Source organism: Pezoporus wallicus, unplaced genomic scaffold (genome assembly GCF_028554395.1).
Source record: "Pezoporus wallicus isolate ANWC-B61680 ecotype Strahan unplaced genomic scaffold, APGP_CSIRO_Pwel_v1 contig_6972, whole genome shotgun sequence".
Classification (NCBI taxonomy): Eukaryota; Metazoa; Chordata; class Aves; order Psittaciformes; family Psittacidae; genus Pezoporus; species Pezoporus wallicus.
The window spans coordinates 12,981-301,338 of record NW_026639643.1 but is presented as its reverse complement, the minus strand read 5'-3'; the positions used below and the strand labels follow the sequence as shown (position 1 = coordinate 301,338).

The following is a 288,358-nucleotide window of genomic DNA, read 5'->3' as shown; positions in this document are numbered from 1 at the left end:
CTCTATAGTTTGGAGAAGAGGAGACTGAGGGGTGACCTTATCAGTGTCTATAAATATATAAAGGGGGAGTGTCACGAGGATGGAGCCAGGCTCTACTCAGTGGCAAACAATGATAGGACAAGGGGTAATGGGTACAAACTGGAACACAAGAGCTTCCACTTAAACTTGAGAAGAAACTTCTTCTCAGTGAGGGTGACGGAACACTGGAACAGGCTGCCCAGGGAGGTTGTGGAGTCTCCTTCCCTGGAGACATTCAAAACCCGCCTGGACACATTCCTGTGTAACATTATCTAGGTGTTCCTGCTCCGGCAGGGGGATTGGACTAGATGATCTTTCGAGGTCCCTTCCAATCTCTAGCATACTGTGATACTGTGATACTGTGATATTTCAGTTTTGTCAGCATCTGTTAGGTGTTTTTCAGCTTGATCATCTATGAGTGCATACATAATCTAAGCTCTTCTGCCTGGGGCTTTGGGACTTCAGCAAGAGTACTTGTCTCCCAAGACAGAGTATTTCTGAACTGTATCTAACTGTTAGGTGCCAAGAGAATGCATAGAAGGACCGGTGTTCTGTTTCTGATAGTGGCAAAAAAAGGGTGCCTTCTAGGAAGAGCACATAGGCTATATTTATGATCCCACCCCTGGCACTTACAGCTGTTGTATTAGAGTTGTTAAAGAGTACATCCCTGTCTAGTCCTTAACCCTTTAACAGATGTTCTGTCTGTAAATTTATCTAACTTCTTTTAAATCCTGCTGATACTGTCTGCCTTCATAGCCTCTGTGGTCAGAACATAATCTGCTGAAAAGAAAAAAAAAACTTATTTTATTCAGTTTAAACTTAACTCCTACAGTTCAGTCCAGGTTTAGTATGTGAGATTTGGTAAATAACATTTCTGCATTCTCTTTATCCGTTACCTTCACTATTTTGCAAGCATTGGTCATATCCCTTCTCCTGCTTATCCTCTCCAACCTGAATGGTCTCAGCCTTTACTCCTTATAAAGCAACTGTTCCTTGCCTTAGGCCATTTTAACTGTTCTTTTCTGTACTGTCTTCAACTACATCTTCTTTGCGATTTGACATAACTGACTCAGTGAGTGCACAGCAGAGCTTTTGCATAGCAGCAAAGTGACATCCTTTCTATCTTGTCCAAAGCACCCATCCTGGTTTTGACCAAGATTTTGAAGGGTTTTTTGACTGCCACAGCACAATGAGCCAATGATTCAGAGAACTGTCAACTCTTGTTTCTCTAAATCTCTTTCACTAGTTTTAATATCAGTTCTGAAGTCAGCACCATGTAGACAGGGTTTAGATTCTTTTGTACTTCATGTCTGTATATACTGAAGCTCACCTGCCAACCTTTTTGCCTTAGGTGGTCTTGCTTTCTGCAAACTAGGAAATGTCACTGTTCATTCCCTTCTCCAGGAGACTGTTGAAGATACTGGTAAAAACAGTTCCGATGCTGACCTCTGAGGGACTCCACTGATGATTGTTCTTTATTTAGAAAAGCGACCATTAACCCCTCTGTATAGCATCTATTCTTTAACCAGCTTTCAGTCCATAAAAGAGCTTTTCCACCACTTCCAGTTACTTTATTCATGTTTGGTATAGAATTTTATCAAAACCTTTTTTTTTAAAAAAATGCTCAAGTAGCAGCAGATTAGCATTGCTAGATTCCACTTTACAGAAGCTGTGCTAACCCTTTTCACAGCAGTTCATATTCATCTGGGCTCTCGGTGATCTTGTTCTGTATTACAAACACTACCATCTAAACAGCAGTGGAAGCTAGAATTGTCAGTACAGTCTGTAGCTCTTGGGATCTCCTCTAGTGCAATTTCTGTAGGTGAGGTTTACATTATTCATCCACATGTATGTTATCACAATGGCTGTTTGTAAAAATAGGTTTCATGACTCGGCCAGCATTTCTATAATTTGACATTTGAACAAATAAAATACGTACTGTTGGAGGGTTGATTAAGTATTTTGGTATATGGTTAAACATCAGCTTTGCATATACAGTGTGTTTATCCAGTAACACACATAGTGCATGTACATCCTGTGTGTCTGTGAGTCTCTGTGTAAAGCTGATATTGCCTTTGGCAACTACAGAATGTCTCTCGCTCTCAGCTTCCAGAACAATGGAAGATGCTAATACATTCATGCTGTTCTTCACCTTGTACTTGCTGTATCACTCAGTATGTCAGTACTTGAAAAGTACCAGGCATATGTTGGTTGCTACATGTCACTCTTGCTGTCTTGGGAGTCTTGAGACACATACATTTAGTATGTGACATATGCTAAGAGTGAACAGTCAATGTTTGAAAAGGATTTCCATTGCTTAACATCAACTTTGTGAGTGTTAGCCCTCCAACTTCTCATACTTAACTCTGTTTGTGTCCCCTGACTAGTTAACTCCATGCCCTTATGAGCCTGCACAGTATGTGAAATTTGCAGCATAACTATTCAGTAAATTTAATCAGTTGCTTATAGACCCTTCTTCAAGATCTGCTTTGTGAGGATGAATTGGAAAATCAAAAATATTTCCATCCCCCGCCCTACTGTGCATTCTTTTATCTTTCATGTGCTTATCTTCCTCTTACCATTTAATTATTTTTAATTCTTGTTTAAGTCTTTTGCCCTTATTTTCCCTCTTCTCTGTATTTAGTAACATGTTTTAATGTATTTATTGACACTTTCCTGTTCAATTCTCTTCTCTGTCTTTCATTCTTTCCCCAATGCATGTATTCATTCCCTCACTCTACACAGTTTGGCAAGCTGATACTTCCAAAACCAAATGAATTAATAAAAAAGGTTGGAAGGACTTTAGCGTTATATAATCAGGGAGAGATCAGTTAGAACTGTCTGACACACAACAATACCATCCAATTTCTTGTTAATAGGTCAAAATTCTGGATATCATCTCTCCAGATGTTCTGAACTAAGCTTCACTTGGGCTGGATGGCTCAACAGCATTTATATCAGTGGGGAATTTGGTCCTTGAATATTCTTTGGTGAACACCAGTTGTAATGCATGCTGTGCTTTTTGTCTACATAAACAAGTAAGATATCTAAATAATTATGCAATAGCTCTATCACAATGAAGATAATTTTCTACATGTATTGCACATGCCCATTAGATTTAAGCATATTCTTAACCAAGCCTCAATAAAGATCATAAAACTCCTTGCTAGCATGAACAGAGTTATTTAACTTAGAGTGTTGTAACTGGACTTCTTACATCATCAAATAGAACTTCAAAACAAATCAGAGATGTAGTAGTAAGAACATACCAGCTGCCTGCTATCTATTAACCAGAAAGAGCAAAAATGAATGGCTTGCATGTAGAAATAACATTGTAGCTCTGACGATCGAAGGGTTATAAATGAGGCAAATTTTTGCAAGGAGATGTGGCATGTTTGATTAAACTTACTGCCATAGCTTGGGGGTTGAAGAAAATGACAAGGTTAACAAGTATTTTAGTATTATATGGAAGAATTTGCCTAAAGTCTGAGTGTGATTCAGTTTTGCTTTCTTCCAGTCGCAGGAAGAATGTGTTTCTTTCTGGCCCCATTATATTCTGGGGAGAGATTAATAGATGAAGAACATGATATTTTTTCAGATTCTCTTTGCATATAATGTCATTTTAACAGTCTGATAATCAGGGTTATGCATGATATATTTTCTGGGGATGATGTCATATTTCATAAGCCTCCGATAGAGATGATGTAATCATTTCACAGAGGGAGCTACATGATGTAATTGCCAGCAACACCACATGGATCAGTGGCCCAGCAGGTTACATTCAATTCACAAATCATATTGTGCCAATACGTCTTTTTTAGGTGTTTTTCCATCTGAAAATGTCACAGTGGATAATTTTTTTTATGTTCAGATGTTTTATTTCAAATCTGATTTTTTGTTTGGCTTTTAAATAAGAGTCATTTAAAACATCAGACTTTTAAAATTTTGGTTTTTCTACCTGTTTTATGCATTTTTAGCCTGGATATGTGTGGCAAGGTTTTGGTAGTGGGGGTTACAGGTATGGCTCCACCTATGTCTGATAAAGCCAATGCTAATCAGCTCCAGCTCCAAGGCTGGACCTGCTGCTGGCCAAGGCTGAGCCCACCAGTGACAGTGGTAGCACCTCTGAGATATCATTATAGAACAAGGGGAAAAAAACCTTCACAACTGAAGCCAGAGAGGAGTGAAAGAAACACCTCTGCATATAGCAAGGTCAGTGCAAAAGGAGGGGAGGAGGTGTTCCAGGTGCCAGAGCAGAGATTCTCCTGCATCCCCTGGCAAGTCAGGCTGTGCTCCTGAAGCCCATGGAGGTCCACGAGGGAGCAGATGTCCACCTGCAGCCCATAGAGGACCTCACACCAGCACATGTCAGGGATGCTGAAGGAGGCTGTGACCCTCTGGGAAACTGTAAGAATGAAGCCTGAGGCCATGAGATATGTAGTGAAAGGATTAATGAGCTGTAGTAGTTGCAACACCCTGATAGGGGTGATGGGCTGCTGATGGGAGTTATTAGTCTCTCAGGCTGAAGCCTGATGGCCCTTAAAGCAGCCTCAGCAGAGTGGTAGAGGGAGTAATACCATCGGTTCATGGTTCTGTTCCACCCTTGTACAAGCCCCACGCCCTTGAGGAGCCTGACAGAAGGTAAAGACTCTCATTATCCATAAAGATACACCAAAGTGAGAAAGCTGTTGTCTCCCACACCATCTATGATGGCAGCAATAGGTAATTTGACCACAGTCTCACCTCCACTTGTCTCAGAGATCTAAATTGAGCATTGGAACACTTATATGGCAGAGGAGGAGAATATGACCTCCTACAGGTTTCAAAGTCTTTCTGTCAGCAAACAAATAACATCTCCAGTCTCTGTGAAAATATTGCAAGTGTTAGTTTGCCTTAGCTTTAACATGGAATCAGGAGAAAAAGTGAGAATCAGAGAAGAAAGGAATGAAGTGTAGAAAAAAATTAGCCGGTTTTTTTTGTTTGTTTGTTTGTGTTTTGCTTTTTTTGCTGTTTGGTTTTGTTGTTTGGTTTTGGGTTTGCTTTTTTTGAAGAAAGGTGTCTAAAACAGAGATAGAGAATGTATAGCAACACTCCTAAGATTCTCATGGGTTTGCCAATAGTTTTCCTGCTTTTGTATTCAGGATTTTTTTTCATACTGATAATAGATTAGGGTCTTTAGAAGATGGGCATTGATGGGCAGTGGTGTGTTCATTCAAAACAGCTGAATGAAGTGAGCAAAGGATGGCCCGGATACTTAAGGGCTGTGGCAGCAGTTGTCATGAATAGTGAAGAGGCCCGCATATTTACCTTGGGACAAACATTACTGTGCTAGTGTCCCACGTTGTATCAGCATTCCTGGAACAGAAAGAAGCCCACTGGTTATCTCCTTCATATTTTTTAAAATACCAGGCCACCCTTGTGCAACATGATGATATAGAAATTGTGGTCACTAATGTTGCCAATCCAGCATCCTTTTGCAGGAACAACCAACAGACTATTAACACACAACTGCTTGGCCACTATATGAAACTGTATATTCAAGTCAACCAGATTTAAAAGAAACCTCTGGAACGTGCCCTGGAATTGGCTAAAGGATAAATATTTGGACTGATTCTAAATAAGCATTTGGTGTGGTCTGTGCACATGGTGCCATCTGGAAAGAATGAGGACCATTGAATACACAGGAGAAACAGATTAAACATGCTACAGAAACTCTATGACTACTGAAAGCTGTTCAGCTACCTGAGGAAGTAGCTATTATGTACTGTCGAGGGCATCAACAAGGTGAAATTTGAGCAATTTTGAAGCCAAAGGAGAAACTGAACAATCTAAACTCACTCCTTAATCCCTGACGGCAAACTAACAATTGAGAAATCTAAACCTAGATATTCAAAGAAGAATAGAAAATTGATTGGAGGTCTCAAAGGAGAGGAAAACAAAGAAGATTGGGTTCAGATACCTGATGGGTGAATTGTAATCCCCTATAACCAACTCTGGAAGCTAGTTGAGAAGAAACATAACAAAACTCATTGGGGTAGCAACTCCTTGCATAAATACTTAGATGAACAAATTTCAGGAAGGAATCTATATAACATAGTTCAATTAGTGACAATGTCAGCTCTATCTCAAGAATAATCCTAAAATTGAAAATAGAAATCAAATTGGTACAACTGGGGAGGAAGTTACCTGGGAAAACACTGGCAAATAAATTTTTCTGAATTACCAAGAACAATATTTGTTGGTGTTAATGAATACTTTTTCAGGGTGGCCAGAAGCATTCCCTTGTAGAATAAATAATGCAAGACAAGTAATTGGAACATTGTTAAACAGTGTAACACCTTGTTTTGGAGTACCAGAGGCAATTTCTTCTGACCCAGGCTCGCCCTTTAGTGCAAAATAGTTACAAGAAATTAGCAAAAATTAGAAATTGATTGGCAATACATGTTCCTTACAGGCCTCAGGCCAGTGGGCAAGTAGAAAAGATGATCAAACAAAAGATCAGTAAAATATGGCAAGATATTGATACCAAGCTTTACCACTGGCTCTATTGAGAATTTGAACTAAACCTCGGTCGAAAGAAGAGGCTATCCCATGTAAAATGTTATATGGAAGATCATATCAGTCCCAGTTTAAAGGAGAAAGTCTTCTGGAAGTGGGAGAAGGTTATCTCCTAGAGTTTCTGATCAATCTGGGAAAGCAATTAAAAGAAATAAGAGAATTCTGGGGACAAGAGCAAGAGGCATGGATTATCCAACTCACTCTTTTAGATCCAGAGACTGGGTTTAAGAATTTTTCAGGAGATCCTCCACAGGAGAAGTGGAGCGGACCATACCAGATAATATTGACCACCTTTACAGCACTGAAGATAAAGGAACAACCTTCAAAAAATGAAGAGAGCACCAGAACTAGAGAAGACGTGGCGGATCGAACCTTCAGGACCTTCACATATGAAATTGTATCAGTCATAATTTGGATTTATGTGATAACTGACATACCAGCTTGGGACCAATACTTACCTGAAATTAATGCAGAATGTTACTAAAGTTGTTAATTGTAGTGACTGTTGGGTGTGTGCACAGTTGCCTAAATCAGAAGATCAGGGCCTTCCATTAATTGGCGTTCCAATTTCCAACACTATCTCATGGACAAATTTAAGATTTGGAATAGTTAATCATAATCGAAGAAAGGAATATTATACCTGCGTACAAAGATGTATTACACCAGGAACCACAGCATGAGGTTTGTTAAAATGCCACAGGTGTAAGTCACTATTCAAATTGCAATCACACTATTAATATAGATGGTATTGTGGTTCAGTGGTGGCCCGTTCCTGAAGGGAAAGGATGGCTTTGGTTATACGAAGAAAATGCTTATAAGACCCTACCCCCAACTGGAAGGGGGCATGCACCTTGGGTGCTGTGATACCCCATCTCGAAACCTGGGTTAGAAGTTTTGCTAATTTCATACTTTTGTGAGATGGCTAATTCCATCTTTGGGAGTAAGTAAATTAGAGAAGGCAATCATAAAATAACTCAGCAACCACAGAGGAAATAGAAACTAAAACCATTGATATAATCCAAGTGGAACAAGAATCAATGAAAGTTGCTGTTCCTGAAACAGATCTGGAGGAAAATTGGAAACAAACTAAGATATTTTAAGGATGATACCTCCTGGGGGTTTGAAGAACTATGGAAAAGTTAACCTCATGGTTACCTAATCTCTCCTGGTTAAGGCAACTGGTTGCAGAAATAATATTAATTGCTTCAATATTGATTACTTGTGGTATAACTGTTTTCTTTCTGGAACTGTAAATGAACTATAATAAATTATGAAGATTGGAAAAAGAAATTAAATTTAAGCAAGTAGAAACAGGAAACTTTTCAAAAAGACTCCAGATGGTAACGGTAGTATATAAAATGTTGCAAAAGAATGTGCAAAAGGACAGAAGGGGGGATTTGAGACAAGGAAGCACAAAAATACGAAATGTAATCAGTTCTAAGTAATGTTAAGTTTGATGGCTTTGTAATGGAAAATAACTGCGGTGCTTGAAGGTAGTTGACAGTTTCAGGTCCTCAGGACCTCAGTACAAAAGGTGTGAGAAAAGCAGAATAGAAGGACAGGACCTGGGGATGGGGAGTATCTGGGACTAGCAGATGTCCAGGGTGGGCACAGATAAACTAACTGGTAAGTAAAAGAACAGGGTGATTGCTATGTTTGTGGTGTTAATAAACCCATTAAGCTGGCGTAAGCATCTACTAGAGAGTATCCCGAACTAGCAGATGCCCAGGATGAGAGCAGTTAAACTAACGGATAAGTAGAAGGCCAGGATGATTGCTATGTCTGTAATGTTAATTAAGCTTGTTGGGAAAAGTAAACGACCCTTAAAGACCCACATTTTTGTATGCATGCCGGAAAGTTCGAAACACTGGAGGATCTTTTAGCTGGAAGAACTGAGAGAACATGCCAATTATTTCTTTGCTGTCTTTGTAAATGCTGTCTGTCCATTTTTGAAGGATAAAAGGGAATCCACCGTGGGAAGTATATCTGGGCTTAGTGAAATAATTACTCATTGCGGTCTCAGCAGATTCAGCATTCATCTGGAGAGAAAACATTCTCATTCCTTAGTCTCCTTGATCCAAAACAGCAGACGGTGTCCCATCTTGTCACCACTAGTCAGTTCTGTGAGAGCTCTGCACAGTGAAACCATCCTTTGATTGTATTAAACTTTTTATTGCTTAATTAACCCAGAACTTCTCACCTATTGTTCTTCTTTTCCCCTCTAACTTTTGGGTTAATTCAGTACTCCTGAAAAACTATTACTGCTTCTCTGTGACAGATATGGGGAGACTAGATACCTTGAAAACATCCCCACACACGTCTGCTAATGCCTGGCTGTTCTGTTCCATTGCCTTCCTTCTGTCAGTTAGAAATTACTAACTAGTAACTAGTGGCAGGATGTAAACAAACATAAGACCACATCATTCTGTCCTTGCTCAGTTTTTACCGGGGCTAATTGCTCTTTGAAGTCTTTAATGGTTTTGCCCAGATAAAGGTTGGTTTAAGTAAAATTTAATCCCCTGGAACTAAGAATAATGAAAGCAAAATTGCTTCCACATACACACAAAGTAGATTGAATTCAGACTTTTACAAAATTGTGTTGGAACTTTTATTTTCTAATTCTGCCTTCCAGTCTTGCCTCATCAAAGACTGTAGAACAAATTCAGTTCTGATCTTCTGACTGATTCCTCATTACAGGCTCTTCTGTTATTACCAGCATTCCTCATCACTTGTATATTCACAGGACACCAACACCTTTCTCTTCTCTGTACATGTTCAGTTGTGCTGATCTGTTCTATTTGCCTTCATTTCTTTCTCTGGCTATTTGCCATCTCTTCCTGTCTTGTTTATTTTCATGCTTCCAAGCAGCCCTATTTCAGAGATTATGCAAACAGAAGTATAAATCATTCAGGCTCCTTCTCTCAGGTGATTGCTGTTGTGATCCTCTGCATATTCTTCTTTAGATTCCAAACCACAGAGGCTTAGACAACTAAAAAAAAATACTTCCACATTCAACAAGTGATCTTAAAGGAGGGTACCTGTGCTCTGTGGACTTCAGAAGTAGGTGGATGACCATTTTGACTTCTCTCACATTAAGAAAAATCAGCAGCATGTCCCTGTGGCATCTTTCAGTGTTGTACATACTTTTTAAGTGCCCAATCTCACATTAAGAGGTTCTGCAAGTGTGGTGTATTTCCAAATTGCTTAGTCCCCAGTGTTCATCAAGGTTCACTTATTTTAGTGACTAAACAGAAAATGGAGTCCTTCCCTAACAGCCATCTCCCTGTTAGACCACACATGTATCACAAGACACCTCTCAACTTGTATAGCCCTCATTAAAACTTCAACTGCTGTGGCTAATGACAACATTCATTTGCCTAGCAAGCTAATTTACCATAAACATGGGAGTAATAGTGTTGTCTCGTTCTTGCTCTCCAGTGATACACAATCTGAGTAGACAATCTGGTTCCAGACTGGTGGACTGGCATGCAGCTTTCTGTAAAGTCCCCTTCAACAGCACATGTATTCACTGAGCCTTGAGATTACTGTCCAGTGGATATCGTTTATTCATTTTAAGTATGAGAATGGGATATTTTTTTGGCAGGAGTTCTTACTTGAAAGTATAATAATTGGCTCAAATTTTGATGAAGTGGCTGTTGCTCTGCCACTCAAATCTAAATGCAAAATGCCATAGGAAGAGCTGCGGATACAAGTGTAAGTATTAAAATACAGAAACAAGTTTGGTTTTTTTTTTTCTTTTTCTTACTTGCAGGAAGAGAAATATTGGTTTTCTGCTCCCATTTGGATACATTGGAAAAATACCAGCATTAGTCTGGTCAGATTATATGCATATTTAAAAGATACAGATCACATTATTGGATGTTGAATCAGGATTGAGGAAATCCAAAAGATACGGCAATTAAGAATTAAATTTAAAAATAAAAATATATTAAAAAGTGCAAAAGTAGTCAAATTTTTTAATGTACTGTCATCAGCAGTGCAAGTTGTGAAGACATTCAAATTACAAAATGTTGCCGATCCAACTGATTTTGAAGCACATATATTAATCCAGTTATTTTAGAGTCCACAGTATCATCCTAGTATTCAAACTGTATTTACTGTTTGGTAAACTTGCTCAGTTATACTTAGATGTGAACTAGGTATAACATCAGTGTTTCAAAATTGCCTCTGCAATTTCATATATTAGTTTTAGTTGTTTAAAATTACATTGGGACTAGTTTGACACTTTTCACTTGTAAGGATATTTACTCAGAAGTAGATTCATCTTCTTATTTGTTATTCAACTCTGATTGCTCACATTTAGGTGGTTACAGTCCTTTATGAAGTAGCTGCTTTTCCTGGTTAATGTATGTAAAAATACTGAGAAAATTGTAACAATTCAGATCTGTGTTCTTCATCAATGTCTTTCTGCATTATTTTTAGCCAAGAGTCCTTCACTCAGTGTCCAATATCTTGGATAGAGCTGAACACTAACCACTATTGCTTTAGAAACTGATTGTTAATCAAATGTTTTAAAATACAAATCATGTGTTTCCACATTAAATTATGTTTCTTTCCCATTTTGACCTTGTGCAAACTTTGATGTTCATTTAGATAGCCTTCTTTTCTTGCCCATGGTCTGTTCACTCAGCTGGAGTGACTTTCTTCATGAAACGATAAGAAATAAAAATGGCTCACTCCAGGACAAGGGGCAAGAAGAGAAATTAGAGAAATGTAAGGATGTTGTATTTCATTTGATTTTTACGATAGAGTCTCTGATTTCTTTGGGGGCAATTGCTCAATTTATGCTTTTACAAGAATTTAAATCAAGTGATTACTTTGAAAATATGTCTGACAGATACGGCTGTGCAAAATGCAGTCACCATCATTTCCTCACACCTATTATCTGTACTTTGTTCTGCTCAAAAAAAAAAGGCTACCTTCTGTTTAGATAATGATATTTTTTACCTTTGATCTTCTTTTCAAACAGGCACCATCGTATAGAGAGAATGAATCTGCCTGTAACTACAGCCCTCCACCTCATGAAGCTCACTGATACAGGGCAGTATATATAGTATGAAATTTTCTAGTCAGGCCTGAACATAGCAACTGATATAAGCCACTTAACAACTTCTGAGACACATTTGACATTTTTTAGAATAGTTTTATCGTTTGTTTGCAATTAGAAATTTTAATAGTATTTCCTTCTTTTATTAATAAATGCTTTCATTTAAAGCCTTTTTGTCTTCTTGTTGGTGTTTTTTGGTCATGGCAATAATTAAAAGATAGAGGTATTCTTCATTCATTCAATAACTTGCAAGAAAATGTAATTTAAAGAGAGAGACACTTAGCATAGAAAACTCATAAACTTCCACCTAAACAAGCAGTTAGAGAACAGCAGATGTTTTTAAATTTCATTGGTAATGGTTCAGTATTATAGACCAATCAATACAGTTAATGTAACTGCAATGCGCTTTTGTCAAAAAGATGCTTTTCTTTAAAGTTAATTTCTGATTTATTTCATTTTCCATAAAATAATTCTGCAAACCTGCTGTCTTCTGCATTTCATGTCTGCTAATGGAAAGCTGGATTCATTTGTGTGTTAATCTGTATCAAGTATATTAAATCAGACTTTGTCATGCTTGATGGAAAAGTATATCAAGATATTTACAGAAGACTTGTTTTTTTTACTTTTTCATGAGTTTTTGTGGTTGTTGTTACCTGGCTTGGTATAAACCAAGCAACATTCAAAAACTCTCAATGTCTGAAGTTCTTGAAATTCTAATCTCATGCACTTATATAGTCACATAATGCTGTTGGCTTTGGAGGCTTAACTGTTGAATTAAAAAACAAATTGGATTTTTTTTTGCTATAGAAAATAGCATGATTTTTTTGCCAGTGAATTTCTGAGATGCTATAATCTTACATATGTGTTTCTGATGTGTTGTTTAAGTTTTCTGATAGTCTTTGAGACAGAAGCGGTGCTATATTTGTATTTGTGCATAGTACCTGGGAGAGTGGAGCATTTTTCAGCATGGGAGTGATGTCAGAGTACAATTGTAGCTGTTCTGTGAAGTAAAAGAGTTGCTTTTTACATAGGTCAATTTAGCCTTCTTTGTTCCTGAGGTGTCTCAAATGCCATTTTGTAGGCCAGTGTTTTGTTCATAATACGATATGGTACATCATGTGGTAGTATAATAAAGGGGACCATATGAAAGACAAGAAAAAAGAAAACACAAAAAAAACCACCCTTGAGGTGTGATAATGCAAAACCTAATTAACTCATTGAAAATATTAAAGAGCTATTACACTTATGAAGTATTGATGTTTTCCTCCATCCACAACACTGAATGTATACCTGCCACACATACAAAAAGTGAGTTTCTCATCCCAGTTGCTCAAATTTAAAAGAAACACAAATGCAGTTAGTCTAGGCCTGCATCAGTCTTGTCCCCTTGATTTAGCACACCTGTGTTTTATACACTTTTATTTACATCTGCTCAGGCATCTCTCACACTATTAAAGTATAACACTTCACAACCTTTATAACAGCACATTTATTTTTTTATGATAAATACTTATTCAGAACAGTTCCTTTTCTGTCTGTTTTGTTGGGAAGAAAATAGTATTTTGCAAGTGCCTACATCTATACAGCAGTGACAGAAAGAGAGGCTATTGCTCTGACTTCAACATACTCCCTGAAAAATGAACTGAAAATATTATCTTTGTGAGTCTGCCAGTCTAGCTTTTTGCAGTTGCTGTACAAACACTGGCTCTGACCAAAGAAGGCTCTTTCTCATACTCCCATCATCAATCTGAAATCATCTCATTAGCCTAATGAGGGCAAAGATATGCAAGAGTTAACAGAGCTGGTTCAATCTGCAGGCATTAGAGTTGCTCTTGGCTGGACAGTGGTGGACAAATACAGACTGTGTACTGACAGGTCATCTCCAAGTTTCAAGATGAAGGAGAAGAAACGTTCAAGTTGAAATTTACACCTGACTTTTTAACACTACAGCTAGTGTCTGAGTTCCCTTCTGAAACCCTCCTTAACACATTCTGATACTATTTAGATTAAAAATGTCATTCACATTTGGATACACCTAAACCTCCAGTGTCACTTTCTGCCCCTGTTCAGTTATCATAAACATGGATCTATTTACTAGGATGAAATAGGGCTTTTTAAATTACTAGGATTACTGGTAAAATGACCCTTTGATAGTACTGAAATTGCTTCCCTTTGAAGTACTGAGAGATACAGTATAAAAGTTTCTGAGTAGTTGAAATCTACAATACATTGATAGGTACCTTTTTCCTCCCTTGGGCTATACCAGACATTTTAAACCAGAGAGGGGGTACTTTGCCCCACACTAGGACTTCTGGGCAGACGAAGATGTAGGAAATGACATATGTCAAGAGAGGTGCAATAATCCTGAGCTTTGTTAGCTTGGAAAGCTTCCAGATTGGTCTTACTTTTTTAAAGCCTGAGATCAAACTTGAGACCAAGGCTAAACAAAGATCCCTTGTCTCTCAGACAGTAAACACAAGTTGTTCTTCTTTTCTGTCAAAAAAGTGACAGAAAGCCAGACTGCCCTTTAGACTCCTGCAGCAGGGGAACCTGGCATGAAACTGTTATGTCTCCCTGATGTGGCCTCTGTCGTAGGAGAGAAGTGGTGAGGGAAGGGGAGGTGTGAAAACTTGCTCCAACTGCTCTATATCTAAAAGGTTTTGTTGAAAATCTGTGTCTGCAAGGAAGAAGTCAAGGGCCAGGTTTGAAAAGATGGGTCAGAACTGTGTCTACAACTCTCACTTTTATAGGGTCCTAGTTTCTCAGTAAGGACCACTAAAGCTATTCCCTGTTCTTCATAGTAATATAGCCAAAAGGATTTAGTCACATCCAGAAGTCAGAGCTGCAGCTCTCATTAGCTCTGCTTTTAAATTTCTAAAGCCCTCCTCTACTGAATCAGTCCATTCCAAAGAGAGAGGGGTTTCTTTTAACAGTTCATATAGGGGTCTTACCAGAACACCATAATCATGCATCCAAAGTCTGCATCATCCAGTCATTCCCAGGAATGTCTGGACCTCCTTGATGGTCAACAGTCGTGGAGTTTAACAAATGGCTTCCAAATAGCAGTTCCAAGTTTTCTCTGTCCTGTTATTTCATATCCTAGGTAGGAAACTCGGGTTTGGATTAGTTGGGCCTTTTGTCTGGTTACCCAATAACCATTCAGTCCCAGAAAATTCAATAATCTTACCATTCCCTGGACACATTCTTTCTTTGTTTCTGTGGCCATTAATAGGTCATCCACATATGGTAAGAGTCCCCGTCTGAGTGGGTGGTTTCCATGATTCTAGTTCCAGTGCCAACTGATTCCGAAAAATCATTGGACTTTTTTAAACCCCTTAGGTAATACTGTCCAAGTTCATTGGGTTTTCTTTACTGTGTCAGGATGTTCCCATTCGAAAGCAAGTAAATTCTGGTTTTCTTTGGCCAATGGTAAGCAAAAGAAAAGAGTCCTTTAAATCTAAGACGGCAAATCATTTCTGATTCAATTTAGTCAATAAGGTATATGGATTAGCTATTACTGAATATCCTCTACAAATTTGTTGATTCCTGAGATCTTGAACCAATCTGCAACTTTTCTTTACTGGCAAGATAAGAGTACTATATTCCAATTCACATTCAATTAAGAATTTATATTTTAAAATTTATCAATGATTTTTTTTAATTCCCTTTCCTGCAATTTTAGGGGCTATTGTTTTATTCTAATTGGGGAGGCCCCCCCTTTTTCTTTCTACTTTAACAGGCAAGTATTTTTTGCCTTACCTGGAACTTCAGATGCCCATACTCCCAGATATACCTGGATTAAGGATTTCTTCTATTTCAGGGAGGTCCTCCTGTTCGCTTTTCTGTTGAATTAAAGATAAACTCAAAACTGCAATTAATTGATTTTTAACTCTTAATTCCATTTTGCCTTCTTTAAATGTTGCTTCTTGCCCTAATAAAGATTTCAGAGAATTTAGCATGCATAAATTTTTTTATGCATTCCTATTTGTTTTCCCAATTTGTACTTTAAGAGTTTCAGAAAGAATGCCTCTTTTTTTTTTTTTTTTTTTTTCTTTTCCTTGGTGGCCAGTAGCTCCCACACCTGTAACAAATTCTTTTCCCTCTGATTTAACGCCGAATAAGTTGCTCCTGTATCCACTAGAATTCCACTTTATTCCCTCTAGTCCCTAGTTTTAATTTAACCAGTGGATCTGCTAGGGTAGATTCCCCAGGTTCCTTGTCAGTCTAGTTCCAATTCAGCCACCAGAGCCACCCCATGGCACTTCCCCCCCCCCCGCCCCCCCCGGGCAGTCTCACTTCCAAAGCCCAAAACTCCCCACAGCATACACACACACCGATTCGGTCCCATAGGAGAAGAACCCACTCCCCCTCCGCCCGACATTCCACCACCTCTGCCTCCCCAGCACTCATCCCACGCTCAAACACGAGCTGCCCGAGCTCCCCTCCTTTCCCCCTTGGTTTTCCTTAACTTTAAGCATCTTTCCCCAGTATTGTTAGAGAGGGTGAAGTTTTTACCACAAAATAATCATATAAAATAGTTAAGATTATATTTGAGAAATTTATAAATCAATAGTGAGGCTTTGTATATTAGAAGACGTTGTAACTTTGCCATTTTGTATCATAGTTACTCTGTAACTAAATGTTACAATGGTAGTCTTGGTAGCAAGAGCTAACGTAACTGCATATGATGAGGGGAGTATGGGTGTATGTATTGTAAAACTCTACCCAAGCAGAACCTAAGTTTAAGATAGCCAAAAAAGGGCATACCAGAAGCATCCTGGTGAAGATAAGAGAATGCTAACATTCACAAGACGATTGGGACCTGGCCAAGTAGAGAAAAGGTGAAGAGGACAACCTGAGGAAGACTTCTTACTTCATCTGAGGAAGACTCCTTACTTCATCAGGGGGACCACCAGAGGGGGCTGCGCAAGCGCAGAAGAGGCTGATGTCGTAATAGACTGATGTAGCAATCCCTGATGCATATGTATTAGTCAATGATGTAATCTGTGTTGAATATGTATTAGTTACGAAATTTTTAGTGTATAAATTGCGAACGCGATGTGACGGGAATCGGAACCAGATTTGGGTGCGTACCCCTGGTTCCCGGCGCCTCAATAAAGCACCTCATATAACCATCCCGGTGGTTATGTGTCAGTTCTTACGCTAACAGTATCACAATATGAACATTTCTCCAGCTTAGCTTTCAGGGGTTTTCCTGTCCTTTTCCAAAGCCAAAATTAAGGGACCTGTCAGAGCTATATTAATTTTGCATTCCGTCTGTCACATGGGGCGGTTTCTTAAAGTGAAAAACATATCCGCATACATTACTTCATCTCATTTTCCTTGCCCCCTCAAAAACAACATTAATTGTAACAATGTATCCTAGTTCAAAATTTAATTTTTTGGCTATTTTTCCTGATCTTCCAAAGTACAGAAACGCCATCATTGGTTACAATATTTTATCAACGTTTTCTCATTTACTGAGCCCCCAGGAAACCCAGTTCTTTCCAGTGTGCCAAAAATGCACTCTAAAGGACTCTTTTTCAAGATCTCTCCACTCTGCTGATTTCCTAGTATCAGTCTCGCATTCACACACACACACGGGATCCCACAGACACACTCCACACAGTTACAGCACTCGAGAAAGAGACTAACAAACAATTATAAAAGTCTGTCACCAACACCAAAATCACAAGAATATAAAAGTCTGTTACCAAAATCACAAGAACAAAATCTTACTACACTTGAAACAAAGACAACAATTAATAATGCATTTATAACAGTCTGGCACCAATACCAAAATCACAAAACCAAAAACATAACTATAACAAGCCACAACATAAGTCATATACCAGTAAAATTCAAAACCTTTTCTACAAGACTCCTACTGCATCTTGCAGGACCCAAACCACAAGATGCCCTCTGCTTCTTGTGATTGTATACCGGTAAAACCAAAAGCTTTTCTACAAGACCACCCACTGTGCCTTGCAGGACCCAAACCACTAGATGCCCCCTGCTTTTTGTGGGTCTATACCAAACGGACGCTAGCAGCCGGGTATACGCCTTCACCCAAAAGATTTCCTATCTCGATTTACGGAAGGCTTCCACACCATCCGTACGCTTACCAAACCAATTTACCAAACCAAGATGCCCCCTGCATCTTAAAGACTATATAAAGGAAAAGAATACCTTTTATGAGATGGTCCTTGTCTACTCCAGCAGTGAGACGAATGAGTCGAGAGGTACCTCAGCCGAGCAGAGAGGGTCCCATCTGGGGTGCCAAATTGATTCGGAGAAAACTCCAGGAACAAACTTGCCCACAGAGTTTCAAGTTGACAAGCAGGTATTCCTTATTGCGGCGCCGGGAGACACGGGGGATAGCTCCTCCTAACGTGTGTCCCCGAATTGCTATACAGGTCATCCTTATATGGTCACTCATTATTTTCCAAAAAGTTTCCTGTATGCATACAAAAATGTGGGTCTTTAAGGGTCGTTTACTTTTCCCAACAAGCTTAATTAACATTACAGACATAGCAATCATCCTGGCCTTCTACTTATCCGTTAGTTTAACTGCTCTCATCCTGGGCATCTGCTAGTTCGGGATACTCTCTAGTAGATGCTTACGCCAGCTTAATGGGTTTATTAACACCACAAACATAGCAATCACCCTGTTCTTTTACTTACCAGTTAGTTTATCTGTGCCCACCCTGGACATCTGCTAGTCCCAGATACTCCCCATCCCCAGGTCCTGTCCTTCTATTCTGCTTTTCTCACACCTTTTGTACTGAGGTCCTGAGGACCTGAAACTGTCAACTACCTTCAAGCACCGCAGTTATTTTCCATTACAAAGCCATCAAACTTAACATTACTTAGAACTGATTACATTTTGTATTTTTGTGCTTCCTTGTCTCACTAGTCAGAACATTCCTAACACATTTTTCTCACTGCAGAAATTCATTGTTGTTGAGTAATACCTGCAACTTTTCCTTTGGAGAAGGGGGGACAGTAATGGAGATATTTCTTTACTTACTTTTGTAAGTAAGATTTTGTTCAAATAAATTTCTATATTTAAAAATTGTAAGCGGAAGGACAGAAAGATCATAGTGTCATAGGATCGTTTGGGTTAGAAGGGACCTTAAAGTTCAGGATTGAATACTTGCATACGTGTGTGCATGCTTCCACTTGCACACGTTTTGATCCTAACTGGCCAAACCTAAATAATCCAAGTGAAAAATTGAACCTTAATTGCTGTTAATTGATCATTAACAAAAAGTGCTCTAAAACAACAATAAGGTCATTTTGACGGGAGTATGTCTAAAAGGTTTAACGCAGTCTCTGCTGAAAAGCTTGAAGTTGGTGAGCACACAAGACCACAGAACAGAAGATTTGGTCCAGTACTCCCATTTTACCAGGCCTTCTTCAGAGGCAAAGAATATTAAGAGTCTCTTGTTATGCTATTTTGCTTTTTCAAACTCTAGTAGGAAAAGTCAGCACTATTATGAAATTCACTATAATCACAAGTGTCAGTGTGTCTGGAGTAGCTGTAGAAACTGTTGAGTCCTCTAGGGGATGCTTATTTCAGTTGTTTCATTTGTTCTAGCTATTGAGATCGCCCCTTGTCTGGGTTTCTTGGTCTATTTTCTGCACCTTAAAAGCAAATACATACCTTAGAGTCGTAACAGCTGACAGCTCTCTTGGGCTTAATAGAAGAAACACATTTTTCTACCTCCACCCCCTACCCTGTGAATAACTTAAATGCAGCGATACACTCTCTTGGGCTTTTGTGTTGCTAACTATATATAAATAAACCAGATGCAAGTTCTTTAGAGCAGTGCTCCTGTCATTTTGCATTTGTCTGCAAAGCACCTTAGTATTTATCTTTGGTATTAAACAAACAATTCTGTCTACCATCAGACAGCTCCTAGCAAATAATAATTATTAATAAAAAAAATTGTAATCTTCAGTCTAGCTTTAAGAAATATCTCCAGCTGTTTTAGGATTACTAAAACCTGTTTCTTCTTTACATATAAATGAGTTTTTTACAGATACTAAACTAAAATTACCCATGATTTTCACACAATTTTGGTAGGTTTTTTTCAGTGTCCTGGTTTAAAACAGTACCAGCTGGAGTAGATGAATTTTTTATTTTTAGCCAGCTATTTATTTCAGTGGTGTATTCTGCTATCTTTCTGGGATTTGCAATATTTTATGTTTAGTTATACTGTTCAGTTACAAGAATTTCCTTGAGGATTTCTATCTTCACGCAATAAACACAGTCCTTCACTGTTTCCCTACCAACCCTGAAAGTGTTAAGAAAGAATGCTACGTGACTTTTACTTTTATTAAGCTCTTACACAACCAAGTCCCTCCAGTACATCAGCAAAAGGTTACAAGGTTTTCAGGATGCTGAAATTCATACATCTACAAGGGGAATTTTGCTCAGTTTGTAGGGGACAGTTTGATTTTGCTCTTATATCCTGTAGCAAAGATGCCATGTGCTTCTGAACATGAAAGTGATGTAACAAGAAACCAGATTTGCATTTATAAAGCTTTACTTGGGTATCATTTCCACCTTTTGCCTGATAGCTCCTTATGAGTATGTCTTTACAGGTGAATATGCTAACAGTATTCACATTCCAATATGTATCTGTGATAAACTGAGAAGGCAGCTACTTCTGCCAATCCAAAACCTGAGGGCAAAACCAAATCTCTCAGTGCCTTGTACCAAATATCCCCACATATCCTCAAGGTCACATCAAGCATCCTGACTGCCATGGGTAAATTTAAAATTTAATTTCCAGCTAGTAAACTCAAAATCAGCCTTACAGTGTATATAGGTCTGGAGATACTGTCTCTTCTGTTAGACATTTCCTCCAGACAGATCCAAGTGCCTTTCTAAGATACATGGTCCTCAAAAATGCAGTCTTTCTGTAAGGAAAATCAGGAAAGATTCCTTTGTTGGTTAAACATCCAAGAGCAGTCTTCCAGAAGAATGGCAGTGATAGTCATAACTTCTCATTTATTGACAAATGCTGAGCAACATACCTCATAGCATATTCTCATCAATATGGAAATCCATCAAATTATATATTTTGAATGTTAGTTTGTTTTTTTCTTAGCCATTTCCATTTTAAAACAGAAATTTTAATTTAATACCCACTGCATTAGCAATTTATTATTTTTTATATTGAACACTATTTCACTTTCGTGTCTGCCTTAGCAAGTAAATATTACTTCTATGAAATGAGTGGTTTACCTGCTTTAGGGAGAAGAGTGAGAAAAATATATCTACATTTAGTTGTAAACTTTAATTCTTCAAGTATTAATATCCCCTTATTTAGGTGACCCAAAGATGAAAGATAATGTAAAAATAAAAATGGAGATTGATATCCAGGGAATTGCGTTAAGTGAAGATTGCCAAGCTCTATCATATTTAGAGCTTTGTAGAGCATTGCTTGACTGAAGGCTGCAAATTCGACCTAATCATAGAATCATAGAATCATAGAATCGTTAGGGTTGGAAAGGACCTTAAGATCATCTAGTTCCAAACCCTCTGCCGTGGGCATACAAATGAAAAGAAAATGTTTATTTTTGCAAAGTCAGCTGCATTCCATCAGGTGAGTAGATTTCAATGTGCATTATCAAACACAGGTATCTAGGTATATTTTTCAGGTAACAATATTTCATTTTCTGCTTGAGGATAGAGCTTTAGTTTTTAAGCAGCTGTTCACTGGTTCAGCAGGACAGGTAGGGTGCTCGGGCTCCTACCTAAACTTGTGAGCTCTGCATTTGCAGTCCAAGTCTGCATTGCCTATAGAGTTATTAGGCCAGGCTACAGCCACGCAGGCAGTTGTCCAGTCTGGCAGCTGAAGATCACATGGACTACCCTGATGGATCTAGGAGTCACCACATCTCTCTCTCATCAGCCTGCCTTTCTCATTGTGGAACCACATGAGCTTTCTTGTACCAAGCCCAGTCCTGTGCCGACTTCCCCCACTGCCTCCTGCCAGCATCAAAGTGTGAGGTGCAACTAAGGCAGAATGGCAAAACAAGTTGAGATGTGCAGAGACTGGCTCTCACTCTCTTGGGCTCTCTGTCAGTATCAGACTTAGTGCTGACCCTGAGGTTAAGTACTGCTGATGAGTTCCTTAGCCCTTTCCATCAAAGGGTTGTCTTTGTAAGACCTAACTGTAGATGTATAAGGCAGAAGCATGTCATGAACAAAGAGTGGAATGGTGAGGGGCCCACTGCTGTGCCATTCTTGCACCTCTTTTTATTCCTCTATTTTTATTTCAGTCCATTAGCTGGAACTTTTGTGTGTGCTCCTGGGAAGAAGAAAAGAGAGATACAGACTGTAGCATCTTAGGTAGTGGCCTTTCCCAAAAATGCATTTTAAAGTGGGTTTTTTTTGAGAACCCCAAGGTGGCAAAACTCAGCTTTGCCTACAGAGATAAGAAGTCTTGAATCAGGCATACCAGCTGATAATATCCATACTTTCTTGCAAGAAACCAGAATAAGTTCGATAGTATTTATATTTCTTTTCAGGTGAATGTATTTCTTTTCAGTTTCCTCCTGTGGGTCATAGTAAAAAAAAAAAAAATCCTTTTAACAATTTCATTGATTTGCACTTCTAAATCATGTTCTCCAAAGTAATTTATGAGCAAAATGACATTAAATGTCAAGGAGACTTATGATTCAAAATGTCTGCCTCTTTTGAAAATGACCTTTAGCTTCTAAATTTGGTACTTTTTGGAAACCTAAGCTCAGCTAAATAGAGAACAAGACATTTTTTGAGAAAAAATGGATTTTAAAGCCTACAAGATAAATATGTTGATAAATATGCATGGTAAATATAAAAAAAAAAAAAATTTTTCTTACTGTGGAAGTGCTTTCATTTTTTAAAAAGAACATGAAGTGTTCATCAAGTAAATAACAACCAGTGCTTAGGATCTTTAAATGTTCAATGGGAAAAAAATCATCTGTTACTGAAAATGTTTATCAGCAGCTAGTTCTGAGCACTTTTTCTGGCGTGTGTATGTCTTTGTTACAGTCACCAATATCATGCCCACCTAGGATCTATGGAAGTAACAACTATCCATTGCAGAGAGGACTATTTTAAGGGGGAAAAAAAAGGGCTTATTTTGATTCTTTTAAGTCAAAGACTGAATAAACATGTGGAAGAGATATTATTCTTTATATTATTCTCAACAATTTCCATAATTTTTTAAGTCTTTTCCTTGAAAAAATGGCATTACCAGCTGAAGTCCCTGTTTCTGATTATGTTATCGTATTCAGCAACAAAGACTTGCAAAGTGAAATCATTCTTTGTCCTGCATAACCTATAGTGCGTGCACTAGCATGTCTGTTATCAGTGCAGTGCACTGTGTCTGCAAACAGTAATACAATCAGGTTTTCATTTATATTAATGTGACTAAGCTTTGCATTTGATCATGTTAAAAGATATGCACTTGCTAAATGTAATTCCCATATATTAATATATTACCTACAAAAGGCCATTGTTTACATAGTGTGACTCACTTGAGAGATCTGAATGAAAATCTATCAGTGAGATTGGCAAGTATTCTCATCTAGTTTTAGAGTAAAGGATTTTTAAAAGAACAGAATTCACATGAAATCTGTAAATTGCCATCAGCAGCAGATTTACTATCAGTGTCACAGGACAAAGGTGATCATTACATATAAACCAAATCCCACAGTCATGTTCAGGAATACAACTGTTACTACTGAGTGGAAACTGAACTTTGCATTCCTGCTATGGAGAAATTGCCTTCTTTGGGCACAGGGAACCTTGGCAAAATAAAGTCTAGACCTCAGCACTGTGGTCCATCATGATATCTACACTACAATTAGGGCTGTGCCAGTAACTGATTTTCCAGCAACTGGTATTCATTCAGCTGAAAGTCACCATTGGCCTTTTCTCCAGTAAAACAGTGGTTAGAGAACATTCTTGAAATGCAGAAAACCTGTCTCCGTTTCTTCCATTGCTTATTGGGACTTGAACTCTCATTTCCCAAAGAGGTCCATTTTGTATTTGTTGTTAACTGAACATGAACTGAAACAAAGACTTAGATGCAAGTATTCATGTACTGAGATGTCCTAATCTCTGTTACCATAATCCTGTGCTTTTCCTCATCAGACAGTTTTTAAATAAGGTAGCAGCACTGGCTTCAAAACCCATCTAAGAAAAGAAGGAATTTAACCTGAGTCTAACCAAATCTTAAATATTTTTATGATTTATTTCACACCACACAGAAACTGAAATAGTAGTAACTTTTAACTGCTGTAGTAGTGGTGACTGTTAGCAGTTTGGAGCTCTGTTCCCACTTCAAAAGTATACCTGAACAGCATTTTATATTAATGTCAATTGGCAGAGAATGAAAAGATACTGATCTGATTTCTTTTCACTACACTTATCACTATCCATTTACAAGTAGAGATTATCCTGCCTGCCTAGATCGAGTTAGAGGTTTTACAAGGTAAAACTAGGAGAATAGGGAAAGCTAAGGAAGATGGAAAAGATACAGTATCACACTATATGATTTATCTCTAGAGAAGTCAGTTATTGAGGACTAGTTTAGCTAGGCTGGGGAATTTCAGTCTTCCAGGTGAGACTTAGTTTTGGACAAGATAATGAAGCCTTAAAGATAGCAAGGTTTCATGGGAAGGAAGGTGAATGATAAGTTGTTGCTGCCAGCTGGATAAGAGTCCAACAAAGAAAGGGGTGCATAAACTGAAAGAAGCAGATTGCTTGTACTGAGCTGACTGGAATATATCAAAGCTTCAAGTAAAATTTACTTTAAGGGAGGAAGAGAATATCCAAAGAAGGTTATTTTATTTTTAAATCTCTGCTCTGCATGTGTGCACCTTTGAAAAAGGGAGTGCTTTGTTCTGAAAAAGCCATTCTGAAAAAGCTGCAGTCAGCTCAGTAGTCACAAATCCCTGAAGGAAGAAGGGTTCATATGTACTTGTCATGCTACCACAGTGGAGAAACAGGAATGACTGGCCAGCGATCCATTTCAGGTTTCATCTTTTGAGAGAGTGGGCTGGTCACTGACTGCATGCAAGAAAGATGGAAACAGTCCAAAGGGAAGCTCTCTCAAACATGGTGCTGCTCAGTGTTGTTTGACATCTAGTGACCATTTTTAGCTGGTAACAAAGACAACTGAAAAAAATCTCTGTCCCCAGGCACTTGTTCTACTGCTTACTAGCCAGTAAGTTTTGCAAGCATTACTTTAACTGAGGCTGCACTGTAACCTGGAGCAGCAAAACCATCAGGCTGAAAAGGAACCAACCAACCTGAGATGGTAACTTCTTTAAATCTCAGCTGCTCATTCTCCTGACCACCACATCAGCATGGCCACGCAGACACACTTTGGCATTACAAAAACGAAGACAGACTGCAGTGTTAAACTCTGAGGGAAGGGCTAGAGATGAGGAATGAGATGGGCATCCTTTCAGCCTGCTCAGCCAGTGGGGTTTATGCACCCCTGTGATGCTCACATTGCTCACAGTGTGCACTGTGGCTGGCACATACTGCAAACGGTCGTGCTTTTAAGTTATAGTATGCATTGGCTGATAGTTTGTCACAGATTCTGAAGATATGGTTAAATGAGAGTGGGATCAATATGGGCACAGTTTAGCTTTGTCAAGAGAGTGATCAAGTTTTCTTTTTCTGAAAGCATATTGTACTCCTGATTTTTTACTTGCATATCACAAATCAGCATTCAATTACAGAAAAGCCAGAATAAGAAAGCCAATCAGCTTGGAGGTAATTAAAATCTTATTCTTGTCCATGGGTATGGGAATGACCTGGGATGTACCTTCTACATTATATGAAGTACAACATAAAACCACTGAAGCAATATCAGATGGCTCTTTGACAATGTATTAGGTGTTGCCACCACATTACTGAAAAGCTACTGACACTTTTTAAAGGGAATGTTGTGGCGCAGTTTTCCATGAGATAGTGATTAATATGCTATTGAGTCTATAAATAAGGTGCCAACCAATGACAGTTGTGACAGCATTTCTACACTTTGCTAGGATGGGACCGAGATCAGTAAGTCAGTTCACATAGGCCAGTTATCTACTATCTAACAGTAATGAATGGTGAAAGGCAGGATATGAGTTGCTATTTAGAGAGAACGTGTTCAGAAAAAATGACGAGAGTTTCTTCATACAGCTTTAGCCATGTTGCAAACATATTCAGACAGAAAAATGAGAGAAGTGTCTGAGTGCAAAACAAGCAATAAATCCAAAGATAATAAAAAGCAGTGACTGGCAGTCCAAGGCCATACACAGCATCTTACTATATGTACAAAAAAACCCACCCCAGAGATAAAAAAAAAAACAAACAACCCTCTGACCTTTGGTTTAAACTTAAGTGCTGTAGACCTGTGTCCTTTTTTACGTAAGTCCCTTTTTCATTCAGCCTCAACTGGTTTGCAGTTGAGTACATAAATAACAGTAAAAGTTTTTTTCTGTGTTCTGGACCGGATTCTGATTTTGAAATATCTTCATGGCTCTCTAGGAGTTTTATCCTGTGGAAATAGTGAAGCTGCAGTAGTGGAATGAGAGGAATTATTTAATGAATGAGGTCCCTGGGATGCTTTGTTTGGGAATAATTCAAACACATGGGTTTGAGTAGGCACCTTTTTATCTGCAGTTTATAATTTCTAAATTCTCTTTTTCCTAGGAGATTAATGAAAGTGCAAGCAGTCTTTTTGTCTCCACTTAGGAGTAATGAAGAAAAGCATCTTCCTTAAAATTGCAGATAACAGGAAACTTAAAGCCAGTGGAGACGATGAGCAAAACAAATCTCACACAAATTACTGATGGAGAGTATTGAAATTATCTTCACTATCTTCAGTATCCCAGACAGTGATTTGTAACTACTGGCATGACTTAAGTTTTTTATGGCATTTGTATATCCTAACCCACACTAGTTTATAAAAAGACTTATTCATATTTTAACAGTCTGTATCAATAATTCGAATGACATTCATTTTGCTTAAAGTTTTGCCCTGAGCCTTCTCTTCCCTGAGCTGATTCTCCCCAGCTCTCTCAACCTTGCCTCATATGACAGATGATCCAGGTCCTTAATCATCTCCACAGCCCTTCACTGGACTCACTCCAGCATGTCTATGTCATTCTGGTACTGGGGAGCCCAACACTGGACCCAGCACTCCAGAAAATTCTCACCAGGCTGAACAGAGGGCAAGGATCACCTCCTTCCATCTGCTGCAAATGCTTTTCTTGCCATGAGGGCCTTCTTTGGTTTCCATGTTACTTAAACATTCTTTCTTTTGGCAGGTCTTTAAGAAAAATCACATTTTATGCAACTATCAGGAACAATAGCTTGTGAACTGGAATGAAAATTAGACACAGCATACTAATTAAGGAATTGACATAGTTAAGGTATTGACACTGATTGATTTTGGGCACTTGTGTGTCTGTGTTTGGAGGATAGTCTGCATTACAGAGCAGCTAGTACCAAATGTTTGTAAGATACCAAATGCTGGTAGGATATCATATGGTTCCTAATATCTTTTCTTATTAGAGGTCAACCTTGAAACTTTAAATTTCACCTTTTTATTTTTGTTTGGTTTTGTTCCTTGATGTTAGAGCTGGACAGTTTTATTAATAGGATTATGTGTAGACTTCCTTTAATTTTGTTGGTTTATTAATCTCACGAGCATCCTGCGACAATCTGTTCCACAGGCTGGTCACACTTTTTTGTTTTGCCTACTCAATCAATCTGTTCTTTATTCAAATTTGGATTTGCTGTCTTTCAGTATACCTGGATGTCACTTTAGACTTATCCTGAGAATAGAAGAAAAGAGATAGCGATTCTTTTTCTTTACACTATGCATTATTTACAGGCTTTTTTATTTCTTGCATCTCTTGTGATTTAAATGCTTTTACATTACAAACCCTATTATCTTTTTGAATTTTTTTTGTTTCCTGTACAAATCATTCTTGTTGCCATAAAGGCTTTTTTTTTGCAAATGATGTCAGCAGAAACATTTTATGCCATTTTAGCTTTGCATTTAATCATTGTATATCAAGGTATATAATCACTTATGTCTGACGATTGACTGGTGTTTTCTTCTCTAAGCATGTATACAAGTATCTCTGTATTTCACCTCACCAGTGAAATTGGGAGTGATTTTCCTTTTGTTAAAGAAATACAAAACCTGTTTGCCTGCTTTTACATTTCTTACATTTCCTAAACAAAAATCCCATTCTGCTCTTCACAATTTCCTTGCTGTTTACCAGAGGGACATCAATTAAAAAGATCAGGCATTATGAAAAGTCATTATTGCTTAAAGACTTTAAAATCTGTGCTTTTGTGACTCCCTCGTTACCTATTTTCACATAACCTCTTCCAAATTCATTAAGCTGATATGAATTGAGATAAATTAGATCATTTGTAGCCCTGTCTTTACTGCCAAATTCAGATCAGTAGTCTGTGTGCTTCACTGTGCAGAGTATGGTATTGTATGCTGGGTTCTCTTGGAAGGTGAAGTGTCAGATTTACTCTCAGTCCAGACATTTATTTTGCTTCCCCAGTGTGTGTAGTAGTCATTGCTTTCCTCGCTGCTTTCCACAACTGTCAACACCTACCTCACGTGTGCTGGTTCTCTCTAATGTTTTCTGTGTCACAGAAAATGCCAGCAGGTTTGGATGCAGCATCCTGTGCTTCTTCATATAATTTTAAAATACATAGCTGAGAATACCCCTGCAGGTGCTGCTAGCTAGTGTTCACTGTTTCATAATGATGGCAAGTTACCTCCTTGCACTCACATTTCTTGTTTACAGGGAAGGTGGGAATTCGTTCATCTTAAATGACAATCTTGTTGAAATCTTGTTGAAATGCTACCTGGACTTATTTTGTACCAAATGGTAATTTCTCATTTGAACACCTCATGTTCATCATACAGGGGAGAGCATTTGTACTTGTGTGAATTGTGGTTGACTCAATATTGAAGTAAGTTTAATTAATTTTGCGCTTAATCTACGTATTTTCTTCTTTTAAGAGATACGTATATTGCAGAGTTCAGTTCTGCTTGTAGTAGTCTCTGGAAGAGTGGCATTTTTGCCATGAAAAGTGGAACTTCAGTAGGTCAAAATTAATCTAAATTTTTATCTAAACTTTCCAAACTCTGGTGGTTTTGAATAGAATCTGCCTTTGAAAATGCCCCCAGGTTTTGCTTTGGAACATTTGACAAGATTTTCAACAGCAGAAAAAACTGCTGTACATCAAATTATTCCTCTGAAATCTGGCAAATGTAGTTTTGGAGAGCAAGTTTGGGATTACATTAGGAGTCCTGCCAAGCTGTTGGGTATATTTATTACTTTGGAATATCAGGTAACTTCCATATCACCATCTCAGTTAAGAATCTGAGGGAACAACAAAGCTGCAACTGTTTACAGAGACCAGGTCCTAGGCTCAGTTTGCCCAAGACTTCATCTGCCTGCTTAAAATGGTAAGTCTGGATTTACCTACAAGACTTCTGTCTGCCTCCAAACATCACAGATGCTCCACGGAACAGATGTGAATGGATCATCTGTGGTTTAAAAAGATGTTAAAACTTAATTGATAGTTAATTATCAATTAAGTTGTCTTTCAGCATGCCTGTTGAGCAGCTGTTTTAAGGTAGGTGGATCATGGATGCAAAGGACACAGCTTGGAGGCGGGTGGACTTGAAGGAGTAAAGTGTTGCTACTAATAAGCTTCTGCATTAAGGATTGGTCTGCACACAAAAAATGAAGGATTTAAGCACAGGATTAGGAGCACAAAATGACCAACAACGATTGTGGAGTCCAGCTGTTCCACCACAAGCCAGCTATAGTTCACTGGCCACTTAAGAAGAGTCTGTGAAGGAGGTGGAGGATGTTTTCACACTGTGCTGGAGCTAACCTGGTTTACAAAAGTGTTAGTACAGCTACAGTGTTGAAGCAGTGGTTGTATTCATGCAGAAGTGGTCGTATTCATGCAATTAATAAAACAAAATTTTACTCTAAAATTTTAAAATAAAATAATTTTTATGCTTCTGTTTCTGGGGGGACAAGAGGGGATTGTCAGCCTTTGGAGTGCATTTAGGACATGATTCAAACTTATCTTCACACACACACACAGACTGTGAACTTGATCTGTACTCAAATCAGGGCTGAAGCACTGAAAGATCACCTGAAGTGATTCAGGACTGTGTAGCTCTGTACAGACCAGAGTCATAAAATGCCACCCTATGTGATGTAAATTCTCAGAATTACCTTTTCTGGGAATAGGAGTTGCAGCTGTCATTTGTTCATCATCATGAATTCAGGGAAAGAACAGTAAACACCTCAACCAAGACACCTGAAAAAAATCCCTCCAAAGTTAGGCATAGTTGATCTCACATCTAACTTAATCTAAGGAGGCAGTGCAATATTTGTGCCTTCAGAAATCAACAAGCACGACATGCCCAGAAAACAAGTAAACCTTGTTTTAACCTTCATTCAGCCTAAAATGGATTGAACAGCAGTCTCTGGTAAACTATGAGAATGCCCTAACTTGAAGACCAGGGGAATATTTTGGGTGAGAAACCAAAAAAAACCACCTTTGAATGTGGGCAACAGTACAGACAGGCATGCAAGACTCCCATGGATAGCTGGCAAAAAAACCCCAACCAACCAAAACAACAAACCCAAAACCACCACCACCAAAAAACTCCAAACCAAAACCAAAGCCAAAACAAAAATAAACCCAAACCAAAACATGGGGAAGCCCTTCTTCAACCTTGTGCCTAGGGCAACTAGCTGAAGCGTTAAAAATCAGCTCAGGTGCTTATATGATATGTGTATGTTAGACCATGGCTAGACAAACTGAAACAAGGTACAGACTCCAAAATCTCACTGTCTATTGAAAGTGCCCTGAGCTAACACTGAATTGCCTTTTCTTGCTCACCAGGAGCTCTAGTGTAGTCCTACAATCCTGACCACAGGGAAGCCCAGCTACAATATGTGCTGAGAACACACTGCTAGTGACTAAATTTCTGGGGGGAATCGTATTGCTTTGTGTTGAGTTTAGCATCTGAGGACCTCACCATCACCTTGGAAATGAGACCTTTGTGTTTTGTATTCCTGCCATGTTGCTCTCCCCCGCTGGATGCATAGAGAGCTTCTGACACCAAACCCTGACCAAAGAGGGTATGAGAACTTGGTCTGCACTAGACTGACAGACACAGTTTCTCACCACCATCCCCTCTTCTCTCTCCCATTCCTTTACTCTACCTTTTCCTTTAGATGCTCTGGGTTGAGCAGTGGGTGTCAGCACTTTCTTTCTTTTCCTGTTGTTTTCTATGGCTGACACCCCACAGCAGGCAACAGAGCTGATGGTCTGGAAGATGCTGTGAGGACTAACTGAAAGGAGAAGTGGGGCTGCACTACCACTGGCAGCAAAGGAACATCCATCGAGACTCAGAAAATACAGCAAGGGTAACAGCCTAGACAGAATGCTGCCCTCCTACAGCGTTCAGAGAATTTCAGTGACATCATTTCTTCTGTGAAATGAAAAGTGGGATCCTCCTCCAGCATGTAAACCATCACCACAGACATAAATTCCGCTCTGAGGTCTATTGTGGTGTGCTGAGCAGATCTCACCAGTGACATGGTGATCAATAGCGAAAACCAGTATGAACATCATGGGCATAAAGGAAATATTATAAAATAGACTAACCTGTGTTACTCAGAAATAAGAGTATTCTTGCACAGTAGATGCTAGAGGCGAATGTGATCTGTGCAGTTCTGCTTTGGTAGCAGCACTGGAAAGGACACAGCACTGGAAGTCTGACTTAAGCTTTACAATGTCTGCTCACAACACGACAAACCGATGCAAATAGACAAAATGGGAAGACTGGCTGACAAGAATTCATGTTTCTGGGGAGATCATCCACCACAGATTTTGTAACCCAAATTAATGGCCAAAATGGCTAAAAACTGGATACCTAGGGAGGGGGTGGAAAGGCAAAAATATCTTCTGAAAACTTACTGGAGCCAGGCTGGAAGAAGAGGAAGTCAGATGGATCTGAAGAAAATGAAATGTATCTGTTGTGCTGCTCAGAGATGATGGAAGTGAGGCATTACCAGGGACCAGTGGAGCTCAACAATCTCCACAGCAGATGTGAGCTGCTACGATCTGTGAAGATGCGCTGTAACAGAGCAGAGCTGGATTGAAAACTCTAGTGAATGGGCTCCTTCCACTGTTTGTGCATATGTTAGATGACATGGGGATACATGCTTTTCCCTATGTCATAAAAAAAAAAAAGGAAAAATAAAAACATATTTACCTTGCTTTTGCAAGGAGAAAGGCAGAGATCAGTTACAAAAATGAGAACTCAATTGGCATCTGGTTTGCACCCGAAGTCTGGAAATAGTCAGTGCCAGCTCATCAGTTCATTCAAGCAGAGATACGGATCTCACAGGGTGTAAAAATGTAAAGTGCATATCCAGGAGAACATGTAGGAAGAAGACCAATTCATTTTGTCCTCAGGGTAAAAACAACCCAAAGACCAATTTAGATCAGCTGGGAAGAAGGTTATTGCTTTCCTAGTGTGGCTGAGTGAAAGGTACTTTGGTATAAAAATGTGTATATTGTTAATTAGCAACGAGTTCCTTCATTTAACAAGGACCCTCTCAGGGTACAAAAATCAGCCAGGCAGGACCACAGAGGAAGCCTGGGGGACTGTTGGAAGGGTTGGACTGGTACAAGGTCCTGGAGGTGTTTTTGCCAGTCCTGTAAAGTGCCACATGGTAGGTTAGTGAGACAAATGTAAGTCAGGAAGTGTGTTCATTCTCCTGCTCTGAGGAAGAGTTCACCGTACCTAGACTTGCTAGCATTGATGTTTGCCTAACCTTTCCCTTGAAAATCCTTGATGATGGGAGTTAAGGTGTAGCTGTTGCCCTCTCATTGTCTCGCATTTTTCATCTCCAAGGGTGAAAACTTGCAGCAGAAACATCCTGTGCTGGCTCCCTGCAATGTGTATTCACCAGCCTCTGAACCTGTTCAAGACTCAGGTCGCTGCAAACTGCCTTAGACTGATCTGTCATTTTCTACAGAAGCAGTACATCCCAGTTTTTTGTCTCCACCCTGGTTTGTCCCATGACACTTGATACATCCCATGAAACTAGACTGTCTTTTTAATGAGACAGATTACAAGTGTAATTATCCAGGCTTCATATGTCAGAGGAATAGATACAAAGGATGAAAGAAAAAAGAAACTACAAGTAAAGTAAAATTCAGCTTAACAATGGGAAATGTCCTTGTTGCACTAGGGATGCAGACTGCTTTATTCCCCCCCCCCCTCCCCTTTTAACAGAAGACCACTATATTTCATGATTAGCTGCTTCTCTGCTTAGGACAGTCATACCTGTCTTAAAAATCTCTTACAGCACTCTGCATGGTGCATTGCCAAAGTCTGTATTGTACATATGTTCCATTGTGTCAGTGCCATGCAGCATGCTCTCAGGTTTTTATTATTAAAAAGGTACCAGAGGAATGGATATTCTCTCTTGACTTGTCTTTCAAGGCAAGCTGTTCCCTCACCTACTCCGGTCTGTGGGCACGGTGGGAAGTCCACCACTTCTATCGTAACCTAGTAACTCAGCGATATCCAAATCCACTTTTTCCATGCTGTGGACTGCGGTGGTTGCACCCAGTCTTTCCTTTTAGTGAATCTGGACAATGACTGGCATTTCTCCTTTTGTGTGTGTTCATATGTGTATGTATAAGACAGCATAAAGTATATACATCTAGAATGAGTATCTCTGTGGATATACAAACATATACATATCATATGCTATTTCCTCTCAATCTATTTGTTCAGACAGAGAGTCCTTTAACAATTCCTGACAGATCCTGTGTTTTCAGGAGTGTTGTCTCTGTTGTTTCAACTGGCTGTTTTTCACTGGCTATTCTGTATGCATTCCAACTCTCTATTGAACTGTGCTGCATGAAGCTGGACATGGTGATCTAGGTGGAGCGCGGTCACATAGGGTACAATGTCTTGTGTATGGTTACATAAAAGTGACTATGAATACATCCCAAAATGCAAAAAAGTGCAAATAAAAAGGTAATTTGGTGTCTCACATTAGGATTGCTTGACAGTACACTACTGGATTAATCAAGCTTAATCTTTTTAACTATTACCCTTTGTTGTTTATTTAATAGCATCATGATTACTTCATACTAGGTCTCCAATTTAAGACTTTAATCCTATTATCCCAAATGCTTGCAAGGCCTCATAGCCAGGTACCATCTGTACGTTTTCCAACTGTAACCTCTTCTGTAATCCAACCAGCTTGAAGTAAAGCTGGCATAGAAGTGGATCCATGATCAGTCTCTCAGAATCTGGAGCAAAATGTTCTCTCCATTTTATCAGTGCATTACTTACAGCTACTCACTGGTTGAGGCCTTCTTGAACAGCTATGTAGATACCTCATAGTAATTTCATTTAGATAAAATTACATGCAGTTTGCTGAAAAAAAAACCCAAATCATCTGGATTAATGTTAGTAGCCCAGTAAAGTTAGAGTGTCTCAAAAGATCTGGCTACCCTCTCTGATCCACCAAATCCCATCAGAGAAATCAGATAGGTCTGCCGCAGTTTATTCTTCACAGCTCTATCTTGGCTGTCCTTTCTAGCCTCTGCCCTTAAGCCAGTGTCCACCAAACTGCTTATGGTCCAGGAGCTTGTTGTAAGTGGCCTGGAGATGGCCCGTGCTTGGCACCTGCTCCTGAAAGGGACACGTTAGTTTGTTGTCCTCTTCCCCACCATCCAGCCTGCAAACTGTCACCCCAGACTTGCCTGCTGCGTGATTATGTCTAAGGAGATAGCAAGGGTCAGGAATGCTACTTTCAGTGCTTGTAAGTTGCTATGTAGTAATTTGTTCTTGTGTGTCGCCATGTATAAAAATTGAATTAATCTTGATTCCCCAGGGTCTCTTTATTTAATCAGATGGGGGGTATATTTACTTTCATCTTGATCACTTGGACCTTCATTGTAGCCACAAGTTCCTGAAGATCATGAATTTACAGTTCAGAGTCTGCTTTGACTTGCTTCTTCAACACCTTAGGAGGCATTTCTTTGAGAGATACTGACAAGAATTCATCTAAACTATTTAAGTGTTATATCTTTATTCTATCCCTCTCCTAGCCTCTTTCTATTTCCTTGTAAAACCATTACCCTGAGTAGCTGATCACACATAATCTTTTTATGAAGACTGATACAAAAAGAGATTAAATTTTTCAGATATCTCTATACCATTAGTTATTTCTCTCCTCTGATTTGAATAATCAGCCTATATTTTCCTTTGTCTTTTTCACACTTCTGTTTTATTTGTAAAACCTTTTTTTAATTTGCTTTTATGTCCTTTGGTACTTGTAAGGAATTTTGGAACTGGCTTTTTCTAATTTTATCCCTCATGCCTTGCTTTCTTAATACTGTTGTGATCAAATAAAGTGGTAGGTTCTTACCTGTAGTACGAGAACTAAGATGCTACTTTTTATTAGCGTAGTCAAATGGGGGAGTCCAGATCTAAAATCCCGTCTCTGAAAGATGTTGAGATGGACATCTTCAGCCCCAACAACACCAAATATAGCAAAGACTGTGTTCTGTAATGCTTAAAGAAAATTGGTTTGGATCACCTGGAATGTTTTTATTTCCCACAGATATGATGTGGACTTACAATAATGTAGTAAGAAAAAAAACAAACAAAAAACCCCAAAGGCTTCCTGAGAAATCTTGGAAAGTCAGTTATCAAATATCAAATGGAGTAATCTTTACATGATAATTTTCTTAGAGTTGCTCTGAGTTTATACATTAGCTTTCCAAAGCATACAACTGAAATGCAGCCAGCTCTGCAGTGAAGGGCAATAGCCAGGCAGGCTGTTGACAAGGCAGAGAAAATGTTGGTGAAGGACAATGGGGCAATCCTTCTTTTCATGAGAAAAGTGTCACTCGTTCTTGAATGTCCTTGCAGAGCAGACAAGGCCTCATTTTTTACTATCCCATATTATCATAATGGCTCTCTGTTACACACCGAGTAGTCATTAACAAGGCTTCCCCATGAACTTTCTTTTTAATTACTTCCAGATTAATGCATCACATTTCATTCAGATTCATTTGCCCAGGCCACATTTTTCCCTTCTGGATGCCCATTCTGGCCCCTCTGTGCCTCAAACACCAACAAAATGAATATTAGTCTCAAAGCAAAAAGTATCTCTGCCTATCAGACAACTCTGTAATTTACATTTAGATTTATGCAATTTCTCAGACTCTGCAAGTTACAGATCTGGGAACATTTCGGCCTGCAAAACCTTTTCAAATAGCTGAAGCTGCATTCTTATCCTCTTTTCAAACCATCAGACACCAGGTGCTGACCCACTCCCATTAACCAATTACTCACACGTCACACAATTAATCTTTCATTGTGATTCAATCAAGTTCATCCCCATCTCCATATTATTCTTTACAAACCCACTGTGTAAAACCTGCACATTTTTGTCACTGTTCATTTTGCCCTGGTCTTTGCTGCTTCAGGCAGCAAAATGAAGTGACTCTAAATGTAATTTATAGAATCATCAGCTGATGGAAACTCTTTTCAGGCTGACCTGATACGACAGGTTGTAATCGTTTTTTTGGAACCACTCTGGTTTGTCAAGTAGACAGGTTTTTTTCTTTAAATATCCAAAATAACAGATTTGTCTGAACAGGATTAGATGTTGGTCAGAGCTCTATTACTGTCTTATCCTTTGTTTCTTTTGTTTCAGAGAAACCCTTTTTCTTGCGGCCTTTTGCTCATACTGAGCTTCATAAAGGAAAAGAAAGTAATTTTAGCAGGCCAAAATTAGTACAGAAATTGAAACCTCCACTCTTACCTTCAGGTATTTGAGCTGAATTCAGTAAAAGCCTTTGCCATAGGTGGGGTGCAGGACCATGTGCTGCCTCTTCTGACAGAAGTAGACCTCTCTCTTCCCATTTCCTTCAGAGTATTCGCATGACACAGACAGGGCTCTGCATTAGCATCACATCTGCTTAGCTCAGGGTGTTTAAATATCATGGTTTGGTTCCAGAGGAAGAATAGCATGTGTGCCACACATCTCGGTATTAGCACTGGCAGATCGGCTTAAGTGTCAGAGGGTTACTGTGACTATTGTATCATGAAGGATAAAACTCTTCTTTTCTCAGGTGGACAAAAAAATTAGAGGGCAAGAAGAGATCTTCAGCGTTCGCTTACTTAATCCATCACCCTGCCATAAGGCAGGTTCAACCCTAATTATGGAAATCCTGATAGATACTTGACTAAGCAGCTAAAAGACATGCAATGTGGGAACTGCACATCCTCTGTCAACAAGGGGTGCATGCAGTGGAATCACTGCCCTTCTCCATATGGCTGGGAAGTTCTCTTTATTGTCTGTCTGAATTGCTGTCACTTCAGTTTGTCTGTGACTTTCATCCTGACCATCAAAGGCATCAAGAACAGAGTATTCCTTTTGTTTGTGATCCTTTTGCCTAGTTTATTTTGCATCCGTTCTCATATTTTTTAGGTAACTTAGCCCAAATCTTTCAATCTTTCCTTCTGGGTCATTTGCTAGAACTCTGACTATTCTCCTTGCTCCTCTCAGGATTTATGCCTGGATTTACTATCAAAATGCAGTGCTGAAAAACTGGACACAATTTTCCAGGACAGAATAAAAAACTTGGTGTGTCATGCTGTGCAAGTATCTATAAGTCCCTGTAGGACGACTGCTCCTTTTTGGGACAGCTTGCTGTTGTTCACTTGTATTTGTTTTTGTTCTACAAAACTCCTCAGTGCTTTTTCAAAATAGCTACTTAAAGTTTTTGTGTTTTTTTTTTCTATTTGCACAAAAGATTATTTCTGCCTACAACAGAATTCATTCTTCTAACCAGCTTCATAACCATTTGCAGCTATTTTGTGTTGTCCATGTTCTCCTGTGGGAACGTTATGAAACACACTGTGAAATGCCACATGGTAACAGGGTGTATGACATTCTAAGGTATTACTTTATGGCTTCTCTCTTTTTTTTCGTTAGGTACCATAATCACCATTTCCTATCCTTTCTGCACCTTCTGAACCCTTAGGAGTTCTCAGTGATGCTCCCTGAATGAACTGGAATAAAAGTCCTGAGACCCAGATGATGTGAAAGTTTTTAACTGCTTTATGCCTTTAAAGCTCCCCAGCTTGTGTTTCCCTATTCAGAAATGAGGTCTTGTCCCCTACTTGCACCTATGAACTGACAGCCTTTTGATCAGAGTTTTGCTTTCTAGTGAAGGTATGCAAAGAAAGTTAAAGAGCTCTCCTGAAGTTGTCTCTTGATACCTTTCCTTCTCCACTGAATACCAGACCAACATTTTTCTTAATCTTTGTGTTAATGTCAGTATTCTTATAAACCAATTATTTCTTGCTATCTTGCATGTGCCTTATTAGCTGAACCTCATATTACATTGTTTATTTTCATTGGGGGGGGGTGGTGTTCAATCCAGCTTACCCATATTTGTATCTGATACCTTTTTCCTCTACAGATTTTTTTTTTAGGAAATGCCACCTTTAACTCTTACTTTCTTTGGATCAGATCCACAGATAATTTTACCATGAAAATCTCTGAATTCATTGAAATCTCCCTTCCAGAACCCCACTGGTTATTGGTTTGGTTATTATTCTTCTGTTGGTAAGCATTATCCACCTAACTGTGTTATGCCAATTCAGTTGTGGACTTGACTGTGTATCTAGCTTATCACTGTCTCCTGTTTACTTGCACTAGGATATAGTAACTGAATTGTTCTGGGGATTGACTTAGCATCCTCCTCTATGGACCCTATGGGACACCCTAATCTCTCCTTTTTCTTAGGGCAGTCTGTTTATAGAATCAGAATGGTTTAGTTTGGAAAGAACCAACATAAACCATTTAGATTTAGGTTGGACACCTAGTCCAACCCCCCTGCCATAAGCAGGGACGTCCTTGTGTTTCTCAGGGCCTCATCTAGCCTGACCTTGAATGTTTCCAGGCAGGGAGCATCTACCACCTACCTGAGCAACCTGTTCCAGTGTTTCATGATGCCAACCATAAATAATTTCTTCCTTATATCTAGTCTCAGTTTAAAACCATTACTCCTTGTCTCATAACAACAGGCCCTTTTAAAATGTCTGTTCCCATTTTCTTGTAAGTCTCCTTTAAGTACTTACAGGCTGCAATAAGATCTCCAAAAAGCCTTCTCTTCTCCAGGCTGAACAAGCCCAACTCTCAGACTTTCTTCACAAGGAGGTGTTCCAGCCCCTCTGATCATCTTTGTGGCTCTCCTCTGGACCTACTCCAACAGGTTACTGTACTGAGGACTCCAGAGCTGGATGCTGTACTCCAGATGGGGTATCCTTCCTTTCACTGTCTTCTATTAAATGCAAATACACTCATAAAGATAAGTTAATCTTTTCCCAGCTGCTCATGAAACAACAGTCCACAGCTGAGAAAGCCAGTACTCCAGTGCCACCTCCAAAAGACTACTCTGTTTTTACCCAAAACATAATTCTTGTTAGATACTGTTGGCACACACAAGTTTTTTCACCCACACTCTAGCTCCTTGTAGTCACTTATGGTCTGCCATTGTCACTGCAGTCGGTATTATTAATACCATACATATGAGCTGAGCAGGGTAGCAGTTGGTGCTAACTTACATGAGATGCCATGTCAGGTTGATAGACACATTCCTCTATTGCCCTTAGGAAAGAGGCAGCAATCACAACCACTGGTCTTACGCTTCTTTCTGGAAATGATGATGAATTGCTGATCCTTTGGAGCGTGCAGCTCTTTCTAAACTGCCAGTGAGGCTGGTGCTGTGCCTGCAACACAAGAATCAGGGCCTTCACACGGTGTCAGTAGGACTCAGGCTCAAAATACACAAAAGGAGATGAAGGGGAATAAAAGGGCTGAGTTCCTTGCCAAAGGACACTGGGTACTAGAGATGTTTACACAACTGGACAAGCAGCAGAGAGATCAGCTGGGTGCTAGACATGTTTACAGAACTAAATCACTTCCACAGTAGGCAGAGGAGTATGTAGTGTGCTAGATACAGGTAAGTCCCTCCATTCCCCTTCAGGGATCAGAGGTGCTTTGTGTTGTTCTGCTATGTTCCCTTAATATTATTCCAGTTATCTCTGGGAAATCTCATGGTTTTTGTGAGCTGCTGGCATAAAGGTTTCTCTGTCTTCAATAATACAAAGATCTTTGCTTTGGAATAAAATCTCACTGCTTTTTGTCTTGGTGCCATGAGTCTGCATCAATCTTGGAGGATTGTGCATTTTACTTTTCCCATTACTAAAATAAGAGCATAGCTACACCAGGTATTTTGCTGCCTGATAGCAGCTCTGCCTTTCAGAAGCAAGCTGTGCAAAAGTGGCACTTTTCATCCTTTTGGAACATGACCCTGGACAATCCCCCTTTGCATTCCCTGAGATGAGGCAAATCTGCCATAAAGCCAGAGGCTTTTGGGGTGCTGCTGCACCTATGAAGCATCTTGGAATATGGTGGCTGGGGATTGTGCAGTTTTGGATGTAGCTTTAATGAGGTGAGATATAGGTGAAAGTGGGAGGTCATCATTCTGAGATGTCCTTGTTTTTGCAAGCTTAAGTAATTTATGCTGTTATGTCCACAGAGGTTTCTGAGATAAAGTCTCTAAAAAACAATGATAGCAAGTCCTTTGCTGTGTAACACTTATAATGTATCTTCTCTTTATCTTTATAAAGAACCTGGAGTCATATTATAAACCCACAAGATGAAGCTGTTCTTGTCATCCAAATCCTGAGGTGACAGTACCCTTGCACTGTACATTTCATATCTATTATTTTTAAGTGGGAATTTTCATAGTTGTAGAATATGGGGTGGCAAACAGATTCCATAGGTGACTTCAGGCAGGTGTAAAGCCAAGACATTTGCAGAATTTGCTTATTACAAATATAGTCCAGGACATGAATAGCTTTGTACCGACAAATACTGATTCAAGGCACAGAAACATACAGACAAGCAAAAGAAGGCATCTGCTTGTCATGTGATTGCTATAAAAAATTATGGTGCTGTTTTCTTCAACCTGCTGCTTTGCTGATGGGTTGGTTTTAAGTGAATTTTTGTCTTGCCATAGGCTTAATGAGTGAATGGGTCAAAGGTGGGAATTTAATTTCAAGGACTAAACTGAGCAGAAAAAAAATCCTTGAGACCACAGACAACACTGTAGTCTAAGGTCCAGATGAAAACATACACTTTGGATCGTGATTAGGACTTCAGCCTTTGGGACAGAAGAGTCCTGGCAAAGAGAATTGACCAGGACTTCTTTTTTTTTTTTTTCTTTTTTTAGGTTCTGGGAGGAATTAAAGTTGTGTTAATGCCTTTCAAGGAGAGAATTTTCTGGCAAGAGGACTTGGTTCACCTCCTCCTTTTGTGAGTGGGAGAGGCAGCTGCCCTTTCAAGCCTGGAAAGAAAGAACAAAGAATGTGAAGTTCGTGACTCATATTTGTATCTGATACCTTTTTCCTCTACAGATTTTTTTTTAGGAAATGCCACCTTTAACTCTTACTTTCTTTGGATCAGATCCACAGATAATTTTACCATGAAAATCTCTGAATTCATTGAAATCTCCCTTCCAGAACCCCACTGATGGAGCAGGGGCTCCATCCCCTTTGTTCTAGACTTAGGTAGCACACTGGTTTCTCTAATCATTTGCAAATGTTCAGATTCATCTGCCCACACCTGAGCTGGTCCCTTCAGGCTCTCTTTCTAGTCAAAGGAGGGAAGAGGCATGGCTGCACACTGCTTTCCCTCTTCTTAACGTATGCAGTTGAAAGAGTTCAAATTGGCCTGTTCTATATAGAAGGAAAGCCAGGATGAGTGATAAAGAAAAGCTGGGATAAATGATAATCTCTGCTGGGGTTTTTTACATCAGCAACATCTGAAGTTAGGTGATACGAAGCCCGCACAAGAGATTGTACATTGTTCAAGGCAAAAAAAGAACTTTCCTTTCAGTTTTTTATGAGGGAGACCAATTTGTTTAAAGTGCATTTTGCTCTCCATTATAGCTGAACTGTGTGCAGGGACTCTAGATTTCAGCGGCAGTGCTCTGCTCTCCTCAGTCTGATGTTGCTAACAATAAGCATCTTCTTTTGTGCATGACATCTCCCAGGGAAGCATAGTGTCATACCACAGGCTTCTGGGCCTCATTTTTATATAATTAACTGTTTTGACACCTGAAATGTTGCAATTAAGCTTTCATGTGTAAAGCAGGAGCATATGCCACTGTCAAATGAATGTGAATGAGACAAGTCAGGCATTTCATGTTAATTTCACTTTACTGTGATTAACTCTCTTGTTAGTGGTGACCATACACATAAACTATTGGTGGTGACTATCACTTGCCAACAAAGCTGACAGTTTCTTGGTAAGGTTAGGTACTGTGCTGTGCTCTAACAACTTGATGTATGTTAAAGATAGGAGTTAGTTCTGTCCAGCATAATGAATCTCAGTGATAAGGAGAAACTTTCACTCAGAGATTTCCTGCTCCTGGTCTGTAACATACATCTGAGTTGGCATTGGATAGGCAGAAAATGTGTGCTAACATCCTTTGCTTTTATAAGAATGCTAAAGAGTGGATTACAAATTCACAGTGTCTCTGAATACAGTAGTACTCTACAAGGGGTCATGGCATGGGCTGAGACATTGGCCCAAGATCACCCATACTATATAATTGTTAAACTGTCCCTGAAACAAGTTTACCCATGCCAACACACCCATGCACAGTTTGGGTGTTTACAGAACAAGCAACATGAAGACCTGGGATGTGGCCTTCAAAATTGTTTGCCCATTGCTCTGTCCCTCGTTGGTTCAGCTGCAAACTGGAATGCTGCCTTCTGTGAGTCTTCTGTTGAGTGGACTTAATGTCTGTTGCTCATTTAAGGAAAATGAGAAGCATATGAGATCCATCCTGACTCCTCTTCTCTTCTCTTCTCTTCTCTTCTCTTCTCTTCTCTTCTCTTCTCTTCTCTTCTCTTCTCTTCTCTTCTCTTCTCTTCTCTTCTCTTCTCTTCTCTTCTCTTCTCTTCTCTTCTCTTCTCTCTCCTCTCCTCTCCTCTCCTCTCCTCTCCTCTCCTCTCCTCTCCTCTCCTCTCCTCTCCTCTCTCCTCTCTTCCCTCCTCCCTCTTCCCCTTCCCTTCCTTCCCTTCCCTTCCCTTCCTTCCTTCCTTCCCTTCCCTTCCCTTCCCTTCCCTTCCCTTCCCTTCCCTTCCCTTCCCTTCCCTTCCTTCTCTTCTCTTCCCTTCTCTTCTCTTCTCTTCTCTTCTCTTCTCTTCTCTTCTCTTCTCTTCTCTTCTCTTCTCTTCTCTTCCTCTTCTCCTCTCCTCTCCTCTCCTCTCCTCTCCTCTCCTCTCCTCTCCTCTCCTCTCCTCTCCTCTCCTCTCCTCTCCTCTCCTCTCCTCTCCTCTCCTCTCCTCTCCTCTCCTCTCCTCTCTTCTTTCTCCCCTCCCCTCCCCTTCCTTGTGATGGCAACACATAACTGTTATGTGAAATCTGATTGCAGGGTCATTTTTTCTGGTGGAAATTTCAGGCAGGAATTCAATTCACCTTTTCAGCATTGTATTTTTGGGCTGGCAATGAGAAAATAATTACACTTAAAAACTGCACAGATTGGAGCGGGAAGCAATGAGACAATAAAGCCCCACAATACCAGCTGTATAGCTGCCTCCAGGCTAGAGGAGAACTTTGAGTCATGCCATTTAGGAGCTGTCTCCAGCAAACACTGAAGTCAACAGGAGCCTTTGATTTCTTTTTAGTAGCTGCTGGATCAGATTGCTGTAGTCTCCTTTCAAAGTCTAAGAACAAGGGGGCAAAAGGAAAGTTTAATGAACTACATTGTATGGGTAAAATAATATCACTTTAAGAAGAACCATTCCCTTTGCTGGAACATCAGATTTGCAGGGAGGTAAGAGTTCAGGGCACTTTGATTACTACAATAACAATTAACAGTGCAGTTTGCATGCAAGTTGCTTGAAGTTAAAAAGGTATTTTACACATATCTAAAACTTTACAGTGATGTGAGATGTATCTGCTGTATATATGTGCAACACACCAATCATTTGGCAAAAAATTACCCAAAAGTTCAGTTGCTTGAATTGGTTAGTTAAAGCATTTCCCATTCCCTTCTCAAAGCCACTCACACAGGGGTCAGGCTGTTCTGCCAGGAAAATGTCCTAAGAGGAATATTTTATTTTACCTTTGTCAGCATTTAGGAGAGGATTTTGTTCAAGTCACCTTTGTATATTTTATTCATTAGGGCATGATCCCAAAAAGCTATAGTAACCCTCTGCTTGTAATGATTTTGTGCAGTCTGAGGATGATGAGTACTTGTGAGGACATGCAAGGGACCTCATAGGATTGGGTCCTTATTTGGGCCATCTGTGTTCATATACCTGACGTTTTTTCTGAGTTAAGAAATGGGACAGGTTAATTCTTTGACACAAGGTGCTGAAACTGTGCTAGTCAAAGCATCCTAAAGGTGCAGGATGAATGATGAATCTTCTTGGTTTATCTAATTAAAAGCAGTTCTAACTTGATTTTAATATAGGTTTGTGTATTTAGTATTAAAGATATTGGAGATGGAAAGAGAAGAAATGATCCTGCACAGCCTTTCACAGGAAGGGCTTAATTTATTCTTGCCTGCTGATTTTGATGTTCTGTCTTGGTGTTATCAAATTTTAACTGTTTATTAGCTTGTGGAAAGATTTACCATATTGCATTCCTTCTGAGAGAAATAAAAACTTTTCATCCCTCTTTGGGGATTTGGTAATCAAGGAATAGAAAATTGTATTCTGGAGCTGAAGTTAATGAGAGCTAATTCTGTTCCTTATGGACCAGAGATGCCCCATGTTCCCTGCAGAGGGAGCAGGGAGAAAGCTGCTTCTTCCACTCTACCATCCTGAGGCTTAAGCAGATAATCTGTAGCGTGGGTTTACAGGTTGGAACCTGTTACTCCTGAAGTGAAAAGAATTCTTTTAATACTATAGTTACAATTCCCTCTGATTCTCCACAATGTCAGTGGATTCAAGGATAGATAGGAAGATAGTATTCCAGTTATCTGACCATGATGCTGCTGCATGAAATGGAAAGGTGCCACCAACTGCACAGAGGGATCATATTTTTTTCTGTCTAAGCATTTTTAATGCAGTGCCCAGGCACCTTGGAGATAAATTCATCATAATCAATTCCACTTTTAAAGTGGTGGAAAGTTCTCATTCAATTTTTCATTTCAAACCACTCTTTGTGGTTTCTCTGCCTCGGTGGTTGTCTTTCAGGAGCAACACTGATGGGTTGTACTCCAAGATTCATTACTAAAGAAGTTGTGTGTGTGAAATTGATGGGTCTTGCATTGTACTATCAAGGTGACTTGTTTCACTGCACTGCTCTGCTATCCTATTCATTAGCAGAAAGTACTCTTCATTAGTAAAAAATCCAATCGTCAGACTGCATAATTGCCATTTCTGTCTTCCTTAATAGAAGGAGTCTTGTTGTACTGCATATTTTCAGCTACGTGCAACAACCTTCACATTAAAATGCAACAAATTAAGCAGAGCTATTACAAAAGCTGTTTTTTTTTACTAACAGTTACAGACTGCAAAGTTTATATGGCTTGCTTTGGACTGAAAATTTCAATTAGAGGTTGAACTATATATAACAAAGAAGCCTAAATAACTGAGAATTAAAGCTGCTTCTGAATGTGTAGCTTGTGCATATTCATCAGGCTTGAAGAGTTGATGTAATGGCTGTCTTTAGGAAACATCAGAAGTATGCACACATTCTGCTGCCATTTTGACACCTGAACATTTTAGAAGACAGTTATTCTACTTGACATGTGGCTGTGGAATTGTGGGGTTTTTATTGCGATCCCATTATTTGAGCTCACATTTCCTGGCCATTGCCCTTGTGGCTTTCTCCACAGTCTGAAAGACCAGGAGGGCAGGGTGTCACCTGTGCTACCTTCTGTGTATCACCCGTGGTAGATACCAGAGCAGTATTGTCTGGCATGGCAGTATAGAGATGTATGGCCATTATGCTGACTGTCTGTCCTCATGCCCTTCCTTTAGCTATTAGTGTGAATAGAAGGAGCAGGACTGATGCTTGGATTTAAGACAAAAAGAGTCTTAGGTTTTATGAGGCCTCATATTTATCTTTGTCAGACTTTTCCTTCTTATTCATTTGAGGGCTTCGAGAACTAACAGTCCAACAGCATTGCTATTCTGAGGATATTCTGATATATGTCTTCAAAACACAAGACACCTGTGGCCATACCAACTCTGGATCACCCACCATCGTTTCCTTCATGACCTTTAAAGATGTCAGATGAGACTGTTTTTTTCCCCTGTTGCTTCATTTTGCACTAGATGCAATTTCAGGTCCCAGAAGTAAAATCAGGCAGCACATTAATCAACTCTGCTTCCCAGTCTCTACACTTCTATCTTTCCATAGTTTATTTTTCTGTCTAATACAACACAGATTTAAAAATAGGGGTATAGTACCCTCTCAAAATGCATACGATTCTGGTATCAGCAGTGGAATAAGCTCATTTAGATGAAAGGAACTCTTTTCCTTCAGTGGAGTGAAATGCCTTATCTGCCTCTGTTTGGATGGCATTCAAGTGTTTGCCTCCTACAATATATAGGACTGATGTTACATGCAAGGCATCTGCTCAGTGTATTTTCGAAATGCTGCTGGAAAATATTTCCCTTAATAATTCTACAGTGCGTGCCAGTGCATGGATCATAAAAAGGAAAAGCTGCATTACTGAAATAAAATTAGAGGGGTTTTAAATGTGCCCAGCTAACATATGAAACTTAATGGCTATCTCTGCTGCTTGGAGTGAGGAAAAAGTATGTCTGAACCATCTCTTGTTTATTCTTCTCTGATGTCAGTGACCAGAATGCTTTATGAGCATGGTTTTATAGTGAGATGTACAGCCCTCATCTTAATCATATACTTCATGTAAAACATACAACAGTGCAATGTAGGAAGTGTATTTGGAAAGCAAGAAAGTGTGCTTGCTTCATGTGCCAAGAAAATTCAAATCAAATTTATTAGTTGGTGGCACAGTTAATTTAATAGATTATAATTTTAGAATTACTGACATATACAAATGTTGCCATAAGATTAGACTGAAAATTAATAAAATCGGCAATTCATCTAATTCTTTTTATTTCATAGAATAGAGAAACATTTCCTCAAACTTCTAACTTATTTTTCTGCTGCAGTTCAGTTGTGTAAAGCCCACACATCACATTAAAAAGAAATAGAAAATGGTATAGCAATGCTTTATTTTGTTCTGGAGAAAACAATGTTGTCATGTAATTGCTTTTTTCCTGAGCTCTTTCACTTGACCCTGGCTGCTTATTATAAAGTTTTAGGTGCCACAGCATAGGGTTTATCGACCCCTGCTTGTTGCCCATTTGTTTTGAGTTACTGAGCACTGTAAGGCTTGGAAAGATTAGTGTAAAAATTATAATTTGGTCCTGTTTGTTAGAAATGGATGTGGAAAAAGTGTTAGCAGTAAATGTCCTCTTTTTCAGCTTTTATTATAAAAGCCTGAAGGGCTGCAGTACCTCAAGCTGCTCAGCATTAACTTGTTCAGTTCTGGAAAGTGTGCCTTTGGATGGGCCAGGCTGAGGATTGGTCACATGAAGTGAAACAAGGAAAACTGTTGGAGGGAAGCAGTTTATAACAACTGCAGCTGAGACCTTTTTTCCCCCACACGTGGTCTTTCCAGTCCCCTAAGCAGGAACGTTGCCATAATTAATTGGGAAGCAAAACCAACTACATCTTTTCAGGTTGCTGGCCCATGTTCCTTTAACACAGGGTCCAATGCAGAGCTCTGTCACATCTCATGGCATCCACCACCTCCTGATACTGCTGTACTATTCTGTAATAAAAAGTTGCTACCATAATTTTTACTTCTGAGCTTACACAAACTAGTATATTACCCACGGCCCATAAGCCAGGTGTCAAGCTTGGCTGCCTTCAGCTTGAAGAGACTGATCACAGACATTCATATCTTGAGAAGGCCAAAACATTTGAGTATTATATATGAATTTAGACCACTGCCATAAATAATCTGGTGTATACATAAAGTAAAAATTGATGTAGTCATCAAAATTCTTTTACTGAGTAAAATGAAAAGTCATCCAAAATAAATGTGAAAAATCAAAGAGATGCATTAGACTTTTACAGTTTTACTGGTGAGAAAAGCCATGGGTGTTTGTGCCTTCTGTCTGCTGCTCATGTAGAGAAGGAGCAGTGGAATGTACTTTGCAAGATTACTTCAAATGCTGAATGCAGGACAGCTTTTATCTGAGGAGTCATGTTTGAAGAAATCAGGAAACTCTTTTTATAAGGATTTAGTTTCAGGTGTGAATTACAGAAAGAGAAGGGTTTGCACAGTATGTGAAACCTTCAATATCTAACATAAGTGGTGTATAGATCAATCCCTCTGTTCAAGGAATGAATGACTAAAAAATGTCTTCCTAAAATAACTAGCACACACCACTAAAGCTCTTCCATAACTATTTTTAGATTTATTTAATTTTAAATTTTAAATGGAATAAATTTATTAATTTTAAAATATAACTAAAGCAATTTACTCCATATAATTCAGAAGCTGAGTTTTATACTTTTATAAAACCATAAAAGCACAGAAATAGAATACATACATAATATTTTCCAAGTTATTTTTACTTAAACTCCTTAGGAAATACAAGCATTTTTTCCTATAAAAAATGGCATGTGTGTTTGCTTCTAAAGGAAGATAAAGAAAGATGAAATGCATAAAGAAAACTTACTGTGTACTTCAACTGGACTGTATACTTTAACTCCAAATGCATCAAATTATGATGTACAAAGAAATACTGAGGAGAGAAGGGAGAATTACATACTGTATATACATGGAGTCTAAGAAGTTGTATAGCTTTTTCTACTCTCCTAGTTACACAAAAGAAACTGTGAATTAACTTGATGTCTGCTTGAAACGATTAATTCAGAAATACAATATCTTAGAAGGATGAAAAACCCTGGAATACATTTCTAAAAGCTTCTCAAACTGTAAGAAAAGGTAACTTAAGATCTATAAATTTATATGTAAATATTTATTTTAAAACCAGAAGATGCTAGGCTGCTACTAGCATTTTGTTCATTGAAAATATCAGTAGATGGTTTTGTAACTTTTCTTTGCTTAATAAACTACTCAATAGTGACCTGAACTGTCAGTTTTCTGTTGTAGACTATTACCCACTAATTCAAATGAACAAGTTTACTATGTTCAGGAAAATGAGTCTGTACTTCCACCTTCACTTGGTAGGTCATCCTTCCAGCATTTCAGACACAGGTCTCTATTCCTAGCCCTTTTATTTTAGCATGTGCTTAGCAAGTGACAACACGCAGTGAGTGAGTGGTTATATTTTTCCCTTTTACATATGTTTTCTTTGTGATTGAAACCACATTTTATTTAGTCAAACATATTGTACTTTGAAGATAGCAATTTTTACTGCACCCTGTAAACAAGGATAGTAAGTCTTAACAGTGGAGGTGAAGAAGACTTTAGTGGAACAATTAGCAGTAGTTGTATTTCCAGTCATCCACTAAAGGTGCATTAAGTCCCAGTTCTATGGTTACTATATACCAAGTTACCAAAGGTGGCCCCATATGACAGCTTTGCCCACAGTTTGCAAGGGGAGCTGAAGAAATGACTGTCTGATAGGCTTTCACTGTGTCTTCCCCTGACATCTGTTAATACCTCTTATTTTTTTTTCAGTTAATGTGGGAAATGTAATTGGAGTATATAAAGACACAACAGCTGCAGAAACAAGAGGTTGATTCCCATGATGGCTGCAAACCCCTCCATGCCGTAGGTATAAAAAAGCCCAGTTTCTGAGTTCTAATTAACTTTATTAATGTTTGGTGCAGGAAGTACAAAGGCAACTTCAACAAGGATATAAAAAGCACTGGAGCATTGAAACACTGGTTTCATGTAACTGACTCTTGTTGAAAGATGTATTTTTCAGCATTTTGTAAAGAAAAGTGGAGTAATTTAGAAGAAAGATATTGGATACACTCTTATAATAAGGAAGCTTTAAATAATGGAGCAAAGATACTAATAATAGCTTTCTACTTGGTAACATAGGTAGCAATTCTTTATGATGTGCAATTAATAAATACGATAGCAAACACATAACGATGTACAATGACAGGGCAATAAAAGAGATACAATTATATGCAAAATTCCTATTGTACCAGCAAATAGGACTTCGTGGGCTACTGGAAAATGAGTTTGTGAAAAAAAAAATTGTTAAAACTTTTTCCATTACATGTTACTTTTATAGAAACATACTAACTTACTTGTAAAAAGATAAAATATTAACTGGTAAATAACTGTAAAGACATTTTCTCCCACTATTGACACAATTGCAAAACCTTGCAATTACAGAAATTATATATATTATTTTGATATAACATTCATAACTAAGGTTATGCATAACTAAGGTTATGCATAACTAAGGTAACAGCAGTGATATATTAATCACACATAAAGTATATTATTTGTATAGATTGTTTGTTTACTGTCCATGGATTTCTATTTAGTAACACATAGAACCTTTGGTGCTCTCCAATGAACTCAAACTGGAATATGCTGATTTATGATACATATTTCCTATTACTCTAACTGCAGTGGATGCTATAATACTACTTTTTAGGTGCTAAAACCTTTTAAGTATAGAAATTGGAGTAGAAAATAAAAGAATACCTTTTCTGTTATTTACTGACCCTGATTTCCAGGCATAATGATTTAACAATATTTAAAAGATATTCTTATTTTGTGAAGCTCTCAAAACATGTGGTCAACAGCTTGTCCATGAAAGGGATTGTGCCTTGGAATAATTTAGGATCTGTTTTCTTCTGATATTTTTGTATGCTAAGTAGGTGAAAACATAGAAATCATCTTGCAGTTATGCAAAATTATAGTATTATTTTGTACAGCCTTGCAAACAAACAGCTTAGAAATAGATCATTCAGCCATAGAGAAGTTAGGAAATCAGAAGTATTTGATGTCAATAATAGAAAATGAGTGTATCTATCTTTGAAGATGTAGTATCTTACAGCCTGGTTTAAAGCTCTGACTTAATCCTTGATATGTTTATTCTATAGTGCTCGCAGTCTTGCCAGGAGGGCTTCTACTTCTGGAATGTCTTCTCCCTTAGCAGATCCAATATGACCCGTTTTCTTTTCTCTGTTGCTTTCTCCGTGACAGGCTTCCTTTTTCCCAACAGGCTTATTCCACACAGCAGAACTTGCTACAACATCACAAGTAGCTTCTTTGGGGACTGGGCTTGTTGTCAGGTTTAAACTGATACTGTGGTGCGAACATGACTTCTCTAGTTGTCCTTTCTGGTTCTCTGCAGAAGATAACCCAAACAAACATTGTTTCACTATTAAAATACTTAGTTTCAGTATTCTGTAATACAAAAAGACCTCTGGACAAAATTTTACACATAGATGAGATACTAGAAGAAGTAATGATAGCCAAGGAGAGAAGAGAGCAGACTTTGGCCTCTTCAGGAACCTGCTTAGTAAGGTTCCATGGGATATAGCTGTAGAGGGCAAGGAGGGCCCAAGACTGTTGATATTCAAGGATCACCTGCTACAAGCTCAGGAGTGCTGCATCCCAACCAGAAGGAAGTGCAGCAGGAGGGCCAGGAGACCTCCTTGGATGGATGAGGAGCTCCTGAGGAAAATTCAAATGAAAAAAGAGGCTTATAATAAGTGGAAGCAAGGACAGGTGGTCTGGGAAGAGTACAGGGATGTTGTCCGGGAAGCTAGGGACCAGGATAGGAAAGCTAGGGCCCAGTTAGAATTAAATTTGGCTAGGGATGTTAAAGATAAGAGGAAGGGATACTATAGGTACGTAGCAAATAAAAGACAGGCTAGGGACAATGCAGGCCCCCTCTGGAAGCTATCGGGAGAACTGGCTTCCCTGGATTTGGAGAAGGCTGAGGTTCTGAATGACTTCTTTGCCTTGGTCTTCACTGGCAAAGGCTCTGACCAAACCACCCAAGTCTTGGAAGGCAGATGCAGGGATTATGAAAATGAAGATCTTGGGCCCCTTAGAGAGGATCTGGCTCGAGACCATCTTAAGAACCTGAACATGCACGAGTCCATGGGACTTGATGAAATCCATCCACGGGTCCTTGAAGGAGCTGGCAAATGAAGTTGCTAAGCCACTGGCCATCATATTTGAAAATCATGGCAGTCAGGTGAAATTCCCAACGACTGAAAAAGGGAAATATAACCCCCATTTTCAAGAAGGGGAAAATGGATGACCCAGGGAATTACAGACCAGTCAGTCTCACCTCTGTGCCTGGCAAAATCTTGGAGCAGATTCTCCTGGATGGCATACTAAGGCACATGAAAAACAACAAGGTGCTTGGTGACAGCCAGCATGGCTTCATTAAGGGGAAATCCTGCCTGACCAATTTGGTGGCCTTCTATGATGGGGCTATGGAACTGATGGACAGGGGTAGAGCAGCTGACGTCATCTACCTGGACTTGTGTAAAGCGTTTGACACTGTCCCACACGACATCCTTGTCTCTAAATTGGAGAGACATCAATTTGATAGGTGGACCACTCGGTGGATAAAGAACTGGCTGGATGGCTGCACGCAAACAGTTGCAGTAAATGGCTCAATGTCCAGCTGGAGACCAGTAACGAGTGGGGTCCCTCAGGGATCGGTGTTGGGACCGGTTTTGTTTAACATCTTCGTCGCTGACATGGACAGTGGGATTGAGTGCGCCCTCAGCAAGTTTGCCGATGACACCAAGCTGTGTGGTTCAGTGGATACGCTGGAGAGAAGGAATGCCATCCAGAGGGACCTCGACACACTTGTGAGGTGGGCTGATGCCAGGCTCATGAAGTTTAACCATGACAAGTGCAAGGTCCTACACCTGGGTTGGAGCAATCCCAGACACAGCTACAGGTTGGGCAGAGAAGAGATTCAGAGCAGCCCTGAGGAGAAGGACTTGGGAGTGTTGGTTGATGAGAAAATGAACATGAGCTGGCAATGGGCACTCGCGGCCCAGAAAGCCAACCATATCCTGGGATGCATCAAAAGGAGCGTGACTAGCAGGTCGAAGGAGGTGATCCTGCCCCTCTACTCTGCTCTCCTGAGACCTCACCTGGAGTATTGTGTGCAGTTCTGGCGTCCTCAACATCAAAAGGACATGCATCTGTTGGAACAAGTCCAGAGGAGGGCCACGAGGATGATCAGGGGGCTGGAGCACCTCCTGTATGAAGACAGGCTGAGAAAGTTGGGGCTGTTCAGCCTGGAGAAGAGAAGGCTGTGTGGAGACCTCATAGCAGCCTTCCAGTATCTGAAGGGGGCCTATAGGGAGGCTGGGGAGGGACTTTTTACTTGGGACTGTAGTGATAGGACAAGGGGTAATGGGTTCAAACTTAGACAGAGGAAGTTTAGATTGGATATAAGGAAGAAGTTCTTTACTGTAAGGGTGGTGAGGCAGTGGAATGGGCTGCCCAAGGAAGTTGTGAATACTCCATCCCTGGTGGTTTTCAAGGCCGGGTTGGACAGAGCCTTGTGTGATATGGTTTAGTGTGAGGAGTCCCTGCCAATGCAGAGGGGTTGGAACAGGATGATCTGAAGGTCCTTTCCAACCCTAACTATTCTGTGATTCTATAAGACAAAAAATATTATCAACTTCAAAAGCAGTAGGCTTGACCTCTTGGAAGTGATTCAGTCTTTACATAACTTCATTAGATTAGCATCCATATTTCCTACAGAATCACAGGCAGAGCCTGAAAGGATCCTCTTTTCTTACTGGAATAAAAGAGAAAACAGTACTTGGCACCTCTCAGTGTCTTCCAAAGTTTTATCTGGTTAATTACATTTCCTACATATGTTTTTTTACTGTCCACATTTTAAAATGTGTTTTTCAAGATATATTTCAAATTAATTTCCCACTTTAATAATTTTTCTTTCCTTTGCATAACATGCTGCCTTTTTCTAAACATCAGTTGCACTTACTTTACATCCAGGAGCTTTGCTTGATTGACATGTATTAATACACATATTTCTTTTTTTTGTTACCCTCCCCAATCAAGTGACTGTTCTCCAAACCGGCATTTGAGTGGTCCCTCTCATAGATCTCAAACTTTTCTAAAACAAGTGTTCTCAGTATTCATGTAACCTTGAGCAAGGCTTGAAAACGGCTTCAACAAACTTGACATGACATTTAAAGTTTTTGTTATTCTCTGAAAGATGTTCCATCATCCCAATAGTAATGACTTTGGAGCACAGGCAGTCACTCATGACAGTGTGTTTTATGTGAGTGCTGAAAATTCCTACTGAAAACAGCTTGTACATTAAAAGGCAGCTGCTGAAGATATTTACTGCACTGTCATTCCCTGACCAGGGGCTCTCAGTGATGGATGAGGATTTTACACACTTTCTTGGACAATCTCAGCAAATTTTGTAAGTACGATCACCTTTTGGCAAGTGGAGGAAAATAAATACCTTCTTTCTATCATCTTCTAAATCAGATAAACAATTCTTAATTAAAATTTGATAAAAGCCGAATTTTGCACTTGGCTGAAAAATTTAATTTCTATTTTACACTATGGAAAATAATTTGACCCTGAAGATGCAGCAGCACACATTTCAGTTCTCCTGCATCACAGGAGGCCAAAGACTGTTTATGAACATACCTTTCTAATTACAGGTAATAAACCCAGCATATATAATTAAAAATCCCTGGTATGTAAACTCTTGATTAGCCCATTTGACTTAAATGTTTATATTTATTGAAGCTGAACACATATTTGTATGTTGATAAAAGAATGGTACCTGTATCAATATACAAAATACTAGTTGCATCATAGCCTTTTTTGCTTATATTCAATCTAGGGGAAGCAGGAAAAATATGTGGTATACTCTTAAACAACCTGTACTGCTCCACACACTGATTCAAAATGTGCATGCACTGGTGATTTGGTACCCTATCCCATTCCACCGTCATGACTCTGGATTGTTACCACACCTCCTTCAAATCTTATGTTATAGCAGTAAAATCAAAGAAAGAATTGCATTTTCAACCTATAGTTGTTGAGGTGGGTGCTTTAAAGAAGCCAATGCACTTTGCATATGAACTTAAAACTACCAGGATGGAAGCTGCTGCGGGTTAGCATGTAACTTTGATCACAACAATAGAAAAGCTGCACTTAGTTCAGCATGATAAAGGCTAAAAAGCATATAGTTATTTACTTTCAAGAAAAGCCCCAAGTTGAGATTAACTGACAAAGTAAGCACAAGAATAAACAGCCAATAATATGTTCCTATTAGAAAATAAAACTTTTTAACCATCAGAGCAATAAAGGTTTGGAATGCACATACATAGAAGTGAGAACAAAAAATTCTAATCAGTTATAAGTAGGAATTTGATCTATTTCTGAAGACAATATTTGATATGGCTTCCTGCCACAGCAAGGAGATGGCTTATTGACATTGGCCACCATTTTAATTCTACATTTCTAGAACAAAAGTTCCCACAGACAATCCAAAAATCATATAAATATCAACAGACTTTTCCTAAACTACTTCAAAACATTACAGCATAGACATACACAAGTTTGGTTTGTGCTTTTGGCAGGAAACTATATTTGAAACAAATTGTGGAGTAAAATAAATACATTCACACACACACCTTGGTTCAAACACACTTTTAAAGAGCTGAATATATTAAAGTTATAGAAGGTTAAAGGGAAAAGGGAAGGTTAAAAGGAAACTACTCATGGAAAGGCACTTCTACATGAAGTCTGGTTATGAAGAAAGCTTACATTTCTGGAGATGCACTGTTTGTCCACCTACTGTAGCAATGTGTACCTTTCAGCAGTAGCAAGACAAAAAGAAGCCAGACATTAAAAATTAGTGGAAAAAGACAGAACTTATTAACTTGTTATATATATTGGAAGTAGTTGAGACAAGTTTCTAATGTTTGGTCATTTGTAGTAATCAAAACCTGCCATTGACATGTACCATAACAAGCACTAGCCTGATAAAAAAAAAGAAAATTTAATTCATGTTCAAGTTTTCTAAATGCTGGAGTGAGAAGACATTTACCCATAATAGTTTTGACTTAAATAGTTTTGACTTTGATATTGAATTCTTCCAGGCACAGGTTACGCAGAGATCACACTGTATACTCTAAAGTCTCCATATCTAGATTCTGTGACATTTGAATCTTTTTATTTCCCTTGTTCAATACCTAACACTTGTGCGTCCTTCTGACCTATTAAAATTCTTTTTTTTTTCAGATATGACTTTCCTGAATGATGCTGTTAATCAAAAACATTTCAAAATCATATTCACATAACCTAGAGCCAAATAGCTGCTATCATCTAGATACAAGTCTTGAAATTACTTTGATTAACAGCAATACTCAGGAAACTCAGTTGAGAGAAAATTGTGCTTAATAGGTTTCCATAGTTTAAATGGTGTCCTAGCATAGAATAACTTATAACGATATGCTTATACTCTATTAAAGGCTGCGCACTTTATATTCAGAAAAACAAAATTGTGCACTAGCATGTGAACAAAGAAAAAACAGTAGTATAAGACCTGACTGCTGTGAACTTGGGCAAGCATAATATGATCAGTTGGAGATTTTTAAAACCTGCAAAACACTGTTATATACTACCTTTAATAGAGAACAGAAATGACTGCAAGAGGCTCACTGGAGATATGGACTTTTTAAAAACAACAAATAAATATTTAAAATAAAAAGGACTTTGAAAAGCTTTATTTCATTGCACAGTTTCTCAAAGTCTAGATACTGAGGACATATTTAGGTTTTATGTAAATACTTGTACACTGATTGAAAAAAAAAACCTTGCAAATACAATAGAGAGAACAGCATTACATGGCATTATATGCTTGTGTTACATTCATGTATCTCAATGTGGGTCATGACAAAGCCATAACATAAGAAATAACAATTGTAGTTACAACCTCATTAAACCTTTTACCAGGTTAACAGAGAAAAATGCTCAAACCCCCAGTGGAATACTTCTTATCTCTCAGGCTTACACTCCACATGCTACACCATATTCCTGACTTTTTGTCTCCATTTCCCTGTCCCTGATGCGTTGAACTGAAAGTCAGGGAAAAGCTATACCACAACACTGCTGCTACACTCATGTGTTTTCCCAGTAGGGAAACACATTTTCCTCATCATGGGAAAAGAGCATGTGTTTTTGACAGCAGGTTTTTTTTTACAGTACTTTTGTTTCACACTGTCCAAATCAGTAGTTGTATGGACAGTATATATAGGTAGTAAATTAATTTTCCCCAAGGTGAAACAGTTTTGCCTGTGACAGTAACTGGTAAGTGATCTTCCTGTATTTACTTTGACTTGTGAGCTTTCCTGCTCCTGTTCTTCCTATTCTGCTCCCTGTTCAATCCCACCAAAAGAGGGACTGAATGAGCACCTGAGTGGGAGTTGGTCTGATGCCTGAGACCCAACCTGTTAGAGAGGGTGAAGTTTTTACAATAAAATAATCATATAAAATAGTAAAATGACTGTATTTGAGAAATTTATAAATCAATAGTGAGGCTTTGTATATTAGAAGACGCTGCAATTTTGCCGTTTTGTATCATAGTTACTCTGTAACTAAATGTTACAATGGTAGTCTTGGTAGCAAGAGCTAACATAACTGGATATGGTGAGGGGAGTATGGGCGTATGTATTGTAAAACTCTACCCAAGCAGAACCTAAGTTTAAGATAGCCAAAAAAGGCATACCAGAAGCATCCTGGTGAAGATAAGAGAATGCTAACATCCACAAGACGATTGGGACCTGGCCAAGTAGAGAAAAGGTGAAGATGACAACCTGAGGAAGACTTCTTACTTCATCTGAGGAAGACTCCTTACTTCATCAGGGCGACCACCAGAGGGGGCGGCGCAAGTGCAGAAGAGGCTGATGTCGTAATAGACTGATGTAGCAATCTTTGATGCATATGTATTAGTCAATGATGTAATCTGTGTTGAATATGCACTAGTTACGAAATTCTAGTGTATAAATTGCGAACGCGATGTGACGGGAATTGGAACCAGATTTGGGTGCGTACCCCTGGTTCCCGGCGCCTCAATAAAGCTTATTGAGCTTTAATATAACCATCCCGGTGGTTATGTGTTTGTCTCGACGCTAACAAACCCACCACAATAGCTTAGAGATAAGATGATTACATCTGTCTTTTAGCATTCCTTATTTTAAATTTTCCAATTTAAAACCCTCACAAATTCTGAAAATTGTGATTTTGGATTTCCAGATTCCAAACTCTTGGCTTTTTACTATCAGAAGCACCAACAAGGATTAATTCTTGGTTTTCTCTCAAGTATGAAATGAGGGTCTTGTTTTCTGCACTGACACCCTCTCTCCCATTCCACTTACTCTAAGATGCTGGACAGTTGCAAGCCCTGATTTTTTTCAAGCACCCATGTTTCCTCAATGTCATTTATACAGCCCAAAATTGGTCTTTTGAAATCCATTCCCAGACCTTGGCATTGGTGTTATAATATAACAAGACCTTTCTTAAAAGTTTGCCTTATCACCCAGAAGCAGAATTTAGACATAATAAGAAAGATTGCTATAGCTAGAGGATCCGTGTCTATTACATAATGCCATTAATAAAAAATGGGATAGGTCTTTGCTGGACACTATAATGGAAAATACTTTAAATACTTTCTATTGCCACTTTTTATTAGTTTCATATTTTTTCAACAATTTCTAGGACTGACAAGGGTAGGATTGAAGAATATCCCTGAAATGTTAAAGGAGTGCTGTGTATTGTTATGACTTATTTTAGTTATGCCCTGCAGCCCCAGCCCTAACATGGAGGAATGGCACCTGTACTTGAATGAACCTTGCTTGAAAAGTAATTTCTTACATCTTAGCATGCCATGCTAGATGTTTACAACTTGACTAATCTAAAGCAGACAATAATGAGGCATGGAAAAGTGTTACTGATTTTCAGGACATTTAGAAAATATTTTTTATGCACATTTTATTGAAAAGTTGATGCTGTTCTTGAGTATTATTTAAAAAGATGTGAAACACAAGGAATAAACACTAACCAGTAAGTCCAGTTTAGATGAGACAAAGTTTTCAGATACAGTGAATATAGGTTTGTTTGTTCATTTCAAAGGCAAGAGTAGAGTATGTCAGCACTAAAGTGAGGCTAGCACAGAGGATCTATAGAAACTAAATTTCAAAGAAAATCAATTAAAAACTGTGAGCAAACCAATCTGTGACAAGAAGAACTATGCTGGACCAGCTCCCCTTTAATCGGCCTTAAAGCAAAGTCTTTAAAAACTCTCTTAATCCCTTCCCCTCCTGCATCTTCTCAAAGACTACTTTAAGTTCCTGTTGATCAGTCCATTCAATCTTTTTCCTATCTTTTCCAAATGTACTTTGCATTTGCATTGAGCTGGGACCAATTTCTCTGTTTAATATATCCTCACCTCTAATACAGTAATGACTTCTGTTACAAGAAATACAACTTGAAGTTACTGAGATTTAAATTAAAGTCTTGAGTGCCTGTCAAGATAAAAAGAGAACAGAAGCAATGACAGAAATCACCCAAGGTTTTTATGTAAGTGAGAGAAGAAACTTCTGAAGGTGTCTGACATCTAATTCAGATTTAGGAGTTTGTTATCCTCCCTATTTCACTCTGATTACAGTGGATCTTCCGTGTCTTCTCATGCATCTTTTCCAAAATGAAACCACATTGGGGAGTTTCTAGGAAACTGCAAAATGGGAGCTTCCAAAATACAAACCTATTCTGTGGTCATTATTTATTTTTCTATTTGAATCATTCTCGTAAAACTTGGAATTTATGTGCAAGTCTCAATTTCAAAATGGGTAGATATTCTGGCATAACTTTATTATTAATAAGTAATAAAATGAGCTTCTTATTTATGTTGGGATGAAGGGGGTAAAAAGAGAAATACTGATCTACATGGTTACCCAGTGGCAGTGGGTCTTCAGGAAGTGGCCAGAAATATTGTGCAGCCCAGGTGTTCATGGGATTTCTCCCAAAGTACAAATAGAATAAACATCAGCTTTTTCCTCTTCTTTAAGTCAAGAAATGATCAAGAAATTACAAGAAACTGGAAGTCAACATATTTAGACACACTGAAATTCCTGAAATGTGGCTTATGACTTTTTTACTTTGTTCACAAGTATACTGTAGCTTACCATTCCAAATACTCTTTAGAGTTAAAAGAGAGTGAAAAATGATGACTGTATAAGTTAGTGATCTGTGACAAGATACATAGAGGTCCATAGTCTAAAGCTGACAATAATTTATGTAGATCCCATACACTAAACTGCCACTGATGCCTTTGAGCAGTAGACAAGTTTAGTCTCTAAACCTGTCTGCATAGCATCTACCTATAGGTGAATACTGCTTTCAAGGTAAACTTTGATAAAGAATTTTAGGGATATGCATAAAGACTGCTGCCATCAAAGGAAAGCTACTGGCAGCTGCAGTGGATACTGATAAGTAGTATGCTGATGAAGATATCCAAAATGGAAAGGAAACACATAATTTGTGTCTTCCTTTACCGTTTGTTGCTGGAAAAATCCCACAGTAGGAAGCCTCCTACCTCTGGAAAATAAAAATCCCAACAAGTCCAATCAACAAAGCAAGCCTTAAAGACTGACCTGGTATTTACAAGATTCCACTCACTGCAGTTCTAAGTAACATGGTTGTTTCTGTTTTGTATTTACTATTTAGCATGATCAGTTAAAAAAACCCTCTATAACTATTTCTTGTAATTGCTTTAAGAGTTTAACACCATACTATTTCTCATCCAGTACTATTGATACAAGCTATCTGCTAGCTATTCTAGTAACTGCTACAAACGTATACAATTTGTATTTCCTATTTTTAGCCCAAACTTCCTTTCCCAGGTTTATATAAGCAAGAGTATTAGTAGGTTGCATTGCCTGAAGGTACGGCACGAATATCTTGTAATAACAGATCAAACCAATTGTTTTTCCCTCATCACCTGTTGCAATTCTCTCCTGCAAATATTTCTGGGAGAGAAATCCATTTACAGAATCCTGCAAACATTTCTGGGAGCAGCATAAAGATGAAAGGCTAGAGCTGAAAGCAAATCAGATGTGTCTTAGTTTCAGCAGTTGAGTAGAAACGTAATTTTCTCGTATTCCTGTAACAGGTACCAGACCAAAGTCCTGGGGCAGTTCTTGCCCATACAGGTCACGGTCACAGTGGGTTGTTGCTCACTATTATCCAGAAGACTGCACAAATAGCACGTTGCTCTCAGCTCCTCTCATTTTAAAACTTTTTAAAATAAGTCTTGGAAGGGAAGAGGGACAACAGAGAGTGCTGCATGCCGTTAATGATATGTCAGGTGAAAGTCTACAAATTTACTGACCTGGAAAAGGATTTATGAGAACTCCAAATCCTAAGTAGATTGAGAAAAGATTTACACAACAATGATGTCAGCTTAAAGATATCTGTGCGTGTTTGTAGCATGGGTGATTCTCAACAGGATAGGGGCAGACCTGATTGTGAAGTTTAACCCATGTAAACTAACATCCTAGATCGCCTTCATGAATACATTGGAGATAGAATGAAACTAAATCATCTTAGTTCATGAAACTTTCATTGTTTAAACATTATTATCATTATTATTATTATTATTATTATTATTATTATGGCCCTTTCTTTCCTCTGACAAAACTCTACAGAAAACAAAAGCATGCTGTCAAGGAGACTGAAACTGTGCAGCAGGAAACAGTAAATTTTCAAGAAGATCTTCACACAAAACTAAATATTGGGGAATAAAGGCAGAGGAAAAGTGATTCAACTTCCCCTTGCTCTGCAAGATTGCATATGCACTCCTTTGACAATTTTTCTCTCTCTCTTTATATGAAGCTCTCATTAATGCTTTCACTTAATTATTTCCTCTCTTTGGGATGGACTCTAATTGGGCCTTGCTCATGTGTGGAGAGGTAGGATACAAAAAGAAATGTGTCTACTCCACAGATGATCCAGCCGTGCTTGTATTTGACACCAACAACTGTACTTCGCAAGTGTGACAAATTGCTTTGAAAAGGGATCAAAATTCCAACACAGTCTAAAACAGGAATTATTTTTTAAAGATGGCTTTTACTGACTCTTCCAAACATCACTGAATTATCATATGAGACAAATCCGAGACACATTGTCATGGGTAATTAATCCAGTCATTGTGAATTCAAAATGCTGTTTTTAACATCATCATCACATGAAAAATGCGTACCATTAATGAACATATTTACTACCCTACATTCTAACAGTGAGACTCTTAGCAGCCACTTTAGTATGTAAAAAACCCCATCAGAAGCCAACTGTAGCATTTCCAGTTTCCTCTTTTCCTGATCAATTGCGTGCATTTTCTGTTTAGCAAACACCAGCTAACAGAATTTAATCTTCCTATCAGAGGATATTTTTTTTTTAATTTCAAGAAATCTAAGACACAAAACAACTTTGTGCTTACAGAAGAAACCTCTACCTCACTTACGAAGGAACTTAGAGGGAAAATTTCACGTAGAATATGAAAAAATAAGACAGTCTGAAAAAATAAATCCTTTACAATCACTAAGAAATCAAGGCAGAAGGCAGCAAGACCTCCCAAGCCACTGACACAAAGGATTCTTACATATAGTCTTGGTTTTCCTTTGTCTGTTATGACTTACAAAGCAGCCTTGCAAAAATGTTTAGCTCAAAAGGTGATATTAAAAACAAACAGTTAGAGATCATCATGGTATATTAATTATGCAAAAGAAGCCAAACTGAATTTAATCAGAAACAGCAGACTCCAAACAGGAAAAATTTTCTCTCTTTTTATGACAGAGACGGTTAAGAAAACATTTATGGTAATGCCAGAGCATCTGCTGATTAGTCAAAGCTGCAGGATGCCAACATTAAATCACTGAACCATCTTGACAGCTTCTGGGTACTCTAGTTTCATTCTAATAATAATTTGCTGTGAAATGTACCCAAATCTGAATATTAGCCAGAAAATGTTTACAAAGAATATAGGTAAGGGCAAATAAATCAGACACAAAATTGATTTGTGTCTGAAAAAAACCCCAACCTAAAATAGATATTTCAGAGCTGCATGCAAATTGGTAAATCTCTAGAAAAGACTAAGCACTTTAAGAACAGAATATAATTTTACCTATTGATGGTGACCTATCACTTTTTTTTCTTGCTTAGAACTGTTACATGCTTGTTTGTTTAATATAAATACAGATTAGCCATTTGAAGAAGGCCTGCACCATTTAAAATCAATTTTTAATTCCGGACACCTGAGGATTCTACACAGAACAATATACTTAATTGTAAAGCTTTAATTAATGCATCTATGTGCTGCAGAGGGTGATTACTTGAATAGTAAGTATAAGAGCTGTGTGATCTGGTTGCTAAGGAAATGTAAGAGAAAAAGCCCAAGAAAAGATGTAACAATGAATCAAGGTTTGATGACAGGGTAATTATTCTATGAACTGTCATGTTGAAGGACTCGCAAAACATTGACCTGCACATGATCACACATCAGAAGATTGTCTGAAGGGTAATTAAAATACTAATACAGAAGTTCAGTCAATCACAAAGAGAAAAATATAAGCTTGTTTCTCTGTAGCACGCATGGTCAAACGTATTCTCATGTTAAATATAAATGCTTGAACAGTGCAAGAATTCAGAGGACAACAGATCATGGCAAAGACCACTGAAGTTTATATAAATTAGCACTAATACTTTTCTTTCTTCAGCTACTTTGGGCATTCAACTAAATATTATTCATACTATGACACATTAAAGCGTAAAACCTGTGAACCAACATTCTGAAGGACGTAGGGAAAAAATGTAATCTTTTCAAAATTGCGTGCAAGGCTACTACGTTGCAACTATACTGATTATAAATGCCTACAGATATCTACTCAGTGTAGACCAAAAAATACCCCATAAAGCAACCTACCTCCAGCACCAAGTTAGTCTGTGATGAAAATCACTTGGGTGCTCAGACTAAAAAATTCAGAAATCTCCTCACTTCCCCCCCCCCAGCCCCCAATTATTGTTTACGTAACTGAAGATACTGGAAGCTGAAGTGGTTGTATAAATTTAACTCTTGTTATCTAAGAGTATGCATCTTAAACTAACGTTTGATTGCATTTATACAGGTGCATTTCCCTTTAAATTACCAAAAATGAATACTCTAAAATATTCTCAGTTAAATTTCAAATCAGAAAACACAAACTACAACTATGAAATATATATAATTCATTGACTATGGATACTCTTCAAAAATTTAAGACCACTGAGAACACTTGAAAAGATTTTTTGGAACACTTGTACATAAATTCATGAAGACCACGATGTCCATAGGTGGTATCTCATTTCATACACAGGCACAACCATTGCACAATTCTCAAACAGTAAATGCTTTTTCTCCCACCATATTTTAAAGAGATGCTAAAAACAGCTAGGACAGATGGATGTCTGGCCTGATGGTCAGGGTCAACCCACCACAACAGTATTTCTTTTTTAACATATAACGTTACAACCTTGAACATATTTTGAAAGGGTTACATTAGAAACACAATCCATATAATAATTATCATAATGGCAGTTCCTTTTAGAATGAATATGTTCTGTAAACACATTGCTAACTCATCAATTCAGTTACTCACTCATACCAAATATGCTAGTTATATTTTCAAATCTTTTCTAGCATCTTCATTAGTGCTTATTTCAAAAGACTAATGCCATACCCAAATAGCTTGAATGCAAAGAAGGAAAACAAATGCTAAGAAAAAATCTCCCAATATTCAGCAGCTTGCTGTGGTCTAAGTAAAACTTATTAAAATGCAAATTTCAAGCACATCAGTAGTAATTTCAAAGTAACATCTTATAGTAAAAACATAATTTTCAGTTTTGTATAATAAAATAATAACGCAAATCTAGATTCTCAACATTAGCCAGCAGTATTAAGAATAACAATTCAGCAGACTCCATAGACATTTGTAAAAATTTTGAAGCAAAAATACTAGGACAGATATTTATATATTTTTACTCCAGAAACATCTTAATGGAGGAAAACTATGGGGAAGGGAGTGGGTAAGGCAGAATATCCTCTACCTCTAAGGATTCAGCTATTGCAATTGAGAATTTATCTGACAACTTCTCTTAAATATGTTTGCTTTTTCTGAGATTACTAACTACATACTTTTTTCCATAAATTAAGCTTAAAATTGGGGCAGCTTCAATGAGCTGAAGCAGATGTATAAATTGATTTCTTTTGTTATCTAAGAGTATGCATCTTAAACTAAAGTTTGATTGCATTTGTATAGGTGCACTTCCCTTTAAATTAATAAACATTTTTTTGGGTCCTAATGAATACTCTAAAATTCTCAGTTAAATTTCAAAACAGGAAACACAAACTACAACGATGTAATACATATAATTTGTTGACAACAAAGAGATACGTATCACAAGTACAGAAAGAAAACTAGCTCTTTTCTTTAGTGGTGTATAAAATTGGGCATGCTTACTTTTGTGCGTCGTTGTGCCTGACCAAAGGCCATGAGATTCACTGGATGAAATGAATTTGTGCTGATTGCCTTAGGCTCCCTTCACAGTAAATGAGAAGTAAGAAGCACTTCTAAACTGTGCTTCATTTCACTCTAATGTAGATACTTTAAATAGGTAAAGAGAGTTTACAGGTGATTAAGTCAGATGTGAATTCGTGCACTCTAGGCATCTAAACTTCTGTATATGGAAGCTTCTCCCTTTTCACTGCAGCAAAGTCTGCATAAAAAGGTGGACTTCCTAATCTGGACAGTGACAGCAGAATGTAGAGATCATACATTCTCTATGAGGGAGGAAAGGGTGCAGATCTTGCAAGGCCTGATAGAACACTATGGGTACTTCCCGCCTACTTAACACAAACTACAGAATTTCACAAAGTTTTTTCTGGCTGCTTAAAAAATATGAAAATAGAATTGAAATTATATTCTGGCTGCTACAGTGAACAGATCAGATATAAACAGGGGAACTCTCTTTTGAATACAATATACTGACAGGAACTGCAGGTGTGAAAGTTGTCATTATTAGCTGTTGCAGAATGGCTCCAAGAGCAAGGCCATGGATCCTTAGAGGCCTTGTGCGAGCAAAGCAAGGTGTAGGCCTCACCAGTAACCGGATACTGGATGTGGGAGGAGAATGTGAAGGAAGCTGTGTAGAACTAACCAATACTGTTCTGACTAGTAGGTGTGGCTAAACACCATGCGGATATAAGCGAAGTGAGCCCCAAATAAAGTAGAAGCTTGCTTATCACCCATATTGGGTTGGCGTGTCTTGTTTCTCCTCGCCGCTCACAATTAGCTGTCACAATTTTTTCCTTTTTAAAAATCTTCCATGTTCACTAAATTTTTTCTTAAATAGACATAGATCTTATTCAGGCTCCTACCTATCTCTTGCAGATTTGTGATACCCATACTTTTGTGCAGCTTTGCAAGATTCTGACAAGCTTGAAACATTCTATATTTAAAATCAGCCTATATCATAATGATTCCGACTTCTGTACTGGTATGTGCAACCCTACCCTTCCACATGAAAACCTCCACTGCTGTAAGCTGAAGTTGGCATAGACTTAGTCCTGGCTATGCAAAACTTGAAAACCCAGTAGTGTACATTCAAACTTAAGAATCTCACATCCACAGAGGACTAAGTGTTTAAGTTTAGCCTTTAGGGATGAAGATATAAATGCGATGCTTTTTATGGCAAGGCAACTCTGTGATTTTTAGATATTAGTCAGTCATGTGTGTTTGAATTTTTGCTAGATAGATAGCTTTGTAGATGAAAAAAATTAAGGCAAAGTGATTTGAATCCCATGAAAATATTTTATGAACTCCCTCTTAAAAGGAAACATCCCATAACAGTGCTTATATAGAGTATGTGGCAATGTTAGTAATAGGTGAAATTGTGCGTTGAAACAATAGTACAAAGAGAAGAGATGATTATATTTGAAAATCTGTTAATCAGTAGAGGGTTTCTTTTGTATTAAGAACAAGTTGAAATTCTGCTATTGTGTATCTTAGTTACTTTATAACTAAATATTACAATGGTAGCTATAATGATAAGCAATTAACATAGCCATATATGGGGAAGGGTATATGGGTGGATCCAGGGGAGTATTGTGAAACTCTACCGAAGCAGAACTCACGAAGGTACCAGGAGTAGTCAAGTGAAAATAAGAGAATGCTGGCGTCCACATAATGATTGGGACATGTCCAAGGAACAGAAAAGTGAACAGGATGACCTGAGGAAGACTTCTTACTTCATCAGGACGACCACCAGAGGGGGGCTGCGCAAGCGCAAAGGAGGCTGATGTCGTAATAGACTGATGTGGCAATCCTTGATGCATATGTATTAGTAAAAGATGTAATCTGTGTTGAATATGTATTAGTGACGACATTTTTAGTGTATAAATTGCGAGCGTAATGTAACGGGGTTGAAGCCAGATTTGGGCGCGTGCCCCTGGCTTCCCAGTGCTGTAATAAAGCACCTCATAAAACCGTTCCGGTGGTTATGTGTCAGTTCTTATGCTAACAGCAAGATTAAAAAAAAAGTATAAAAAAAGTATGCAGTGCTAAAAACTCTTAACAGCACCTGTTATTCAACACTACTTTAATTCATATAGTCTCACTGCCATTCAAAATAAGCAGTAAAAATAATATTTTCATTGGATCCTATCATAATACTTTATGCATATATTAAAATCATTTGCCTCTTGCTTATAAACATACAAAATATGATGTTAAATTTGAAATATTCCATAAAAAATAAAGCTAAAGAATCAGTAAAGAAAAGCATTAACGTTTCAACGTAGAAAAGGCAATAATACTAAAAAAAAATTGGCATGAAACAAACACAAGCAGTTACTTAGGACTCAATCTTTTGAAAAGACTGTTTTGATAAGTCTTTTTATCATGTTTAGTAGACTGTAACACTGTATTTCATCTTTCATTCAGAAACAAATCCAAATTACCTATGCCCATCAGAGTTAAAGTAGAAATGATGTTTTCCACATCAGATTATGCACACCTTTTATTCTTTCATGCATATAAGAATGACTGATAGATATCCAGCTCAAATGTATTTCAAATTTAGGAGACACCTTTGTGTGTAACACAAAATGTGGGATGTTGCCTACAGATCCTATGCATGCACTAGCGCTATATTTCACTGAAATAAATTTTTTCTAGAGTATGGTAGCCACAATACAGAATCATTGATGCCCTGATGCTCAGGGGGACCTTATTGCTCTTTACAACTACCTGAAATGGAGTGAGGAGGTGGTGGTCTCTTATCCCAAGTAACAAGTGATAGGACAAGAGGTGACTGCCTCAAATTGCACCAGGTGAGGTTTAGATTGGATATAAGGAAAAATTTCTTCACTGAGAAGGTTGTCAGGCACTGGAACAGGCTGCTAAGGGAAGTGGTGGAATCACCAATCCCCGGATATGTTCAAAAACTGTGTAGATTAGGCCCTTAGTGACTTAGTGGTAGACAGTTGGACTTGATCTTAAAGGTCGTTTCCAGCCTAATTGATTCTATTAATCTTTGATTATGCCTGACTCTGCAGGACAATAATGGCAAAGAGATTGCACTGTCAGGGGACTAGTCAAGGAAAAAAGGTAACCTTCAGAGCACAATTAAAAGCCCATACTTTAGATATGCACTACCTTATTTTGATTCAAGAGAGAGACTAGCTTAGATTAGTTTTAAACAGATAGCAAATCAGATCCCATGTAATTAAGCGGAATATACCAGACTGTGGACTTTATTTACCTGCCTTACATGTGTCTAAATGTGCTGAAGAACTGCCAGCTGTGAATGGCAACTTCTGACTGATACTCTAAAAAGAAAGGTTTTTCAAACAGAAGTAAGTCATACAGAGAAGTGGGCTCAAGTAGCTAAATGGAGTATGCGACAGACAGACACTGTTGACAAAATTGTTGTGGATGATGGCTGTCTGGCTGTAGAGAATGCACTGACATGACTGAAAGGTTGGACCAGATGATCCCCAGGGTCCCTTCCAACATGGTCTTCTATGATTCCATGACTGCCTCTGGAAAGACTGGTAAATCTTGGACTCCTCACCTGCCATTGGAAGACATTTCTCCTACTCAGAAAGCAATTCTTGACTACTTTAAAAATGAAGGTCATTAGGAAGAGACTGTACTTTTTGTGTTAGCTCCCTAAGAACAGACTAGTTTCAACATTAATGCTAAATCAGTCATGAGAGGATAGCTTGCCTTCTAACCCTGGAAATTTCACCAGGTTTAGTTTCAACTGTTTGTATTTGCAGTTTTTCACTTTGTTTTCAATGGCTTAATTAAATGCTTTAATTAAAGACTTCTTTAAAAAGACAGTTTTGTAAAATATCTAATGGTAATAAAATTATTGTGAGATACAGTTAATTCTATATTTATATAAAACACTGACTATATATGAATCTGCAATAGATAAGGCGTCTTAGAATTAAACACTTAAGATGGATGAGGCCATTTTGGAAAATCATTTTCTGCTATTTTCAGCTGCACCTGATCGCATAGAGGGAAAGGAAGTAGAGGGAAGGGCCAGATACCCAAATTTATGATTGTATAAATCTAGAGCTTAGAACCGCACTTAAATTTTGTGCAGACTTATTTGACTTGAAGACATGAAATCCACTAAATAGGAGCACTGAACAATAAGAAGTTGAAATACAGTAGGATGCTGGGGGCAATTTAAGAAAGCACACCATCACCTGCATTTTTTAGGTGTTTTTTCATAAAAACAGTTCAGAAAGTTTAGAAATAAGGAAGTAAGATGATGATGAAAAAAATCACTGATGTTGCATATTTTTTGACTGATGCTTCATACTGTTTCTCTTTACGTCCATTAACTGCCCTTTATTATTACCAAAGCATGAGATTTTTTTTTTTAATTGGGTTGAAGTAATATACATCTAGACATAGCATCAGTTAAATATTTTACTAGTTACATCCTCTCACCATATTTATTAAAATATGAATATAATATTAAAAAAATGCTATTACAGGGTGGATTGAATATTCAGTAATGTGAAATTACCATTCATGGAAGTATTATTGTTTCAATGTAAATATGTGGAGGTTAGAAGCTACAATTATACATGGGCTATCAAAGAAAATATATGAATTATGTGAATAAAACCATTAGGTTTCTCAGACAAAATTTAAGTCCTTTTTAGTAAGGTCTTCACATCAAATGTTTGAGTAATTGCCATAATATTTCACAAAATAACAATGAAATGCAACAGCTGGTTGAAAATAAATATTGTCATATTTCATCCTCACTCTTTGAAGATTTTTTTATCTTTGTAGATACTTTACTAACAGGTTTTACCCCCATGAACACTATGTTTGTCTTCATTTGAAAATGTGGTCTACCAATGTTTCATATTTTGTGTTTGACAATTCTGAACTCAAATATACAGTATTGTCCCTTTTACTACAGAGAAACACTGGTTTAGAGTAGGATGTATACTACTGCAAGTAACACTGTGGTAGCTGTATCACAATTCATTGGTAGCCAGTTTTCTAACAAATGCAAGTGAGTAGCAGGAGAGGAAACATCCTTATTTAAGACTATAAGGAATACAGAATAGACAGAAGCAATTAAAAAGATATGCACTAGTACACCTTTTAGAAACAGGCATTGGGAAACATCTACTGTTCAGTGCTAGTTAAAGACATTAGACAACTTCTTGTGGTAAATAATCCTCCAGAGAAATAAAAAGCAAAACACACCCTGTTAGAGAGGGTGAAGTTTTTACAATAAAATAATCATATAAAATAGTAAAATGACTGTATTTGAGAAATTTATAAATCAATAGTGAGGCTTTGTATATTAGAAGACGCTGCAATTTTGCCGTTTTGTATCATAGTTACTCTGTAACTAAATGTTACAATGGTAGTCTTGGTAGCAAGAGCTAACATAACTGCATATGGTGAGGGGAGTATGGGTGTATGTATTGTAAAACTCTACCCAAGCAGAACCTAAGTATAAGATAGCCAAAAAGGGCATACCAGAAGCATCCTGGTGAAGATAAGAGAATGCTAACATTCACAAGACGATTGGGACCTAGCCAAATAGAGAAAAGGTGAAGAGGACAACCTGAGGAAGACTTCTTACTTCATCTGAGGAAGACTCCTTACTTCATCAGGGCGACCACCAGAGGGGGCTGTGCAAGCGCAAAGGAGGCTGATGTCGTAATAGACTGATGTAGCAATCCTTGATGCATATGTATTAGTAAATGATGCAATCTGTGTTGAATATGTATTAGTTACGAAATTTTAGTGTGTAAATTGTGAACGCGATGTGACGGGAGTCGGAACCAGATTTGGGTGCGTACCCCTGGTTCCCGGCACCTCAATAAAGCACCTCATATAACCATCCCGGTGGTTATGTGTTTGTCTCGACGCTAACAACCCTACTCTGGATGATACTGACACTGTATATGAAGAACCTTCAATTCTTTGAAGATCAACTTTCACCACTGGCCATAAATCAGTTTATTGTAATTATCACTGTACTACCACATGACTTACTATTTGGGAAAAAAAAAAACCAACAACAAAATAGCAATTTTTCATTCTCATGGCATTTACTGCTTTTAAGCAGCGGTAATTTTCCAAAGTAAACACCACCATGCATAACTGCTCGCTTCCTTTCCCCTGGAAACAACAGTAATGTTGTTTAAATAATTGCTCATTTAAGAGTATTTGGTTTATTTTTATATATAGCTTTCAGTTAATTTCAGTGAAAAGAAATACCAGACACTTATTAATAGTGCATTACTATAGTATGAAATTGAGGGCAGTTTAAAAACCTGTCGCTTAATGCAGTTATTGTTTCACAATTGGAGGAATAATTTCTTGTAGACTGACATGTTTCCTTATGTCACAGCTATTCTTCCTTTACAAAAGCTGTTACTTTGATGGGGAGGACAAATGCCTGCCGTATATTACTATGCAGTCCATTACAATAGGTTCATTCATATTTATAATACAATCTGTGATGTTGATGCAATCACTTTAGACTTCACTGTTGTTTCAAACAAATCCATAACTGTGAAAAAGGCAGGCTGTTGACAGGAGTTAATGTGGGTTTTACTCTGTTTACAATTGCTTTCTAATCTACTAAATGGCTGTGAAAATTGATGCACTGTTAGAAGTGCTTTTATACACTACTACAGATAAAGGGCTGTTATACTGCAGTAATCTCTGCAATGCTAAATTGAATTTTCGACAGTGCTTTTTTTTGTTTGTTTGTTTTTCCAATTTGAATGTGACAAGGTGGGCTACTCAATTTATGGTAAGCTTAATTTCATCAATGCAAAGTATTTTTCCATCTTTATTAAGTGAGATGCCTATTATTGCTAGGAAAGAAAAAAAGAAGTTAAAACTTGGGACTATCACAATATGTACTCTGGGGAAAATCTCTTGGCCAAAGCATGGGCCAGAGTCACTAAATTTTGTTATCACATTTGTGATCTCTTGAAGCTATGCAAGTGAATTCTGCAGTGAAATGTAGTGGAGCTCGCAGAACTGCTCGCCTTGCCATAAAGGCAAACAGATTCTGTTTCAACATCACAAAATTAAATTTAAGATTAGATTATTTGCCAGAAATTAACTTTCCAGTGGAATTTTAGGGATACATGTAAAGATAGTGTTTTATCTACATAACCAATGAAATCACAGTCATAAAAATGTCCAAAGAGTGGACTTTAGTGTACTACCCTAAAATGTCAATTGGAAAAAATATAATAAAGCCTTTTAAGCTTCAGATTTCCCTGATAAAGAAGGTGCAAAGAAATCCCAAAGGTGCTTTGGTACAAAGACGACTTTAGTACTGTAGAATGGGTGCCCTAAAAAAATTTCTCACACACTTCTCTGAAATGTCTGGTGTCTCATTAAAATTTGAGGAATGCAAGACACAATTTCTTTTTATGTTAAGGAGTTGCTAATTTTCTATATGAATATGAAAATATTACTAAAAAGTAATGAACAGAACTTTTAAATGGCTTCTGATAGAAAAAAATGCTTTATATTCAAGACATTTGCATGATGAATAACTTTAAAATTTGCTTATGTCTTTTAATACTAAAAGATTTAATAAAGAGGCATAGTTCTTAGATAACAGAATAATTTATGTTGGAGGAGACCTCTCTCCAGGTCATCTGGTTCAAACCCAGCTTCAAAGTGAAACACAGTTGTTAAGTTGGACCATAAAATTTTTCAAAAAATAGGCTGTTAGAAATTCAAACTTCATAATTCAACTTTGGTGACATTTAATCACATCAGTTGAATTCACTAGTCCAACATAACACAAAAAATGCTCACGTGTTTCATGCAAGACAGTCCGATTATTCTATGCAGAGTACTAAGTAAAATTCACTTAAACAGTCTATCAAGTAAGGAACACAAATGTGTAGTAACCAGGCTTCATGAACAATAAAGCTCAAAGAGAATTTTATCTCTTGAGGTTTTTTTTGTGCTGTATGACTTATTTATTTTCTTGAATGCTCACTTCTCCTCTCCATGTTCAAAAGAAAAAGGGCTTAAGAACTAAGTTCTATAATTCTTACAGACTCAGAGAAAGAACAGCTATTAAAGTTAAGTGCTACTGAATAAGTCTTACAGGTTCTGCAACATAAAGAATAAATGAAAGCTTGTTTTGCAAAGATGGAATATTAGAAGATGAATCATAAGTAGGTACTTCTGAATTTGCTTTAAAATGTACTGGGAACAGTCATCACTGGTAAGCTAACACTGATTGTTTAAAAGTACCCTACTGATTGCAGTTGCAAATGAAATTTCTTGCACTAACAAATTAAGTAAAATATTACACAAAGTAGTTCTACAGAAAAGCGATTATTTTGCTTGAGTAGGGTTAAGAAAAATCTGCTGTGCATCTGTCACACTCCAATATTATTTTGTTATATTAGATCAGCTAATACAACCTTTAAGGAACAAAAATGTCTCTTCAGAAAATTAGTGGGCATCTTGTAGACGCTGTTAAGTATCATTTTATCCTAACTTGTAGTTATTTCTGAAACACAACCAAAGAAGCCATGTAGTTTAGCACCCCTGTATATTCCAAATACTGTCATTCTTCACAGCTGTTTATGTTCAAGTCTACTGTATCGGTAGAGGTTCTGCTCTACAACACTGCATTATACAGTGTTCCTTTCAAATTTTTAAATATCCAAAACATGCCTGCAAAACTATATTTGAACATAAAAGAACTTATTTTGAAAGGTAGTTTTATAATACGTGAAAACATAGCCTTCCTTAGACTAGATAGAGTGGTAACATCTCCTTCATTAGTCACAAAGTTGAGAAAGTTCATATGGAAAGTGTCCCCTTTGGTCCACTGTATTTACCACATAGCACTTCAAATTACAGGTGAATGACCTATCCCTAAATATGACTGAAAGGTTTCACCATGTCCAATTCAGTTCAAGCTCGTGCACATTTTATCCTTTGAATATTTCAAGAATCAAGCTTTTTTCCCTCCCTACAATTAAAATTGAAATCAGGTAAGAATTGTTGTGCTTATAAAAACATTAAAAAACCTCAACAATTATGATTTTGGACATGCTAAGACCTAATCTAGCAGATCATAGGTTTCCAGGAAGCACAGTGGCCATGAAAGCCCCACATGCTAACATTTTGGAAGGCTGACTCATGAAGGAAAGGCAGAAATTATGTAATTAGAGCATCCTGTACAATCTAAGGGAAAAGAGATGATGAAGAATGAACAAGTATATGCCTGTAAATGTATGCTTTGTCCAGGAGAATAAAAGGTCAAAACATGGCAATTGCATATGGGTCATCTGATATTATATTCCCTCACCTGTATAAGCAAACTACAGTTTTGCTGTCTTTCCACACTGGAATCAATCTGAAATATTAATGATATCACTCTTTATGCATTCATATGAATGCACCATACTTAAGAAACAAGTTTGTCCTCCAAATGGCATGAAGATAGCTTCTTGTCTGTTGCCATAATTTTTCACTGCAAATAATTTCCCAGAGTACTCTGCAACAGGCAGTAGATATGAGGATTTACTTTCACAGAAATGAACACTGAAATTGTGTCAGTCCCCTATGTATGTTACAGTTAAGAATCACCTACAGAATATGAAACTGGACATGGGGGTAAACAATCATTTCCCATCCTTCCTAAGAGTCTGCATAGGTGCATCTATTGAGTAAAGGCTTGCTAATAAGGGATGGACAGCAGGTCTGTCTTGGACCCAGCTGGCACTGTCCCTATTGGACATAGGGAAAGCCTCTGGCAGCTTCTCACAGAAGCTACCCCAGTAGTTCTACTGCTACCAAAACCTTACCACACAAACCCAGTTCACTATATAAGTGAATATGACCATGCAACAGATGAGAAATCTCACTAAAGGTTCCATAAAGCTTTTCTTTAAAACTTTTAACATTGACTATGGTCTATTTACACAAGCAGTATTACAAGAGAAGAGTATTTTTTGCGAGGCCTGATTAGATTTTAGAAAATCACAAAACATTTGGATGGGTACAACTGAACTGGAGTGCTACATCTTTGCTCTGCTGCATTTATAACAGCTGCTTGAAATTGCAGCCACCGGCCAAAATTCTACCATCTATTTCTACTCTAGCAGCTGCAATTCACTGCAGAAGCTCATTTCTCTTTCTTCAAGTACTATTTTTACTTGGCTGTATTTTCCCTGCATTTTTATTCTAACATCAAAATGGTAGTAATAACATAAAATACACTAGTAGCAAACTGATTCTCTCATGCAAACAATCAGACTGAAACTTAATCCAAATTTTGCTGCAACCCAGTGTTAGTGGAAATGCCCTGTAAGTATCTAGTTTTCAAAGCACTCAAGTTGCCTTTGGCATGTTTTGTAGCCAAAACATGCAACTGTTACCTTACTAGTTTCTGTGAAATTCTGAGCTTTGGCAGCAGAGCTAAATCTGTTTCACTTTTTAATAAATTACATTTCCTGAAATGCTATTCAATGAAAACAAAAAGGAAAGGATGATGTATGGCCAAATATAATTAAAGGTGCAGCAAGTTTTCAGTATGCAATATTTTTAATGTTTGAAACTAATGCCATTTACAGTTTTATGTCTAGCATAGGGTAAACTTACTCTGTACAAAATGATGTTTCAAAAAGAAATAAACCAGGTTTCTTTGTAAGTACTTGTATCTCTCTGAATTCATTCTTTAGTAGGAAGGAGACTTCTAAACAGAAAAACTTATATTAGTCAGTTCAGTTTCTTAAAGTACCATCTCTTATTTTGGTTTCACTATTTCTAAAATAAAATATCAGATAAAGCCTGTCTTCAGAAGTATGAATCTTATAATTTAGCATCTGTGATAGTTGTCTTTTTTCCCATATATATTCTGCTTGTACTAAAGAGAAAATGAAATTAAATAAAGTTTTATATTTTCTATTTCTTGTAATCATGACCTTCCGGTACTTTCCAACCCTAACCATTCTATGATTCTATGTCTTAAAGATACAAAAATGGAAAGAAAAATCAATTACAAATGTCAGCATTTTTTTTTTTTTTTTTTTTTTAGATATACATTGGTAATATTACAGAAGCCATAGTTTAGAAGCATGCAATTTAAGTCCAGATTGCCTGATTTACATTGATGCCCCGATCTAGTGTAGCTGAACACTGAATTTAAATAGAGGTGCTTAAGCCAGGAGGGACTTATGTATGTGCTTATACGCTGTGCTGTATGCAACACCCCATTGCAGCAGACCACAAGTACAGTATGTTTAACAAGCGTAACATGGCAAGTATATTTATCTATCCATAACAAAGCTAAAAATGACATCTCTATGCATTTTTGTGAGTTAGGAGAAATCAGTAAGCAACAATAACCTTACTTACTACCTACTTTTCCTTAGAAAGAATTATTTAGCATAATAAACCAAAACCAGAGTAGGTATTTTGAAGTTGAAACTGAAGGTCCAAACTGGCATGCTTCAGCTGTTAACTATTTTTCTCCTAATGAATTGCCCTGTTGCTCTGCATCATTCTGATTGCATTATAACAACTTTCATTAGTCATGATAAATATGGCTTTGTGACATGTTATTTACTTTCTTACTGCAAATAGCTAGAGCTGCACATTATAATAACTCAGGGTATTTCTGCACTTGCTGAAAAATAATCTGGTAATGCCTAATACATAATTTTACCTTAAAAAACCTTAAACACAAATATTTAAGTTTTTGGATTAGTGGTTTTTTTTTGATACTTTGCAACCAGCATTATTCTGCCATGGCCAAAGTTCTTGCCAATAACAAGGGTAAGGGGATCAGAATTTTACTGGAATTAGACTTTGCAAACTGGGCTTCTTTTCTGGTAGAACTGTCATAAGGAGAAACTGATATTCAAAGCTTAAAATATGATTATTGCTTGAAAATCAACTAGCAGTGTAAATACACATAAAAATGAACTCAGGAAAAACCTGAATCACAAATATGAACAATAATAAATATTAATCAGTAATAGGATGGTTTTCAAAAAATTACAACTTTTCCAGATATTTTCAGCACATTTCATTACCAAGCTTCATTTTCTTACCACTTTAGCAGGTCAAAAAGAGGACAACAACTGCTATCTAAAATCCTATTTGATGGCAGAGATTCTTTGTAAAATAGTTTTTTATTAACTACACTATTTTTTCCTAGGTCAATCTAAAGTCAATGAATTTCAGACATAACTAACCTGCTCTGACTTCTAGTCAGTGATTTAGGTACAAAAGTCAGCATGTTTATCATCTGAAACTGAAAAAAAATCACTTTTTTTCCTTTTTTTTTTTTTTTAATTTTTAAAATCAAACTGCTTCCCTGAAGTTGAAAATTGAAAGGAACTAAAAATATATTTACATTGAAGAGTAATGATTACAGAGAATATTTATATATATATATAAATATGGGTATAATATTACCCATTACTTTGGTATTACTTTAAAAAATGAATGCCTGACACTAACTAGTATTAGCATTGATATGTACATACATGTGTTTATATGTACATACATATAAAAATAATGGTCTACACACATTTTATACCCACACAGATATTACTCGTGCATATACCTTATATTCAGCTTTTTTTACTCAATGGGCTTTAGTATAATTATTAATGCCAACACAAATTTTGTTAGCAATATATGCCAATGCTTTGAAAGAGTGACTTCAGAAAATCCCAACTGGCAATCTAAACTCAGTTACAAAAAGGCACTTCACCTTTTAACTAAGTTATGATGCCAAAGAAAGATTTTTCAAGTGCACTACAAGGATTCCAAAATAATATTTACATAATATAATGGGAAAAAATACAAAGGTGTGAAAAGACGTCTATAAATGAGGCTTAGTCAACAAAAGAAAAAATTAAAGATAATATGAGACCTTTGAAAGAACAACAGTGGTATTTTTTAAATTCATTTTTAACCTTCCTAAGATCAGGAATTGAACTTCTTGTTCAAATATTAAGATCTTTTCAATGACTAGAAAAAAAATACTCTTGCATTTAGCATGTTCCTCTCTGTCTAGCTTTCATATTAATCCCCTCAAATTCAAGCTGTATTCAGCATCTCCTGACCCACACTGCTGCTGAAGATAAACTTGCTACTGTGGTTTTACAGGCTATAAAATTTTAGCAAGTAGAAAACTTTTTTAATTTGATGGATGTGATATTAGGTATATTTAGTTTGTCATCTGGCTGCTTTTCTTCCCAATTATATGTTGGCAATACAGTCTTCAAAGGCACTTCTTTCCCCTAGTAACTGATTATGAGCCATACATTAGAAATGTGGCACCTACAATACATTTGTGTGACATTTTTGGCAATGTAACTACTTAACTCCATGGCAGAACTTGTTCTCAGCACTATTTTTATATTCTTTTAAATATTTGAAATGTTCTTCTAACATTAAACCTCCAGACGCAATCTACAGGCTTTCTCTTGAATGCTAGAATCATTTTCCACCCAGTGAAGATGAAGAACACAGTGTTAATGCTGGTCAGCTGCTGTGGAGGTGAAGCTAGTTAACTGCTCATTTATCAAACTCTCATATGGTAATTGGAATGGAAAACATTACGTCTCCATCTCTAATGAAATTATTGTGTAATTACTGTATTAACAGATTCCAATATTTTCACTAACAATGAGACCAATTTGGCATAACTATACTTATTTTCTAGCATCAGAGTATTGTATATAGCTCAGAAAAAAACTCCTTCCATCCATGTACTGCACATATTCTAGACTAATTCTAGAATACACAGAACGGTAAGTTTAGAAAGGTAGAAAAAATATACAGATGAGGAAGTTCTTCAATATATTCAATAAATATGTTGAATTTGATATGATGAACATTCTGAATATAATAAATTTATATATACTAAACCTATTATATAGGTTTATAAAATGTCAAAATCAAGTAAAGCTTAGTGCTTTTTGGTGTGCACATCAGTCGTTAACTATCAAGTGGTCTCAGACTCAAGACACCTGAAATGTTCTGCATTTCCCAAATGCCACTAAAAATATTTTCTACACTTTTGTTATTTGTAGTCTTTTACTAATTATTCAAGAATATGCTATCCACCTTCAATGCTGGTTGCACGGAAGAACAGATGGATATGAAGAGCTATCTATATTAATGGCTTAATGTGGGAGATCAGAGATTTTATCAACCTGAATTCTAACCAGAAATGGATTCTGAAATACTCCAGAAATATGAAATGGTGTCAGACAACACCTATATTCTATTTTTTTTATATATATCTTCTTACATGTAATTAAGGAATAGAATTAAACCTGATTTTCTCCAGAAAAGTATATTGTTCTATTTAAAAACCAACATTTTCAAGTCATTGAATACTTTAAGAGGTGAAATTATTACTTAGTACTACTTATTAATAAAAATAGGTTGGAACACCAACATTTTAATTTAGATTAACGCTAGAAATAATTTATATTTTTATTAAAAAAAAAAAGGAAAGCTTTGGAAAAGGAGAAATTAACACAGGCTTTCTTAGCTTCATTGTAAACACAGCCTATATTATGTTCTGCACAAAAGAAATAGCAATACTAGGAAAAATGGGACTTAAAAATATTGGCACTTTAAAAGAATGCAATATAAAAGTAAAGAAAACCCATTATCTCATTGCAGAGAAAGTACAGAAAATGTAGTAAGAAATAAACTTGATTAATTCACAAAGCCTTCTATGACTTGAAATTTGGAAAGGAAAAGCCCAAAATATGGTAATTGGATAAAATTAGTAAGGAGGAATATACAAAGAATAATCCAATTGTGTAAGGACAAAATAACATCAGGAACAAAACGAGATACACTTATCAAAGAAAGAAAGAAAAAAAAAAATCAGTCTATAAGTACACCAGATAAAGAGAAGGAGACAAAATAAACACTCAGTACATTCCTCAAAAGGGAAGGAAAGCCTTGTGTGGAAGAGGACACCACAGCCAAAATGTTTAATGGCTTAATTTACTTCAGTGTTCACTAAAATTACATTTTAAACATAATTAATACCAGTGACAGAGCACTAAGGCACAACTAGCTCTGGAACTTTCTAAATAAAAAAACCCCAAACCCTAAATCAGATAAAACCTGACCCAGGGCATCAGTTAAAGTAACCTCAAAGCAAATTGCAGTCACACCTGATAACTTCTTTAGAAGAGATCTGATTTAATAAAACTGGAAGAATGCAAAAGTTGTGACCTTAATAATAACAAAGGAGAGAAGTGGCAGAGAATTGCTCAACACAAGTCAAAATGTCGGGCTGTTTCTAGGAGTTATTAATAGAAGCATCATCCTTCTAGATATGTGAAATCATACTTTAATTCTCCCATTGATCAGCTTCAGTTCTTTGTCCAGTACTAGACACTGAACTAAGGTTCAGAGGTTGACTTTTTCCTTTTAGATATCAAAATACTAATAAAAAGCATGATCATCTGAAAATCCTAATCCACAAGAACAGAAAAAAAAATATATCAATTGTTCTGTTTAGTCTACAGATTACAAGATACCAAGGAAAACATAGAACAAGGTACTTCAAAAGACCACATAAGCCTCTTTCTTACCCCAAGATTAATGCTGTCTGTTGTCTCTTACAGTGAGACACTCTACTCAGTAATATTTTTAATATATACAAAGAAGCAAAAAAAAGGAACAAAAATACAAAAGAACAAACATACTGTTCTTTTTGTTCAATGTGGATATATTTGTCTAATTATTTTCTTAGAAAGCTCCATCAAGAATGGGATCTGTACCCTCAAACTGACTGTGTGCAAGGGAAATAGATTAAATAAACTCTTAGCTATCATAAGTTTTATGATTATTAAGCATAGTGAGAGGAAAAAGAGGTATCCACCATGAGAAAAAAATATTATTTCTCCTGATTAATATAATACTTTGTTTTACTCAAAATCAAGGAAAATACAGCAGTACGTCAAAATTCACTAATAAGGTATATATGGATTTGCTGGGAAAAAAAAAAACATCAACAACATGTAGCTCATCTTTCACACAGAACGTGAAACTTTACTTAATTCTTGCTAAAGCAGCAATGTGAAGACAACGGTGGGCTAGCAGTTAAATTGCGTTTGTGAGCCAGCATTTTAAAGTAAACTTCCTTATGGCATTCATTAAGAGAAATTCCACAGTGAGAATAAATAGAGCTAAGAGAGACGACTCTAAGTTTATTTGTTTAAGTATTTAAAATAGTCAAATAAGTTAAAACTCATTTTTCTGGGAAGTTAGATATAAAACAACAGCTTAAGAATAGTATTGTACTGCAGCATCCTAGTGAAAGCATGAAGGAACTCTCCTTCAGCAGGTCGAAGGAGGTGATCCTGCCCCTCTACTCTGCTCTTGTGAGACCTCACCTGGAGTATTGTGTGCAGTTCTGGTGTCCTCAACATCAAAAGGACATGGAACTGTAAGTCCAGAGGAGGGCATGAGGATGATCAGGGGACTGGAGCACCTCCCGTCTGAAGGTAGGCTGAAGAAGTTGGGGCTGTTCAGCCTGGAGAAGAGAAGGCTGCGTGGAGACCTCATAGCAGCCTTCCAGTATCTGGCGGGGGCCTATAGGGATGCTGGAGAGGGACCCTTCATTAGAGACTGTAGTGACAGGACATGGGGTAATTGGTTAAAACTTAAACAGGGGAAGTTTAGGTTGGATATAAGAAGGAAATTCTTTCCTGTTAGGGTGGTGAGACACTGGAATGGGTTGCCCAAGGAAGTTGTGAATGCTCCATCCCTGGCAGTGTTCAAGAGCAGGTTGGACGAGGCCTTGGGTGATATGATTTAGCGTAAGGTGTCCCTGCCCACGGCAGGGGTGTTGGAACTAGATGATCTTAAGGTCCTTTCCAACCCTAACTATTCTATGATTCTATGATTCCTTAAGCCTTGTAGTCAGTGTAGTCTATATTGAAGCATTTGTACTTGTCTGTTTCTTCCTACAGAATCAAAGTTGGGGTTTGATAACAGCAATAGTCTTAAGAATCTATAAATAGTCTGACTTGAGCTACATAAGAACAAAATAATACATTGATTTTATTTGGAAATTATTGCTGTAGTTACATTAAAAGTCTTAGTGAACTCAAAAACACTGAAACAAACTTATCTAACAGTTTTTATCAGAATAATCTTAAAAGTTATTTATATGAAAAAATGAATACAAAATGAACTACTGTGGTACTCAGGCTCTATCAGAGGTGATGATAACTCTTCTCCCTTTTTTCCAAATAGTTTTCTTCCTGGCTACTTATTTTCCTTCGAAGTACTATATTTAACAATCTGTTTCATTAGATTTCCAAAATGTAAATTTCTGTAGTGATGAATATGGAAATTATGAAGTAACTCAGTGAATAAGTTGGTGAGCTATGCAGTAAACAAACATTTGCATAACATTTGGTAGAAATAAAGGTTTTAATATTAGAATGGCAGTTAAACACCCTGTCATTTAGATCTAGAGGTCAGGCTATGTACTCATTTCCATTCCCAACTATAATACTTTAAGGGTCAGTTTCCCAAACAGATATTCTTTAAACCCCTATGACAGATCCAACACAAGAGGGATGTAGATCTGGTCAAGTGAGTCCAGAGGGCTACAAAGATGATCAGAGGGCTGGAGAACCTATTCTATAAAGACAAGCTAAACAAGTTGGGCTTGCTCAGCCTGGAGAAGAGAAGGCTCTTACAGCAGCCTTGCCTAACAGGGGTCTGCAAGAAATCTAGAGAGGCACTTTTTACAAGGACATGTAGTGACAGGACAAGGGGGAATGGCTTTAAGATGAAGGAGGGTAGATTTAGATTAGATATTAGGAAAAAAATTTTCACTCTGGGGGTGGTGAGACTGGCACATGCTGCCCAAAGAAGCTGTGGCTGTCCCATCCCTGGCAGTGTTCAAGGCCAGGTTGGACAGGGCTTGGAACAACCTGGTTTAGTGGAAGGTGGCCCTGCCAGTGGCATGCGAGTGGCAACTAGGTGATCTATAAGGTCCCTTCAACCCTAACCATTTTATGATTCTATAATCCATAGTTTAGGATTACCCTTCCTAGATAAGAATTACCAGTCTCAAACTAACTGTTGTCCATTTCTGGTAGGTATCCCTGACTTGGGATAAGACTCTTACGTTATCAAGTGCCTAAGTACTAGCCTACTAAGGAATAGCCCTTTTTTCTGTTTTACTATCCATACAGTACGTTCAGACTCTTTTCTAGCAACACACAAATAAACGTTATATACATTTATCTCTTAACAGTATTAGGTACCACAACCTACAATACTTCTCTAAAACTAGCTATTTTCATTTGGAATACCTCTTCACACAGAGACAACATGCATTACATTAACATACATTAACATGAAACTGATGTAGAAGCAGATAATGAACATTATAGTCACATACTTAAAAGTATTCAAAGTCATCTCAAACGACTGAAGATTTGGCATGGCTAGGGCAGATTTTGAGATATATACATATTTATAATACAACAATGTATACTTAGAAATCCTATAGGTCTTAACACATTAGAAGCACACTCACATACATGTGCACTCATACAAATGATGAATGGATTAGTAGAAGTCCATTGGCTGTCCTTTAAAATGTCTTAATATAAAACTACTGTGAAAGGTGATCATCATGTTGTAATTTTTAGGTTTGGAAAGTTTCAGAACACAGAATCTTAAATAGCATTCTAAGAATGAAGAGGCATTGTTTATATTCTCTATTCAAGAAAACAGAAAAAAAATGGTGAATTAGAAAATCGAAAGGTTTTAGGAAGACGAAGAATGATGGAGATTGTTCGGTACCTCAGTAGGATTTAGTTAGGCGTCTGGTTAAATGTTTTCAAGTTCTTCAGAAAAAGAACACAGCCAATTTAGAAATCAAATTTGCCCAACTGCAATTCGAAGAAACAAAATAAAAGAAAAAATTTCAGGCACTTTAAAGTGCCATTCTGCATGATTCACCTTGCTTCTTAATTTCCTCTTTGCACTGCAAAGCAATAATGGACAGAAAACCATGAAAAATAATAATAAAGCCACAGAAAGTAGAAATTGAATACATAATTAGGTATAAATGCATACAATTAAAATTTCAAGCTAAAATGTGTGTGTCCCCTGAAAACTTCTAACACTAAGAATTAAGCTGTAAATACATAATCTACTGCCATATAGCATGGCCTTACCCTTCAAGGCAGGAGAAAGGGGAGTAAAGCAAACAACAAAAAAAAAGAGAGCAGCTAAAAATAAAAATCTTTATAAGACAGAAATAAAACCTAATCTAAAGATTCATGGACAATGTCGCAGAGGCAAACAGTGAAAGCTTTCTTTGCTCCCCTCTCCACCAACATGATAGATAACTTTTAAACACCTTAAAGTGATTCAATTTATCTCAACTTACTGCTAGGTAACAACATTATATAGAAAATAGCTGTAAAGCTTGTTTGCTCAGTTTGCTGCATGCGTGCAGTAACGCCCATTTTGTGAAAAGACCATGGCAGAAGGCAGGAAGGCTGCCTGTTTACCATCTCCTGACCATTGCAGAGCAGGTGAATTTGAACCTTTCGGAGATGGGGCAATTTACTTCTTGCTTGAAGAAGTAATCATGCTCAGCTTTAGCCATGTTTCTTAATTCAGGATGTAAGCGGATGAAGGAGGGATGCACTTTTGCAGAGGACACTGAGGGCAGGATACAAATGAGTTCTGAACTAGCTCACCCACAGTTTTGATTTTTCACCACATACGTAGTTATTTGTTTTTATGTTCCTATATAATGGGAAGATAAATAGGGAGCCTTTAGTGCACTTCCTTTAAAGCTCTGCCTGAATCGCAGTCCCATCATTATATTCTATTCGAAAAACATGCAAGTTCCTAGGGCTTTTGACATGCCAGCCTCAGACGCAAGAAGCACCTTGGGAAATCTCAAAGGTGGAACTGGTCTCAAGATATATCAAGTCAAATAACAGTCTGATGAGTTACTATGTAAGTGTTAATGAAACGTTCTCTAAAATGTTTATTGTCTAATGCAGGTGACCAGAAGAGTCTCTGAACAAGAACACTGAGAAAAATCAGTTGCTACATATTAGCTTCATAACAAGTTTTTGAAGTACTGAAATTACATTAATGAAAACAAACTATTCATTACATCCATCTGTAACTAAGCTCAAATGCCATACCTTATTTAGCTCACACGATACATAAATTTAGATTTCACCTTTGAATGGTTCCACAGAATCCTAGAATAGTTAGGGTTGGAAAGGACCGTAACATCATCTAGTTCCAACCCCCCTGCAGTGGCAAGGGCCACCTCCCACTAAACCATGTCACCCAAGGCTCTGTCCAACCTGGACTTGAACAAACCAGATATGGAGCATTCACAGCATCCCTGGGCAACCCATTCCAGTGCCTCACCACCCTAACAGGAAAGAACTTCCTTATATCCAATCTAAAATTCCCCTGTTTAAGTTTGAACCCGTTACCCCTTGTCCTATCACTACAGACCTTAATGAAGAGTCCCTCCCCAGCATCATGCTAAGCCGCCTTCAGATACTGGAAGGCTTCTCAACTTTCTCAGCCTGTCTTCATACGGGAGGTGCTCCAGGCCCCTGATCATCCTCATGGCCCTCCTCTGGACTTGTTCCAACAGTTCCATGTCCTTTTGATATTGAGGACACCAGAACTGCACAATACTCCAAGTGAGGTCTCACAAGAGCAGAGTAGAGGGGCAGGATCACCTCCTTCGACTTCCTGGCCACGCTCCTTTTGATGCAGCCCAAGATGCAGTTGGCTTTCTGGGCTCCAAGTGCTTGGTGTCATCGGCAAACTTGCTGAGGGCACACTCAATCCCACTGTCCATGTCAGCAACAAAGATGTTGAACAAGACCGGTCCCAACACAGACTCGTGAGGGACACCACTCGTTACTGGTCTCCAGCTGGACATTGAGCCATTGACCACAACTCTTCGCGTGCGGCCATCCAGCCAGTTCTTTAACCACCAAGTGGTCCATCCATCTGTCCTGGGTTCAGCAGTAGCAGTCATGTTTCTCCTTCGTGGTAGCTGGTGCAGTGCTGTGTTCTGACTTCCAGCCTGAGAACAGTGCTGGTGATACCAGTGTTTTCGATTGTTGCTAAGTCATGTTTACCCTGACCAGGGACTTTGTGAGGCTCATGCTCTGCCAGGGAGGAGGGGAAGCTGTGAGGAAGCAGAGACGGGGCGCCTGACCCAGGCTAGCCAAAGAGGTATTCCATACCACAGCACGTCATGCCCGGGGTGGGGGGTAACTGGGAGTTACCTGGAAGGACACGGGCTTCCGGGTGGGACTCGTTTCTTGGCGAGTGGTATTGCATTCCCTTCCCTTGTTATTTTCTCTTATCGTTGTCGTTGGTGGTGGCGGTGGTGATTTGTGTTGTACATTGGTTGCTGGACTGTTCTTGTCTCAACCCATGGGAGTTGAACTCTTTCAATTCTCCTCCCCATTAGTCCGGGAGCGGGGAAAGAGAGAGCCCGGGGGGGAGGGAAGGGGGGCCCTCAATTGCTCTCAGCCCGGCACCACTCACTGGGAGTGTGTGAACAAGCTCTCTGGCTAGGGTTTAAGCCACAACAGTTCTCACAGGAGCTGGAGTAAAATCAGCTTTTCCACTCCATCTGGGAAACTGCTCACCAGAGACTGAAGCCATAGCTCTCATGGGACGATCAATCTTACCCCTTGCTCCCATCTTCAATTCGCTCACCCGTTCCTCCAAAGCTGAAGTAGGTTTTCCATCCCACTTTGTCATGCCTTCTCTGTGATCCAGCAGGTAAAACCATAGGGTACCCCGTGGCGTATACCTCCTGTATCTCCTCTCTTGAACAATAGGACACCTTTTGTTAATAGCTGAGACGTGTGTTGGTACACGTGAGGAGCTGGATAAATCAGATAGATCGTCCCTCAATTGTTTGAGGTCCTGGGACAGTTTTTCCACATCTGAGATGATGGAAGGGGTGAGATTGTCTTCGAACTCTCGAAGTTTATGAACCATTTCATCCACTGTTAGTGGTACTATGTCATTCCAGGTTACTGTTGCCAATGAATGGGCATATGATGACGGTGCATTCCGTGTAAGTTTCGCCACATGGGTCGTGTACATTCAACTTCATCTGGATCTATAGGTGTATCCCCGTTATTCGGCTTGATGTGATAGATCATCTCTACGACGGCCGATTCCCTCAGAGACTGGATGCCTTTGTCTATAGTAGTCCACTTGGCCGAACGACTCGTAACATCGTCCTTGTACGGAAACCTTTCTTTCACAGCTGCCAAGAGCCTCCTCCAAAGGCTGAGGGACTTTTTCTCTCTTGCAATTGCTTTGTCAATTCCCCCTTCTCTAGCAAGTGATCCCAGCTGCTTGGCTTCTGTACCTTCTAGTTCGTGACCATCGGCCCCATTGTCCCAGCATCGGAGTAACCAGGTGATGATGTGCTCCCCTGGTTGACGGGTAAAATCTTTTCGCATATTCTGCAGCTCGGTTGAGGTCCGAGGTCGAGAAGTTACCTCTTCTTCTTCTTCTTCGTCATGTGATGATGACTCCTGATCAGATTCTGGACTGGGTGGTGAATTCATTGGTTCTTCATCTCGCTTCACCCTTCTTGCCTCCTTTTTGCTTTTTCTCTTGCATACGGGGGCAACCGATATTGGTACGAATTGGTCCTCTGGTTTGGCTGCAGTGATTATCACTGTGGTTTGAGTAGCAACTGTACTTGTTAGTGTTGAACAAGGCCCTGTAAGCATAGGCCAAGCCCCAGCACGTTGCCATGATTTGTCCATCTCTGGTATGGCCAGAATGACCACACACCTCATTTAAGTGTTTTACTAATTCTTCTGGATTTTGCAGTTGTTTGGTAGTGAAATTCCAAAGTACTGGAGGGGCCCACTGACCTAGATACTTGCCCATACTATCCCACACACCCTGCCACTCATGGCTGTCCAGCCTCAGGGAAAATCTCTCCGTCCTCCTACATCGTCGTTTGACCCCCGACAAGACCCAAACCTGAGTCTGCTTAACTCTTGAAATCAGTCGTGGGCAAAACACACTCTGTATGCGTGCTAGCATGGTGATTCCCATCACCATCAGCAAACAAGTCTCAACAGCATTAAAAGGCCATTCAAAAAATTCAAAACTCTCAAATGTAAATGGTCTGGGGGGACGACTGGGAGGGTAAAAGGATGTCTCCTTCACAGGTTGAGCATCTGAGAAGGAGAAAAAAGATGTGTAATTGCTAAGCACTTCTATTATATACCTCCCAAAGTATAAAGGTTGTGACCACACTGGGAACATAAGCCAGATCAGTTTCATGATCAATGATTCTATTGTATTACAAGTCATTACCATAAAGTACAATGAGACAAAAACCTTAGCCCAAGCCCCACACTTGAAAAACACTAATACAGCAAATACGGGATGGAAGTAAGATACGATATACTGAAACTGTGAGATCAAGAGGAACAACCTTGAGAGCCAATAAATCAGCATTGTGACAAGTGACTATCAATCCAGTCAGATCTGTTCTTATCTCAACCCCTCGTGCCCCACGTTGGGCACCAAAAAGAACTGTCATGGTTTAAACCCTAGCCAGACAGCTTGTTCACTCACTCCCAGTGAGTGGTGCCAGGCTGAGAGCAACCAAGCCCCCCCCCCCCCCCCCCCCCCAGGGCTCTCTCCTTCCCCGTTCCTCCAGGGGGAGGATCGAAAGAATGCAACTCCTACGGGTTGAGACAAGAACAGTCCAGCAACCAATGTACAACACAAATCACCACCGCCACCACCACCACCAACAATGATAACAGAAAATAACAAGGGAAGAGAATACAATACCACTCGCCAAGAAACAAGTCCCACCCGGAAGCCCGTGTTCTTCCGGGTAACTCCCAGTTACCCTCCACCCCGGGCATGACGTGCTGTGGTATGGAATACCTCTTTGGCTAGCCTGGGTCAGGCGCCCCGTCTCTGCTTCCTCACAGCTTCCCCTCCTCCCTGGCAGAGCATGAGCCTCACAAAGTCCCTGGTCAGGGTAAACATGACTAAGCAACAACCGAAAACACTGGTATCACCAGCACTGTTCTCAGGCTGGAAGTCAAAACACAGCACTGCACCAGCTACCATGAAAGAGAAACATGACTGCTACTGCTGAATCTAGGACACCATCAAATTGATGTTTCTCCAATTTAGAGACAAGGATGTTGTGTGGGACAGTGTCAAATGCTTTATACAAGTCCAGGTAGATGACATCAACTGCTCTACCCCTGTCCATCAGTTCTGTAGTCCCATCACAGAAGGCCACCAAATTGGCCAGGCAGGATTTCCCCTTAGTGAAGCCATGCTGGCTGTCACCAAGCACCTTGTTGTTTTTCATGTGCCTTAGCATGCCTTCCAGGAGAATCCGCTCCATCATCCTGCCAGGAACAGAAGGGAGACTGACTGGTCTGTAATTCTCTGGGTCATCCATTTTCCCCTTCTTGAAAATGGGGGTTATATTTCCCTTTTTTCCATTCTTTGCGAACTTCACCTGACTGCCATGATTTTTCAAATATGATGGACAGTGGCTTAGCAACTTCATTCGCCAGCTCCTTCAGGACCCACAGATGGATTTCATCTATGGACTTGTGTATGTTCAGGTTCTTAAGTTGGTCTTGAACCAGATCCTCTCCTACAGTGAGCCTAGGGTCTTCATTCTCACAGTCCCTGTCTTCATTCTCACAGTCTATTTAGTATAAATATTGGTTTTGTAATTGCTTACTATTACATGGCTCATGTGAAATAGTTATACCTAAAGAAAAGAGAGCTCACAATATCTAGGGGAAGATAGGAAATTTGTAAAATATTTACCCTTAAGGTCAGAGGCTGGAGTATCAATGTATTCTAGGAACTTGCTTCAAATTTTGTTAAGAGAACATGAGTCTAAAACAGCAAGCAGAAAACAAATACTGTGGAATAGTGGTGGAAGGAAATACCACTTTAATAACTGAAGTGATTTTTCAGATTTTTTTTTCTGTGGGAAGGCAGAAGGTAAGGGTTAGAAACTGATACTATAACAAGTATACCATGAGCACAGAACAGCCAGTTTTAGCTCTATATCTCACTAAAAGTCATCGGTGCAGTGCCAGCTCCATAATGATCAAGCATTCTACTCAACTAGGGAACCTACTGTATTAAACAAATCACGGGATATAAAAATGCACTGCTTGTGGAAGCAAGTGTAAAGAGATCAGCATTAATGACAGAGTATAGCACATAAAACAGTGAGACAAGGACACAGAAGCTCCACTAGTTTAGACACATCATTAAGCACAATCACCTTTGACATGAGCAGTTTTGGTATTTCACTACGCCATCTGTGTCAAAAGCCATGAACTTCAGCATGATGGCAAGGTGTCTGAAAGGTTGCAACTAATTAACCCAGACTGTCTTCTGCAAGTTCTAGACCTGTTTCCTGTGGGACAGACCTTCCAGTGGTTTTGTACAGCTTAAATTGACTGTATTTACAGTGTCACTTCTCATTATAAACATGGCATAAAAGTAAAGAAACCAAATTTCTATGAGTTGTGTAGTGCTTTCAGTCATTATTTCTGTATATATGGCAGTTGCTCAGTAACCTAAACTAGCATATCATCCATCTGCTTTGATGCCTTGCTGTGGTTGTATCCATGTAAGATGTAAGAAAATAAAGACTGTATGAAGTCTGAATAATTTAGATCCCTATTCTTCAGAAACTGTTTCTTCTCACAGAGTATTTTTAAGTATCTGTTCCTAGAGCAACATATCCAGGAGCTGGAACAGTTATTACACTACAAGTTTCAAACTCAAATTCTTCAAGATTATACCTGTAATATTGCCTTTACCTACATCTTTAATCCTAGTTGTTTCGATTTTCATGCTCTCTCCAGGTTCCTTGCAGACTTCAATACTCCTTTTGTGTCTTCTTTAAATCTTAGCTTCAAGTGTTTTATCAAAACACCATGTAATTGAAACAGATTTACACTTCTTATCCACCTAACACCCTCTTTAGACTGGATTTTTTTTCTAGCAGTATGAAATATGATCCCTCTTCACCTCCAAAAGTTGTCTTTTCCTTCTTCATCCTACCTACTCTGAAATGAATATCCATCAGCATAAAACAAAATTTCACTGCTTTTTCTAACAAGGATATGTTATAAAATGGAAAGAATTTAGGGATGCTACATATATTATACATATTTTAAAGACCTAATTATATTCAATGTTTAGAGTGCAAAACACAATGTTTTTTTAATGTAACACAAATTGAACCAATAACCATCTCTTTTGGGGAGAGTATTTTATCTAAAAAAGATTAGGAGCCTTGTAAGCATACAGGCATAGACTCAAAAAGATTACAAATGACTGTGAAAAAAAAATCAAAGTTAAAAATACTAGCTGTAAGTCTTAAGAGATTCCATTTGCCTATTATATTCAATGATGATGCTAATATACATTCATTTGTTGATTAATAGATGAAGTTTTAAAATATTTGACCAACCACCCATCCTACTAGAATGCTATTTTTGAAACTTCACTTGCTACTACTCTCCACTTGCTCTTGTGTTTATGCTGTCAGCTAACTCAACATTTCTTCTTCCATATTTACCCTCCCATATATATACATAGCATATATATTATAATTGTACCTTATTATGTTTTATATATGTGTATATTTTACACATACGCATGCATATATGTAACCATATACTTTCTTCTTGTCTTTGTTGTGTTAGACTAAACAAACCAGGCTGTTTCAATCACTTAATTTTAAATAGTCTCTGTTCTTCTGCATTATCCTAACAGCCCTGCTCTACATTTATTCTAGTTGTATTAAGTGGTATTAAGGAACAATTCTGATCTTTCCACCTATCGAAGTTCTTCCTAGCTCATGAATCCCCTGTTTATAGAAAGAATACGCCTTCTCATTTCTCACATTCTCACATATATAAAATAATTATTGAAACATACTTCCATTTGAGAATAAAGTCTATAACTAATTGGTATACTTCATACGTATAAATGAGAAAAAGGGGAATGCATCCATGACTTCCATGCAATTATTCAAAAATACGTTTTGCATATTTCTTAAGATAATTCTCTGCAGTGTGTTTTCTAATTCCATAATCCTTACCCTTGTAGGGAATGGTGAAGCAGACAATCTGTCTTTGTTCATTAACTCAGCTGTAAACCTCAAACTTCTAAATTGTTCAGGAATCAAATAAAAAATTTACAGAGAAACAAGTAAGGTTTTTTGGACATTACACTACAGAGTAATTCCCCAAGGCCTTATTCAATAGTCCTATTAGGTCTCCAATAGCTATCATTATTTTTCTTTCTTTTTTTTTTTTAAACCACAAACCCCAGAGTATTACAGCGGATCAAAGTTTCATAGTGGCACTTTACAGTCACTGTAGGCATAACTGGGACAGATACTGTATCAGGGGAAAATCTTTATCAAAAGACTAAACTGAATGAACTATTATAAGCTGCTGTTCAAGGCAAAGAAGAAAAAAGGTCTCTTTATCCGTGCAAATCCTTTTAGGTCATAATACATCTATTATATTAATGGCATAATATATGATAAACCCATTTCCAGACTAACCTAGAAACCAATTGCATCTCAGTCTAAAAATTCTGATTTATAAAATATTTTGACAAACATACCCCTTTAAATCATACAGCTTTGCCTCTGAGGAGTCATGTCACTTCCTTTTCATGTCAATTCCCTGCACTGCTGCATTGCCATAATCTGCGGTGGCCACTAGAGCTCAAGTCAGACGGAGCTATCAAATCAATTATAACAGCCTGCCACTGTCTTAACACCGACAACAAATGATTGATAACAAAACCTGCCTACTTTCAGTTCTCATCTGACAGCAACAAAACAGTCCCTGCCTGCTTTTACTGGCATTTGTCATAAATCAATAGCAATTTCATCACTCAGAAAGGTGCTGTCAACTCTACTCAGTCCATCTGGTTTCACTTTGCCAGTATAATTTTTAACGCATAAACTATTCAGGAAGGTTAATGTATAAAAGTGATTTCTTTTAGAATCTCCTATACATTGGCACCAGAGCAACACTTAAAAAATATAAAGCATCAATCATTTTTAAAGATGGGAAGAAGAACAAGAGAATCACAGCCCATAATCTTACAACATAACTACACCTATCTTTGCTGGGAATTCTCTTTTTATTAAGTAATACTATCATCTGATGCAAAAAAAATTTGCTTTTTCTGAACTGTTGTTATGGCCTTACAGTAAATATAAGTGCAAGTTAAAACACTGAATCATTTAAACAAAACTCAGACTTTTCAAGCATGAGGTGATAAATAAGATCTGTATTCTTCCTACCATTCTCAGTAGGGTATCAATATGATAAAACAAATAAGTAGATCGTCAATGTTTTACATGCTTGAAAAAGAATAATTATAATATTTTGAAACAACATGAGTAGTCACAAATATAAATTTATATTACTCTACAGAATTCAGTGATGTCTTTTAAGTGGCTCAATGAATTGCGTGGCAACAGAAACACTATTTTAGCACACCAAAGTTTCCAGGGCTGATTGGAAAAGAACTGTATTACTAAATGAACTGCAATCTTCCTTTGCTTAAAGCAGTTGGTGAATGTTTCAACTTTATTGCAGTGTGTGAAGCTCTGAACCACATAATTTATCAGATTATAGTCTATGCTTTAGAAATAATGGTCTTTCACACAGTTTTCTAGCAAACCACTGTTCAGACTTGCTGGGGGATAATACTGTTTTAATGGTTCATGTCTGCATTTGGGGACACAAGCCATGTTGTATTTCCACCTGGAATAACAATTATACTTCTATAGTGGTCTTGATTATTTTACTATTTGAATTAATAATACTTGCATTGACTAAATTAAATCCTTATTTAAGTCACTTAGTTTATTTCTGATGCATAATGTTAATGTTAGATAGTTAAACTAGCAGGCAACAGGTCCATTAACACCTAACTCTTCTATAAGCAGCACTACAATATGTACTCTTCTGAGGGAGAATACTGATTGATCAACTTCCTCTATAAAAAACACAAAACTTCCTTCTCTATAAAAAAAAAACAAATAAACCACTTAACACTTTCACAGCCATTCACAGGATGCTGGATTTAACTCTAAAGGATTCGTGAAAGAACACAGGGAAGTAAGTTGAAGTAACTCAAACTGAATCCTGGCAGTTTTAGGACAACCAACTTTACAAAAAAAAAAAAAAAAAAAAAAAAAATCCCTAAATCAAGTGACGTGTCCAGGCTGACTGAAACTCCCTGTCTGATGTTCCTGAGTGCTGCCACTTTCTCCTCCACATCCTCCCTTTATTAACTGAACATCTTTTGGGATCTTCCACTTGTACTTATAGCAAGGCTATAAGATTATAACCAGTTTCCACATGACTTGGTTCTCTGAGTTTTCTTCTCTGGGTACTTAGGGCAAACGATACAAACTAACAGCTTTGTATATTTTCTATTTAACAGGTAGACTAAGACATCAAAGAACCCGTGGGTTTTAAAGGAACAAATGACATACAAATTTAGAATGCCACAGGTGAATTAAACAAGAGGCTGCTCTCCTACAGAAAGCCAGAACACTTGACCGGCCATCCAAGTGAACATTTATGCCTGAATTATTATCTTAGCACTGCCAATCAATTACAGAAACCTTTAATTGTAACCATTCTAAAAGTGTGATTTTTTCCTTATGTTTCACTGTAACAGACATATCAAAACCTAGGAATTAATTTTGAGAAATGAACGAGCCGATGAGGTGATGGAAGATGCTAGCATTACAATGTAAAATCCCCAAAAGAATGAATTCATAAAATGTATAGACCTGGAAGGACATTTTCATTTGAGTTGAAAGCCTAACATAAATGCTAGCTTAAATCTTTATGTTAGTGCATAAAAATATGGTAGGGACATCAGAAACATATGCTGTGCTCTTCAATGATTATGTTAACCACAACTAATGGGTAGAAAAGAAGATAAAAAAACACAAAATAGATAAAATATCCAGAAAATGAGTAGTAGTACTTGCACACCAGATCTTAATTCATATTGATAACTATTTGAAAGAAAAATACAAGAGCCTTTTTACTGAAACTAGAGAAGAATTGATCTTGCTTCTGTCTAAATTGATGTACCATCGTTTTAAAACAATTTCTTCCAGGAAAGACCCAGAAAAGGGCAATGAGGGAGATGATCTGGAAAAATATGAAGTCAAATCTCAGAAGTCATTATGTTCATTTGAATTCTCTACCAAAATATGAACCTCCAAAAGCAAGGAAAGAAAAAAAAAAAACCCATGCAATAGTAGTTTTGGTCCTATGAGCCACAGAACTATGTCAAACACGCTATCTTTTATTCCCAAGGTATTCAGGGAAGGTGCCTTAGGACTGTGTGTCTCCAAAGACAGATAAAAAAAAATGTCATTTATTGTGGCATGTTTTCATGGGTTATTACAAACAGAAGGGTTGTACGAGAGATGTGAATAGAAAGTCTGCAGGCAGGTTTTCTTTTGATTTTACTAGCACATCCTTCACAGAAAATCTTGCGCCTCACAAAACAGGCTTACAGATCAATGTAAATATTTTTAAATTTTTATGCCCTGACCTAAGGGTTATCTAAATTGTAATAACTAAGGCCACAAACCTTGCAACTTCACCTAAAAAGTCAGCTGATGATTCAATGCAGTGGCTGGGTATCTTGATTAACTTTGTCAAACCCATTTCTCACTGAGACTTAAGTTAGACTCTCAGCCCATCAGGACTGTTCCACTACTTAGAGCATGCACCAACTGCGAAAGAGAAGCTAACCTGGTGGGTAGGTGACTTGTTTATTTCTAGAAAATTCACAGATATTCTTAAGCAAAGAAACTGAACCTCTGTTTCTCATATCCTGGCTAAATGATGAAGTAATCTGGCTGTTGAGCAAAGGCAGCAACATCCATCTCCTTCTTTCTCTATTGCTTTTCTTTCTTTCTCTCAGAAAAGCAAATATTTCATGCCAAATGGAAAGGAGTATGAGTTTTCAATACAATGCAGAATACCATACTTTTTTGGTAGATTTATATTTTCTGTCTTCCTACCAGAAAAAGAAGAATAGGTATGCACAGCTCTGCTCCGGACATTTCTCTCGAGTAATACATTCACAAACTCCTCACCAAGTAACCCATTCCATAATTCCCCTCTTTCCCCAAATATATCTTCAATCGCAAAAGTGCTTCTTAGTGGCAGTCAGCCTGCTGTTCAATGACAGACTCACTTAAAGAAGACCTACCACCTTTATCTTCAGCCTAGGATTTCTCCTCAGTCCTTCTGGGTATTGCATTACAACCTTTAACAACGCCCTCCCCCCAGAAAAAAAAAACAAAAAAAAACCAAAATGAAACCCAACCCAATAAACCCCTCATTTTACAAGCAGTTTCAAACATTTTCCTGGAGTTGAAAAACAGAATTGAGTGAGAGGATTAGATGTCAGAAACAGATACATGTGCACAGACAGAAAAGCAGAAAGACAAACATTCTGCCATTTAAGCCAGTTTATGTGGTATAATGGTAATAGAAATCTCTGTCACCTGAAAATGCAGTAACCAGTTCTATCTGTGAACCAATTTTCACCTTTCAGAAACAAACACAAATGATGCCCTTCTTTGATGAAATTTTTGAGGCTGAAAGTAATTGGCTATTTTACCACGGCTTAAAAACTCCATTTAGAGAACAGTACATACAACACACATTTGAAACTACGGAAAAAGGAAAAGTTATGCGACCACCAAATCTTGTTGCTACATATTAACAAGTAAGGACAGTTTCATTTTTATGCCATTTTCATGGATGGCAATTAGAGTGCCTGTGCTTCAAGGAACCACATCCACCCCTACATAAAACTGAAACCCAAAATATTTAATTGCATCACCACTAGTTTCCCTAGGTTAGTGCCACTGTTATTTATCAAATTTGCCTTTTAAGCCATGTGCATCACTTCTTTTCACCACCTAGCAGAAAGAAACACCCACAACTACAAAGTTTTGCTTAAACGTGCAACAGCTTTAAAACGCTGCAGCAGCCTTTGGGTGAGCCTCTCTTCAGCCGGGGATGAAGGAAAGCATTTTGACAGCCAGAGGTTTGAGGGTCACTAACATCCAGCTGGCATCCCAAAGAATATCCTTTTATTTTTCCATCTTAATTCACAAGGATCTGATTTTCTTCATCCTTCAACACCCTCTCCTCCCTTCCCAGCCCATGGTCCATCCAGGTCAATTTTAATAACCAGGAACAGCTGAAGTACCTTTCTCACTCCTTCCCTTACACAGCCATAAACCACCTGGAACACAGCCAGTCAAGCAAATGTAAGAAGTCCATCCAAATATGCTAATTTTTTTTACAGGTGGTTTACATTCCTTTCACAAGAACTGATGGAGAGAAGAAAAGATTTATTCCTAAATTACGGAGCTGCTATAGCAATGGAGTGAAGGCAACTATAGGGGTGGGCAATAGTCTGCATGGTGAGCCAAGATAAGAGGAGACTGTAATTTAATTATCCCAAAGAACATGGAGGTGTTAATTTGAGCTGAATTTGAATTAATGGAAAATATTGTACCAGAAAATAAAACATGTAAATAAAATGCTTCAGAAGCACACTTCAAAACTTTTAACCCAAACAAACAGGGAACTTCATGCTGCTTTTGCCTGTTGGGCCACACATTTAAGCCAGGAAGCTGCTGTGAATTTTTAAACCTTTAAAAACAACTACTTTTTGTGATAATGTTTACAGAATTTATTAAATGCAAACTCCACTCAGAATGATGGCAATAAAAGGTCCTTCAGCTGAGTGATGCTAATGCAGCTAGGCCAATGAATTAAAATGTCTAGAAACTAGTGCACTTTAAGTCTCCAAGAGTCAGTTTGGCTATGATGTCAGCTGCCACATTTTTTGACAGCTTCCTATATGTTGGGAAAAAGTAAAAATTATATTTTACCAAATTCTTTCTGCAAAATAAGTCCTTTCTTTACTCTTTGTTAATATGTAGAGAACGGCTGTTACCAGAGTAGATTAAAAAGTGACTATCAAAAGATAAAACACAATGTCATTTCTAGCACTCCTGTTTCTGTGAAATAATTTATTTCCCTATTTCCTTTCATATTCAATAGTAGCAAAAGAATGAGCACAAACCAATTAATTTCTAAAAATAAAAAAGCAAGAAAACTGAAGCACTTTTTCTTTAAACTGAAAGCCTATCTGCCCCAAGCTCTACTTGTAAGATAACTATTTCTATAGCGTTAGAAATCAAACTCTTAGGTAGACTCTGATTTTGATCGAACTACACAAATTTTTTATCTTAAGTGCTGGTAATAGCGTTTATTGGATAATTGATATCCTGTTGCTGCTTTGGAAGATAGTTTTATTAACTTGCTTTAAGCTTTAATTTAGTTTGACAAATAATTTTGGTTAGATCATCATATTTCTTGTTTCCTTAAGCTGCTGAAAATGTAATTCATCAACAAGAAAAGCAAAGTAATTGGAAACCTAACTTTGAGATAAAGAGTATCCCAGAAAAATCACTGCTTCTGTTTGATTGTTGCACTATGATCCAGTGAGTTTCAAGGTTTACTCAATTTTTGGTTAATAATTAATGGAATTTTATTTACAAAAATGTAAAATGAAAATGAGTACTGAAACTTCCTATGAATATAAATTACAACAGAATACCCCTTGTGCATTGATCAGTAATGAGGCATTATACGCGCTCCAATCATAAATCTCAGTGGAAAGTTTAACTGATAGAAGTTCTGTTCTTAGGTTGACTTAATAAGCCTGGGCTGATTTACTGAGCAAACTGAAAAACTGGATAAAACTTTCTTTGGCTGAATTTGTTCACTTCCACACACCATGTCTACACAAGTATACGAGCTAATATTAAATCCAACACCACACAACTCAGCTCATATACCTCAAAGATAAGGAACTCCTCAAAAGCAATGGATAAAACATCTGTTAAAGTACATGTTACTTTCATTAAAAGAAGGAGAAAAGATTTAAACATGTACTGCAGATGGCATTGGTTCAAACCTCGATTTTAACTTTGATACACCAAACAAGAGCATGTTAAAAGGACCTGAAATACCAATTATGATACTTTTAATATTATGTGGTGCCATACCAAACTGTTTTCGTCCTGAAGACATGCAACAGAAATTGGTATTACAGAGAAGCACTGTGCTTCTATGGAACAAAAACATTCAAGGGTGATATATATATATATATATATATATATATATATATTTTTTTTTTTTTTTTTTCCAGTATACTTCATGCAAACATACCAAGTATAAAATTAGCTCCAAAATCTGAAAATCTGGTTTAGGACAGCAATGCTGCAGTCTTTTCTGAATATAAAGCACCTTGAAGTGGACTTCTCCACTAGCATGCTCATCATATTCCAAGAAAAACAACGGATTATAAATTTTTACTGCACTCTTTGGTTTTTGAAAGCTGATACATGTAAAGAGAATTCCACATTAATAACAACAAATAAATTAAGGCTGAAATCTACAACTGAAGACAAGAGCATTAGGCAGTGCAGTGTGCACTTTACTAACATACACATTGGCAGCTTAAAAAGACCTTTCGCATTTTTCATATTTTCCTAACCTGTTCAGTTTGGCTTTAACAAAGCCAGACCTTGGAAGTCTGATTTTAGTCCAACTTTACTTCCATACAAAATACAGTTAGTATTCTTGCTTAAAAGTGTTCTTGACCAAATAAGTTTTCTTATCACTTGCCTCAATGTATTACTGCAAACATTTAAACAACTTCCACTATGTCACTGCAGGCTAAGGGAATAAAGATTTGCACACTAAAAATAAACAAAACCTGTGGGTTTGGGGTTTTTCTTTATTTTTTGTTTGCTTGTTTTAAATTGACCTAAATTAAAAGCTGAGATGTGCTAAGTATAAGAGAAAGTACACAGTAACTATTCAATGTACTTGCATTGTAGAAGCACAGATGAAAAAAAAACCTGTTGGATTATGGTGCCCTACTAGAGCTAGTAGTTCTGAAAGTACGTCTTCTAGCAATTTCTGAACAAATCCCATCCACAGTTTTGGTTGGGAAATCTAAATACGCAATGCTTGAACACCACCCCAGCACCTTTCTCCTGGATCCTTAAAATGACACAAACATGGCTATTTAATTGAAAAACATTTTATGGAGTTTGAACATACATTAAGTTATTGCTGACATGCCTCTCATTTGGCTTTCTCTTAAGTAGCTAGAACATACTTTTTAAAATACATCCCTTTGTACTGACAGGTATTAGAAAAAATAACAGTCAAAAGTATAATGTATTTTGTGTTACTATAGCTTTCCCAGAAAAGATCAGCTGGAGATCCTTTGCAGCCTTTTGGGTTGCTTAGGTTCCTTCAACATGCACAATTTCACCAAAGCTTTATGACTAATGTGAGTATAAACAATTTCTATCAAAAGTAATATTCTCATTTAGGCCACAGTGCATTTTATAGTTTTTTGGTACAGGTCAAAAATGCCCTTTTTATTAGGCTAAATCTGCAGCTACAGGCTGAAGTAGGAGTAAAATATTTTATATACTACAGTTAAGTGGTACAGTTAAACGTGCTAATGTACTATAGCACTGATAGATGAGTAAGAAAGATGGACCTGGAAAAAGGAAGCGACAAGATGTTGTTGGGAACAAGAAAAACTATCATTAGGTGTAACTTACACAGTCACAAAAAAAATTGGAAAGAAACCAGTGAAAAAAGATCCATGAAGGAAGGTCTGACCCCAAACTGAGAGATTAGGATATAGTTAGTAGTATCCTCAACTAAAGACACAGCTGTTAACAGTTTATTTTTTAACTTCTAATAATGAAGACAAATCTTGCTTTTTTTTTTTTCTTTTTATTGACTGTCATTGTAATGGGAAAAATGGAAAAAAAATTCTACTTCAGCATGTTTTGCCTGTCCCATAGGAAGCAACTATTCCAAATAACATCTGATCTTAGACTGTAAGATTCACACATTTTTGACCCCATTGAAACAAACCCAACATTTTACAATAGGAGATCTCACTACATCAGAAGTTTTCAATAAAGTGATCTCAGAGCAACTGCTGTTAGGTGGATAAACAGAGACTGGCTAAACTCAGCGGAGAGTAATTGGCTGTGTCCTGTTTTCAGTCAGCAGCTGGAAACAGAGAAAGAACAGACTTAAAGCACTGGGGCAAGCTTGGAGACTGATTAATCAGGAAGCTATTGTTAAAGGCAGCAAGAGTAGGAGCTATCCCAAGAGCTCTCTCTCACAGCAGTTTTCTTTGCCCTGTGAGACACAACTGGAAATCCCTTAATGCACTCTGCCCTTCATTTATTTTTGCTACTGGACATTTGAGAGCATTTAAGAATGTTACTTTTTTGAGTAGTTGCCTGATGATGGATCACACAGACTTTAAATGATTTTATACTTCTTAGGGAAAGGGGAAGACTACCATCTACAGCACAATTATAAAACTAGGGGATTACCTGATAGCAAAGTACCTTTTATTCTGTTGTCCTGGGTTCAGCAGTAGCAGTCATTTTTTCTCCTTCTTAGCAGCTGGTGCAGCGCTGTGTTTTTGACTTTCAGCCTGGGAACAGTGCTGATAGCATCGATGTTTTTAGTTGTTACTCAAATGTTTAGTCTGACCAAGGACTTTCTGAGAAATGCTCTGCTAGGGAGGAGGGGAAGCCGGGAGGAAGCAGAGACAGGACACCTGGTATTCCATAGCACAGCACGTCATTCTCTCATGTGTATTCTCTTCCCTTGTTATTTCCTTTATCATTATTATTATTGGTGGCAGTGATTTGTGTTATACCTCTCAACCCGTGGGAGTTACATTCTTTCGATTCTCCTTCCCATCCCTGCAGGAGTGGGGGAAGAAAGTGGGGTGAGAGGGGTAGACTGGGTGGTTCGGATTTACGGCCTGAGCTTAAACCATGATAGTTCTTTTTGGTGCCCAACGTGGAGCTCAAAGGGTTGAGATAAGGACAAATCTGACTGGAGTGCGTTTAATTATACTTGTGATAAGCATTCATTGGTTTGGATTAATAGTCACTCATCACAATTCTGATTTATTGGCTCTCAAAGTTGTTTCTCTTGATCTCACAGTTTCAGCATATCGTACCTTACTTACAGCCTGGGCTTAAACCATGACATCTGTGCTGATTTATTCTTTACACTGAAATTTTGAACTCATCTTGCAGAGAAAAAAGCTACATAGTTTAAGGCCATGGTACTGATACATTTACTTCTAATCCATATAGTCTAATGAAACATTAGTACACTCAAAAATATTAGCATTGCAGCTAGCAGTAAAATATCAATTGTACAAACACTCCATAGTAAAGGGAAAAAGTTGAGTATCAAAGTGCTAGAATTTGGAAGCACAACAAAGCTATCCAAAATTTATGTAAATTTTATATATATGCATTGTAACACGGACTACTTTAACTTTTTTCCCCTCACAAGCTTAAGACAGAATGTACTAACTTAAAAGAGCAACTACTCAAGCTATTGTTTTATCTTCAGTATTGGGTGTGCTGTGCCATGTGTTACTAACTTTATTACAGATAAGAGAACTAAAAGATGGAGTAACCTCTTCAGTCTCTTGGCCTCAATCACTTTAAATTAGAGGCCTGAACTTGCTGACTATTAACAATTTATATAAGCTAACACCTATGAAAGAAAGGTATGTCCCTCTCTCTAGGCAGTATAAGGACCCATAGCTCTCGAGATTGTGTATCTATGTTTACAACGTATTTGTATATCTTCAAGAGATTAAATACATACATTAATTCTGGGAGATGAGTTAAAAACGCTTAATACCTGATATCCCAAAGTAATTAACATGATAAAGCACTTCATGTGTTTAGTGTTTTGATCCTCCTGCAACTGTAGATACTTGGTACATCTGTAAAGCAGCACCTGCAGATGTCTGCTTAAGAACCAAGCAGTATAAACTAGGAAAAAAAAAACAAATACTCCAAAACCAAAGCAAATCTCACCCCCTCTATGGTTTAGGTTCAGAGGAAAGGATAGGGCTCTCTACTAGCTTCTAGCTTTTCTTTTGATGTGATTCTTATTTAATCTTACCTCATTTTTTAAATACTGACCAAAATTTAAGAGTCCTCCCCTAGCTCCTCCATCAGCTTAACTGCCTAATTTAGCATCATGTTCATATGAGTTATCAGCACGTTTGGAGTCATTAGATCAACTCACCTAGTTCTTCAGCTAATGATGGTGAAGTGAAAGACCAGACATCATAAAGTTTACTTTCTCATGGAAAAGATAGTTCAAATAAAATATTTATATTTTAGAATGTAGAAAGAAAAAAAAAAAAAAAAAAGAGGTTTCCCTTCTCCAGTAATGACAGCAATAAAAAGTACCCACAGAAATAGGAATAGGTCCTGAGATAAATTTCTCAAGAGACAGCTCTTATGCACAGAAGAAAAAAACAATTTTGGCAAGGAATTGAAGTATTTAGGAATGTATCTTTATTTTGAAACTATGGAAACATAAAAGAAAAACAAATCACCAAATATAATTATTACTACAGTAAAACCCAAACAAACTCCAACCTTATACAAAGTTCAGAAAACAAAAGAAGCCTTCATGTAGTAATCGAGTACATATTACGATCCCTTCTCCAGAGGCTAAAGAGTCTATGTATCTCATCAGTCTCCACCTTGAAGATTAATTTTTCTGGCTAAAACATCTGTGCTATCTCAGACTGCTATCCCTCAGTTAATACACACAATTATGATATCAATTTCTCCTTCTGTTAATAAATTCAGCTACCAAACTAAAAGACCAGTAAAATTTAGGTGTCAAAGTCAACCTGGGTAATGAAAACTCTCACTCAGCTGTGTTGAACCCTGTTTCATCCACATTCCATTATCATCACAGAAACAAAGAGTCATTTAGGTTGGAAAAGATTTTTAAGATTGAGTCTGCCTGATATCTTAGCACTGCCAAGTCCGCCACTAAACCACGTCCCTAAGCACCACAGCTACACATCTTCTAAATACCTCCAGGGACAGTGACTCCACCACTTCCCTGGGCAGCCTGTTCCAATGCTTCACCTTTTGGTGAAGACATTTTTCTTAATATCCAATCTAAACCTCCCCAGTACAGCTTTAGGCTGTTTCCTCTTGTTACTTGGGAGAAGAGACCAACACCCACCTCACTACAACCTCCTTTCAGGTAGTCGTAGAAAGCTATAACATCTCCCCTGAGCCTCCTTTACCAGCTTCATTCTTTCAGGGACAGGATTTAAATCATGTTTTCCATATCCCTGGAAAGTTCCCTTCTGTTCATTACCCATTCTTCTCATAGAGTTCCGCTATAAGTAAAAAATATGTCTGAGTCTAGTTATTCAAATATTCATATTGAATAGGGAAGGCTGACAATTATTCCTGCCACAAAAATCCAGTGACTTAAGTAAAAGGAATACCATGACCTGGAAGCCATGAAAAAATACCAGCCTCTCAACTTGTGTTGCATTAAGCAGGCATATGCTAAGAAATAGTTTACCTGTGGTTCTATTAAGCTCTTCTATCTGTCAGTGAATTGAACATAATCTGAGGCATATCTTGTTTTCGATTACTTAAAATGGTTTCCCTCTTTCTCTTTATGAAAAACAATTATCAGAAAATGCTGTCTTTCTTGCCACTATAGGTTTCCAAATTGCAGGGAAGAACCCAAGTGACAAAGTGATTCTAGATATAAAAACATATAAGCTATTAAATTGGCTAATTTAGATTTTAGAAATAGAAACCTATCAAAAGAGTGTTCATTACAGCAATGCATCTTACTTTTCAGTGGTTGAAGGATTGTTAAAATTCTTGGACATTGCTCCTGAAATTGCATAGCTCAATTAGGTGCTGTACCCAGATGCCCAAATTTGTTCTGAAACCTGAAAACTGGCTTGCGATACCCAGTTTTGCTCCTGCCCCAAAAGCTATCCTGATTCAAGTAGACAAAGCAGTCTGTCCCGAGGTAACTGAAGTATTGGTATGTGTTCTGTACTGTAACATACCATGTACAGTCATCTATTTTCAAGTACAAAGAAATCAGCTTAAAGCCTAAGAAAGATAAAAAAAAAAAACTCCGTAACAATTATTTGCTCATGCTGAATATCTGCTGAGATTTCATTCCGTTTCTCTGTTTATGACACTAAGTATTCTTGATGTTATCTTTTCAATTTCATATTTTATCATTTTCCTATGCCACAAGGAGAGGGGAAAAAAATAGATCAACAACTGCAAGTCTGAATACAGTGTAGAATAAATTCATTCTGAGTTTTCTAAACCTCAGTTTTCACATTTTTGAAAACCTAGGGCAAATAAGCTTGTAGGGTCCGATAACAGTTTTTTCTTTGATTGCTCTATATGAAGTTAGATAAACATAATCAGACAATAAAGCATGAGAAAAACTCCTTCCCCCAGTGAAATAAAAACCCTCACAAAACAGTCCTCTTTTTAAGGTATCATCACAAACTATTGTAACATCAAGACCATGCTACTAACAAGGTATTGTTACAGTATTTCAGACAAAGAAAGTGCATATATTAGCAATCCTGATTTTTGCAAACTTTGAGGAAGTAAAATTTGCTAGGAAATCGCACAGTAATAGTAATAATAATTCTTCTGATCTTCCTTTAAAGAGGTTTTTTTTTTTAAACATTACCATACCAAGAACAAGGGACAAACTACTTTACAGTGTATGCTGAAAGTGAAGAGATTGATTAGCCCAATATCCTCCAAAATCTTTCCTGAAATTACTTAACTGTAGCTTCTTATCTTGGTTTTGTAAGAAAATAGGAGTTACAGTCCAACTACCTCACATTACCCCAGATCATTCAGCCTAAGTCTGGCTATCATCTTTCCTGCTGCCATTCAAATGAAAACTGCATTTGCTCCCTGTATTTCCTTCTTTTCCACTCATGATGTATAAGTTTGAGCCACCAAGAAAAAGTCTCTGACTTTACTGCTGATTATTTTGCTGGGTGATTGATGTAGATATTGCCTTAGGCATGTATGATAGAAATACAAAAGACATCTATTTTTGGAACGAAGCAAAGAGATACTGCATTTATCAAGCAACTTACAGACACAACCCACCAGTTCTGGTTCAATTTAAATGCCAACTTCCCTTTAGAGTATTCCAAAACTTGAAAATAAAGCTTCCAAATGTTCCTACCCCAACAAAGGGAAAAATCAGAAGGATACCCTGGTTTTCCCTACATCTATTTAATGTCCTTCATTTGTACCTTTGCAACACATTGGCTTATAATAAAAAAAAACAAAACAAACAAACAAAAAAAAAAACAAAACCAAAAGAAACCCCAACAAACCAAAACACCTAACAAAAACAAGAAAACAAAACCAAAAAAACCAACAAATAAGCAACAAACAAATAAACAAACAAAAACAAAACACCAACCAAAAAAATCCCACAACCCAAACCCCAGACAGAAACGTAACTCCAGTATTTCTTTTGCATTGTACATTTGTGCTTTGCTGCAACAACAACTTTGGAAAAATTGAAAATAAATTCTCCCAAAGGAGGAAAAAAACCCAGAACATTAAGGGAACACATGCACTTACATGGCAAAGAAAGATGAATTAAGAAGTGTGCTTAAAGAATTTCATGAGTAACATTTTGTGTTTTTTCTACACCCTTTGAATTACTGGCTAAACAATGCTTCATGAACCAGACATCACTCGAGTCACAAAACAGACTCAAATCAAGGCTGATACAGTTTCACTGCTTGGTTCCAGCTCAGATTTTGTCCCCTGTGTACATACAGGAGAGTCATTTTAACTCATTTCTAATGTCTAGCTGATGATATTTCCTTACTTGAAATATAGAAAATATCCCCCTTAAGAAGATGTACATGTATTAAACAATGTAAAGAACATTACGGCTGTTGGATCAGAGTTCTTAAAGATTTTGAAGAAAGGTGCAGGAGTTTAGATACTTGTTTAGACTACTTGTTCTTAATATTCAGAAAACAAAAGTGAAAGAGTCTGGCAAATGTATATCTAAAATCTAGTTTAACAAACACAGAAGTGACTTGAAAAATACTCTGAGAAGTGCAGAAGACTGCTTTGAATATATAACTTGCCTGCTGTAGCTTTTGGAAATCTGGTTACCTAGCTAGACTATTATGAAACTGACATTTACTGTATGTGCAATTATGGAATATACAGTGTCACTGCTTTCAAATGTCACCTCTTTGCCACAGTTCTTATCTTGCAGAAAATGTCCTTGCCTCCCTTGAGAGAAGCAGTCTGATTCAACTAGCACCAAGGAACACTGGCAAGATATTTACAAAAGCAATTCGCTCTTCTGAGTGCCTAATTTGATGTCTTCAGAGGGTCTCGCTTTATAAATAAAGTTGTCAAACCGCTGGAGAATAAGCCTCATTATAAGTCCCCCCCTCTTCTCAAGGCAGCACCTAAAATTTTTACTCTTAAAAAGCTTTGATTCTTGTCTATGCTACGTTCACATATAATTCTTTATGAAAAGACACCGAACGGAGGATACGCATGTCGCCTTACTCGTGGAAAGTCTCACAAGACTATATAAGACAATCAATGAAACAGCCACAGACATTTTTTTGTAGGATTACAATTCCACCTCTCCTTCTCTACATATAGGCAGTGCTAAGGTTGACAGTGTGTGCTTGGGTTATATGAAGGGCAAGTTAACTTTATTTTTTTTCTGTCTATACCAATATTTTCTGACTACTAATATGCATTTGCCCCTAATTTGAAAAACCCATTTCCATTCTTAAGAGAGCTTGCATCCATTTTGCAGTATTTGGCATTTAAAAATAAATATAAATAAATAGATGAGTGTTTTATACCTCTCTTTATGTCAGTCTTTTATTAACTTTGTTGGAAAGAAATATTTTGGAATGCAAATTTTCTAGGACCATCTCTGTGAGAGACTGTATGTGTCTGCAAGTATGGCATTGCAGAAATAGTTCTAAACAAACAAATACCAATGAGTAAATTCACTTTTCTTGTCTGGATTTTTTTTTTTTCCAGATATGCAAAATTGATTCTTATGGTCACAGTTTGTTTGAACTCTGCTGTCTGCTCTAGGAAAACACTCTATTATAAACAGTGCAGATGGTTTCAGGGGAATTATTTCTGTTAGAATAAGCAACAATTTTCCTTGACCTATGAAGTCAATATCGAAGTGAAGCTTCGGTCTCAAAATGGGAACGACTGAGAACTATGTTTTGGTATTTTTTAATAGAAATTCTGTTATATGCTTTCATTTCATAACAATGCCTGCAGATGTTCCAAGTCTGCTGCCAAGAAAACTTGTCTATTGAGTAAAACTTCACAAAGGCTAACAATTTTTTTCTCTACCAGAGGTACAAACACTGATGGTTTTAGATCAAACACAGAAAGAAAAACAGTATCTACCATGAAGAACTGGTAGTGGTCAAGAATACATCTTTCCTACTAAAATGTACTGCGTAAAAAGTTACCTTCACAGGTTTCATTGTTTCTCCAGTTTTAGGTACTTCCTAATGTTAGTACACACAGTTGTGGAAAAGACATTAACATACAAAACAAAGAAATAAGGAAAAAATTGGGTTGAAATGTCAATCATAGTTTGCTGTCATATACAGCTATGATGAAATAAAAGTGACCCCTAAGTGACTGGACTGTGGGTTTCAAGAATTAAGATGAGCCTGAGCTCACTGTCAACTATGATTGTCAAAAAATAAGGTAGCAGAGACATTAATATGAACCTCAGATGACAGTTCCATTACAAATAAGAGATGAAAAAACCCCAATGAACACAAATAAAAGGGTTTTCTTTGCCTCAATTTGGACCAGAACGACATTACTTGACAAGGATTTTATTTAACAGAGGTGTTTAAAATGCTTCAGATGAAATGTGACATGAAAATTATTCTATTGTTTATAGACTTGCTGAAACAAACAGCTATAGTAATTATGACTACCCCTTACCATGGAAGTTTGATTTGAATATAGAAACATGATCTTATTGTTACCTTTGGAAGTACAGTCCACAATCCAATTAATGATTGCAGCAGAAAGATTTCTTTCAACCTTTTCAGTCACAAAAAACAATTTGTATTTTTTTACTTCCATTTTATTATAGCTTTTCTTTACTCACAGCATTCTGAATAAAATCTACTTGTAAAGAAAAATGCTTTCTGCTGCATTTGAGGTAAATATACATGTAATCAAAGCTGCATCTCAAATTCATTTTCATGCATTTCAGATTACATTAGCTTGGCTAATGTTACTGTAAATAAACACGTAGCCACAGCAGCAGAGAACTTGATGCAGAACTGCAAAGCCTGACTGAAAACTTAGTGAATAATACAGCTTCCTGTGCTGCAGTGGGCTCCGTGCTGCCTTTGATATGCTGCTATGTCTATTTGAAATAAATGTGCAAGCTGCAAATATGCCTTGACTGTTGTAAATAACTGAAATCAGATCAGCCATAGCTATTAGCTGCTTGAGATGATCTTCTAATGTGCAAAATCCTGATCACTGAAAATTAAGTGCTTTCTTCTACTCCCTAAGTAAAACAAAAAAGCTCCCATTAGATGCTCTTGAACTACAACTTTACCAAAGTACAACACTAAAACTATACTAACACTTAACTTTGCGTCATATAGTGCTCTGAATAGGAATTACAGTGAAAGCATACACCACAGTACTGACGGCAGTTTGTGGCTCTTTGCAGTTAAAGTGAACTGTAATATTAACAGGTAGTTTTGAACATATAGGTAACTTAGTTGTTAACTTAAAAATACAAAGCACTAGAAATGGAAACAAAGGAAACAAATACACCAATACGTCAATAAAAAATCCAGTAAAAATGATTTGTATTCAGGTGCTAGAACATTTCCAAAATCTAACAATTCCAAATGTGTATTATTTCTATTAGTTATGCAGCAGGGCTTTTCGTCAGCAAGAAATTATCTGACTCCATAGGCCTTGTCACAAGCAGAAAATATATAACTGGTAATTCCGATCACAGAAAGAGAATAGATTTAAACTTGACAAAACCCAGATACCATGTTACAAAGAAGCAATCTGTTCAATAAAAGAAGAGTGCAGTAGGACTGAAAATAAAATAACACACCCAAGAGGCTTCCCTGGGATGCAGCATGAGAACCAGTACTCTTTCTTAATAAGAAATGTATCAGTCGAACCCTACCAAAGCTTTCTGGGGACCTCAACAGATCATGAAGAGAAAAGTGGCCAAAACATGGCTAGTAATCCACTAAACCTACTATTCTTCTTTTTTTCCTTTTTACCTTAAACAGTCTATTTAGATAAAGGACACAGTTTCAGTTCTCAGTTCTAGAGCTAAGTAGTATTGGATTGCTCATCTGTATTACTTTGTTTTATGGGGCTTGGCTCAGCCTCACCGGTAAGTGATAGTTTGGTATCTTGAGCAGTATCATTCTGAGGATGACAATGGTAACGGTTAGAGAGATTTCTTTCCTGCTTCCATTTATGTTAGAGGTATGAAGAAAGCATGCATTCTGCCTGTATTTCTCTCTCACAGCACCTCCTGTGAGACATGGAACCACTACTCTCTAGTTCCCGTGTATGTTTGAGTCTGATTTATATTCCACTTTTTTTTAGCAAAGTATCTTTAATCATATAAAGACTAAGTTTTTATTCATTTGCTTTTTTTTATTTTGAAACTGAAGGGATTAGCTACAACTTGATGGCATCTGCCCAACAGATTGCTATACTGTGAATGATTCAGAGGACAAACATTTCAAGTCATGGCTTGTAATTCTTTTTGACTGCATGATGAGTCAAAGAACTTCATCCTAGATATGAATTTGCAGCATCTATTGAAGTATATCTACTGTAAGTGAATCTGGTAGCCTCGGCAGAATAAGCAGTAACCAAACAGTGGTTACCAGTTAAGCCAAACATCCAAAGCCAGTACAGAAGCAAACAAGGAAAATGCTTGAATTGCTGCTTGTGGGCTTTTATCAGACTCCACATATTTTAAGCATAGAGAAGCCAGTGGTTTTTTGCCATTATATAAAATTTAGCACCCATTTGATACATTAGGTTGGGAAAAACAGCAAATCAATGAACAACCAAGCCAATACTTTTGTCTAATGACATATCCTAATTTTTCTGAAATGCGTTGAAATTATAGACTTCTTTCTTGACTGGCCACATTGTTAACTTCAGTTAGGTTATTATTATCTAAAAATAAACTTTGATACTGAGGGTCTAGTATTCATTCTAGACAGTATGCAATCTACATAATTTCTGGTTTCCCAATAACAATACAAATTATTAAAAGTAAATTCCCAACTTGCCTACAAAGATCTTGAATAGCAAAAAAATAAATAGATATTCACTTCAAAGGGAACTTGGAGCAATGAATAACTATATAATTCTATCATAAAACAAAAAAGTCTTTGATATATAAACTCACCATAATCTACATCAAGTTTAACATTCTCTTAGGCTCAAGATAGGATGATGTAACACGTAGATACTGTGACAAGTGTCAACAAATCAAAAACATATTAATGAATTCTTTAAAAGCAAGCTCTGAGTTGTGTTATCCTGGTCCTGAGGCAACAAGTGAAAGAATTTTTTTTTTTTGGTGCTTCTGGTGCACAGCCCAAATATAGTTTGTCCAAATACAGTTAATTTGAAAACTGGAAATTACACTATCTGTCCATAGACAGCTAGACAGATAGATCGAAAGGGTTGAAAAGAAGCAAAATTCAACATAATTTTTCTTACTAGCAGAAACACTTATAGGATGAACTCAGATGTGCTCTACAGTCATTATTCAAATATCAATGTTATGTGCCAGACAAACACTTGTCAAATATACTTGATTCTTCTCTGCACCAATTCCTGTAAGTGAATTAATTATCTTTAAACAGTCCTTCCAGCTCTATTTTCTTTAACTTTGTGTTTAAGGTAATGCCAAATTCTGTATGCTTTTGGGGGGCTATTGACACTTAAGCAATAACAATTTAAACATGAGGAATAATTAATATCATCAATTTGATAGCATTTGCTTTATAAACTCCACAATGCATTAACATATCACAGGATAATGCATTCTGTTAAAAAAAATAAAGAAAGGAGATATTTTGATTTTTTTCCCTGTAAGTTTAAAAGAAAAAAAAAATTCTTTAACAGACGTGTTACAGATATAAGCTTTTTCCAGAAACCACTGAAAACAGTCACTCTGTACCCCCCAAGCTTAACTAAAACACACCTAATATAACAATATTCCATAGACTGTCTAATAATCAAAGCTAACAAGCGTCCACACACTTGTAACTTTTCAAATACGAGTAAGTCATATTTGATTACAGTGAGATAGTTCAGAAGCTTACAAATAAGCATATAAGACTAATGCTCAAAATCTGGAGAAAAATTTTGCCATGAAGTAACTGATTCATTTACTCGTACTTTGTTAATACAACCTAACTTTTGAATTAAGCTGGTAAATGATACCTTAAACAATTCCATTACTATAGGATCAAGAAAACCAAAACAAAGAAAAACAAAACAAATGCAAACATTTTTCTGATTCAGTATCATAAATACTTAGCAACCTTTAAAATGTTCCAAAATCTCTGCTTTCTGTTATATTTCCATAACCCATTAAAAAGAAAATCTGCATGATTGTTCTTAAGGACTATAAAAGTACTACATTTACAGATATATCCAAGCTTTAAATACCCCCCCCCCCTCCCCCCCCCAAAAGATAGAAGAGCTTTCCAAAGTAACCAATAAGTACAGTTTCAGGTTATTTTAAAAAGCAGGTTCCAATACACTTTCAGTATTCCACTAAGGTAGAAACTGAAAAAAATCACAGCAGTCCTTTGAAAGCACAGATCAACTACATAAGCTAAGAGCAGCATGCAATTCATGAATATGGTTCATTACCATGGTTACAAGCTTTCAGCACAGGCCGCTGTGTGGTTGGACTGAGATTTTGCAGTATGTCTGCAAAAGAAGGAAACAATGGAAATGAAACACATCTTTGAAAGTTACTGAAATACTCTAACAATATTACTAAGCAGAATTATGTAAAAGTTGGATGTTCCTATGTGTAAAGTGACAATTACATACCAGTGAAATTTTTTGATTCATTTATAGGGCAAAATGACTTTTATTTTCCCCATTCAACTAAAACATTAAAGTACACGTGGCTGTATTGAGGAGTTTTGTCATAATAATCATGCTATGTTAAGCTCAGTAAATTAATCTCTTAAGTGCTACTATCATCAGCAAAACAGCCTGAACATCCCTAAAAGTTATCACTGCAAGAAAAAATTAAACCAAATAGCACTGAAATTCTACAGCACTTGTAACTTTCTATGGGAAATAAAACGTAAAGTAGAATATTCACCTTTAGATCTCGGTGCCCTTTTCCTTCGGTCTCGAAAAGCTGCACCTGATTGCAAGGCCTCCAACAGGCTATCCATCACACCAGTCTCCTCACCTTCTGTAAAGGAGAGAGAAGGAACCCTCTAGGTTACCATAGCAATATCAAAGCATAAATAATAACAACTATAAACAACAACAATGAAAGGTATTAAGGGTACTATTAAAACTTTTTATTTCAAACTTAGACCAGGGTTTTAACATCCACAATTTGCTCTCTTGCAATTAATTATAACTGCTTTGGTCTTCTGTACATTGAACTAGGCCTAATTTTATTTCATTCATTTCACATTCCTCTTTCTCTATAGTGAGAGTGAAGTAGTTTTAAGTGAAATGCCATTTCACTCATATTTTCATTTCAGTACCCTTTTGCAACCACAAATAATCATCTTCATGTCAGCTTTCAAGAGCTGTTCCTAAAAATTATTTGCTATATTAGACAGAAGATCATTTCAGTTATTGTTATAAAACACTGAAATTGTTTCTCGGCAGGAAGCTGAGTGAACAATATTGGACTGGATAGGTAGCTTTAATCAAAAGCCGTTTTCCCTTTGTATTTAATGACTGCTGACCAATGTTAAATAATAGATGTAGCTCAGGAAAATTCTACTTATCCTATTACACATGTATGTATAATATCTATCAAAACACTTATGAATGTTACTGTGAAATGATAATTAAATGCAAGCATTAAACACCCTGCTTTTATTTCCTCAAATAAAAACATCAGCAGATGTTAGACTTTTGAACCTTGTTAACCCCTTGTGTCTGCGCCTGGGAGGAGAAAGAACGCTACTCCAGGGATTTACTATATGATGAAAAATCACCACGGAGGAATAAAGAATTACACGATAGAAATCTCATTATGCGTCACTGGGCAAAACTCCCTCAGTCAACACGCTACCTTGGATACAGTCAGACACATCACATGATTCTGCAGTCATTGCTAACAGTGAATATCCAAATCAGGATCTAAACTAGTTGATGGGTATAACAAGATGCCACATCACTAAAAAGGAATTCTGAAAGCGTTGGACTACGAATAAGGAAGTAAGGCAATCTTCTGGACCTGAAATTGGGGGAAAATTAGTATGGGAAATGTCTCAACACTGTTTCTGTCTCTTTATCTGCTTTAAATTTCATCTTTCAATAAGCTTTAAAGAATTCTAGCATCATCTTTCTAAGGTAAGTGGTTTCAAGGACAACAAAAGTAATTCAGAGAAAAAAGCTCAAAGTTGCAAACAGGAAGGTCTGGCAAAGTACTGTAAAACCAGCATGGACCAAATCATGACTATGACATTCTAGAAAAAACTTTTTTACTTTCATTATTCAACAGCTAAGTCAAGAGCTGAATCTAATTTAGCTTCTGAGAACCCTAAGCCTGGGTATCATTTAAAAGCAGAAAACAAAAGCAAAACAGAAAGAGGCACAATAATTTGGGAACCGAGATATGCAAAAGATTATTAAAAAAAAAAAAATCATTTATTGTCTCAAAATTTGAGCTTTCCATCAACAAATTGAAGAAAAATGTCCTTCAATTATACTTTAAAGTCACATAGTGGTAACCTCATAATAAGAGTTTATATGCACTTATAAACATACATAAAGATCGCAACACATGCTACTTAATATTGACTTTAAATTACATTTTCATAAATATTTTAATTTTCTCTATTACACCAGTAACTAATTTATTATTTACAGAACCAAAATAATTTAATTGAAAATATCTTTTTGTGCAATTGTATTACAAATTGCATTTAGTAGGCACTTAAGTTACTTTTGCTTTCATTTTTACCCATTCTTTGATTTCTGCTAATTCTACATGTATATTTGGCTTTAGTGAGTAATTTTGGTTTCATTTTCAGAATGTCATGAATTTTCCCACCAAGAAGAGTCCTCTTCCTTCCTTGTAGTATTTGAATTGCCACTCTCCCAGGATGCTGGCCCTTAAAATGACAAAACTATAACCTGAGAACACCCTTAGAATCATAGAATTATAAAGGTTGGAAAATACCAAGATCATCTTATCCAATCATAAACCTAACACTGCCGAGTTCACCACTAAGCCATGTCCCTAAGTACCACATGTACACATACTGTAAATATCTGCAGGGCTGGTCACTCCACCACTTCCCTAGGCAGCCTGTTCCAATGCCTGACAACCTTCTCAGTGAAGAATTTTTTCCTAATATCCAATCTAAACCTCTCGTGATGCAACCTGAGGTTGTTTCCTCTCATCCTATCACTCATTACCTGGGAGAAGAGACACCCACCTCACTACAACCTCCTTTCAGGTAACTGTAGAGAGAGATAAGATCTTCCAGTTCCTTCAGTTGTTCCTCTCCAGACCCTTCACCACCTTCATTGCTCTTCTTTGGACATGTTCCAGAAAGATATTGATATCTTTCTTGTAGTCAAGGGCCTAAACTGAATGCAGGATTCAAGGTGAGGTCTCACCAGTGCTGAGTACAGGGGGATGATCACTGTGCTGGCCCTACTGGCCACTATTACTGATACAGACCAGGATGCCGCTGGCCTTCTTGCCTGTCTGAGCACAAGCTGGCTCATGTTCAGTCAATCAGCAACCCCAGGTCGTTTTCCACTAAGCAGCTTTCCAGCCACTACTCCCCAGGACTGTAGCATTGCATGGGGTTGTTATGGCCTAAATACAGGACCTGGCACTTTGCCTTGATGAACTGGCCACAGCCTATTGATCCAGCCTGTCCAGATCCCTCTGTAGATCCTTCCTACCCTCCAGCAGATAACCCCGCCAACCAGCTTGGTGTTGTCTGCAAATTTACTGAGAGTGTACTTGATCCCCTTCACTAGATCATCAGTAAAGACATTAAACAGAACTGGCTCCAGTCCTGAGCCCTAGAGAACACCATTTGTTTAGTTTCCTATGACTAATGAACTATCACAACTATGAATATGGTTCGGAATGTACATAACAAATATAATTTAGATTATGCATTCAGCTTCATTTTTTAACTTTCCCTTTCTCCAACTGGTGTCATGCAATTCTTTAAAATACTTATGTCTGGAATGAAAAACTCAGTGAAGAGTCTAAAACCAAAATCATTCTTGAAGAAACTTTGAGGCCAACCCATTAGCTACAGTAAAGTACATGAATGCTGGAGGAAAGTTTATAAGCATTTTGGGTAACAGTAATGCAAAAAAGACTGAAAAATATTACAGTCCCAAAAAGGATACCGTAAATTTTATGGAAAAGAGTTCATAAGCTTTGGTTTAGGAAGTAGGAATAAGACAAGAAGAATTTCAATCCTATTTCAGCATGTCATCTCTTTCCTTTTAAGCCTATCCAAGACTACTACGGATATCATAGTTATTTCAAAAACTGAACAGTTTTCAGTAGAAAAAAAAAAATTCCTGGAGCATTATCTGCTAAACTATAAAAAACCCCACCAAATAAATTAAAAAAGATTCTAAATAATGGAATATAAATACTAAAAAGCCACAACTTTTTGTATCATAGCTGTAACATATTTATCTACTTTTCATACTTATCTGAAATATACCATGGTCAGAAACTAGATTATAAATTAGTGCTTCCGCTGATCATGCAAACCAGTTAACAGAAGAAGAAATAAAGTGTATAGAAACTTGAATTTAAAAACCTCTCTAGTAGCTTTTCTGTATGCATGGATGTATTGAAAAAAGTTAACCACTGCAAATAAAAACATTCATAGTTAATAATCTATGTACCTGAAACATGCAGTAAGCTTATTTTTCCAACTCCTACTCCTTGAGTTAGGCTCCAAATTCTGGGATTTTTTTCTGATTCCTAAGTCAACAGTTGACACCTTCTATGAAGCTATAGAACTAGCTATAAATACTCATACTATCCACAATGTTGTCCAAGTTTGTATGATGGGAATTTTAAGAAATGAAAATGTACCATCCAGTATTTTAGAAACATCTTAAACTGCCCCAGCACAACTGCATACAACATTGCTACAGTGATAGTATAAGAGTCACAAATATTGTTCAGTATTAACACTTCCTATGGGACCTTTAAATCAGCTTTCACAAGCTGCTGCAGACTACTGTCACCAGTCCAAACTGGCTTCCTAATTAGTCAAGTGTATCCATCTTTTGACATCCTAGAATGAGTAATTCCAGTTGGCTTGCAGATAGCTGTATAGCCCACAATAATTCCTTTGAGAAATACACCCTCTTATAATCTAAATAATCTCTTTTAACTGCAGAATATATTTAAATACTTTTTAATATCATACCCAATTAAGACTCAAAAAAATGTCTTTTAAATGCCATCTAAAGCAGAAGTATACTTGTCAAAACAGCAGGTAAGTTTTGCCCTTGACATTTCAGTGCCAGATATAAACTACCTAATTTCATAATTGTGTCTTTAAAACTGTTAAGAATATTAGAGACCCTCCTTTAGTGTGCTTTTATAAGCTTTACAGTATGAATTTAGTATGTTTTATGATAGCAACAGATACTGCAGTTGGTAATGAGTTCTCATTAAGGAAAAAATTATATATACCATAATACCAGAAGCACGTCCACTGACATGATAGAAACACAAATATCATTAGCAATATGGATTTAAAATAAGAGTGGGTGCAACAACATTACTTTGTAAGAAAAATGTTTCATTTTTACAGTTCCTCTGCATCTTTCCAATACAAAATAAAACATCGCACTCAACACCAGGACTCTAGAAGCTTACTTTAGCAAGAGGAAAACATAGAAGAATATACCTATTTCCTATTTCAAGAAATGAAAGCTTTATTCAGCTACTCAATAAAAACAAAAAGAAAAATCTGCTTTTTTTTTTCCTCAATGAAGGCAAAACTAAGGCACTTCACAAAAACCAAGAATGTTTTAGCATGTTTTGTTTTTTTTTTTATCTCAGTCCATACAATAAACAGATTTATCTACAGGGACTTTGACTGACATTTTCTACTGGGATCTATTTATGGCACTGCAATTACATATAGCTTTTTGTTACAGTGTAAGTAATGGAAAGGATCAGCTTGTAAAGCCAACCTCTGAATACTAAGCCTCACCTGAAATTAAAAGTTTGGACTAATGCATACATTAAAAACAGACCTGCAAATTTCATAGTGTAACAGAATGAAAAGTGTGCAAAAACTCGAGGGCTACTCATCAAGTTATCTGAATTAGGAGGCACTTTAATAACCTTTAATTATTTAATTATATGAATTAGCAAAGACTCCATGGCAGAACTCAAGCTTTTATATAATCTAAAAACAAACTTGGAGTGCTGAAGCTATTGGATTTGTTCTTGCAGTCTGAAGTCCTGATCTCACAGTTCAGTAATTACCAGAATGAATACCTTTTTATCCGTGTTTAACTAGAATATAAGACCTAATATAAGTCTATGTGTGCGTGAACATCTGTCTCTTGGTTACCGTGTTTCTCTGAAGGAGTTCACTGAGCACAGGGAAAGACATTACTATTTCCATTCAAATTTATAAACAGATAAATCAGAAAATATACACAATAATCACTCATACTGACAGCTGTGCTACAGAGATGAGGGGCTGAAGGAAATTTAGAAGTTAAACAATTTTTCACTTGTGGAGTGATAAAGTTCTGAATGGATTACATGACTGAGCTCAGTCAAAATAAAAGATTCCAGACAGCTTTAGGTGGGCAAGACCCTTTTCGTTTGGGTGGCTATAAACGCACAAAATTACCCAGGAGAATCAGATCAAAGGTCCTTTGTACACTAGTAGCCAACAGCAAACATCTATAAAAGGGACAGGATAAATATGCAATGACATTTCTAGAATGGTCTCTTGGTCTCCAGCCATTTGTGATTCAAAGACTTTTTATTTGCATTTAATAACTTTCAATGGATAGAAGCTGCCAGAGAAATCAAGTGACTTCTGTCAGCAAGCTTCAGAGCTTCAGAATATTTTGGTATGCAGTAACAACACTGTTCTTCTGTACAACCACTGAGGTATTGCCGAGTGAAGATAAGCGTCACAGTGAACAGCATAGAAACAGAAGCAATAGCAGATTCAGTTTGAAGGAGGAGTAAAAGACATGACCTTCTCTTCTACTAGCTTTCCAACAATGACAAAGGAGGTTCTTGACTCTTTTATAACCTTGGACTAAGGAAAGTAAATATAAAGCATACCCTCCAATGCTTTGGTAAGGATATTTATACCTCCTCTCTTCTGCAACTTGAGAGGAGAAACTTCTGATGACTCAGGGAAAAAAAAAAACAAACAAACAAATATTTACACATAGCAGGAATGGGAGCTTAAAGAGGACTCTGATGTCTACCTCCTTATAGAGACGCGCAGCAGTATTTGGAGTACTAAATGCTTGCTCAAACCAAAACCTATCATCTGCATAAATGTTAAGAGTTCTTAATCCAAGAGATGGCTCCAGGGATTGTAATTTTTTCATGGCAATGCCAGTTTAAGTTTGCAGCATTCTTTTCATATTTGTTTAGAAATTTTACAGCTACAACACAAATGACAAGCCTTACAAGAATACTTATCTGCAGACATTACTTTATTGACCCTTAATTTTTTCAACAGTTATGTTTGTTTTGACAATTTCTCTCTCCCAAACACAGATGCTATTTATTTTTTCAGGGGCTTTGTGGAAACCTCAGATTCACAAATGCCTTTCAGCTACTATCTCCAAAGGTTCCACTTCTAAGTAAAATTTTCAGAAAGAAAAAGAACCATTTCTTCAAAGCATCTTGCTCTTTTGGAGCTACTACTTAGTACAAACAACTACTGATGCATTCTGAGCCCATGGGTTGCCAACAAGTTCATGAACTACATCTCCATGTTTGAGAAAATTTAGCACCTTTGAGATCTTGTTAGAACAACTTGTGCCTATTAGAATTGATCTGAATGTACATTAATTAAACCCCAAAAACTATTTTCTCTGCACTAAAAACATCCAGTTCCCTGAAGACCCAACAGTGCAAGACTTGATAAGATTTTGGTGTACCTCATCTTTCGCTGTGGTATCTGCAGATGTATCACACATGGCCCTATTATTTATTTTTAAATGGAACGTACCTGTATTTTATGATTCTCTGTATAATTTGCAAGTACAAATGTGAGAATTATTTTTGAGGGAACATCTGTTCTAAGCAATTTACCAAGATTTATACTTAATGTCAAAATGATACAACTGCAGCTGAAAAACAACCTCCATACTTAGTGACATATCAGGTGACTTTGTTCCAGTAGATTTGTGGTCCATGCCTGTCACAACTCATTCTTCATGTATAGGACTTTATTTACTTCTATCGGGCATACAGCAAAATTAGATCTAATCTCTAAGCTGTCATGACCTTAATGTCAACTACCCACTAATTATTAACATGAGTAAGTATTGAGTAGGCTACTTTATAAAGGTCCTACAGTTACAGTATCACAGTATCACACAGCATGCTAGAGATTGGAAGGGACCTCGAAAGATCATCTAGTCCAATCCCCCTGCCAGAGCAGGAACACCTAGATAAGGTTACACAGGAATGTGTGCAGGCGGGTTTTGAATGTCTCCAGGGAAGGAGACTCCACAACCTCCCTGGGCAGCCTGTTCCAGTGTTCCGTCACCCTCACTGAGAAGAAGTTTCTTCTCAAGTTTAAGTGGAACCTCTTGTGTTCCAGTTTGTACCCATTACCCCTTGTCCTATCATTGTTTGCCACTGAGTAGAGCCTGGCTCCATCCTCGTGACACTCCCCCTTTATATATTTATAGACACTTATAAGGTCACCCCTCAGTCTCCTCCAAACAATAGAGACCTAGCTCCCTCAGTCTTTCCTCATAAGGGAGATGCTCCACTCCCTTAATCATCTTTGTTGCCCTGCGCTGGACTCTCTCCAGCAGCTCCCTGTCCTTCTTGAACTGAGGGGCCCAGAACTGGACACAATATTCCAGATGGGGTCTCACCAGGGCAGAGTAGAGGGGAAGGAGGACCTCTCTCGACCTACTCACCACCGCCCTTCTAATACACCCCAGGATGCCATTGGCCTTCTTAGCCACAAGGGCACAGTGTTGGCTCATGGTCATCCTGTCGTCCACTAGGACCCCCAGCTCCCTCTCCCCTACACTGCTCTCTAACAGGTCGTTCCCCAACCTATTCTGGACCCTGGGGTTGTTCCTGCCCAGATGCAGGACTCGACACTTTCCCTTGTTATATTTCATGAAGTTATTCCCTGCCCAACTCTACAGCCTGTCCAGGTCTCGCTGGATGGCAGCACAGCCTTCTGGCGTGTCAGCCACTCCTCCCAGCTTAGTGTCATCAGCAAACTTGCTGATAGTACACTCAATTCCCTCATCGAAATCATTGATGAATATATTAAATAATACCGGTCCCAGTACTGACCCTTGAGGCACTCCACTAGTTACAGGCCTCCAACTAGACTCAGCCCCATAGACTGCAACTCTCTGGCTTCTCTCCTTCAGCCAGTTCACAGTCCACCTCACTACCTGATCATCCAGACCACACTTCCTCAATTTAGCTGTGAGGATGCTGTGCGAGACTGTGTCAAATGCTTTGCTGAAGTCAAGGTAGACCACATCCACCGCTCTGCCATCATCCATCCACCGTGTTATTTCCTCATAAAAGGCTAAGAGATTGGTCAAACATGATTTCCCCTTGGTGAAGCCATGTTGACTGCCCCTCATAACCCTCTAATCCTTGATATGCCTTAAGCTGGCACCAAGGATAAGGTGTTCCATCACTTTCCCAGGGATGGAGGTGAGGCTGACCGGTCTATAGTTACCCGGGTCCTCCTTCTTGCCCTTTTTGAAGACTGGAGTGACATTTGCTTTCCTCCAATCCTCAGGCACCTCTCCCGCTTCCCAAGACTTGGTAAAGATGATGGAGAGTGGTCTAGCAATGACTTCTGCCAGTTCCCTCAGCACCCGCGGGTGCATCCCATCTGGACCCATGGATTTATGGATGTCCAGATTGCTCAACTGATCTCTAACCCATTCCTCATCGACTAAGGCAAACAGCTCCGTCGACCTGACTTCATCTAAGGTCTCAGTTCCTTCTCTAAGTTCCTTCTGCTCATTACTATCAATATAAGAGGAAGAAGTTACACTCCTCACAGTTATTTCTTCCCCGCTGGCCTCACAATAAAAGCAATCCTTAAGAATAACTTTAAATAAGTGAACTCAGGAGTCCTCTTGGAGAAGAGGTTCCAATTTGAGGCCAGCTGGAGGCAGTCATGGAACAACTGTAAAGAGTAATAAGCACCATGGATGAACCAAGATGAATGAATTCCAAACTCCCTATATTAGAGAGCCCTTCCACAAAACAGTCCTTGGATATTAATATTATAACATCAAGATTTCTTTATATATATAGCACTATCAGATCTTTTGTCCCCTTCACAGTAAATTTAGTTGCACAAACCATATACATAAACGCCCAAAATCTAGCAATAAAACTACTGCTGCCCAAAATTTTTGTTTTTCAGGAAAGTGGCCCAAGAAGACAATTTAAAACAATGAATTATCAACATATGCTCAAAAATATTGATGTCACCTCAATTGTAATGGAACTTGAGTAATTTTGATAATCTGTGACATCTGCAGTCCTTCATTCCCCTCAGAGAAAAGGAATGCTATTAAGAAGTACTGATTCTCCTCTCCCATTGAGAAGAAAGTAATAAAATGGAGGGCTGACAAACTTGAGGTAGGCAGGGAAAACAGGGTCTTTGAGGGCACTTACTAATATAAGTAGGTTTGAGGATTTTTTAATTTATCTCAAAGGCAAGAATATTATCTGTTGAAATCTGAATTTTAATTACCTAATTATGTTTACCATTCTTACTGTTTAAACTGTCAGTGCTGGAATCCATGGTGTCCTTTTGTTTTGCAGAACACTACAGAAATAATGAAAATATTCATACTGCACAACTTAGCAGATGGTAAGAAAGTAGTAAATGTTTGTAGAACCAAAACCTAAAACACTCTTAGCTAGTTCATGAATCCATTTTTCTCCAAAACCAGACAAACAGTATAAAACCTCTGCAAAAATAATTGTTTCAAAATTGATTGCTAATAAGCTCATAACTGTCTAAATGAACTGAAACATGGATTCAAAACCATTTAGTTGTAATAAAAGGGAAACTAACACAATTGAAAACAAACTAATATTTTAGGTTGGAAATGAGATATTTTAGACATCATTTTGGCATCTCTTCACTGTTTTAGTGTAAGAAAGGGCAGCCTTTGTAAATAACCACTGATTAAAGTGGCTTGTTACTTAAATAGTATTCAAAGTAAGACACAATGAAGATGCCACAATGATGGAGTTCTCAATTAAATTACAACAAATTTAGCTGGTGTTATCACAGTTATAGAATTCTTTACACCATGATAAGATCAAAATAATTGATTGGTGTGCTATCTACTGAGAACCTGAACAGCACAAGAAAGTATGTATCTGAATGTTAACAGTATGCAGACAAGTGGCATTTACATAAAAATCCCCATCCACTGGCTATTTACCTTTGGAAGGACAGCATGTGATAGTTTGAACTGGCTTCACAGAAGCAAGTAAAGCAACCTTATTGACAAGGCATCTCACAATGGATATAATTTTGTAGCCCAGAGAATACTTTGAGGATAGATTTTGTTATCATAAATTTCAAAATACCAAGTACCATTCACTGTGTAGACATTCAAAAATTTTATTGAATTCCGCACACTTTCAAAGCTAGGATAAAGCTGAAAGGAAAATATGGAGCTGATATTTTTACACTTAACCTTTTTATCAGTGAAGCATTTGAGCTATGATAGGACACTTAAGTAGCACTGCCTATGATGTAAACTAGAGATTGAGAATTTTAGCAAATTACAATTTAGACTGATCCAAATCTGACATTGGCTTCATGTCCAAATCTCCAAAAAACACTTGCAAGAGTAAGTCAAATACTTGCATATAATTAAGAAACCCTAACTATGTTTTTATAAGCAGAAGTCCAAATTTGTATTATAAAGCCTACCTAAAACGTCAAGTCTTTCTAAAAGATACCACTCTATATATTCATAAAACTCTACACACTTCACAATCTATATATATATATTTATACCTGAAATATATAACAAAAATCAAACTGAAAACTTTATGAGGATTTATCACAGTATACATATTTATCTATTTTTAGAAAGTGACCTTATCAACACTGACCTTTGTGTAACAGTATTTCAAAGGCAGTCTGATGCAGAGGTATGGATGACAAAGTTGTGATCTAGATGACTAAGTTGTCACCTGTGTATGAAAGGCACTGCATAGGCTAAAAAAGACTACTACAGTTAATGAGAAGGCTGGTATGTGGTAGGAGCACCTTGAATTTCATGTTTGGAGTATATGCCTGTTCCTAGTAATGAAATTATTGTTTTCACCCAGAAGGAATTAGTTTAAGCTAAAAATCAGGAGTTACCTTAAATACAGAATCATCTTCCTTTTGGGTTAATAAGATCCATGTAGTGCTGGTCAAACCTCGTATAATAAAGTCCTAATGTGCTATATGCAACCTACTGACTCAACTCACATATTTCGTAGACATTAATAGAATCTATATTTTGGTACATATTTCTTTAAGATCTTAAGTTTTATGTGAATGCAGAAAAAAAGTCAGTAATATCCTCCAAATAGCTAAAGACTTTTGCAGTATTATATAGGTCACATTTATGAGAAGAAACGAATCTCTCTTTCCTCCATCTTATATAGCCAAAGGAGGCACCATAGGCGACAAAACGCAACACTTCAAATAACTTCCAAAAGCAGATGAAAGCTGAAGAAATCCAAAGAAAATGACTTCAATAACATAGGAGAATCTAGGACAGGTTAAATGTCTGTGTTTTAAATTAGACCAGTGGTTAACAAAACAATCATAGGATGTTGATATAAATCCTGTTTAAGCTTTGGATAGCAGCCTAGGCCTTGAAAGGTATGGGCACAAGCTGAAAGCAGAAGCTCCAGAACCTTAAACTAGTCACTAATAGCCAATTAAGGGTCAGTGAAAAAATAGCACAATCTCAAGCACTGGGAAAAGACTGCTCTTACATTAACAAAAGAAGCAGCAGCTAAGCAAGGGAAAAGTATCCAGCTGAAGGCACTGCTGTGGCCTGGGGAATTAACATCCCTCCCCCCCCCGAAGGATTTTGCATCCTGTAACCTAGAGATAGACAAGAGGGTCAGGAACTGTCTAGAAATTAAACCACTTTATAACAGAATAAGATCCCAAACTGTGAGTGTGGAAGGGAAGATGGTAGAGAAGACAAAACAATACCCACTTCAGTTCTAGCTTTCCTTGCAGAAGACCTATCAAGTTTCAACATGCCTTCTCAACTAAGACCATCATTGGTAGCCACCATTGCCAACTCTATATTATCAGCTCCATGGGATTTTATATTCACATCCAATTTAGGACACAGATGTTAAGGCTTTGAATATGTAGTGTTAGTGACACTAAAAAGTAATTTGTAGTGGCAGTGATAATGTCATTCAAGTAATAATTGAAATAATGTTTCTATAAATCCAGCATCTGATCCAGTCACCATATCATGAAAAGATACGCAGCAAAATTCAGTTACTCCACAGTCACAGTCCAAGTGAAAGTGTTTTGTTATTTTGATAGAGGGCGAACCTGGTTAGAAATTTGTCAGCAGGTCAGATATAAACATTTTGTCACTGATTTACAGATTCTAAATGAGAAAGAAGCTTGCAATGAACTAGTTCTGGCTAGGAAAACAAAAAGAATTAGTTTTTGAATATCTATGTTAGTCTTCCATTAGAATTGGAGCAACATTTGCCTCTTCAATTAAGAAATAGTTTTCATAAGCTTTTTTCACTGTCAGACTCAGAGTCTTCTAATAGACTTTAAAAATGATGTTGCAAACAAGCAAAAGAACCCTTACAAGAAGCTTTGCAGAACAAAAGCCCAACTAATCAGTGGCCAGCTTAGTGAATATAACATTCAAGACATTGGTGATCCTAACACCATCCTTTACCATTCCGCTGTTGTCTAGATTAATCATTCCAGACTGAACCTTAAGTGGCTGCTAACAAGAAAAGGAAAGCTCTTTCTGTAGACTTATATGATTTAATAAAACCAAGCTACTAAGAAACAAAGCAGCTATTTACTCAATGACCCAGCAGATCTGCAGATGACAAGTACATAGCTCCCTGCTGCATTAGCAGAAGCAGTAGGTTTAACTAGCAGAGGCTTACATACACATGTGGATTAATATATGTAAGTCTCTAACGTTGGCACCTGTATTCTGGAAAGCCTGAACATGACATTATTAAGAAAGGGACTTGAAAGAAACTTTAATTTTCCACAGAAAACTACTAAATTTCCACCCAAAGCACTATTAGTCATACAAATGTCTGAGAAAAGAATACCTAACCTCTTTTTAGACACTTCCAAATACACATGAATTCTTATCCTTTCCTAGTCTTCAGCATCCTTCACTATCTTCCATGGGCTTTAAAAAGATTGTCACAGATAGTTTAGTGATTGGGTTTTGAATTTACTTCTGAAGAATTGGTAATTCTGTGTTCAGAGAGCAGCTGCCTGATTTCCCAAATTAAGAGAAAGGTTTACTCTTGCACCTCAAAGCATGGATGTTCTTATGGAAATAAATTAAATACTTCTGGCCTGAAGAATCTCTGAAACTAAACACAGCTACTCTGTCTACTACTGAAACATGGAAGAGACACATAATGGTTTATTCCAAAGGTGCTGGCCAGGGTTTGAGTGGGGAACTGTTCAACAAGATCCGCTCAGAAAAAAATGAAAGCAGCTCATGAAAATTTACACAGTAAGTCATGTGTCATTCTGAAGGATTCCAGAAGCTCAGTCTGGGATAAAATGTAGCAGTATAGAGGATCATGAGATATCTTTCTTGTAACAAAGAATTCACAGTGTCTGCCTTCTCTTTTGGTACAAAAGACAACACAGCGTGAGGAACTTTAAAAATGTATGGCTGGGGTTGCTTTTTAGAAAGGTGCTTCAATAGGGACCTACTGAAATAACAATCAACATGAAAAGCTGCTTTATTATGAAGGTGACAGAACATTGCAATAGGTTGCTCAGGGAGGTTGTCCAAGGAGTCTCCTTCCCTGAAGTTATGCAAGAGCTGTCTGGACACTACCCTGAGCAGTGTGCTCTAGGTAACCCTGCTTGAACAGGGACATTGGACTAAATGACACCCATTGGTCCCTTCCAACCTCAACCATTTTGTGACATATTTAAAATTAAAATCTTAAGAATACTTCAGGAAGGGCTTATTCTCATAAAATAACAAAAATGAATATGTAACTTCAGATAAAAGAAAGAAAATAGCTTTGTGATTTGGAACATGTGTTTTCAGGTAACGAAAGGGGTCTGAGCATAATTAAACTTATACTTGTCACACAAGGTTCAATATATACTAATAGAAAAATACAAAGCAGCATTACAAGTTCTAATTCATGAAAACAGGTAATTAGAGAAGCTCATTAACAAAATAAAATTTAAGGACCTCTTTGCCGTAAACTTTAATACGTGAAATTGTTCATTTATTCCGTCTTTTCTCATAGTATGGTCAGATAATGAAAAAATAGCAGCTTTATTTTCAGCAAATGCTTGGTAAAATGGGTTTTCTATGTTACTTACCTGTTTTCATTTCTAATAAGCTTTTTTTCTTTTGTTGCCTCTCTTGCTTTTCTTTTTCTGCTTTTTCCTTAGCTATTTTAGCACGCCTCTGTTTTTCTTCTGCTTCTCTCCTTCTCATATTTTCCTTTACTGCTTGCTATGAAAAAGAAAGTTCCATTAAAACTGAAGTCTTATCAAAAACAAAGCTGAACCTTAAAAACAAAGAAAAAAGCTTTAAAATCACATCTCCTGACTACTAACCTTAATTTCTCAAGGCAAATAAATATTTTACATTCCATATTTAGTGCATTTTATTCAAAAAAGTAAGCTAATTCAGAATAAATACCTTAAAAGCATACTAATTGCCCCCAAATGGGGATTAAAAATTCAGCAAGAAATGCATCTTAAGAATACACACATTAATGGAGAACAATTCAAAATATCTAAACCACTTGGTTTTACAAAACTGTTACTGTTTGTATTTCTAGAATAGTTTCAACATTTATTCTTTCTCATGCTGCCACTATACCAAGTAAAACAAGGCTGCTTGGGTAACTTTAGCTGTGCTTTGTTCTTATCTTATCCACATATGCACTAATTCACTGGTCTTATAAATTTTTGTCTTCAGGTTAATACCATATACCATAGTTTATTTTGAATTATAAATAAGTACTCCATAACTTCCAATGAAGCCCAAAAGAAACCAGGGTTTTTAAATCATTATTTTGCATATTCAGGCATTAAATAAGAAACTGTCACATTCAATACTTTAACAAAGCTATTTTAGGATTATTTTTTCATTATTTCAGTGTTAACTATTTTCACTGGCAAATTCTTAGTGCTCTCCAGTGCCTTCTATTAAATGTGAAGTGCCAGGCACCTATTCTTCATTGCAGAAAGTTTATCTTTTCAGAACGCAGTTACACACAAATTCTCGTCCTTCAAAATAGATCAAAGTATCCCCCCCCTACACAATGGCTAACATCTTCACAAGGTCTGAGGCAGAGGCTCCCTGTTGGCAGGGATATGTAATGTCTCATGTCGGTTTTAGTGGGAAAATGCCCAGTCTGCCCCTAGGAAAAAAAAAAAAAAAAGTAAAACAGGATTAAAGAGTACTATAAAGCACAGATTGAGGATTACTGCAATATATGCACGGGCACCGTTTGTAGCATCACTGCAATAGACAGTGAACAAAGGAAAGGAAAAAATATCTTGTGAGGAAATACCTGCCTTTAATAACCAAACAATAAGCTTTCAATCATGAAAAATGAGAATGAAATGGACTTTTTAAACAAAGCAAAGCTGTACTTCCACAGCGTCTTCTCCAGAGTCACCTCTGTCAATTTTCTTGACACTAGGGGAGGAGGGGAGAAGCCTGCTACAAACTGCTAAAATTCTGAATTGAATTAATTTTAAGAAATTACTTGCTGATTTTCAGACTGGGCATTCTGTAAACTGCTAGGCAAAACTCAAATGGGACTTGAGCACAAGTACAAATTTGACTGAGATGACACACTTTCCTAACAGAGTTGACAAGAAAATTTCTAACATTGCTTATATACTTTTCCCCAAAAAAATTATAGCAGGAGGACTCAGCCACAGACTGCAGTCATCCAAATGTAGATGTCTATTTATTTCTAATCACACTTATTAACTGGGCTTAACTTAGCAGGTCACACCTTCATATTCAACACTTTGAAGTATCACACCTTGCCTCCAGCCTTTCTCTAGCAGGACACTGGTCTTCATAAGTTCTATGTCATAACTTAAAATTTCATGATGATGATGTCTTGGATACTGTTTAAGACACCTCCGCAGGATACTAGGCACTTCTCTTATTAGATCTCCTTTAAGTCACTGTGTAGATACTTCCCCCAAATTCTGCTAACTGTACTGAGTATGTATTAACTTGACTGTAACACCAGATTGGACATCCAAGCTCACATTCAGATGCCAATATTTAGAGGTCTATGCCCTAGAGCCAAATCTACATGGTTCTTTGTGTTTTCAACAACAACAACAAAAAAAGGTGTATAAAGTTCTGCAAAATGCTTATATCACAAATTGTCAAAAAATTTACTAAGATGAACACATACTTGTCTCTCATGCTGTTTGCACTTCAAAGATTAAATGTCTTAACACTTCCCTGCTCAAAAGGCCTAAAGAGTTTGACATGGTCTGTGCCCTAGATTTGGTGCTCACAGAGTGTGAGTAGCTGTCACAGTCACCAAACAACACTGAAATACGAAGTGCCCACCAAAGTTAAGTACAGAGCAAACATCAAAGAATCTGAAGTCTGTGGCTCTATATTTAAACATGTTTTTTTAAACATTTTAAACATTTTCATTAATTGAGAACAAAAAAAACCCCACATTATAAGGAGGTAAGTACTGTACACAAATTATCAACTTTGCTTGACAATGGGGATGACTGAACTTCACTTTCCCCACACCTACTTGTGACTTAAGTAGTCTTTTAGTTTTGGACTTTTTAAGAAGCCAATGATTTTTCAGCACTAAGTTTAAAATGATTTTGAGCTAATTTTTCTATAATGCCAACCACCTTCAGTTTCTGACAGTAATCAAGACCAATGCTAAACAATTATGAAAATCAGACCTTAGGTGTCTCACACTAGACGTCTCAAAAATCTTTTCCAAAAAGTCTCAAAACTGAGCAGCTACTCAATATTTTATTTAGTGTCATTGAATGATAAGGGGTTTCATGCCTTATCTACACATCTTTTTCATACAGCCTTCAAACTGTGCGCTGCAAGACAGAATTATTAATTTTCCTCTAGGTTTCTTCTATCATGCTCATCAATAATATCTAACTGTTTTGAAGCATTAATTAATCTGCTTTTATAATGTTGCTGCAAAGCAGAGGTTAGTATCAGTGATGATTTTACAGACACAGAAAAAAAAATATGGGAGTTTTCAATTTAGGATGAACCTAAGCATTTAGAATTCTTATTCTGCAGTGTTTAAATAGGAGGTATGGTTTAACCATCAGAAAATTAAAGTAATATAACTATTTCATAATATTTAGCAATTTTGAAATCAGATTTCTGAGTTTCATTTTAGGCACTGACCAAGTTAGGAAAGTTATCACGCTCATATTGAAAAATCTGGCATGCACAACTTGCCAAACATAATTATTCTCATGAAAGACTGTGCCTTCTAGGTTTTCAGTTGTTAAACTGTAAAGTTGCAGAGGCCTGGTGAGCTTTACATGTTCCAATGTTTGCTACATATGGGTTCCATTTTAAGCCCTATCCTCAAAATTAAGTCCTTTCCCTTTCCTTTCTGATGAAATCAGATTTTCAAACCCTTTCTCAGTATCTACAAAAAGTATTTTTCCCCCATCTACATCCACAAATATTTTTGAGAATATTAAAAAAAAAACAACCATCCAAGCAAGACCAAACAAGACTAGGGAACATGCAAGCAACTTAAGTGTGTTGCAACAATAAGTGTCAGGTGCAAGGAGTGGATGGTAAAATGAGTAATTGAATCTTTCTACAGATCAATAGGCATGAGTTAGATCACTGCTCCAGATTTTGTCACAAAGTTCATAATTGGATAACCTTCCTGCAGGAGTGTAGCCAGCAAGTTAAGCTATGCAGTCATAAGTAGCCAGATGTGACATAAGCCACCTTTTCCAAGTTATCGAAATTAATAAATTCATACATAATTGGGGACCTGCCTTTTTACTCTTCCATTTCTTGAGAAAGAGTTGCTTACCAGCCAAGTGTTCACAATCCAAGAGAAAAAACCTATTTTTTGCAAGGAAAGCTTAAAAGAAACAAACCAAAATCAGTCACAACCTCCACACAAAATCAGCTTCTCCCTGCTCCCCCTAACACTACCAATCTGAATGTAGTCCTCAGTCACCAAGACAGTAACCCCTACTAATCCTAAATAAGAGCTCTAGAAAAGTATTTTGAATTTATATAGACATCAGCTTTCCCTGATTTGCTTGTGTTTGGTTATTTTAAATCGATGTATATAGCAGGCTTGAGTATGTATTCTGAAGTACATCAAGCTAATCATTCTTCTTCCAGAACTACATTGACAGTGGCAAAAGAACCTGCAATATTTTGGAGACCATCTGATTATCCTAAAATTTGCCAAGATGACTGTTCATGGTCATACAGAATCAGCTCCAAGAATATAAAGAAACACCCTGTTGAGAAATTTCTACCTTACTTTTCAGAAACGTCTTTTGTTAAAACCTTTAAATCACATTTTGGTAGGGAAAAAACCTAACCAAACCAAACCAAACCAAACCAAACCAAACCAAACCATCACATCTCCCTTGGTCCCCCAAATAGAAGAACAAACAAAAAAGACAACAAAAAAACCCAGAGAGTCTGAACTATGGTTTAAATTATGTTCTAAGTTCTATAGAAAAGGAGCAACACAACAATAACTTGGATCAGGTCAATAACCGGGATCATCAACTTGGATGGGGCCTCGAGCAACCTGGTCTAGTGGAAGGTGTCCCTGCCCATAGCAAGAGGGTTGGAACTAGATGATCTTTATGGTCCCTTCCAAACCAAACCATTCTATGATTCTATTATCAATCTAATGTCTGTTTCTCAAATGTAATTCAAATATTTCAAAAATAACAAAGTAATAAGTCTTAGCCCTTTGACCCGAAGATCACCCTTTTAAAGGGAAAAGACAAATGTAAGCATTTAAGATGCATAAAACAAAGTCCTAGAAAATCTACTGTCACAAAAATTTAAGGTCGTTACAAAGAGAGTCTGAGGAAAATACGCTATTTTTTTTAAGCCAGGCTAAGGAGCTCTGAGTTTCAATAGCAGGGATCCTGCTTACAAATGCAAACCTCAGCACTGATCAAATGAAAAATTAAACAAAATAAAATCACAAGTCTGGATTTTGCATGGGAAGAACATGCATTATAAATATAGAATTACTGTTAGAATATTTGTTGTTATGTAAATAAATTTCGTTTTAAGTAAATCACAAGCATCCTTCAAACAGAAAATGCAGCTGTATTGAAAAATAGTAGAGTTTCATGTTTTTTCACTTCAGGTTATATATGCATACAAGAGGTTCAGTTTTAAATTACCTTCATTGTTGTTAGGAATTTGTAATTATTTCAGAAATGAAATAATTCACAAATAATAATTCAATACTCCATTATGTTTAGGATATCTTAAAAGTTTAGGATGTGCCAAGTAAAATTTCTGATAAGAGTATCAGGTACCATTTAAGGAGGAAGAAAATAATTTTTAGATTGTTCAGTAACTGAAAGATTACAGAAATAATTTCTAAGAAACATCAGGCATAAAATAAACAGACTATACCATGAACATTGTCCGGAAGTTGTTTAAGTCCGTTAAAAACTCCTCCACTGAAACTTTTTTCAGATCAATGGCATAATATCCCATCACGTTCTGATAAAGCTTTTCCATGTTCTCATGCATCCGTGAAAGTTTCTGAAAATCTTCTGTGGCATGAACCAGAAAGCTGTACACTGCTGTTAAGGCTGCAAGAATACTCAGTGAATCCAGTTAACCCCACAGATTTTACTTAACATTGATCTATATTTCATACACATTTTTCACTTGCAACTATTGGAAGTATCAAAAAGAATTACTTCAACATCATACACACTTCCTAGTATTCATTGTGTATATTATGCCTATGAATAAACCAAATTTCATCAAATCTTCTCAATTCTCTAAAATTTAAGGATTACTTCATTGTCATATTATTTTGTATGAAATGAAATGTATGGGACTAATCTAACTTCAAGCACCTATGTAGCTTAATTAGCACCACTGTCTTCTTATTGAAGCTAAAGTTTTAGGTATATCAATTACTGTTTATATGGAATTTAGGTATGGGTACCACTAACTAACCTGAATACATTAATATATCAAGAAATAGTATAGTTCCTACTGAAATTAGAGTAAAAATAGAAATATTGATAACAGTGTTCAAGATAAAAACTTAATAGCTTTTTTTTTTTTTTTTTTAAATGCTGTTGTAGCAACAGCAATATACTGCTTCCTGTTCCTGGTGGCTGCATCAGGTATTTATGCTTTTTCTAAGGCTATTTGCAATGTCAATACAACTTCATTAAATTACAGGTGTAAACAATAGAACTACTTCCACAAGAGATAGACAATTCATAAACAGCACCAATATACTGCATAACACAAATGAAATAACCCCCCTATGTTTATTCAAGACTTTTGATAATAGTTTGTCAAAGAAGCTCAACGAAGAAATATTGTGTGCAATCATTTCCTTATGTAGGACAACATCGTAAGGTGTTTACTTTAATGGAATGGTAGCTAAACAAATATTTATGTTCCATTATTTTGCTGCTGCAGGAAAGACTACGAAGGACAAAAAATGGCAATTTTACCTTTACTCCCAATTGCCCACCCAACTATTGCAAAAGAGAATTTACTGCATTTGTATACTTTATACTAGATACATACGGTATTGTCCCTTTATTTTATGAAGCACAGGATTTTTAATCAAGTGCATTAAAATTGAGACAATACAGAATTTTTGTCCTCCGTGCTGTGTTTAATACACAGTAACAACTTACTGCTGAGTGACTGCTTCCACTCTTAAGGTTTTTTATGATGCACACTTCTTCTAGTTTTATTTAGAGGCTGAGTCCCATTTGAATTTCACTATTAAATGTCCTTCTGGTTGTTAATATTGATCTTAAAATACCAAGCATTTAATAGTTTTCTTTTTGTTATTTAGAATCCATGCCAGTGTCATATGATAATGTTCTCAGACACGTACAGGAAAGGAAAAATTTCACAGCGTTCAAATTAGCCACTGTGATGGGTATTAGCTAGGCCTGTAAGGGTAGAACAGTCTCCACTATGTCAGACTTGCAGAAAACGACTAACTGAAGCCTAGATTTCAGTGATTTTAAATGATACCTCTTCAATCATCCCCCCAACAACTTCATTTCAGGCTTTCTCTGACAAGCCTCTTTAGCCAGTGTGAGCTTATTTCCATGTTTCTATTAACTTCACAAGTTGCAGTTTTTGAGAAGCTTCAGACTGCCTGTGCTGACTGGCTAGCAACAGCTCAAAGAGAACTGATGCTGTTGGCCTATGTTTTCTTCCCATATCCGTTGAATCTTTCTCCTTAACAAAGCTGCAAAAATGTACAAAGCTTACAAGAATCTACTCTTCAGAGCTGAGTTTCAGGAAAATTATTAAGGATGTTAAAAAGCTATTGGTGGGACAGCAAAGGAAGTTGATGAGAGATTAGTATGTAACAGCTGCCCAAATATTAAACAAAAAGAAAGGATTCTGAGAAACAAGACATGACAAAACACAAGTTAAGACCATGAAAAGAAATGTCAGCAGTTCGAAAGAACCCAAACAAACCAAACCAACAAATTACTATAATAAAGGAAAACAGTAAAAATTAATGATGATAGAAACTAGAAACAAGCATTTGCACATCCTGTTTATTTTTGATTTAGGATACTTACTATTTGTGATTCTTAGATCATTAACATAACTTTTTTTTTTTGCAATTATGAGGCTGTTTATTTCCACAGAGTGGAAGGGTAAAGGCAAATAAGGTAAATTTGTTTTATTGGCACTATGTATGAATGTCATACATCAAATGGTCAAGTAACTTTCCTCAGTTTTCTGGGAAGAAAAAACTGAGTGGGGGGAAAGTTAAAATTATCAATAAGATTCATATTTCATCTTGTAAATTAATGATATGCCAAGAGTATATACTGACATGGAAACTCAGGTGGAGAGGCGAGAGAGACAAAACTTCTGTGATATACTGCACGACATCGCTAAATTTACAGGTATGTTAATAGAGTCCACATAGGCTGCTTAGTTTATGCTGTTAAAGCTGATTCCCCTTGTATATGTGATGCATAATTTTAAACTTAAAAACAGCAGTCTGGGAAGATGTTTTACTATCCGGTATTTCAATGCCAGACATGATGAATCGTGAGATTTTTATTTTCCATCTGGTGCATTATGGGATACCCTAAGCTCTTGGCATTCTACTGAGACTATGTTTCAATTTAAGTATTTTAAGTATGTCCTCTGCCTTTTTCCCTTTAATATAGCTTTTGTTAGCCAGCGCTAGCTAAACTGGAGACAACAGGGAAAACTACTGAGTACAGCACTCCCAGCTGTCATGATTACGAACAGGTTGATATATATGCATTATCAGCTACATAATTCATTGGCTGTGCATGAATGAAGACAGAAGTACAGCAGAGCTGCAACACAGGTGGGAGGAAAGGAAATCAAGAAGTTTGGTATTTCTTAACTTTTTCTAAAGCAGCTTCACTTCACAGACTGCCTTTTCGGACTCATGGGACTACAGATCATCACTCTGCTCATTAATAGAACAGGAAAGCAATGCAGGGCTGAGATGAGCAATATCTGTGGCAAAATTTCATACAAGGCAGAGTAAAACAATGTAAAAGCAGCTGTTACCCTAGAAGAAGTGGATAAAGACCTGGCTGGATGCTGCATGCAAAGAGTTGTGGTCAATGGCTCAATGTCCGGCTGGAGACCAGTAACGAGTGGTGTCCCTCAGGAATCTGCCTAACAATCAAAAGAGTAAGGCTACAGAATTCCCTCCCTGAGCCATATTATCCTTGTGGAAAAAAATACAATTATATGTTCCCGCATGACATCCTTGTCTCTGAATTGGAGAGAGATCAATTTGATAGATGGACCACTCAGTGGATAAAGAAATGGCTGGATGGCCACACGCAAGGAGTTGTGGTCAATGGCTCAATGTCCAGCTGGAGACCAGTAATGAGTGGTGTCCCTCAGGGATCGGTGTTGGGACCGGTCTTGTTCAACATCTTTGGCGCTGACATGGACAGTGGGATTGAGTGCACCCTCAGCAAGTTTGCCGATGACACCAAGCTGTGTGGTTCGGTCGATATGGTGGACGGAAGGAATGCCATCCAGAGGGAACTTGACACGCTTGTGAGGTGGGCTGATGCCAACCTCAGGAAGTTTAACCATGCCAAGTGCAAGGTCCTACACCTGGGTCGGAGCAATCCCAGGCACAGCTACAGGCTGGGCAGAGAAGAGATTCAGAGCAGCCCTGCAGGGAAGGACGTGGGGGTGTTGGTTGATGAGAAAATGAACATGAGCCGGCTTCAGTGTGTGCTCGCAGCCCAGAAAGCCAACCATATCCTGGGCTGCATCAAAAGGAGCTTGACCAGCAGCTTGAAGGAGGTGATCCTGCCCCTCTACTCTGCTCTCCTGAGACCTCACCTGGAGTATTGTGTGCAGTTCTGGTGTCCTCAACATCAAAAGGGCATGGAACTGTTGGAACAAGTCCAGAGGAGGGCCACAAGGATGATCAGGGGACTGGAGCACCTCCCGTATGAAGGTAGGCTGAGAAAGTTGGAGCCTGGAGAAGAGAAGGCTGCGTGGAGACCTCAGAGCAGCCTTCCAGTATCTGAAGGGGGCCTATAGGGATGCTGGGGAGGGACTCTTCATTAGGGACTGTAGTGACAAGACAAGGGGTAATGGGCTAAAACTTAAACAGGGGAAGTTTAGATTGGATATAAGGAAGAAATTCTTTACTGTGAGGGTGGTGAGGCACTGGAATGGGTTGCCCAAGGAAGCTGTGAATGCTCCATCCCTGGCAGTGTTCAAGGCCAGGCTGGACAGAGCCTTGGGGGACATGGTTTAGTGGGAGGTGCCCCTGCCGATGGCAGGCGGGTTGGAACTAGATGATCTGAAGGTCCTTTCCAACCCTAAATATTCTACGATTCTATGATTCTAAGAGATAATGAATGACATAAATCTACAACAAACATTTCCTTAAAGAACCCATATTCACCACTTGTGATTTTTTCAGAAGCTAATCTATTCATGCAGTGTAAACAACTAAAATAATATCAATCTGCATAAGAACAAAAGATTATGATGTTATTAAAAGATTAACATATGCGTAGTTATTGCATATATTTTAGCAGAATCTTCAAAATGGAACAGAGACTGCCATCACAGTAGCAAACAACAGCTTCCGTAAGAACACGGCAAATAGACACCACCATGCTGGGTGAGAGTGTTTATATGCTGGAGGATAAGAAGTCTCTACAGAGGGATCTAGACAGGCTGGATTGATGGGATGTGGCCAATGTTATGAGGTTCAACAAGGCAAAGTGCCGAGTCCTGCATTTAGGCCATAACAACCCCATGCAACACTACAGGCTTGGGGAAGAGCGGCTGGAAAGCTGCTCAGTGGAAAAAGGACCTGAGGGTGCTGACTGATGGCCACTGAACATGAGCCAGCTTGTGCCCAGGCAGCCAAGAAGGCCAACGGCATGCTGGAATGTATCAGCAGTAGTGTGGCCAGCAGCACCAGGGAAGTGAATATTGCTCTGTACTCAGCGCTGGTGAGGCTGCACCTCGAATCCTGTGTTCAGTTCTGGTCCCCTCACAAGAAAAAAATTCAGGTGCTGGAGTGGGTCCAGAAATGAGCAACAAAGCTGGTGAAGGGTCTGGAGCGCAAGTCTGATGAGGAACGGCTAAGGGACCTGGGGGTTTTAGCCTGGAGAAGAGAAGTCTCAGGGGGTAACCTTATTGCTCTCTACAATTACCTGAAAGGAGGTTGTAATGAGGTGGGGATCAGTCTCTTCTCCCAAGTAACAAGTGATAGAACAAGAAGCAACAGCCTCAAGCTGTGCCAAGGGAGGTTTACATTGAATATTAGGAATAAATTCTTCACAGATAAGGTCATCAGCTATTGCAACATGCTGCCCAGGGTAGTGGTGGAATCACCATCCCCAGAAGTGTTCAAAAACTGTGCAGATGAGGCCCTTAGTGACATGGTTTAGTGGTGGTCTTGGCTGTCCTGGAGTAATGGTTGGACTTGATGATCTTAAAGGTCTTTTCCAACCTAGCTGATTCGATGATTCTATGAAAGTTTTCTAAGACTGGTGCAAAAAGACTATGTATGAGGTCACTTCAAACCAGCATTTTAGAAAGCAAGTTTCTGCTATGGCCAACAACTGGAAACACCACAGGGCTCTATTGGAAGATTTCTCACATCAAGTTCTTGGGAAAATCATTGCAATTATCTTAAAAATATGTGTCTCAAAGACTTCCTTTTATATACACATAGTGAGGTTCAACAGTAAAATTCAATATGTGAATACAGTATTTCGAGAAAAACAGAAATACTAAGATCTTTAAATTAGTACCTTCTGAGGAGTATTTGTCAAATAATAACTTATCCTTGAATCACTCCTACTTAGCTCTATGTTATAATACTAAACCAAATTGACAGCTGCTGCATACAACGTATATATGCCATATATTACAAGCAAAACCAGTGCTAGCTATAATACATGCCTGTAGTCCAGAACAGATATTAAAGACCAGTTTAAAGGAATTATATACTTAAATTTACATTGTTTGCCAAAGCCTTATCTGTCCATATCATCAACATCTCAACAACCTCCCAAAGAGCAATATGCAACCTTTTTCCAATAAGCTCAGGTCCTGTAATCTTTCAAAGTCCTTAGGATGTGAGGACATGTTACAGACTTCAGTTTCAGTTGTACAGAAGGAAGTTCAAATTATGAGGCTGATAAAGTAACTGACAGTTTAGAAGCAACATGTAGTCTCTTCTTGCAGTTGAAATAGGTTTGTTGTTTCTTCTACCTAACTTGAACCAGGCTCTGGCTTGGGTAAGTACTGTTCCTTCTTTCTCTTTTTGCAGTGCCAACAAATCAACTTAAACAAGGAAAAAGGAATAGAGAACTGATCAAATAGAAAAGATTCTGTTCCTAGCTGAAAGGCAGCAACAAACTCGTCTCTCAAATATTAGTTCCATAAATTAGTTCTGTAAAAATCACCACCAACACCACATTCACAGGAAGGCTGAAACTTGTCAAGAGTTTCTCAGCTGCTACTTACAAAATCATGAGATGTGAGCTGGACTGATAAAGAGCATGTTGACTAAACTACTTAGTTAAGCGTTTAATAAGCAATCTAAATACTCTCCATAAACCCACTAAATTTTCATTTTTGAATGTACAAAGGTATTTTGTTCACTCTGCTTTTTATTGAACATTTCACTCAAGGGATTTAATACTCTAGATCAGCATCAATTCAATATTCTTTGACTTTCTTAATTAAAGGAAACAGAAGACCTGCAATGATAACTGTAATTCCTTTTTCAGCTAGCATACATAAGATGACTGACAAACTAGCACAATATAATATATAGGAGAAATATTCATAATTATAGACTTTGTCAATAAAAGAGTGCACCAACTGTGCATATATCTGACTTCCTAAAGGAACAAGAATGCTAATCAGTTCATTAGGGGCCTTTGGGTTGTGATATTTAGCGACAGGATGTAACAGCCTGCTTGTCCATACAGCCTAATTGTACTCAGGATGAAAAATTATTTCCAACAAAGAATCATCCTTCTTTTTTCAGATTTCCTGCTGGCTTTTTTCTTATGAGCTGCATGCTTTTCAAGACATCAGCATCATTCAGCTTTCCTTGTCACAGGAACAAAAGTAAAGACAGGTCCAGGCTTCATCATGCTGTGCAGGATTATCTAACCTTTACATCAAACCATTTTTGCTTTGTAATTTATTGAAGTTCCTGTTTTTCTAAAAGTGAGCTTCTTTAATTAGTGTGTTCACAGACATTACTAGAACCTATATACAACTCTACTGTTTGGAAATTACTGCCTGTCTGCTGGGAGAGGTAGTAGGTGAGGGCAAATTATCCCTGTTCATAATATTTACTATTCAAAATACTTTATTTTAAGAGTCTAATACAATGAAATACATATTATGGCTGGTTTTACCTGACTGATATATGCTGAGTAAGACCAAATATCCATCTCAACTGCTTCTGGCAGCAGTCAGTATGCCCAATGATTAGGGAAAACAAGAAGGAAACTTGGCAGGTATAGCGTGATAATTCACCTGGCGTAGTATTTAGTTTCTAAACGTCTGCTGGTTAGTGGTTTTTCTGAGCTAAAGCTACCTCTGGACTACTGCCATTAATAGATCCAGATGCACTATCTTTCGCTAACTATGTAAGCCTTATATGAAATTAATTTACATTTTCAGTCTCTACAACATCCCAAAAGTAAATGCTGCAGTTTGTCTGTTGTGTAAGAAAATATTTCTATTAGTATGTTTTAACTGCCAGACTGTATTTTACATGGGATGAACCCCGGTTATTTATAATGCACAGTGATTATGCTCCTAACTTTTGCCCTGTATGGGATAAAGAGTTTCAAGTATTTTTACTGTATTTTCCTAACTTTTTTGATTTTCCACCCTCACAGTCCTAATCTATTAAAATATTCCTTATGCAGAAATTATTGCCTACTACTGATCATTGTCGCTCTTCTTTGTCACATCAGTATGTATGCAGTATAATTTTTGAGATGGGGCGATGGAAGCACTCAAGATGTGAGCATAACTGATTTTTACAACAACTTTCTTATGTCTTCTGCTTGCTTTTAACTGCAGTTGTACTTATTTATTCTAATGTCCAGATCTATTACTCTATAATCATTGAAATTCACTTCCTTCTTTGTCAGCATCTGCCAATATCTCCTTTTTGAAATGAGGTGTTTGTTGTTTGTTTGTTTGAAGATACTAATCCAAAAAAATTAATCATTCCACTTTTAAACTAAGAAATTTCTTTCTTTGGAAGTATTTTAATACACCATGTTGAAAGGCATGTGGAAATTCAGTAAAATTCTACTGACTGTTATCTGCATGCCTTAATAGATCTGCAAGGTATGGTTTCCCTTTACAAAACCCCTGCTGACTCTCCCCAACCATATTATATCTCCTATATATACATGTTGGTTTTGTTTCTATTAAGTCTTCATCAGCTTTCTTGGTAGAGATGCCAGATTTGCAGATCCTTGTTGCAGCCCTTTTAAGAAAGCTCAGTGTTTCTTTTCAGCTTTCATTCCTCTGGTGTCTTGGGCTAACTTAGCTCATGCAAGATTATGCAGTAAGATAGGTTTATATGTGATCTAATTTTAAGATCTTTTCAAGTCTTTTGTGACCACTGATTACTCCTGGGGATTTGTTACTTTTTTTGCTTTTTTTTCCTACTGATTCCTTCATTTGAAATCATCCTTTCATTCAAAATATTGCAGTGGGGTCGACCAAAACTCCCCCAAGAGAAAACTGATGCAAAGAACAAATTTAGATTTATGGCTATGGCTTATCTCCTTGGTACACATTAACAACCTTCATCTTATCTGGCAGGATTATAGCTTTTGAGATGCCTGAAAAAGATGATATGCAGATCTCCTTTGTGTTTCCTAAAATGATCACTATCCTTTATAAGTGATCAGTAAACTGCTCTACTTTTCTTCATAAAAGGGGATGGAATTTTAACCCCTGGTAAAGTTACTCTATATATTGACAAGGTCCACCTATTTATCTTATTTGCATTACATTTTAACTTTTCACACTATTTCTCTGTAACTGCGACTTCCTCTGTCTTAAATACAATTCATAACATTTTATCACAGTATTCCACTCAGTTTCTGCTATCCACTTTCAGGAATGCTCAATGTCCGTAACACAAAGGAAAATAAAGCATCCTACATATTTTTTTTTTATGTGTAGATGTTTGATATTAGCATAGAAGTACATATCTATTTATCAACTTAATTTTCCTGTGCGAAGTTAATTTTCCTTAAGTGACATTGATTTTTTTAGGGCATTGTTTGCTCATTCTCAACTGAATTTTGGTAGTGTCTTCCCTATTTATTTTATAGGTGTGGAAGTTTTATAACCACATCTCCAAAGACACACAAAATTATCAAACCCTAGTCCTCATTATAAAAATTCAAAAGGTTGTAAGGTATTTCAACTGCCAGCATCATGACCATTTTGGGTTAGATGATCATTGTAGGTCCCTTCCAACTGAAATAGTCTATTCAGTTCTATTCTAACAGATTAAGAAGAGTTTGTCCTTTTTCATAGGTTAGATTTCTTAATAAATGCTTTCTATTCCTAATGTAGAATCATAGAATAGTTAGGGCTGGAAAGGACCTTCAGATCATCTAGCTCCAACCCCACTGCCATGGGCAGAGACATCTCACACTAAACCATGTCACACAAGGCTCTGTCCAGCCTGGCCTTGAACACTGCCAGGGATGGAGCATTCACAACTTCCCTGGGCAGCCCATTCCAGTGCCTCACCACCCTCACAGTAAAGAACTTCTTCCTTATATCCAGTCAAAACTTCCTCTAAGTTTTAACCTGTTAAGCCTTGTCCTGTCACTACAGTCCCTAGTGAAGAGTCCCTCCCCAGCATCCCTATAGGCCCCCTTCAGATACTGGAAGGCTGCTACGAGGTCTTGACACAGCCTTCTCTTCTCCAGGCTCCAACTTTCTCAGCCTACCTTCATATGGGAGGTGTTGCAGTCCCCTGATCATCCTTGTGGCCCTTCTCTGGACTTGTTCCAACAGCTCCATGTCCTTTTGATGTTGAGGACACCAGAACTGCACACATTAATCCCAAGTGAGGTCTCCCGAGAACAGAGTAGAGGGGCCGGATCACCTCCTTTGACCTGCTGGTCACGCTCCTTTTGATGCAGCCCAGGATATGGTTGGCTTTCTGGGCTGCAAGCACACAGTGATGCCAGGTCATGTTCATTTTCTCATCGACCAACACCCCCAAGTCCTTCTCTGCAGGGCTGCTCTGAATTTCTTCTCTGCCCAGCCTGTAGCTGTGCCTGGGATTGCTCCGACCCAGGTGTAGGACCTTGCACTTGGCATGGTTAAACTTCCTGAGGCTGGCACCAGCCCACCTCACAAGCGTGTCCAGGTCCCTCTGGATGGCATTCCTTCCCTCCAGCGTATCAACCAAACTACACAGCTTGGTGTCATCGGCAAACTTGCTGAGGGCGCACTCAATCCCACTGTCCATGTCACCGACAAAGATGTTAAACAAGACCGGTCCCAACACAAATTCCTGAGGGACCCTACTTGTTACTGGTCTGCAGCTGGACATTGAGCCATTGACCACAACTCTTTGCGTCAGGCCATCCAGCCCAGACACACTACTAGCAATATTTCTGAGAAAGCTATCACAGATATATTTTACTGTAACTTCTTAGGAGTAGTTTACCTCTTGCTTTCGGGACCCTTTTGCTAGCTCTTCCATTAGGCTGTTGGTTTCTTCATGGACAGAACTTACATTTCATACTACAGAGACACCATGCTATTAGGTTGCAACTCTCAAAAACGCACTGAGCTGGAAAAAAAAAAAAAAAAGCCAGCAACAAAACAGAGGACAACTTCACCAACAACATACCTGACCTTTGAAAAAAATCAGTAGTGACACTGAATGATTACAGATAACCCACACTGTCCAGAGAAGGCGCAAAGCGAAGCTGTAAATGCTTTGGTTGCAGCAAGTCTACTGAAGAGGAGAGTGGCCCTAATGCAGCAAGAACCAGTATATCCACTTGGCCTCGGGGATACTTGCCATCTTTTATTCAATAGTGTGAGATTAATCAAAAGGACTGTCTCCTGAGTCCCCCTGTCTTTGAACACAGCAAAGTAGTCTTCCAGCTAGGTAATAACCTAACCATGCCTGCAGAGGGAATTTCAACCTGTCTATCTGCCGATATTTCTGCTTCCAGCTTAGTCTCAGTGCCAAGCATGTATGACCATCATCTGGTAGGAAGGTTTAAGTGATTTTTTTTTTTTTCCCTCTGCTTTAATTAAGTACCTTCATGTCACAAAGCTTTCTTATGAGACAGGCAGTGAAGTTGGGTACAGGATTTGGAATAAATAGTGAGAAAAGGAAATTTGGCAAAAATAAAACTAGAAACCAGTTTTCAAGTGCTGTAAATCTCATTTCTGAAATAAATGTTTTGGTTCTGTAGCTTCATGTACAACATTCACAGTGGTGATGCATATACTACCAAACAAATGAACACAGGGTCATAGACATCTTTACAGTATTTCCATGAAAAAAAGTTGTTTAACACTAAAATGCTTTTCATTGGTATTGTAACTACTTTTTCCTAAGAAACTTACACACAGTGTAAAAGCCAACAGTAAGCATTTTTCTCTTCATTCTATCCACTTTAAATGAATCTTTAGTTGGATTGCTCATGTATTTAATTTTTGAGAGGAAAAAGACAGTTCTATTTTTCAAAAATAAATACTACAGAACAGACAGAAGTGATGCAAAGAAAATTAAATTTTAAGGTAATGCAATTAAATTACTCCTGCACTGCTGAACCCAGGACAGTTGTTTTGTTGTGGGTTTTTTTTTGTGGTTTTGTTTAGCTGTGGGTTTTGTTTTGGATTTTAAAAAGAATACTCCAAAGGATATTGACATTTTTGCTACAAACTTATCGTGCTTATCTTCAGGAACTGGAAAAGTCTTCAAATCCTTCTCAAGCTGCTGGAGTTGCCTCTCCATATGCTTCAGGCTCTTCTCCAGGTTTTCTGCTGAGACTAAAATACAGAACATTCATTCTGTTAACAACTTAAAGACAACACATTGTTTGTAGAATACATGAGTTAAAACCTTACCCAAATCAGCATACTACGCTTTTAATTCTGAAGTAAAAGCACACCAAACGAATTACAATACAAGATGAGGGGGTAACTCCACAAGGTTTAGTTCCCCTCACTTAGGCAGTTGTCTTATTCTAATTAGATGTACGCTCTTTGAACACTGTATTTTGTTTTATATTTATGCCTAAGTTTTTGCACTGCAATTAACAATCTGTTTTAAATAACTTCAGACATACATATGCCAGTCCACTTCTTCTGATTAACCAAAGGACAAGTCCTGAAGCTACACCAAAAGCCATAAAGCTTTCTTCAGTCTCACTGTGCGAAAGGAGAAAATGGGAACATTTGTATGGAAGATCATGAGGAAAGTGAGACCCTCAAAACACAGACAAAATAAGGCTACTAAACACCTACGCATGACACCCAAGATTCAATTCCATAGTTTAAAAGCACAATGCTTGGTAAAAAACAAACAGAATTTGTCAGAGCAAAAGTGCTTGCCAAGCTGGACGGAAGTGCAAGCACTTGAGAGGGTGTGTCAGAATAAAATAGGGGCTTAGGAAAAAGAAAAGAGTAAAGATGAAACATCAGGGATTTACAGAAGGATGTAGAAAAAGTGCAAATTTTCTTTACCAGAAAAGGAGAAATACAACTTCCATCCATTTAAGGTAACACATGGAAGTTGAATGCTTTATTGAAAAATTGATTAGAATACCAAGACCAGAAGGGCAAACTGAGAATAAGACCTATTAGAATGTATTCTATCTTGGATTAATATTATTGAAATCAGTTAAGATTTATTTCCTAACTGTTTATAAAGTAAACTTAACATTTAAATACATTTTATAGGAAAAATACATATAGATAAGAACATACTCTGTTTAGTGACCTGATTTTTTTTTTTTTAATCATTATTTACTCCATTCATAATATGCAGTATCTATAAATGTAAAGCTACCTTAATCTAAAAAAATCCCTGGAGAAAGTCTGTGGTCCTATAATGTTCCTAGGATCTGACATGGTCCCATGATTTCATCCACCGACTAGACTTATGTGATGGAAAATATAAGATACTCACACTGAATACATCTTTCTCTCAAAAGATGACACAGTCCCTAGAGGGCTAGAGTAAAATGTTGCATAGCAACTACAGTTGCACTCACAGCAGAAAGGTTAACAGAACTATAAAATGATCAATGGCAACCTGTTAAAATCTTAACACAAAATTAAAAAAAAAAAAAAAAGACAAAAATCCCTACAATGCAAAAACCCACAACTGGACAACAATCAACTTTCCCACAAAAAAAAAAAGAAAAAAAACACCATAATATAAATGTAGGTTTACAGAGAGAGGCTGGGCAGAGAAGAGATTCAGAGCAACCCTGCAGAGGACTTGGGGGTGTTGGTCGATGAGAAAATGAACATGAGCCGGCTTCAGTGTGCGCTCACAGCCCAGAAAGCCAACCGTATCCTGGGCTGCATCAAAAGGAGCGTGACCAGCAGGTCAAAGGAGGTGATCTGGCCCCTTTACTCTGCTCTCGGGAGACCTCACTTGGAGTATTGTGTGCAGATCTGGTGTCCTCAACATCAAAAGGACATGGAACTGTTGGAACAAGTCCAGAGGAGGGCCACAAGGATGATCAGGACACTGGAGCACCTCTTGTATGAAAACAGGCTGAGAAAAATAGGGGCTGTTCAGCCTGAGTGAGTGATAGGACAAGGGGCAATGGGTTCAAATTGAAACAGGGTAAGTTCAGGTTAGATGAAAGGGAGAAATCCTTTACTGTGAGGATGGTGAGGCACTGGAACAGGTTTGTGTCAAGAAGTGGTAAATGTTCCATCTCTGGCCGTGTTCAAGGCCAGGCTGGACAGGACTTTCAGCAACCTGGTCTAGTGGGAGGTGTCCTGTCCATGGCAGGTTGGAAGATCATCTACTGATCCAACCTGTCATGAGGGGTTGGAAGCAGTTTATCTTAAGGTCCTTTCCAACCCAAACCATCCTATGATTGATATTATAATTCAGACTTCACAGGTTCCAGAAGCAGACCTGATCTTACTAGAAAGTCATGCTGACACAAGAAGCCTTTGAGGGAGAGCACACTCAGTTTTAAAACACTGATTTATTTAGAAAGGTGCTAAGAAACACAGAATACCTTGTGTTTGATGCAGCTATTGATAGGACTTCACAGTATAGCTTGACTTGCATTAAGAGTTCACACTGTAAAAAGTGACATTCTTACAAAATGTCAGAATAATGAGACTCAGCAAGTACATTTTTTTTTTTTTTTTTTTTAAAAAAACAACTAAAAAGCCCCAGCCCACCAAAAATCTTCTGTTCTTTTGCCACTGAGCAGTTAAGTAGTTGATCAAGAATCTTTACATCTCTACCTTGTTTTGACGGGGTTTTTTCCTGTTGTGGTCTTAAATTATTCCCCAGTGTAAAAATTCAGCATTCCTTTGATTTCAGCAGTGCATAACTATTAGATATATTTTACTTTAAGACTATATTTCTGTTGGTAGCTTCAAGCAGAAGCTAGCTCACAATATGCTGGTCCTAGTTTGGTGCTATTGTCTTTGCAACTTCCAATTTAGTGAAAACAGAGGAAAAAAATAAAATCTGTAAATATAAGCAGTTCCTCAACAAAAACATATTAAATACTCACTGACCTTCCTCAGTGCACCTCTGCAAGACATGGTATAAAATCTAAAAGCACATAGAAGAACAGCAAAAGAGGATAAAAATCCCTAACTTTGACCTCTAATTCTAGGAGAATTCAGATACAAATCCAAGCTAAATTAAAGTAAGCAATTTATGTGATGTCTTGAAAACAAAGACTGGGGTTTTCAGTGTTAGTGAGCCTAAAAGCCCAAGTTATCTGTTCAATACAATGAATATATACCTGCACGCTCTCTCACTTGCACCCTCTGAACTCCCAGACCCTTCTTTCAAAAAGGGTCCTGAGATTTTTATAGGCAATAATTACATTTCTTCAACTTCTGCATTTCATGGTTTAAACAACTTTGTTCTTAAAGGTTTTTCTCTTGATTCAGGTTTTCCGATACCATGATTATTCCAGAAGCCTCTTCACCCACTTCTGCTTTAAAACCTTTTTGCACAGCATTTCAGGTGAGGACTCACTAGCCCTTTTAATGTTTACGTTACTATTTCTACAGTTTTACTGGAAATACCTTATTTGATTATCTTACGATAAAATAACTTTCTTCTCTTGACCGAAGCTCTTATTACAGCATCAGGACGCATGATACTTGTACTTCATCTATGGATTTTCATTTCTGTTACTCTCCTTCCTCAGGATCATTGATGACAGTGATGACAATCCAATCCCCCTCTTGGCTGGCAAAGCTGTCTAACTTTTGTCAGATATGCTCATTGGTGCAATACCACAATTTATTTATTTTTTTGCAATATTCCTTTTAGACAGCACTTGATATTTCTCCTGCTTTTTATTCTAAGGAATAGTCTCCTGTTTTCCATAATATCAAATCCTAGATACGGTTTGATATTCTTACCTGTAGTCAACACAGATTTCATGAGTCACAAAAAAAAAAAAGAAAAAATTGTCAAAACCAGCAGATTAGTGTACTATAAATAAATTTATTTTCATTTTGGGCTACTCTCATTAACCTCCGCATTTGACTATTCTTTCCTCCATTAAATTTCGTACCAGTAAAGTCAGGTAAAGAGATGTGGAATTGCCCAAACCATTCTTTTTCTTTCAGTTTCTTAAATATTCTGTAGTCACACAACATTAATATGGCCACACCAAAACTTGGTAAAAATGTACTTATGAAACTTTTAGTTCCATATCTCCGTTATTTCAGAATGCAGAAATGGAAACTGGTATTTACAATATGGGAATACAGTACTTTCAGCAAATTTATATGGAGACATTTTGCTTCCCTCTCCTCCATATCCAGATCATTACTCTTGCTCAAAATTGAAGCAATATTTCATCTAGTTTAGAGACTATACCTGTTTTATCTTAAATCCAAGAAATAATACTCCAAAGCAAAACAATACTACTTATGTGCTGTCTCATTTATATTGCTGTAAACCTTCTGCTACTTTTTGGAACAGATATTTCAGCTGATATTTCAGAAACTCTACATGTTGCCCATGTAAGATAATTCTCTTGGATGGTTGCAATCTTCATATCAAGAAAATCTTCCTCTTGCCTACAGATATTTTGCTTTCCTTTTGCTATTCTGGCTCCTAGTTATTCATTACTGGATTGCTATTGGAAGAAAGAAGCAGCTGCTAAAGCAACAGGGAAGAAATGGTCAAGCAATAGGATATGGCACTTGCCTCAGTACAGGGAAGTAATAACCCTCAGTGCTGCACAGTACACAGTGATATAGTGCAACGGTGGACTATGACAGAATAATCTTTTAAACAAAGGAGTCAGATTTGGAGGAGGGAAGAGAAAAATGACCCAGAATCAGTTCTGGCTTCCCCCACTGAAAAGCTCTTAAGCCTCATCACTACAACCCTTGGGGACCCAGACCGTGACATCCTGCGACAACGGCAGCGTATTGTACATTCACAGCTAATTTAGGATACGATTATTAATAAATAACTGCTTTGAATATGCTGTGATAGTGATTAATAATGATTAAGAATGAGCCATTAGCATGAAATGTTAATGAATATCAGTCTAGTAAAGCTTAAATAAAATTTTAAAGACAGCCAGATTTATCAGTCTTCTAAACAATCCCACCACTGCAATCTCTAATTCCCTGAGACAGATATACAGCTAGCAAGACAAACAAGCCTAAATATACGTATATATGCACTTGCAACACTTCCCTACTCATTAAAATTAAGCTTTTTCACCTCCAAGGTTCTATACACGTGCACAATGTATTCAGCTTTTCTGTTGCAATGCCCTTTCCACCATATTAAGGCTCCTGCACATGATGATTGGATATAAGAAGGAAATTCTTTCCTGTTAGGGTGGTGAGGCACTGGAATGGGTTGCCCAGGGAGGTTGTGAATGCTCCATCCCTGGCAGTGTTCAAGGCCAGGTTGGACGAGGCCTTGGGTGATATGGTTTAGTGTGAGTTGTCCCTGCCCATGGCAGTGGGGTTGGAACTAGATGATCTTAAGGTCCTTTCCAACCCTAATTATTCTATGATTCTATGATTTCTGCATAACCCATTTGATATTTTTATTTTATCTTTCTGCAGATCTCTACATTTTTTAACCACAGAGTACTGATATTATTTGTCTTAATTTCACTATCACTTACAATGTTATACAGCAATGAAATCTTTCAATAACATCCAGATATTTATACCCAGTTTAATAAACATGAATTTAAAAGTATTGAACAGCTTTATGTGAATCCTGAGCTGTCTACAGATCAAACTGTCTACATGTTTAAATAACTTGGAGGGGGGAGGGAGGGAGGAGGGGGATCAGCAAAGGGGCTCAAGTAATGCACCAGAGATTGGCCATGATACTTAACAGTATGGGATAGTATAGCCCATACTTGCATGGACTACTAACATACATCAATATCATATTAGAAATTGAAGCACTGTTTTGGTTAAAATGTGTAAAAACCCTCTTGCTTCGTATTTGATTTGCTAATTCATGCTTGTAAGAGATGCATATATTTCCATGCCCTAAAAGAATATTTCACTTATGTTTTAGTAGTTCATTGCGTGATCGTATGTTAAAATTACTTGCCAGATAACAGTACTGTGTACAACTTAAAGCCAAATATTAAAAGAAATAAGGTTATTTGCAATAAATACATAACAATATTGCATGCTTCAGCTTTTAAACCCAAAATTTTTTATATTATGAAATGCACTCAGACCAAAGAAAAAAAGATAAAATTCAAAAGAAGCTGTGTTTAATTATTTATTTTTAGCAAGTTCACTTTCTTAAAAAATGGTTCAGACAAGATTATGTCAAGTCTATAGTGCGCTGACGTAGGACTTGTGTTCCAATAGAGCAAAAATTTTATCGATTACAGGTATAGAAAGGGGTGCAAAAACATCAATAAACACAAAATTGCAGTAACATTTAAAGGTGTATTTCCCTTTGCAAATATTTAATGCCCCTGGTATAGAATCACAGAATGGTTTGGACGATCATTTAGTTCCAACCCCCTGCCCTTCTTTGTCCATCACTACTTTGTTACATCAGTATTCATTTTAAGGCTAACACCATTACCTCATAGTTAATATGAGTCTTGTTTGATGGCCAAATCAGACCAAAGCTTTAATTCCTATTATTTTTTATATCTTGAGACACATAATTTGGTATTTGCTACTCTGAGCACCAAATTTATACGATTATTGTTAAAAGCAACCTATTCCCATCTTAAACATAGAATCATAGAATAGTTAGGGCTGGAAAGGACCTTCAGATCATCTAGTTCCAACCCGCCTGCCATCGGCAGGGACACCTCACACTAAACCCAAGGCTCTGTCCAGCCTGGCCTTGAACACCGCCAGGGATGCAGCATTCACAACTTCCTTGGGCAACTCATTCCAGTGCCTCACCACCCTCACAGTAAAGAATTTCTTCCTTATATCCAATCTAAACTTCTGCTGCTTAAGTTTGAACCCATTACCCCTTGTCCTGTCATTACAGTCCCTAATGAAAAGTCCCTCCCCAGCATCCTTGTAGGCCCCCTTCAGATACTGGAAGGCTGCTATGAGGTCTCCACACAGCCTTCTCTTCTCCAGGCTGAACAGACCCAAATTCCTCAGCCTGTCTTCATACAGGAGGTGCTCAAGTTCCAGTCCCCTGATCATCCTCGTGGCCCTCCTCTGGACTTGTTCCAACAGTTCCATGTCCTTTTGATGTTGAGGACACCAAACTGCACACAATACTCCAGGTGAGGTCTCACAAGAGCAGAGTAGAGGAGCAGGATCACCTCCTTTGACCTGCTGGTCACGCTCCTTTTGATGCAGCCCAGGATACTGTTGGCTTTCTGGGCTACGAACGCACACTCAAGCCGGCGCATGTTCATTTTCTCATCGACCAACACCCCCAAGTCCTTCTCTGCAGGGCTGCTCTGAATCTCTTCTCTGCCCAACCTGTAGCTGTGCCTGGGATTGCTCCCACCCAGGTGTAGGACCTTGCACTTGGCACGGTTAAACTTCCTGAGGCTGGCATCAGCCCACCTCACAAGTGTGTCAAGGTCCCTCTGGATGGCATTCCTTCCCTCCAGCGTATCGACTGAACCACACAGCTTGGTGTCATCGGCAAACTTGCTGAGGGCGCACTCAATCCCACTGTCCATGTCAGCAACAAAGATGTTAAACAAGACCGGTCCCAACACCGATCCCTGAGGGACACCACTCATTACTGGTCTGCAGCTAGACATTGAGCCATTGACCACAACTCCTTGCGTGTGGCCATCCAGCCAGTTCTTTATCCACCGAGTGGTCCATCCATCAAATTGATATCTCTCCAATTTAGAGACAAGGACGTCATGCGGGAACATATAATTGTATTATTTTCCACAAGGATAATGTGGCTCAAGGAGGGAATTCTGTAGCCTTACTCTTTTGATTGTTAGGCAGATTGCTTACATTTCTAAATCAATTTGTAATTGTAGCAATGTAATTAATAGAATTTTTTTCTTCTTTATTACCAAACCAGCACTTTAGTCTTCTTCCTGCGATATTCAAACTCACTTCTAACAACAGCTTTTACTTTTGTCTTATCACCTTATTTCACTAGGACTTTCTACTCCTAGTGAAAGTAAATCTTTACTGAATATTACAGTAAATCTAGAAATCACAATAGGTACAACTGCTCCCCAGACAAGTACGTTCCTTTACAAAATTTGCCATAGACTTTCAGAAATTCTGCAATAGGAAAATACTCCTTTCCTTATGACATACAGATTTCTTATAGCATACATATTAATAGTGTTCTCTCTGCTGTCTTAATGGTTTTAAATATTAGTGAGGGTGTTCTGTTTTTTAATGAATATAGATTAAGCTTCAGATTCACAGTTTGGCTTCTGGGTTAAAAAAAAATTCAAAAATGAGAAAAATAATAAGTTACTTGTAAAGTGACAATGAGCTAATGACTTTTAGAGGAAGGAAAAGCTGTAGTTTTGTACTGTTATTAAAATACGAAAGGCTTTATACACTGGTACCTGTAAGGTCTGTGCAAATTAGAGTCAATCAATAAAACAGCAGCCTGTATTCAACACAATATAATTCTTTACAGTACCATAAAATAAGAAATTAGTAAAGTGTATTAAATTACCAAAATATTTCTTCTCTAGAATACTAATAAAAAAGCAGGAAAGTCATTATGTTTAAAAGAAGAGACAGCTTTAATTATACGAATCTTCAGGAACTGTCATATCAGTAAGCTCATTAGCTGCAATGAAAGTTCCTCCTGCTGATCTAAATGTACTTAAAAAACAGGATGTATTATACTTCAAAGCAAAAAGGTATCTTTAATTCATGTACTGTAACAGTGAGTTAAGCCTACTGTTAGTATTACAAAAGTAGAAACTAAAACTTCAGCACATAATAGGGGGCAAATTAAATACTCTGAAGTAAACTACAATTGCATAGGTCACATGTCTCTTGCTGCTTCCCTCTCCAAGTTATATTTTTTAAAATTAGGATATTATTTTTTCTACTGCAATCATTATTTTCATATTCTGAATGTTTTATCACTTACAAAATACTAAAAAATATATGTTCACAATTAACAGACCTTGTCACTGCTCTTAAAGTCTTCCAAACTATGTTAACAGTTTACTGTATGACAACTACTGGACAATACTTAATGAGATGAAAGGAATAGAAATACTTCTTCTACAAAAGGATAAAAAGAAAATGAGTTGCTAAACATTATAGTGTTCTAATGTTCACCATTTTGAATCAAAAATAACTAGAAAAAGAATTTTTAAGAATAAGCAAATACTTAAGAATAAGCAAAAAATTAAAAGGACACAAAAATGGGCTGGCTGATACAAGGACAGTCCTGTCAAGGAAGAATTCCAAAAAGGAATCTTTTTAAGAAACTTGTGAAAGACTCAACAATCACTTGTTAATGATCAAGTCAAATCCAATAAATGCATAGTATAGTCCCATTTCTATACAGTGTGTTCAACATAAAGTTGTCTGTTCATACCGTTCAAATCGCATTTACGTATCTTTCTGCCACATTAATTATTCCTATAATTTCAAATGAAACAGCAAAAAATACTTTTATGCCACATACAAAATGCAGAATTATCACATCTGAAGAAATGAATATGCAGACAGGAAATAAAAAACAGCTCAACTGAAAAAAAAAATAGCTTTCAACAAAGGTACAGGAGAAAAAAATATTCTTATCGAACTTAACTGGTTTATTCTTGTGAATTACTTTTAAAAATTACTTCAGAGCCCAAAGTTCAGTGAAACCATGATGGGAATGGCATTCCATCACCTCTACAAGGCCCTAACCTTTGAAAAAAAGGTAGAAAAAAGGAGAATGCTCTAGGCCCTCAGTACCCAAATCCTGCTGAAACACAATCAGTATATCTTCTGGAATAAGCATATTTGCCTCCATGACCATCAAGATAAAAGATTTTTGATGTCTTTCTTTCTATCTCTCTCTGTAGCATTCATAATGATGCCTTGTCACATCTCCTGTGTTTCCCGGTTCACAGTGGAAGCCTCACTGCAAACCATTCTTGGTCAACTTATTAGTCCTTCTGAGCATATTCATTAGCTACATCAGACCAAGTAAGTCCATTCTGTTGAATATGGTTGATCACAACCACAGCTTCACAATGTTTTTGAATTGAACTTTCAGTAAGCTCAAGCAATAATAGTGACTTCATTAAAATTTTACTCTGCAAAAGCTGATACATATTAAATCAACTTGCCTTGTAAAAACAAACTTATGCAAAATTACTACAAAGTTTTTTAAAATAATCCCACATGAGCTGTAGTCTTTGGAATCTGCTAAATTTTCCGAAATTCCAGTGCAGGAGGGATCTTTCAAAATAAAATGGAATTTTGCAGGCAGGAAAACAAGTATAAACACACACACTGACATGGTAATCTGTTGAGGACAACCTACGCCTCTGCATTTTTCATACAGTAAAACTGAAATGTAAAATGCATCTCACAGTACACTGAAGTAAATTTGATACATAACCTTGAAAACATGGTCATTGAAACCTTGAAAACATGGTTGTTGATTTCTATTCCACAATGTACTGAGTGAGATCAAAAATTCATCTGGTCAATAGCATATATGTAAAAAGGAACAGAAAACCTGGACTAACTGATAATTTTATTGGGTACTCTTCAAATGGTCAGTGGTTTACATCTCAGCAGCTTCATGTAAAATGGATTGCCTACACTGAAAATAAGGGCTTTTATAATAAGGAACATCTTGGGGTTTCTGACTGATATAAAAAATTCAACCACAATACACCCAACAATACACTAATACTACTAATCATCTTCAATGGCCAGGTGACACTGAAAATAATGTATAAAATACTAATTTTACGTACAACAGAAACTCCTTCTACTACCAGTACAAACACTGAGATAAACAGCTTGAAGCATTTGACAGCTATTTAAAAATACTTGACCTTCTAAGTGGTTATGCACCAAATTTGAAACTTTAAAACTCATGACATCAGATAGCGAACGCAATGTGAGTGACCACTGTCTCAAGTTCTCTGTCAGAAGCAGGTTTTGCAAAGCTGTAGTTTGTGGCAGGAAGACTGACTGAGGCATAAAAGTGACACTGTATAAAGCAATACAGATAAACAGTGACATTCTCCAAACTGACATAAAATAAAAAATTAACTGAGACAGGCCATCCAATCTTCTTTTACTGCAAGAGTAGGACAGTGCTAAGATGGCATCAGTTTCTAACTCAGTGCTTAGTCAGTTTAAATTACTTAAGCTGCGATAAAATATGGAGAAGGCACTCTTAATTAAGATATTAACTGCAAAAAAATGTTCCTGTGAATACTGAGATTTACCATATTATATGATGCATGATGAAGCAGCAAAAAGAGGAATTTATTTTTTCAGACTTCCAGTGCTACTGTTGCATGAAAAACACACATACAAGAAAGACAAAACTTTCTGATTCATATTCAGAAAATAAAACTAAAATAATAATTAAAAAAAATGAAGTGATGGTATGACGGCTTTTCTGCATTTCTGAATTAAAATACACTGAGTAATCATACTACACTTATCATATAGAAGATTGAAATTTGGAAATAGTTTAAGATCTGGTAATAGAAAAGAACTTCTAAAAGAAATACATTTTGGACAATGATTCAGGAAAATATGTTAAAAGAAATGCAATGGGAAATCCTGTAGTAAATAACAGAAGACCAAATAATAAATAACTTCCAAGACCACTTGCAGCAGCTCAAATTGCTGATCTATGATATAGACTTTTAATATCTATTTTTTTTTTAAATAATCTTAGTAAAAAATAAGCATCAGCTCATAAAATATGCATCACATCACACAAAACACGCTGTAATGCTGTCAGAATCAAAACTTTTAGTTTGTTATACAAACCTTTACTAGCTTTATCTAAATGCTGAAAATCCTCAACAAAATTCAGGACATCCTGATAGCTTTCTTCACAGACTTCTACTAGAAAATGGAGCAATGTTGTTTTTTGATCTGCCGACTTTGTGTCCTTCAGCTAGAGAGAAAAAGGGAAATGTTAGAACACTAAGAATAAGATTACTTCTGACTATTTTGATAATGAATATATATTTCTAATTGTGAACCCAAGAAAGGCAAGAACAAACTGTTGAACTGGTACAGCTCTTTCAAAGAAAACCCTAAGGGACAGGGTGTTTCATTCACCCCCTTGCTAAAAATACCCAGAAAGATTACATTAAATATTTTTTAAATTCTAAACAATATTTGAGTTCTGTACTCAAAACCAGTACACATTTCTCTTTTTAAAATGTAGTTATTTAAGCAATATAGGAATAATTGCAAAACTGTGAACAGACTCATCAAAGTGTAGAAAAATAAAAACAAAAATCAGAGCTAAATCAACAAAAGCTAATAATACATGTTGCACATAGGCACTTTGTGACGTGATTTCCTTATGTGTGAAGCTAACTCTAAGATAACAGTATTTATGCAGTTGAAGCTACAAGCTCAACCTGCACAATTTCTTCCTTTTATCAGTTCTCAATAAGGCAAGCAACAGTTCATAGGCTTCACTGTTTAAAAGCTTTAACTTAAAATTCTTAAGCACAAACTTTTCTTTCAGCATCCTTTACACATATAAGATTATTTTAAGCCCAGCTATTTTAAAATTTGCAGTTGTTCATGTAAAAACACTGACAACTGGCAAACATTAGGTTATATGTTTCTGTTGTAGTCTCCAATTTGAGCTAGTCTTTAAAATAATCAGAGAGATTTTTAGAATTAGAAAATGGCATCTCATAGGAAAGTTTTTCTTCACTAAAAACTTTCTACATAAAACAATTTGAAAGTATACACATACATAGGCACATATAAAGTATGCACACACACTGAACAGCTGCCACAGTTGCACACAGACTTGCGTATCTGAATACTGGGGGAAAAGTCTTACGTGCTAGTTGTTATAGTGTGCTAAAGTAGAAAACTCGTGGTACTTTGTTTCAACTTCAAGACTGTTCTTTAGTTTGGTTACTATGAAAAATACAAGCGATAAGCAATGCTCAGCCAGTATAAGAGTAACTAAAGAAACAAGGCAGAGAGGAAAAATGACCTCCCTTTCCCAGGAGGTTCAAAACCAGACACAGAGCTATATGGGGATTACTTCTGAACAGGAACTGAGAGCAAGATCAATCCCAACCTAAATATACATACACTACCTGTGCAATATCCTCAGAGATCACTTAAAAGGCATTTTACTGATCTGATTTAAAAACCAAATTATATTGTTTGTTTTTGCTATACTGTATGAAAAAGTCAGTGATTACTGTCAAAGATCAAAATGATGCTATCTTAATACAGAATGTATATATTTTCCTTCTGACGAATGGATTAATAACGTGAGGCGTAATTTTCAAAATAAATAGAACACACAACACATACATATCAAAACAAAAAAACATATGTCATTATTGTATGCAGTGTTATAAGTTACTTCTGCTGTACAGAGAATCTCAGTGAGAAATGTCTCAATAGTTGAAACATCACACAATTTCTATAAAGTGACACTGCTTAAAATACATGTAGTTAACAAAAGTTAGTTTTAAAAACCAACCACTGTTATAAACATGCATATAAGTCTAATATACCACTATTTAATAAACAATTGAGTATTAGCATACGTACATCATATCTCTCATCTGAGAATATGTACAGGTGATGCAGAACCTTTACAGGTCAATTCTACGTGATGCAGGGAGAAGGCAAGATACAGAAGTGGAAGATACCCACTTTTCTGCAAAGTGGATAGTCCGTATAGATCCCTATGCATAGTTCGGCACCACTGAAGAACAGATAAATGTTACATTCTTCAAATATTATAGAAATCAACATCTTCAAAGGATAGAAGCCACTTCAAATTTGTTTAGTTCTCGGAACCCCTACTAAAAATTGCTGTGCAGACAACCAGTGGTCTGCAATTTGCAGCTTTCTAGTTTTGGGCCTTGAAGGAATACTGGTTTGGGAGGGATTTTTCCTGTTTTAATAGTAATATTTGTAATAGTTGAGCCACTTTATTATTCTCAGAACAGAGGAGATCAAGCATTAACCCAGACATTACACACAGTTAAGAAAATCCCCAAATTAAACATACATAGTTTTACCTCCATGTTTCCAGACAAAGTGATCTGTCTGTGTAAGACACAATTTCATAACTAGTGAAGACTTGGCACTCACGGACTTCCTAAATGAGGCCACAATTGGATGAGGTAAATTAGGAAATGGTGACTAGTACCTGATACATGTAGGATAGTAAATGCAAAGCGATTCTCTCTCTGAAAATCTTTCAGCCTTCAAAAGAACAAGTAGTTCAATGTAGGTTACATTCCTCCTGGGACATCTAATGGCAGAGATCTCAGATTTTACAGACAAAATCTAAGATGGCCATAGTTTTTTTGCTTCCCAGAAAAACTTATCATAATTCATATTTCTTTTCTAATCATAAAATGGTTTCGCTTGTAAGGGACCTTTAAAGCTCATCCAGTCCAATGCCCCTGCCCTTGGTATGGACATTAATGAATTCATTCAACAACCATTAAAGTTGCGTTCTTTTCCCCTAGAAAAGTTTTTAAGTGCCATGGTCTGGTATTTACAAACCAGTATGAAGTGATGCCAAATAAAATATGTATGAAATCTTTGTCATTGGAACTTCATTTTTTTAGTTACACATTCCTTACATAAATGAAACATACTACTATATGTTTATGCATAAATTAATTAAGTCCTGAAAGGAGTAAAGCAGCATCACCATGTCTAATCAGATGACGCAATGCTAAAATGACACCATAATAAGCATGTTGATAACAGTGAGTAATTTACCTTTTTTGATCCTTATTGCTTTGTATCTACTTCATCTACAGACTATTGGTAGTGATCAGCATTTCCCTTGACTAGAAGGTTGGATTAGATGCTTACTGACATCCTTTCCCACCTGAATTATTTCCTGATTTTAAGAAACACGTACACACTTTCCAAATAGTCAACTAAATACTTGATTCAAAATATTGCTTATTTTAGCTCTTACTTAGGCCTCAAGGAGATTTTGAGAATTATTAGCATACCTGGATTTCAAAAGCTTTCCAAAGTCTTCTTCACTACCAATTCTTAACTACACTTACAGTCAAAAAGCTTTCTTATCTTTTAAGCAAACTTCTTCTGTTATTAGTAAAGCCAATTAATTATTTCATCTCCTACCTTAGCCACATAGAAAACAAGTGTTCAAACGCCTTCTTTATCATCAATTAATAGCAAAAGGACACTGTTATGTCCTCTTCACATCCTTCGCCTTGCTTTTCTAAATTAAAAACACCCAAATGTTTTTTCTCATTTTAGAAGTGTTACATGTTACTATCATTTGTATTCTTACCAGTCAATCTTTGTTTTCTGCAGTAATTAAGACTTCACTTAAAACCTTGTCAGTACCAACTAAGTAGTAGATAATTACCAACTTTATAGTACATAGAGGGTCCACTAAAAGAGACATTTTTTTCTCTCTAACAGAACAGGGTAACCTTCTGTAAAGCTAAATAACATTTAAGAGTGCAAATCTAAGCAACTATGACATCCTAGATTATCAAATGCATTTAATGCCAGAACACTATAGAGCTAGCCAAGACATAAAGCACATTTTCTGGAATTCTGCCATTCACCCCTTACTTTCAATATCTACATACATCAGTTAAATTTCCCGTATGTAGTACTTCATGGTAGTCTTCAAAATTATCATATTCTAGATGTTAAATTATTTCTCCAACATATTTTGAAATTTGATCCTGCTCTGCAAAGTGCCCGTAACAACTCATATTGTTCTCATATTTCCTTTCTTTGTTGCCGTATGTATTAAAAATACGGAAAATATAAGGAGAGCTAGAACAGATACTTGTAAAATCACACCTAAAAAGTAAATGCACCCACCTGTAGAGAGAACCTTTAATACCTTTCCTTCTGCATACGTTTCTCAACAAATTGTACTTCAAACTTAATTTCATCTACACTGTATTTCTCTATGTGGTTGATACAAGCTTAAATGTTTACTTCAGACTCAGAAAGGTATACAGCTTATTCTCTATGAGAATTTAAGTTCTCATTTAAGTTACAGTATCACATTCAACAGTTGAGAAGCATAGTGAAAGAATTATTCCTGAAACATGGCAGAGTAAGGGTGATTACTTTAAAGAACGTAGAAGTTAACATATTGTATTTTCTCTTGTATAAAAAATAAAGAAGCTGACAGAAGACAAAGAGTGCATACAAACTCCCCAATAATTCCTTTCTCAAAAGGACTATTACATACATATGCGCCCTCTGCAGATTTTGCAGTGACCTTCCAGAGGGCACAGGAAAAAAAAATAACACTAAATAAGGGGAAGGCAATAAGGATTAGAATCGACTATAAGTTAACACTCAGAAAAGCGTAGATGTCTTCTTGTATACACCTTATATAAAAGTTGAAAGAGTGAAAATGTAAGGAAAATTAGAAGAAACAGGCAACTAATGAAACTGGGCAACAATAAAAGAGAATCAAATAAAGAGAAAATATATGTAAAAGAGAAAACATAACTGTTTTAAAACAGATTAAAATGTGACAGTCTTAGAAGGGCTCATACATTTAAGACTACAACATCACTATGATCACAGTAATATGTTTTTTGCATAACCTTATTTAGTTTGGTTTGGTTTGTTTAGCATTCACTTGAAATCTTGTAAAAGTTTAAAGGCAAGCCAGTCTCAAGATGACTGTACACAGCTTAGCTGTATTGCTCAAACCATCAACTAATGTTAAGAATTATTAAAAAAAAAAAAGAAAAAAGAAACCAAAGAATTAACCGATTAACTGCAGAAAAAAACATCAAAACAAAGTATTTAAGTAGCATAATAAAAACAAATGAAAAAGTAAATGTGTTACTCAACACAGATAGTTCAAAACTCACTTTACATAGGGAGCTGAGATTATATCCAAAGGTCTGTGCATTCCGAGAACCTGCATTCATGTAGTTTCCCATTAACAATACTAGTTCCAGCAGCTTGCTAAAGCTTTTACTCTTCTTTATCTCTTCACAGGCAGCACTGACAGCCATAATGTCAGGTTTGATGTTGTTCACCTGCTCCTCAAACTGAAGCTTAAACAGAATAGCACTGAGCCGTGGCTGTAGTCTCTTCACGCTGCTCATCTGATTGAAAAGAAAATAGGAGATTTCCTTTAAAATTCATGGTACACTTTGGCACTGTACAAATGCATACAATCTGAAATGATTTATTGGTGTGACAGGCTTGAAGAAGCAATATATCTGCTATAACTGATTGAATGAATGAGAGACACTTGGGTAAGCAACTGAAATCCCATCTTGTGGTTAATATGAACTGCCCCCATCCTTTCCCAATAACTAGTATGTGTAAGCAATAAAAGATAAAGTGTCATCATATATCACATCTGTCAACTCATATACCAAATCCTATAAAACTAATCCAAGTTTATGACCCGGTTGTTACAAAGTAATAAAAGTAGTTCACAAATTTTGTATAACTCAGAATGTACCAAAACAAGGCAAATCTCATTTTCTGGTGCAAATATTTAAAAGCTTATTTCAATAAGAGCTTACAATAAACTTGCAGGAAAATAACAGTTTTGAAAAATCTCACCTATGAAACACTTCATATAGCATACATTAATATATGCCAGTATTCGTACCCCACTGTACTCTTGTATATATTAACCGTATACAGATAATTAGGTAAACCAGAACGCTACCAGGAAACCAATACCTTCTGTAGATCATATGCAAAAAACTTGGCTTTTTCAATGGTTTACTGATCAAGCATTTTCAAGAGAAGATTCAATTCCCATATAGCATAGGTCACCGAATTCCCACCCCAGACATTCTTAGCACATTATTTACTATATTCAAGCAAGAAGACTCCAAATGTTATCACTTATTTAGTCAAGGAACACTGAATGCATTCAGTAAATTAAATTCCTCCATCTCTCAAGTCTCCAGTGTACTACTCATCCTTCCAACTGTATCACATAAATCTTCAAACATTTTTTGGTTTGGCATCACATACAATCCCAGATGCTTACTATTTTCCATTCTTGTTCTTTTCTCCCTAAACAGGTATTAAATGTTCCTTGCTCTTTCCTTCTTCCATGGCAGAAACAGTGTTTTTTTTTTTCCAACCTGCTCTGTTTCCACATGAGAAATATTATTCTCAAATTCTTCCATGAGCTTCTTCCCTCATTTTTCCCCTCCCCATTTTCTCACCAGCTCGATGAATTCTGTAACACGTTCTTCCCCGTACCTGCATTTTTGATTTTCAAGGCAAGGTTCAAGCCACTAATGTCTTGACAATTCCTGAAATCTTTAACCAGGTTTTGGGCTTTTTAAAAATAAAACACAGGTGTTATGGTTTCCAGCTATCAATACTTTTCAGTGCAAGAAAAGAAGCAATAATATTGGCACTACTCCTACAAAGTAACAGGTTTCTTAAAGTGGACTTAACAGTTTGCCTTCGTATTGGAAATATCCCACTCCAACCCATAGTGATGCCTAAGGTTTTGTAGAATACTTCTCAACCCATAGCTAGTCTATCAATGTTAAAAAAGCTCTGACACTGTAACGTTCACAAGTGTTTGCTGCTGATTAACCCACAAGAGACTCAGTGATGAGTATAATGGTGACACTTGGCATCTATTTCAGTGGAAAATCGAACACCTTACCTTACTTAATCTGATACTGAAGGCAGTCTAATCTAGAGTTGGTTTGATATAGAATCAGAAAAGAATAAAATTTTCAGTCTATTTTATTGGGTTTACAGTAGCAGTATTAGAAAATAAAATCAAGTAGAGTTAACATTTTATGCTACCACGCCACTTTGCAATACTTGTCTAGCAGTGAAACCACCTGATGACGCCCTACTGAAGAAAACATACTGTTTGCACTTTAACACAAATAAGAAATCTTGAAGTAAAATAAGCAATCTTTTCCAGTAACCATGCTTTGGTTTTGAACACAGAGCACACAAACATAATGTCTTTCAGATAAGACTAGGTTGAAAATCAGCTCCAGTATTAAGCTTTAATCTACAGACTGCCTTCAACTTGGTCCTAAAGTAAAACACTAAAATGCATATAGTCTGAACATTAGCTCAGTATCAACTAGGCAGTTATTCTGTACTCATCACAGAATCATAGAATAATTAGGACCTTAGGATCACCTAGTTACAACCCCCTGCCATGGGCAGGGACACCTCACACTAAACCATATCACACAAGGCTCTGTCCAACCTGGCCTCGAACACCACCAGGCATGGAGCATTCACAACCTCCCTGGGCAACCTATTCCAGTGCCTCACCACCCTAACAGGAAAGAATTTCCTTCTTATATCGAATCTAAACTTCCCCTGTTTAAGTTTTAACCCGTTACCCCTTGTTCTGTCGCTACAGTCCTAATGAAGAGTCCTTCTCCAGCATCCTTGTAGCCCCCTTCAGATACTGGAAGGCTGCTATGAGGTCTCCACGCAGCCTTCTGTTCTCCAGGCTGAACAGACCCAACTTTCTCAGCCTATCTTCATATGGGAGGTGCTCCAGACCCCTGATCATCCTCCTGGCCCTCCTCTGGACTTGTTCCAAAAGTTCCATGTCCTTCTTATGTTGAGGACACCAGAACTGTACACAATACTCCAAGTGAGGTCTCAGGAGAGCAGAGTAGAGGGGCAGGATCACCTCCTTCCACCTGCTGGTCACATTCCTTCTGATGCAGCCCAGGATTCAGTTGGCTTTCTGGGCTGTGAGAGCACACTGAAACCAGCTCATGTTCATTTTCTCATCGACCAACACCCCCAAGACCTTCTCTGCAGGGCTGCTCTGAATCTCTTCTCTGCCCAACCTGTAGCTGTGCCTGGGATTGCTCCCACCCAGGTGTAGGTCCTTGCACTTGGCATGGTTAAGCCTCATGAGTTTGGCATCAGCCCACACCTCACAAGCATGTCAAGGTCCCTCTGGATGGCATTCCTTCCCTCCAGCGTATCAACTGAGCCACACAGCTTGGTGTCATCGGCAAACTTGCTGAGGACACACTCAATCCCACTGTCCATGTCAGCGACAAAGATGTTAAACAAGACTGGTCCCAACACCGACCCCTGAGGGACATCACTCATTACTGGTCTCCAGCTGGACATAGAGCCATTGAACACAACTCTTTGTGTGCGGCCATACAGCCAGTTCTTTATCCGCCGAATGGTCCATTCATCAAATTGAGGTCTCTCCAATTTAGAGACAAGGATGTCGTGTGGGACAGTGTGGAACGCTTTACACAAGTCCAGGTAGGTGACATCAACTGCTCTACCCCTGTCCATCAGTTCTGTAGCCCCATCATAGAAGGCCACCAAATTGGTCAGGCAGGATTTCCCCTTAGTGAAGCCATGCTGGCTGTCACCAAGCACCTTGTTGATTTTTCATGTGCCTTTGCATGCCTTCCAGGAGAATCTGCTCCAAGATTTTGCCAGGCACAGAGGTGAGACTGACTGGTCTGTAGTTCCCCGGGTCATCCATTTTCCCCTTCTTGAAAATGGGGGTTATATTTCCCTTTTTCCAGTCACTTCACCTGACTGCAATGATTTTTCAAATATGATGGGCAGTGGCTTAGAAACTTCATTTGCCAGCTCTATCAAGGACCCACAGATGGATTTCATCAGGTCCCATGGACTTGTGCATGTCTGGGTTCTTAAGATGTTCTTGAATAGCATCCAATAGTGTGAAAAAATTCTTGCTTAAAAACAGGTAATCAGACTTACATTTAAACAGGGTATTTCACAATTCCTCTTACAACTTTATACCTAACTTAGGAATTAATACCTAAAAGAATATTAAGGTATTGGACAGAAGCAAGTTTCACAAGGTCATTCTCCCAGCTCCATCAGGAAAAATCAGTATTTTTTCCTTTTCCTCAAACAATTTACTTATTAGATATATATACATACTACTACTCCTCAGAACATTGAGAATAATAATAATAATAATAAAGTTTTGTTCTCCATTCAGTCAGGAAAAAAGTGAGAGTAGCCTAGAAAAAAAAACACCACAAAATTTTGTTGAAATTATCAAGATTTTTTTTATTTCTCTCTGCTCAACATGTAATAGAGGTGATCATTAATATTAAATCATGGAGCTAGCAAAATAAAGCGTATATTTCATGGATTTTGAATGGTACCAGACTTAAGATACTACTGAACCAGCCAATAATGCAGCACTAATTGACTTTTGGCTTCTGAGACAGGCCAATTCTTGAAATCAAAATAATTAAGTATTTTAGAACATAAAGATGTGTTGCACAAATGTGAGCAAGTGCGTAAACATAAAAGATGCTAAGTTTTCATCAAAACCTGTTGAACCACAACAAATTAAGAAGTTCCACACATAAGTCTTAAGGATGGATACATAAATATATAATCTAAAAAATAAGAAACAGAAGCACATGCTAGAAACACAGCAGAAATGCCATTGGGCTTTTTTAAGAAATCTTTTTAAACACTCTGAAATCCATAGTTCATCTACAATGCATTTTCTAGCAACTATTTGTTTACCTTTTATCTAAGTCAGTAACTGCGAAGGGAGGCAATGGAGAGCTTCCTTAGCAATATACGGATTTCTTTGTGATATGTAATCTACAAATACATTAAAACTGTAAAATCCATACACCTTATCACAAGAGAGGCTAGGAATTTAAGTGTTGTGATGTTGGGAGGCTTATGTTCATGCCCTATAATTTTTGTACTCAGCATATAAATACATAAGCCTAATTATGTCCTTACAGTGGAACCCTGAAAACAGAAAATCTAAATAATTAAAGAAAAAAGTTGAAGTAGAAAGCTAAAGAGAGTCGACTACACATGTCAGCAAACTCCGTGTATGGGTGACAAATTGTTTTATTTTTCCAGTAATAGTTCACAAGAATATTCTCACTATGTGCAAATCCAAATGGGAATTGACAACTGAGTTGAGCTGTCCAGTAGCAGCTCTCACAATCCTTTATCCAACAACAAAAAGAGGTTTTTCTCTCAAATACAGCATAAATCAGAAGGCACCTCCAAGTGTGTGCCATCTAGTAAATGTGTACTTTCACTGTCTGCTTTGTTGATGTCAAGTAAAGGAACATGTCTCAGAAGTTACACTGCCATTAAATTTGATCACTGAATGTGATTCATTCTTACAAGCTCGTAGAGAAAAACACTGCAAGGGTTCCAGTTTCACAATATACCTTCCTTACAGAATCAACAGTATGAAGGCTGTCAGACCACCTGAAAGTGTTCCCATCCAAAAAGTAAAGTATCAGCTACAGCGAAGCCACCTAAGAGAATAAACTGGAAGGGCATCTCCTATGGAAAATGTATTGTTTTCATCACTGCAGCACCAATGAACTCTACTTCAGATGCAGGCACTGGGACAGCAGGAAAAAAGTTAAAGTGACGAAGAACTCCCACCTTAACAGGCTTTGAATCATGGTTAAAAAAAAAAAACCACAACCTGCTCAATTTGAAATGTGCAGTCAACATGCCTAAATCTTAGTGAAGCCCACCAGCATTCTGGAAAGACTAAACATTATTTTTGTGTATGGGAAATCAATCCATGACAATGGAAGAGTATTTTTGTTGAGATTTTTTTATGGCTATCTGGAAATGGTTCTCCTTCACCTTTGACATACTCTTTTCCTCAAATTAATGGCAGTAAAGTCAAAACCTGCCAACTCAAAATTAAAATTACTTGTGAGAGATCAGAAAGTCTTTACACTTACAACACAGATACGTGCACATGCCTAAAACTGAATTGATGACTTTTCAGCCCACTAGCACTGATTGAGGGGACACCCATTTTGAATTATAAACAGCTTGAATTTGCACTGCTGACTCAATTCCTTGCAAATTCAAGATTTTCCTAAAGGTATTCAGGGCAGAAGAGAAGGAAGCGTACTGTGACACAGGAACAATAGCTATCAATTACCTCCTAGCTGCACAAAGGTAGACTTGTCTTGTGGATAACAGTGCACTGATGTACAGTGCAGAAAATCCTCAGTACTGTTTTTGATGGCATTATGTTCAACAAAGATGGACCGGTAAGACCAGTCTGCAGATCTCAGAAATGGGGGCATTCCATTTGAATTCTCCAGAAGTCACTTGTCTTAAGAAATAGAACCAAATTGCCAATGGGGGCTACAACACAGCTGTCAAAGTAAGCTGCGTTTACAGTCCTCACACTGAAATTCAGGAATAAGCATGTTCTACTATGACAACAAAGGGGTGACTTTGTCTTACCCAAAAAATACAATTAAATTTACTGACATCATGTCAGAAAAGAATACAGAGACAACTTTTGTTTCTCTAAGTTGAATTTAGACAATGGTGCTTTCCTAAAAAGGAATTATCCAAGAATTGGAAGGTCTGAATTTCCAAAATTCTATTATTTTTAGCAGACATAACAGATGTCAGAAAAGCTATTTTCATTAAAAGGTACATATGAAGCAGATTAACCAACCACTAGACTGAAAAGCTTTCCTCATGTGAAACCAAGCCAAGAGTTTAATATAGGTAAAAATCCTCTGTAAAACCTCTAATTAAGCCAGGCAGCAAAAATAAATAAATTTCTACCAGAAGCCATTGAGGAATTTAAAATAGAATATTAAACCAAACAGAGAAAAGCTTCTAAAAGTAAAACAGATCTAGTTATATTCCAGATAGAAAAAAATCTCACCAGCTTCACCTCAAAATAAATGTCTCATCTTCTGCCTGGCTACTACCATGAATCCACCTCCAAATGAAAAGTAAGTATAGCATTACTTTGAGTCTCTCAACATACAGGCCATGAAGATGCAGAGAGATGATTCAGGTATGGATAGAAATTTCTGAGAACCATGACAGAAGGCTTATTGCTTTCCATCAGGTTGAACCACCATAACAACTCCAACATAAAAGTGGAATGCAATGCCACATAATTATTTAAGCAATACACAGTGGTATCAGACCATAATAGAAGCTGATGATAATGTCTTTGGTGTGACAGACATGACCTGTTTCAAAAAAGCTCAGATCTCAAGCATGATAATATTTAGAATAGTCTTCTCTACTGATCCAGCAAGATATACAAGTTAGTTTCCTAAGCAAGGAAGGCAAGTGTCTATGATGATGACAGTACTGGCAAAGAAAAAGCATTCCACTGTAGATCTTCTAGAGTCCTGACACTAGAGAATTCAGTAACAACTTTGGAATTTTTATCCATATGTTATTTAGTGTATTTTGAAGCACAGATCGTCTGTGGCAAAAACAGTCCAACAGGAAGCATTATGCAAGTGAATGCTGTGTAAGACAGCTTGCATATCCCAGAGAAAGTTTCTCAGTTCCACAAAACAATCAAAGGGAAAGTAAATCCTAAAGCACCTGGGCACCATAGGAGCTCCACTGAGCTCTGAAGTCTAAAGTTAGAACACGTTAAATATCTGCATAGTAATTTCAAGAGGTACTGACTAGCCTCAAAATTCTTTCAGCACAGCTGCCCTACATTAGCCAGTCATTTGGATGCCTCTCTCCATTTACATGGCTAAATTCCAAGACACCCTTCAAGTTGCCAAGTCAGGATGGCAGAATCATGTACTGATCATGGCCCTTACTCAAAACAGAAGTGTTTTTCTTAAGATGTTCAAATCACAACATGAACATTAGAGCCCTGTTTACATTTCTAGTCAAGCAAAAGCAACAAATCAGATTCAGGACAGGCTATTAAGACATACAGACAAATCTGAAAAGTGAATGACTGGAGGCACAAGATGAGAACCCTTCAGACAAACCTCACTGATCTGAAGTTGTAGCAGTATCTGCCAAGAAGAAAACTGAGATAGCCTATGTGTGTGCTAGAAGAAACATTAACCAACCAACCACTTTCAGCCCTCTGAATCAACATCAGACAGCAGTAAGACAAAATTTTTTAACCTATTCTTTAGATTAGCTACCCAAAATAGTTTTACCAGAACTGAACAGGGTAAGAGAGTGAGACCTGCTGCTACTGAAGCTTTAATAGGGACATTCCTCTATAATTCATCATCACAATCTTTCAGTGATACAGAGGAAGTAACATAATTCAATCAAATAGCAACTGCAAATGGCCACCTTCAGAAAGTATTTCTGGAGCCTGGTTCTCCAGCCTATCCATGTCCAAAGTTTGCAAGACACCAACTTAGCTGCAGTTTGCCATAAAGATCTTTTGACTGTCACAGATGGCATTTAATAGAAAGTTAATCTTTGGCAACACTTCTGGAAAGGCTGGAATTACTGATAGAGAACACGGACAAGGCAGAGCAGCAGACACATGACTTCTAGAACACAAGAAAGGAAGGTAAGCTATACAGACAGAAATTACACAGTCAAAAGATCTCACAACACAGGTGCACCTCACCACTTTGAGATTTTGAACCAAATGAAATGTCAGTAGGTGTGGCTGTGACAAACCATCAAGTGTTAGGAAAGGCAGAGTATACCTCTGCAGGTAGAGTGGTAAGTATGATATTTTCCAAAAAACAGTAAGAAACACTAATACATTCTGAGTTATCCTCAATGCGGACATACAGGTGAAGCCATCAGCTGAATATGGAATTGATCATTTTAAGTGTCTGCTAAATTATTTAAGACAAACTAGCTTTCATCAGGCTTCACTCCAATCTTCAATTTAATCTAGTGAAATCTTTTCCTTTGGTATGAACTCATTAAAAACACATCCATCAACGAACAAGCTGTGAAGCCACATGAGGACTGCTTGCCAAATTCTATTTGGGTTACCTAACAGTGTATTTCACAAGGACAGGGCATTAATTTTATTATTTCTGAAATAATAATTATTTCTGAAACAATTATTAGTTTCAGAATTATTTCTGAAACAGTATTTCATAATTGCCTCAATTTTTACTTTCCAGTAAATAAGCAACCAAGGAAAAAACTGTTTCTTTCTTTTCACTCCAGGACAATACGGGAACATACTTACAAATATCTCAAGTTTTAAAAAAAGAAATAAAGCAGCAGTTATCACACGTGGCTCTTGAGATACTAATCTCAGGTGTGAGACTGGTAATACTGTTGCCTGCACCTGAGGTCAAATGTCCACTAGTCACATCCTGACAGGTATTAGCAACTTTTAAAATCAAAAGTGTTTCAAAGAACATCAAAATCATGATTTTTTTGTTAATGGAATTGCATTTATGGATTTAAAACCATGTTACTAAATTAAATTTGTCCAGGATTATTTTACACCACTAAGGATTAAAGGCACTGACAAGTCTACATGCTTACTACTTGACAGCTCTCTCCTTGCAGCATAACCAAATCAGAACTACCTTGGGGAATGGTTCCTGGTGAAAAGGCAGTTAACGTACATTGGCACTGACAAGCCTAAAGCATTAGCATTGTTGTGTGGGCAGAAGCATGGGGAGAGGTAGACCATGCAACTCCATAAAGAATCAATTGTATTTTGAGTATTCTGGCAATCATTTATGTAAACCACATCCCAAAATAATTTGAGTAGGGTGGGGGCAAAGATCTGGAGCCACCTGATACAACACCAAACATTGCCATGCACCTCTATGCCTCCAAAAATGCCCTGAAATATCATGTCCAAGAGGTGCAGGGATGCCTGATCACCTCTATCTGATGACCAGTGACAGGATACAAGAATATAGAATTAAGCTGCTTCAGGGGAAGTTCAAGTTGGACATAGGATTCTATGATTAGGAAAAGATTCTTCACTGAGAGGATGGTTGGCCACTGGAACAGGCTCCCCAAGCAAGCGATCATGGCATCAAGCCCATCAGAGTTCAAGGAGCATCTGAATGATGCTCTTAGTAATATGATTTAGTTTTAGGCAGTCTTGCAAGGAGCAGGCAGTTCGACTCAGTCTATATGGGTCCCTTCCAATTTAAGATAGTCTAAATTATTCATTTTCTTACTAGCCTACCAGCAAACTAAACCATGTATTTTGAAAATAGATTCAAAACAAGGATAAGTAAATCAGTGGGCAGCGACCTAGTCAATCTTTACAAGAAGCTGAAGTTAGGAGATTCCGAGATAGAGATATCCTCATGCCAACTGATGTTTTATGACTGTATGAAAGATCTGTCCAAAAAAGCTTGCTGTCACCAACCAAGAACCACAACAGAGACATAACATGGTGTTGAGTCCTGTGTCCTCTGTGCTGTACATCAGCAATCCTGGTCAGACTGCTTGAACCCACGCACAAGGTGGTGCTCAGAAGAACATAGCTATGACAGCAAAAGTGAATTAAATCTGTAAGAAACTGAGCAGGTAAAAACTAATTTACATCAAGGTTTTGTAAGTAAAGAATTACTTTTCCTTTCCCATAAAATCTCACAGTGAGCATTTTTCTTCTATGCTCATTTCCCCATGCAAGTCTGAAACTTAAAAGCTTTATGTTACTTAAACTTCTCTTTTGTATTTATCCTTCAACTCAGAAGTTCAGAAAGTATACTTTAAAAAAGCAAGCAGTAAGCTGCCCTTATCAGTTGCTTATGACCCTTACGCTTTTAATATCTCAGAAAAAAAAACCTCAGACTCAGATCGAATTAATACAAATGAACAATAACAGAAGACAATTTTTTAGTACTTGAATATTTTACATTCAAAAAGCACTGGACAAATGTTGACTCACATCTTTTATAGCTTTATTAAAATAACTGTAATAAATAATGGTTTATTTTTGAACTTTCCAGCAATCTCTCAAATAACCACATATTATTTCGTTTCTCATGCTATACTTTTTAAAAGGCCATAACCTTTCCTGCCTGAAGTTAATACCACTGTATTATTGGATCACATTCTTAATTAAGCTGTATTTGTGCAAGTGATCTCCACTACTTTTTTGTTCATATTTTCACAAAGTCCTACGCAACTGTTAGCCATAACTCAGAATAGTATTTAACTTGGACTTCCTATTTATTCACAAGATAATCTGTCATTAAAAAAGGTTCACAAGAGTTCTTGTTAAAAATTATTCTACAAGTTGTGTTTCCCAATAAACCAGATGATTTAGAAACTTTCAGTTCTGCTTTCTTCAATATACCTATATTGTTATTTTATTTTGTCATCCCTAAGTTCTTTTCCTATGAAGTTGAATTGCATCTCCATGGTCCAAATCCCTTTATTTTGCCTGTTCTTTACACTTAAGATTACCCATGGTGATCTTTCTCCTCAAGTTTCTCTCAAGAGAATATCTAAATTAACATTACTTTTTCTGAAGTTATCAGCATCTTCACTTGGCAGACAAATGGCAGCTTTCGATGGCATAAGTAAGAGGTAAGAAAAGCAGGGCTGTTCCCAGGTTAGTCAACAGTGGACTCACACCAGAACACTGTCAGTGCCTGGAGAACAAAGGAAAACACACTCTGATGCAGTGGAACTGAAGCAATGTTAGACGTTAGCTTGGCTCACATGGCCAGAGAAATGCCCTGTTGCTCCTGGAAAGCCACACAATACCCTGAGAGTTACACTAAGAGGGAAAAAACAACCTAAAATCCAGCCAACAACCCACACAGCTAAAACAGCTATGCATATTGGTTTCTGCCTCAGCTGTAACCAGACACATGTTGCATGGTCATCACTGTTACAAGACAGGTGCTACACCACTCAGACAAAACCATTAAAGTCAAAATGAAGCTGAAACTTGAGATGACCAAATAATAGCTATAATTATGTGCAGGTAAACATGAGAAACTCATCAACCGCTGGTAGGAAATTGTTCAGTATTTCATAGAACTATTACAGAAAACAGGAGCAGTAAGGCTGTCACAGCTTCAGTAAAACGACACAACAGGGCTGATAAATACACTCATTACAGGTAGGTCTTGGTCTCTGGAAGAAGCAATTCAGAATTTCATATGCAGACAGGAGCTCTTCTTTGCACAACCCAGTTTTGACAGAAACCAATCTTTTGGAATGTCACACAATCAAGATAAGGAACTTCTACCAGCTAGAGTAAGGGTGAGAAAAAAATTGAAATACATAAAAAAAAAAAATAAAATTATTTACATGGGGAAGATGAAAAGACGAAAACCAGCAATAAGCTCATCATCAATAGTCGAACACAAGGAAAAGATAAAACCATTAGTGCTCTAATAAGGATGAAGATAAGTAAGAACATAGGCAAACTTATATTTGGATATGACTGGATATATTGCTAGAGCAGAGTGAATGTCTAAATGGCCGGCCAATTAAAAAAACAACCAACCAACAACGACAAAAAAACAACCAACCAAAAAAAAAAATAAATCAACCAAAAAAAAACCCCAGAAAACAAACCACCATAAACCCCTCAAAACCAAACTCCACAGTAACTGACTCACAGAATCACAGACTCACAGAATGATTAGGTTTGGAAAGAACCGTAAGAGCATCTAGTTCCAACCCCCATGCCATGGGCAGGGACACCTTCCACTAGAGCAGGTTGCTCAAGCCCGTCCAACCTGGCCTTGAACACAGGCAGGGATGGGCAGCCACAGCTTCTCTGAGGAACCTGTGGCAGCGCCTCACTATGGTGATAATAGGCAATAGGTGATATTATGTGTGCTCTGAAGCATCAGCCTAGACTAAGTGAAAGAAAGGATGTATAGAAAAATAAAGTAGTTTAGCTAAGGAAAAACCTAAAGTCTGGAGGAGAAGATAAGAGTAATAAAGTATTTACGTTACACTTACTGCTGAATTAATCAAAAACATAAAAGTTCAAAATAACTTAAAAAGAGGAAGTTTGCAGTAGACACAAAAGCAACCCATAGAAACACTACAAAAATAAAATAAAGCAGCCACACTCATGAAGGGAACCTGAAGTGTTTATAGAGTTATGCCCTCAACGTCTTTAAGCCAACAATAAAAGTTAATTAACTTTGGTTGAACTAGCATATGCAATACTGTAACTGTCACAGCATGCCAGTGTCTCAGTAAGTGTCTAGCCATTTCTTTCAGAATACCAAATCTTGACTTTGAATGCAAAGACAGAAGGATAAAAAAAGGTTTCCATTATAGAACATTTTATTATCACACAAGTAGTAATTATCCGTTTATTCACTACTCAGGCTTTTTCTTGGGAGTCAAATAGTTTAGTGTCATGGTTTAAACGTAGCCAGACAGCTTGTTCACTCACTCCCAGTGAGTGGTGCCGGGCTGGAAGCAATCGAGGCCCGTGTCCCCCCCGCCCCCGGGGTCTCTCCCCTTCCCTGTTCCCGGGGGGATGGGGAGGAGAATCGAAAGAGTGCAACTCCCATGGGTTGAGACAAGAACAGTCCAGCAACCAATGTACAACACAAATCACCACCGCTACTACCAACGACAACAATGATAAGAGAAAATAACAAGGGAAGATAATACAATACCACTCGCCAAGAAACGAGTCCGACCCAGAAAACCCCGTGTCCTTCCAGGTAACTCCCAGTGCGGTGGTATGGAATACCTCTTTGGCTAGCTTGGGTCAGGTGTCCTGTCTCTGCTTCCTCCCAGCTTCCCCTCCTCCCTGGCAGAGCATGAGCCTCACAAAGTCCTTGGTCAGGGTAAACATTACTTAGCAACAACTGAAAACATCAGTATTATCAGCACTGTTCCCAGGCTGAAAGTCAAAACACAATGCTACACCAGCTACCCAGAAGGGAGAAAAATTGACTGCTACTGCTAAACCCAGGACATTTAGTCATTCCCTTAATCACAACTTTAGAGCAAATTATCATGGGATTCCAAACTCTCTAAAACACCATAACTACAAAACACCACTCACCTAAAAGAAAAACTGGAATGCCCTGTATTGTGTGCTTGATTGACCTCATTTGAAAACAGTAAAAAAATTAGGCATAAATCAGCAATTTTAAGAAAAAAAAAAAACCAACACACACAAAAAAAACAAAACCAACCAACCAACCAAAACAAACAAAAACCACAACCAAAAATACAAATAAAAAAGCACCAAAACCACAACCAAACAGCTATACTGGGCAGAACTGTTGACTTTTTTTTTTCGTCTACAACAGTTCTTAAAGAAATTATTAGAAGTTCTAAGCCTGCTCTCCAGCCAGAATAAAACAAAAGATACAACCAAGCCCAATGGAGATTGAAACTTTGATGAATAGCAAATGCATAACACTCCATATTAAGAAAGCAAAAACGTGACCTATTGAAAACTTCTGCCCTCCAAGAGAAATTAAAAATGTTTTCATGTTAAAAACTGATTTTGACTTATACTCTTCTCCCAGTCAGGAACTTCTTCACATTTAGGAAAAAATAGCTGCTATTGTTTCTAAAATATTATATTAAAATTGTATTTCACAAAACACACACATAAAAAAAAAAAAGGGATAACAAAAGAGAGCTCACCACAACTCCAAACTGCTCTGGCTCCGACAAATTATTATACTCATTCTTGAACTTGGACAATGCATTCAATTGTTCTTGTTCAGGAAGATGTTTTATTAAATTCTATCAAGAAAAATAAAAAAGGCTTAAAAAAAATCTCAGATTCTATGTTGCTTATATTATAGGCAAATGGTATTATATATGCATGATTACCAAACTCTACAAAGACAACATTCAAAACAAAAGCTTAAAACCCTTATGTACAACATTTAGCATGGAAACTTGCCAGAAATGGGAATTCAGAGCTGGAATTCTGCTTCAGTGGAGTTCAGGTGCCCATACGAGGAGCTTGGACATTTTCATAAATGAATGTCTTTTGAACACAGGCAAGGGAATCTAAATATGTTAGTTTCATCTGATATCTGAAGAATTTGCAATTCCTGGGGCTTTCTGAACACTTTTAATTATGTTATATATGGTCAGTATGAGTCAGTAGCTCAGTTCTGTCCCTTCCCAAGACAACTACTATAACTACTAAGCAATAGTCAGGGTTCCTTTAGCCTTCGTTCTCTCTCAGTTTATGACTCTTGTGTTCCTGGTTACACAGTGGCTAAGCTTCCATCACAGTAAAAAAAAACGAGAGAGAAATTGTGTTCTTTCTTAAAATACTCCCTGGTCTATTAGATAAGTCTGAACAAAGATTCAAGCCCGCTAACACTGAATCAGGTCTAGCAGACAGTATCCCACTGCCTACTACCGTATTTCAAAAAAGGATCAGAAAGACTAACTCTAGCAGCTCCCCGTTTCAGTTAAGTCAAAATCTCTTCTGTGTCTCGGCAAGTAAATAGCTTTGGTGACATACAGTCAACAGAAAAGAATTTACTTAAGCTAGTGAACAGGATCTCTATCTGAAAGTCTTAACCCCCACACCCCTCCCCACACCCCCACACCCCCCAATTTTACACACAAATTAATTTCTTTTTCCACATGAAATTCAGCCAGGTATGATAAATCAATGCAGTGGCCTTTGAGATCTTCACAACCTGTATTAATTAGTTCAAAGCTAGCTGCTGGTGTGATCCTTGGAGCACAGTATAAATATTCTTCTTGTTAAAAAGTGAAAATACTAGACTGTACCTGAAGTGTTTTTGTTTTTTTTAAACAACTTGACTATTTTAATACTAATTTTATTTATTTTTTTTTAATAACTCGGTCTCCTAGCCTTTATAACAATTGTCATTTGATGGTAGTTTACCAGTTATCAACCCTTTTTTTAAATGGATAAAAAGACACAGAGTCTTTTATCACTGTTTTGTTTTAGGGTAAAAATAGTTACTATTTTAAGAACCAAAATTCTACTTTGATCCTAAGGACTACAATAAGTAATTGATTTTACAACATTTTGTCAAATCCCAAGTAAGGATCAAGTAGTTTATCAAGAAAATAAAATCGGCATGTAAGAAAAGCTAGACTTAGGAGCAAAGGTCCAAATAAACCAAAGGAAGAGTAAATAAAGATCAGACTGCTTCAACAGAATGTCCACACTCAAATCAGGATTTTAGCAGACAAAAAAAGAGAACTCTTAAAAATGCATGAAAGCTGATGCTTAATAATGTAACTTAAATTTTATGTGGTTTGATTTGGACATAGTCAGACTGACTTTCAACATGAAGAATTTATGACAGTAGTCATATATATCCTTACCATAACTATATTTAGAAAACATTTTTGTAAGGAACACTATATTTGTAAGGAACACTATATTTATTAATGATGGATGTAGATGTTCAGCACTAAATCAGTAATACTGAGCAAAAAATGAAAGGGTACAGAGTGTAAAAAGATTTATTTTAAGTTAGAAATTCATAACCCTCTTGATATACAACATCTATGTAACAAGCTCTTAATATACTACAATTCCTTAATCTTTACTGAGATTAAAGTGCTCTTGTTTGATGCTAAAATAATTTTCATATGTAGAAAAACTGACCACAAAACTTTTGAAAAAGAAAAGTACTCAAGTGTTCTATTAATATTTTCAATACTGAAAAAACTGAAGAAAAAAAAAAGGAGCAGATTATACCAAAGGAGCTTTATGGTGTTCAAATAAAGCTTTTGAACTGCTAGAGATGAATACCAGACGGAATAAATAGGAGCAAGAATTTTGGCTAAATTTTAAGAAACATTCCAATGATTAGTCAATGACTATCTGGATTATAGTATGACTTTTACAGGTTTTATGTCTTTCAGAAGTAGATTCAATTTCCAACTGAAGAAAGGGAGAGAGGAAGAGATTACTTTTAACACTTAAGTATAACAAGAGTAGGAGTAAGGACAAACTTCCAGCTTTGGAAACCATGACATTAAGACACACTGAAAAATATTTAAAGATAGACAAAAAAAAAAAATAAAAGGAAAAAAAGATGAAGGCTAGAAATTTCTAGAAAGGAAAAATACCAATAATATCTCGGGTATCTTATATAAATAAATGAAAAAAATGCCATATGCTTGCAAACCAAGGTATGCTTTTGCTCTTCCCAGAATCATGAAATATATGGGACTACATTTTCATTGGTTGCTTCAGGATCTTGTTGAGGACCTAATTTCTTTAACAAGGTAAATATTCACCAATAAAAAACAGTGCTAAGGCTGAAGTGTATGAGTCTCAGAGCAGGCATGAACTATCTGAAACAGAGTTCAAGCTGCACGTAACAGCACAGCATATTCTCTCTCTCCATAAAATAGCTTTTCATGCTATGTGAAAGAATTTTCACTATTATTCCAAATGAAATGCAAGAAAGATACACATCATCATACTTTGAAAAAGAAAAGTGATGAAAGTGAAAACTGGAACAAACATTTTCAACGTAAACTCCTCTGCTCATCTAATAATCTTAAAGTAATATTTTCAATGTCACTATTAACTTCATCATTGAACAAATTAAAGAAAATTACACAATGATTACACATACTGTCACTGGAGATGACAGCTCATGTTTGTTCCTTCAAATATTTCTCGAGAGAAACATCTCATTCTTCAGTGAAGAATTGAAAATGAAGTCCAGATAGCTCAACAGAGTTTAAAGATCACTGGAAATCAAAGTGACAAGAAGTGAGGGCCACACTGCATGTGTGGAGAAAAGGAGCATCCTGAACATTGTACAGACTCCTCAGTAGGACCTTATTTTGACATACCAATATGGTGGATATTTATTTTGCAAGCAAAGCACACAAATACAAATTTGCCTTGTTTTGACCTTTATATACAGATTGCTATGTGTTCAGTACAAGTCACACACTTGAATCGCAAGGAGCCTTAATGTTACAACTAATTTTATGACTCTTGATTACCTGCATTTATTTCTTCACTAATCAATATCCCTGCAGAAAGTGTACATTTCTAAAAAAAAAATAATCTAACTTTATTTTTCTTGGATGTTTCAGTAGGGAATGGTACCTATGTCTCTAACACACACTGAGGTATGCTTAGAGAACAGCTATCTAAAGCCTCTCTAACTAAAACTTACGACACATTCCTAGTAGGTTAATAAAAGTTATGATTTGACATTTATGAGCCATAATGGCAATAATTTGACATTCACAGTATGTAAAAAGTACCGTCCAAAAGACAATCTTAGCCTAAAAATGTATCATTGAAAATCTAACAGATGCCCATCCAGATGACTAGGGAACACAACACATGACAGGCAAGAAGAGGTTGACAAATGGGTTTGTTGACCTTAAGAAATAAGCCTCGGGTGGTCTTCAGGCACCCATCTGGAGGGTACAGAGAACATGCAATTAGATTCCTCTTGGAGATGTGCAACAGAAAGCCAAGGTCACAAGTTGCAACAATGAAAACGCTGGTTAGATAAACTCCACCAGATTTTTCATCAAAAGGGTAGTTCAACACCGCAAAAGGTGTTCAGAAAGGCTATGGAGTGTCCAGCCTTGGAGATACTAAAAAATTAATGGGAAAAACCCTGAGCAACCTGCTCTTGTTGACATGGCTTTGAGAAGGGGCTTGGATCAAATGACTTCCAGAATCACTTCTCAAATTATTTCTTCCTATGGCTGTATAATGAAAGATGAAATTCCTCAATTTATCAACACATATAACACTGCCCAGAAGAAGAAGAAGCACTTTCAGTTTCTTTTGTCTCCACACATAATCATACTAATTTTGTGCTTTGAATAAAATAATACAGAAAGGGAAAATAGTACCCAAATAAACTCCAGGGAAGAAAACTGGATGCCCTAACGCAAGTTCCTGGATTGTATCAGCTCTAAAGAGACAAGGGGAAAAAAACACCAAACAACAACAAAACCCCAATAAACACAAAACCAAACAACCACAAACAAAAAAAAAAACAAAACACACATACACAAAACCACAAATTTTCGACCAGAACAGGTACATGCAAATGAGACAGAGGGAGAAACAAATTAGAGAAAAAATGAGTAACTAGGAAAGAAACAGAATATCAGATGGTGTTTGAATATACCAAAGAAAAATCTCAATTTAGGAGTGGACAATATGATTCAAGAAATTAGAGAATATAAATTTATCCACTTTCATTAAAAAATAGCACTACAAATATAAAAAAAATCCTACAGTTCACAGATAGTAAAAGATTTTCACAGTGATTTATTAGCCTAAATTAATGGTAAGAGGTTTTTTAGTCACAGGTTTCTATTTAATGATAAGCTTACTCTGAAATACTGGGATTTAAAGTGTCACTTTCCTTACCTGAATCATGGACTCTGACAGTTGTGTTTCATCAACTTCCAGTATCATCATTTTGATTTCTTCATACGGCACTCGGAAAGAGCCAAGGAAAATTGCTAAAACAAAGATTCAACATATAACAAAGAAAGCAAGACACTTTTTTTTTTTTTCTATTTGCAAATCACCAGTTAATCAGCCTATAGCATACAGGCTAACAAACACCATAAAAAGTAACAGAAATAAGAGACAACAATTATTTTTAACCACTGTTCTTCTACAATTCTAGCCTTCTCCATCCATTTGTTACACAGAACATCCAGCATCACAGAAGATCACCATAATTACCCAGTGAAAAGTCCACTCTGCAGGACAGTTGTTGTTGTAGTCTTTTGTGCTAAGCTAAGAGTTAACACTTTTTTCCTTCAATGGTTTTGAGAAACTGAAATCACATCAACAGTTAAAAAAATAAAATGCTCTTATTAAGCACTGTTTATTCATTCACCATAATCCAATCGTTTCCTATTTTATCTTTTCCAGTATTTAGGAACATACTCTTTACAGCACTCATCGTTGCCAAAACTTTATCATCTTTATTTGCATATTACTGCATAATACTGAGTATTGCCTTCTTTCTACAAAGTACATGCAGGATGGCCAGATACCTTGTACCAGACTTCTTGGAGGGGTGAAGCAGTAGAGGGTTAGGCAGTATTCTTTGCTGACTATGTTGAAAATAGATAATTAGATACGTAGCTGTTACACTTATGTTTCAATATATACAGAAGAGAGTAATGTCAGTCTCAAAAAAGTGATGACCTTTAATTGTTTTCTGGGTCCTTTAAAAAGTGTTTCAGTTGTATCAGCTCACATCCTTTGGCATAACAACAATATGCACATATGAACATATCGCATACTTTAAATAAAAAGTGGTTACCGCCAGGCAGACAAGACACACAGTTTTATGGAACATATATATGCAACATTACTTTGTTATAAAACCAGACTCTACTTACACAGATTCTGTGCAATCTTTGGGTCCAAGACTTTTAATTCTTTGATTCGTTTCTTAATGGATTTCTTTTCTTCAAATTCCTCCTCCTCTTTTTTTACTGCCAAAGTGAACACAAATATACTTACTGTAAACTCTTACTGTTTAGAAAAACATTAATGAATTCAGAAAACATATTTGCTATCAAGCATAATCAATTCACAAAATAACATATAGAAGAGAAAAAATACAGAGGTTTTGCATTTAATTGATTGCATTCTCAACATGTGTTCTTCAGTGAAATTTGTCAGCATGTTGGCCTTCTAGAACAAGATTTTTTTTTAAATATATAGAAACTGAAGATGATAGTATTAGTTGTATGAACTGTCTGAAGTCATGAAAGTCATATATAAAATACCATTCAACTTTCTTCAGTCAGCCTGGCCAGGTTAGCATTCTAATTGGATTTTGATACTTGACAATAACAGATCTTGAAGAAGATATGTCAATATGTCTTGATATTAAGCAATAAGGAACCAACCCAGAATTTAGGTATTTTTGTGACTGCTTTTCTCCACGTATACACACCAAAAATATCAAAGATCACTGGCTTATGGAAAACTAACATTACTTTAGAATAAAAATGAGTTTATACCTATTTTCCTTATTTCCTCCAAAAGTTATATTTTTAGATATATGGCATAATAACCTTATTATAAAATACCAAAAAGACAAAGTGATTGTGGAAATGTACATTAACATGGCTGGAAATTTTGGTTCGTACTTTCTTTTCAAAAAATAATTCCTACAAATACATTCTCTCAAATGCATTATGTAAGCTGAATTTATTTCTCATTATTCACACACTGTCATAAGAATTTCATTTACAATAACAGCATAGTTTTGATAATGTATTAGTAAGAAATATTCCAATTATTATACAAACAAACAAAAAGTCCAAACCCACACAAATCTTTCCTTTAACCCAATCTGGTTGCCCTTTTTTATTTTCTTCCTTTTTTTTTTTCTTCTCCTCCCCCCAGCATAAGTCTTCACTATCAAATATTATTCAGCCAATATATTACTATTTCACAAAATTAGTTTCCAGTCTTTTACAGTATGACTGTTGTAAATTAAGTTCTACATGCTCCAAATAGTTGAGAGTAGAAAATGTTTTGTAATAAAAGTATATGCTACTGACTTCAGAAGGAGATGGATATAGAGAAACTGTCAAGAAAACACAGGATTAAAATTTGTAGATCACTGATGATTCTTGACAAAACTAGATGTAATATGAATTATCAAGAGAATTACTCTAACTTGAAATTACTTCTGTAAATCTTAGGAGAGCTATGTCATTCTTAAAAAATGTTTTTCTAAGGACAATGACCTCTCAAGGTCTCTGACCTTTGTTGACTAGGAAACTACCAAAGAGATAAGAACTTAAAGACCTCACACAGGGATTGAAGGAACTAGATTCTAGTCACTCCCAAGCTGGTGGAGACACAAATGACTTTTAATTGCTAGGCAGCACGATGCTCCCCTCTAAGGACATGCCACAGTGCAGAAAAGAACCTGAATGAAATGAAATTACTGAGTTAAGATATAAAGCAGGCCCTCAGAGGGCAGGGTCCTGGCAAATGGGTTACAAAGTCACAATCTTCCTCTTCTGTCTTTCTCCTCACCCTACTGGAAACAACCAGCTGGTCTGAATCCACAGTTAAATCCACAGATTTAACAGAAAAGTCAACATTCTCCTGTCCCAGGAAAAATAACTGCCTACTATGTATATGAAAGCAAAAGAAGCAGTTTTTAACCACAATGTGAGAACTCAATACCCCATGTTCAAAAGGAACAGAATGACATTTAAGCTACTGGAGAAAAGGGAGGTTACCACTAAAGCTTCACTTCTATTTTTTTCTTCTAGTTATGGTTTAAGAGGCCTTACTAAATCCAGAAGGACATGTCAGGGGACATGGATCTCAAGATCATACAACTATTTTCTCCTCTCAGATTTCTTAAAGGCTACAGGCTGACAACAGTCATTCTCAAAACTATCATTCTTAATGGCATGTCTTATCAGTGCCCAAATTGCAGATCCCACTACATCTGGATATCTCTGTAGCACAGGTTCCATGCCATCTTCATGCCTGAACTCATCTGAATCATAATGAAAATACAGTAATGCTTTATGGCTACCTTGAAACCTTGCACATCATCATTTTACGGAAAACAAAATCATTTTCTTCATAGACATAACAAAAGAAGTTAAAGTACATGAATTTATAAATTTGCTTAAACTTGCACTGACAGACTTGAACTGGATACTAATAGGGGATGAAAAAGAAAAAACACAAATATGTTTGCCTTTTCCAGGACTGGAAAGCAGTATTTATTCATTAGTCTTGTAACAGAGATAATACACAGATATACAAACATACAAAACTAACTTTCAAATTAAGGAACAATGTTGCAAATGAACTGGCTAATTCCCTCTGGAACTTTCATCCAGGAGGGGGTTACACACAAAGTGACAGCAATACTTAAGGCATCACAACCCTAAGGAAAAAATGAACATAGAACATACTCTAGAAACTCATGCAGGAATTGTATATAGAGTTATACAATTATGCAAACTTAATTACACCAGACTTACATGATACTCCTTCAGGAGAATTCAGGTCACATCCTTACATAGTTGGCAGCAATAAGAAGCAGAGGACACATATTACTTGTCTTTCCTATTGGAAATGGTGCACTTTCCAATGGAAATTCTGAAATTCTTATACCTCCTACTGCCTCTAGAAGTGTTTTACCTCGTTTGCTTGTTAACTTATTGGAATGGGCAGGAAGCAGGGAGGGGAGAAGAGACACAACTATTATCTATTTCCAACAAGAAAAAAGGTAAAAAACCCACAGGGGGGAGAGGAGGGAGAGAAAAACATTTAATACATCTGAATAAGTGAAGTAAATATCTAAACTAGCAGAAAATTTAAGAAAATCAGCACTTGTATTTTTATTTGGAGAGGGCACTGAGGGAAGGAGGAAAGTATACAGAAAATAGAAATGGGAACATCTGCTTACACTGGAAAAAGAGAGCACAGCCCAGTGAGAATGGGCAGCTGTTGCAGAAAGGAGATAAGGGAAACAGACATAAAACGTTGTCATGCTAACAAGAGAAGAAGCAAACCAGGGGATCTCTAAACAATCATGGCTCCAGAAGTTGGACCATCACATTAAACCATTAATTGTTTCAAAATCTCAGGTCTTACTTCATGTATTATACAACTGAAAAGGAACGTTACATGTCAAGAACAGCACACTGGGGGCATACACATGGCCCAAGCATTTGAACTAGGTAATTTTTAGTCAGTAGTATCTCCTCTGATGCTCCAACTGCTCTGCTCTCCCAGGCTGGGAAACAAAATGCTACATCACTTTGAAACACACAGAATTCATCTCCCACACTTTTTAGTTCCCTTTATCTCCACAATCCCACATCCTTATTAACATGATATCAGAATTAACAGATGTGGTTGCCAGTGTACAGACAGAAAAATACCTCAAAGGAGTTTTATGCATTGGAAAAATCGCTTTTACCGACTCCTTCAAACACGTACATATACACATTCAACTGTAGTCAACTACCTGCATTTTGGCAACGATCTGACTGAAACTAGAGTCATGAAGGGAGTGGAGACAGAATTCTTTTACAAACATAACATCACAGCTGGAAGCCTACAGAATAGCATTTCACAGAAATGTGGATTGAATCCTATGTAGTTTACTCAGCAGATCTCTGAAACATTCACATTTTGGTAGCTGCAACTGAAAATCTACATTCATGAAGTGCTAGCTACATTTCCATTTCTGCCACAGATCCTGATAGAATCTGCTATCCACTATCATTGTGCAAGAAAAATCATGTCTCTGCATCTGTATGCTAAAGAAAAAAAAATTCCTCTAAAATACATCATTATTGAATAAAACCAAAATACCCTTGAAATACAGGTTTGGAAAGGAACATGCAGATCTGACCATTTGTTTGAAAAAGTCTGAATTCCTAGTTCAGCTAAAACTGGAAAACTACATTACACAGAAATCCACAGAACACTCAGTGGAGTAATTTTGTCACTAAGTAACAGAGTGTACAGAAAATTACACATCACCTTGCATCTTTCTTACCCTCTTAACTAAAACAACAGTCATCTTGAAGTCTGTCTTCACTGAAAAATGAAAGAACAAGCCTGGGGTCATGAGCTCAAAAGATGTACCCACACCAAGACTCATTATGAAAGTAGATGCCCACCTCACCTGTTTAGAAATCTAACTCTCAGAAGTAAATGATAGCTTGTGCCCCATACAGTACGACATTCAACTGAAAGACATTCCTTATCTCCAAGAAGTTATCTGGAATCAAAGGAATAGGTCTTGAACAGAAAATGAGGTTGTAGCTGAATAAAAAAATGCTGCAAAAGTTCTTAGTTATTCAAAGCAAAAATGTGGCACAACTTGCTGTAAATCATAGAACTACTGAAGTTGGAAGGGACCTCTGGAGGTCATCTGTTCCAACCCCCCTACTCAAACAGGGCCACCTATAGCCAGGTGCCCAGGACTGTATTTAGGCAGCTTTTGAATACCTCTAAAGATTGAAGGAGAGGCCACAACCTCTGCAGACAACCCATGCCAGTGATCAGTTAGCCCCGCAATAAGTGTTTTGTGATGTTCAGGAGGAACCTCCTGTGTTTCAGTTTGTGCCCACTACTACTGCAAAGTGCCTGGTTTCATCCTCCTTTTACCCCCTCTTCAGGTATTAATATAAATTGACAGGATTCTCCTGAGCCTTCTCCAAGTTAAACAGTCCCAGCTCTCTCAGGCTTTCCTCACAGGAGAGATGCTCCGGTATCCTCATCATCTTTCTGACCCTTTGTTGGGCTGCCCTTAGAATGTCCATGCCTCCCTCTTACTGGGGAGGCTCAAACTGTACTCTGTACTCCATGTGTGGCCTGACCGGTGTGGAAACCTGAGACCTGCCAAGAAATATATGTCTTTTGGCTGACAGAACACAGCCTTTTGAAGACTTGGATTGTTTTAACAGCTCCAAAATTATTGTCCCGCAATATGACATGCAACAAAAAAAATAAAAGGACAAGCCTATTTCCTAGATAGCTTCCCTACTGAATTGCAGGGTTCACTAACACAATTATTTGTGATAATCTGCTTCAAAATAGGAAAGAAATTCTGAACTAGATCTGTTCTTAAATATCATCTAAGACATGTATTTGGGGTTTTCTTGCAGGGTTGGTGTTTTGTTTTTTTTGGGGGGTGATTTTTTTTCATTATTGTCGCTGTTTTGTTTTAAATAAAAACAAGGATAAAATGAGGATACAGCCCACAGCAATAGGAAGAACGTCTGAACCTGAGAGGTGAGAAAGCTGGTATATGCTCTTTCCAAAAAGAGCAACCTAAGGTTGTATCAACACAAAAGTTTTAGCCTCAGGGACTGTTTATCACACCTAATAATCTAATCCAGCCTTTTCATGGGGTACAAATTATGTTCCAAGTACTATGAAAAAGCTTTTATGATCCATCTTATTTTCCATCTACATATACCTATAACTTGGAAAATCAGTAAGAAACTATTAACTATGGTAGGAATATAAATAATGTTTCACAGTTTTAACTGTTAGCTTTGAAACTGAAAATGTTTCCATTACTGAGGTGGAATGCAAACTCCTAGAGAGTGAGGTCATTTGTTATTCTTCATGTTGACTATAACAGATATGTGGAACATACAATGCAAAAGTGCCAATGCATTCCAAGTTCCTGTTTATTCAGGCCTCTTTTTTGTCAATTTCTATTCATCAGTGCCTCCTATCTTTGGAATGGTAGTTGCTGCAATGGGGAATATTTCTTAAGTTTTACCATTTGTTTTCTAAGCAGTTTGTAAGAGATTGCCACTTCTTACCTCCCTCAAACATATGTTCAGTCATGCACACACGCACTGTTTTTCCTGTATTGACAACACTGCTGTTGAATTGGCACAATTCATGCATACACCATTTTAACTCAGTCATGCTTCATGAAAGCTTAAATTCATGCATCACTGTAACTCATTCAAAATAGAGGATTTTATTACAAATAATTTCTCAAGGGTACATAAGAACTGGAATCACTGGTAACAGCAAATGTACAAATATATTCAGGCATTTTATCTCTGACAGGTTATTTCAAGGTAATTCGGAAGAATATGCCTCTATAACAGGCTATTAAATACATCCAGTGACTGACAGTCTTTAATTTTATGCATATACATTACATTACATGCACAAAAATAAGTAATTCATCTTAGAATCTTTACAGTTGTCAGCAATGCATCTTGCCCACTGACAATCTGCGTAATTGTAGCACGAATAGGTGGACTAAGATAAAAAAAACACAACTAATTAAGGTGGACATAAAAGGTCCTTGTTTGCAGAAAGACATACCGATAACAGGCATAGGCTGATCGATCATGTAACAGGAATTAGTACACTAGCAAGTGATTAACCAAATGGCCTAGTGTTTGTACTTCCACCCTTGTGCTCATCTTCGATAACAATCAATACAGGACTTTGCAATTACAGAGTACTGCTTTTGTGAAATTAGCCAAGTAACTAAGATTATTTTTTACTAAGTCACTAAGTGATTTGAAACAGAAATACCATCTTTATTTTGAAAACCTAAGTGCTATCATAGTAACTAAATCATTTCTAAATGATGTTAGTTCATTCATAAAGCTGAGACAGTAAACTCTCACTTTTTTAATGGCAGCTGATTAAATTCTGGGAAAAACAAAATCAACTCTGAATTTTTCCTTCAGTAACTCTCCAAAATACTGTCAGAAATATGGCACATAAAAATCAGAAGAATCTTTTTCTTCATGACAATCTGAACACTTGCTTGGGTCCACACTAGAATTGAAAGTTTTAACCAAGATTGATTCAACTCCTGGAATGATTTAAAATGTCATTAATTTTCCTCAAAGGGTAAAGGTAAGGGAAGAGGTAAGGGAAGAGGTAAGGGAAGAGGTAAGGGAAGAGGTAAGGGAAGAGGTAAGGGAAGAGGTAAGGGAAGAGGTAAGGGAAGAGGTAAGGGAAGAGGTAAGGGAAGAGGTAAGGGAAGAGGTAAGGGAAGAGGTGGGGGTTGAAATGGGTTTTCTGCTACAGTGAAGTTTGCTGAACAGGGAAAAGCAAAACACATTGGTGTTCTCAGCAGTAGAGTTGCTTAGAGTCTAGCTCCAGCAGACACATAATTCAGACCTCCTTATTTTAAGATATATTCCTATTACCAGGATTTAGCTGCTAGGGCCTTACAAGGCTGATCTGTCACTTGACAGAAGCTATCAAAAGCAGAATAACAGGACCTGAGTGCAGCTGCACCCAAGCTGAGCACAACTAATTAAAAAAGCACTATCATGTTGTTTATTATCCTGTGAAATGGAATGACAGCTGTTCAACTCCACCTCTCTGGGTCCAGTATATGAACTGAGGTAGAGAACCACACAAGGTTCTCTTGAACAAGGAGCCAGCATGGGTCAGTCTAAGCGGGACAAGGCAACAGAAACATAGAAGAGTTAGGGTTGGAAAAGACCATAAGATCATCTAGTTCCAACTCCCCTGCCATGGGCAGGGATAGCAGTTGAGTTAAAAAAGCAGTTAGAATCATAACTACACTGCTGTCTCTAGAAGCCTGTTCATAAGAATAATTATGCCTTGTGTCTTGGCTTCAGCAGTAGCAGTCATTTTACTCCTCCTTAGTAGCTGGTGCAATGCTGTGGTTGTGACTTTCGGCCTGGGAACAGCACTGATAACAGCAATGTTTTTAGTTGCTGCGCGGTAATGTTTACTCTGACTAAGGACTTTTAGGTCTCATGCTCTGCCAGGGAGGAGGCGAAGCCAGGAGGAAGCAAAGACAGGACACCTGTCCCAAACTAACCAAAGAGGTATTCCATACCACAGCATGTCATGACCACTATATAAACTGGGGGCAGTTACCCAGAAGGGCTTGATACTTGCTTAGGTCGGGCTGGGTATTGGTTGGCGGGTGGTGAGCGGTTGTATTCTCTTCCCTTGTTATTTCCCTTATCATTATTATTATCAGTGGCAGCAGCAGTGGTTTTGTGTTATACCTTAGTTACTAAACTGTTCTTATCTCAAGCCGTGGGAGCTGCATTCTTTCGATTCTCCTCTCCATCCCTCTGGGAGCAGAGGGAGAAGGCAGGGGGAGCGACCAAATGGCTGCGTAGTACTGAGTTACCAGCTGGGCTTAAACCACGACACCCTGCTAGATCAATCACCTCTTCCAGAGGTCAGCAAGATGCACAGGAAAACATACAAGAACAAGTCAAACATATGCGTCTTTGCAAGTCTCCATATATTTGCCTTCCAGAGATAGTCCTATTCCAGAGCAAAAACTTTTTATTTAGTAATCTTCAAGACTGTTCTTCTGTGACTGTGTATAACTGCTGTTTACACCTACTAAATTTTAAACATTGATGAAGTTCTTGAGCACAGAGTTCCCATTCTTAATTATGCATTGTACAAAGAAAGTCATCCTTTTATTTGTTTTGATAACCATGATCATTTTGCTGTACCTCTATTATACCTTTTATTAGCGAGAGGAAACAAAGCCACACAAAGTAAGGAGGATGTGGGCACAGTTTGAACTTGTGCGTTGACACTTTTAGCTTTTATTACTTTATTTTTTCTTTCCTAGCAGTCCTCAAATCCTATTTGCTTTCAGCCATTACTGAGAAGATTTTGCCAGCATATAACTAATATATTGTTAAACAATTCTACCCTTTACTAATGATTATCTACAACATGTACACCATGGGTACCAACTTCACTAACTGTAGATCCTAAAAAAACAGAAACCTTTTGAAAAAGTTATCACATTGGTCACTTTGCTTCCTTTCCTCTGATGCTGTCATAGGTTCAAATAACACTTTACACAGCACAGTTCATTGCTCAGCTGTTTCAGAGAATCATAGAATAGTTGGGGTTGGAAAGGACCTTAACATCATCTATTTCCAACCCGCCTGCCATCAGCAGGGGCACCTCCCACTAAACCATGCCACACAAGGCACAAGGCTCTGTCCAACCTGGACTTGAACATCGCCAGGGATGGAGCATTCACAACTTCCTTGGGCAACCCATTCCAGTGCCTCAACACCCTAACAAGAAAGAATTTCCTTCTTATATCCAGTCTAAACTTCCCCTGTTTTAAGTATTAACCTGTTACCCCGTGTCCTATCACTACAGTCCCTAATGAAGAGCCCCTCCACAGCATCCTTATAAGCCCCCTTCAGATACTGGAAGGCTGCTATGAGGTCTCCACACAGCCTTCTCTTCTCCAGGCTGAACAGCCCCAACTTTCTCAGGCTATCTTCATACAGGAGGTGCTCCAGTCCCCTGATCATCCTCATGGCCTCCTCTGGACTTGTTCCAACAGTTCCATGCCCTTTTCATGTTGAGGACACCACAACTGCACACAATACTCCAGTGAGGTCTCACGAGAGCAGAGTAGAGGGGCAGGATCATCTCCTTCGACCTGCTGGTCACGCTCCTTTTGATGCAGCCCAGGATATGGTTGGCTTTCTGTGCTGCAAGCACACACTGCTGGTTCATGTTCAGTTTCTCATCAACCAACACCTCCAAGTCCTTCTCTGCAGTCCTGCTCTGAATCTCTTCTCTGCCCAACCTGAGGTTCTGATATCATCCTCTAGTTCTCTTAGAAGTCCAGGGTGAACAGCAACTGATACTAGCAATCCTTTACTGTCCATTTTATTGACCAATTCTAAATCTTCCTCTACTGACCATACAAGTTGTGACTGATCCTCCAACACAGTGCTTCCCTCAAAGCCAGTTTAGAGGCAACTTCACTACTGGCCAAACCAAAAACAATTATAAGCTTTAGCATTTGAAAGTAGAAAAGAAGTATGTTACTCAAACTTTTTTTCCTTTGGAAGACAGATAAGAAGCAGTGAATTATACTTTTGTACTACATTTTTATTAATTCTTTATCCATGCTCAAAACTAACTAGTAGAAAAATTTTAACACCTTATCTTTAACTGAGCAAAGCAGCAAGCATTAAAACAGCATTTCAAACATACCGAAGTCCCTGCAATTTAAATACAAGCATATACTCTTCAGTAAAATCTAAACGAAAAAGAGACACTAATGTGGCTTCTGACGCTTATAGATTTTATGCAGCATATGTTAAATATCATAAATGAGAGCACACAAGGGCCACTGACCCCAGTACTTTTAAATGACCTCAGAGATTTCGATAAAGTTGGTCTGACACATTTCTATTATTGTGCATACTGCATGCTTAGCAGTTAAGACACATCCAGAGGGACCTGGACATGCTCGAGAAGGGGGTCCATGTAAGCCTCATGAGGTTCAGTAAGAACACATGTAAGGTTCTGCATCTGGGTCAGGGCAACCACCAGTATCAGTACAGGTGGGGGGATGAAGGGATTGAGAGCAGCCTTGTGGAAAAGGACTTGGGGTTACTGGTAGATGGAAAAAACTGGACATGAGCCTCCACAAAGCCACCGCAACAATCAGGGTGCTTCAAGAACTCCTTCATTCACTAAAATGGCAGAAAATCACCAAGCAAAAAAAAAAAAAAAAAAAAACACCACCACCAAACAAAAACCCAAACAAGTAGCGCATACCTTTCAACCAAGGTAAACCAAAGCTAGGGACCAGGTTAGGAAAGCCAAGGCCCAGTTAGAATTCAATTTGGCTAGAGATGTTAAAAATAACAGGAAGGGATTCTACAGGTACATTGCAAATAAAAAACAGACTAGGGACAATGTAGGCCCCCCTCAGGAAGCTCTCAGAAGAACTGGCTACACAGGATTTGGAGAAGGCTGAGGTTCTGAATGACTTCTTTGCCTCGGTCTTCACTGGCAAGGCTCTGACCACACCACCCATGTATTGGAAAGCAGACACAGGGACTGTGAGAATGAAGACCTTGGGCCCACTGTAGGAGAGGAACAGGTTTGAGACCATCTTAAAAACCTGAATGTGCACAAGTCCATGGGACCTGAAGAAATCTATCCGTGGGTCCTGAAGGAGCTGGAGAATGAAGTTGCTAAGCCACTGTCCATCATATTTGAAAAATCATGGCAGTCAGGTGAAGTTCGCGAAGAATGGAAAAAGGGAAATATAATCCCCATTTTCAAGAAGGGGAACATGGATGACCCGGGGAACTACAGACCAGTCAGTCTCACCTCTGTGCCTGGCAAAATCTTGGGGCAGATTCTCCTGGATGGCATGCTAAGGCACATGAAAACCAACAAGGTGCTTGGTGACAGCCAGCATGGCTTCACTAAGGGGAAATCCTGCCTGACCAATTTGGTGGCCTTCTATGGTGGAGCTACAGAACTGATGGACAGGGGTAGAGCAGTTGATGTCATCTACCTGGACTTGTGTAAAGCGTTCAACATTGTCCCACATGACATCCTTGTCTCTAAATTGGAGAGACATCAATTTCATAGGTGGACCATTCAGTGGATAAAGAACTGGCTGGATGGCGCATGCAAAGAGTTGTGGTCAATGGCTCTATGTCCAGCTGGAGACCAGTAACAAGTGGTGTCCCTCAGGGATCGGTGTTGGGACCGGTCTTGTTTAACATCTTTGTCGCTGACATGGACAGTGGGATTGAGTGCACCCTCAGCAAGTTTGCCGATGACACCAAGCTGTGTGGTTCGGTCGATATGGTGGAGGGAAGGAATGCCATCCAGAGGGACCTCAACAAGCGTGTGAGGTGGGCTGATGGCCAACCTCATGAAGTTTAACCATGCCAAGTGCAAGGTCCTACACCTGTGTCGGAGCAATCCCAGGCACAGCTACAGGTTGGGCAGAGAAGAGATTCAGAGCAGCCCTGCAGAGAAGGTCTTGGGGGTGTTGGTCGATGAGAAAATGAACATGGGCCAGCTTCAGTGTGCACTTGCAGCCCAGAAAGCCAACCATATCCTGGGCTGCATCAAAAGGAGCATGACCAGCAGGTTGAAGGAGATGATCCTGCCCTTCTATACTCTGCTCTCATGAGACCTCACTTGGAGTATTGGGTGCAGTTCTGGTGTCCTCAACATAAAAAAAGACATGGAACTGTTGGAACAAGTCCAGATGAGGGCCACGAGGATGATCAGGGGACTGGAGCACCTCCCGTATGAAGACAGGCTGAGGAAGTTGGGGCTGTTAAGCCTGGAAAAGAGAAGGCTGCATGGAGACCTCATAGCAGCCTTCCAGTATCTGAAGGGGGTCTATAGGGATGCTGGGGAGGGATTCTTCATTAGGGACTGTAGTGATAGGACAAGGGGTAACGGGTTAAAACTTAAACAGGGGAACTTTAGATTGGATGGAAGGAGGAAATTCTTTCCTGTTAGGGTGGTGAGGCACTGGAATAGGTTGCCCAGGGAGGTTGTGAATGCTCCATCCCTGGCAGTGTTCAAGACCAGGCTGGATGAGGCCTTGGGTGAGATGGTTTAGTGTGAGGTATCCCTGCCCAAGGCAGGCGGGTGGGAACTTGACGATCTGAAGGTCCTTTCCAACCCTAACTATTCTATGATTCTATTCTATGAAAGCTTGTGGTGTAACCATTAGATTATAACGAGCGCCAGAGTGGAGTGGACCACATAACCAGCAGGGCAGAAGAAATCAGTCAGGCCTCATCCCTTCAGCATCAATGAACTGTTGCATCTTCTCAGTTGCTCACAGAGCACCATCCCATGATCCCAGTTGAACAGAAGGTGGCACTGCAGCTTAAAAAGGCTGTTCCAAACTTTTCCCTGACACTTTATGCTGACCAGCACACTCTTTATCTGTATAGCAAATGCCAGCAGCTAGTTTCCATTTGTGCTAATTTCCTGTCCCAGATCACAGCACAGCCACGTAAAACAGAACAGACACCCTTCAAACTAGCAGCACCAGATTCACCTGTCACCGAAATATGGCACAAAGCAAATTTATGAAATTGGCTACCACATTAAATGATAAACAAATGCTAAAAAGCATTTGGTTTTACTTAAGGCATTTTTCTCTCAGAACAGTACACTGTAACACCTTGATAAGATAAACATTTTTCATTATTTATTTGATACTTGTTCTGTCAAGATTTAAAGTTAACAAGGCCCATCTATATCTACAGTTGAAGATGTACATCTGATAGAGAAAGGATTCTGTTAAGATTACATCTCCTTCCTTGAAACTATGGTTTTAGTTTTACTTGTGTGAAATAGTGTTATATAGCCTTTCCAGCACTCAACTCTCAATCAGTGTTTTACTACATATCCTTAAAGATGAACAATACCTCAAGGTACTCACAAAAAAGACAATTTCTACTAGTTATTGTATAAAAGTCATTTATATCACAGAACACATACTTATAAAAGCGCATTCTATAGTGCAATACTTTTGCTGAACACTGATTTTTCAAGGGGTACTCTATGGGTTCTGATTTTATTTTTAATTCTTTTATTAACCTCTGATCTCAGCTTTAAACAATTCAACATCTTTCCAGCAGGGAAACACTGGATCAGGCTTTCAATCAAATTCATCAAGTGACTACACAAAAGAACAGAACATAACAGCAAAAGAGATACAGGAGTGGAAAGATAGGAATGAATGATCTGACATAAGAGGCACAGCTTACTAAGCTCCCACTGTCACCTCACAGCAACATCAGTGCCTCACATATCGAAAAGGCAAGGGCAGCACTAGCCTAACAAAGGACTGATCATTAATTTGTGGAAAGAAACAACAGTATATGGGACTCCAAACCAAAAGGGCAGAGGGGAGAGAACAGCAAACTAGGATCACCAGGGAGGAGCTGGCATATCCTGAAAGAAACTTAATGAGGAAGCCACAGTTAGTAGCAGACTGCTAAGTTACACAGACAGTGAGAGACCAAGCACACAGAATCATTAAAATCATTTAGGTTGGAAAAGACCCTTAAGATCACCAAATCCAGCTGTTAACCAAGCACTGCCGCGTCCACCACTAAACCATGCCCTCAAGCACCACATCTACAAGTCTTCTAAATACCTCCAGGATGGAGACTGCACCACTTCCCTGGGAAGTCTGTTCCAATGCTTGTCCTGTGGCAAAGACATTTTTCCTAGTATCTTATTTAAACCTCCCATGGGACAAGTTGAGGCCATTTCTTCTCATCCTATCACTTGTTACTTGGGAGAAGAGGCCAACCCCTGCCTCGCTTCAACCTCCTTAACATATCAGAGATAATAAATAGCATTTCCTCATATCAGTCCCTGAAGTACCCGTAAGTACCTGAAGTAGGCCTCGTGACATGGATGGATCACTTCTACCACCCTAAAACATCAGACACCAGTACATAACCAGGCAGTACAATAGCTCTAGATCTCCAATATGATGACATGCTGAATGGCAGGCAACCTTAAAGTAGCAGGGACTTGAAGGTCAAATGCCTGTGTTTGAACCTTCAGAGAAAGATTACTTACTCATTGTTATAACCCCTGGAAGCTGGGAAAAACAGATGACAAGTCAATAAATAGCCAAATCACTGCAATCTGCAACCCAACTTTTTCCTCCTGCACTAATGCTGCACCTGCTGCTCCTAAACATTTACCTTACATGGTGTATGGCAACATGGGAGAGAAGATTAAGAAAAGCAAGTCTATGTCTCACTTGTACATTTTTGCAACAGTAATACTAACTATAGTGTCATCTAATAAATGTAAAATAGGAACTCACAGCCCAAGGTCCGGGTTGCTGCTATATGAAAGCACAACATACATATTTTTCAGATTTTTGTTAAGTCTACCTTCAAAATACTGAGCTGTTTTTCTTAAAGATCCATTTTCAAGATAAGTGTGCCTGAACCTCCCAGATCTAGTTGATTGGAGCCAATCTGCAGTTTAAATTTATTCATGACTAGCTTATACTGATTTCTCTTGGTTTAAACAGTTCCTTTCCCTTCCTAATGCTCTTCTAAAAGAAGAAGAAAACAGCATTACAACATGATCTTTGCTTTTCCTTAATTAGAGATTTCAAATCCATTTAATCTCTTCACCTGATGATACCAGCAGCTTCTATGCATCTGTGATTTAACCTGTCTCGAGTCTGGGACAGTAGAACTGAAAGTCATATTAAGAAGCGTGACTTGTAAACATATTAACAACAATGCTTCCCCACTGGAAACAATTCTGTGAAATCCAGGATTTGTTCTGCTCTTCTTCTCTTACCTTTTTTCCTTTTTTTTTTCTTTGTAAACAACTGATACATACATATACATAAATGCAAGTAAAACTCGCAGATTCCAGTGCTAAGCTGAAGTTTGTATTCACACTTAAATTTTGAGCATGAGCACCTTTTAATTAAGGCTCTGCCACCCTGACCACAAGGAAAAGCAAGTTCTATATTATGCTCTTACACAGCATCAATTTAAATGGGCTAGAGAAGTGTTAGATTATTTCAGACAGCTTCTTTCTCAGCTGATTTATAACCAAGTTTTTTTTTGCTCATCGGCACTCACACCCTCTATTCTCAAACACCACTGGTACTTTGCCATTTTGCAAGTAGTCTGTCAGCTACTACAGGTCTCCATAATAAAGAATTAGCAGATGGATGTTAGCACAAAGATAGTAAGAAATATTTTAATGACTGCTACACAACTTTAAAATAAAGGTTACTGGTTGCTCTTCCTATCTGCATTCATCCCACCCCCACCCCTCTACTTCCTCCCCACTGACATCCACATCAAGACACTGTGGACATCAGACAAATAGCACGCTGTTAAATACCAAATAGGCAAATACAGTAACATTTAGCAATCTGAACAAGGAATTGAACATACTGAAATACCTTCATGTTGAAAAAGTTCTGTTTAAATACAAAGATACAGATTAAGATTTGTACAAGAAGTCTAACAGTTCTTATTCCATAGATCATATATGTAGCATGAATACCTTGAGATGGCTTGAAATGCACTTAACTAGAACAAATTCTTTCAGATTTGATGGACTTAAAAGTAACTGCAAAATTTGCCAATCATACAAAACTGTTTGGCTTTGTTCCCTAATTTATGTTTCTACCACTCATCCAGCTTATTATCTGCGACGTCCTAACCTCCTTCAAACTTGAGAATGCCTCCAAACTCTGCCATCACAAAATTCAGCCTTCTCCTAATACATCAAACTATCATTGAGACTATTTAATAATTATTCCCAAAACTCATCCTTCAGAAACTCTACTAATAGCCTCATAGTACAATGCATCCTTTGATGTTCCACACCTCCTCTTGAACCCACCTGTTTTACGAGTCTGCAGCTGATATCACTTTCCATTAATACTGACACATTGGCAATCCTACGGCAGTCACAAGGTTAAATCTATCACATTTACTTTGCTTAGAAAAATTACCATCTTCTCAAAATGAATCCAATTTTATCAGCTATCTGGCATAATTTACTTTTCATACGCTGAGTCTGACACACACACCTAAAAGTCTACCTCTACCTTTGACTATAATTTTGTAGAAAAACTCTTCAGTATTTCTGCATATCATTGATATTGGACTCACAAATCTGTAACACAAACTCCTCTGTGATTTTTGAAATTAACTTACAGAAAAGGTACTAACTCCTTTTACATAGCAAAAATATAAAACCCCCTTGCTATAACCATTAAATAATGCATTATTCCTTTGTAATCATGAGTAAAAGTTATACACGCTGTTCCTAACAGAAGTAATGAAATGGATTGATATAATTGAATAAAGAGAAAAACAGTAAGGCTCCATATTATAAGTTAAAGTCAAGGTCCTTCTGTGCAAAAGCAACCAGAGTATTAGACTGAAACAAAATATGGCTTCAGCCAACATTTTTCATTCCTAAATCAATAGCTGTCAATCAGCAGATTTGTTTATGTGGTCTCATTAGAGTACATTACCTCAATCTCAAAAGTCATAGTAAAGAACATGGAGAGCATAACTGTACCTACTTAACCAGCACTCAGGCACCCTCATTAATTTTTTTCATCTCACTTTCAAGCATGACATGGCTCATATCAGAACAATAACTTGCTGATAATTGTTTGAGACAACAGCTGGACAGGAACAGTGCAGAGGTGAACATTCTTATAGATTAAAGGGTGTCTCAGTGAATTACAATTAGTTTAAAAAGTCACCTGCCCTGTCCAGCAGCTTTGAAAAGACGACATTTCATTACCAACTAAAGAAACCCTAGCATATTTTCAGCTTTAATAACCCAATTGTACTGTATTTTTAAAATAGAAATTTCTCAATACCATATGACAAATACTGAAATGGGTGAGCATGCAGCTCAGTAGGCGTAATATTTCTGAAACTGTCATATGATACAAAGTGAATCTTAGCTTGTCATTCATTATCATCTAATTTAAATGATGAGAAAATAAGAATTATTTAAACAGCACTCAAATTACAAGCCACCTTTACAAAACTTTTTGACTCCTTTGAAAGAAAAAGTATCATACCTAGGAATACAAAAATAAAATGAAAAAAAAAAAAAAGATCAAGTACACAATGCTAAACAAACCACAGAGAATTCTATAGTTGCACTGCATAACAAGCTAAAGGAAAATAGAGTTTGCAGTTTTCTGAATACTGTTCTTTCTCTGAGCTAAGGAAAAAAGCTATTCCAGAATCTTCTGGTCTCTCCAAAACTCCAAATATAATTTGCTGTAATTAAAAAATGAAATGCCAGTAGAAAAAGCAAAATGTATCTGCCTTTCTCTGGCAAAATACTACATCCACCTATCTTTTCTACCCACTTCAAAAACTAAGCCTTTGTTTCTCAAAAAGAAAAGAGAGAGCTGCTCCCTTTTCAAACTTATTCAAGCAGCAGGATCCATAATGCCTTTTGCCCAGTCAACCTGAACAGAAGCATGTTTGCACTGCCCTGTAACAGGAAGGAGGGAGGCTCTACAGCAGTTTCCCACTTCAAAGTAGAGCCTTCAATTTTTTATGACTACTATGAAACAGTTCACACTAACACTGCAGATAACAGGACTGCACTGTATTAGATAGTGAAGAAATGTAAAATATACTTTCAAAGCTTTCCAGTTCTTTTAGCTGTATTTCTTCCCATAAAGCTTCAAGTATTTGAAATAGCTACTAGGTGATAAAACAAATAGATAGACTAATATTTCAGAAGTTGGGTCGCCAAATACTGGAGAGATTGTCCCTCTGAGTTTTCCAAAACAAACTAGATTTAGTATCATCTCAAACCAGACACTGAGAAAGAATATTTTTCTACACAATCCACTTAAAAACCAGGACAATGAGACCAGAAATCCACAAGCTTTTTCTAAAATCTTCTTGTTGCTGTTCATCATCATTATCAACATCATTCATTCATTAATAAGTGGATGGGACATTACATAAGGTGGACTTTACACCTACAATTTCCCTTACTATCAATCTACTTTTTCAGTTTGAATGATATTTAGAAAATACTGAGACTTTACACAGTAATTCTACTTTCTAAAGCTATCTCACCATAAAAATAACCACCACAGTTCTCTTCTTGCATCTACTTTCTGAAAATGGATGCAAGCACATAATTACAAACGAACACATACAGTGGAGGTCACTATTTATGCTTTTGTCAATGGATATTCAAAGCTGTTACTGTAAACGTAAACAACAAAACAACTGTATTTCTAGAATCACAGAATGGTTAGGGTTGGTAAGGATCTTAACATCATCTAGTTCCAACCCCCCTGCCATGGGCAGGGACACTTCACACTAAACCATATCACCCAAGGCCTCGTCCAACCTGGCCTTGAACACTGCCAGGGATGGAGCATTCACAACCTCCCTGGGCAACCCATTCCAGTGCCTCACCACCCTAACAGGAAAGAATTTCCTCCTTATATCCAATCTAAACTTCCCCTGTTTAAGTTTTAACCTGTTACCCTTTGTCCTATCACTACAGCCCTGATGAAGAGTCTTCTCCAGCACCCTTGTAGGCCCCCTTCAGATACTGGAAGGCTGCTATGAGGTCTCCACGCAGCCTTCTCTTCTCCAGGCTGAACAGACCCAACTTCCTCAGCCTGTCTTCATACAGGAGGTGCTCAGTCCCCTGATCATCCTCATGGCCCTCCTCTGGACTTGTTCCAACAGTTCCATGTCCTTTTGATGTTGAGGACACCAGAACTGCACACAATACTCCAAGTGAGGTCTCACAAGAGCAGAGCAGAAGGGCAGGATCACCTCCTTCAACTTCCTGGTCATGCTCCTTTTGATGCAGCCCTGAAGGCTGATAGGAAAAAAAAAAAAAAACAACCAAACCAAACAAAACCCACCACCAACAGCAAAACACACAAAAAACCCAACAATCCACTTTTTTCATGCATTAAATAATTCTACAAAATATTACCTTAAAATTTTACTGAGACAAAAGCCTTTTCTAGAGAAGAATCGACACTTTGATTTATGATGATGTTGCTTCATTTGAAATTATAAAGTTAGTATTTCTCTAATTCTCTACAGATATATTTAAAGCCACAAGTTAACCATTGCTGTTGCAGATTGTAAAAAAAAAAAAAAAGAAACCTATACCTAAAGCTGCATAGTCATTAGTTTCAACATGCACTAAAGATTTGATTTTTAAGGAAATACTTGAAACAGGTCTAAAAATACAGTTCTAAACACAAAGAGGGAAGAGAAAAAGAAAAAGAATTTTTAGCTTCATAGTCTCTAAAAACCACAGCATATATATATATGAAGAAAGCAGAGGTTGCGAGGTTTACAGAGAAGCATGAATTAGTAAGTTATTGAATAAGATGTCAAGATCTGTTTCTAGTGAGAATATAAGATGAGTAAAGTTTGGAATATTTTTAAATATACAAAGGTCACAGTAACATAAGACATAATACAGGCTGAAAAAAGATCCAAGAATCTCGTTGCTATGGTGAAGACATGAGGAAGCAGAAAGTCAAAATGGCATGCATAAATAGTTAGAAAAAGTATTGGGATACAGAACAAAAAGATGTGATGCAAGAACACAATGTGAGACATTAAAATGATTTCACACAATATTTGTCAAATTAAAAAATAATGGATACAAAGAGAGAAATATACATTGAAAAACTTCCTGCAAAAACTGAAGTAGTGCAGAGCCAGAAATTTAACTGACCATTACTAACAGAAAATGACAGTGCAAACTATAATTCCTGATCTTCATACAGTTTTTGTCAGGAGAGTCATCTTGTTGACTAGAAAAGGATGGCTTACATAAAATTAAAAAAAAAAAAAATAATCATACTATGTCAATATGACATAATCACTAGTCAGTAGCACAGTATATGAGGATTAAAATAAGCTAAAATTAAGAAAAGAAAGTGTCATGGTTTAAACCCAGTCAGGTAACTCGTTCACTCACTCCCCCCCTTCTTGCCCTCCCACTACTCCCAGAGGGATGGAGAGGAGAATCGAAAAGAATGCAACTCCCACGGGTTGAGATAAAAACAGTTTAGTAACTAAGGTATAACACAGATCACTACTGCTACCACCAATAATAACAATGATAAAGGAAATAACAAGGGAAGAGAATACATCACCTCACCACCAGCCAACAGACGCCCCCCCCCCCCCCCCCCTCCCCCCCAGCCCAACCAAGCACTGACCCATCCCTCCTCCAACCCCGCAGTCTCCCAGCCCTTCCAGCTAACTCCCAGTTACATCCTGGGCATGACGTGCTGTGGTATGGAATACCTCTTTGGTCAGTTTGGGTCAGGTGTCCTGTCTCTGCTTCCTCCCGGCTGCCCCTCCTCCCTGGCTCCCTGGCTGAGCATGAGGCTCACAAAGTCCTTGGCCAAACCAAAACATCATTGTTATCAGCTCTGTTCCCAAGCTGAAAGTCAAAACCCTGCACTGCACCAGCTACCAAGGAGAAAAATGACTGCTACTGCTGAACCCAGGACAGAAAGATAATAGTAGAAGTTACAATTGTAATAGCTCAAATGTTGTAACTATACAAGTACTGAGATTTATTCTGGCACATTGAACTTGATTTCATAAACCATAAACCTTGCTCTACAAAATTTCCCCTCCTTTTCCCAAATATAAACTGTAAATAGCAGTAAGAAAAAAATACAAATATGACTAAGGAAAATTAAAGGCAAACAAAAGTTTGGTTTGCTGTAATAAGTGAATGTTCATATTTCAAATATCTATCCTACCTAAGGAAAGCTATATTCTGCTTTAATCTACACTGTGGAAGTAGATATCATACAAATGAGCAGCTTACAGATTTAGACTTGAAAGTCTCTTGAATGGCCAAGAAAAATGGGCAGTATCTTTTCTCTCTGAAACTCACATTATACTTGCATTCATGTACGGCTCTCTGAGAAAAATCTCTATGAAGGAACTTGATCTGGCATATAAAGCTTAATACATATGTAGCAATCATCACAGGTGAGTTCCCAGTTGCACAAGCAAACATTACACATGATAAAAATATGTCAAAATAGTTTCTAAGAAAAAGGTGAACAAACCAGAATATTTACTTACTGAAAAGGGCATTAATATCTCTTTCAAACTAGCTGGAAATCAATAAAAAACTAATTCATTTTCAGACGTAATAAACAAATCTTAATGAAACTCAAATCTCTACAGCATACTGGAGTACTTGTGGGATACAGTTATATAACTAAAACTAGTGTTAATCCAGGTCATACAAAATCCCCAGGTAGATAGAATTGCCAAACTTAATAAATAAATCCAGGTATTATCAACAGCATTAACTGTTGATAGGCAAATATAAACAATACAGTTCATGTTCTGTAGAAAAAAGTTAATTAAGAATATAGAACTGCATTGCACAAGTTTGTATTATAATTCCTCAGTAAGCTGAACAAATAGCTTTACATATTTTGCAATGGCAGTTTATTAACTATCATGAATACTAGGCTTTCAGTCATACACTGCATACCAAAAGTAATTTTCTGACAACAGTTTGAGGACTACAGACCAACCACTAGCAATTAGTTTCTGAGATGTTCTTTAAATTGAAGGGGTCATTCACCCTATCCATTTCAATTTGTTTTTTTAATAGTAAGCAAAGCTTTTATCCCAAATTTCAGTACTCCCTTTTGAAATTACATGCTGGTGCCTTTATGGTGAACCAGAGTCTCTGTTCTCTTAAATAACATAGCAACGTTGCATTGACACTAAAAAAAACAAACTGACCAAACTGAATGAGGAATTAAGCAAGATACTATTGAAAAGAAGAGGGGGGCTTGAGATGATCTCAAACCATGGTCTTCACATCAAAATAGGACCCAGCAGCAAAAATTGAAACAATCCCTATAACAATTCATACATTAAAACAGAAGCTAAAAGGGAACAATAGACAAGTAATAAACAAAAAGTCTAAAATATTTACTTAGATATAAAGGTCAAGCACTGATCACAATGCACAATATGTTCAGAAACAAATTCCTGGTATTAGTAGTTACCACAAAACCTCCTCCTGATCCAGCAATTATTTATATAGTAGCATTTAAGTAACTTAATTATTATTTGGCTATTTAAAACCATTTCGTAGCTAAAAGTAATAATTATCACTTTAATTACCATCCAGGCAGTTAGTGGGGGAAGAAGGCTGAGAGTATTACTTTCAAGTAGTTAATATCTTTTGCAAAATGCTGGAAAGATACGTATACACTCCAGAAGGGCTTGTGTTTCAAAACCAAGAAGAACAGGTCCATGATCTATCATACAAAATGAATTCCAGGTTTCATTTTTCAAACCCAAAAAACATACCACAACTTTTTGGCCTAGCATAAACACCAGTATTCTACTCTTAACCCAGTTTTGTGAATATGTTCAGAACTACGCCATCAGTTTTGTATGATTAAAACTGTCTTAAGACAGTTTTGAAAAATTGACTATTCAAAAGTATGGTGAATCTCAGTAGAAAACAAGAAGTTAATTCCATCACTCAGATCATCATATTTCCCTCCTCACTCTACCTGCTGTCTTGAGTAATACCACCAAAAATATTTAAATAAACAAATGTTTTTAGAATTAGATGCCAGTTCATACAATTGAGGCTAACTTAAGCTTGTAAACACTGGATCTTAATCATTAGTACCTTCTGTCTTAATTTTTCCTAGAATGTCTGATAAATGATTTCAACTTATTCCAAAGTACGTCTTTACATAATGTTAGAAAATTAACTGGTATAAGAGACTGAATTTTCCATACGGCAAGGGAAGGCAGGTTGTTTTGTTGGAGGGAGGGGGAGGTGGTGTTTGCTTTGTTCTCCTTGGGGGATTAGAGTGTTAAACTGCTCAGGAAAGGTAAGTATTACCATGAGCCTTCAATAGGCCAAGAAATCTGACTGACCTCAGACTCAAGCTGGAAGCAACTGGATTTATCAACATATTCTGGTTTAGCAAGTGTCAAGTTAACACACTACAGTATTCTGTAGAACACTTTAGACACATTTAAAGGTTGCTTAGTCCATTAGCAGTGGTAGAAATAGGACATTAGGAATACTTAATGAAGTTTCAGATGTTTTAATGCATTGTGTGTCAAGATTACACTATTATAGGGTAGATTGTCTAAGCACATGATTTATACCATTAAGAATCTGTGTACTCATATTAAGCACTAAAACCTCATAGCCTCAAGCCATAATGAGGCTGCAAGTAAAGGTAAATGGAGCATACCTTCATTTAGATTATATGCTTTAATATACCCTGTAATAATGCAAATTATTCAAGGCTGTTCAGAAGAGTGCCCATTTTAACTATTGAGTTTGGGCAAGCCTAATACAGAAAAAAATTAATAATAAAAACTACCGAGAAAAACATACAAATTGAGTAATGATAGTTTAATACACATTCCATAAAGTCAACAAGAGTAAATAAACTGGTTCTTCTGAAGAAAGCCTTGACAGAAAAGTAAGTTAACAAAGCAAATGTAGCCCTAAGTTCAATTATCAGAAAACCATTAAACTACAATGAGATAAAATTTCTGTATTCATAATATAATCATGAAGATATCTTCAGCATGAGGAAATTTCATCACATACCTCTAGACACCAGATTATTCAGGTACCAAACTGCTTTGCTTGCTTTGGGATACAGGGACTCCCATGCTCATTAAGAGCTAAAGCTGCTTCTTGTTAAAGACTTACTAAACACCAGAAAACAATATTTTTCAACAGCAATCTATAACAGAAACAAGCCATTAGAATTCCCCTGACTGATTGATATTTATGTATTTATTATTAAAATATAAATAAATATAAGAAGTTCCAGCTTCTGTAAACCAATAAACAGGATGCACAATAAATGTGTACAAATCACCTTAACTTTTTTTCCTCAGAACTGGAGAACGTAACTGGAGACTATATTAGAATCTGCAGCATAAGAACACATCAGTGTTCAGAACAGTATTTCACAATTTCCATGTTAAAAGCTTTTAATCACTACCATAAAAAAAAAAAGTGATGTAAATCTAGTAACTCGGGTTCAAGTTTTCTAACCCACAAAAGAACTTTTTTCCATTAATTCACAGCCTCAGTACTTAGAAATATTTAAATATACTCAAAGATTCAATATTCAATGTGCTACTCTACATAAATAGCTCACCGAATGCTACAACTCTGTTTAAATAAAAATTTTCTGTTGAAAGATTTCCTTAATATTAAAGACATTAAAAAAAAAAAAGATACAGACATGTATCAACTAGGAATCTTTGTACTTGGTTGCAAGATGCCACTTGGTAACTTCACTGACAAGACAAACTTACAAGAAATAACATTGACCTCGCTTTTTAAAAAAATGTTTTCTATTTGAAAGTATGCCTATGTATCTTAGAATTACAGAACCACATCTCTTCAGCATTATTACAGAAGTGCAACAGATGTTACCTCCAAAGTAATAGTATTTCTTAGAATTTTCTCTCATCTTTCACCAAATCTGTAATAGTTATTCAGTAATACAGATCATTTACTGTACTAGGAGACACTCTTGTGGTACATTAAGGAATGAAGTGATCAGTCAATCGTGAACAGAGAAAGAGATCAAACTAAGAAAGCATGCCCTGCAAGCAAGCTTTAAGATGCAGCATTTCAGAATACTATATTAAAAAGCAAGTGAGAGAGAATTGTATCATTCATTCTCACTAAAATAGCTGTATCTGCATACTATTAGATAGAGACTAAATGACACTGATGATGGAATTACGAGTGAATTCTCATCATTATTGGCTGGAGAACACATAAATACCACACCATACTATAAAACTGAGTGTAGCTTCACTGCAAATCATCTCTTATGTTAAAAAAGGATAGGTATTTCTACATTAAAAATAGATAATGGGAAAGCTAATGCACGTAGGAAAGTTGGCATACCAGAGAATTTCTGTTAATATAATTCTAGGCTACACATTAAAAGGCTTTCTAATTAGCATGCATTTCAAACTCTGCCCAGAAAATTTCTCATTCCTTCAGGAATTCGGGGAAACAATTTTTTTATCATTAAAGCTTCTTGAGTTCCTGTTCTTCAAAAGCTGTGCTATAATTTTGTGAGATTAAAGATGATGTAGATTGCAATAGAGATTCCGAATAATCAGTCTACCATGTAGATTCAGTTATTTTACAAGAAAAATGTAATTTATCACATGATAATAATAATAGTATTTCTTTACAATCTGGTCACATATCTTTCTATTAGTCCCAATTTTTTTTTAAATGCTGGGAAAGATAAGAAGGGAAAAATAAGTATGTTTTGCATTAGTGTTAGACCTTTCTGCAATGATTACATTAACATCTCTAAATGCTGTAGAATAGGATTTTATCCCTCTCTTCCTGTTACATTTACATATGCGTAACAGTTAACTACCCAGTCACTAGACCTCCTTGACTTGAGGAATTAGTCTAATCTCATGTGTATCAAAATCACTTATTAGTTCTAGTTGTAAACAGTAACAAAGCTTTCATTCTAACTGACCTGAATAAACAGCTATGAGAAGCATCATTATCAGTAGATATGTTTTTTGCAGCACAATTATACTTTGCCTAAATCTATATGAATTCTCCCCCTCCATCTTCCCTGGCTAAAGACTGGATACAAATATTTCCCTGAGTTAGCAGAAAAATCCAGCTGGTGATCAAAGAATAAGCCATATCTTCAGAGACTGGAGTTTCCTAAGTACCAAGAGCTATACAGGCAGTCCAGAACAAACAGTGACAGTGGTACAAATATACAATTTTTTTGTCATTTCTAAGGAAGTTAAACATAATATTTCCATTTTACCCGTAAGGTAGGCATGAGTTCTAGCAAAATGAACCACAGTGTTTTCTTGACAAATCAGAGGCACAATAGCCTCTTGACACAAGAGGCATTTTGTCCTTAATTTCTCTTATTCTCTTCATACTAACTTATTTTGCCACAGTTGTTTCAGGAAGCCTTTTATTTATTCCCAGTATGCTCCATACTTTGACTTTTTGGTTCATACTCACAAATTCTCTCAGCAACAGTAATCTGAAGATCAGAATTCTCTGTTACCAATGCATACCAATATTCTGTTCTCAAAACACCTATTTTTGTTCAAGTAGTTCAGATTCTATTTATTATAAAGTATGCATCTGCACAGCACAGCTTAATTCACCATTCGACCCCGTTATTCACTAGCTCTTCCATTAATTTGCTGAATAAGGAAGACTCAGGTGCCTTCTGAAAGTCAACGGGTAGCAGCGAACAGATTCCATCTTTCCCTTTTTCAAGTTTGACCAAGTCAAATCCTGTATTTATCACTACTGTTTCTCTTCTATAGAGCATTAAAAGAAGAATTTAGTTCATGCCACTAGATTACTGCTGCCAATAAAGTTGGCTTTTTGCAATCAGGATGATCTAAACCCAGTTTAGTTTTAGCTATATCCAGGTTTATTTCTTTTCACTGCAGCATTACAGACCCACTGAACTATACATGCTAAGATTTCTCCTGCTGTGTGCAACTGAGCCTTGAATTCAGTTTCTCTTCATGGAATCCGATTGTATCTACCCTCCATTTTGTTAGCAGCTTTCATTCAAATGATCTTGCTGAACATGTAGTTGTTTCTTCCATCTTCTCACTGTTTCGAATAGATGACTCAGTACTTTGAGATCTTACACTGAAATGGCAGCAACAAAAAAGCAACTTTCTCCTGTGCATGTATCAAGTATGTTGCAGTCAAATTTGAAGTGCCACAAGGCAATACAGCACCAATCAGGGAACTGCAAAGATAACCAGTTGCCCTAACTAGGCTCTTTCTATCTTATTACCCTTGCCAGGTACACATACGCTTTTACAATTTTAGAAAGAGGCACTTCTATATCAAAGGACAAGTCAGACTGCACAGCAGGACACATTTAGTTTTTAAAACTGTTACGCTGAATAACAGAACAGATAAGGTTTCAAAGTTTCACTACTCAGGTGCTGTTAGAGGTGAATAAGGCGGTAGAGCTATCTTGTGAGATGACAGAAAAGTAGAGCCCCAGTCCTATGTAAAAATAGGAAAACAGAGGAAGCAAAGCCAAAAAACAGAAACAGTTCTTAAAAGTTACAGAATACCTTGCCCACTGTCTTCATTCTCTTAATTTAAATTAAACTGAAAGCCAACAAACTGATTCAGAAGAAAACACAACCGTTTCAATGTAAATATTTAACTGTTATGCCAGATAGTAAGTAACAATAACATCATCATGCAAACACACCCTGTCCTATTAAGAAAATTTTCAGAATGCTGAACTAGTTTATCTTCTATGTAAAAGAATACTTAGCTAAAGTTCCAATTTAACCCCCTCCAAAAGAAATCCTACTATTTCAGTCCAGTTAAGTTCTCTCTATTCTTACATAACCTTCAGAACCTGCCTGCTATTAATGGGAAGGTGGAGAACCAACTACAAGATATTCACAAAATACACATCCTTTATGGTGATGTTTGTTTCATAAAACATATTGAAAGAGTCCCCTTAAAAAGTCTGTTAGGCAAGATATTTACAGAATAAAAGAATCTATATAGAATGAAGAAACTGTGAGAAATTCATCATGTACAGATCACAGAACAGCAGCCTACGATGGAAGTCTGTTTCTCAAATGAGGTCATCAACTTACTGTTTTTTATACGAGACCTCATTTCAATTAAGAAAAAAAGTTACGTATAAGACAACATCAGATCATACTTACAGGGAGCTAGCAGGTAAAGAGGAGCTTTCCTTAGTGGGTAAGGCAAGATGTCTATAAACAATTTTCACATATGAATAAATTAAAATATTGTTCCAATAGAACTATTTCAAATGTAAACAGAACCAAAGGCTCTGCCAAATATACTGCTATATTCTGCCTAGCTTACCAGTGTCTACCTAAATACTGTCTAACAGCTGCCTAACTGGAGTTCACTGCTCCATTAACACAATCTCCTTGTTTGAGAATTTGGGGGTTTCTTGTTTTTTTAAATTAATTGCCTTTGAAATTTATTTTCCCTGAATCAAGCCATTCACCAAAAAACTAAATGGCAGATTTTCTAAAGGACAAAAAGTAGCACTAATGCAAATTCAAATGCTAACAGTTTTCTTGAACAGTGACTTTGAAGGTTTGCCAAATAAGGTTTTCTAAATATTTCCTGCGTTTATTCTTCTCAGCTCACCATGAAAGCGTCTACAATAAAAGCACTGTTGTGATGACAATTTTGTTACACTTACATAAGTTACCTTTAGTCAGATATAAATGCTTGTAGCATTAGATTAGAAATTCTTCAACAGTATATAGCGTATCATTATGTAACAAAACTAAAAGGTAGGTAAACTCCATGAAAATAGGCTTGCAGTAGGTATACAGAGCTTTACACCTTGTGTGTGATACAAACACCAAACTAATTCTCACAAGATCCTTGTTGGTATAAGGACAAACATGCAACTTGTTAAAGTGGGTATCTTCCATTAAATAAACAAAATTGCAATGACCTCTTTTTAGCTTACATTTTAACTTCCAAACCTGGTTTTCCATTCTATTGGTGTTTACAGTTTAGGACTTACACTGAGCAGACTTTCTTCCCCTCTCTGGATACATGAAAATCATATCCGTTTCCTCTAAGATTGCACTTATTCACATTGTAAAAACATTCTCTACTAGAAATCAATAAAGGAACACTCTTGTTGCTTCTAAAACATAAAGCCCTTGAAAGCTTTTCCTACCACAGTGCTGTTGAATGGGAGTGAAATGCTTTTGTTAGCCTGCACATACTGCCATATTTTCAAACAGGAGTTCACTGCAGACTAATATTGTGTTTTGGGTGGAAGTCAACTACAAAAAAAAAAAGAAAAAAAATCACTGAAAAAAAAAATCACTGAAAGAAAAAGCTAAAGGTGAACTACAGGAACTACTCCTTTAAAGCACTTCACTGCAGAGAAAAGAAAGCACTCGATCTGTTTTGAAGCTGACAGGAAATATTAAACAGTCTTTATGTAGATGGTAAGAATCAATAACCTAGTAACAACACATATTGCAACTCTGCCAAAAAAAAATTAAAGTAAGCTAAAATAAATTTAAGGTAAAAATAATACCTGTGCTTAGGTAGTTGTAACAAACTCTTCAACAATACCCCTTCACTATCTGCCACAGCATTTCCTAACTGAAAATACAAGCCAAAGGACCCTTTCTAGCAATAAATTTTTTTCTGTAACTGTTTAGAACTTCTAACGGCAGACTGCCTCTTTCCTACAGTTCTACCAGATTAATGATCTGATGTTGTGGATTATTCTAACGTACTCAGATTAGGGTACAAATGACACCATCATTCAACAATTAAACTCAAGGGAGAATTCATCCTAAAAAATTCCCAAAGAAAAAGATTAAATGAAAAAAATATGCCCCAGTTTATAGCTTCAAAAAGAAACAAACTACAAAACAAATGCTACTGTCAGACTGTTCCAGCCATTGGTATGTTAATGTCAACTATGGGTTTCCATTTTTTGTTTGCCACATATTCATGGATATGAAAGTCAGATTTTAGAAGTTATTCATATCCCAGTTCTTTAAAAACATTTAACCATCTGAACAACTTAGGGTTTCTCCTATCTGTGATAGGATATTAATGACAAAAAGAGTTAAATTAATTTTAGCAAAATTGGGTTTGTTTTGCTGTGACAGTAACTGGTGAATGATCTCAATGGACAGGCTTTTTGTTTTTATTAGAGAGCATTTAGGTGGGCCTCTGGCAGCCAGTCAAGCTCAACCCACCACAGAAGTATATTCATTCACTGATTCTTCCATATCAATCTGTACATTACAAATATACTTGACATATATCTAAATAAGATAAAATCAGAGATCATTCTATCTGCTAAGAATAGAAACAGCTAATGTATTGCTACTGATGCAACAGTGAATATATCATCCCTTCTTCTCCATGGAAAGATGACACATTGAAATTTCAAGATACCACTGACACCTCAGTGATTTACAAAACTCACTGGTAGCTGTCCTTCGCAAATGCTTATGACTGACTCCTGCATTCTTCAGAAGTAAACTTTTTTTTTCTTTCTCCATTTTATATACAAAAATCTTTTAGACTAATTTTTGTTTAAAGGGTAGTTGGAGTGATATTGCAAAGCAGCCAAACTCAGGCTTTACTTTTGTTTGTACACTTGAATTAGTGCTATAATATCAGAAGTTACTAGACTACGTTATTGGCAGTCTTACAGGTTTATTTGAAGCACAGTTTAGAGCAACTTCTGTGTAAATCCTCCTTCAGAGGAGGAAAGTATGAGGACACTGAGATCCACCTAATCCTTCAGTTGCCTGACCACAAGTTCTATTGCTTGTGCTGGGTAGGTTGTGGCATGTCAAATGCAGCAGTAAACTAATTTACCTTGGTGATCTGACCCTCTTGCTAGCATTTACTCTTTTCCGGTTTAAAACGTTTGAGAGGTGGTTGGCACCATAGCGGTTTAGGACTTGATGTTCTTGCTAACAGAGTATACAGGGGAGGAAAACAAAAAGGGAAAAAAAAAATTAGAGAGGACTATATTGACCATTTTAACAAATGCCTGCAGAGACAGAATTCCCATACAAGTGCTTAATTTCTGAATAATCAAGTTTGGCAGGAGCTCTGGTGTGATGGGATCAGACACTGCCATCTCCAATAAGATTAGGATGAAAATCTGTCCCAGTTGATAAAAAAAAAAAAAAAGAAAGAAAAAAAGAAAAGGAAATGATGCAGTCTTTCTCTCTTGAGTTTATTAGATCAGCTCCCTTTGATATCTAGACAAGAAAGAAGAGTAAATTTCTAATTTTCCATGCCATCTTCCATTAACTGCAGTTATCTGCAAGTTGCTCAAACTAATGAAGAATTTAGGAGTGGTTTCTTGTACATTTGATATGTAATTTCTACTCCTCATTTGGACTTTAACACTTGAAACATTTATGAAAAAAAATTGCTGGATAAAGTCAAATCAATTTATTAATAGGACATCTATAAACACAGCACACCACTTACAAAACACGTATTTCAGAAAACTCTTCTATTTTACATACATGAAACAAATGGTATTTATATGCTTCAAAAGATTTCTTTTTGGTTAGAGGTCACTTTCTTTTATGCTCTATGCAGCCTCCTAAGTCTAGGAATCCCCTTTGACAGAACACTTCAAGCACCCAACAGATGACTTTAGGTAACATGTAACCGCTTCTCTCTTGAGTTATCCTGAACGCATATCTAACATTAAGCCTAACTACTATAGTTTCACTACATTAATTACAAACTTCCACCAACTTACTGATGTATCTTCTCCACAACAGTACTCTTCAGATTATCCCCAAAAACTATGTACATATCTTATAGATGTTTCATTATTCTTCTCCCTTCTATAATAGACAAGACCAAGAATTTGCATATCAAAACTTATTTCAGCATTGTGAGTAACTTGAAACTACACCAAGCAAATGGACATTACTACACCTATGATTAAGAACCTAATAACTGCCCCAATGGATCTGACTAGTGATCCCTCCAGGCCAGCACTCTCTACAAGAACTGCAGTAAGAGATGTTGCTTAAAAAGACACTATGCCAGCCTTATCACTACTTGTTTCCCCAAAAAGGCATTTCATCTTCCTACAGATACATTTATTCCCGTTTTCTTTGGACCTATTACTGATAAATTTGTCTAATTTTCTTTGAACCTGCAGAAATTTTGAAGTCATTAACCAAGTGGTCCCACCAATTCCCTACCTAAATTTTCAATAGATTAAATAAGCTTTTCAGTATTAGCTGAAGAACCCTTCGCCTCCTAAAAGACCATGAGAATAATGTCCTGCTTACATTTATCTAGGTACATTTAATGAGTTTCCCCCGTTATCTTCATATGGCCAGGCTTTCACATTTTTAACGCTATCCTTTTCCTTGCAATACTGACTTTAACCTTCCCATCGAGTCACAATCATTTTTTGCCCCACAGCCTTAATTAGGCTTTTTCTGAATTATAATACAAAGCTTACTCAAATCTTTAAGACAGCATTAGTGGAATAGCTTCTGGGTTGTTAGTGGGCATGAATATCTTGCTTGCTTGATAGCTCCCTGTTCTGAAGTTCAGTGCTTGTATAATAGATTGATTTGGATAGTTCTCTTGTGGTACAAAATTAAGATAGCGATCATTCTTTCCTCCTCTACCACTCCAACCTCCTAGATCCAGTGCGTGGCTCAAGCCCATTTCCAGAACAGTTTCTTCTTACACTGGATACAGAATTATTTGAAACAGTCATTTGTTGCATCTAAAGCATTTATCTTCTTATAACGTCCTGATAAGGAATTGACTAAACCTATATGGGGGTAGTTAAATCTCTCACTTTATTGCCACAAAACCTTCAGCTTCTCTAATCTCATTTAATAGTTTCTCATTACAATCATCATCTGATTTAAGAGCTATTAATACAGGACACTATTATTTTATTAGAAAGAATTTCCATTCACAAGGTTTTGCATGGCAAACTGCTTTCCCCCTACGAGATTTTCATGCTATCTCTTCTGAAAAGTGCCACTCCCCTGCCTGTACGTCTAATCATTCCAGCAAAGCTTGCAGCAGATTAACATCATACACCAGTGATTATTATCCTTCCATCAGGCTTTCAACATCTAATATAGAGCAGCTGTCATTCAACTATGAGCATTTTTGTTTGCTCATCTTATCTTTTAGGCTTCAGATAAAAGTACATATAAGGCTTGCTCCAGCTCTGCTTTTCTATATTTCACATACCAGTTAACTTTAAGTCATATATTCAGTTTAATGCTTTCAAAGAATTACAATAGGAGACTCCTTTGATACCACTGTTGCCAAAAGGCTTTTCACAGGTTTTCTTCACTGATCTGCAACCACAAGTATAATCCTGATAAATCTCAAACACTTGATATTTCTTAAATTTCTTTCTCTTTCAATTCTCTAACCTGCCTTCATATCAATCCTTCTTTTTCTCTTTAAAAAGAAAAGTTATCAGAAAACCAAAGATCATTCATGAAAAGTATTCACATTTGTCGCATTATTTTCAGAACTTCAATTATTTTCTTTTTCTTCTTGCCCCCTGCCAGCCAGGGAGAGAGCCATGGAGCATACTTCTACATTGCCTTTAAGGCAGTGATTTCACCACTTACTTTTATTCTTTCAGCTGCTGACACAAAGCCAATTAATTATTTGAGGTTTCCAGAATCTTTTGTTTATTGCTTGGGGTATCTCACACTTAACTCTCATGTTTTCTTACATATATTTTAAATGTATGTACATGTTTCAGTCACAATTAAATCTTTTCAAGTATTCATACTGCGAATATTCCATCCACACACTGACTCATATTTCCAGATTCCAAGCTAATATTCTTCTCCCACATTTTCTGTGTATCAGTAAATCTATATGGCTTCCTGAAAAATGAGTTGGTTTTCCATTATTCCCTTGCCTACTTCTCTTATGTATATAATCTTAGATTTCTTTAAGATTATGAATTTATTCTGACAAGAATGCTGAGACAGCAAGTAAATTACACTTTGTCTTTACTAAGTTACTACAAGAATACCATCAGCAGCTGATGATTTCATATTTCTCATTGTTCCAGCTCCAAGTTTAAATTTTTATAAAACACATTACTTTCACAAAAGGTTCAATGTCTGCAAAGTGGCTAAATCAGCTTTCTAATAATAGAAGAATGAAGAGAAAATACCCTATACCTCTCATAGCCTTCATGGACCCATCATTACCACCACCTCAATCATTATTTTTGTTAAACAAGCAGCACAGTGAAAACATTTCCCCTCGTAAGTCACCAAGACTGTTATCAGCAAGTCAAAGAAGTGATTATTTCCCCTATTCCCCTTCTCTCTCACAGAAGGGTATCTGGAGTACTTTTTTCAGTTTGGGGTTTCCCACCCAAAGGTAAAAACAAAAAAACAAAAAAAAAATAGATATATTGGAACAAGTACAGCAGAAAATCAAGATGATTACAGGGCTGAAACATAAGATGCAGAAAGGCTGAGAGAGCTGTCAGTTTTGAGAAGGATCAAACTATCTGCCATCTCAAACTAGCTACCAGAAGGCTACATAAGATAAGAGGGATCCATATTCCTCCTGGACGTGCACAATGATCAAGAGGCATAAGACACAAGCTGCAACAGGGAAGATATTATGAAGGAGAACAAAACCAAAAACAACAAACAGGAGCATATGCCTCCATCTTCAGGGATATCTCAAACTCAGTTGAAAAAAGCCCCAGGTAACATGAACTAGACTGATCCTTTACGAAGGTGAGTGGAGCAGACAACCTTCAGAGGTCCCCTCCAAACTACATTTCACAATTCAAGGGCATGTCACTAACATGTCTCCAGACATCCTCCACAGGAGTGATTTTTTTTCTGCATGCATAGTCTTCGCTCTATGTTACTACTTACTATTTTTCCTATGCTTGGAAGCTAGACCCTCTTTTACTTCTTTATTCCTGCAGTAAAACGTCTTTCATGACTCCATAACATCTTCTGTTATTTCAGTTCCTTCAATATCCATTCAGAATCAACATCATTTATAACTTCTATACAAACATCTGCCTAAAGCTTCAAATCTATACTGTTCTGTATTCCTTTTTCTAGTTGAAATTTCTCAATGGATTGTTTACATAAACATAATATTTCCTCTTCTGGATTAACACTGAAATACTTTTGCCCCATGAGCTAGTAATATTCGCCAACTGAACACTTGAGTACTTCAATCTGATTTGACTTAATTAGAATAAAATTCATTTAAAGCATCATTGAACATTCTGGTATCTGCTTCCACAACTAGATACCTCTTCTTACACAATGACTTCAATGAAAAGAGTGCATAAGCAGACCCTTCAAAAGAGTGAAAACCAGCTCATTCTTTGAATGCTATCATTTGGCTACAGAATCATTTTAAACTTTTTGTCTTTCTGGTTTTAGAGACAAAGCTTTAGAAACAGTCAAGGACTGTTCCCAGATTAAGTCTAGTAAACAGTTACCTGATTCTACTCTAGAAAGCATGGTGTTAACTCTCCCCAAGACCGAGATGTGACAAAAACTAGATGTCTCCAATTTCTTTGGCAAGTTTTATTACAATCAATAGGTTATTGTATAAGCTACAAACAAGCATCACTGCTCCCCATGGCCATGAGAACAAACAATACTTTGCTATCCTTCATACTAGAATTCATGCTGCTAATAAGAGACAGATGTCTGGTGCTGTCTGTATTTCTGCAAATTTCTGTAAACCACTCTTGAAAAAACTTTGCCATCCATGTTGCCCTTTAGACACCTACTTGCTGCGCTAAATAAAGTCTTTAGTGTCTTCACTTCCTTTGAAAATTAAGATGATGGCACACTCAGATCACCCATATGAGAAGAGAGAGATTTCAAAACTTAAAAAATTGATTAAGCAGTAAGCTCCACCTGTAAGAGAAAAAGTAAATTTGTCCCTGTCCATGATAGTCTTTTAATCACACACACACCACCTCCATTTGGTGTTAAGAGTATATTTCACTGATTTTTCAACTGTAGGTAAGTGTCTTCTATTAGGTTTGGTCAAAACAGTGTATCCAGTACATTCGGTTCAACTTTGAAAGGATGTTAATCTTCTTATCTTTAATGTCCTCGCTGTCTGTAGAAATTCACAATTCTCCTCTGTGCTATTAACGTTTGGTCTGAACACCATTTTGTCTCCCAAATTTTACCGTTTGATTACACATAGGAAACACTATTTCCTTCAACAGCTTTTAAACCTTCCAACTTATTAATTCAAGGAACCTTGTTGGTAACTCTCCTTAATAAGGCACCACAATTATCTTTTAGACTTGCTCTAATAGATTCAAGCAAAAAAGTCTGTGGTGTGAGGTTTTCTTGCCTTTTTATCTTTGCAGAACATTCTTAATATTAAGTATCAACAGTAATAAAGTGTAGTACTCAACTCAGTAGAAATACCATTAGAGTATAAAAAGCCTGCTTTGACAAAAGCACAATAAAGTTCTTAGTTATTGTAAAAAAAAATAAAATAAAATATTGGATAATACACACCAAAGCGTATTAAAAAGAATGGAGAAAGTTGAAAATTCCACACACTTGATTAAATAAAAATATAAAATTGAAATTTGTAATACGAACTGAAAATATAATAATGTCTTTTCAATTTCAAAAGGAATTAATCATTACACCTCTTTGGCTGACCCAAAGTACCAGATGTCCAATACCAATCAAAGGGGAGGAAGAAACATCAAGACAAACAGTGGAAATACAAGCATTTTATATATGGGGCAGAATAACCTAAACTACTAGCAAGATGACTTACTTACAGAAAGAGAGAAAAGTTTTAAAGCCAGGAATACATTCACATATTTTGCTCTACTACAAAGTTTTAAAAGATGAAGAAACTAAACAAAGATCTATGTTGCTATGGGTTTATAAAAAAATAAAAGATTTCAAAGACTCTCCTTCTTCACAGACACAGAACACATCAATTAACATATGTATTCTAAGGATAAACAGGATTTTCATTCTAGGTCACACAATTCCTGTCACCCTTTAAGTGAAATAGTTCAATATTACTGCTTTAACCAGTCTACAATTCTTCAAATTATCTTCACACAGTCCAATTAAAATCCACAAACTTTATGCTATATTCTGATTTTTTCATATGCATATTTAAGCCCCAAGAATTTTAAAGATATCTCTAAAAGCTGAAATTTAAAGCAATCAAGTACTTACCCCTTTTTTGACAACAAAAAGTAAGTTCTAATTTGCAAAGCATATCAGCATTCTCATACTTGTCCTCTTCTGCTTTAACCCAAAAACATGATTCTGTCATTTCCCGAGGTCTGATCTACAATTAAGAGATGAAATAAAATTTTATTAATTATTTTGATACTATGCAAAGACTGCTCTGTTGAGTCTAAAGCAAATTAAATACTCAAGAGCTCTGTAAAACATATTAAATTTACATAATACATTCACAATAAGCACAAATGGAGAGACCTGCAATGCCTCTTTCCACAGTCCAGGTTGGATAGATGCAAGACATTTGCTTGGAAACTGTACAGCTATCAGTACAGGGCAGTGACTGATCCAGTGTAAACAGTTAGCTAAAACAGAAGTCGTAGGATCCAGGAAGCATGCTGGTATCAAGGTTGTATTATTCTAGACCAGAACTGACTCTGGCAAGCATCTCAGAACATCACATATACTTCGCCCAGATGATTCAGGAGTCAATGCAACACAGTTTTTAGAAAATAATGAAAACTAAAGGCAGTAAATATTCATATCTTGCCTAATTTTAACTAACATAACAATTGGTCTACATAAATTTTACTCCTGACAATCTATTTACCCTAAGCTCTACATAAGATTTTACATCAATCAGTACTACCTTGGACCAGTTGAGTCTTTTCATGGTAACCTCAGGTCTGAATTCTTTTTTAGGCTTCATTCCAAATGGCAAAGTACATGAAGGTGGAGACCACTGTGCTCCCAGCAGGCCTGCGAGAGGTGGTGGTGGAGGGTGACCACCACCAGCCAGAGAAACTCCCAAGCCATTCAAAAGTGGCGGAGGAGGAGGGGGAGGTGGTGGAATTGCTCCATTAGAAGGCAGTGGTGGAGGAGGCGGTGGCAGTGGAAGTAGGTGTGACCCTGCAGCTTCCAGTGGAACAAAAGATGCATCTCCACATGATGATGGTAGAAAACCAGGTGGTAAGGAGCCATACTGATAAAGAAAATATTCATATTCAGCTTCACATCTTTATCAACAGAATGCCATAACAATCTTAGTTTACAGATAAAATCCAGCAAGCCAGTTGCAAGTTAGTGCCATTTTTAATTCCACAAGACCACCAAATATGAATTATAAGGAGGCAAATTTGCTTTTTATTTAATAATTTGAATTCTCAACAAATATTTTCTAATATTGTAAACAACATTGTTTCCAATATTTTCTACAGAATTGAAAGCACAAAGTAATGATAAAAAAAATTACTTTAAGAAAATGCAGCTGTCTTACACATTGACTTCTTACTCTGTATCGGGAAGACACCTATACTATATCAAGATAGGCTTTTAGTACTTCAGTAAGTCTGAAAAAATATATTTATTTCCACTATTGGGAGAATTTCTTTCATAGGCTTTCAAACATTATTAAAAAGGTACCTGACAAAGATGACAAAGGAATTAATGAGAAATATTTATCTACTGGTGAAAGTATTAATCAACATTTCAACTAATAAATACGAGCTGAAACAATCTTTTTTTTACTAAATGGAGGGAAATACAACATGCAAAGGATTTAATATTTTTAAAAGGAAATAGCTAAATATCAATAAATACAAATGAATACACGCACAGCAGTAGTATTGGTTTAAATTTAAACAGACACACAACAATTCAGCTCTACTAATGAAAGAAATACATGAACAAATACCAAATACAACAAAAGAGTAAAGGACCAAGACCAGGAGAAAAACAGTCATTGAAGCTGGAAGTAGCCATGCTAAGTAGCAACTGATACGATATGGAAACCAAAGACTCCTCTTTAAGATGGTTTTTAGAGTAGTAAGTTGTAGTATCAATTACTTGATGGTCACAAATCATTACAAGTTTTGCAATAACATTGGGATAAATGACAGTATGACAATTAAACATAATCATATGTTATGATTGCTGTCTGCATATGAAAAAAAATAATACAGTGAACAAAAGAGAAACAAGAGAGGAAACTTACTTCACTCACAAAAAGTTTTAAAGTATGCTTTCAAGATATTTTATCACCTTCCTACTTGTATGTCTTCCTGATGCTTTCTTTAGTTATTTTTAGACTGTGCTTCTTATTCCAGGAGTAAGACACACAAAAAAATAAAATCACTTGGTCACTCAGTCTCCTTACACAGTTTTTACAGCTGAAGCAGTTAAAAGTTAACTCAAGTACTACTCTCAAAAACCTGCACTACTAATCTCCATCCCGTTTTAAAATATCTATGCTTGAAAATTGAAAAATTATCAGGAAAAGTTCTTATCCAGCCACAGGTTATTTCTTTCACTGCTGGATATCCATAGTATGGCTTTAGCAAAGCAAACTGTGTAGTGAATAATTCCCTGTGGAGAGATAAAGATCATAGTGATGAATGCTAATCTAAAGGCGTAAGACTTATTACCCTATGTGGTTAATTACTTCAGAAATATATGACACTGAAAGCAAACCCAAATGAAACATAAGAAACTAGTTTAATTAACAGAGCTGAAGCACAAAAAGGATCATCTGGGAACCCAAACAGCTAATTACTGCCACATCACAATACTTAGTGTAAAACAGAAAAAAAGGAAACAGTCAATAATAATCAATACTAAGATTCTTTGAAAAAAAAAAAAAAACCAAAACAACCTCAACTGCACTATCACAGTCTGCAAAAGATGCAAAATGAAGCCCCTTTCAAAAACAATACTTCATACACTCATTTAAAATCTTATACCTGTGACTTAAAAGCTTGCAATTCTGCTTCAAGTTCACTGATTCGTTCTTCTTTTTTTTGCAGTAGGGCCCGAGTTTCCTGATGAACTACAAAATCTTTCTCAAACTAAGAAAAGAAGAAAGTTGTTAATACTAGTCAGTTCTGTATAATTTCCTTCGATTCCAACATGTCCTTTTGTGTTTATTAAAGCTCACGTGTTAACAACGGTAAGGACACACAACTTTATCTGCTATTCTAAATTCCATGTACCTAGTAAGTGGACGTACCATCTCTATTACCACTACAAGTCTTTACTATATGAAATGGCACAGTATTATTGCATTTAAACTACAAGCAAAGTAGCTTAAAAATTTGATATATAGTAACACAGTCCATAGATACAAATGAGTCAACTCTTACTCTCACAGTTTATCTTGAGGAAACTGGTAACAGTTCAAATCAAGTATTCAGTTGATTTTTGAGAGACTCATACTTGAAACCTTAAACTAAATAGTAAAAAATACTTTTAATCTTTTCTTAAGCACTTTTCTCTGCTTCCCGGTCCACAAGAAACATCCAAATTCCCACATAAACATAGAACTAATATTAACTTAAAAGATAGCAACTTTAAGTTAAAAACTATGCCATGTTCAGTTACACCATCCATGAAGCTATTAAGTAATCCCCAGTGTCCATCTTACGATCGCATAACTTGAAAATTACTTACTTTTCTAGAAAGTTCAGAAGCCCTCTCTTCACATTCTTCTAATCTTGCTTTGTCTACACAGATATCTTGAAAAATAAACAAACATACTTGCACATATATGGGCAACACAAGATTCTTAGTCACATGTACAACTTTAACTTGTTTTTTATAACATATAAAGAACTATGATACTGTAATCATTTCTAAATACAGTACTTACCTATTAAGTGGCTGAAGTCTATATCTAATCTTTTACGATACGTGAAATCTGGGTCTGTTCCACTTCGATGTAACACTATCTGGGATACACACTCTTCAATTAATTTGAAATACTGCGGACTAAAGACAAAGATGAGTTCTTTTACAGTTTATTTACTTTTAAATATGTACTTAAAACCTTGTTTATGGACACATTAAGGTCAAAAGGGGTAACGGGTTAAAACTTACACAGGGGAAGTTCTTTACTGTAAGAGTGAGGCACTGGAATGGGTTGCCCAGGGAGGTTGTGAATGCTCCATCCCTGGCAGTGTTCAAGGCCAGGTTGGACGAAGCCTTGGGTGGCATGGTTTAGTGTGACGTGTCCCTGCCCATGGCAAGGGGGTTGAAACTAGATGATCTTAAGGTCCTTTCCAACCCTAACTATTCTATGATTCTATGAAAAGTCCTGGGCTCACTTACTTCCACAGAAGTGTAGGTGCAAGCCCTAATTATAAGCTCTGCATCTCTCCCCTTACGGAAATACAAGAAGGAAGGACTCCCTCCTGCTTCTTCCCAGTAAAGAGAAGACTCTTCCTTCATATTGACCCCTTCTGTGTTTATGAATTTGCAGCTATGGATTCATTGCAGCCTTGTTTCAGTAAAAAGAATGCAATCACCTGGTTCTAAATTGCTGGGGTGTATGACAGCCGTGTCACTTGCTCAGAACATGAAAGGGTTGAATTCACAGCTTGAAAGTGGAAGAGGTCTAGCACTGGTGTACCCATGTCAGGCAAGGAATCTTAAACTTTAAGGGTACATCTATGCTAGACGTTGCCTGAAACACCAGGTTATGTAGAATGTTATGAAGAAAACAGATGGATTTCCTTCTCTGTATGCTTCGCATCTGGTTTCTCCAGTTTCCTCAAAAACTACATGAGCAGATTTTAGAAAGTATCTGTCAGCTTTAAATACCTAAGAGTTTCCTAACTATTTCCCTGTAATTTTTCTGACGAATTTTCCATGTTCACACTGACCTATAATGTATATTGAGAACACTCAATTCCCAACCAAAAGCTACTCTAAATTAAGGACATGTTCAGATTTTTGTATAAAGTGCACTTCCGTGCATACCTGGTTTTGATCTTTGACTCAAAGTCACCAGAAAATTATAATGCTACTACCATGATTTATAGCCAATTAAGAGACCTGACCTAATCCCTTATACTTGCAGTCAACAAGGTTCAGATATCAACACAAATAGTTTTCTACATTTACATATGAAATTGTATCCTAAGCAGAGGAAACACGAACATATAGATGGCAATCTTATTCAGAGCTGATACTATGGAACATAAATTCACATAGGAATAATTAGGAACTACAATCTGCACAGAAAAAGATAAAGCTGCATTTATCATTACATTTACAGAAGAAATCTTCTATTAATGGACTGAATGGCAACAAACCCCATAATTAACATTTAGCATAGTATTAAACATACCGTATAAAATAATCATTCCTTATCAGCAAAAGATGTTGGAGAATAGAAAGAAAATATCCTTCAGCATTAGTGTCCTTAACTGTATTCCACACCATGTTGTAAACATCATTTACTTCAGTAAAAGTGTTAAGGAGAATAATAGCAAGGAAAAAAAAAGAAAAATCAGACAAATATTGACTGGTAACATTTTGTAAACAAATTATACCAGAATGTCCTTTATACACTTAATTTTGTTCATGTTTCTTTGCAGATATCAAAAGGATATTCTAGTTCAGATCTAATATCTTCTAAACGGTGAGAGAATTCAATCATGTCTTCTTCTTTATGCTCATTGAAGACTTTCAACTGAATATCTAATGCTTCATTTTTTATACATGTCAATTGCTGCAAAGAAGAAATAGTAGGAAGGCTTGCAGAATTAGCATTTCCATATGAGGTAAATAAACCTTATCTTTTTAGTATCTTCCATAAGTCTATGGTATTTTTAAGTTTAAAATTACAAGAAAATGAGTTAAACACTTAAAAAGTAAACATGGCTTCAGCCTGGCTTAAAAAGTGTCTGCACAGCAGTCTGTCATATGTTCTAAATCAGAATGCTAAAATGCTGAGGAATCAACAAAGCTCAGAGAGCACACTTCACCTTTTAATTCCTGTTTTAACAGTGATTCTCATATCTAACTGTTCATGCCCAGAATTAATAAAATGCCCTTGAGAACAATTTATTAGAACTTGGTCTCCCATTCTCCCTCTCAAGCTCAAATAGACTAATAATTTAAATAGTAATGCAAAGTGAGACTAGAAGACTCTTACTGGCAATATCTCTTTCAATCCACTACGCATAAATTCATTTCTGATGTGAAGCCTAAAATCCAAGTCATCAGGAGATGTAATGAGAGCATTGATGAGCTGCATGCAAGCTACCTGTAACAGAGGAAATATTAAACTATTTTATTTCTTAGATTTCAATATGCATCACAGTCAAAAAGATTACAAACTACTAATTACATCATGTCAAATTAACAATCTACTGTAATCTTATAATTAAGACAGTTAAATTTCTTGTCAGCTACCTGAGCTATAAATAGCAAACACTGCTTTACAAATTTCCATAAAAATGAAAGTCCCTCACTCCGCTTAATTTTATACAAACAGCAAGTTCCTTTTAGTAAATGAACTTTAGCATATAGCTAATACCTTGATAAGTATAATTCTCAACATATAAAAATCAATGTAAACATACATAAGGTCTGAAGTGATGTTTCCTTACTATCAATTTTTTCCTCACTGCAAGACAGTCTTTATATTTGATGTTAGCAAAGAGTATAAAAAATTAACAAAAATATTAAGAAAATAAACAAATTCTAAGGCTAGAAACTGCAAAGCAATGAAATTCTGTTCCTGTTCTTTCTTCGTATTCTTTACATTGAGATCAATTAGATCATGGCCTAATAAGTAACAGTAAAAAACCCTACACATTAACAAGGAATAGATACATAGGGTGTGTTTTGCTTCAGAAAGGTATTGGCACTACATTACCAACAGTCAGTTTTAAATGAGATTAGTTAAATAGGAATATAGATAATAGAACCACAACCTTGACCATTCTGTCTTAAATATGTTCCCTTGAGACAGATCTTTCAGATTTCAAACTTCTTTAAAGTTATAAATAAGAAACAATCCTATTATCCTTCTCTGAACAACCCACTTGGAAAGCTGCTAAATTTATAGCAATCTGGGGCTTTAACTGTCACAGTGGCTTCTTCATCTTTGTAATGCCTGTCAGAACAACTGTTATGACACTTCTCCTCCCCGGAGTCTGTTATTTCCCTAATTTTATGCAATTTGATTCTACATGCATGTCTACAGCATTTTAAAAAACCTAAAGGAAAATATGACTTAATTAACTTGCCATTTATTTTTTTTCAAATCCTAGTAAAACCTTTGTATTACTCCTGGAGCCTGTTTCTGTATAGGTATGGTTTCTAAGAGTAACTCTAATATTTCTTTATTACTACTGAAGCATCATCCTACACTAGGTAACAAAAAGTGGTGCTAACACCCAAAAAAGGAAACCACAAATACCAAAATATAAATAAAAAGAACATACTTAGGCTTACCTATATCTGCACACAACAAAAATTTAAACCCACCAAAAATGCTCAGTCCACTCATAAAAAGTGAACTGAATAAAACCAATCTTAACAGCACCTAATAAGAAATTAGGACTCTACTGTTGCACAGACAAGTATTTCTGGAAACTGAAAAAGCTCTTCATATTCAATATTTAACTGTCATGTCCTTTACATTCTTATTTAGAATACGTGTCCTTGTAGCTGTTATTTTTGCTAGTAACAGGCTAACATGCTTCCATACTCATCAGGCTTTATTGAGACTAGGCTCGCCTGCCTGTAGCTTTGTTTTGACTTATTTAGATGCATCAGGACTTGTCTCATAACAGAATGACTATCATCCTACTAGCTTTAGATTTTGCTTAGCCTTGTACAAGTTTGTGGCATAAAGTCTACTCTTTCATAACAGTTTCCTGTAACTAGCAGCTAGCCATATGGCCCTAAGTAAAATGCAGCATAGAAGAGTAGAAACATGGGATGTCTTGTGTTAGCACTACTGACAGTAGTTTGATTAGACCATTAAGACTTCATTTAGACTAACAACAAATTCTTGCCTCGGTCTAGAAGGTGTATTCTCTAGGCCCTCAACCTGCACAAGTTGCAGGGTCACAATGTGGCAGAGAGTGTGGATGCAACAAATAGTAGAAAATGCAGGCAAGCAAAACAGTTAAATTTTAGTGTAACAATACCTTACAGAATATATTCTCTTATTACCTAAATACAGGCTGTGTTCTTTATTTTTAAACCTTTTCATACTTGTTTTAGTATGGGTACACTTTACCAAACCATCCATTTTATCAGTATTTTTATTTTTCTACAGTAGCCATGATGAACATTTTGACTTCATCTAATTTTGATCTTTTTTTAGTTGAAACCTATTATACACCATCATCAATTTACCTCTTTGGAGTGCTTTCACTCAATTCCATTTTCTTGATTGAATTACCTCTGTCATTCAAATCCAGTAATTCAGCACATTGACAGATGCCATAAACACCTGTACTACTGTCAACATCAGTGAGGCATTTCAATAACTGTAGACTCCACTGGACAACATTATCGTACAGCCAATAATAAGGTACAGTACTGCAAGGTTACATTTACGTTTCAAATAAAGTCAAGCTCCATGTTGTTTGATTACAACAGAATTGAAACCTTTGGCATTGTCATCAGCAGTTTAAAACACAGTATATTCTCATGCAAACCTTTACGTGAATGGACTGCTAAGCAAGGAATCAGCATTTATCACACTTGATTTAAATTATCAATAAGGCAATCAGAGACTGAACAAAGTATGCTACTGTGAAAATCCTGATCAAAAGCAATCTAGTTTTATCTTTGAGACAGCAATGCAATTTTGATGAAAGGATGTCTACAGATGTAATTACTGCCAAATAAACAAAAAAAAAGGCATTTTCTTTTAATTTTCCAAATCAACAAGGTACACGTACAGATTTGCTACTGAAATAGCACAGAGTGAAGATATGACAATGAAAAGAAACACATCAGTAAAAAGTACTGCTGTTCCAGTAGTTTAGTCGAATTTGATCACATTTACTTTTGATTTCCTGGAATAAACAAGACAAAGACTGCTGCATTATGTTAACAATCTATTTCTATAATACAAAGACAAAGTAATAGTGAAAGTTCCAAAACAAAAGTCAACAAAAAGCGTGGTGAGAAAAGTTTATCCATGAAGCAAACACAGATCTAAGCAAGGCACTGTGTATGTATCTACCTTTGAAAAATTTGCTTTATGAAAACTTATGAAACCATAATTCAGTATCCAGCAGTTAGTATATAATATTTAAACTATACAATTGCAATAATTTCAAATTATTCATTCACTTAGAAGTAGAGTGCAGCAAGATAGTTCTGTCCAGTGAACCTAAAAATCTATAAGGAAAACAACATGTTAAATTCTATCAAAAGGAGGAAACAAGCTTGTGAGCAGTTTATTAAACTGCAGTTTGGAAAGTTAGATTTTGGGGAAACATGTAAAAACCAAGAGGGGAAAAAAAAAAAACCAAAACAACTCAAACTTGGTGAACAGCATTAGAGTAGCTTTTAAGAAAATTACTTTAATCAATAACCCAGGGAAGATTTAAGAACAAAGAAACTTTTTGCAATCCTAAACTCTGCAGTTGTAATAACAATATATTAATATTATCCTATGTTTGACAGTAAGTCAACGTTAAAAAAGTAGCAAGCTTAGTTCAACTAGTGTCTATGTAACAAACAGGAATAAACTTGGAGTTCTCAAGAGTTTGTCAAGACAACACAGTTCAAGCCTGAGATACCTACATTTACATGCCTCTATGTAGACAGATACCTATATGTAGTTATATGCATAGCTAAACTCCCATTCTTGTTAATCACAACTAGATTCTTCTTTAAAGCTTTTCTTTAAGATCTATGTTCTAAAATATCCTCTTTAAAATACACATGAAGTGACCAGGGCACTCTAAGATCGACTGTCTTTACTGACTAGGGACCCAAGTTATCAGCTTCAACATGAACACATATTGTAAAGAGTACCATTATGGTTGCTGCAGTGTGTCCCATCTGGGTTACAAATGCCAGCCATTTGTTCCTGATCTACAAAGTGTCACGCTTTACTTCCATCTGTGTCTATTTGTTTAGTGAGAATGTCTCAATCACAAAAAGGCCTCAGAAAAACAAAGTCTGTCACGAGTTTTGTTGTGGTTTTTTTTGTTTGGTTTTGTTTTTTGTTTAGCTACAGAGGTACATGACTTTTGCTTAAAAATACCACATTAGGATCTTATTACCTTGAAGTAGTGCTAAATCTGTTTAACAGCATGCTTAAAAACTCTGAAGAAACAGACTGGAATTTAGAATCATTAAATTACCAGAAAGTACTACTCACTTCAGATCACTAATCAAACCACAAGTTTGATTCTTACTTCCAGAGTGCAGCTACTAATCAAAGAAATGCCGTAGAAACAATGGATATAGTAATTTCTTCCACAGAAAGAGACCATCCATTCTCTAGTGATGCTAATAAAGGGTCACACCAAAGAAAACAGGGTCCAAAGAGTTAAAAAAAAAAAAAAAGGAAGAAAGGAAGCTACAGGTGAGTAATTCTTTTCAAGTGATGGCCTCTATGTGCATTCATACTACACACAATTCCAAGGAGTATCCACTCATAATGGCTCATGTTCAGTGTTCCTAACTGAGGAAAAAACTGAAGAACAATTATCTCAAATGTAGCATCATTCCTTGACAAATCTCAAAGCACATAACACTTAAAATACCTGTGACACCTCAGTTGACAGCTCTATAAAGGTCAACTCTTGGGACACAGAACAATCAGTCATTGCTTGCACTCCAGATGAGTGGGCCCTAACTGCATTCTTTTACACTCAATTACCTTGGATAAGATTCTGTAAACAGACTGACAGCCTTTTGAATCTTCAGCCACGGACATAAGATAGGAAAGCTGTGTTCACATCAAAAAAGATATTCCATCTTCAATACAAGAAGAGGTACTACTGCTGAGGTAGCATAACTATAGTAATGATAGGTAAATTAGCTTCCTAAGAATTCACAAGTCATTGTGAGCAAACATGCTGGGCAAATGGTTTATATCTAAAAGCAATTCATTAAAAGTTGTAGATGATGTAGGTGGAGGTTCTTGTCAGTCTGCACTTGAGAATATCCATGAAGAAATGAAATTATTTTCAGCTGTAACAGCAAAAGGCATATGATAATACACAGCTCTCTCATGTACCTTCTAAAATTTTGCTGTGGTGCTGAGGAGTGCAATTTCTAAGTACTCTTTCCAGAACGGCACCTCTAACCTAGACAGTAGTTACATTTTGAGAGTATCCTTCTGTTTACAACAGGCATGCAGTGAAGGCATATAGACATTTTCTTTTCTTCAGGGACGAGCCAAAAGCAAAGTCTTCTCTTCATGCGGTAGTCCAGTTGGATGCTTCTTTTCCTTCTTCATCCCTACAGAACTTCAACTAAGTATAATCCATCTTGTTAGTTTTCAGAGAGCTTTCAGGTCTGCAAATATATTCCATATGAAATGTTTTTAAACACCCTGCTGTTACATGGTAGGGAAATCTACAATACTTTGTTTATCTAAGAGATGGGCATATATTGATGGACACACATATTTGGTAGTGACTTTTTCATTGATGATGATACAGTTCACTTGGAAAGTAAAAATTTTGAATACTTTCCTCCATGAGAAACTAGACCAATGAGATCAGATATATCCTCCTACGTGAAAAGTTACAGCTTCAAATTCCAGTCCTAACTGATGATGTCTATCCAGTCACAGGATGCATTTTCTGAGGATTCCACAGTCTGTACTTCAAACTTGCATTTCTCCCAGTTGACGACCAGGCAGGCCATACTTCGTCCTTTTCTGGTGGAAAATGTCAGGTACATACCACTAGCTTTGAATAGCTTTTTTCTTGCATAAACAAGACAATCAATACTATGTGGCAAGTATCCTCTTATAACTTGCTCATTTGAATAAGAGGAACTGCAGTAAGATTTCCTACTTCACTTTTCTCACTCTTACTCCAAATATGCTTTTGTAGAAAGGGCTCTAAAGATGCATATTTAAGTTAAATTCTGCTTGCCAGTATCAAATTGGCTGTAGATTTGGCTTTGGTATAGAAACTGTATCAGTGTTCACCAATTATTTACTGTTACTAATGACAAAAAATTCTCAGTAATGACTGAGATGTACCATCCAGATGCATGTACATTTACATGGATCTTGAACACTTGTCAGTCTCTACATTTGGATAAGGTGAGCTTTGCTCTAATTCATCCTATTACATACTCAGTGACGGAAAGGACATCATTAGCATAGAGCAACCAAGACTCATTAAGTGATTCAGCTAACTAAAATATCACAGACTATACCATTTCACATTATTAGATGAAAAAGAAAGATGAAATTTTATTCCCCGACAATGAAAAGTAGTATGAGGGTAATGCAATCGATGAATAGACTTTTACTTTGTCACAAAAGCTCTTCTACTACAAGCATGAAACATCTGCAGGTTTCCACAGGGATGATCAATGTTAGTTTTTCAGGAACTTAATTGGAAAAGGAGGAATTGCACCTTGCTTCAACATCGTACCTGTTCTCAGTTCTAACTGGAAAAATTAAACGGAGCTGCCATCTGCAACAAGAACTCTACACAAAAGCAGCACTCTTCCACTAGTTAAATCGCCTGTTTAGTAGACAGTGAGGAAAGATGATAATTAGAAAGTAGAAGCATTCATTTGATTCTCCATGAAGCGTAAGAAATGTACAACACAAAATTTGTTGTTCCGGTTGTCTTAAAATATATCAAAATGGGTTGTGTCAGAAGAGCTGTGACATGTGACATGAACAACCAACATATTAGAATTTTTCAGCTGATATCCGAAGTATAGAAGACACCAGATTACCCTGAGCATATTTTCTCAAGCTCAGGCTTAAAATGTTAAACTATGTTTACTTTTAACAAATCCAGAAACTCAGTATTACTCCAGGCTATAGTTAGTATAGTCTCAAACTAAGGTCAAACCAATCTTGTCTTTAACCAAAAATATTAAGGTATGCTTTCCACAGCTTTGGATTTTATAAAAGGTAAAAGGGAAGATATAGTTAGGTTTAAAAAAAAAAAAGTAGATACACAGAGCTTTCACTGAAAATAAAAATAAAAAAAAAAAAAAAATCGGTATATGGAGGCCTTTTATACACGCAGCCTTCAAGTAGCAGAAATGTTAGGCAATTCAAAACTGAAAAGGTCAGTCGTTAGTGTCAAGCTGAACTGCCACACAGCAAGCCTACATATATCAAGCTGGTAATCAAAGCAAGTATGCCAAGTAACTGACAACTGTAAACTTTTGTTTCATTAAAACACTGTCAAATTAACCACCAGGTCAATAGCACTGTTATAAAAGTTTACAACTGATTCACATGAGCAACCTTGATTTTTCCGGTTTTAAAAAAGAAATCTGGCAAACATTTGTGAAGTCTCAAAAAGATAAAGAGCCTTTCAGTGGAAAGAACATGTTCAAATATAAGTTTTAGCTCAAAAAAAGAGAGCTTTCAGCAGACATTTCTGTGTCTGCACAAGATACACATAGCAAAATGTTACCCATTTTCAGGAACTTTAGGGCAACACTCTCAGTGAAGACAAATTAATATATTTAGCTTAAGTATTGCAATTGCAACATTTAGAGTGAATTCTCAATTTCAACAATGTTCCTATCTTCTATTTAAGAGGATAGCAAAATACCAAATGGAGGTATAGCACAAACACAAGAAGGGGTACCTGGTAGAAAAGTACTTGTTTAATATCTGAGTTGTAGTCCCATGAAAATAAAAGCTGTTACTGCACAGTTAAGAATTCAGCTAACGTTTTCTGTGCTAACTGCGTTATCTAATCAGCAGCTTTCACTAATAGACTCGAGCATTGCTGTGAACAGTGAGTATGAAAGGACTCATATATATAAAAAAGATCTAAGAGGTTAGAGATAATCAGTCATGACCTTTTTGTCCCTGCATATCAATTGTCTCAACTGCCATTAAAACTGCTATCTACCTTTGTCTTAAAAGGGCTTCTTTACCAGCAACTGTTCACAGGGGATTAAAATTTCTCAAGTAAATTCCCCAAAAGAGCTACTATCTGATCACCTTCAGCATGATGAAGCACCGACATGGACAGTGGGATTGAGTGCACCCTCAGCAAGTTTGCCGATGACACCAAGCTGTGTGCTTCGGTTGATACGCTCGAGGGAAGGAATGCCATCCAGAGGGACATCGACACGCTTGTGAGGTGGGCGGATGCCAACCTTATGAAGTTTAACCATGACAAGTGCAAGGTCCTACACCTGTGTCGGAGCAATCCCAGGCACAGCTACAGGTTGGGAAGAGAAGAGATTCAGAGCAGCCCTGCAGAGAAGGACTTGGGGGTGTTGGTCGATGAGAAAATGAACATGGGCCAGCTTCAGTGTGCGCTTGCAGCCCAGAAAGCCAACCATATCCTGGGCTGCATCAAAAGGAGCATGACCAGCAGGTTGAAGGAGATGATCCTGCCCTTCTATACTCTGCTCTCATGAGACCTCACTTGGAATATTGGGTGCAGTTCTGGTGTCCTCAACATAAAAAGGACATGGAACTGTTGGAACAAGTCCAGATGAGGGCCACGAGGATGATCAGGGGACTGGAGCACCTCCTGTATGAAGACGGGCTGAGGAAGTTGGGGCTGTTCAGCCTGGAGAAGAGAAGGCTGCGTGGAGACCTCAGAGCAGCCTTCCAGTATCTGAAGGGGGCCTACAAGGATGCTGGAGAAGGACTCATCAGGGCTGTAGTGACAGGACAAGGGGTAACGCGTTCAAACTTAAACAGAGGAAGTTTATACTGGATATAAGAAGGAAATTCTTTCCTGTTAGGGTGGTGAGGCACTGGAATAGGTTGCCCAGGGAGGTTGTGAATGCTCCATCCCTGGCAGTGTTCAAGGCCAGGTTGGACGAGGCCTTGGGTGAGATTGTTTAGTGTGAGGTGTCCCTGCCCATGGCAGGGGGGTTGGAACTAGATGATCTTAAGGTCCTTTCCAAGCCTAACTATTCTATGATTTTCCAATCCTAACTATTCTATGATTCTATGATCTGCAAGACATATAGTTCTAGAAAGGCCTTATATTTTTATTTAATTTTTTAAAGGGAGAAAAGGGGTGAAATGCCCATTTGGGTACCCATCAGGGTAAAGTGAGAAGCACACAGGATTAATTTTTTTACTTATTGCTTCAAACAAAGTAAGGGACTGCTTTGAAAGGCAGTTTTCACATGGTTTCTTAACTCTAAGCAAAGGGAATTAGAGACAGTTTTTCTACTGGTACTAAAACTATACACTTTTGGAAGCCTCATACTCATAACAAAAAGTTGTTAATTTCAGAACTGTGAATACCTGTAAGCTACTAAAAAATACTCAGAAGTACTACCCTACATAGTATTAAAGTTTACACATTTTATATAAGTGCAGTGATGGATGTGGAAGTTCTCAAAACCTTTTGCATTTTAGTAGGGAAAGCAGCATTTTTCCCTTCTGAATCAAAATTGATAGCCATATTCATGCCAAACAAAGAATAAAGCTGCTTAACCAATACAAAGAGACACTGAACTACCATTATTCAACACTAAAACTAATTTCTGTATTTGGACTTTACCATTCTTTGGTTATATTTAAAATAACATTTTCTTAATATATATTATATAGATTTTTTCCTTATTGATGATACTAAAACAATGGAATTAAGCGTAACAGACAATGAAACTTTAATATTTTTATTTCTCAGGTTGATCAAATAGGAACAAAAGTACCAAGCAAGTAAACTGAGAAGGACTAAAAAACATGCAAAAAAAAAAAAAAAAAAAAAAAAAAAGCCCTTGATGGAGTGAGACAAATGTTATATAGTCCTGAAAGTCTGACATGCCCAAGCTTGCATGCCTGGCTCAAATTCATACTGCCTAATATCAAGGATACTAAAATATGAGCCAAAGACATCATACTGAATAGGAACTTGTTAACTGAACATCATTCACTTTGAAATCTAAATGAAACAGAAACCGCAGTGAGAAGAGAAATATGAGACCATATATTTAGATTTAATACTGTAGAACTGCAATGATTCATGCAAAAATACCTAAGGTAAAGGCCTACAAGAAATGTGCATCCAATCTGGAAAATACAGACTCAAGAGCCTTGGAAAACAGGAAATACATTGTCTTACAGTCTATACTTCTGCAGTCCCTTTCCAGTCACACTACAACTGTAGCTCAAAGCTTTTTCTTTCTCTCCTTGCTGATCTTAATTCTAGGCTGAGCCTTACACAAATCTCTCCAGCCCCAAATTAAAAATTACTCTACAGTTCTCCTTTCCTGCTCCACTCCAGCCTTGCCAATACAAGGTCTCCTTTTTGATCCCTAATGGCAATTACTATGATTTTCAACACAGTAAATACATTATGCACACAAGGGAGGAAAAAAAAAAGACCAAAAAAAAAGACAAAAAAAAAGACAAATCTTTCTGCACTAAGCCAGAACCAACACCACCTGTATGAAGACAATACCAAGCTGATCCACTTTTAAAAACAAACAACAAATGAAATACAAGAACAAACAAAATATCCTACATTTCACCCCTTGCTGGGGGAGAGCCTACTTGGCCCTGAAGTTGACTGTTAAAGGTTCCTAAGCGACTTTGACTATCACTGTTGGTAATAGAGTACAATATGCATTATAGTAATTTGAAATCTTCAAGGTTGATGCCAAGGAAGGAACTAGAGAATTCATAAATGGTTTGATTTTGTTTTCATTCAAAACTCTTTAACCGGGTGCAAAAAGCCTATGCTGAGATAAACAAACATTTACAGAACTTAATGAATAGAAAAGAAAAAAATTATATATTTCAATTAGAGGATTATCCTTCCCTCAGTTATGAGCTCACTGAGCAAATTACACCATGGCTATGAATTCATACTGTAAGACAACTAAGCAGTAACTCAAAGCTGAATTTGTCCTATCATAGCAACTGAGCCCAGCTTCAGCTATGACAATAATATTAAATAAAAATCTATTGGCTCAGGACAGAGACATGTTCAAAGTCAAGTAGGACAGGGCTTTGAGCAGCCTGATCAAGTGAAAGATGCCCACTCATGGTAGGGGGGGGTTTGGACCTTTAAAGGTCCCTTTCAAGACAATCCATTCTATGATTACAAGATAGAAGGTGTAAGACAGGAGGGACAATTTTTCAAAATATATTCCCATCAGTATTGGCATAATTCAGCTACAAATGATTCTCCTCTACCTTCAAGTACTTCTTTATGGTTAGCTTTTCTCTGAGACAGATGAGACAAACAGCAATCTTTACTGTCAGACTTGGACTTTTTAATACAAGGTGACAGTGAAGTAACACAATCATTTCTTTCTAACTTGAGATTCATCTTATACTATTTTTGTAATATTCATAAACAATGGCAATTATGAACAGTGTTCAGTTCAACTAATTACATGAAAATCAGTACAATGTAAATATTTACACTCTCAGACCAATCATTTATAATCATCACTCAAATACACCATAATACTTTGTGCCTTTCTGCACAAACTGAAACAAACTGAAAATAAGGTGAAGGATTTCTTTCCTCAGATTCTCTGCTCCAATTTTATGAAATCATCAAGTGGGCATGAGGGACAGATTTCCCACGGATTTAAACATCGATTATAAAAAGTACTTGCCTAAAAACTTGCTTTTTTACTGTTATTAATCTTTAAGTTTCAGCAAATATTGCCAGAAGTGAGATAATCTTTTGCAAACAAATATACATTCAAATTTAAGTCCCAAAGTCTGCAATATTTAGGTAAATAGATATCAACAAAGGAACTTAAAACACTCCACTGTTTCTCAACACTGAATCTTCCTATGACACATTTTTAAAAGTTAACATTATATACAACATTTTGAAATTAGACCTTCATTTGAAAAAGTATTCCTCCTTCTTTTTATTGTAACAACATGTTCAGTAAGGAAAAATAACTGATTTTAATTATACTTGTTACAGAGGTCTGTGAAAAAAATTTGCTTACTTGCAGCTGAACTGAGTTATCCTGAAGGCCTTCTACAATAGGAGAGAATCTATCAACATTCTTTTCTTCTGCTGCTGCTGTTATAGCTTCCAAAATTTTTTCAAGGCTGTAAGAGAAGAAAAGCATTTCTTTCAGGAGAGAGATATAACCTTGCTGTTCATTTCTCATTTGTATTCAGAGTATTAAAGTATTCACCTGCCTAAATTTTTTGCATTCAAATTTAGGAGGCTTAAGCATTATTTGTTTCCTTTGGAGACTTCCATAGCCAAAAAATTACTTACTGGATTACAGTGGTTAATGGACCTTTAAAAGTAATGCTAAAAAAATTCAATCAAAAGAATGGCTGCATAACTACTTCCATTTAACCAATAGATCCACATGTCAAAAAGAAAACTCTTATTGATATGACCATAATAAAAAAAAAAAAAAAAAAAAAATCAGAGACAAAGGTGTTCAGAAAACTGACAATATAGCACAGGTATTAATTTCACTCTGAAGCTGAAAACTTTTGCTTTTCATTCAGGTATAACTATAATATTGGATATTGTAAAATTATGTTACTATTTCAGGCTAAATACATTACTTACATGTTTTCGTCTCCAACAATGCACATTGCAGATAAGAGTTTAACTATATCCGTCATCATGTTAGCTTGCCTGGGATCAATTGCTTTGATCAACAATAGAAGGCTCCTCTCTTCTCCTAGAATTCTTTCCAATCCATACTAAACAACAGAAAATCAGTTGTAAGGAGAGTTGGATGGAATCCAAATAACTGTATTGAATATCTAGTATAAGACAGCAACAGTTCCCTCAAGTAAATATTTCAAATGACATTCAAGTCTGTCAAACACCCAAGCAAAAAAGTTGAAGGAGAGCAAAGTCCCAGTTGGGTCACTTACTCTGTAATAAGGGCAGACATCAGGATCAAAAATTCACATTATTATCCCAGTATACTTCTAGGGAGAGAAAGTGGAAGCAGAAAGGACTTCAAACAACAGCTGACCAACATACCTTTTTCTCCAGATTAAACATAGGTTTATACCCATTGAACATGTATATTATCTGATTGAACTATGGTAATTTATATTTCCAGATTAAATAAAATCCCCTACCTTATTATTCATGAAGGCTCTCAAACACTGTATAACCTTATGCTGACTCCTCTTCACAACTTTGTCTTGGCTGAATAAATAAAAATAAAATTAAAAAGTGTAATTAAATGCTGTTTACTTATTAAGAAAAGCTAACAATTTTATCTGAAATGATCCTTACTTTTTTGTATCAACCAATCTTTCCAAAACATCCAACAGCAGCCCTAGACCTTCTCGGCCAAAGTTTTCAACCCAGCTAGGGAGAAAGAAAAAAAGAAATTAGAAAGAATTGACATTTAAAAGGATTAATCACAATGAATGAGAATTGTCAGAATAAGAGCAGTATAACTGGATCAATTTAAAACCCCAAACAGACACTCAACGGAATATTAAGAGGCATTACATCCACTCACAGATGTAACTAGATAACCTTGACTTAAAAATATTAAATACTTACAGTAGCCATTATATTTTAATTTTTAAATTGACAATTATACATTCTTTGGCACAGAATTGTAATTGAGAAACCCTTGCAAAGGAAGGGGAGAAAAGCAACATACAGGATCTCCTGTAAATGTCAGAATCTAACCATAAGTGGAAGGAAGGAAAAACCTAAAGGAATTGCAGAAGTGGCTGCCTGAAATATTAATCCGTAGGAATGTCTCCAAGTGAACACAACAAAAATTTAAGATTTCAGCTATTGCCAAAGCTATTTTTTGGTGAGCTTAGACCTTGGCATGTTGTTTCTACATGAGACAGCTGCTTCAGCTGTATTACAGCCTCTGCACTGTTTTCTGTTTTGCATATTTACACACCATTGTACACATTGGGTAAAACTTATGTATCACCACTTTTGATTAGTAACCAGAATATTTAGATACTCCTATAATGGTGTGGCCTTACTAGTGACAAATAATAAGCTGTTCTGTTGGAAATAACACAAGGGAGATGCAATAGCTCTTTTGAAATACAGAAGACTTTGATTCAATCCTATGATGGGATTAGAACAGTTCTTCATACCTGAGAGATACAGATCTGTAATGGACTTAAAAATTACAGGAAGAAAGAATCAGATCAGATGCCTTTATCTGTTTGCCCCTAAAAGTAAATATATATGAAAATAGATTTTGTCCGTCCTGGATGGGTGCTTTGTTCCGAAACCGATTAGGCAAATAACTGTCAATTGGTTTTGATGTAACCAGCCAAATCTGACCTAAAGATAACCCTACAAGCCATTTTTTATCACATTGCAGTTGAGAATGATCAAGTGCCTATATCAGTGAGTGCATTTTACCTTTGAGGCTTTCTTTTTATACCGATGGAAAATAAACACTATGTTTTGCAGTAGGCCATAGATTTCAGCATATTTTTCTAAGTACCAGGACCAAACTATTTAATATCACTTAATTCAGATTTTCTCTGTGAACTAAAAACACATTTTATAAAAATGACTAATTGGAAACAATGTTGTAGAACCAGTTCTTGCATTAGAAACTGAAATGTCAACAAGATTAAAAAGTTAAAGTATAGCAATTGGAAAACCAGCAAAAACCCCTAGATTATATATTGTCAAAAAGATTACAGCCCACAAGTGTTAAGATTGCTGGGCTAGATGTAAATTTAATTCTCATCCTGTTAAAAAAAAAGCATAGATTTATTCTTATTATATGTGCACAAAATAAAATCTGAGAGTCTCATCAATTATCTCTTATTGTCCACATGATATGAAGCTGGACTTAAAAATAATCATGGATTTATAGCAGCTGGACTAGAGTTCAGTATTTATGTGCCAAAGCGAGTTCTTACTCAAAAGTCTGGCTGCTAATAGGAAAATCAAAGTCACTAATACGTACGTCCAATGAACACCAACTGTTGTTACTCATTAGAAAGAAAGAGGCATGGTTTAAAGATGTTTACGCCACACATTTTTTTTATGAAGAACAGTATGCCATTGTTACTTTTTTTGCTATTTTTCTATATAAGCCCTACAGATGAACTCAGGTTTTTACTAAGGCTATTTTAAGATGCTCTGTTTAAGCCTAGTGAGGTCTATCTACCAGTCTTTTCCAGCATCACTCAATGCACCAGAAGACTGTTTCAGAACTGTTCTACTTGTTGCAATCCTGGGCTATTCTTAGGCCATATATCCATTAGCTTAATAACAAGTTTCACTCCAATCCAACCATTACAGATCTTTTACACTTCTTTCTCCTTAATGCTTCAAACTGAAGTTAAATTATAAATTGTGGTCACATTAGAACTTAGATTCAACTGTCAAATTTTCTCCCTACCATAGTATATATTTCACTGAACAAGGGTAAAGCCAGTGTTGCAATCTAGAACTATTTTATCAATAAGTTAAGGAAACTGAGCTCTCAAAACTATCAGTGTAATACTTTGATATCAACAATGCATCATAATCTTTCTAGCATGCTTTGAAGTTTTGACATAAAATACACTAAGCTTCTGAAAATGAAAACAGAATTAGCACCTCACCAAGCTCATGGGGCTTGGCTTTTTTGGGAGGAGGAGGTTTAACTTTTCCTTTGGTGTGTGGCAAAGTGGCAGCAAAGCGGAATCCCATCCAAAAAAAGAAAAACTATCCAGTCATATAAACAACAGAGAAGAGATTGCTCTAAAACTTCAACTGTCACACATTTTGTGTTTCTATTTACAGACAAATACTAGCAAGCAAAAGTTTTTGTTAAATCAATGTATGTGTAAATAAATGAAAAAAAAAACAAAATGTCTCTGGGGTTTGGGTTTTGTTTTTTAATTTTATCCCCGGGGTGGGGAGGGATGTGGTCTTAGTGAGGTTTGTTTGTTTTTCTGTTTTGGGGTTGTTTGGGATTATTTTTTTTGTGTGTGAGGTATATTTGGATTGTTTTTCGCTTTTTAAATAAAGGAGAAAAAACGAAGTGTACCAAAAATTGGTTTCCCATTCCTGGAAGAAGTATATCTTCTGTAAAACCCTCTATCAGAATAATTCTGGTTAATGTAAGGCGTGTTTCTTCCTACTTGAACCACTGCATATTCCAAATAAAATAATCCAATTCCAAAACAAATTAATAGAAGGAAAGAAGCAACCGCCCATACAGAAGATCCACACCAACAACTCTGCTAGGCCAGATGCAGAAAGAAGTTGTCAAATCCTTTTTTAATCACATCCCACCATAGGCAACCCTGAAATTTCATTTGCATTTTTTTTTAACTAAACACAAAACAGTTTCCAAAAATCATGTGCTCAACAACTGGCTTAAATAGGAACTCTAAAACAAAAGGTTGAAAAGAATAGGAAAAAAAAATAAATGTATAATTTATTAAAAAAAAAGTCAGCATCTACAAATCAAACTGCATGGATCAAATCAAAACTTAACATAAAGATTGATAACAGTGTTAGATTTATAACTACTGAAGAGTTAGACTTCTTTAAAAAAAAGCACAGGGAAACTAAACTATCTTCTGTATAGATAAACCCCACAGATATAGCAAAGATCACTAGAAGGCAAGGAAGAAAGCCTAAAGCTCACTGGACAGAAGGAGCACACAATTAAACCAAAAAATAACTTAGAGCTGTTTAGCTATATGACTATTTGATCACAAAACAAAGTGAACTGTTCTGCTCTACACTTGCTTTACATTTTCTTCACATTATCTTGTACATATTAGTGAACTCTACCAGAAAAAAGATCTACAGAAGATACATACTAAAAGCAAAAGCGTACAATCATTCACTAATGCATATACATTTATTAACTAAAATCTTGAAACCTATACATCTACAGATCCGTTAATTTTAATTCATTAAGAAATAAAGAACATAATTAATCTTTGCAATGTGTATTAATGATGTTACCTGACAGGATTACTAGTCAAGGACACACGAAGAGATTCTAGGCAAGTGACTAGTCTTTCCTCTGTTAACCCAGATTTTAAGTCTTGAATAAACTCTTGGGGTGAAATCTTTCGACTGCTCTTAAGGCTTCCCTGAAATGCAGAAAATACATTCACATTTTACTTGGCACATATAGAACTTGAATAGATTAGTAATGGCTAAACTTTATTTCTGTTCCTTGAAAAAACTGGGAGGGGGAGAGGGGGAGAGAAAATAGGTATATAATTTAGTCCTAAACCTGTAGGTGTGTCCATATAACATATATGCTAAATTCTGCCTAAATGTTGTCAATTTATGAACAGATTTATAATCAGTAGTCAAAAGCAGCAGGCATCAAATGTAGAAATGTATCATCATGCACACTCACTGAAATGCATTTTTTGTAATGAATGGATTCTGTTTATGAGTCTTAATTTTCAGTACTCAACAGAAGAAAAAACAACTCTGAGGTGCTCTGAAGACATCACAGGGCACGTGTCCAGAAGGGCGACTGCAGTCATAACAGAATACAGAGGAAAGAACCAGTGCAACCGAAGAGTACTCAGGATGTTACCACAAAAACCTGAGTTCTTGTAGACACTCTTTTAAAAGGCTTTTCCCTTAAAGGTCCTCCAGATGAGGAGTATATGAGACTGGGATTATAAAAACAGATTAGCTTTGGCTGTAATAGCTAAAGCAAAATAACTTGAAAATTAAAAATAATAGTAATAAAAAAAAGACTTCTTCAGAATCACTAAAGCTCCAAAAATAAATCACAGCTCCTCAGTTGTATTTGCCATCTGTGAGAATGCAGTACAACACAAATATGACTACTGATGCAGTAACATAAGGATATAACTCAACCTTCGGGCTTGGATTTTGCCTTATTTTTTAGGTTTTGCTCTTTTTGGCAGATGGGGAAGCAAATGAGGACATGGAAAACAGCAAGATAGAAATGAAAATGCAACAGGAAGTTAATGCAACACTGCAAAAGTAGTTTATAGCATTATAGGTTGAAAGACACTGGCTTTGATTCATCATAGCACCTGTATTGTCAAGCGTTGCTTAAAATAAATGGAAGATCTTCATAACTCTTCTGAAGGAAATATAGTATCCATGGTTGTAAATGAAACAATGGTTGAATTGAACTAAAGAAGCTTTATAATTTGCAATTAAAATGAGGAATCTAAGAAGCACTGACCCTATTATTAAGAGTATCCTCCTCCCCTTTATTTTTAAATATCAGCAAAGACAAAAAATTTGTAGATGTTCAAAATAACAAGTCTATTCCATCTAACACCCATTTTCAACAAGAGAAGGATAGATATATTTTCTGCAGAATATATCTAAATTCTAAAAACAGAGGCACACAATGGGGTATACAACCTATTCTCTGACTTAATTCACTGGAATAACCCCTTTTTAGAGAATAGAAGCTCAACTATTCTGTCATATAGCACTAAAGAGAGATATGAAATAATACTTGATTACCTAGTGGCTTAAGTCAGGAATTGAAAATAATTAAGACTTGCAATGACATAACAACTTGACGTTATCCACTGTGAATGGTGAGGCAGTCTCATTATGTTATTATACAGAGTTTATACAGAGGATGCTTTCTCTGTTTGGTAGATCCTCAAGAAGTGTTGAAAAAAAAGTTCTCATCCTGAAGTAAAAGATGATAAAACTGTTTCTAGCAGAGAAGTCATGTCAAAAACTGGCAAGAGAAGTTGCAACAGCAGAAGCACCTCGACAAGAGAAATGGGCAAAGGAATTTCAGGGAATGCTAAATCCTGAACCTGGGAGAAATAATCCCATGCAGAAACACGTGTTGGGGCCAGCCAGCTGAAAAGTAGGTTTGTATTAAAAAAAAACCAAAACACAACAACAAAACAACATAACAAAACACACAGAGGTCCTGGTTGATGACAAGTTGACCATAGGGAAGTGCAGCACTTCAAGGGAGATGACCCTGCTCCTCAGCTCAGTGGTGGTGAGACACATCTAGAGCATTGCATCTACTTCTGGGCTCACCCAGGATGGAAGAGACACGAACACATTGGCATGAGTCCAGTAAGGGCTGTGGGCAAGACTAAATGAGCAGCTGTTGTACAAGGAGAGGTTGATAGAATTTGGATTATTTAGCCCCAAGGAAAGGCTCAGGGGAATTCTATCGGTGAAAGGACAAGAGCCACAAACTGAAATATAGGAAATTGTTTAAACATAAGACAAAAACAAAGTTTCCCCCTTGTTTTTGTTTAGTTTTTAACCGTGAGGTTGGTCAAGCATTGGAACAGGCTGCAGACTGTATAGCCTCCTCTATGAGAGGTATTAAGAAATGAACTAGATAAGGGGCTGGGCAAGCCAATCTCTAGAGATCTCTTCCAGCCTCAATCATTCTATTCTATGACTATGATAACAGAACAGTGAGGAGCTACTGGAGGCTTCATTACCTCTCTGCTCCACATGTATTTCCTCAGACTTAGGAAACATATGTTCCAGACAACAAAAACAGACTACTGACAGAAACCACTCTGAAAATACAGCATCTCATGCTATGTTTTGGTACAAAACACATCGTACAAAGAATGCGATTCCAAACATGCCTCTGAATTGATGAAGACCCTCATCTGCTTACATATGAAAGTCACTTCCAATGTTCCGCAAAAGAATAGATGAGATGGCCAGGAAGGGATGACGGTTGAAGGGAACCTTAGAATACAGGATTCATAACAACAAATGTTCCCACAGACAAAAAAAAAAAAAAAAACCCCACAAAAAACTCAAGTGGCAACTGGCTTCAGTCTTCTTTCATGTTCTGTGTTAGTTCATAACCACATAATACTCAAGTCAGGCCCCACAGCAAGGGAACATACCCTAACCTCTTTAGATATTGTCTGGGTCCAAAGAGTTAACTATATGCTCTGGTAATGCCAGGAACAGAACACTACCTCCTCAAAAAACTCAATCTAGGTGGCAAACTTATTCCATAAATAATTTATGCTCCTCACCAAGATGGTAGAATTGCTTGCACCTGCAGAAAGCAAGAAAGCTCAGCTCCCCTACAGCTTTGACACAACTATATCTACAGAGAAATGAAAAACCAAACAAAAAAAAACCCCACATAAACAAAACCACAGCTGGAGAGCAATCTCAAAGCCAAATGTAGAAGACCCTAAACAAAACAATAAAGCATTCATAACAAAGACTGGATAAAACTTGAAAAGTAAAAGCTACTACACCATGAGTTACCCAAAACACTACAAATTCACTGGCTAAGGGGAACTGCTGACAAGGGATTCTGCCTGGTTGTTCAAGAGATTAAATACTGAGCACATCCATCTGGTTACAATAATTCTCAAACATTTTAAGACTAGACAATATATACTCTTGAGGCAGTCAGAAGAATATGAGTTACAGCTGTGATACAAGGAAGAAATTGTAATAACCATGATGTAACAGGGGCTCAAGGCTGTGCCTGGATGAATATACAGTTCCCCATGCAATCCTGTATCTTCCCAGCTCATCTCTGCATAGATGAGACTGACTAGAGACAAGATGACCAAACTCCTAGCAGCCCTCGTGACAAAGTATTTAACTAAATATTACAGGAGCTCTCCAGTCAGAAATTTAACAAAGTTCCAGAAATTCTCCTGGCAGCTCCTGCTATGCATGGACTAGTTGATAAGCAGTACTTGTATGCCTAAGCATATGGATTAATATCCTGGGTGGAGAATCTAATTTCCAATGACTTCCTCCAGCAGTTCTTGCTGTACAATTCACCAAGCTGGATACAACTAAGGTACTTACAAGAAGCAGGCAAGACTGCTTTCCTTTGATGCAGAAACAGTCATATAGGATAGTCATATGGACAGGACATATAGTTAAGATGGTCAGAAGACATTTTGGAAGTAATTTAATATAATCGATAGAAATGTGTGCAGTAGAAAGGTCCCATGAGACAAGAGCCTAACCAGGCTAGAAGAATTCACTAGAATGACATTTCAGAGTCTCTTCTGATTTATCTGAAGTCTCACAAGCAATGGAGTCTCACATCAATATCCAGGCAGTATCAGACATCCTGTTTCATGCTCAGTTCCCCACCTGAACATTACCCTGTACGAAAGATGCCAATGAATTATGAATGTCTGTACAACACACCCACAGTACCAAGTACCACTTACTCATACTTATGCTAAGGTTCTGCAATATAATAAGAATATGATACATCTGCCAGTTCTTAAATAAAATGAGAGCTGCATTTGGTACCAATTGTGAAACTGATTATATTAACTACATTTCACCATGGGAAAAGCTGCTTAAGTTCAAAATGCTTCAGTTAACTGAGAAACAGGAAATATCTTGAGGAATCAGTGCCTCTAGAAATTTAATTGCTCAACTGAAGAACAACTGGTTTGTGAGCAGATGCAGTATGAAGTCAGCATTAATTAATTCAGTTAAAACATTACAAGGGAGTAAAAGCTGCAAAACAAAAACAAAGTCTTGTGAAGAAAACTCACTTTAACAACCCAGTTTGTGTGTGTTCAACATACAGAACAGCAAAACTTATGGTAGAGTTACATTACTGGAGTGCTGCTTTTATTCCCACTTGAGCATCAGCTCCATAACATGGACTGGAACACCTTTGTATTTTTTATACATCACTTAAAAATGTGGTGCTGCATACCAACAGGTACAAAAACCACAGAAAATACATTGGACATAATCTCCAAAGACAAATGGAACCACACTGCTTTTGGTAGATGAGAATTCACACTTGCATAGTAACGTTCAAACACAACTGTTGCTCCCTTCTCTGATAAGTAAGGCATGACAACACAGCAGACAGAAATTTCATTCAAAATTTCACAGCCATGATGGTTTACACAATATGCAATATACATCTCTAAGATAATCTTTTTAAGGGAAGAAATAAGGCTTCACCTAAATGCTATACCAGGAAGTACTAACAGTATACTAAAGTACTTGAGCAGAATTCTTCCAAGCATACAACTTTTGCTATCATTAAAATTTTTCATCAAGTACTACTAGCATCCCAAATACCATAACTGTTTAGTCTTTGCAATTCTTCTACACATTATAAAGAGTGATGGTAACAGCAAGCTTACAGACAAAGATATACAGACATATATACAGAAGCATTCTTTCAGCCAACTGTTAAGAAGTCTCTAAGCAAAGTGGATGATGCATTTCCTATGAAGAGAGTTGGGCTTTTTCAACCTGGAAAACAGAAGGCCCCAGGAAGACCTTAGAGCAGCCTTCCGGTACCTAGAGGGGGACTACAAGAAATCCGGAGAGGGACTTTTTACAAGGGCCTGTACAAGTGACAGGACAATAGGGAATGGCTTAGAACCGACAGAGGGCAGACTTAGATTACACATTGGAAAAAAATTCTTCACTATGAGGATGAAGAGACACAGGCACAGGCTGCCCAGAGAAGTTGTGGCAAGCCCATCCCTGGCAGTGTTCAAAGCCAGGCTGGACAGGACTCTGAGCAGCCTGGTCTGGTAGAAGGTGTCCTACCCATGGCAGGGGTGTTGGAAGTAGATCATCTCTAAGTTCCCTTCCAACCCAAACCATTCTATGATTCTCAAAATCTCACCATATAGAGGTAGGTCACAATATTCTGTACCTAAATAATTACCTGAGCGCAGCGCTACCAAAGCCAGCAGAATTTCTAGATGCATCAATAACAGAGATGTGATTTATTAATATTGTAAAGGAGTTCTGCTTTTCTAAGAAACCCTGACACTGAGGTCAGCGATGAAGATCTGACTATAGTCTAATCGCCAGAGGCCGCTTCCTTTTCAGTGATGTTTAGAGCCACAGCCTCTGTTCTTCATTTTAATAGTTTTTGTAATAAGTGCTATAAATAAAACGTGCTTGGTACTCTGCATAGCAGTTGCAAATGAGGATATTTGTCCTAACACAATACAGGTGAGTCCCTGTCTACTTAAAGTTTGAGAGGTACCTACTATCAGATTTTACTGCAGCATCACTCATAGAGAGACCTGAGATGGGATTAATTGTATGCAATAGTAACTTCTTCAGCTCTTCAGAAAAGTATGACACTTCCGTCGAGTCAAGGTACACCAAAATTTAGCTGAGTACCCTGGGCATGCAGTGCACTAATCTCTCTAGACAGAAATCACTCAGACAGTCCAACGCACAGGAGGCAGGAAAGAGCATGCCAGGAACAAAGAGTTGCAAGGGCAAGTGAAGGAGTTTCCCATTCCGGTAGCTCCAGCACAAAGCTGAGTTGATCTGGAGCACTATTGTATCAAACAGCTGACTCTATGCATCACAGAAACAGCTCCTCTCAATTTCACAATGGCTGAATGTCATTTCCAGTAAGAAAACAACACTAGAAATAGAGTTCAGTGAAGACAAGAGTTTTCCTGCATAAATTAGTCTTCACTGACCTCCCACAGCAGAAAGCTGTGAGATACATGCGCTGGCAGCAGAGGAGTGGAACAGAAAGGAAAAAAATGCTATGGGGGCTTTATGAAAACATACAAGGTAAAAGCATGTGGGAACAAATCACTACTTTGAGAGAGGAAACAGACCTGTCCTCTTCAGTAGAGTACCTTGTATGGCTGCTTCAGGCACAGCACAAGAAGCTCCATTGCATAAAAAGTGTGATGACAACCAAAGACACAAAAGAATTATTTATTGCAAATGGCACTCAGAAAGAAGGATCAGAGAAACCTACTCTGCTATAGGCTTTAGTTCTTTGAAAGTATTAAATGCCAGGAACTGAAAACGTGAAAACCTTTCTCTTGAGAAAGGGATTCTTAACATCAACATCAGGATGCTAAGATTCCAGCAACAGATGTGGATGCAACCACTCTGCACAGCCATCCATGTGTTATTGTCACATTACTTTTCAGATGAAACAGCTGAGATTTTAGAAGGCATGTGGAGGCCTGCAGTGCCAATGACATATAAACCTTGACACACTGTTTTAGGTTAAGAAACTTCAAGAATGTTGTGAGATTTACTAGCCTGAAGTTTCCTGATTTCCCAGGAAATATCTCTAAAAAAGAAAAACAGGGTCGACATCCTGATCCTTCCAGTACTAAGGAACTTTTACGCTATAGAAGGAATAGCAGTTTTGATGAGCTTAGCTTAACTAAAACAATGACCAGACAGTTCACTCCTGCACTAGGCACCTACCTTCCCAAAAGTGCATTACACTAATAAGGTACATCATTTAAAACAGACAGTAAGATATAAGTATGCCAATTTAATCTTTAAACTGCCTGGTACACAACTCCTTGCATTTCTCTAGAACAACCAGTCATTATTCCTATAAGTAAAAAATGGACACTAATTGGGTTCATGTGTAAACAATCACATTAGCAACTATTTCATAGCATCACATGAACTCTGTACTGAAGTCAAGAATGAAAAAGAATAACCACTTAAGTAATTCTTTCCAAACATTGCTAGAAAATAAAAATGTTCACATCAAGCTTTTAAGTTCTATGAAAAATCTTTCCATCTCCACTAAGAGCCATACCTTTACCAAAAAGAAGTACTGCACTGTAGCAGAAGACACACTCCAAGTACAAGTGAGTATTTTTCACTGGAGCTTATAAAATGAGATAATGCCCTTTAAAAATGTTTGTGTCTATGAAAAACAGGAGTTAGTCAAAAGAATGTGATATGCAGGCATCATTTTTTCCTGTCCAACATGAAAACAACCTAAACATTAAGTAATTTTTGCACTTCACAAACATTTACTTACAGACTTGGAAGCAGTGCTAATATATTGCATCACCATTTCTTTTTTGGTATTAAAATCCTTTTCTCTCAATGGCATCTTCTTGTCTTCATTTAAATTCATATCTTCCTAGAATGGGAAGCAGGGAAACAAACAAAAAAATGTAGTTTTAAATGTCATCCAGAAACAGTTGTTTAACTATGAGACTAACTTGAAAACAATAAAGACACAAAAATACAAACATGCGTGATTGAAAACTGTAACACAAAGAACTTCCCATAGATTAGTTACTCAAAATAATGAAAATCCTTATCCATATTCCCTAGCAACTCAGACTAAAAAAACAGCCAACTATGTCACAATAAACAAGTGCACCACAACCACTAGCATGGACACTTAAAAATCACCTGCAGTTTCACACACACACACCAGAAAAGCAATACTTACCACTTCCTAAAAGATTTTATAAATCTTTTTTTTATAAACCAGCCTCTTAGAAAGATTTTAAAAATAATATATTAAATTTGTTCCATAATTGTGTTCCTCAGTTACTAAATACTTAACCTGGGCAGCAGAAACTGCTTTGCACCGAGGGTAGCTCACAATACCCTTGCAATAAAAGCAATTCTTGACGATTTGATCACTAAATCAACACCTTCAACTGTCATCAAAACCACATCACAATTCATTCATTCTAACATAAACCAGAGGTCAAAATTAACATGTGCAGAGCTACATTGAAAGCCATACAGCAGCTATTCATTGACATTTCTGACACAGGGACTTCTACTGTTCCAGCCTAGAAATGCTCTGATCATTGTAATCAGTTCCACATCTGTGAGAAAGGACATTTCCTATCACACTGGAAGTACAGGAAAAAAAAAAAGGCTTAAGAAACAGAAACAATTTAGGCACACACACATATGAGCACATACAGCATTACTATGGCCACCCAAGCTTAGCAAGAATTACTGTAGTTACCAGCTGAGATTCACAAGGTGAATCCCCACCAGCTTTGGCAATAGCAATGCTACAAAATCAGTAGGTAAGCATCTTGATAGCAAAGCTATTTCACCTAGTCAGAAATCAAAGACAAACAGCAAGCAAACTCATAACCTTAGAAGAAAGAAAAAAAAAAAAAACAAACAAACAAAAAAAAAAAACCTAAAGGCCAAAATTTTATACTACACTGAAACTTAAGTTTCCTTGTCTTTCACTAGTTTTCATATTGAATAGGACAGAACCAAACACAACTCCTAGAGACATTTAGAGTTTTGCATAAATGCAAGTGAGAAGACACTGCAGAAAATGCTTGACCACTTATGCTGAACTTCTGCCAAATGGGGCAATTTTGTGTAGATTTCCCGCACACACAAATGTTAGCCTTTTGTTTCCTTAAGGACTAGAAAAAATTCTTAAGTCTAGTATGCATTTAAATTATTACTTCATATTTATTTACTATTTAGTATTTTATTATTTATTTGATACTATATATACAATGTTATTATTGATATTTTTACTATCAAGCAAGCACAAGGGGCATGTAAAAAATCTTTCATTCAAGCAATAATGTAGTCATTTGAATCCTTGGCAGCTAGCTTGCATATTGGTGTTACCTCCCACATCTCAAAGTAAATGCAAAACACCTTCGTCTAAACAAGCCAAAGCCAACAAGAAAGGAGGCCACACATGGTCAGCTGGAAACCTAAAAATTTAAACTAGTTAGACAACAAACCAATCTATGTATTTTAATGACTGGTCAAGCACTTAGTGTTAATTACATGACTACAGAGGACTTGGACAATTCATCAGTGTATTCTGGCACTGATAGGTGGGTTTGGACATAGAGATTTAGAGACTGTTAAAAGGTATTTTAACTAAGAGCAGATAAGAAAGTTATTTTCAATTTACTACTTTAAACATTTTTTTTTCAGTAACAAGTTCTTTGAAAGCCAGCAAAATGTTATAACCTTAAATTCTCAACAAGCATTTCCTTAGCTTAAAAATGGGAGGAATCAAAATCAAATCAAATTGGCAAGAACACTATAATGCTAGTGTTCCCTCTGGCCTTCCATTTGTTACCTTACTACAGGTATTTCTCAATTTATGTAATACTTCAGTTTAATTAACTACCTTACATTAAATTCAGAACATCATATTTATGACTATTCTTACTAACAGGCAACACATCTGTTGAGATACGTACATGACAACCCATACTATAGATTACTAAAATCAAGTCCAACTTGATATTACCAGATGATTTTTTTTCTGCAAGTTCCAATAAATATCTTTGCAAAACTGTGCCTCAGGATTCCTTTCTACAGGGATACAATTGTATAGCAATACTGGCTTCAAATGAAAATACACTTTACATGTATATTTAATAGAGGTAGCTGTATTTTATTTAATACTTAAATTGTGTTTTTAAAACCTACATAAAGACAAAAGTGGAAACACCGAATCCAAAGTATTCCATTTTAAATTTCACAGAAATACATGGCTAGGTGTCCTGGGTTCAGCAGTAGCAGTCATTTTTCTCCTTCTTGGTAGCTGGTGCAGTGCAGTGTTTTGACTTTCAGCTCGGGAACAGAGCTGATAACAAGGATGTTTTGGTTTGGCCAAGGACTTTGTGAGCCTCATGCTCTGCCAGGGGGGAGGGGAAGCCGGGAGGAAGCAGAGACAGGACACCTGACCCAAACTGACCAAAGAGGTATTCCATACCACAGCACATCATGCCCAGGGATGTAACTGGGAGTTAGCCGGAAGGGCTGGGAGACTGCAGGGGGGAGCTTGGTCGGGCTTGGGGGGCGAGTTATCGGTCAGCAGGTGGTGAGGTGTTGTATTCTCTTCCCTTGTTATTTCCTTTATCATTATTATCATTGGTGGTAGCAGTAGTGATTTGTGTTATACCTTAGTTACTAAACTGTTCTTATCTCAACCCGTGGGAGTTGCATTCTTTTGATTCTCCTCTCCATCCCTCCGAGAGCAGGGGGAGGGCAAGAAAGGGGGGGAAGTGAGCGAACGAATTACCTGTCTGGGTTTAAACCACGACACTAGGTTTTTCTCACTGTTTTCTGGGAGTTATCATATCATCAGTACCCTGCCTCCAATATGCCAAACAGGTTTTGTTCATAGAAACATTGAAAGATATGTATATCTTACCTAAGGGGGGGAGAAAAGCAAACAAACACAAACAAGAAATTTTTTTTCACATTAGCCTGTAGCCACTGTGAAGTTCATTCTTCACTTAAAAGCCCTCCTTTCAGACTTCTTTTAAGCTTTTTGAAAAATAACTTCTTAAATAATAAAAAGGTGGAAAAGGGTCTTGTTTTTCCTGCAAAAAATAGCTAACTTCTAATCATGTTAAAAAAAAGGATGAGGAAGGGAGGAGGCATTAAGAAGCCTATTAGTAGCCTATAGCCTATCAGCTATATTCCAGAATCCTAAATGTACCCCCAGGTTTATTTATAAAAAATATTCTGTCTGCGTGCAGCAAAAAGTAATTTCTTTGTTGTTGCTTTTAAGAAATGAAGCATCATTAAAGCAACCTTTCAGTATCTGAAGGAGGCCTATAAGGATGCTGGGGAGGGACTCTTCATTAGGGACTGTAGCGACAGGACAAGGGGTAACAGGTTCAAACTTGAATAGGGGAAGTTTAGATTGGATATAAGGAGGAAGTTCTTTACTGTGAGGGTGGTGAGGCACTGGAATGGGTTGCCCAAGGAAGCTGTGAATACTCCATCAGTGGCAGTGTTCAAGGCTAGGCTGGACAGAGCCTTGGGTGACATGGTTTAGTGGGTGGTGTCCCTGCCCATAGCTGGGGGGTTGGAACTAGATGATCTTAAGGTCTTTTCCAACCCTAACTATTCTATAATTCTATGATGCAATTGATTTGTACAGATTAGAAGTATTCAGCATTACAAGGGGCACATCACACGTGGCTTAGTTTACAAAATCTTCAACTCCATTCTCTTATTTCTTCTTAAATCATTTACAGTTATTCTACAAGTGAGCAATAATATTATTTTTCTCATTGGAAAATAAGAATAAGCAATTTCACATGGATATTTTCCTAACAGCACTAACAGAAAATAAAGGAGCGTTAATTGTCTGTTTTTTATGAGTTTTTCCATCATTTTTGCCATCAAAACCACACAAGAAGACACTGCATAAAATACTGGGAGAAGGAAGCTGCAAGCATTTAGGAAAACCCAAAGTATAACATAACACATTCATTGCAACTTCAGAATTCAGAAACTACTCTTTTCAATACTAACCAATTGACTTTCTGTTTTGTGCAAAATCAGTTCCAAAAGCCTGGCTACAACATTCAAGTTGCTCACCACCCCCTAGATCACTTAATTTGATCAAAACAGCAAACCAGAGGCTACAATATATAATTAGCTATATAATCTACTGTGATTAAACTAGCTTTATTTCACTCCATTCAAGTGTGGATAAACTGAAGAATCCCTTCTGCATTATGTTATAGCTAAAATAACACTAATAAAGTAGTTTAAGTGCTTTGTTATTCAATGAGACTAGGAAAGCATTGAAATTATCCTGATGCCATCAGTAACATGTTTTTGCATAGTAGTTATAAAATTGGAATTAATTGCTTCAGGATCCATGGAAATAAGCCTGGATATAAGCACTTCTTTTTACCTACACACACAGCAGTAGGTTTCTGAGGATTTACTGGAAGTTTGCATTTTTTATGGCATAGTTTCAACATCACACACTATCCTACACCAGAGTCCCTGTGGAATGGTAGAGAAATACATCCTACATTTATGTAGCAGGGGATGTGCACAGGGAGGCATACCTTGAAGCTTATTTAAGGAAAAACTTCTCCCATTTCCTAACATTTGAGCAACTACCATTCATAGTGAAATTTTTTAAAAGTAGTGAAGTAGCTTAGACACGGATGTACACCAAGAAAATCAACCATGTAAGAACAAGTACATTTAGAAAAGTTGATAACACGGTAAAGTTGTCCTCTCCATCAGTTTAACCTGAAAACGAAAATCCTGAATTCTCTCTTTCAGTTATAGCTCTCAACAGTTCTACAAAAGCATCTTCATGACTAAACTGAGTACTGGGAATCAGAAATTCCATCAAGGTATTTCCCTCATAGCACATTTGATTTCTTCCACATCCCAGCTCCTGGCAGTCCCTTTGTTTTTCAATAGTTACTTGTTACAGGACAGAGAAAGAAATAATAATCTGGACATCACTCTCCTTGTTAATGTCCTCTTATGCTCTTGAGATTGCAGTCACTTTCTTCTCTCATGGCCATTCCATGTTTAGTTTTAAATTGCTCAAAATGTCATCATCACCATGACAAAAAGCCTCAACCTATTGGTACCACCAAGAGGTGGTACCAATGTCACATAACCTTTCCACCAAATGACTGCTCTTTTGTTGCACAATAACAATGACAACTGAGGAATGCAGCAAATTTGAGACTCATATGCCGACAAATGCTGCTTTGGAGGCAAAAACCTTGAGTCTTTTTTTGTGCAAGAATGACAGAGAACGTAATTTCAGAACAAAACCCTGCTGTGACATTCAGAGGTATAAAATCTCTTTGTAAAAGTTTCAGGTCATCTTGAAAGGAAGCAGGATTCTCCATTTCTTGTTTTCCTCAAAATCTGTTGCATAATCTAATAACCAGAAACCTCTTGTTTCCATTTTAAATATATTTAGAGAAAGATCTTATCAAAATAATGCAGAGTTAAGCCCCTGAGAAACACCATTAAAAAAACACACAGTAACAGTACTAATAACTCAGGTGAAGATCAGAACATATGCACAAAAGAAGGCCCCCTCCTGTCAGTTAGCCACATTGTTATTCTTCAAGTAAAGGAAAATAACGCAAGACCCTTACCATCATTTTTTCAAACAGCACTATAATTTCTCTTTCTGACAGGGTCTTTGGAGCAAAATCTTCTGTGTCCATAGGTGTGGATGACCAATCTGTAGAATGAGAATGCTTCATATGCAGCAGAGGAGGTCGTTCCTTTTTACTTCCTGGAATTCTTATACTGGCAAACCTATCCAACTGAAAACAGAAAAGGTGTAACATCACATACTGTTTCCATTCTACATAACCCTAATTAAGATGAGCATTCCTGAAAACTAAACATCCTTATTTTTCTGTGGTAACTTGCTTATTATTTAACTGCCTAATTCTAGAGGGTTTTCCTAAATATACATGTAACAGTCAGTTGCCTTAGGGATCAAGTTAACAGACCAGAATTCCATTGCATTATGGAGAAATCATGCAGAACATGAGAATTTTACGGAAAGTTTGGAGGCAAAGATATCTACAAAACCAATTTATGAAGAGTTCTTCCTAACCATTACATGTAACATATGAAAAAGCAGGCTTATTTATCAAAAGCATAGTTCTAAAATATTTTTTGCTACCCTGAAACAGCTGTACTCCTCACACTGTAACAGAATATACATATTTGCATTTTTATACAGTACATACAGAAGTTACTTCTTATTAAAAGACAAGTTAGAATAACTAAGACATTGCTCTGTTTTTTTATTTGTGTTATGCTACCCAAAACTTAGTGCCTTTTTATGCTCCAGTTATTTAGAAATTCATTTAAGAGAAGCATAAATACCATCAGCTCATTTATTAAAGTTAAGCAGGACACACTCATGGTTTCATGGATAATCCTTAGGTCTTATCACCAACATGAGACAGTCACTTGAACTTTACCCTTTCAAGAGCAAACAAAAACAAATTCTTTGGACAAGTGGTTTGGATTGTGGGGAGTTTTTTGTTGTGGTTTGTTTTTGTTTTTTTTTTTACTTATTAGGTATATATCACCTTTTCAATAAAGGCTTACTAAGTGAAATTTCAGACATTTTCATTTTTAGAGGTTGCGAGTTTAAACGTATAGGGCCAAGAGCCAACGGAATACAAAAGCAGATGACATGCTCAATGAGATGTGCTAAATCTTAATCATCTCTGTAGCAGCCTTCTGAACAGATGTGAACACCAGTATTACACTTGTCAGTACAGAAGGAAGTTATGGTAGCATTTGATGCATAAGAGGTTTTGGACAAGATTCCAACCCCATCAACAGACCTAAATCTTTGAAATGCTATGCAAAAATATTCTGAGACTTCAATATATCTTGAATATAAGTATCTTGAGATATCACTTAATAACTACATCCAAGTTACCAAGCTAAATGACAAGTTATTATAGCATCTGTGAAATTAAGATTAGAGAGAGCAAAGAAAATTAGTAGCAAAAACTGGGTACAAGTGTTCCACTCTAGTCAGAGCAAGAATTGACTATTAGACATCCATGAAGAGAGGCTTAGAGAAAAAACAAAAAGACTTTTAATTCTTCCTGCTCAAAATTGTGAAAGAACAGGTTTTGGAACACAGAAATAGAGTACAAGCCACTCACATACAGATGGTTGTAGAACATGCAAAAGCAGAAAATGAATATAGCATAAACATAAAAGAACTCAGCATGGATGATGGGGCTCTTTAGCGTCATATCAAACCAGCAGGCAGTGAGGAGAGCACACTCTAAAGGAATAATTACATAGGAAAGTCCCAGGAAGAAAGAATGCAGCAAAAGCAAAAGGGGGAGTAACATCACTGGAAGAGAAGTAGAATCAGTGACACAAATCATCTTACATCTCAATCAGACAGCAATTTTCCTTCCTGCCTTTAAAAGCAGAAGTCTCTGGTAAACATGGGGGCATAAAGCCAGGTTGCAAACTGCAATATTGAGACTAGAATCTTAAAAAAAAAAACATACAATTTGAGATTTTTCTTCTCAAACAATGTCTTTCACTGAGCACCAACAAAAGGCAGCAAGTCTACTCCAAAGAATTAGCCAGTAGCTTCTCCATGCCCCACTATTCACTGTCAAGGGCGTAACCTAAGAAATAAACCATTATGTTTGAAGATTCTTCATACATAGAACTGAAGCAGGGGTAGAAGGAAGACACTCTGGTAAAGAAAAAAAAAAAACAACCAAGAAAACACAACATTCAGCCCATCATTCAGTCAGCAGAGAATTTACTAAATTAGGTTTAAGAGAAGTGTGTGCTGTACACTCCTTATCCCATCTCTCCTGAAAAATCTTGGCCCCTTCTTTACAGTACATGATGCTGAAGTGTCCTCTCTTCCTTGCCCTGCACCACACAGCAGCAGCAATATCAGCTGTGGGCAGGCAGAACCACCCCAGTCTCTGCCATGAAATCCTCCCTGCAGTCCCAGAGCTGCTCTTGCTTCACTAGTAACAGGCAGCACCAATCCAGGGATGAGAGAACATCCATCCTTGAAAAGATATATTTAAATTTGTTCACATTCTTAGATTATGCTTTGTTTTTAAGCTCCTCTTGAACATTAGACTGTATGCCAGATGTTTCGCAACACTACAGGTAAGGACATAACATTCATATTCCCCACATTCACCAAATTCTATATCACATATCCTAAAGGAGGGAAGCACACTCTTAGAATATATTTGATCAGGCAGAACATGCAAGACGAAGTGAGATACTAGGATTATAAGCACATATAAACATGTGTCAAACAAATTACTTTAAATAATTTGAAACAATGCAGCCTAAGAGTAAGGTTTTCATACACAAAAAAAAACTGAAATTCACAAAAGAAATAGAAACTCACAGAAACTCTCACAGAAACTCTCACAGAAACTCTCACAGAAACTCTCACAGAAACACAGTGTTATTCTACAAACACTTCTGCTGAATTATACATTGATAGTGCTTCAAAAAAAGCTAACACCTCTCGATATGCCATACAGGCGAATAATTTCATGGTCCACAGAAACCACTATAGAGAAAGAATGGAAATTTCATTGCTTGGTTGTAATGAAATCTACCATTGATCACTGCTGGCGATCTAAGTGCATTGAGGAGAAAATGGCAAAAATATAGTTCAGTAATCTTCCATGCTACACCAAAACATTTTAAATCAGGCTGTCATGGTTTTCCAATGGGGAATATATAAAGTTAGCTTTGATACAAAGTGTCACCACAGTTTAAAGCAGGTTTCAGCTTCCATCTTCTCTAAAGATGTCTACCATTTTTTTGGTACTTATTTTACCAATAAATTGGTATTTACTTTACCAATAAATACATATAGACCCATACAGGAACAGTGCTTTAGGACAATAATTTTCTGAAAGGGACAAACTTTCCCCTCAGAAAGTTTGTTGGGCCAACATTATAATTAACCAAACAATAATCAGTGTTTCATATGCTCTTGATATAAAGTATTTTCATAGTAAAATCACTTTGAAATTCCCCAAATTAATATCTGGTTTGATGTACTGATGGAAGGCAGAGTAGATTGTAGAGAGTTAAGATTTCAAAGGCAATAAAGGAATGAGAAGGAAATAACAGTGCAATTACGTACTTCTGGGCACTCAGAAGAGAAAGCAAGAATTCTTTTAATCCACTATACAAAAACATAACAGGGAATCTCTAACCAGCTCACAAATTCAAAGAAATCTACCCCTACCATTACAGCACAGGTACTGAAGATGAGAAAAACTATTTCAGATACATAATCTAAAAAGAAACAAAATAATTAAATACAGAGTACAAAAATGCTTCTGTAATATTCATTAAAAACTATCTGTGTTGAAATTGAAAAAAAAACCCCACATTAACTGCCTATGTAAGCGCAATATAGGCTGCATAGTGGTCTTATGCTTAAAAGTATGTGATATTGAAAAGAGAAGTCAAAGTAACTGAAAAGAAGTTAACTCTGGAAAGGAATGATAGGAAGAAGTTTCTTATCCAAAGGTAAGCGTAATTCTAGAAATAACACTGATATACCACTATTTTGTTAGCAACAACTAATAGAGACAATCTTAAGGGTTTTTTTGGTCAAAAGGTAGGTTTGGCCTGATTTTTTTCTTAAGTGGGAGGGAAGAGTAAGAGGAGGGAAAAGATAAACAAAAATTAATTAGGACAGCAAAGAAGTTATTAAAGATATAGCCTGCACAGTTTTCGCTCCTAAGACTAGATCCCGCAGCATGAAAGGCATGAGACGTCTTTTCTCATAAACTTAAAGCAGTGAGTTGTTTGCATATATTTTAGCTTTTTTGTCTTTATGCCTCCTACTGCCAGAGACTGAAACATCTATAAAGCTGTGTACTTTATTCTGTCAGTTCACATTCTCCATGACACAAAAATGGCAAGGCAGCTGAAACGAAATCTTAACATCATAACTCAAACACAGTGAAAAATAAACCATGGTCAACATGTAACCATGAGTTACCATGAGACTGCTTTCCAGTAGCATTTACATTTACCACCCTTAAGATTCTCTGGAAGCCTTGGCAAAACTATTGTTATGGCCCCCTTGCACTGTAATAGAGTTTAAAACTGTCTTACAGCAATGTTTCCTCTACTGCTCTGCTTCATCCATCACGCAGCTATGTGAAACTAGCTTCAGAAAAGTACAGCAACCAAACCCTACCAGTAATCTCCAACAGTGTATGAGGGGCAAGCAAGTTCCTGAATACACACAGTCACGGTGTTGACAGCATCTGCACAGGGAAAAGTTATCTCACTAATCACTTGGCAGTCAAGATATCTGAATGAATGATGAAGATCCCACATATCTTTAAACATAAATCATGCATACAGTGCAAAAATGATCTGACCTGTGCTTTTTTATGACTAGTAGTACAAGAAAATATGCTGGCTTATTTGCAAAATGGTATCATCACGGCAATATTGAAATCCCATAAGGATTTAATTTATAATGCATATTTTTTAAACAGAGACACATTAAAGAAACTACTTGAAAGAAAGCAACTGACACAGGTAGAACATAGCTCCAGCCTCAATACTGACTGGATCTGTGGGTCATTGAGCTACAGCAGCTTCGCCTCTGTTGGGTAACAGGATGCATTTTCCTCCTTACATTTTCCTCCCCCAACAGAACAAAGGATTTATTTTACCCACCACAGCTCACATGTTCACAGCTACATTGCCAGTAACATAAGATATTCTTAGCACATGAACAATTTTTGCTACTTAAAACACTAGAATAATCCATAGTGTCTTTTAGGTTAGAAAAGATATCCTTAAAATCATTGAGTCCAAATGGGCTTAAAGAAGATTAAAAATGTATATTCTTTCTTTGACAGCCGAATTGCTCTATAAAATTAACTTCTTACTATGTGATAAATTCCACTAGTGGCAGTAAAGCTTTTCATAAGAGAAAGACATAAAATAGAATCATAGAATGATTAGGATTGGAAAGGACCTTAACATCACCTAGTTTTAACCCCTCTGCCATGAGCAGGGACACCTCACACTAGGTCATGTCACCCAAGGCTCTGTCCAACCTGGCCTTGAACACTGCCAGGGATGGAGCATTTGGGCAACCTGTTCCAGGGCCTCAGCACCCTCACAGTGAAGAACCTCATCATTACACCTAACCTAAACTTCCCCTGTTTACCTCTCGTCTTACAGCTACAGCTGCTGATGAAAAGTCCCTCTCCAGCATCCTTGTAGGCCTTGTATATTGCATAAACCAAGATACAGAGAAAATCCCTTTTATATGACTTCTTATTCCTAATATGCTCAGTCTCCCAGAGATTATTTTACCTTTCTTGAGATCAAATAATTTTACAAATGGTAGAAAATTAAAAGTCACAGAGTTTAGGCCTATGCAGTCACATCTTAAATGTCTAGAATATATCCTACTCTGAACTGGTTTCTCTATATACTGGAACTTATACAGCCTTTCTTATCATCACAGCAGTTACTATGAAATCAGTCAACTTTATAACTTTCAAGCTGTAAGGACTTTTAGCAAGCATTTCATTTTTGTCTACATAAGAGATTTTTAATAAAATTATGTTCATATGCAGGTTTTTGATTTTTATGAACCTTACAAATGGTAGAAAATTAAAAGTCACAGAGTTTAGGCCTATGCAGTCACATCTTAAATGTCTAGAATATATTCTACTCTGAACTGGTTTCTCTATATACTGGAACTTATACAGCCTTTCTTATCATCACAGCAGTTACTATGAAATCAGTCAACTTTATAACTTTCAAGCTGTAAGGACTTTTAGCAAGCATTTCATTTTTGTCTACATAAGAGATTTTTAATAAAATTATGTTCATATGCAGGTTTTTGATTTTTATGAACCTTACAAACCATCTGTCGAAATGTGAAGCACTCAAGATAAAAGAAAAAAGGCTTGCTCCCACAGCGATCTGGCAGGTAGATGAGCTCTCATGTACCTATTTGCCACTCTTCTGTGGAATAAGATTAAGACTCCTGTCTTCACAGTTTGTAAAGAAAAAATGTAAAAGAAATGTGTCAAATGTGTAAAAAAGCAAGGTGTTTCTGAACTTTATAGAGATTTGTCACTAAAAGTAGACAATGCAACAGTGTCTCAGGAATAATCCAATACAATTGAAATACTGAAAGCAGTCTGCATTTTAGACTAACAAGTGTTGCTAAATTAACTGAATGTAAAAAAGTTCCTAGTGACCATGATACAACACTGTATTTGTAAGAAACAGGCTGCGAGTAATATTTTATAGAGCAAATTAACATGCAAATGAGTGTCCCCGAGAAGAAAGAAATCTATTATTTCATTGAAAGCTACAAAAATCAAGTAATCTTAAAACTTCAGGGTTTTAACTTTCTCTTACTACAGTTTCCCCCCATGGCACAAAAGGAATTTTGAGAAAACATCTTTAGCAATTTTTATGCTTGGTGTGAAATGCCAAAACTTCTCTGCTCTGAGCCACATTTAAGCTGCCTAGGACTCAGACACCTAGTGTTATTAGCTGTTTCCCAGGATCAGGCACAGAAAGACTAAACCAACAGAAAACTCAGAGGGACGAAAAACGTCAACTGGAAAGCATACCCTTGTTCCAAGATGAAGTTGAAAGTGAACAAAATACACATCTTTAGAAGCGTCTGCCACTGCAATATATAAGGATTGGGTCGTTTGCTTTTACTGTTAGCCTTTTATTAAACAGCTGTCATTTCCCTTTAAAATACATACATATGTACCATCACTTGTACAGACATGTACAGACACCTAGTATCTATTTTTCAGGTGACATTTCTTTAGTCTGTGAAGGGGCCTTAAGTATGCTCCAAGAAATTTAAGGAGTTGGGTAGGAGATTGCTTACAACAAAGCTATCAGGCTCTTTGTCCTTATTGCAACATGCAAAACATATCTCCTGACTTCTAGTGGCTATTATTACAAGTTAGAAAAGTCCAATAGGCTAAGTGTAATAAGGGATCAAGCTAGCCTGTTTAAAAAATAAAAATCCACAGAAACAAACAGCAAGATCTTGCGCATCCAGGCTTTAACCCTTCCAGGACATGACCAAAATTAAATTTTGGTTACCACAAAATACTTTGCTTTGACAGAACTGTGAACATTTCCTCAGCATTTCGAGAAAAAGCACAAATTTAGAGAATCAAAATTTCATTATCAACCCATCAGACTCAAATTTCTTAATAATTTCCCACACATGGAACTCTGCTAAAGAAATGGCAACAGGTGATTTAAGCTAATCTAGGAATAATAGGTGGAGGCAACATGCTCAACACAACCACCTTTGCACACCTAATCAGCAGTACTGGTTCCTCAGCTAGGAAGCACTTTGCACATTGTTCAGCATAAAACTCTCTACACTTAAGTTCTCAGTCATGCACAGAAGTACTTCAGCAAGAACTCTGTATAGCACTGAAGTCATAACAGGTGATCTTTAGATACCTACAGAACATTACTTCCTAGATAAAATCAAAGACCGTAAATGATCCACTTTAAGGAAAGCTATTCTTAACAACAAAAGAATATACAGTGAAATAGGTAACTTCAGAAGCAAGAAAAAAAAAAACTTGCTTTGTAATACAGAACCCCATCTGCTGTTCAGACAGATGAAGTTTGAGAAACAGTGCTAACATGACATTGAATATGCCTAACGCAGTTTGAAACAAGCATTAATGAGTTTTAGAATCAACTGTTAGTTTGTTAAACATGGTATTTTAAATTAGCCATGCAGCCTAAATAACTTTATTATTAAACATGCAATCACAGATATCTTAACTATACTGCATGTAAATTGGCACAATTACCTGTCAAGCTCATTTAGTTATGATTACAGCATACTTTAAAGCCATCCACAGATTTTTGCTGCTTGCACCAAGTATGCTACAGATAGTTACATTTTAGTGAGACTTTGCCAATTAACTAAATTAACTCCACAATTAAGAGCTTCTTGTATCCATAAGGTTATTTCTATTGCATTAGCAATAAGGTTATTAGCTTAGCATAGCCAAAGAAAAACTTGTCTTACCACATCATCTGTCAGTGTCTTGATATTTAAGTGCTGTAAATCAAACAGGAAACCAGTCATGTCATAATTGTGCAGGAAAAAGAAAAAAAAAACAAACCCCAAATAAAAAAGCAAGTCTCAGTTATAGCTACTGTTACCCAAAGTAAGATGCAAGTTAAGCAGTGTCGAACCATGGAACTTGATGTTTCTTGGCAAATTGTTGGATTACAGTGAACAGGTTAAGCTGGGAATACAGTGAGAGTCAAAACAATCTGTAGTCTAACCCTTAAGATAGAATAATACCAGAAGAACATAAACCAAGCAGAGCTTGAAGCAAGTTGTGTTTGATTATATTTTATAGCTAAATATACTAGAAAACCTGCTCATAATTCAGCTATAAGACTTATGTCTCCTCAAAATGGCTGTGAGAACACCACTAAGAAGTCTGTCCAGAGATTTTTAACTCAACAGAAAGAGGTCCTCAGCAGTTCAAAACTATCTGCCAAGTGCAGCACTCAAACAACTGAGACTGTTGACTCTCAAGCAATGCCTACATGGCAAGCAGAACACAAAGTTATGAGCAGAAAGTGACATTAGCATTTATTAGTAGTAACATTCAAAAATCTATAGATTAGTCACTGTTGTGTAAAACAAGAGTTCCTGAACCAACTCTTTGACTATTCACTGCACATTTACTAACACAGGAAGTTCTAGAATGTTCAGATCTTGCACAAACCAAAAGAGCAGCACCAAAGAACTGTGGCACCTGATAAGCCAGCATTGCAGTGATCCCATTTCTAGTTTTTATGAAAAGGCTACAACAGACTTAGCAAAGACATGAGAAGAACAAGAAGTCACATACTTGGCTATGCAAACTCTTAGACTCCCCTCACTGCCTCATGTACAAGGCTCGTCAGCAGCTACAGCAGCTGTCAGTGCTATTTCCAAATGAATCAGATTTGGAAACTCTTGCTTCGTCTTCACCAAGTCAGTAATAGTTAAGTATCATTACTTATGACATCTTCTCTGGCTTCTCCCTCAGGACTGCGGAACAATTTCTATAAATCAAATATTATCCCATGGTAGCTCTACTCTGAATACTGTCAAGAAACCGAGGAAGACGCATCTGATAAGTGGCTGTGAAGTTAAAAATAAAAAGCAAGTGAAGTGTGAGGAAACATTCAGTACTTGGTGACATAGAATAAGTTCTACCTTCAAAATAAAATTAAATAAACAAAAATTGGAGCTGGTCACCACTGCACTTTTGCAACAATCCCATTCCATGTCCCATCCCATCCAGATAAGGATTTCTAATAAATGAAAACAACAAAGTGAAAATACTTCAATCCCATAAGGAGACTGAAGATCTGCATGCTAGTCTTTTCATTGGTGTTCTCCTGCTGCACAGCTAGATCAGATTTTTGCCCCACACACTGCTACAGAGGTGGGTTTTATGACTTGTTCTTCTCATTCTGCTAAATAGCTACAAAGACAGCACGGGCGTTAACTTCTGTCGTTTGCCAGAGCTCACAACTTCATGTTTAGCAAGTTGTTGGTATAATACTTTTACCCTTAAGTAATCAAAACTGCAGGAGAAAACATTAACATATGGTCTGCAGCGTGGTAGCAAAGAACATAAACATTTATTCCTTTTTCACACGCATCACTTACATCACTAAGCCTGAAGCAATGTACAGATACCACTGTGAAACTGCTCTAACATGGTAAGAGACAGAGTAATCTGCTTAGAACGAAAATCTTCATTGTACGCTTCAAGGTAGAAGTTGGAGACTCATGTCAAAACTCACGTACATTCCACTAAAGACAGGAAGCACAACCACTTCCACTTAGGAACAGATGCTGGATGGTCTGCAACTGCCCTGTACAAGACACCATCATCATGCATGGAATCAAGGCAGTATTTTTCAGATTCAGGTTTTATTCTTTGAAAAAGATAATAGTTAACGGGATAGGTCAAGACACTGTTCTGCTTTGCAATTAAGCTATGAAATTCAGCAATGGAATTTACTGTGATACAGGATAGTAAGCTCCCCATTTAATATATCAGAACATCTCATTGACCCAGGTAAAATCTTACTAACTAGTGAAAAAAAGACTATAATTCAACCAATAAAAGACACCATAATGGTATAAGATACTCAATATACAGATATGAGCCTCCTAACTCTTCATCTTACTGTCTACCTACAGTACAGTAGTCTAAAATTACCAGCATAAGACCTCTTTCATATAATGTTATGGGGTCTGGTTCAAAAGTAAGTTCTATAGGGAAGCAGACCTGCTTAACCAGCACTCACCTATCAACACTGGTGACACTGCATTTCGAGATTTCTTTATAAAGCAGGAGAAACCCCATTTAAACTACAACCTAATATCCAGATCTTTCTACCACACTAATATTAAAGGAAACAACATCTGTTCCCAAGTGGAAGTGATGTTGGGCTTTATGTGTCTGTTTAGTGGAATGTATGTAAGTTTCAGATAAGTCCCCAACTTCTACCTCAAAGCACAGAACAAAGAAGATTTTCATTCTAAGCAGATTACTTGCACTAAAACATGTCAAAAGACTTAATCTGTGAATTTTATATATACTTACACTTTATATAAGTTATAATACTTCTCAGTCAGTGGAGCTGGTCAAAATACAAGAACTGGAGTGACCTTTTTTTCCCCTCCCCCTCACCAAGTCCTTCTCTTCTGGCAAGACTGTACAAAGTAAAACCAGTTGCCATTTTCCTGGTCTTTAATAGCATTAAAATTAGAGAAGCGCTGTGACTCCAGAACAGTAGCATATTTTTATTCTTCCCAGGCCATAAAAAACACACACATTCCTAATTAAGGGGAAAAAAATAACTAGACAACCATTAGGTAGAGGTTGGAGTGCTTTACTAACACAGGAACATATTTTTATTTTTAGGCCTGGATGTATCAGCTCACAAAACATAACTCTGCTCAAGTGAGCAGGTTGCCTTAAATTTAGGCCTGCAAGTAAATAAATCTCGCTTAAGTAATATTCCTCCAATATTCAGTTACTGTTATAAAACATGATATAAGCTTACAGAATACTACTCTGCAATGGATTAGAGGACTAATATGCTATACTGTACATATAGTGCATGAGCTACTCCAGAATAATAAAATTATTGGTTTTGAGAACATAGGAGCTATGTATAATTATCACTCTAGTCTGGTTTTCATGTAGAAAGTAGATGCATGAAATTAAACAGCTTAACAATGTTTTATGTACACTGACATCCTGTTTTCTAGTCAAAACTATACTAAACCATTAAGAGATTAAAGAGTTAATTAGGATACTTCAAAAGTCCAGAGTTATCGGTAGCACCTATACTTAGAAAAGCAGAATTATCACCATTGCTTTGTTTATAAATGTGTTTGTATAGTTGAAGACAACTAACGTTTTGAAATTACATCTTCTGTACTAACTTAGTTTGTAGTCTGGGACATGGAGGAAGAGGTCATTTTGGTTTGCTATTGAGTAAAAGCAGTTTAGTTAAAGTTAAGTCACAACAAAGGAGTGTATAGGTGTATCATACTTTGAGGACAGCAACCAATCCGAGATAGAATTACCCCTTATTGAAGATTATTTCCCTCAGGCATACTGGTAAATAGCCAATTCCACTGGGTACAGGATCTACACATACATTTGGTGTATGGTAAAATGTCCTTGATAAACTATCAAAAGGCCTGATCTCAAAACCATCAAAGATAGAGAGCCTTAGATAGAAACTGCAAGGTTCAACAGGACACACATCAGCTGAGGTTCACAACACATGCACAGCAACAAGACTATTTACAGAACAGAAAGAATACTCTCTTCAAAAAGGTCATATATGATGAAGCCATGTGTAATGCAACTTCTGCACCACCCAGCTACAGAAAGCAAGCCAAATACTACTTGGCTTCACATGTATTAACAATAAAATAATCTTACTGTTATGCAGAAAAGAATGATCTTCTGTTGCATATGCAAATAGTAGCACATACTGATGGTTAATCTACGTAACTGCCCACCAGTCAACTCTGGGTAGAAGCAGTGAAGTGAAGCAAAGAAACGAGAAATGCCACTTAATTGGATCAACAGTACTAGTGTGATCTTTTGTGTCATTACATTTACTTCTCTATCTTTGCATATGCATATTTATAAACAAATTCTATCTAAATGTGTTACAAGCAGTCCAGACAAGCAGAACCAAAACTCAGGAGAGTGACATCTTCTCACACAGTACTTCGGTCTGAATGACTTCAGCATTTTTTCCACCAGCACTACAGCTCACTGTGGCCTGGAATCAGTGAGGAATATCCTACCACAATAAAATATATATTCTATATCACCTAAAAGGTTTGGCACTCTACCAAAAGGGACATTATCTCTGGTCTCCACAAGTGCTCTTTTCACCATCACTTGAACACAGAGCAACATTGCTCATCTAACTTTCTGAATTAAAACAGCACGTTTAAAAACGGTATGTTTGGCACACGAACTCAAATCATGCCTGGCAGGGATGGACATGTTTGTATGCCACAGGGGTGGACAATGTCCGATTTGTTGATCGTAAGTGAAATTAGAAGACAGACAAACCATACACCACAGCCTGTGTGAGAGGAGTTTTCAGCATGCAAAGTAACAGGTTCTCAGGGAGCTAAACAAGAATGTCAACATTCCACTGGACTGAAATACTTCAATTTACCAAAAATAAAATAAATCCCACAGCCTGGTATCTAAATCTTTTCGATATATTCACTTTTGCCGTCCTTGCATAAGGAGGCAAAAAAAAAAAAAAAAAAAAAATCCAACAACCACCACATAACACCCCCTCCAAACCACTGACACGTGGAGCTTCTTGATACATTAAGAAGAGTTTACAGTCTACAGGGAGATGTAGAGGAAAAAAAAAAAAAAAAAATGAGAGGGTTCAAACAAGATGCAGTGATGAGTTTTAGAAGAACTGGCCAACTTAAGCCAGAATACTGAAACTAGATAAAGACTAAGGATATACATATAATCACATAATCCCCTCTGTGCCTTTTTATATTGGAAAGTGAGAAAGAGCTCACAACATACTGCCATTAATGCTACCACTGAAAAAGATTTAACACTAGCTGTTTTTTCCCCAGAGGCTATTCTCCAGCAGAAACACAACCACAAGACTGAAGCAGGGATTGCAAGGAAACGTGAAGGCTCAAGAGAGATGCAAATTGGACGATTACAGTGAATGCTATTACTTCAGGATCTCCTTAGTCACAATATTCCCTCAGTAATTTTGCTACCTCAGTTTATAAGTGCAATTTAGAAACTGCTGTATAACCCCACAGTGTTTCCTACTTTTAATTTCCAATATACTACTTCAGCATTTATTTAATGACTTTATCACACACTCTGTTGCTTGGAAAGAAGTCTGAGAAGCAATCAGGAGCAAAATTATCTTAACATGACAGTTTCCACACAGTGATATTCTTTAGACATTGATGAGTTAAACTCAAAATTGGTGCTTACAGGTAAGATTATACAACAAAGTGCTACAACACGACACTAAAATTTAATATCATAACCCACAGTGTTAATTCATGCCAACAAAAATAACAGCATGAGGAATTTACAATTCTACAAAGCTGCAATAAAGTCTTTTAGGTAACATCTGTTCAGCAATCATTTCTTTAAGAGACTAATTTAGATTCAAGGTCTTAACACTGCAGTGTAACTGCAGCAATAACTCAGTCACTTTGTAATTAAAGATATTGACACAGATCAGTCTTACCTTTCTACTCTATGCCAGAGAAATGAAAGTGGTTTTGCCCTTAACTACATTTTCTTTGATTTACAGACACTGTTAAATGCAAGCATTAATTTGTCTATTTTTAACAGATTGGTGCAAACAAGATAGCCATCTTGACTCATAAATTTCATGGAGAACCTAATCAAAAACATAACCAGAAAGTCACTGAAGACAAGTCAATGGTATACTGAAATTAATAGAAACACCTCTAATTTGAGGTAGAAATTGAAGATGAATAGAAGTCTTTTGAGAACTAGCATCTACAAGATATAACTCCACTGAAGAGCAATGGAAGGGGAAGGGGAAGCTTTTTACCCCACCTCTCAGCTGATTTCAGAAGTTTCCTGCTCGGTCTATGTAAACATAGAAAACAGGTATAGTCTCTGACATCCTTCAATTCATTTCCTTTTTTCACCAAGCCCTAAATCTCAATGTTTAATGTAAGAGCTTTCAGTACGCCAAAGTACCAGTGTACCACAAAATATCTTTACCCTTTCAAGAGTCCTGCTGTTCAAAACTTTGGAACTGCTGAACAAAGCCAAGCTGGTATGTGCTTCAAAATTAACTATCACTCCTTAAACAAAACAAAACAGAAAAATTAGTCTGTAAGACAGCTGATGCTTACAACTATTCATTTCTTCTGAGAAGTTTGTTTATTCAGAAAAGCAGTACTTCAGAGCCACCTTTAGACTCAACCACTACAACTGTTTATCCCAAAGACTCTTATGTCCACCCTCCAGATGAAGTGCTTTTTAAATAGAGATATTTACCCCCTGCTAAACAAGCTTTTCTTTGCAAGGAAAAAAAAATATAAAAAGGAGGTACATATTAATGATGCCAACTTTGTCAACTAGCAATCCAATTTCACCTCAAGGTTTGTCAGAGAATCAAATTATTTTTCAGATTAGCATATCTGCTGTGACAGCTCAGTATGTTGCATTGATTGGAAGGGTCCAACCTGGAACTTACTTTCAAGCCTTTTGCACTGAGGAAAATTAGACTAATACAGTCCGGAGAACTTGAGTTCACTTAATCTGACAGTCAATTTCATCGACATCTGACAAACGATCAGAAACATAATTCAAGTCACATGAACAGGTATGGCATTCTAAGTAACCCAAACATAGAAAAGGCTACAGCCTGTATGTAAGACTAGATTACATAGAATCCAAGGGCTGAGGTAAGTTTTATGTCTTCTAACACAAAACTAATTTAACTAATAAAACTGTATTGAAGATGTTTTACAGGAAGAATAAGATTTGAACCACACAGAACAGAATAATTTACATTGGAAAATATCTTTAAGATCATTGAGTCCAACTGCTAACCAACTGCCAAATCCACCACTAAACCGTGTCCCCAGATGACACATCTACATATCTTTTAAATACCTCCAGGGATGGTCACTGCCCCACTTCCCTGGGAAGCCTATTCCACCCACCCCACCACAACCTCCTTTCAGGTAGTTGTAGAGAGCAATAAGGTCTCCTCTCAGCTTTCTTGTCTCCAGGCTAAACAACCTCAGCTCCCTCAGCTGTTTCTCATAAGACTTGCGCTCTAGATCCTTCATCAGCTTCACTGTCCTTCTCTGGACACACTGCAGCACCTCAATGTCTTTCTTGTAGTGGGGAGGCCAAAACTGAACACAGGATTTGAGGTGGGGTCTCACCAGTGCCAAGTACAGGGAGATTATCACTTCCCTGGTCCTGCTGGCTATGGTATTTCTGATACAGGCCAGGATTCCATTGGCCTTCTTGGCTGCCTGGACACAAGCTGGCTTATGTTCAGATGGCTGTCAACTGGCTACTAATACTGACAAGTCCTAAGTCAACCAATAACCCCCCCCCCCCCCCAAAGTCATTTTCCACCAGGCAGCTTTACAGCCACTCTTCCCCAAACCTGTAGCTTTGCATGGGGTTTTGCATTGGGCCCAAAAGCAGGACTTGGCACTTTGCCTTGTAGAACCTTTTACAACTGGCCTCAACCCATCCATCCAGCCTGTCCAGATCCCTCTGCAGAGCCTTCCTATCCTCCAGCAGATCAACACTCCCACCCAATTTGGTGTCATTTGCACCGAGGATATATTCAATCCATCCCCCCCCATTCTGGGGGATAAATATAACCAACTCCTCCTCAAAAAAAAACAAATAAACCAGTCGTGTAAGACAACAGGAGGTAGACAGGAAGGAGAGTTTATCAACTTCCGATTTAATAGCAAAGGGATAAATATTCTGTATTGCAACAGCTTAGGGCATAAACTTATAAAGCAATAGAAATAAAAGTGTATTCATAGTACCCTTCAAGAACCAAAGAAGCTGGTTGATGACAACAATTATTAAAGTAATTCTACCTCTACCACTGTGTGTTTCTTCACCAGAAATTATCCAGAGCAAGCCAGGGATTAGACGACAGTTCAAAGGTTATAGTAGCTACAGCAGCTCCTAAAGTTTTGAGGCACAGAGCAGCCTGCTGCTCTTTAGTAACCTCTGAATTCCACAGATGACATTCGTAAACTATACCACTCACAGCAATTTACATGAAGGCAGAAACAAAATCCTAAATTCCATTCAAGAAATATTCACCAATTATACTTCTTAAGGTCATCCAGTGAGCTAATGGCATATCTAGAACACAATTCAGGTTTGCAGAACTATCATTCTTCAGTCCCTATCAACACCCCAGGGCAAAACCTTTAAGTGATGACTTAAAGATGAAAAAATAGGACTACCATCTACAGTCAAGCTGCAGTTTGACAATTAAGGGTATTCTCAGTCATCCCTGCTTCAAGAGTTTCAGAAACTGGGCAGAAGAGAACAAAACTAAAAACACACACATGATGATCATACATACTACAAAGCTAAGTCAGATACTCAACTGAGCTCCCGTTGACCCTACCAGGGTCAAAAAACAACACTGTGACCTCAAAAAGCAAGGCAGCTGATGCCCACATCTCCACATGCTCAAAACTACTCTTGCCTATCCTGGGAAGGCTAGACAGATATCAAACAAGATCATTTACATGAAAGAGACGGCCTTCTTTCACTGAAAAGCCAGTAAGACTTCAAGGAAAAAAACCTCTGCAGGGTTATACTTCCTGTAAATTACTGTATTTCCATTTTAACACATGGTTAGGAAAAAAAGCTGAACACATTGGCAATACTGTTTTGGCACGTAGTTGAGGGGGGAGAAGTGAAAATGTTCGCAATCTCTTATTTGCATAGGAATTTAGCAATTGAAATTTCAATAATAAGTAAAACCTCCTGACTCAGTGCTCTTGTCAGTCTCAAACACACACAAATCCATCTCTCCCGCACACCACAGAATAATCCAACCATCAAGTCATATACTAGTAACGCTATTCAAACTTTCAGACTCAGCAGATCATGTGGTTTTTACTCGGGGATCCTATACTCAGGCACGGCCAGTCAGGTCATAACATGACAAAAATGCATGTGCCCCCAGGGGATACATAGCCATTTATGAGGACAACCAAACAGCTGTCTGTCACAGTTTCATATACACCCATTCTAACATGCAAAACCAGGCACAATGACTTGGTTGAAACAGCAATATACACAGCCACAGTATGAAAAGGATTCCAGGAAAAAGGAATGCTAGGAGCAAGTTGTGACCTCCCAGAACAGGTTTGGCCAGCCTACGGTTTGATATCACTCATTGGCTGACTTTTTTGAACCTGTGTTCAAGCGTCAAACACTGAAGTATCAAGTATCACACAAAGACACCTTAGAATCAAGAATCCACTCTATGTTTTGCATTACAATATCTATTTCATCAGCACATAATACAGTTTAGAGCAGGTGGCCCTAGAGCTGGCTGAACAAAGACTAATGTGTATCTCCTAAATATGAACAAGAGATGTATCTGTTCTACATGTGGTGGATATGAGCGTATGTATTTGTCCCAGCTTTAAACGTGAGAATTTCATGATGCTCAAACAAAACCCGACTGGTCGCAAGTGCTTTTTAGTTAGAGCACATCTTACTGACATGCTGTCTTGTGGACAATTATTAGTTGCCTCCAGTTCCCTAGCTTACTGGTGCACTACCCAAAAGGCTTGTAAAAGCAAGGCTAGGGAGAACTTTACTATATCCCTTAAATTCAAAGACTCAGTTTTTCACCAAAATTAAAAACAAAATTAACAAAACAAAAAAACACACCACAATTCAGTTTTATTAAAGGTAACATCGTTTAAGAGCTAGAAGTCTGCTCTGTTCCCCTTACACCTATAGCTGTCAAACAGCTAGAAAGACAACAAAGCTTTATGATGACGAGGAGAGGCCCGAAAACTTGCTGCTAAATAAAGCCGTGCCCTGGCAGGCAAGAAGAAGCAAGCTGGAGCGGGCGGGCTCACGCCCTGAAGCCCAGTCGAAGTCAACAGCTCCGTTTTGTGGAGCGTGTATTCTTATCCGGCGCCCCGGCCTCTCAGAGGGCTCCAGGCCAGGGACCAGGCCCGAGGGGAGGACAGGCCCCCTGGCACAGGCGTAGCAGGCAGGCGTCGCGCTGGGCCTGGCTGCCCATAGGCCCTCACCTCAGGCAGCCCCGCACCTGTCACAGGGGGAAGCGGGTGGGATAGACTCGTACTTACGAATTTGGGTTTCCTGCCGTCCGCCACCTCCTCAGGGCCGCCAAGGAGTCCACTCCCCGGCGGGCCCTTCCGACGGAGCCCCTTGCTCTCCCGCCCACCGCGACCAGGCGGCGAGGACTGAGCGTGGTAACGTGGCCGCGGCCGCCGCGGCTCCATAGCCGTGCCCAGGAAAGGAGAGGAAGAGAAATGAGGAGAAGCCGCGGCCAGCGATCGGGCCCAGGCCCAGCGGCCCCAGCCGAGCTGGACGCCTGCGATTAGCGCGGCTTAGCTGGGCTTGGCCAGGCAGGGAGCCGCGGGGGGAGAAAGGGGAGGCTCAGGACTAAAGCCGCCGCCGCCGCCACCACCACCACCACCACCACCACCTTAATGCAACGAAGGATTTAGCGAGGAGTCACTAATCCCAGCAGCGGAAGCAGTGACTGCTCCCTGCCCAAGAACCGCCACACCGGCGCACAGCACGGAAGTAAGGACACGCAACCCCAACGGCCGCACGCCACCGCCTGTCAGAACCTAGGAATGTAACGCCGTCCGAATAGTCCCGCCACTGCCGGTCCCGCCCGCGGCCTCCCCGCGATAGCCAATCCGCGACGGCAGGATGGAAATGCCGTTTTCCGGTTGGCTGGCATTCTGCCAATCACCGGTGAATCAGCTGCTCTCAAACTGCTTCAAGCTCCGGCGTGCAGTACAAGTTACCGCGCCTGGTTATGTAACATACCGGTTCTCCTGCCCCTGCCCGCACTGTATGTCTCTGGGTGCAGCGCGGCAGAGTCCACGGAATAAGACAGGGCTGCTCGATGGAGTTACAGAGTTAGTTTTAGTTCGGAATGACTGTGAGCGCGGGGGTGGCAGTGGTCCGCCCGGGAATGGGGCAGTCAGTGTGCGGGTCTGTAGGCACATACGGGTTGCCTTCTGGATTTGGGCGCAGGAAGTTTTATGCTTCTCTAACAGCGGCCATCCGTAGTAACGCCCCTTGGACGGGGGGATGTCGTTCACCTCAGGCAGAAGGAGTGAGTGGTCCTCCCGCCTGCCTTATCCTCTCTTGTCAGAATACCGACAGAAATGGGGTAAATCTCCGTGTTTTGAGGTACGGCCTTCTCCATCTAAGGGGTCAAGACAAATCTTGACCCCCTCAGGAGTGTTTTATTTCGCTGTCCCCCAGGCCCTGCCTTTGCTTCGAAAGGATCTGATCACACTCACCCAAAGGATAGGATGGGTACCTTAGCTGTTTGGCCTAGGATGGTGACTTTCAACACGTGGTTTTGTTAATAATTCTCATTTCATACGTAGAGCCACTGTTTGACAGGTGAAAACTGGTGTATCTATTTCTATATTTTTTTTTACATTTTTAGAACACTGTAAATACACATTTTGTAATGTATTTTATATATATATATATATATATATTCAATTTTTTTCTACCATAGGTTTGCCGGTTCTGGGCTAAGACAGGAGAATAACACAGGAGAGACATAGGCCCTATTCAAAACAGCGGCAGTATTTCCATCCACCTCTTCAGGGCAGGATTTTGGTTTGTGATCAACAAAGTCTTTACGGAGGAGCAAGCAAGGCTGCAAAAGCAAGCATACCTACATACTGTATTTGTATAATGGAGTCTTGTTTTCTGTCACAGAAAGGCCTCCAAGACTCTGGGGAAATACACAGATAGCCAGAGATTTCATTGCACTATAGACTAGCAATTTGTATATGCTTAAGAAAGTAACTGAATTCTCATTACTACAGTCAATACCTTGCTTTTATCTGTATCTTAAATTAGCACTAGTTAGAATAACAATGCAAACTGGAGAGTTATACAGGGGAAAATCTATTTCCAAATCTCAATGTTAGGTATTTTTAAGAAAAAGAAGGCTAACATTCAACATTTGTATCTCTAGAGTATCTTCTAAAACAGAACAAGTTTCCTTTTTCTTCTGTCATTAAGAAAGGTGCTCTGTTTTCCATATTGTTTTTATCATTTTGTGCTGTCTTGAATGCAGTAAAAATAAAATGCTGCCTCCAACAACTGCAGTCGCTTTTTCCATGCAGTTTGAGGAGCTTTCATTCCCATGCAATGACATCAAAAGAATAAAGATCTCAATCCTTCAGCATGACTTACATGGGCAGTGACAAACAAAATGTCATGACTGTCACTACATGGAGCTCATGGAGCAGAATCTAGGCCCAGGCTGGACCTTGACAGAACAGGGATTTAACACTACAGAGGTGTGGGGCTACATAGAGTAGATGCCAGAATTATTTGCATATATTAAACTGTTTGTACTTTGCATATTTCCATAGATGTTTTGTAAATTTATATTGGAATTCTTTGTGGAGAGTGTAATTAGCACAACACTGTTTAATGTCATGGTTAATGATTTCCTGGAACATTTGATTAGAAAATAAATCAGCCTATGTATGTGTATGATAAAGCTATTTAAACGGGCCTCCTAATTGCACTGTGGTAGAACACAATGGCTTGTGCCAATATTATCACTTTCAAGGTACTGTATTGCAATAATACAGGAAACACTAAAGGGACTAATTTCTCAGACAGTTTTACTAAGCCAAAAGTAAATGTTAGTACTTTTGATCAATTATTTTTATTTTATCCTACCCCTCTTGTGCTTTTTAGGTGCTTCATAGCCCTAAATACATTTTTCCAGCAGCTTAGTTAGCCAAGATTACTCATGACTGAGGAAAAATATGTGAGAAGGAAATGAATCAGTAATACTATAATTGTGCAGAGATTATACTTGGACATAGCATATGTATTGTCTGGGGCATGTGTGTAGCTGGCAAAAGTCTGAGACAAAGTAAGTGTGTAAAGTTTAAACATATGGATATTTGCAAAACTAGTCCTTTAGATTGATGGATTTAATTAGGCTCTTCCCATTCTGTTCCTTCTTTTTTTTTTTTTTTTTGTAATATACTGTGACTCAGGTCTTAAACCAAAAAATAATTAAAAAATTAAAAAAAAAAACAAACAACCAAACCCAAACATCCTCCTAATATTCATTGTGCTAGGGAGGGAGTATTTCAAATAAATTCCTGTGCAGTGTTTGTAAACTGGCTTTTGACAGAGTTTAGGCAGCTCTCCATATTTCATTTGGAAACACCTAGTCCTGTCCTATGAGAAGAAGATAAAACAGTTAATTAACTGTTCTTTAATTAGGTTCATCCTCTTAAACTGTCACATAAAAGTTATGAAGGATTTTGTGAGCAATGTTGTTGCTTTTATACAGCAAGCATACAAATTTAATACTTACACTATCTAAGTATTCTCACAATCAGAACCTTCCAGAGCCGCTGTTGCCATAGCTTGGCAGAAACAAGGCAAATGGCAGATAGATGTGTCTTTTCAGGAAAATGTTTTCTTCTTTCTCTCATGAAAAGTACCAAACAGGCCGTTCCATTACCAAATCCCTCAACCCTGAATAGCTGTTTATAAGTCATACCAATTGAATATGTATCTTTCTTACACTTTTCTTAACATCCAAACATTTAATAAAGTGGTTACATCAAGTTATAGGATTGTTAACTCATAATGCCGGTAAAAATTATGTTGGAAAACATGGCCTGTCTTCATGTCTTACACAGACAATTGATTTTGTTTTATCTAAGGAACTCTAACAGGTGCATTTTCATATTGCAATAGAAATCATTAATAATTTAAATGTATTGCAATATAATACCCTTAAATGTAAGCTATGGGTAAGACACTAAATTTTCACAGCATGGGTGGTTCAAGAAGCGCATTATTCCATTATTAATATAATGGGTAGATAGGAACTCAAGTGGTTCATCTACTCTAGTCTGTTAACTTTCCTAAGGAACCTGGCTGTTAGCAAGTTGATCATACTAATGAATGAACTAATTTCTGTTACAGTTATGACAGAATTCATGCTCTATCCAATTAATAAAGTTTTATAGAAGAAAATTTAATACGTTTCTCCTATAAAACAAACATCTGGAATTCTTATGAATTTTTGAACATCATTTGATTGTTGTTTCATCAATATCACTGACACTATACTAGTATATGTCATCTCTGCTGTCTGTTTGGGGCATAGACTAGGAAAAATGAAAATCCATAGCTATAACTCTGTGCTAGAAGATCATGGTTATCAATCAGAGAAAGGATGCAACTAGAAATTTGCAGCCTAATAAGATGCTAGCCTGAAGTTTTTATGAAGGGAAAAGCTATTAGACGTTTTCTGATGTACAGTTATAGTTATGAACTTAGTTATGAACAGTTACAAGAGTTGTAAGTCACAGAAATGTGACAAAAAGGAGTTTTGGGTTTTGTAGTCTTTTCATAAAGGATTGAATTTTTCCTTTGCTTAAGCTCTTTATCAAAAAAGCTTCTATTTGTCATGAATTTGCTTAAAGGGAATCCAAGAACTGAGTTTAGGCTGAACGGCAAAAAATTCTCATTTTCTTTGAGATTCCTTGGGTTCTATTTTGGTAACAAGGTCGTTTTACTCATATGATGTTTTAAGAATGTCTTAAGAATTTAAGAATGTTTAAGAATGTTTTTTTTTGTCTTATGCTTCTTTTTTAAGTCCCTGCTCTTACTCTTTTCTGTGTGACTACCCAGTGCACTACACGCAGTTGGAAGTACTCAAACCACTTTAGTATCATTCACTGGCACCCTGGTAGACTAGGTGTGAAGTGTGCTAGTTACTATTTGTCTAAAACTTTTGAATATTTTAGGTGGAATTAAGGCCCTATGACAGGACAGATAATTAAAGAAAATGCTGTCTTGCTTGGTATGCTGAATTGTCTTTAGAGACAAACAAGCAGTTTTGAGCCGTTTGGATCATGGGCTTGGTAAAGCTGAACTAGGTCACACCTCTTGGCAGGTACACTTCTTGTTTCTTAAAAGTCTCTGAACCAGTATGTTCTAAACCGAGTTGTCTTCTTCCCTTTCTTAAAAAAAAAAGTATTAGTGTTGTGTTGCTTGTAATTAATTTCTGCTATCAACAGAAGTAGTTTTGGAAACCAAAATCTTGCTGACTTTGATCCCAGGTCTTTATTGCTAGATGTCTTGATCAGTCACACCTGCGCAGTGCTAAGTATCAATGTTATGTATCAATGTAATATGTATCTTGCACCAGTTATAAAAAATGCTCAGCTTTTGAGATACACAAAGGACACTAGGACTCTATTTCTGTTCTGCATGGCAGTAAATTCCAGGCACTTAAAAAGATGTAATCAAAGGATTTAAGGTGAAATGAAGCTTTCACTGAGATTTGTCTTTAAAATACTTTCATACATTTCTAATTATTACATGGGAGTTGTTACTGAAGAAAGCAGCAAAGCAAATGGTTTTAGCAGATTCTGAAGGTATAGCTGTATAGCTGCCTTTACTCAAGAATGTACAGATGAGAAAGGCATCCCTGATGACAGCATATGTCACAATCCTGTTACTGATTTTGTATCAGTCATAGCTTTTTGAAATGTCAAAATTTTTCATGCAGGGGATTTATTTTCTCTCTTTTCTAGCTAGAAATTAAATTAAGGGCTTTCAGAAGTAGTTGTAGTCTGAATAGCACCATTGTCCTTTTGGAAGCTTTCAAAGTCACCCTGTTAAAGATGAGGATATAAGAAATGGGAAAGTAGTTTGCTTCCTCAATTTATTGTGACTACACGTTGCTAATAATTTCTCACAAAATATTTTAGGCTGGCCTCTCATTCAGCTGAGGAAATTTAATATACCTCTTTCGAGATACTGCCTAGATAGGGAAAAAATAGTAAAGAAGTCCATTATACAGTTCATCAAATGGATCTTTATGAGGATATTGGAGATGTGATTTGTGGCACTATTTATGATACATTGCATACTACATTATTATAAAGTTCAGGTTTGTAATTTAATTATGGTCCAAATTATCTTCAGTTCTAAGTTTAGTCAAAGTGACTAGGCTAAGCCTGACAGCTGGTATAAATTGCAAATTCTAAGTGGTCTGAGTGTCACGGGCTGCAATAAAGACTGTGTTACATAATTTTATACTTTTTAGGGGATTTTCAGAGCCGCCTAAAGAATTAAATGAGCTGTTCAAACCTTGCTTGCTCTGCCATTGCACTATTAAATGTTCCTAGCTAAATTATTGCAAACAGTTAACTTTTCCGAAAAGGAGTATGTTCCCAGAGGAGAAAATTGTTTCCTATGAATATAAGGGTCTGTAGTGGTGTTGATCAAGCACAGACATTTGTCAGGGCATTTACTATAAAGTTTTTCAGGCTTATGTCAGAATTCTGGGATGTGATTATCTTCCATTACTTCTTGATAATTGTCTGAATTCCTCATGGCTTTCCTTTTTTAGTATACTTCTGTCTTTTTTTATGATTCACTTTCCAAATTTCCTTATAAGATTCATTTTTACTTCTGATAATTTGTATTACTTTCTACTACAGCATGATACTGTCTGCTTTCAAAAATCCCATTTTCTTTTTGACAGATGTATCATTTTGATATATATATAAACACATCTATGTATGTGCATATATAATGTTTTTTATGAGTTAGTTATATATTGAGGAAGTCTGAAAATTGACTGTAATTTATGTAGCTTTTATTTGTCTCTAATTTTCTTATCCGAATCCATCTTTAAGTTTTTCACTCCAATTTTTCCTCCTGCAAGAATAACAGATATAATCATATCATGGTTACTGCAACTTGATATTCAGCTACACTAAGTACTGTACAGGTACATAAAGAAAAAATGCTTCCTGTCATTTAAACATATTGTCCTGGGTTCAGCTGTAACATTTATTTTTCTCCTTCTTAGTGAAAGTCCTGACACCTGCAGCCGTGGTCTTCCAACTCGCAAGCCCAGGGAGCCCCAGGTCTACCATGCAGATTGGGGCAGAACAAAAGCATTAAATGCCTCTGTCTTTACTTCATGCCCAACTTTTAGAGACCATCTTCATGAAGTATCAGTCCAGTACTTTCCTTAGACCTCTTCTTATAAGCATACTTCAAAAAGCCTTTTGTTGTTGTCTGACACAACACTGGCTTCTGTTTCTCGAATTAGAAGAAGTAGTAACATACTCTGTTCTTTCCTTGTCAAGACCTTTTCTTGGATGCAAGTGTCTCCTCAGGTTTCTTAGGAGAAAAAACAAATTTCTTGGGAGAAAGCAAAGGCTCATAAAAGTGCAACCATTGCATGACCTTTTTGTCTTCTTGGACACGTAAGTATCAGAGAGAGAAATGAAACCCAGAGATGAAGAGACGAATAAAAAGGAAAGAGACTTATCCAAATATAGAGACTGGCCAGATAGACATTTGACGCTTTATTTCTGTGTGTAAATGGTAAGAAAATTCATGAAGTCATTCATATGAAGAAGTGCTGAGAACTGCAGGCAGACCGTACAGTGTATTGGGAGGTGTCCCTGCCCATGGCAGGGGGGTTGGAACTAGATGATCTTAAGGTCCTTTCCAACCCTAGCTGTTCTGATTCTATTCCAGCAAATACAAGGGCAAAACACATGTATCAGTCATTCGGCCCCATTACAAACAAATCATTCTGTTAGTACTTGGATTTGAGACAGCTTTGTTTGCAGATGGCTAGTATGCCTGCCATTTCCCAATGGCATTTAAATAGTCCTCTGTTCATAAAGTATCACAATATACACTGGACATCTATGGTACATCACACTAAGAGCTTGAGATATGATGTTTTCCCTCTTGAATACATACAGAAATGAGGGATTTTTTTTTCTTTTTTTTTTTCCCCAGAAAATAATTTAGGTAAAGGTTTTTGTGGGTTTGTTTTTTTTTTTTTTTCTCTTTTGTGGTTTTTGTTTGCTTGTTTTGCTCTGCTTTGTTTGGTTTTGTTTTTTTTTTAATTCATTTGTTTTGGCGTTTTTTGTTGGGTTGGCTTGGATTTGGGTTTTTTTTTCAGCACCTTTCTGCACAGAATGACTAGCTGTAAATAAAACCATCTGTCATTTCTTTCTTAACAATAGACTCTCTCAGTGTACTTTCTTTTCCGTTTTGCATTCTGCAAGATGCAGATGGCAAGGTAGAGAGATACGGCTTTTGTAATTCTGCTCTTTTACTAATAGAGCTGAAGAGTCACTCTAAGACTAGTCTTGTGAAATCAGATCAAGTTACTACAAGTCTTTTCCAACCCTAACTATCCTATGATTCTATGAAATAACTACTGTCTAAATTGTAAAGCCACTAAACCAGAACTCCTACCATTATATCTATATTGGTTTAAGGGGAGGAAAGGGAGCTAAGACACTACTTTTGCAACTTATCCTATAACACGTTTCCTAAAATATATCCTGATAAATAAACATAGTAATAAACACAGTAACAAACATGGTAATAAGTGCAGTAATAAACATGCGGCCCAGCATAAGTGTTGCCTCCGCTGTCCCGCTCAGAGGCTCTTCAGGGCCATTTGTAAGGTGAAGTCCAGAGGCCAGCTCCCTCCACCTTGGGGAGGTGCCAGTGGGTGGGCATTTGCTGGTGGAGCTGAGGAGGGAGCCAGCAAGGCCACCTGAGGGCTTGAATGGGTCTGAGGGCGCTGCTCTGGCTCCAGGACAAGCTGGTAGAACCTTCTGGCCAGAGCAGAAGGAGATGGTGATGCTGTCCTCACCCCTGCTGAGGTGGTGCTGGGGCCACAGGATGGAACTGGAAGCCCAGGCAGCAGATCTCATCCGGAGAATCCAAGCAGCACAAGGAAATGGGCACCTACAGGGGCAGAGTCAGAAAGCGCTGATGAAACCATGAGGGCAGGAGCAGGCGGGACTTGACCGCTGGCTTTTTTGGAAGTATGCTGTAAAAAGGGTCGTTCCTAGCACAGGGAAGAGGCTCCTTACTGGCATCTACAGTGTTCCTTTGGTCTCTTCTCAACGCAACTGATACCCTCAGAGCACCACAAGTTGACAGAGATGTGCAGTGCCCCCTTGCCGGGCAGCAGGGTTTGGCAGGGAGCCCTGGGAAGCTGAGGTATGGTTCTTTCCAACACCCAAGCAGCATCATCCCTTGCTCTGCCATACTAAAATCACAGGTTGGCAGGCAAAGCACGTCTTTTTTGTTACTATTGTTTGGGGATTTTTTTATTTGTTTGCTTGTTTGTTTTGACAGACACACACACACACAGAGTTATCTCAGGTAAAGTAAAAACTGCCAATATCTCAGCACCTACAGATACTTGGAACAACTCCTTGCATGTCTCTGGGATTCCGACAACACTAGCAAGCACTAGGATTGTCCCCTGGCATGAGCAGAGCAGCGAGAACTCAAACTGTGAGTCTGCTGATCATGCTGTTGTGTCTGCTCAGACTTACACAAGCAGAGCTTCTACAGAGGCAAAATGACCCCTGTCAACACTGCAGTTGTATGTTTCTCCTGACACACATGTTCCCCCAAGGGCAGGTACATGCCTCCTGTCTAGGACCATCCTGTGCACCTCAGGAATATTTCCTATACTCAGAGCTTGAAAAGATGGAAAACAGGGTCTGCTACATACCCAGGCTCCTCCTTCTTCTTCCCCTGCTTGGAATTCCTTAATTACCCATCCCTGAGGGCTCGCTTGACAACCTGCTCCTTTTCCTGCAGGATGTCCTATCACTGCCATCTTCACTGCTTGCTCGTAGCATTCTGCTCTGTTGTGCAGAGCCTGGGAACTTTTCATTCAGTAGTATTGTTAGATAGGTGAAGCCATGGTTACCTTGAACCAAGCAAATCTAGGTAGTTTTACCTTTTCTCCCCAGAAAAGCTTCTCTGGTGTTCGCTCTCAGGAGTGACAGGAGGCACCTGCAATGGAGATGTGTAAATTAGCAGGGGGCAAGGACCTCCCTCCCCCATTGCTACCCGAGCTCCGAAAGGCACATCTCTTGGATAGGTTTGCTCAGCTCAGCTGAGCCAGCTGTGGTGGGATCACCTCACAAAGCCATGCAGAAACCATGGCTATTTCAGACAGGCCGTTGCTTTGCAGGTGAGTCCCAGCCTGTGATAGTCCCTGTGGAGCAAGGAGGCTGCTGCCACACTTACTCTTTCAGCGCTGCCAGCCTCTCCTGCTTGCTGGTCATCTGTAGGGTGCTCATCCACTCCTTGTAGAGGTGGTTGTCGAGGAGCTTGGAGGGGATCTTGCAGAGGAAGTCCTGCAGTGCCAAGGGCTCAGCCTGTTATCATTACGGATATTGAGGTACTTCCAAAACTGTGGAAGTCTTAAGTTGCCAATATACTTTTCCTGTTGCATGGTCTTACTTGAATGGTGATTAAATGGATTAATGCTGCTACCAAGCTAAATATTCTAGCACATTTTATTGACAAAATCTATTCAATTTTTCTGTTTAATATTTTTTCTTAATTATTTTTCCCTTTTCCTGTTACAATATATTTTTCTTTCTCATTTGTAAAATTTCCTCTTCAACATTGGAAACTTGCAATATGAAGAAATGAAGTCTCTTCTCTAATCAGTGCATGACAGCAGTCCCATCATTAATTTGTTAGATTTTTAAACAGGTACTTGTGTGCCATTCTCCCCAGATGGCATTACTCTATGAAGAACTAATCTGTAAGCATCGATGATCACCCTAATTATTCCTTTTTTGAATCTTTCTTTAGATTCCTCCTTTGCCAGTATGCCCATGGAAATGTAGATTTTAATTACAGCCTCCCTCGCTGTTAGGTGTTGCTTCTGATTTGGTCTGTATCTCCTGTCTCTTCTACAAAACGACAGCAACCTTTTGGGGCATTACCTTGTTTTCATTCAAAACATACCTCCAGGACCCTGGCATTTTACAATAACACTTTGATTAATACACAGAGCTCAATACTTATATTACATGCAAGAACCAGAACACCTAAATTCTGTTTGATTTCTAGACTTTCTGAGTTTCTGCCTGCATTTACAGAGTAAAATTCACCAGAACAGATATATCAGAATAAAATACACTTTCTTTCCAAACTTAATGTTTCACTCTTCAAATAGGACAAAAAAGTCATCAAGTGCCTGTTGTCATTTGTCAGTGTTCACCATATTTACAAAATAACTCACATTTTATTGTTGTTGTTCAATAAAGCTTTCAGACTTGTGATATTTTATAGCTTTTAACAATATATGTGCACAGTCTCAGAACTGACTGTTTTATCCCTGTGTCTGTTACTATAACTTGTGAAAGGAGTTGGGGGTGGATGTAATTATCCATTTATGTTTTAGGCGGAAACAGAGAAAAACTTGGCCTGTTTATCAAGAACTGAAGTCTGTCATTGTACAAACATTTCTTTTAAATTGGGAGATGATACAGGATATATTCTTTCAGATTCAGTCTTATGTAAATCATGGCTTTACAATCTCTTAGGAGTTGTATCATATTAATCTACATTGACAGTGTTCAGCAGAGTCTAGAAAGTTGTTTGATTTTACACTTCGAAACTGACAATTCTTGATTTCCTGTAATATTTTGGATCACAGACAAAACTGGTTTTCAGTAACTACTATTAGCTGGACAGTGACAGGTGAAATGCAGAATTGTTGTGGTTGGGTGATATGATCAACATTCATCACAAGCTAATAACAATGATTTTGAACAACTTAATTGGAGATCATACAACTCTGTGCAGTGTGAAATAAGGTGTGTGAATGATTGCAAAGATTTTGACTGGTCCTTGTGCTGATAGCCAGCAGGAGATTTTAATATTTTGAAGTCACACCACATGCACAATCTGCTTCTGTGTGTACCTTGGCTCAGTTTTAAGCTGCAAGGGTTTGATATCTGATGTCACCTCAAGGGAAAAATAATAAGCAGATGGACTAATGACATTTTTTAATCTCTGTACTCTTGATTTACCTAGGCTTTGACTGGTGCAATAGTCAGTTTAAGACAACTGTAGAAAGGCACAAGCCTTCTACAACACCAACATATAAAAATGCATAAGGGAATCAGAAATGGAATGTGGAAAAAAAAAAAAAGAAAGTATTATTCAACTGCTCTATGCCTGCCTTCTAATCCTCTGTGCAAAATTTAACTGTTGTTGCAAAATAGGTTTGGAAAAGCATACAGATATAAGAAAAAAAATGGCAGAGTAATCACAGTTTTAAAATGTGCATTGTAAAAGCATACAGCTAAGATTTTGATTCATTTTTATAGCTTCAAGAAATGCAGTCAGTTTTCTGGATCAGTGGACTTATTTATTCTGGGAGTGAAGAGATAGCAGTACCAGCAGTCCCCTACTTCAGGGTTTTGCTGGATAAATTCTTTCATAGAATATTCCACAGAAAACAACCTGAGTCAATGTGAATTCTGTAGCCCTTGATCGCAGTCCCCAGAATTGGTCTTTTGTCCATTTTGATACTGGACAATTCTTGGATTTAGGTGTTTCATGGTGATGAGTATCTATCTATTTCAGTGGGGAATTTCAGGACAAAAAAAAGACTCATAATTTACAGTTCATCAGTTGGGTGAGTCTGACCAATAGGTTATGCAATTAATATGAAATACAGGATATATTCAACGTTTTGATCTGCTGTTGGTTTGGGGTTTGTTTGTTGGTTTGTTTTTTTTTTTTAAACCAGTTGCTTCAGGCTATAGCAAATCTG

At 37.3% G+C, this 288,358-nt stretch overlaps 1 protein-coding gene across 1 annotated transcript; it reads right to left on the bottom strand.

Moving 5' to 3' along the window:
- Window positions 1–50,416: 50,416 nt before the first annotated feature.
- DIAPH3 (diaphanous related formin 3) lies at window positions 50,417–275,957 on the bottom strand. The gene is made up of 28 exons (XM_057415289.1): window positions 275,799–275,957; window positions 265,398–265,430; window positions 256,921–257,094; window positions 251,052–251,156; window positions 243,263–243,393; window positions 239,588–239,662; window positions 239,428–239,497; window positions 238,901–239,037; window positions 238,314–238,419; window positions 226,369–226,479; window positions 225,824–225,942; window positions 225,559–225,675; window positions 224,080–224,198; window positions 223,881–223,945; window positions 223,175–223,279; window positions 221,086–221,418; window positions 220,428–220,542; window positions 183,129–183,224; window positions 182,137–182,231; window positions 177,408–177,509; window positions 162,944–163,183; window positions 157,869–157,998; window positions 146,119–146,243; window positions 134,079–134,243; window positions 128,768–128,903; window positions 114,061–114,156; window positions 113,595–113,654; window positions 50,417–51,189 (listed from the first exon to the last, which is right to left on the bottom strand). Exons 1-28 carry the CDS (start codon window positions 275,952–275,954, stop codon window positions 50,936–50,938), a joined length of 3,570 nt encoding a protein of 1,189 aa, XP_057271272.1. The 5' UTR covers window positions 275,955–275,957; the 3' UTR covers window positions 50,417–50,935.
- Between the last annotated feature and the right edge of the window lie 12,401 nt (window positions 275,958–288,358).

Bases quoted from the DNA above. Each gene is read 5' to 3' on its own strand.
- DIAPH3 (XM_057415289.1), bottom strand. From the start codon at position 275,954: ATGGAGCCGCGGCGGCCGCGGCCACGTTACCACGCTCAGTCCTCGCCG. The intron at 182,232-183,128 runs GTAAGTAGAGTC...TCTTTGTTTTAG, and splicing joins AAAGATTGCACAGAATCTGT to CAATTTTCCTTGGCTCTTTC. The intron at 128,904-134,078 runs GTATAGTCTGTT...TCTTTTTCATAG, and splicing joins ACTTCCGGACAATGTTCATG to CAAGCAGTAAAGGAAAATAT.